The 288,358-nt window shown below is 38.7% G+C and overlaps 1 protein-coding gene and 2 pseudogenes across 4 annotated transcripts; 1 reads left to right on the forward strand and 2 right to left on the reverse strand.

The window, feature by feature from the left end:
* The first annotated feature begins 23,425 nt into the window (after positions 1–23,425).
* On the forward strand, positions 23,426–193,745 carry LOC121437315 (melanoma-associated antigen B4-like). 4 transcript variants are annotated; one of them, XM_041637174.1, is made up of 11 exons: positions 23,426–23,465; positions 25,211–25,246; positions 25,591–26,488; positions 38,590–38,673; positions 92,707–99,384; positions 100,536–100,608; positions 129,817–129,921; positions 189,862–189,998; positions 191,248–191,334; positions 191,921–191,994; positions 192,103–193,745. In XM_041637174.1, exon 11 carries the CDS (start codon positions 192,128–192,130, stop codon positions 193,295–193,297), a length of 1,170 nt encoding a protein of 389 aa, XP_041493108.1. In that variant the 5' UTR covers positions 23,426–23,465; positions 25,211–25,246; positions 25,591–26,488; positions 38,590–38,673; positions 92,707–99,384; positions 100,536–100,608; positions 129,817–129,921; positions 189,862–189,998; positions 191,248–191,334; positions 191,921–191,994; positions 192,103–192,127; the 3' UTR covers positions 193,298–193,745. The 4 variants fall into 4 exon arrangements, with proteins under 4 accessions (XP_041493108.1, XP_041493109.1, XP_041493107.1 ...); XM_041637175.1 differs by lacking the exon at positions 100,536–100,608 and having other exon boundaries at positions 23,435–23,465; positions 25,211–26,488; XM_041637173.1 differs by lacking the exons at positions 92,707–99,384; positions 100,536–100,608 and having other exon boundaries at positions 23,435–23,465; positions 25,211–26,488.
* LOC121437318 lies at positions 92,782–97,058 on the reverse strand (annotated as a pseudogene).
* On the reverse strand, positions 97,249–98,977 carry LOC121437319 (annotated as a pseudogene).
* Positions 193,746–288,358: the final 94,613 nt, after the last annotated feature.

Here is a 288,358-nt window from a genome sequence, read left to right on the forward strand (position 1 = left end):
AGAAGAAGGAGAATTACAGCTCAAAGGCCCAGAAAATATGTTCAACAAAATTATAGAAGAAAACTTTCTCAACCTAAAGAAGGATATTCCTATGAAGGTACAAGAAGCTTACAGAACACCAAATAGACTAGATCAAAAAAAGCATACATCCACTGTATAATAATCAAAACAAAAAACATACAGAATAAAGAATGAATATTAAGATCTGCAAAGGAAAAAGGTCAAGTAATATATAAAGGGAAGCCTATCAGAATTACACCTGACTTCTCCATGAAAACCATGGAAGCCAGAATGTCTTGGATAGATGTGCTGCGGACAGTAAGAGACCATGGATGCAAGCCCAGACTACTATACACAGCAAAGTTTGCCTTCACCATCAATGGAGAAAACAAGATATTCCAGGACAAAAACAGATTTAAACAATATATAGCCACAAACCCAGCGTTACAGAAAATACTAGAAGGAAAACCACAAACCAAGGAAGCCAACAACACCCATAATAACAGAAGCATCTAACAACCCTCCACCAGCACATCTTAAAGAAGGGAAATACACAAACACTATCCAGAATATTAACTGGAGTTAGCAACCATTGGTCATTAATATCACTTAATGGACTCACTTCACCTATAAAAAGGCACAAGTTAATAGAATGGATAGAAAAACAGGATCCAACATTCTGCTGTTTACAAGAAACACACCACAACCTCAAAGACAGACACTACCTCAGAGTAAGGGTTGAGAAAAAGTTTTCCAATTAAATGGACCAAAGAAAAAAGTGGCTGTGGCTATCCTAATATCTAAAAAAATTGATTTCAAATTAAAATCAATCAGAAGAGATGGAGAAGGACACTTTATACTCATAACAGGAACAATTCATCAATATGAAGTCTCATTCCTGAATATCTATGCCCCTTATATAAAAGCACCCACATATGTAAAAGAAACATTACTAGAACTCAAATCACACATCAAACCCCACCCACTAATAGAAGAAGATTTCAATACTCCTCTCTCACCAATGGACAGGTCATCCAGACTGAAACTTAACAGAGAAATAAGAGAACTAACAGATGCAATGAATCAAATGGACTTAACAGACAACTATAGAACATTCTACCCAAACAGAAAAGAATATAACTTCTTCTTAGCACCTCATGGAACCTTCTCAAAAATTGATCACATACTTGGTAACAAAGCAAACATCCATAGATACAAAGAGATTGTAGTAACAACCTGTGTACTATTGGATCACCATGGAATAAAGTTAGAATTCAACAACAATTTTCATCCATTTGCATGCAAAATTCAAGATGTCATTGTTTTTTTTTTTACCACTGAGTAGTACTCTAATGTGTATATATTGCACACCTTCTTTATCCATTCTTCCATTGAGGGGCATCTAGGTTGTTTCCAGGTTCTCGCTATTACAAATAATGCTGCTGTGAACATAGTTGAACAAATGCTTTTGTAGTATGCTAGGGCATCTCTTGAGTATATTCCCAATAGTGGTATTGCTGGATCCTGGGGTAGGTTGATTCTGAATTTTCTGAGAAACTGCCACTCTGATTTCCAAAGTGGTTGCACAATTTTGCATTTCCACCAGCAATGGATGAGTGTTCCCCTTACTTCCCATCCTTTCCAGCATAGGCTATTGTTGGTGTCTTTGATTTTAGCCATTCTGACAGGTGTAAGATGATATCTCAAAGTTGTTTTGATTTGCATTTCCATGATTGCTAAGGAGGTTGAGCGTGACCTTAAGTGTCTTTTGGCCATTTGAACTTCTTCTGTTGAGAATTCTCTGTTCAGATCAGTACCCCATTTTTTAATTGGGTTAATGAGCATTTTAAAGTCTAGTTTCTTGAGTTCTTTATATATTTTGGAGATCAGATGTTGAATTAGGAGCGGCGGGGCGGCAGGCTGTGGCCCCGGCACTTGGCCGCCCGCACGACTAGCTTTACCTGACATAATTACATGGAAACTGTATTCTTTTAAACACTGCTTGGCCGATTTCTATCTAGCCTTTTCTAGGCTAACTCTCGCACCTGGACTAGCCCATTTCTTATAATCTGTGTAGCCCACGAGCTGGCTTACCAGGAATGATCTTAACCTGCGTCTGTCTGGAGTGGGAGAATCATGGCGACTCCTGATTCAGCTTCTTTCTCCCAGCATTGTGTTCTGTTTACTCCTCCCACCTATGTTTTAACCTATGAGGGCCAAGCAGTTTCTTTATTGCTTAAACAATGAAATCAACAGATTGATATATGACACCCCCACATCACTTCCCCTTTTTCTGTTTAAACAAAAAAAGGAAGGCTTTAACTTCAACATAGCAAGATTAAATTTAACATAACAGTTATCAAGCAAGAATTACAGTTACAATATTTATATCTATTTTATCTTTTATCATAACTAAGGAAAACTATAACTATTTATTAATTCTTCAACTCCATCAAAGACTCCAGATGGATATAATACTACCTAAGTAAACAAGAAATAAGAAAACTCTAGAAATGACAGAGACATCTCGCTGCCTGGACAGTCACCTAAAGTTCCTCTGCACTGTTGGGGCATCCATCTTTGGGCTTCCATGAAGCAGGAAATTCCAAAGACAGTTCAGTCACTATCTGCTGTGTCCTGCAGAATGTCTTGCAAACTCTTTCATGAGTCAATAACCCCGAAAGACCATCTCACCTTTAGGCAAGTTCAGCAGTTCTCTCTCTGTGGATTCTCTGTGTCCATTTTATGCAACAGTCCAGGCAAGAGCAGTTTCTTGTCCAAATGGCTATCCAACTCCATAAGGATCCTCTTTGATGCCCATCTTCCTCTCGAAGTAGATTGGTGCTGCCAGGAGCAGACATGTCTCATTGTCATGAAAAGTCCTAAGTTGATGGAGGAAGGTCATTGGTTAAAAAATAAAGAAACTGCTTGGCTGGCACTCATAGGTTACAACACAGGTGGGTGGAGAAAACAGAACAAAATGCTGGGAGGAAGAGGAAGTTAGCTCAGACTAGACAGCTCTCCTCTCAGGGACAGATGCCTCTGAAAGACGCCATGCTCTGCTCTCCTGGGCGGACGTGAGAGCTCTGCTCTCTGACACAGACGCGATTCAGCTCCGACCCAGGATGGACGTAGGCTAGAATCTTCCCATTATGTGCATCTCGGGGTGCAACACAGATGATTAGAAATGGGCTAAATTAATAAGTGAGAATTAGCCTAGAAGAGGCTAGATAGAAATGGGCCAAGCAGTGTTTAAAAGAATACAGTTTGTGTGTTGTTATTTCGGGGCATAAGATAGCCAGGCGTCCGGGGTGCTAGGGACACAGCCCCGCCGCTCCTAATACAACAGAATGGCACCGAACGCTACTATTACTACAAATGGCGCCCAACGTGGAACAACTGAATCCACTGAAAGCCTGAGAAAGCTTGGGAAAGAGTAAAGCATGTTTTCTTGGTAGCTGCCATTTCTCGGTTCTACTCTGCTTGCTAGAGGCAAGCAATTGCTCTCATCTAAGAGAGGCTTCCTGACTCAGCTTCAGTTGCAAAACCCTGCAGCTCTTAAGAGGTCCTGCCATGAAACACTTAAACGGTACTGAAGAAAAGCTGAACGCATGCTTTTCGGTTTTCAGCCGTAGCAGGAAAAAGATGCACCATTTAAAAATGTCTGCTTTCAGGGCCATCCTGCCAGGGCAAACTCTGACTGTTTGAAGCAAGAGGGCCTGCTACAGAGAGAGGACTTGAGTGTTATCTGTTGTAGCTTGTTTGATGGCAAGGACCTTGAAACACTGTAGACTTGTGGCACTGAATGCGGATCTGGCCGGTACCTCAGCCACAGGTTGGAATGGCAGAAAGCTAAGGAATGGTTTACATCTAGCCGGCAAAGCCACGGCTTTACTCCTACTGAGATTGCTTGGTAAATTAAAGACTCATGTGGTCAGAAAAAGAGAGATATACAGTATTGAGAGATTCAAAGACAAAGAAAATTTCTAAATGGTTTACAACCAAAATATATAAAGATCTCAAGAAACTAGACCGTAAAAGGCTAACCAACCCAATTATAAAATGGGGCATTGAGCTGAACAGAGAATTCTCAACAGAAGAACTTCAAATGGCCAAAAGACACTTAAGGTCAAGCTCAACTTCCTTAGCGATCATGGAAATGCAAATCAAGACAACTTTAAGATACCATCTTACACCTGTCAGAATGGCTAAAATCAAAAACACCAATGATAGCCTTTGTTGGAGAGGTTGTGGAGAAAGGGGTACACTCATCCATTGCTGGTGGGAATGCAAACTTGTGCAACCACTTTGGAAAGCAGTATGGCGGTTTCTCAGGAAATTCGGGATCAACTTACCCCTGGACCCAGCAATACCACTCTTGGGAATATACCCAAGAGAGGCCTTATCATACAACAAAAGTATATGCTCTACGATGTTCATAGCAGCATTGTTTGTGATAGCCAGAACCTGGAAACAACTTAGATGCCCTTCAATGGAAGAATGGATGAAGAACGTGTGGAATATATACATATTAGAGTACTACTCAGCAGTAAAAAACAAGGACTTCTTGAATTTTGCATACAAATGGATGGAAATAGAAAACACTATCCTGAGTGAGGTAAGCCAGAACCAAAAAGAGGATCATGGGATGTACTCACTCATATTTGGTTTCTAGCCATAAACCAAGGACATTGAGCCTATAATTAGTGATCCTAGAGAAGCTAAATAAGGAGAACCCAAAGAAAAACATATAGGCATCCTCATGAATATTAACCTTCAGCAAGCGATAAAAGGAGACAGAGACAGAGACCCACATTGGAGCACAGGACTGAAATCTCAAGGTCCAAATCAGGAGCAGAAGGAGAGAGAGCACGAGCAAGGAACTCAGGACCGCGAGGGGTGCACCCACACACTGAGACAATGGGGATGTTCTACTGGGAACTCACCAAGACCAGCTGGCCTGGGTCTGGAAAAGCCTGGGATAAAACCGGACTCTCTGAACATAGCGGACAATGAGGACTACTGAGAACTCAAGAACAATGGCAATGGATTTTTGATCCTACTGCACGCACTGGCTTTGTGGGAGCCTAGGCAGTTTGGATGCTCAACTTACTAGACCTGGATGGAGGTGGGGGTTCCTTGGACTTCCCACAGGACAGGGAACCCTGATTGCTTTTCGGTCTGAGGGGGGGGGAAACTTAATTGGGGGAGGGGGAGGGAAATGGGAGACGGTGGAGGGGAAGAGACAGAAATCTTTAATAATTAAATAAATTAAAAAAAAGATACCCAATTAAAAAAATATATGCAGACTAAAAGTCGAAGTTCTTAAAGTAAAAAACAAAAAAAAAAGGAAGAGAGTTGTTGTGTGTGGTAGTACACACCTTTAATCCCAATACTTCGGAGGCAGAGGGAGATTGACCTCTGTGACTTCAAGGTGTGGTAGCATACGCCTTTAATCCCAGTGCCTAGAAGGCAGGGACAAACAGATCTCTGTGAGTTCAAGGTGTAGTAGTGTACACCTTTAATCCCAATGCCTGGGAGGCAGAGACAAGCGGATCCATGAGAGTTCAAGGACAGCCTGGTCTACAGAGTTATTCCAGGTCAAAGATACAGAGAACCTGTCTCAAAAAGCAAAAAATAAAAATAAACAAAATTGAGGTTAAAATAAAACGAACAAAGATGGAAAATACACAGAGAATCTTGATTCTGTATGCTATTATGCTCTCTTTGAATTGTTTGAATGCTGAGGAAGGAGCAACAGCTGCTAAAAGATATTTGTTTATAAATGCTGCTAAACTAATTCAACATAGATATTTTGAAAATGCCTTGACTTTGAAATTTGGATCTAAGGACATGGTGCTTTGGAAAGGAGTTTCTTATTTTGTTTTCACAGAGGATGAGACCCTGTTCATTTTTTCTATTCTGATATGGTATGATGGACCACGCCCTCCTGAAGGGTTGGTGTGAACACCTTCAGAACATTGCTTCGCTCAACTGACAAACTGAGATGAAACTAGCACACAGGTTATACCATGAAAGACCTCATTAACGATGCCCCCATTCTGCAGGAAGCAGTTTGGAGAGAAAAAACTGCGCCCATGTTCCCAAATATGGTTTATAAACGTTCTTTAACATTTAAAGGGGGATATGATATAGATATGAATAATTTGTATTAGTATAGATTTTGCTTTATTGATAGAGATTTAAGGTCAATTTTGTTATATGTATATGCATATTTCTGCTATTGATTAAGATATTGTGATTGTGTAGTTCATTAAAAAATGTAATGTATAATTAAGAAATAGGTTAATGGATAATCATCCGTAATGGTCAAGCTTGTAGTCATGTTAGTTAGATTTTCTAGATATATAGAGATACATTTCAGTTAGATAGACATTCTTCATATCTTTCAAAGACTGCAGAATATGGCATTTAATATTTTAATAACTTAGGACTTTTCATGACAATGAGACACTCTGTTCCTGGTAGCACCAATCTACTTCAAGAAGAAGATGGGCATCAAAGAGGATCCTTATGGAGTTTGATAGCCATTTGGGTAAGAAACCGTTCTTGCCTGGACTATTGCATGAACTGGACACAGAGAACCCGCAGAGAGAGGACTGCTAAACTTGCCTAAAGGTGAGATGGTCTTTCGGGGTTCCTGATTCATGAAAGAGTCTGTGAGACATTCTTCAGGACAAGCAGAGAGTGACTGCCTTTGAAATTTCCTCGTATGTGGAAATGTCTGCTGGAAACTATGGGCCTGTAGGCCGAAGATGGATGCCCCAACGGTACAGAGGAACTTTAGGTGACTGTCCAGGCAGCGAGATGTCTCTGTCATTTCTAGAGTTTTAAAATAGATAAAACCATGTTTTTTTTTTTTTAACATCTCATGTTCCCTGAGGTTGTTTGGGTGAATGGATATACCTGTGTAGGTGTAGCTAATGTTTCTCCATCAGGTGGAGGGTGTTAACATAGGTAGAAGAGGTACTATTTGTAATTTCCTGGTGGGAAGTACACATCAATGTGTGTGGTTATTTGAAATATTTTGTTTAAAAAGTAGTTTATTTGTAGAACTGTGTTTTAATCAGACAGGTTCCAAGTGAAGCATGCAGCTAAAGACTCAGTTTATCCTATTGTTTAATTTGATGAAAACTTAGCCTATTTCTATAGGCATTGCTTCTAATAATAATCCTCATTACATTCAAATTTATTAATTTACATTTAGTGCTAATGTAACCTTATCTCTGATACTTTTAACTACTATAAAATTGATGTGAAAGAATATTTCTATACCCTGTGAATACACCCTATCCTCCTTCTAATAATGCCCACTGCTAATAATATGGATAAGGTGGAGGACTTCACTCAGACTATTCTATCAGATATATTTGTATATATCTATATATGGATAAAGATAGATGTAGGAATAAATTTTAAATGTGAACCATTGTGGTTTAATTATATCACCATTTTACTGAACAGATAAGAATTAATTATGTGAGTATCCTATGAGTTAAGTCTCCTGGGATAAGGAGGCAAAAATTATACTCAGTTCTCAAATTTCTGAGTCAATAAGTAATCTTATAAAGGGAATGATCCAATAACCATTTCTTTCAAATGTAGAAATGGATAATGGAACATTGTAAGTTTTCCTAACGTGCTGAATTCCTTAATTCTATTTGACTTGTGTAATTAAAAGTAATTTTTGACATAGCTTACTTGTGTTCTAAGAGCCAGGGATGAGAAAAAAAAGAGTACATTCTAGGAGCATGCTGGCTGGTAGAAAGAATTTGTCCTGTACCAAATATTGTTAAAGAAACTTAAGAAATTGTCTAGGCCAAATAGGAAAACCTTGAGAGGTTACATCATCTCAACTATTTTCGTATTGGATGAACAGAGCATACTGTACTTAAGTTTTAAAATTTATTATAATTTTTAACTAAAATTGTTTTAGATTTATTTCATTTTATGTCTGTCCCTGGTGCCTATGGAGGTTAGAAGGGGATATCAGATTCCATGGAACTGAAGTTACAGATGGTTATCAACCACCACATGGGTGCTGGAAACCATACCCGGGCTCTCTGCTAGAACAAATGCTCTTAACCACTGAGCCACCTGATTTCTCCAGATCCAGTTTATTGAAAATTTAAGACTGTTTTGTAATTTTAGCCTTAGTTTGATGTTTCATTACTAAACACATAAGTGTGTTTTTGAGTAAATTTAATCAGTGCAATTCTAAATAACCCGCATGTATAGATAATCTAGAAATAAAAAAAATAGCAATATTTTTGCAGTAGTGAACTTCCTTGTGTTTCTTTCTCATCTCAGTTTGTCTAAACTTGTTTATTTGAAAGTGATTCTGAAGTGCCTACACGAGCAGTATCTTTACATGGTGTTTTGGTTGGTTTTAATGTCAACTTGCCACACTGACTAATAACATGGCAATATGTTCTTTTTTTTCTTTACAAAGTTCTAGGAGAAAAATCAGTGTGCTTCTGTAAGAAATGTCTGCATGCTGGAGTGCGCTCATCATCTGTAGCTTCTGTTCTTTCTCTTCTTCCTCCTTGCAAGCTGCTACATCATGATTCACTCTGTCAAACATGCTCAACTTGATAATATGCTTTGCATGAAACAAATGTGACTATAAGCTTGATAAACAAAAAAATACAGCTACCGTCCGCAAAGTAATGTTTCCACATTTGTTTCTGATAGAGAGGCACCATGTTTGGGCTCTCTCAACTAGAATTTCAACCAGAGCAGCGTGTTCATGGTGCCACATTTCAGGTGGAGTGGTAGGAAAAAGGTCAATATATGTTAATAGTGACTTTTAATATTTTTTAACCAAAGAAGTTTTATAGTGATGTCCATCAAATCGGTGTATTTGTACTTATTTATTTATGTTCATAAATATGTATGCACATGGTAAAAATGTCTCACAAAGCATTAATTACATGTGATGAACTATGTTTTCTATTGTAATAAATTGTATTTTATTTGGATTGTTTGTATGTATATGCATGCATACACATGTTCACATGTGTGCGGAGGCTTGATGGAGGAGGGTAATCTGTCCATTTTTACTTTCATTGGTTAATAAAGAAACTGCTTTGGCTTTTTGATAGGGCAGGATTTAGATAGGTGGAGTAGACAGAACAGAATGCTGGGAAGAAGGGAAGTGCGGCAGACACCATGATTCTTCGACACAAGACAGATGTAGGCTAGAATCTTTTCCGGTAATCCACCACCTCGTGATGATACACACATTAATCGAAATGGGTTAATCAAAATATGAGAGTTAGCCAAGAAGAGGCTAGATATAATGGACCAGGCAGTGTTTAAAAGAATACAATTTGTGTGTTGTTATTTCAGGTGTAAAGCTAGCCATGCAGGAGCCGGGCAGGATGAAAAGCAGGCCTGCTTGCTTCTTCACTACAGAGGCTAAAAGACCTCTGCTCTTGTTCTTGAGGAGCTGTCCATCTTGGATTTTGAGACAATTTCTCATTGGTCTGGGTATCAGTGATTTAGGGAGGATGGCTGACAATTGGGCAGTAGGGATCTTCCTATTTCCACATTTCTGAAAGGGGGATTATAAGTGTGGTTCCAGGCCTAGGATTTTTTTTTTCGAGACAGGGTTTCTCTGTAGCTTTGGAGCCTGTTGTAGACCAGGCTAGTCTTGAACTCACAAAGCTCCACCTGCCTCTGCCTCCTGAGTGCTGGGATTAAAGTTGTGCACCACCACTGCACAACCTAGGCCTATTTTTTTATGTACTAGAAATTATACTGAGGTCTTCACGCTTATGTGGAAAGCATGCTACTTAATGAGCTATATTTCCCAAGATTCTGATACATTTTTTTAAAAAGATATCAAGAACCACACCAATAGCCTGTTCCACATTTTGAATAATACTGCAGAAATATTTAACTACAAAAATTGGTATCATCATGATAATTGTTTAAAGTCAATAAATAACACCTTAATGTGTAGCTGCTTACTTGTTAGAGTATGGTCCTTAATATATATATATGTATGCACTGTTAAAGTTTTATCTTTTATCTGTCAAAAAAATGAGGTGGCTGGCTGCGTACACAGTTCTTTTTAAGGAAGAAATCATGTATGTAGAATCACTGCTTAAATGAAAATCAAAGTTATTATAATTTTAAATTTGTCTATCTGTAACATATTCATTCATTACTCGACAGTTCCCATAGGAAGACAAAAAAGAAATCAGGCATAGCTAATGCAATTAGAAAAATAATTTTAACTAATTAGAGAAGAACAGAGAATAGTTTTTAGTTTTTTTGCAGCCTTATATAAGCAAACACAAATTCAATTCCCACAGGATGCCTCTTTTTTTCTTAACATCATCTGTCTTCTGCTTCGAGTCAAAGTACCGCCTTTTTCCTACAGTGGAAGGAATTCGACTTCTCAACACAGCATGAATATACTGACAGTCTAGTTACCATACAAAATTGTGCTTCATGGGTGAAGATGCACTTGTCTCAATTTCTATAAAAAAGAGGAATCAAAGGATAATTCTGGACTGAATTTTAGACATCTACATTCTTTATAAAATATAATATTTAATAAATTATTTGGGAATTTCATATAACCATACAATGTATTTCAATCATATTCACCACACCTTCTCTCTCTAACCTCTCCTGGATCCATCTCCAACTTCTCTCCCTCTCCCCACTTTGCCTTTTTTTCCTAAAATTACACACATTTAATCTGTCTTTTAGTATATAGTATGTGATCTATTACCATCTGTCTCAGTTTATGTCTCTGAGATAATAACCTTTCATTGTTGTGCCCAGAATTAAAAACTAAAATGCATTATAGGTGGTGTGAACTCAATAGAAAAACAAGAGTCTATTCAGCTATATTTCTCTTTCATTCCTTTCATCTCACAGTTTGGGTTGACCCTTCTTTCTCTTCCTTTCTTTCTGCCTCTTCACCGATGCCAGTGGTGATGGCTTAGCTATTAGAAATAAAAAAAGGTTTATGCTCTTGATCGAGAGAGAAGGGCATAGCAAAAATAACACGGGCTTATAAAATGAGTACAGAAATACTAATTCTATTATTGAGGTGATAAGTGGGTTCAATAGTACAATCCTCTCAGTTTTTCAGTATATATGAACAATTTCTTTTATAATATTACACCCCCCCCCTGACCTAGGACTAGAGAGATGGCTAAGCAGTTAAGAGTACTGGATGCTCTTTCAAAGGACATGGATTCAATTTCTAACACCCACATGGTGGCTCACAACCATCTCTAACTCCAGTTCCAGGAAGTCTGACACCCTCTTCTGGCCTCTGTAGGCACCAGGCATGCACGTGGTGCACAGAATGGCAAAATACCCATACACATAAAATAATAGTGAAAAAATACCACAATAAAACGTGGTTCAAGTAAGACCAGGAATGAGTACTGACCATGAATTGACTATGTGGAGGTAATTGGAGATGTTGCAGAGGGAAGTTTTGGTGGAGCTGCGAGTAGACAAGCCTTGTTAGTAAGTATATTCAGGAGAAGAGGTAAGGAAAGAAATGTAGACAGCAAGTTTTAGCAGCTAATATTTTTCTTTTCCTGTTCTGGAACAATATATCAAACTGTGTGTGTGCTTGTGCATGTTTATATAAGTGTGGGGGGGGCGCACGCATGTGTGCATGCGCGTGCAGGGGTGTACACACCAAAGCACACTTTTGTAGGGGGAGGCTGCTTGTTCATTTCCCAACCACCCTGACACAAAATAATCATACAGAATCTGTATTAATTAAATCAGTGCTTGGCCAATCACTTAAGCATATTGATAGCTAGCTCTTATATCATTTGTTAACCCATTTCTATTAATTTATATTTTACCACCTGGCTTGTGGTCTTCCAGCAAGGTTCCAACTGACAACTCGCATGTCTTTCTCCTCTGGCAGCTCCATGGCTTCTCCTTGACTCTGCCTTCTTTCTCCAAGCATTCAGTTTAGTTTTCCCCTCCTAGCTCTATTCCACCTTATCACAGGCCAAAACATCTTTATTCATTAACCAACAAAAGCAACACATATACAGAAGGACTTCCAACACCATTTCTCCTTTTCTGTTTAAATAAAAAGGAAGGTTTTAACTTTAACATAGCAAAATTACATATAACAAAACAGGTATCAAGCAAAAATTACAGTTACAACATTTATATCTACTTTATCTTTTATCATAACTAAGGAAAACTATAATTATAACTACTCTTCAACTCCATCAAAGACTCCAGATGTATATACTACCTAAGTAAATAAGAAGAGCATTGTAAGCAATTTCCAAAACTCTAGAATTGACAGAGACATCTCACTGCCTGGACAATCACCCAAAGTTCTTCTGTAACATGGGGCAGCCATCTTCAGCCTACAGGCTCATAGTATCCAGCAGACTTTTCCAACAATGCAGGAAATTTCAAAGACAGTTCTGCCTATATTGGCAGTTTGTCAGTCACTTTCTTCTGTTCCTGCAGAATATCTGGCAGACTCTTTTATGAAACAGGAACCCTGAAAGACTGTCTCATCTTCTTTAGGCAACTTCAGCAGTCATTTTTATGTGGGCCCTATATGTCCAGTTCATGTAGCATAACATCAGGCAGTCCAGGCAAGAACAGTTTCTTGCACAAATGGCTAACAAACTTCATAAGATGTCTCTTCAATTCCCATCATCCTCTTGAAGTAGATCAGTGCTGCCAGGAGCAGATGTGTCTCATTGTCATGAAAAGTTCTAAGTTCTTACACATTTTAAATGCCATATTCTGAAGGTCTCTGAAAGATTTGAAAAATAACTATCTAACTGAAATTTATCTCTATATATCTAGAAAACCTAACTAACATGACTACAAGCTTGACTATTATAGATGACTATCTATTAACCTGCATTTCTTAATTATACATTACATTTTTTTTTTGGTTTTTTCGAGACAGGGTTTCTCTGTGGTTTTGGAGCCTGTCCTGGAACTAGCTCTTGTAGACCAGGCTGGTCTCGAACTCACAGAGATCCGCCTGCCTCTGCCTCCCGAGTGCTGGAATTAAAGGCGTGCGCCACCACCGCCCAGCTTATACATTACATTTTTAAATGAGCTGCACAAACACAATACCTTAATCAAGATCAGAAATGTATATATATATCACAAAATTGACCTAAAATTTGTATTTATAGACCAAGATCCATACCAATGCAAAGTATTCATATCTATATCATATGCCCCTTTAAATGTAAATAAACATTTATAAACAATCATTTGGCACCATACTTTTGGGGGCACAAATTTATGAAAATGCTATTTTCCTGAGGCTTTTTAGCTACCAGCCCAGGTCAAAGTTCAGATTGGAATTCCAGCTCTAGAATTGTAACCTAAACCTAGCAACCTTGGTTCGGGAGAAAAACTAGCACTCCCAGCTCCCATCTGCCCTGGCTTAGCTTCCATGTAAAGATGGAAAATACACAGAGAATCTGGATACTGTGTGTTATTGTGTTGCCTCTGAATTATTTGACTGCTGAGGAAGGAGCAACAGCTGCTAAAAGACATTTGATTATAAATACTGCTAGATTAATCCAACCTAAGTATTTTGAAAATGCCTTGGCTTCAAATTTTAAGTCAAATGATATGTTACTTTGGAAAAGAGATTTTGCTTCTGTTTCCACAGGAAATGAAAGTTTGTGGATTCATTGTTGATTAAGAAAAAGAAGATTTGATTGGCTGTGGATTCATTCTGGGTTAAGAAAAATAAGGTTTGATCAAGGAAAACCTATTGAAAATTCTCCAGTGAGAACAGATGACCCAGATAATCCAACATTTCAGAGTAGATTTGACAGTTTCCTCTGAGTTCTACATCCAGAACAGCTTCAAGACTGTTGGCTGAAATGATCCAGCCACACAGAATACTCCAGTAAGGACTTGACCATAATCATAAATTTTCTTTATGTCCCCATAATATTATCAGCACCCCCAATCAGCAGGAAGTAGCCAAGAAAACTCTATCCACATTCCCAAAAAATGGATTATGGATATTTATCTTGGTTTAGCATATTGGTTACAAGTTGTTATGGATAATGGTCAGGAAAAAAAGCTAAATGAAGGAGCTTAGATTCAGAGTTCTTGTTTTGAAAGATAATGGGGGAAGTGCTGTGGGACAATGGTCTTGTACCCTGTAAAGATTTGCCACTTGTATTGGTTTAATAAAATGCTGATTGGCCAGTAGCCAGTCAGGAAGTATAGGTGGGATGACCAGAACAGGAGAATTCTGGGAATCAGAAAGGCTCAGTCTACAGTCATCACCCAGACCCAAAGGAAGCAAGATGAAAATGCTTCACTGATAAAAGATACCAAGCCAAGTAGCTAACACAGACAAGAATTATGGGTTAATTTAAGTTTTAAAAGCTAGTTAGTAATAAACTTGAGCTAATATGCCAACAAGTGTATAATTAATGTAGGCTTCTGTGTGTTTCTTTGGGACTGAACAGCTGCAGGACTGGGTAGGAGAGAAACCTCTGTCAACATATTAGGTGTTGTTCCTTGTCATCCACCTTGAGGAACCTCATTTATTTATTTTTTTTAATTTAATAAAAATTTTTAACAAGTTTCCACCTCCTCCCAGCCTCCCATTTCCCTCCCCCTCCTCCCACCCTTCTCCTCCTCCCCCCACTCCTTTCCCCCTCCCTCTCCAGTCCAAAGAGCAGTCAGGGATTTCTGCCCTGTGGTAAGACCTAGGACCTCCCACCTCCGTCCATATCTAGGAAGGTGAACATCCAAACTGGCTGGGCTCCCACAAAGCCATCACATTACGTAGGATCAAACCCCCGTGCCATTGTCCTTTGCGTCTCATCAGCCCTCATTGTTCGCCATGTTCAGAGAGTCCAGTTTTATCCCATGCTTTTTTCAGTCACAGTCCAGCTGGTCTTGGTGAGCTCATTTATTTTTTTGACTAGTTGGCCCATGGGCTTCTGCAATGTCTCCTGTCTAGGTTTTTCATCCTTTTCTGGGGGCACTTGGATTACAGACATTTATGCTACACATCTAGCTCTTGTATGGGTTCTAGTATTTGAACTCATGACTGGGTGGCAAGCACGTTTACCCACTTACTCTTCTTCTGAACCCTCAATTTTTTTGTCTTTTCCAATATAGCTGAGAACCAGTATTTTAGTGCAATTTTAGTTTATATGTTTCTTATTATACATGAAATAAGTATGTTTTCTTTTTTCTAAATTTTATTTATTCTATTCTCATATATTACATACTGACCATGGTTTCCTTTCCTTCCAGTTCTCCCAGTCCATTTCCTTTCCTCCAGATCCACTCCTTTTCTGATAAACATACTTTATTAGGATTAAGAGCCAAAGACTACAAAAGAAAATTGGAACTGGGGAACTATCAGTCTGATGAGGCAAACGATTGCATTTTTATCTCAATGACTAAGCCTATGCTGTATAGCAGCACCTGAAATCATATTGAAGGTGGGTGTGCTTATGGGAGATACAAGAAGAAATTTCATGTTTCAGATCTGACATAGGTACTCCAGAAACAAGTTAACATTTTGAGTGTCATAACCCAAGACAGCTATTCTTCCTGCAACTCTAGCTCTGTGCCTAGATATTGAGTACAACAAAGGTTTTGATGCAAGTAAGTGATGCAACATTCATATATAAGCATTAGAAAGAGGAAGAGGACAATGGCTTTATGATGGATGAGGATGAGTGACAAGCAATGGTTACTTCAGAGCACATATCTAGTGAGCACATTAAAGGGGAGGGAAGAAAATTTCTTAAGGATCAGGTAGGCCTGAAGTCCTGATGTTTTTCTAGCTTATAAAACTTGAGAACAGTGGTCCTATTGAATTCCAGGAGACAAAAAAAGACAGAAGAAAACATCCATAAATGGCTTAACTTATTTATTCATTTTTTATTGTTTTAAGATAGTGACCATGTAGACCAGACTGGCCTGTAAGTTGCTATTGCTATCCCAGGCTGCTATCAAATTGATTATCCTCCTGACTTTGCCTTGTGAATGCTGTGATAATGTGAGTTCCCTCATGCCCATCTTAATATGCTGTGCATACTCAATTTGCAAGCAGAACAAAGGAACCTGATGCATAAGAATGGGCTGTAGGTCCTGGAATTCTGCCTGCATTCTCTTTTCTATAACATGAACCCACAGGTCCTTTTAAGGCCACACAAAATTCTCATTTCGAATGTGTCCCAGAACATGGAGTATTTTGTTGAACCAAAGAGATAGTTTGTGCCCAGAAAGTATCCTTTCCACTAAATGACACAAAGGTTCTGGGTACGATAGTGGTGGCTATGTTGATGCCTGCTGGAGTCATGTGTCATAGTGCTCCTGGCAATGGATGTGGGTACCCACCTTGTCTCCTAAAATCTTTAACTCCCTGTAATTGTCTAAGAACATTTTGGATGGTTAGATGTAAAGAATCCAGTTAAAAGGCTATGCCAGTCCACAGAATGGAGGAGTAGAGACATATTAAAGATAGATTTAAGGATGCGAGGAAAAAGCTTGGTCTTATAACATGGAGTCTAAAAGAGCATTAATATTAAATGTTAATAAAATTAATGTTTATATTCCAGTCTTCAGTAAAATAATTGTGTAGTACTTGGAAAATTTTGGCAGATTATTTACATTAAATCTTTTATATTATTGGGCTTATTATGCTAATGTTTTATTTTTCAATTAAAAGTTTTTTTTATTTCTTATTTTCTGTGTGTACAAGCAAACTCAGATGTCGGTGTCACATAGCAAGTGCTTCTACCTGCTGAACTGTGCCACTGGCCTACATGACATATTTTTCATTATTAATACAGTTTATAATTGATGGTATTTTGTTTTTTATCTTTTCTTGTTTGATATAGATAGGAAATCTATTTTCTGAGTTTAGAACCTGAAAGAAAGCCTGAATTTTCATTAGATGATGAGAAATCCAGGATTAAGGAGGAATCCAAGAGTAAAGTAAATGCTTTGTTTATATTCCTTTTATTTTCCATTTTCTTTTCTAGAGATAGCATCTTTCCTTGGAGTCCAGGCTGACCTGAACTCACTATGTAGACTAAACAGGCTTCAAAATTATGCAGATAACTCTTGGCTCTGCCTCCCCAACTCTGGGATTTTAGTTATGTACTATCCCCTTTCTGTTTCCCATTTGTGAATCTGAATTGTTTTGTATGAAGCACATCTCTAACAAAGCTCTCTTTTCTGTATTTAATGATTGCCTTTTGAGATACACAGACTTCACACTGGTGTTCAAAGTGGAAGCCCAAACAGAGGACAGCTTTAAAGAGAGCTGTGTTACTTACAAGTGGTTTGGTCTGTATAAGCATGCTCTTCCACCAAAATACAAAAGATTTGTCAGCATAGCTATGTTTCTTGTGGTGTAATCATCAACAGTTAAGATATGGAATAACCCTCGCTGCCAATTAGGAGAAAAATGATTGAGGAATATATTGAGAATATATACCATGGAATACTAGTCAGCCAAACAGAAGAATGAAATACTATCTTTCTCACAGGAATAAAAGGGCTTGAAGGACATCATGTTAAGTAAGACATCTCAGATGTAGAAAGAGCATATCATGTTTTCTCTCCTAAAATTAGAAGAGGGGCTATTAGAGATTAATAAAGGGGCCTCTGGACGGAAGGAGAGAGAAAAGGGCATTTGAGGGTAGGAGAGAAAGTGGGTGTAAGTAATGCACTAAATTTGTATTATGGAAATGCAACCGTGAAAGAAATTTATTTGCTTTATTAACACATTAATAGAATACCAAGGAAATAAATTTCCCATTTAGATGCTAAATGAAAAAATTGCAGTAATATTTAATGGGCCATTTGTCAAATTTAGCATTTTTTCCAAATCTTCCAGTTGTTGAAACAGAATTTTACCACTAGATGGCGCATGATAAGTAGTTATCATCTGAATATGAAAAGCTTTCTCTTATGGATTACTAACACATTCCGTTAAGTGTATGAAATCTAACTTTATAATTATTTCAGTTATTTTATTAAATAATTTTCTTCTGTGCTTCTACGATTTACCCTTTAATAATTGTTTTCTTTTAAAATACTTCAAGGTCACAGAAAAGTTGAAAGAGTAACAAATGAATATCCTCATATGCCAACTTGACTTCAATTTAACAACTCTTTACCGCCTTCATGATTTTTTCTAAAACACAGAGTAGTCTGGAAAAATCAGAGTTTCCTATCTCTCAGTATTCATCACATATCTTATAAGAACAAGTCTACCATCATATGTTATCCTATCAATGAATCTTTACATTAATCCAACATTATCTGTATATAATCTCTGTCTTCCACTATCTACAGAACATCTGTTAGAGTCGTTTGATTTTCTAGCTGTTGTTCAATTAAAATCACAAATCATATTCACTTATCATGTCTCTTTAATCTTTAATCTTAAACAGCTTTTCTACCTGCCCTCTTTAACAACAATGATGATATTTTGAAAGGTTCACAGTAGTTGTCTTCTAGAATGTTCCACAATGTGCATTTTTCTGATTGCTCCTTCATATTTACTTACATCTCGATGAAATATTTTGGCAAAGACACATCTAGGAGATGTGTGCTTCCAATTTTACCTTATTAGGAGGCACACTTCATCTTGTCTGATTACTGTTGTCATGAAGTTTAAATAACAAATTTGTTCATGTATACCGTATCTCTCCATTGATAATATTTCCCTGATTTGCATTTAATCAGATATCTGTGGTACTTTGCAATTTGGTGAGTTTTGTCTACCATTTCATCCAGCACTGTGTTATGTACTAATGATGCTTGTCTAAGCCAATCAATACAGTGGTGTTTTCTGAGTGGGGTTATATACTAATTCTGTCATTTGTTCATTTGTTATTATTATTCTATAAAGAAGTGATTCACCTGTTCTTCTGTAGGTTTTGCAAATCACTATGAACTCAAGAAATCTTTTATTCGATGTTTTATGATTTATTGCCATCATTCTTATGTTTGATGATAAAACAGAAATGAATTGCCCAGAGTGGTAGCAAGCAGTTGTTATCCTAGCACTCAGGAGGTGAAGCCAAGAGGGTGGTGGGTTCGATTCCAGTCTGGTTTACATAGTGAGACCTTGTGATGCTTCCTGGCCCACTGGAACTGAATTTGGCCAGTGAAGTGCCTTATCCTGGTGTCTTGTATCTTTTTGATATGTCTTCCACAGTTTGAATAATTCTTTTTTTTTTTTTGCAAATTAACATGCCTTGTGCTTTTCCTGTACCAGATATAGAATCAACTATTTCTCCAATAAACTGGTTTGTTTTGGTGAAGAATGGTATTTAGAACCCAGTGTCTGAAAAGTAGATGTACTCATTTTCACATGTCTGTTAAACTCTGAGCTATTAGAATGCCATAGCCTGTTCAGCTCAGTGCCCCATTTTATAATTGGGTTGATTAGCCTTTTACTGTCTAGTTTCTTGAGTTCTTTATATATTTTGGAGATCAGACCTTTGTCAGTTGCGGGGTTGGTGAAGATCTTCAACAGAAGAAGTTCAAATGGCCAAAAGACACTTAAGGTCATGCTCAACTTCCTTAGCAGTCAGGGAAATGCAAATCAAGACAACCTTAAGATACCATCTTACACCTGTCGGAATGGCTAAAATAAAAAACACCAATGACAACCTTTGCTGGAGAGGTTGTGGAGAAAGGGGTACACACTCATCCATTGCTGGTGGGAATGCAAACTTGTGCAACCACTTTGGAAAGCAGTGTGGTGGTTTCTCAGAAAATTCGGGATCAACCTACCCCTGGACCCAGCAATACCACTCTTGGGAATATACCCAAGAGAGGCCTTATCATACTACAAAAGTATATGCTCAACTATGTTCATAGCAGCATTGTTTGTAATAGCCAGAACCTGGAAACAACCTAGATGCCCTTCAATGGAAGAATGGATGAAGAAAGTGTGGAATATATACATATTAGAGTACTACTCAGCAGTAAAAAATAATGACTTCTTGAATTTTGCATGCAAATGAACGGAAATCGAAAACACTATCCTGAGTGAAGTAAGCCAGACCCAAAAAGAGGAACATGGGATGTACTCACTCATATTTGGTTTCTAGCCATAAATAAAGGACATTGAGCCTATAATTCGTGATCCTAGAGAAGCTAAATAAGAAGGAGAACCCAAAGAAAAACATATAGGCATCCTCCTGAATATTAACCTTCATCAGGCGATGAAAGGAGACAGAGACAGAGACCCACATTGGAGCACCAGACTGAAATCTCAAGGTCCAAATCAAGAGCAGATGGAGAGAGAGCACGAGCAAGGAACTCGGGACCGCGAGGGGTGCACCCACACACTGAAACAATGGGGATGTTCTATTGGGAACTCACCAAGGCCAGCTGGCCTGGGTCTGAAAAAGCATGGGATAAAACCGGACTCGATGAACATAGCGGACAATGAGGACTACTGAGAACTCAAGAACAATGGCAATGGGTTTTGATCCTACTGCATGTACTGGCTTTGTGGGAGCCTAGGCAGTTTGGATGCTCACCTTACTAGACCTGGATGGAGGTTGGGGGTCCTTGGACATCCCACAGGGCAGGGAACCCTGATTGCTCTTTGGGCTGACGAGGGAGGGGGACTTGATTGGGGGAGGGTGAGGGAAATGGGAGGCGGTGGCGGGGAGGAGGCAGAAATCTTTAATAAATAAACTAAAAAAAAAAAAAAGAATGCCATTGCCTGCTGTCTATGTGCAGATGGTCTGAGATGTTTCAGAATTTCAGGAGATTATACAGGCAATTTCAATCCTAACCTGTGTTCACAGATGCCGTCAGAATTCTCTTCACTTTTCCAGGTTCTATATTTGTGCATCCTTTCTACAAAAGTGAAAATTAAGCTTTTAAAAAAGTTAATTTGTTTGTTCCACTTATAAAGTGCTCATACCACATGTATATATGTGTGTATATCCTATAGTACAGGTTTACAATTTACTTGTCTTAATAGCATTACCAATATGAAATACTGTATTTGTGTTTTGGGGCAGAACTACTTGATGGTATTTGTTTAAAATGGACGTATCTGTTGGGGAATATTATTTCACAGTGTGTTTCTTTAGTTCGTGTTCTATTTATTTAATTCTGTGAAGCTGTGGTACTGTACCAGTCTAAAACACCCGATGGTCTAATAAAGAGCTGAACAGCAAATAGCAAGGTAGGAGAGAGAAAGAGGCGGGGCTAACAACCAGAGAAGATTAATATGAGGAGAAATCTGGAAGAAAAAGGTCTGGGAACGAGAGAGGAAGGAGAAGAACTTCAGGGGCCATCCACCCAGCCATCCACCTACACAATCAGACATGGAGTAAGAAGAAAAGAAAAGGTATACAAGAAAGACCCGTGGCCAAAGATAGGATAATTTTAGAAAAGTTGGCAAGAAAGAAGCCAAGCTACGGCCAGACATTCATAACTAAGAATAGCTGGGTGGTGAGCTCCCTAAAAAAGCCCCCAAGAGTAAAGGAGTTAAAAAAAAAACAACAAACAACAGGTGTCTGGTCTTTCTCCAAGCCTACTTATAGAGTTTATTTTGGAGTAGGTTGCTATCTTGAAAAATAGCATTCCGGGTGAATCTATAGACTGCTTCTATTTTAGATACAACATTGTTGTAATTAAGAGCATGGAATTTAGGTTAGGAAGATAAGTGTCCTTGTTCTGTTACTTCATTTTTCTTCATTTATGCAGTGGTGATGGTATATGCTTTGTACCATGGTAATATGCCATGTACTTCATCGCATGGTACTTGAAAAACTCCCTAGTGGATGTTAATAGGAAATGGAACTGATTTTTTTCTTTTAGTATAAAATTTTAAATTGGCTTGTCAGGTGTTTCCTACCTGGAAAAAATAAATCAAGAAGCAGTTTGTGTAACATTTTATAGTCATTCCTATTTTTCGTACAGAAAAGGGTATGCCTCTTCAATTTTTTTGTTTCAGTTTTTATAAATTCTTCTCTGACATTGTATCCCAACCAGTTTCCCCTCCCTCTCCCTCCAGTGTCTCCTCCCTCCCTTCTCCCACAGATTCACACTCTGCTATCTCCCTTCAGAAAAGAGCAGGCCTCCCAGGGATATTAACTGCACATGGCACAACAATCCACAATAATATGCTATAATAAGGCTAGGTACATAGCATCACAGCATGGCTGGACGAGGCAGCCCAGTAGGAGGAAAATGCCTCTTCAATTTTAATAGTGCTATTTCATACTCCTTTTTTATTCTTCTCTCCTATTTCCCCTCCCTCTTCTCCTCCCAGTCCCTCCCCACTACTTCCCCTTTGCTTCCCCTTCCCACCATTCCTCCATTTCTCTTCGGAAAAGGAAAGGTTCCCATAATTATCAACAAAACATGGCCCAGGTTAGTTGATCCTGTGAGTTCTCTTGACCACTCTCTCCCTCTTGACCTTTCTCTCTCCCTCAGGATTCCCTGAATGTTTGGCTGTGGGTCTCTTGTATCTGCTCCCAGCAGTTGCTGGATGAAGCCTCTCTGGTGACAATTATACTAGACTTCCGTCTGTGAGTATAGCAGAATTACATCATCATTCTTAAACATACATATTTTTGAAAGCAAAAAATTAAAGCTACATTATAGAGGTAAGCAGTGCTTTATCGGAATGTACAATTTTGTATTTTTATGTTAAAAGGTTAAATATACCTGCTCTTTCTCTACCTATTGGTAATTCATTATTTGGAAAGAAATCTAATGACAGATTTACTTATAAATGTTACCAGAGGCTAATTCTAGAAAAGTTAAACAAAATACCTATTCTATACTGTATGTGGATTTTTAGAATAGAAAGTTTTAGAGGGAAAGTAGACTACATTCTATTCCTTTTTAAACTTTCTGTTCCCAAATAGTCTTGAATCAGGACGAGTTGATCTGCTTTCTACTTTGAAATGCGATTCATATTTTTTTTTCCTGTGGATGAGTTCTTCACTCACTTTTCATGTTACTTCCCTACAGGAGAATGTATATTGAGTAACAGAATCTAGTAATGGGCCTCCGAAGAAGCTAGACCTTGTCAGTGTTCTCTGATGTCTAATAGGACTACTGCGGGAAAAGTGTATTAATGCGAGAATGTTGCTAGGAGACGGGAGAGCCAAAAGCCCAGGCTACTGTGGGGGTTCCACTGAAAATCAAGGTAATTAAAGTGTGTTCTGTGTCCGAAGTTGAGCCATTAAAATCTGTCCTTTGTTGAGCATATGAATTTTAGCATGCAGTGTTTAGCATGACTTGATGTTTTCCGAGGATTTGGGAGGAGAATCTTCAAGGCATTTCATTTCTTGTCATTGGTCTAATCCCTTCTTCACAGCGCAGTTTATTTTCAAGAGGCTGTTGCGCTGCTGTTTTCCCCTCCCACTCCTTCAGTGCGACAGCCTCGGAGCTGATGGAGAGACAGCACGCAACTGGTAAGTAGCCGAGAAAGCTCTCATAAAATAGTTGTTAAAGCTCCGCTTTCTAAAGCAAGTGACGCATTTTGATGAAACAAGATAGCATAGAACTGTGGAGGAATTTGCCTAGTCCGTAGCACCAAGAAAATAGGTTATATTCTAAAGATTACATGGTCACTTTCCTAGTTTAAAGCTCGCTTTCTAAATGATGAATGACTCGATAGAAGAAAATAAGAACACATAAAAATAGCAAATTTCGTAAGATGCTCCCCAAAATAAGATTTTTTTGAAGGTATTCTCAGCTTTATGATGTTTGAATTAGGCATGATGACATGATAGTTTTGATTCATTATTCAGGCTTTTTTTGGATATGGTTTATTTTCTTTCTGTGGTGAGAATATTTTGCATTGGAGGATAGGATAGCGTACTTTACTTGTTTTTAATTAAGAAGATGATGCGGTGACATGTCTGCATAGGAAAGGAAATGAAGAGGGCAGACTGTAATAATATTACGACTGATTGCTTTGTAGGAGAGATGAATGTGTATTGAATGGGGAAAATTTGCTTGTAGGGTGAAAATAATGAAAAAGAAATAACAAATATTATGACTGTGCCTTCATTTGTAAAATCCATTTGCTTTTTGCATGTCATGCTGTACAGTAAAGATAGAATGTTCTCGGTGCTTTTTTTTTTTTGAAAAGGAATGTGAGAACGTAGCAGAGATTCCTATGGATACAACATTTTGTTTGTTTCTCAATATCTCTGAAATTGTGTGTACTCTTTTAGGTTGGTTACTGCAAGAAAACAGAAAAAGAGGTGAAGTCGTGTATTTTCAATTTTTATTTTTAAATTCAGATTGGTTTTGACACATGACCCAAAGGGAAGAGGAAAAAGGAAGGGGAGCTGGGCTTTGGAGTTAGATAACAAAACGAAGATCAGAGAGGAATATGAGAATGAAAAAGCTTATTTGAAAGTCTCTGAAGATAAGCCATTCCCCAAACTAAACATGTCTGCTGGGGTCATAGTTTTCAGGGAAAGGGAGCCTGCATGATGAAGGTGCGGGGGGGGGGGGGCGCATCAGGAGAGCACTGCGGCAAAGGGTGACTGACGCATCCAGGGACATGTGACCATTCTCTGGTGTAGTGAAGAAAAATTTTCAGGACTCCATCTTGTATAAGAAATTCTATACATCCTAACATGCAAATAATGCTGGAATCATGCTGTGGTGGATCATGAGTTAATTTTGTGTAATGTTCCATTGCTATTTATTTAATTCTTACTTTTTATTGTCATTGTTTCTAGACTTTCTTTTCCGCAATCTCAGAGCTTTCCTATGTTTATTAAAGTATCTCATTATAATGTTGGCTCTTCCTTTATTATAAAAAGACAGTAATGTACAGAACTTGGAAAAATTAAAATATGACTATAAAGATTATGCACAATGCCATAACCTTAGCATATTGCTGTCAGTCACTTTTCTCTGCATATATACAAATATATGCATAGAAATGCATATTTAATACAAAATAATGATCAGATGTGAAGTCTTTATTCTGCTTTATTCATTAAACATATTTTTATAAATAATTTTTCATATTTTAAAGTATCTCACAGGAATGTGTTTCAGGAATACATAATTTTTGATCTCATGGGAGTGATCACATTCCAAATAATAAATGTATAAATGTGCTTTTTGCTATAATGATTTAAGGAATATATTTCTACATAAATCTTTGTGCACCCTTCTGTTCTTCCCCCCCTAGGAAAAAATTCAGACGTGGATTTCATGGATCAAATGGGTATGAATCAGTCTCAGGTTTCTTCTCTTGTCAAAACATCTTGCTTAGTTTGTTTAACATATGTGATTAAAACACTCTCAAGCCATTATTTGAATATATAGTTTTGTCACTTATGATGGCAATTTTGGGGACACATTACTGCTTTATCTTTTAAAATATCTATTCCTGTCAGTTTATTTTTACGTTTTCTTTCTTTTTTGAGGTATTCCTCCACATAAACATTCACCTGTATTTTCTCTGGAAATTTAATTAATTAATTTCTTTTACAATTAACTCTGCAATCTGTATAGTATTCATTTTAAATGTGTAGTATAAAATAGAATCTAATTTTGTGCCTTTTCCAGATAGGTTGCCAATGGTTTCAGCATTGTGAACTGAATAACACAACCTTCTTCCACTGATGTGATGTGTCAACAGCTGTTCTCCCATTAGATAAGGTGTAGCTTTCCAAAGGTCGGCCATTTTCTCTCTACTCAAGATGGTTACATTCCATTATAGTACTTTTACCTTCTTGCTACATCCAGCAGCCTGCTAAAGCACTGTGTTTATATTTTTGCCTTTCAAGAATCCTAGTTCTATGTAGTTTAGAACAGGTATTTTCAAACAGGTTATGTATATAATGCATATATGTTATGTGTGTTTGTGTATATATATATGTTAAATAGTTAAAAATCTTAATAATTATTTTTTAAAATTAGAAGTTAAGGAGTCCAATGACATAGAATACTGCTCCAGATGGTATTCCTTTTGGATGCTCTTGACATTCCAGTTGCGCGTTTAAAAAGTACTTCAGGGATTAATGCTTGTTCTAAGGTTTTTCTGTTCTTCAGGTATTTAGAGAGGTAAAGCTGTGTGGATTCAGTTCCTGGAATTTTCTAGAGAGAAATAAGAGGGAAATGTAAGAAATGTATGAGATGAAAAAACGTTTTCAATTATGTTGCTGGCAGTACAATGATCTCAATTTAAAGGATGGAGGTGAGTTTTGGTACTTGCTACCACTGTCATTATCTCTTGAGACAGGAAAACATGGCTATGGTCCATTTCTTTTTACTGCAAGTGGAAGGGTCAAGACACAAAACATGGAGGCTTTTAGTAGGAGGTAAGTTAAAAAGTAACAGAAGTATTTGACAGTGAAAAATCACCTGCTGTTCTCTGTTGTACCCCTTACTCTCCAGCACAGCGTTTTCCCCCACCCAGCGACTTCAAAGCACTCGTCTTCTCTGACTTTGGAAGGAAAGGGAGGTAAGTAGCAGCTGCTTTCTTTGCCTGCTGTTACTGCAAGGTACTCTTTTGACTCATAGACACAGCTCCAGTCATTTCCTGACTTGCGACATTAGGCTATGATTTGTTTATGACTGAGGCTGGTTTCCCTGGCAACAGGACCTCACCAGATGATGCGTATTGCCTAATCTGCAGTGGCAGAATGCAGCTGTGGGGCCTTGGGAGGAATCTTGGGGATCCACAGAGGCTGGAAGAGGTATTCCACAGACATGACATCAGTTTTTTTCTCCCCAAGCTGAGACTGTTACGGTACACAGAGCATTACATTTAAAAAAAAAATCCTCAGAAGACTTTGAAATTCTCTCTTTTCTCTTCCAGTACAACTGCAGGGAGTAGTTTCACCAGTGACCATGACATTTTTCCAATTATTAAGGTCCCAGATATTCTTGTGTGGCTATAGGAAAGAGACGGCCTGGATTCGAACCTCCATCTCTTTCTTGCCAGTTGCATGACCACAGAACAGTTTTAGACTTCCTGGGCCTCAGGTTCTTCAGCTGTGAAATGGGAATAGTAACAACACATTTAAGAAAAGTGGTACATATTAACTACTAGAGGTGTTATTTATTGTTATTTGTAGATGTTAAAGGAAAACTGTTGGAACCAGACTTGTGCCTGCGCGGTACACTAGCTTATCCTAATGCTTTTACTGACCAAATGAGAGACACATTTAACCCAACAGAATGCAGACACCTCTCATGTAGCACACAGATGCCCTGCAACAGAATGTTGCACTACTCCCTGAAGCTCATTAATACATACTACAGTAAATACATTTGCCCCTTATTACATACCTTCCATGTCACTGGGCTCTTTTAGATCAGAGCAGGTTCTCTTCCACACAGAGACCAAGCTAAAGGACCTTTATCAGCTCCACACGATGATTCTTGTCTCACCAGGGATACAGTGCCTGTATTTCAACACTGTAGCTCACCTTTACATCTCATGGATCCTGTCAAGAATGTATAATGTATACAGACTTCATTTATCCCACACAGATTGCTTCCCAGAGCACATAGATGCTCCCCAGAACACATAAGTACTCAGCACAGCAAGTCTCTCCCTACAGCACAATTACCCCATGTGTGCTCCACCAATTGAACTCCTGGCTGGTGAAGTTCATGGGAAACAGACCTCCCTCACGTCACACTAACACTTGCAAGACCATGTAGCCTTGCCCACAACACACAGATTCTTGTCACATCATGGGAACCTTCACCACAGAGCACAGACTGTCCACACCACAGCAGCATCCCATAGTGTACATCGTTTCTCCTTGAACACAGACGTAAAACACAGCTAAAATCCCTTGCCATGATACCAAAACTCACCCAAAGGACAAACTCTCCCTCTGACAAATGGAATGATCTTTGTTATATGGTATTTATTTAACAGGACACAGGCTTATATCTCATTACACACCCTCCTTATTCTGTGCACATTTACCCCATGAAACGTGTTAAACTTATGGTATAGAGACATTCCCCATAGCCCTGGACCATGCTCACTCTTCCATCACATATCAGTACAGTAGTATACCCTGAAACACATAGATCATTCCTTGTTAAACAGGATTTTAATTTAATAACACAGTTGCACCACAGTGTGCCAATTCATCTCTTGATAAACATACAATGCAAAGCTACAGTGCACATACCTGCCGCAGAAGCACGTATTTGCCACACATTACCCAAATCTCCTTCCATGTTTGCAGAATTACCTTCTAAGGTACTCAAGGCCCCTCCCCACGTCCATCACAAAGGTGGTCCACAGTATCCACACTTATCCCACAATACAGGTGTGAAACCATAAGATCTGAACACACACCTCAGAGGACTACACTCCATTGCCACAATGCTGAAAATTCTGTAACAGTAATGTATTTTCTATTTCCTCTCACACAATCACTTCTTACAGTGCTTCTATCGTCTAGACACATGCCCCCAAACACAAGAAGCCCATGTTTCAATGACTCTCAGGTTTACTACAAAGCACACAGACTGATTAACTCTTATCTACAAAACAAAATATACCTAGCATATGCACAGAACTCTACCAGAATGCACAAAATCAACTATTAGTATACATACTTGCCTCAAAACTCATATAATTTTTTTCAAACAGTGACACTCACCCTAAATGTACAGACAAGCCATTCAGGCCACAGACTTGCCCTGTAATACACACAATCATAATATGTATGTCTTTAAGTTATAGGCTTACCCATGAATGCATAGATTTGTTCTACATTGTGCAGTTACATCACAACACTTCATAATGCAAGTAAAAGCTGCCTATCATGTAGACATATATACACAGAACATGTTACAGATATGTACTATAATACATTATGGACATATATAGCACATGTATTAACTTCACTTTGCATAGATTTCCATTGTAAAGGACAGACATGGTTTACCATATCATTGAGCTACAAAACTGGCCTACAGCAGAGATACAGCTTGGTATCCTTTAAGAGCAAGGCCTCTGGACCCAGGCTTCCTGGCCTTGCCTCCAGATTCCACCCTTTCCTAATTATATCACTACAGGTAAGTATATTTCTATGTTCTTTGGTTTACTCATCTGCAAAACAAAGGTGACAGTAGTAGCTACTTTGAAGAATTCTCATGAATAAAAAAACAACCTAAGCTATGTTTAGTATAATAAAGTACCTGCTAGAAACTGTTAGATTTATTCATTTACATTACCATCACCTACCTCCTTCCAACCCACCATTTTTAATGAAGCGGAGGTGCTTATTTAAAGTATCTAAAACCATCTAACAATATAGATTTTTCCACAGTACATAGATTAGTCCTGGAACATACAGAAATACCCTACTACATACAGACAACACCCCATAATACCTTATACCCTACAGAGTACAGACAGCACACTAAACTAGATTTCACTCACAATGTAAACATTGACAATGGAATTAAGAAATGTGGTCTATAATGCATATGCTCACTTCATATGTACACATTCCCCTCACAACACACAGACTTGGTCTACAATACACAGATTTACCCCATACAGTTATATGTGGTATAACCATAAACTTGTGTACTGTCTGGCATTTATCCCATTATACGCAAATATTTATTCCAAAGCATGTGGATTTCTTTGCTATTCACAAACGTGTTCTTAAATTCACACTCCTAAGTTTAGAGGATCATATTTTAATGCATAGCTCCTTCCTATAACACATTTACTTTTATTTTGTTTTACTCATAAACAACTATATGCTTCATACCTCATTACTTACACATAAATCTGATCTATATGAAAACACCCCCACATATATGATCACATATCCCATACCTCACAAATTAACTTTTTTTAAAAGCTTAAAATACACATGACTGGGGGTTCTGCCTGCAAGTATGTCCACACACCATATATGTGCCTGCTACCTACTGCGGACAGATAAGTGTTTTAAGGTCCCCTGGAACCTGAGCTACAGACATTTGTGAGCTTCCCTTTTGGTGCTGAGAATTGACACTGGGTCCTCTACAAGAGTGGCAAGTGTTCTTAACTACTAAGTCTTTTCCCCAGCCCCCTCCCCCAAGGGTAGCTTTCTAAGGCCTATTTAAGCCCAGTCACACAGAGTTATCCCTCTAAGCAATTATGTTCTTAAATACCTTACATCTGTATGACAAGGCAGCATCTACACGAAGTCATTTTCATCTTTCAGGCTTGCATTTAAGCAACTAGACTCATAAAAAGCAAAGCCATGCTTACAGTACAAAAACCCAACCCACTGTTCCCAATGTGGCACAAAGCAAAGGTGAACCTCAGCTCACATAAGCTCAAAACAGAGTGCACAAAAATTTGGTGCGCTGCAGTTAGATCAGCTCCCTATTACAAAGCTTGAACTCAGAGCCCCAATTGCCTAGACTGAAATCCCTAACACATCAATGTAAGTTTATGACCTAAGAAAAATTTTTGGACCACTCTATGCCTTTTCTAACCTATAAATTTAGAATAATAATGATTCCTGTACCTACAGCTGTTAAGAGGAACAAATGGGTTAATGCTTCTAAAGTCTTTACAACAGTATCTGATCTGCTGATACTGCTGTTGTTAACATGCACTAAACTGGACAATAAAATGGTAAGATTCAACTAAAACCAACCCTTGTACACATTCACTGTCCTCCATGAAGCACACAGTCTAATCACAACCTATGCTTTGACCACTACATCTGTGTTGACTGTATTTAGCTCACATTTAGATTCACCTATACATGGTGTCTACACGGCATAGATACTCACCACATGACACTTAGATACACTGTGTAGTACACACAATTCAGTGCATAAATACAGAAATTCATCCATATAAAGACTCATCTAATTTTTACCAAATGCTCTAACACATGCTCCTATACATACATACAGACAGACAGACAGACACACACACACACACACACACACACACACATACATATGTTATATCTATTCTATACACTCCCAACCCAGATAACTCAGTTTAAAATAATTCACAGCACACAAATTTCTCCAAAATACAGAAGTCATGGCACAATATAAATCTTACCACAATGAAGAGACTAACTTCATAACTCAGAAATTAGGGCCTTCCCTACAACACACAAATTCTACCTAGTATCCAGATATACTGTTCTAGTGAAATACTGGCTTATCTATACAATATGGTGCATCATGAACACCAGTATATTGGCCAACATACATTAACTATTTCATAATGCATATATATATATACATATATATATATATATACAATACATACGTAGAACTATTTCACCTCACCCAGATATTCCTTATATCATGTAAGTTGACTTTCAGCTGCCAAACATATCCTAAAACATGAAGGAAGTGCCCCATAGCCAATAATATCTCCCTACAGCATACAGATTGGCAGCATAGAATATATTCTTTTTACTGTAATTTTTGTCTTAGAAGCACACTCTACACAAGGCATAATGCACAGATATGCTCTGTAGCACATAGATGTAATGAAGAAGTTCAAGACATGTCATGTAGTGACCAAATATTCACATTGTACATAATCACACCCCAAACACCAGATTAGCCTGCCAATCAATGAATAAAGTTCACAATACAGAGACATGCTTTGCAATATATGTACACACAGATTTTTACTATCAACACACAGGCTGTATCCACACAATTCCCCCTGCCTCTATAAAATCTAGGTCAGCATCAGAAGAAACAATGAAGAATATGCAAAGGGACAACAAGGCAAAGATATACTCTACTTCAACCAGAAAATATCCTCACAACACGAAAGAAACCGGACAACACACATGACACCAAAACTTGTAACACCCAGACTCATGTGAAGCACACAGGCTGATCCTGTCATACCCAGCATTGCCCACTATCACCTGACTCACTAGGTTCACCCCAGAAAACCCTAACAGGAGTATACAGGTATAGCCTGTAGTTATTCCTAAAACTAATAGCTTATCTCTGAAAAGACCTTCTTAACAATACAAATATCTCCAAGCAATTAGATGTCTGGATAATTCATGGACACTTTCTACAGTTCCAGGTGCGCTTCACCATATTAAGAGTTGCTGTAACACGGTTATACATGCCCCCATGCAAATTCCATGAAGCCCAGGCTTTTCCTTAAATTTCTTCAATTTGTCCTATAATATACATGATCTCCAGACAACATCCACTAGTCTTAAAACGTAGTCTCGTGATGATGTAGCTGACAATGGTTGGGGCTGTAGCTTAGTAGGTAGAATATAAGAGAGCACTGGGTTTCATTCCCAGCACTGCATAAAGCTGGCTATGGTGATTGTACCTGTAACCGTAGTGCTCAGGAGGATCAGAAGTTCAAGATCATCCCTAGCTACACAGCGAGTTCAAAACCAACCTGGGATGCATGAGAGCATGTCTGAAAACAAACAAAATCAAACCAATTAAACAATAAACTAAAACAATAACAAGAAAGAAGTACTTGAGAAAGTTCACATAAACACTATGATGCATAGACATGCCCTCCGCATCTCTCTCTATCTTACTCTAGTGTACTGACCAAGTGCCACTCCAAGACATCCAGATCAATACATGAGATTCAGATCTGCCCTATAACACCATGCCTGCCATGCACAGCTGAAAACATCACAGATTATTCAAGCACCTCCAACTAACGAGACTTGCTTAAAATCCTAGGCTTGACCCACAATATGTGGTAATTCCTCAAAAACCAAAACACTTCTCACAACCTGCAAACAGGCCACAAACCTATTATTATTGTTGTTATTGTTATTTGCTTTTAAAATATCAAACTGGTTCACAGTACATAGAAACTTGATAAAGCATAGAAGAATCTACAGTACACTGCTATATAATGCCCATAATGTCTTGACTCCCTTCATAATACCTCAGATGAGCAGATGAGCTCCCAGATTGTCAGGTTTATACCACAATATACAGATTGTCTCACTGATAAAAATATGAGCCCCACAGAACATGTACATACTGACAGCTATTAAGTAAGGCCATACACTCAAAGTAAGGAGTGATGATAACAATGATGATGGCAATAATAACAACAAGACACAGATCTACTCTGCAGCACCAGACTAGCTCTGTAATATACTCCTTCCCCCTCTACATTATCCAGACTGGCTTTAGAGCAGAAGTCTGAAATGCTGAAAAACATTGAGATGAAGCTCTTAACATATATATCACTTCAATTCATTGCATACCTTGGCCTACCACACAGGACCTGGACTCCCCGAACTGCTGAGGCCTAGCCTGTTCAGACAGCTCTCACAGCACAATTATACAGTTGTGTTTTCCACAATATGCTATTGTTAATACCCCTCAGCTCTTTGAAAGTCTTGCTTAGAAAATCTTGGACAACATATCAAAAAAGACTTCAATAATCTTCATATAAATACAGTGTGTAATATTGCAATTCCCTTCATAAGACTTAAAATCTGCAGCAATAGTGTTTATTTACCCTGTAATACTTGTATTTTCACATGACACCCTTTACGCACTACCAACTGAGATACCTTGCACATTGAATCTAACCCAGTGAGACTCATACCGCCCCACAAACCAGACTTTCATTGCTCATGTCCTACAAGGAATGCAAACCAGCCCCCTAAGATAAGATGTCTACATTCAACAAACCTTACTCCAAATTCAGACACTTATCAGGCAATGAGAAATTTGACACTTTAACACAAAAGTTTGCCTCATACTAAACAGAAAGTATTGAAACCAAACTTACAGTATGAAGCTAGACACCGGTACTCCACATTTACAGAAACTCCCACAGCAAGATCTGTGCTTGTCCTACAGTATGTAGACATACCAACTACACATTTATATGCCTCAAAGACACATATCTCCATAATATATTTTGACTTTAAAAATATGTTTGGATCAATATAGCATCTAGATGACTACCAGAATGCATACACACTCTTGACCCATCCTCTGGGCAGCATTTCTAGTGTACATGCTCACTCCCAACACTACCCTATCAAAGTCCATAGTTATTCTTTACAGCCCCACAGTTGCCAGCTTTCAGGCCTTCTCCTATATCTAGACTCACTCGGAAGCTTCTAGGACTCAATCATGCATACAGACTAAGTCCATATTAGAGTGTGTGAACAATGTAGAATTTCACCAAGTTCAGACCTGAAAATGCAGAATTTTCTCACAGTCTCACATCATGCCACATCAATACATGACCTGAAATGTACGACATATGCATGGAAACAGTACAAAAGGATACTAATATACAAGAAATAAGGCACAGACATCATAATGGGCAAAAATATCATACCATAAAAACGCAATCATCAAACACCTAACAAAAAGGCCCACGATTCACGATACATTCAATTACATAATGACATTCCTCATAATAGACAGAATTGTGTCTTACTTTAGACTGAATTTACAAAACATAGCACAGACTCCATCACACCCCAGCCTTACATTTATTCATTTAGAACCCTAGCAAACTTCATACCACATTGAGTTAACCTATGTATTGCAGACTTGCCCCCATAATACACAGAACTGCAACAGACCAAAACCACTAGAAATGACATGTTATGTGCAGGAAGAACCCCACACTTGAGGTACTTCATCCCTATTGATTTTACATGGAGACATGTCTAAAATGCAAAACTTGGCTTCCTCCTACATAGCATCTTAAGAGTGATAGACTCCAACACCTGGATCTGCCCTGAAACATGAGGATATATTTTAGAGCCAATGACCATGACTTGCAATGAACTTGAGATCATCTAGAAAATTATAGTCATGAAAGCCATGGCACTATACAAAACACTTAGACCTCACACCGAATTCACAATACTCGTAATACAATGATAGAGCCAGCCTTCAGTCTATGGCATTACCTCAGAAGGCTGCCCTTTCCCCCTTTAATGCAGAACACAATTTCACAGTTCACACACATACCCCATTAGACATAGACCAGCAACACAAGAAATTCCCTCAGAGGGTCTCCAGCTCATTAAGTCTTCAAACCACCCTGTTCTTGTTCATAACATCTAGAGCCACATGTTTATCAGAATGACAGCACACAACATGACTATTTGTTACTCGAAAGTACAAAGAAACTGCCTTTTCAACAGGAAGATCTCTACAGCACCCAGTCTCACTTCACTGTATCAAACTTGCCCCATCATATCTAGCGGCCTTGTATTAGCACATAGAAATGCGCTGATCAGCCAAGAAATTAACCTAGCTCCACGGTTTTCTTAGATGGGTGCAATATACAGATAGCACGATGCAGACAAAAGCTATGCATCGGAAGACATAATCCACACCATTCATGTGACATCATACAGCAATTTGCCCCACTTTGACATACTCAGAGATTCATTTAATTAGACAAAACTCAGCATACCACACTGAAAAATCTAACAGTGTCTAGATCTTTATATAATGGTATTCACATACTTTGAGACACACACGCACAGAGGCATAATTGTGATAAAAAAAAAACTGCAGGAACATGCTCATGCCTACATATACAAAAAGTTCTGCTCATCATTAAAACATATGAATATGCATGTATACATAAATATGCACAAATCAAGACATTTGGGTATACATACAGAAATGCATAAGCACATATCTGTGACAGAGATGCATAAGCAGATTTCTACACACAAAGAAAACAAAAATGGATTCATGAAGAGATTTTTACATGCATAGTAATACATATATTTATGGAGTTGTATATACAGTTATATTGATCAAGGATTTACATATTGATAATCACATCTACAGAAACATTGAACTACACAGATAGACATACAGACAAAAGAATGCTCTCAAAATGCATGCATACAAGCATATTTATGTTTAAATTTTATAGCAACTTATTCAGACTAATAAGAGTGTGCTAAGATTCATGTATGTCCAGAAACGGATTCCCATAAACCCAGACATGTACAAAGAATCATAGTTGTACATCCTATATCTATATTTGGAGATGGCACCGAGGGTGTACAGAGATGTATATAGACAATCTCATAAACTTGCAGAAAGCAATGCACCAGTTTACAATCACAGTGTTCCATAAGCATATACCTATATAAACACAGATATACAGATACACTCAGAAGCAGATTTATCTATGAAGCCTATGTTCACAGACATAGAAATATGTGCAACCACATCAAGACTGTACAGCATGGCTTCAAAGATACATACTTGGGCACTTTTGTGCATAGTTATATGTATAATGCAGATATTGATGGACATTTATACCATAGACGCATGCACAAAACAAATTCACAGACCAAGATATACATTTTTATAAGCATCCACAATTCATATACATACTCTGTTCTCATATTTCATGTACCTACTTAGAGACATAAACATTGACATGTATATGCATTAATTTAGTCAGCATTACACAGATTCATTAATTTCTGATGGGGAAGCTCAGCCAATCACATTTGGCTAGGGTGTGGCCGCCTGGGGCCAGGGAAGAAAACCTGGGAATCCAGGTGCGCTCGGTGTTTTCCGGACACAGGTTGTGTGAGTTTCCCCGTTTACAATTACTAAATTATATCTGTTGTTTTGAGCTAGTCTGTTTATTTAAGCGTACCGGTCAAATACACTGACAAGTTTCCATGTAGACACATTAGTACTGACACACAACATGCTTACATAGACTTTCAGATATTCACATGGACATATAAGTACACAATGAAGATACATATGTAAATAAACACTGAAACATGCATATGAAACAAGTTGTTAGATACAAGTCAAGGGAATTAATGGCAAGAAAGTAAAAATACACTTATGCATACATGTCCTGTGTTTACACAAATGCAGACATGGAAGCTTATATAGGTAGTCAGCAAAAAATGTTTACACAGACACAAATACTACATTGAATGCATAGACTATACAGAAATAAATATAAGGAATACAGACACAGTTCTTCAGGCTTTTGTGCCCACTTGGATGGAGATGCATCAAGAATTTTTCAAATTTGTGCACACAGTACTCTATAAATGCACTTGTTTACATAGACATAATTGCAAATGCAGATAGGCACTTAGATGTCATATATTCTCACAAAATGGCTAGGTAGACCATATCTTAAACACAAAGAGATGTACATATATACTTAAATATAACAAAACACATAAAAATACATTCGCAAACATGTACAGACTTGCAGTTGCACACATGGACAGATAGTTCCTTACATGGTAATAAATCCATGTGTTGTTGCACATACTCATTAAAGTGTTCTACATATGGTCTCCTAAGCTTTTAATGACGTTCATCAAACAGACAAATACACACATAAATAAGCATATGCTAAAATGACATATGCTAAAATGCATGCCTTAGGACTTTATGCTACAAATAGAAACAGATCTACATACACAAAACACATGTGGATTTATATTGTGAATTAATAGATTTCTTCTTTCTTTCTTTCTTTCTTTCTTTCTTTCTTTCTTTCTTTCTTTCTTTCTTTCTTTCTTTCTTATTTTTTTTTTGACAAGGTTTCTCTGTAACTTTGGTGCCTGTCCTGGAACTAGCTCTTGTAGACCAGGCTGGCCTTGAAATCACAGATATCCTCCTGCCTCTGCCTCCTGAGTGCTGGGATTAAAGGCGTGCATCACCACCACCCAGCTGAAAACATAGATTTCTGACCACTTATAAATAGACATACAAACACTTTTAAATCTAACTTATTGGTTTTAATGTGTTTTTTTGCCATTGTTTTTAGTCTCTTTGAGAGAACAATAATTATCAACCCCTCTAAGTTGACTATACCATTAAATGTAGGTGGGAAAATTACCAAAAATATCTTTAGGACACATGATTGTGCACAAACACTTTCATAAGTACAGAGTCATAAATATAATTCACACAGAAGCATACAAATGTAAATATATGTAGGCAAATAAAGAAAATACATATATAGATAGACATACCTATCCATCATCAAAATGTCATACTTTAATACTTAAATGTTAGGTATTGAAATATAATACAAAATGGATTCTTCATCTTCATCCAAGTTCTGACACTTACTTGCTGAGTGATGTGTGGCCTTTTTTCCTGCCTTCCCAACCTGTAAGATAGGAGTATCCATAGCACTTTCCTTGCAGGATTCTTGGAGAATTTGTATAATGGAACACTTTGCATTGTGCTTAGAATATCATGCATTTAGTTGGCACTGCCATTATTTTTTTTTGTGTTAGATACAAACTGTTTAGCTGTATAGGATTAGATTTTTATATTGAATTTTCATTTTGTCATTTTATATTTGTAAATATGCCAATAAAGATTAGTTTATTAACAAAAAATAGACTACAATCATGAACAAGGTCATTCCTGAAATTCTCAGAGATGGTAAGAATTAGCTGCTGTCCTTGGCAAAGAGACTGCAGATTTGTTTCCTGGTATTGCTGCTATTGGTATATATATATATACAATTAAACCACATCGTTCCATGCCAGTGAATCTTCATTGTCCCATCTGTAAATATAATTTTCCTTTCTACAGGACCTGGGAAGATTGAGACAGCTCACGGTGCAAAATGGAGAAAGGGCTTCATGGCCGGTGTGCATTTGCCACCTAGTGACCAAAGTGAGTAAGTACAGTATTTGCGCATAACCACACTTTCCTAACTACTTAACACCCTGAAAACTGAAAAACTGTGCACATGAGTTAGCACACACTTTCCCGGTCAGGGAACCAAAGAGAGAGAGAGAGAGAGAGAGAGAGAGAGAGAGAGAGAGAGAGAGAGAGAGAGAGAGAGAGAGAGAGAGAGAGAGAGAGAGAGAAAGAAAGAAAAAAAAGAGTTAGCACACACTACATTTTAGTGGCTTCTTCTGTATCCTGAAATGCAAGTAGTAATCAAATAAAATTTCACCTTTCACAAAAGCCTAGCCCCATTTTCTTTCTTTTTGGGTTTTCCAAGACCATTCTTTAGCAGTGGTCTTCATACCTGCTAATAATGTGCCACCTAACAGCACTTTGAAAAAGCCACAGCTCCGAGGGTGACTATTATTTCTAATGCCCCGCTTTTCTTCTATTCCACTGGGAAAGAGCCAAATGTCTTGCATAGACTAGGAACCTGCCCTGACACTGAGCTACATCCCTAGCCCTTATTTCTCATTTTTACTAATGAGAACGCAGGTAGCTTTGTTCATGCAAATAATTAAAAATGAATAGAATTCATATTCATGTCACAAGTAAAACCACACGCAATGACCTGTTATAGGAACCTATTTTTTAGTCTGAAGTGGTGGTGTGCACTTGTAGTTAGTTGCAGTACTTAGAAGATAGAGGCAGGAGGATTTTAAGGTTTAGGCCAACATCGGCTTCAGGCCAATGCCAGCTATGTAGTAAGATCCTCTTTCAAAAAAGGATTTTAAGATGTGAATGTAGAAATAGAACAATTTGAGAAGAGTAAGGGATTCGATGGAAGCGAGGGAGGTGAGAGGATACTGGGTAAATATGATCAAAACACAATTTTACATTTATGCGTCCACGAAAGCTATTGTGTATAATGTATACTAATGAAAAACAGAAAACAGAACCAAAAATGATTGAACTAAAAATATTTTTTATGATTTTTAAAAAATAATAAGTAAAATTTTAATAGACAACTTGAGTACTATTTTTAATTTCATGAAAACAAAGGACCCCATGATTTATGAAAGGATGTGATGGAGCAATTAATGTTTTCAGTTTTTAGGAAGCTTATCAGAATAGCTTTATGAATACTTATCAAATGACTATTAGATTTATTATACTTTGATGTGGGGGGCACTCATTTTAGCCTACCACCCTTAGTAAAGATTGGGAAAATTGAAATACGTAGATCAGAATGTGTTCGTCAAACCAATGCTTTGAATAAACTGCTTTCAATTTGCTGCATACTTAAAATATAAAAATTTGAAACTACAGATATGAAGCAATAATTTCACAGAAAATATTCAATTATAATTTAATTGGGAAAAGCACAGTTCACATCAAGATAATCAGCCTAATCAGATTTACTTTTAAGAATATCAACCTTAATTTTTTTAATGAAAAAAGCATTAATCTATATTTTTGAGTGGTTATCAAAACCACAGAAAAATTAATTAAGGACTTCTTCCTGAATAGTAATGAGGCAAATATTAGATTAAAACATAGTGATTAATTTTATCCACTTGAATTAATAAATTATTTTAGTTCTGGTGTGTTGTTTTAAATTAATGTAATACATAGCTGACACTGTGTCATATGAGCCAACAAATCTGTTCGTATGGATAGCTTCCTCTGGCAAATACATATGCGTTTGCTTTTAAAACATTGATGCTGAGTTCATGGGAATTGTTGATTGTACATAGTGAACTTTATTGAACTAGAGAATTAAACTTTTTAACAATATGTTATTATATAAAAGGTTATATGTTGTTAAAAACTAAGTAGCACTTTTTATAATGTAATATAGATAATTTTTATATTATGAGACAATTTTAAGATGAAATAAAAGTTGATTTTCATTGGAAAAGATATTACACCATATACACAGAAAAGTTCTAGACTAATTTAATTGAAAAAAATAGTGTATTTTCTGAGCATAAATTTTGCCAGAATAAACATTTTTTTAGTGCTGGAGAGCATCCACTTACAGTTAAAAGAACTCACTAGTGATAGATACTGCTGCTCATTTGGTTTATTCTTTTTTATTGAAAGCAAATTAGTGGTTAATATTATTGATAGCTGGAAATATAATTCTTAATTTTAGCATTTTGGGGTGAAATTGTTCTAATGTGAGCCATTTGGGGGAGATAATAGAAATGAAGTTTAACATCTGAGAGTGGGTTCTCTCATACCATCCCCACTCATGAAGAATTCATGCATCAGGAATCAAGAGTGTCTCCCAGCAGGCTTAGTCTAGAGCATTGTCGTTACTGAAATAATTCGTTTACAAGACGAGCTAGTTACCATGGTTGAATTTCTAAAAATGCTTCTATGATTGATCTATGGAGTGGAATAGTTTTGTTTGCTTTATAAACACTTGTACTGATTAAGCCAACCTCAGTCAGTATAGGAGATATAAAAACATGTATTTACACTTAAAATATGTGATATTCTGCACGGTGATATTTTGCTCTGTTCAGCTAAATAAACACAATGAAAATTAATTTTGTTTTATTTTTAAACCTTTTCAAGTGTTGCGACATGAAAGTTTAAATTTAAACCTGGGATTCACATTATATGTATTATGTAATAGCACACACGTTGCTCTGGACCTTCTATCCTCTCAAAGCGTAAGGAAGGACAATTAGGGTCCTAGCCAGATGTTGTATATTGCTATTCTGATGTTATCAGTACCTTATTCTAGTATTTGTGATTCCTTCTTGGGGAATTTTCAATTGTAAGTAGGTAAAATTAAAACAAAACAAATCAGACCCCAACAGGATAACAAGTATTTGAAGAGTAATCTTTAGCGCCTAGAAAGTTTCCTAGTGTGGAAATGAGAAGGCCTCTCAGAGGTTGCACATGAAGTATCTCAAACTTGCCAACACCTAGAAGTGGCTGTTACGTTATGCTGAAGCTTTGAGTGTCTCGTTGTACATGGAATGTTTCCAGTGTAATAAAGATGTAATGTTAGGGATAAATCCATTTGTCGAAAATTCTCATGAAATGCTTCCTTATCCACAGATTTGAACTTTAAACCTGCTGAAGGAGCTTTATAATACTCACTTGGGGGCCTATCTTTAGGATAAGTCATAGTGTAACTGCAGCCATCATGATTTTGCATACACACACACACACATACACACACACACACAAACACACATACACACACACTAAGTGATAACTCCTAGTGTTCTATAACTTGACCCAGTGTCATCAGTGTAGAATACCATTAGTTTGCAGTTATATTCTGATTTCAGAGTTATATTCTGATTTCATAGGTATATTCTGATTTCATATGAATAGAAACATTAAAAATAACATCATTATCAGGGCAAATAGGGCTTTTGCAGTAGCATTCACTACAGAGGTAAAATAGCACCTCAACTGAAGCTGCTATATGCTATCAGAAAGATGATTTCCAGGTCATCTTGGCAGTACTTTATGTTTCTGATGGAGACAGTGACTGTTTACTTTATCTCACATTATACCTTCTACATTGCTGACCAAAGGGTTGATGGCTCCCTCTCTGCTCCTTAGCACCGTTAGGCTTGGAAAATTCATCTTTCTAAAACTTTATGTCAATAGGGAATTCTTGAACGCTTCTGTGGGGAGTAAGCTTGCATTCAGAAGGCTTTCTCAGTGGAACTGCGCTCTATGAAAGTCTGCTGGAAAAAAAAGTGTGTGCTATAATTTCAATTATTTAATAGGACTTATGAAAACGTTCTTTGTTGAATACTTAAAAGCCACCAATTACACCATATTTATTTTAGTATGTAGGGCACTTAGCTTGATTAATGTAAGGCATACTTGTGGGGTTCCTGTGAGAGGCAATGGTCTTAGTATTAAGGTAAGTTAATTTCCTGTTGCCTAAGTAAGGATAAGTATTTCAGTCATTTGAGATTTGCTCTTAGATTTGTGTATTCAATCTAATGTATCAAAAGACAGGAAAGGGAAAAAAAGTCTCTTTCCTGTACCTGATCAAATAGATACAGACGGCTTGTTTTTCTTTCTCTGTACCACTTGTTCATTTGTTGAAACATGAGCCTGTTTCAAATGCAAATTATTAAATGGATTATTCCCTCCCCCGCACCCAAACACATAGAAAATTTGATTCTGATGGCCTAGAAAGGGCCAAGTGGTATATACAGGAATTATCTGCCGTGGTAGTTGTGTTGAGAACTTTAGAATCTGTTTTTCTACTACATTCCCCTTATTCGTCACTTAGTGGGAGTGATCATGAAGCCTCCTTTCATGCCTCTCACATCACCACACTGTTAAGAGCGAATGTCACAAGCTGGCAAACAGATTAATTACAAATAATAGCATTTTGTTTGGTTTCTAGATTTTTTCTTTTTTTTATTGAAAAAAAGAAAAATTTCTGCCTCCTCCCAGCCTCCCATTTCCTTCCCCCTCCTCCCACTCCTCTCCCCCTCCCCCCACTCCTGTCCCCCTCCCTCTCCAACCCAAAGAGCAGTCAGGGTTCCCTGCCCTGTGGAAAGTCCAAGGTCCTCCCTCCTCCATCCAGGTCTAGGAAGGTGAACGTCCAAACTGGCTAGGCTCCCACAAAGCCAGAACATGAAGTAGGATCAAGACCCAGTGCCATTGTCCTTGGCTTCTCAGCAGCCTTCATTGTCCGCCATATTCAGAGAGTCCGGTTTTATCCCATGCTTTTTCAGTCACAGTCCAGCTGGCCTTGGTGAGCTCCCAATAGATCAGCCCCACTGTCTCCTTGGGCGGGTGCACCCCTTGTGGTCCCGACATCTTTGCTCATGTTCTCCCTCCTTCTGCTCCTCATTGAGACCTTGGGAGCTCAGGCCAGTGCTCCAGTGTGGGTCTCTGTCTCTATCTCCATCCATCGCCAGATGAAGGTTCTATGGTGATATGCAAGATATTCATCAGTATGGCTATAGGATAGGGTCATTTCAGGTTCTCTCTCCTCAGCTGTCCAAGGAACTAACTGGGGATATGGCCCTGGGCACCTGGGAGCTCCTCTAGGTTCAAGTCTCTTGCCAACCATAAGATGGCTCCCTTAATTAAGATATATACTTCCCTGCTCCCATATCCACCCTTCCTTTATCCCAATCATTTCATTTCCCCAAGTGCCCCCCATTCTCCCCTTCTCACTTTTCTCTTCCCATCTCCCCTTACCCCTATCCCACCCCACCCCCAAGATCCCAATTTTTTGCCCGGCAATCTTGTCTACTTCCCATATCCAGGAGGATAACTATATGTTTTTCTTTGGGTTCACCTTCTTATTTAGCTTTTTAGGATCACAAATTATAGAATCAATGTCCTTTATTTATGGCTAGAAAACAATTATGAGTGAGTACATCCCATGTTCATCTTTTTGGGTCTGGGTTACCTCACTCAGGATAGTGTTTTCTATTTCCATCCATTTGCATGCAAAATTCAAGATGTCATTGTTTTTTTACCCCTGAGTAGTATTCTAATATGTATATATTCCACACTTTCTTCATCCATTCTTCCATTTAAGGTCATCTAGGTTGTTTCCAGGTTCTGGCTATTACAAATAATGCTGCTATGAACATAGTTGAACAGATGCTTTTGTAATATGATAGGGCATCTCTTGGATATATTCCCAAGAGTGGTATTGCTGGGTCCAAGGATAGGTTGATCCCGAATTTCCTGAGAAACCGCCACACTGATTTCCAAAGTGGTTGCACAAGTTTGTATTCCCACCAGCAATGGATGAGTGTACCCCTTCCTCCACAACCTCTCCAGCAAAGGCTATCATTGGTGTTTTTGATTTTAGCCATTCTGACAGGTGTAAGATGATATCTCAAAGTTGTTTTGATTTGCATTTCCCTGATCGCTAAGGAGGTTGAGCATGACCTTAAGTGTCTTTTGGCCATTTGAACTTCTTCTGTTGGGAATTCTCTGTTCAGTTCAGTACCCCATTTTTTAAATGGGTTAATGAGCATTTTAAAGTCTAGTTTCTTGAGTTCTTTATATATTTTGGAGATCAGACCTTTGTCTGTTGCGGGGTTGGTGAAGATCTTCTCCCAGTCAGAAGGTTGCCTTTGTGTCTTAGTAACAGTGTCCTTTGCTTTACTGAAGCTTCTCAGTTTCAGTAGGTCCCAGTTATTCAATGTTGCCCTTAATGTCTGTGCTGCTGGGGTTATACATATGAAGCGATCTCCTGGACCCATATGTTGTAGGGTACTTCTCACTTTCTCTTCTCTCAGGTTCAGTGTGTTCAGACTGATATTGAGGTCTTTAATTTATTTGGACTTGAGTTTTTTGCATGGTGATAGATATGGATCTATTTTCATTCTTCTACAGGTTGACAAGGGGTTGTGCCAGCACCATTTGTTGAAGATGCTCTCTTTCTTCCATTGTATACTTTTAGCTCCTTTATCGAAAATGAGGTTTTCATAGGTTTTTGGGTTAAAATCCAGGTCTTCTATTCGATTCAATTGGTCAACTTTTCTGTTTTTATGCCAATACCACACTGTTTTCATTACTGTAGCTCTGTAATAGAGCTTGAAGTCAGGGATGGTAATGCTTCCAGAAGTTCCTTTATTGTATGAAATTGTTTTGGCTATCTTGGATTTTTTGTTTTTCCATATAAAGTTGGTTATTGTCCTCTCAAGATCTGTGAAGAATTTTGATGGGACCTTGATGGGGATTGCATTGAATCTATAAATTGCCTTTGGTAGAATTGCCATTTTTACAATGCTGATCCTCCCAATCCAAGAGCAAGGGATATCCTTCCATTTTCTGGTATCCTCTTCAATTTCTTTCTTCAAAGACTTAAAGTTCTTGTCAAAAAGATCTTTCACTTCCTTAGTTAGAGTTACCCCAAGATATTTTATGCTGTTTGTGGCTATCATGAAAGGTGATGCTTCTCTGATTTCTCTCTCTGCTTCCTTATCCTTTGTGTATAGGAGGGCGACTGACTTTATGGAGTTAATCTTGTATCCTGTCACATTACTAAAGGTGTTTATCAGCTGTAGGAGTTCTTTGGTAGAGTTTTTGGGGTTGCTTATGCACACTAACATATCATCTGCAAATAACGAAAGTTTAACTTTTTCCTTTCCAGTTTGAATCCCCTTGATCCCCTTATGTTGTCTTATTGCTATTGCTAGAACTTCAAGCACTATATTGAAGAGGTATGGAGAGAGTGGACAGCCTTGTCGTGTTTCTGACTTTAGTGGGATGGCTTTTAGTTTCTCTCCATTTAATTTGATGTTAGCTGTCGGCTTGCTGTAAATAGCTTTTATTATATTTAGGTATGACCCTTGTATCCCTAATCTCTCCAAGACTTTTATCATAAAGGGATGTTGAATTTTGTCAAATGCTTTTTCAGCATCTAATAAAACGATCATATGGTTTTTTTCTTTCAGTTTATTTATATGATGGATTACATTGATAGATTATCATATGTTGAACCAGCCCTGCATCTCTGGGATGAAGCCTACTTGATCATAATGGATAATTTTTCTAATGTGTTCTTGGATTCAGTTTGCCAGTATTTTATTGATGATTTTTGCATCGATGTTCATGAGTGAGATAGGCCTGTTATTCTCTTTCTTGGTTGAGTCTTTGTGTGGTTTTGTTATTAGAGTAACTGTAGCGTCATAAAAGGAAGTTGGCAATATCTCTTCTGTTTCTATATTGTGAAATACCTTAAGGAATATAGGTATTAGGTCTTCTTGGAAGTTCTGGTAGAATTCTGCATTGAAACCATCTGGTCCTGGGCTTTTTGGTAGGGAGGTTTTTGATAACAGCTTCTAATTCTTTGTGACTAACAGGTCTATTTAGATTGTTCACCTGGTCCTGGTTTAACTTTGGTATATGGTATTTATCTAAAAAAGTGTCCATTTCTTTTACATTTTCCAGTTTTGTGGCATATAGGCTTTTGTAGTAATATCTAACGATTCTCTGAATTTCCTCTGTGTCTTGTTTATGGCCCCCTTTTCATTTCTGATCTTATTAATTTGCATATTCTCTCCCTGCCATTTGATTAGTTTGGATAGGGGTTTATCAATCTTGTATTTTTTTTGTTTCGCCTACAATATTTAATTCTTTTTTTTATTTAAATTTATTTATTTATTAAGGATTTCTGCCTCGTCCCCAAAACTGCTTCCCATTTCCCTCCCCCTCCCCCGATCAAGTCCCCCTCCCTCATCTGCTCGAAGAGCAATCAGGGTTCCCTGACCTGTGGGAAGCCCAAGGACTGCCCACCTCTATCCAGGTCTCATAAGGTGAGCATCCAAACTGCCTAGGCTCCCACAAAGCCAGTACATGCAGTAGGATCAAAAACCCACTGCAATTGTTCTTGAATTCTCAGTATTCCTCATTGTCCGCTATGTTCAGCTAGTCCGGATTTATCCCATGCTTTTTCAGACCTAGGCCAGCTGGCCTTGGTGAGATCCCAATAGAACATCCCCATTGTCTTAGTGTGTGGGTGCACCCCTCATGGTCCTGAGTTCCTTGCTCGTGCTCCGTCTCCTTCTGCTCCTGATTTGGACCTTGAGATGTCTGTCCGGTGCTCCCATGTGGGTCTCTGTCTCTGTCTCCTTTCATCGCCTGATGAAGGTTAATATTCATGAGGATGCCTATGTGTTTGTCTTTGGATTCACCTTCTTATTTAGCTTCTCTAGGAACATGAATTATAAGCTCAATGTCCTTTATTTATGGCTAGAAACCAAATATGAGTGAGTACATCCCATGTTCCTCTTTTTGGGTCTGGCTTACCTCACTCAGCATAGTGTTTTCTATTTCCATCCATTTGTATGCAAAATTCAAGAAGTCCTTGTTTTTTACTGCTGAGTAATACTCTAATATGTATATATTCCATACTTTCTTCATCCATTCTTCCGTTGAAGGGCATCTAGGTTGTTTCCAGGTTCTGGCTATTACAAACAATGCTGTCATGAACATAGTTGAGCATATACTTTTGTTGTATGATAGGGCCTCTCTTGGGTATATTCCCAAGAGTGGTATTGCTGGATCCAGGGGTAGGTTGATCCCGAATTTCCTGAGAAACCGAAACACTGTTTTCCAGAGTGGTTGCACAAGTTTGCATTCCCACCAGCAATAGGTGAGTGTACCCCTTTCTCCACAACCTCTCCAGCAAAGGCTATCATTGGTGTTTTTTATTTTAGCCATTCTGACAGGTGTAAGGTGGTATCTTAAAGTTGTCTTGATTTGCATTTCCCTGATCACTAAGGAAGTTGAGCATGACCTTAAGTGTCTTTTGGCCATTTGAACTTCTTCTGTTGAGAATTCTCTGTTCAGATCAGTGCCCCATTTTATAACGGGTTGATTAGCCTTTTGCGGTCTAGTTTCTTGAGTTCTTTATATATTTTGGAGATCAAACCTTTGTCAGTTGCAGGGTTGGTGAAGATCTTCTCCCAGTCAGTGGGTTGCCTTTTTGTCTTAGTGACAGTGTCCTTTGCTTTACAGAAGCTTCTCAGCCTCAGGAAGTCCCATTTATTCAATGATGCCCTTAGTGTCTGTGCTGCTGGGGTTATACGTAGGAAGTGGTCTCCTGTGCCCATGTGCTGTAGAGTACTTCCCACTTTCTCTTCTATCAGGTTCAGTGTGTTCGGACTGATATTGAGGTCTTTAATCCATTTGGACTTGAGTTTTGTGCATGGTGATAGATATGGATCTATTTTCATTCTTCTACAGATTGACATCCAGTTTTGCCAGCACAATTTGTTGAAGATGCTCTCTTTTTTCCATTGTATTCTTTTAGCTCCTTTATCGAAAATCAGGTGTTCATAGGTTTGTGGGTTAATGTCAGGGTTTTCTATTCGATTCCATTGGTCGACTTCTCTGTTTTTATGCCAATACCAAGCTGTTTTCAATACTGTAGCTCTGTAATAAGAGTTTGAAGTCAGGGATGGTAATGCCTCCAGACAATCCTTTATTGTATAAGATTGTTTTGGCTATCCTGGGTTTTTTGTTTTTCCATATAAAGTTGATTTTTGTCTTCTCCAGATCTGTGAAGAAGTTTGATGGGATTTTGATGGGGATTGCATTGAATCTATAGATTGCTTTTGGTAGAATTGCCATTTTTACTATGTTGATCCTCCCAATCCATTTGCAAGGGAGGTCTTTCCATTTTCTGGTGTCTTCTTCAATTTCTTTCTTCAAAGACTTATAGTTCTTGTCAAATAGATCTTTCACTTCCTTGGTCAGGGTTACCCCAAGATATTTTATGCTATTTGTGGCTATCGTGAAAGGTGATGCTTCTCTGATTTCCCTCTCTGCTTCCTTATCCTTAGTGTATAGGAAGGCAACTGATTTTTTGGAGTTGATCTTGTATCCTGCCACATTACTAAAGGTGTTTATCAGCTCTAGGAGTTCTTTGGTAGAATTTTTGGGGTCACTTATGTACACTATCATATCATCTGCAAATAAAGAAAGCTTAACTTCTTCCTTTCCAATACGAATCCCCTTGATCTCCTTATGTTGTCTTATTGCTATTGTTAGAATTTCAAGCACTATATTGAAGAGGTATGGAGAGAGTGGACATCCTTGTCATGTTCCTGATTTTAGTGGGATGGCTTTGAGTTTTTCTCTGTTTAATTTAATGTTAGCTGTCGGCTTGCTGTAAATAACTTTTATTATATTTAGGTAGGACCCTTGTATACCTATTCTCTCCAAGACCTTTATCATAAACGGGTGTTGAATTTTGTCGAATGCTTTTTCAGCATCTAATGAAATGATCATATGGTTTTTTTCTTTCAGTTTATTTATATGGTGGATTACATTGATAGATTTGCGTATGTTGAACCAGCCCTGCATCTCTGGGATGAAGCCTACTTGATCATAATGGATAATTTTTCTTATGTGTTCTTGGATTCGGTTTGCCAGTATTTTATTGAAAATTTTTGCGTCGATGTTCATGAGTGAGATCGGTCTGTAATTCTCTTTCTTGGTTGGGTCTTTGTGTGGTTTTGGTATCAGGGTAACTGTAGCTTCATAAAAGGAATTTGGCAATGACTCTTCTGTTTCTATATTGTGAAATACATTAAGGAGTATAGGTATTAGTTCTTCTTGGAAGTTCTGGTAGAATTCTGCATTGAAACCATCTGGTCCTGGGCTTTTTTTCGAAGGGAGATTTTTGATAACCATTTCTAATTCTTCGCGAGTAACCGGTCTATTTAGATCATTCACCTGGTCTTGGTTTAGCTTTGGTATATGGTACTTATTTAAAAAAATGTCCATTTCTTTTGTATTTTCCAGTTTTGTGGCATACAGGCTTTTGTAGTAAGATCTAATGATTCTCTGAATTTCCTCTGTGTCTGTGGTTATGTCCCCCTTTTCATTTCTGATCTTATTTATTTGCATGTTCTCTCTCTGTCGTTTAATTAGTTTGGATAGGGGTTTGTCGATCTTGTTGATTTTCTCCAAGAACCAGCTTTTTGTTTCATTGATTCTTTGGACTGTTTTCTGTGTTTCTATTTTGTAGATTTCATCCCTCAGTTTTATTATTTCCAGTCTTCTACTTCTCCTGGGCGCGTCTGCTTCTTTTTTTTCTAGAGCTTTCAGGTGTGTTGTTAAGTCCCCAATGTATGCATTCTCCGTTTTCTTTAAGTGGGCACTTAGTGCTATGAACTTTCCTCTTAGGACTGCTTTCATAGTGTCCCATAAGTTTGAGTATGTTGTTTCTTTATTTTTATTGAATTCCAGGAAGACTTTAATTTCTTTCTTGATTTCTTCCTTGACCCAGGTGTGGTTCAGTAGTTGACTCTTCAGTTTCCATGATTTTGTAGGGTTTCTGGGGGTAGCATTGTTGTTGAATTCTAACTTTAATCCATGGTGATCCGATAAGACACAGGTGGTTACTAATATTTTTTTGTAACTGTGGAAGTTTGCTTTGTTACCAAATATGTTGTCAATTTTCGAGAAGGTTCCATGAGCTGCAGAGAAGAAGGTATATTCTTTCCTATTTGGGTGGAATGTTCTATAGATGTCTGTTAAGTCCATTTGATTCATTACCTCCATTAATTCTCTTATTTCTCTGTTAGGTTTCTGCCTGATTGACCTGTCCATTGGTGAGAGAGGAGTGTTAAGTCTCCTACTATTAGTGTGTGTGGTTTGACGACTGCCTTGAGTTTTAGTAATGTTTCTTTTGCGTAAGTGCGTGCTTTTATACAAGGGGCATTGATATTCAGGATTGAGACTTCATCCTGATGAATTGTTCCTGTTATGAGTATAAAATGTCCTTCTCCATCTCTTCTGTTTGATTTTAGTTTGAAGTCAGCTTTGTTAGAAATTAGTATGGCCACACCTGCTTGTTTCTTAGGTCCATTTGCTTGATAAGCCTTTTCCCAGCCCTTTAATCTGAGTAGATGCCTGTCTTTGTGGTTGAAGTGTGTTTCTTGTAAACAGCAGAATGTTGGATCCTGTTTTCGTATCCAATCTCTTAGCCTGTGCCTTTTTATAAGTGAGTTGAGTCCATTGACATTAAGTGATATTAATGACCAGGGGTTGTTAACTCCAGTCATTTTTTGGTAGTAGAGTTTGTGTGTTTCCCTTCTTCGAGTTGTGCTGGTGAAAGTTCTCTACATGTCTGAGTTATTGTGGACATTGTTGGACTCCTTGGTTAGTGCTTTTCCTTCTATTACTTTCTGTAAGGCTGGATTTGTGGCTACGTATTGTTTAAATTTGTTTTTATCCTGGAAATTTTGTTTTCTCCATTTGTAGTGAATGAAAGCTTGGCTGGGTATAGTAGTCTGGGCTTGCATTCATGGTGTCTTAGTTTCTGCAGTACATTGATCCAGGACCTTCTGGCTTTCATGGTTTCTATAGAGAAGTCAGGTGTAAGTGTGATAAATTTACCTTTATAAGTAACTTGACCTTTTTTGCAGCTCTTAATATTCTTTCTTTATTCTGTATGTTTTGTGTTTTTATTATTATATGGCGAGGGGATTTTTTTTTGATCCAGTCTATTCAGTGTTCTGTATGCTTCTTGAACCTTCATAGGTATATCTCTCTTTAGGTTGGGAAAGTTTTCTTCTATAATTTTATTAAATATATTTTCTGGACCGTTGAGCTGCACTTCTTCTCCTTCTTCTACTCCTATTATTTTTAGATTTGGTCTTTTTATTGTGTCCCAGATTTCCCGAATGTTTTGTGATGAGAGTTTGTTGGATTTTCTGTTTTCTTTGATCAGTGCATTTTTTTCCTCTATGGTATCTTCAGAATCTGAGATTCTTTCTTCTATCTCTTGTATTCTGTTGATTATGCTTGTTTCTGTAGTCTCTATTCATTTACCTAGTTTTTCCAAGCTCAGCCCGCCCTCTGTTTGTGTTTTCTCCCTTGCCTCCATTTCAGTTTTCAAGTCTTGAACTATTTCCATTATCTGTTTGATTGTTTTTCCTTGATTTCCTAGGATATCATTCACAGATTTACTGAATTCTTCAAACTTTCTGTTATTCTTCTCATCCATTTCTTTAAGGGAGTTTTTCACCTCCTGTTTAAGGGCCTCTATCACTTTGATAAAGTCAATTTTTTCTACTTCTTCTTGATTAAGGTGTTCATGTCCTCCTGTTGTGAGATCGCTGGGTTCTGGTGGTTTCATGTTGTTTTTCAGATTGTTGGGTGAATTCTTGCATTGGCGCCTGCCCATCTCTTCCTCCGAATGCTCCCCTATGAATCTTCTTTTACAGGATCAGGTCTCCTTGCCCACTGATGTACCTTCCCAGTGATGGCTCTCCTGGTACCGAGATCATATCTCCGTGCTGGTCAGGTAGCTTGTAAACAAAGGCCCTTCCTTGCTTGCTACAGGCAGGCTACTGAGACAATGGAACTACCACCTGGCCGATTGCCCTCACGACTTGGTCCCAGTGCCCAAACAGGCTGAGCTGGGTGATGTTATGTGACCCAGTGATGGCTCTCCTGGTGCTGAGAGCAGATCTCCGTGCTGGTCGGGAAGCTCATAAACAAAGGGCTTACCTTGCTTGCTGTAGGCAGGCTATTGAGACAAAGGAACTACTGCCTGCCCGGTTGCCCTCACAGGCTGAGCTGGGTGATGTTATGTGCCCGAAGAGGAGAGGGAGGCGGGGGGGTGGTTCTGGAGGCAAGCTGGGTGGGATAGGAAGAGAGAGGCAGTATAGCCCCTTCAGGAAGACCAGAAAGTGTAGGTAGATGAGGAATGTCTGAGTTCCACGTCCCGGGCTGCTGCTGCAGGTCAGAAACTCATACTAGAGAGTTTTTACCTCTACCAATCTGGTTTCTAGATTTTTAATCTTTTGAAAAATTGCCATTGGATGTATACACACACACACGCATATGGGATACAGTATTATTTTTGGTATACCTTCACATTGTGAACGGATTACATTAAACTCGTTAGCAAATCTCCTATCTCATGTAATTATACTTTGAGGTGAAAACATTTGAAATCTTTCAGAAGCAGTTTTATAACACAGCAGGCTGTTACTAATTGTGGTCTCCATGTAGTGTAACACGTCCTTAAAGCTTTTTCTGTTTACCTTGAAGCTTTCTTCCCTTTGACCAACATCTTCTTTTTCCATTCCTTCTAGATCACATTAAATTTGTTTAGTATAATGAGCTAAAATGTGATATATCCTGTGTCTAATAAATACTAGTCCATCCATTGTACAATGTAGAGCTGTAATTTGGCATGCTCATGGTGCATCCAGCTGGGCGAGTGCAGGATTCAGCATGTGAGATGACTTTTTGAGTCTGGTCACATTTCTGGTGGATTTGTACAATCAGCACTTGTCACAATGGCTATTTATCTAGACTTGTATAATCAGCCATCTATGCAAGGGTTCAATTAAATATGATGATGGAAATGCTTCCAAGTAAATATGATGATGGAAATGTATCTGTGGAGGCTATTTACTACTGAGGATGCTCTACTAAAAGAATCCTTTAGTTGCTGAGAGCTACAAACAATTATTTCTCTTGCATTGTGCCATATTCATGACTAATATTCTACTCTTTTGCCTCAGACACTTCCTAGTATACACTAATTGCTAAGTTTCCCTCTCTTTGAGACCTGATATCCACCATACTATCTATATTGCAAATACATTTGTTCTCACATACATCTCTCCTTACTCCAAAGCCAGTTTCAGGCAGTATTCAATGTAGTTCCTTCCATTTGCGCTTTATTTGGTGTCCTGTAAAGACAGAGAATATAGGAGCTGGAGAGAAGGCTCAGTAGTTAGGAGTACATACTATTCTTTGAAAGGACCTGTGATATCACAACTGTCTGTAACTCCAGATACCGGTGCCCTCTTCTGGCCAACATGGCACTTGCATATCATGGAGCATGTGCATGTATGATTGTGCATGCCTGTGGGTGTGCACACACACATGTATGAATAGAAATAAAAAATAAGTCTTAAAGAAAAAAGACAGAGCATATAAATTTATACTATAAAACCAAATTCTTCTTAACAAAGAAAGAAAAACATATCTTTAAGATTTTCCAGAATAAATACATAGGAGTTTCCTGGTAGGAAATATAACAAATGTGACAAAAACTTCAGTCTTGATAAAGTTCTTGAGCAGAACTTTCTACTCTGAGAATCTGGAGCATTTGGACTGGTAATTAGGCTGGCATGCATTGAACCCTGACCTTTCTTTTCATGCACAGTCCTTGTGAGCGTGGAAAGTAAAAGAAAATAGATCTGATGTTTGTTCTGTCTTGATTGGTTGTGGCACAGGATGGCTATTCTCAGCCAGCGTCACTAAGAACTTCCTTAGAATTAATGAACAAAATTCCTCAGGCTAAGCCCTTAGTGCTCCAGCCTGATAGGCCAATCCCTGTCTCTGCTTAGGACAATGATCTCTCAGACAATCAGACAGGGGTCAGAGTATGTTGTGGACAGCCTCGCCTTATGTAGTTAAAGGGGCTGGCGCAATTTTATGGATAAAAAAATGGGACAGAATGTAAAGTATTAACTGTTGCCTTAGAAGGAAACAATTTATTTTGGTTTTAGTGAAATGTTATTGATATTTTGAATTTAAATTTTATTGAGTTCAGAAAAAAAGTGTGTTTCTTTTTTTAAATAAAGTGAAGTGAGAGCCAACTTAAAAAAATTCATTTAGCTTTCTTTTAATGGCATCAATAACTACTTTATCTGAGAGTAGAAGAGCACTCTTTCTGTTTATACACAAATTCTTTTCCCCCCTAACTCAGTCAACCTGTTCTTCAGCATAGCTGCTATACTTCTATTCAGACAACGGAACAGCTGACTTTTGATTCATAGACCTGCGCTCTGCGCCCCACTGTCAGTGCATACATCAACCAGGAAGGTAGAAAATGGGGATACCACTTAGCTGTGACAAGTTGATTTTTTTTAACTTTTAAAAATAATCTTCTCTCATTTTACATAGCAATCCCAGTTCCCTCTCCCTCCCTTCCTCCTGTCCCCCCTCCACGACCTCCCACCACCCCACCTCTATCCATTCCTCAGAAAGGGTAAGACTTCCAATGGAGAGTCAACAAAGTCTGGCACAACACATTGAGGCAGAACCGAGGCCTTCCCCCCTATATCTAGACTGAGCAAGGTATCCCTCCAAAGAGAATAGGCTCCAAAAAACTAGTTCAAGCAGTAGAGATAAACCCTGGCCCCATTGCCAGTGGCCCCACAGACTACCTCAGCCACACAACTGTCATCCACATTCAGAGGGCCTAGTTCAGTCCTATACGGAGTCCCCAGTCCAGAATTACTGAGCTCCCACTAGCTCAGGTCAGATGTCTCTGGGGTTTTCCCATTATGATCTTGACCCCTTTGCTCATATGATCCCTCCTCCTTCTCTAGGAGCATGCCCAGTGCTTGGCTGTGGATCTCTGCATCTGCTTCCCTAATCTATGATACAGTTTACACTCTAAAATAGTAGTAATTCCTTTGAGCTGAAGTCCAGTCTAGTTCGGGGGGGGGGGGGGGGAGTCACTTTTCATGAGTATAAAATGGTGCTTTTTCAGTTCGGAAACAGTGTTTATATGATAACCCCACACTTCAAACAAGCAGTTGTTGAGTTATTACATCCCTATTAGCCTCTGTTAAAGGGACAGAAAACTGTTCTAAAATCATCCTTTAATCTTCCTGGATAACATGAAACTGGGAAGGTTTTCGTGATACATTTTCTTTTTCCCCAGCTGTAAGTCAAGCCAATAGTCCCAGTCTGTGAAATACTGAAGAACGCAGGAAGAGGCATCACAGCCTTACCTACAGTGCAAAATAGAATGGACTGGGAGTACGTAGGTGTTGGTTTAATGACTTTGGTATTGATTCCTCAAGAAACGGCCAGAAGAGAGGAGCAATTTGAGGCTCAGTAAATGGCCCAGTCACTGAAGATGAGGAAAGTACACAATACCCTGCGAGTGCAGAAGATTGGAATTCAAGAAATTATAGGAAGACTAAGGCAAGTGAAGCGAGAGTGATGGTGGAAAGCAAATGAAAGACAGGATCTGAAACTATTGGGAAGATATTGTAAGTTTTGCTACTTTAAAAGCAATGTCCTAGGGCAGGCAAGATGGCTCAGTGGGGATGAACTAAGCTCAGTCTCTGGAAATGGCATGATGGTAGGAGAGTACTGTTTCCTGCTAGTTGATCCCTGTGCATGTACACAAACACACACGCGCGCGTGCGCATGCACACGTGCATGCACACACACATACATACACACTAAATAAATGAATAAATAAGATGTACTAAAAATAAAAAAAACTATCCTAACTGTCCAATGATTGACTGGATAAGGAAATCCCCCATCACACACACAATGGAACATTACCTCTTTTAGGAGGCAAAATCCTATCATTTGTAACAACATGGAAGATCTAGCATTAAGCAATAGACAAAAATTACATAATCTCACAAGTGGAAGCTAAAATTATTGAACTCATGGACATATGGAAAAGGATGGTGGTTACCAAAGACTGGGGGTCAGAACAGAAGGTCAAAGGGTAAAAGGTTTTAGCTATGAACTATAAGCACTGGAGATCTCTTGCACTACTACAGTTAATAATCTATTGTGTATTTGAAAATTGCTAAGAGACTATACATTGACAAGGATGTCAGTTAAATTAGTATGATAGTCATTCCACAGGGTATAAATTTACAAAATGTCATGTTGTAAACAATAAATATTTTTAATATTTTGTCATTTCAAAAATAGTCTTAAAATGACTTGAGTGGAGAGTATTTATTCTGTCCTGTGAGACCTGCCAGCCTCTCCTGGTTTGACAGTAGAGAATCCATTTGGAAGGTGCTTCAGTGTCTTTCTAGGACTGGATGAACTATCCGCTGTGGTAGAATTTCCGAGGAAATGAGAAGATTAGCTGTGTATTTACTGCAGGCTATTAAGAGCGTCCTAAAAGAAGATTAACCCCAAACTTACTGCAGTCTGCTAATGCTTTTGATTAATGTCGCTGACATTTTCGCATTTTCAGGTTTTTTACTGAAACCTGTGTTTGTGACTCTTAGAAAACACTTGTAGTGATTAAGAACTTGGAGAGTGCTTTGGCTTGAAAAAGCCCAGGATCTGCTTCTCTGCGGGCATGCAGAATATCTGCCCACATCGGGAGCCTGGGTTGTGACTGGGTTGTTAAGACAAAGCGGAGTTGAAATAACGTTGGTCAATAGGAGGAGAGATGTTTGCTGGTGTTCCTTCACCTTTGCCCATCTCCCTCTTCTCTCCCTTCCTGAGTCCCTTCCTGAGGATGACTTTAGAAAGGGGCACTAAAGCAACTGCCAGAGAACACTTAGCCAGCTTCTCTTTTGGGCCTGCCAGGGATCCTGGTGTAGAAGTGTGGGCGTCTGTTGTCCAGGTTCCTCTCGGCTCCCTAGGTTTTTCTCACACTTTCATTTCATGTGCTGCTGTTTTTGTCCACTGTGCTCTTTCCCCTCGCTTCTGCTGTTCAAAACTTGCCCCTTCCATCGAGCACTCACCTCAAGGACTTCCCTGTCATGCCATCAACCATAAGCAAGAAAGCACATTGTCAGCAATTTCTTCTGTTTTCAGCTCATTGTGATTAACAGCTGTGCCTCAAAAGGTCCTCAGTTCCAAGGTCAAGAGGAAGATAGGGAGGGAATGAAGCCCCCCGGAGTTTGTTAACTTCCCTGTCTCTTACATCAATAATCTGGGGCTCGTTTGTCCAACTGCTGGATGCGGACATTTGCTCGTTATCTTCTTTATATGGTATATGGATAGTTCAAGGGTTTCTGTGCTCTGTGCAGTCTCCCTGGTGAAGATCCTTTATTGCTGTGTCAAATACTTCAAATTTTCAAGTGTATCATAGATTCAGAAGGATATTTTGCACTTTTATAGACCTTCACACTAAATCATACTGGTAGTGTATAGTGTATAATAAGCCAAATGCTGGGCAATTGGGGAGTTTTATGACTCCTCTGAAATTAAGGTAAAATAAATAAAACTTTTTATGGAAGTTAAACCCTTAGCTAGATATGGTGGTTCATGCCTATAATCTCAGCACTCAGAAGATTGAGTTAGGAGGATTGCTGTGAGTTTGAAAATGGGTTGGAGGTTCACAGTGGGTTCCAAGTGAGGCTAGGGTACAGAATGAGGTCTTTTCTCAAAATCAAAACAAACCAGGTAAGACCCTTAAATCCCGATTCTAAATGTTGAGGTACATCAGAACAGTGTGTTTTTCTCTATAACCTGTGTGTCCATTTCTGATATAATTCAAATTGTAGTGTTCTAGTAATTAATTATACGGACAGAAATCTATAACAAGATATGTGGTTTCCTGTACTATTAGATCAATTATGCCTTTGAACACTAGAAGTTTGATTTTTCTTTCAGTGACGTATATATTCTTTTTTGTAATCATCTAAATATTTCGAGGGTAGAAGTTGTACCTTCTTGGACAGTCTTAGCACAGTGACTTGTGTGGGGTGGTTTGTCACTTGGTGAATGAATAAAATTGTGTGTGTGTGTGTGTGTGTGTGTGTGTGTGTGTGTGTTAGGTATCTATGTGTTGGCTCTTTGCTCAGTTCTGTGATGTGACAATGGCAAGCAATAGATAAACCAATATTGAGTGGAACAGAATTATCTTCAGGTCAACACTAGCAAACTACTGAGGAAATAATTAAAGAAACAAAAAAGTGCCTCAAACACAATGACTCAGAGCTCTCTCTAGTATAGACAAATGCATGTTCGGGAAGCGCATGTGGATAGTTACTAGAGTCTTTGAAATAAAGACTTTTTAGTTCCCATGCATTCCTGAGTATCAAGCAGGTGGCTGTTTGTATTGAAATGACCTTTACTGACTCTTCCATCTGAAAACAGATGCTAGACTAAAGAGGTTGTATAACCAACCAGTGGGCTGTAACACCCCAGATACTCTTTTGTTTAATATAAGACTGTTAATGAGGCATCTGATTGTTCCTACCAGATGTGTGGATTGTTCCTGAAATCATTCACTCCATTCAATTAGAAACCCCCTGAGTTAATTTGGTCCTTTAACCATCTCATTCTTTGTGTGCTGAAACTGAGGGTTGAAGAGGTGCCAAAAAATCTGTCCATCCCAACAAGGTGGAAATTACTTCAATAGAAAATGAAAAGCTGCTCTGATAAATTTGACTAAATGGTAGAAATGTGAATTGCTGCTGACATTTTTTATTTACTACACAGAAGGTCAATTTCTTTACTTTATTCATCATGGAGAAAATAACTTTTGCTAATAAGGAAAAGAGAAAGTTAGGAGAGATAACACCTTTTCAACAGCCAGTCCCTTTCAGGATGTTTAGACCAGCTTGAGATTCCAGGAGTCTTTGTGCTGTCACTAATAATCAATCTAGTCTGGGCCAAGTCTGCCACCCTAGGGCCTCTGCCACCTTGAAGGGAGATAAAGGAGTTTGGCTAAATGCTATTGGGATCTGCAACACTTTGAAACATTTTTATCTTTATTGCTGTAGGCAATGTCATCTCAGAGGGGTAATCAACAAGGGCTTGTTCTCCAGCGTAGAAGATTTGATGAGTTTGTAAAAATGTCCTACATGTATATATTATAAATTTAGATCTAGATTACACATACATCTGAGTCTGAGTCTGGCTAACACAGTTATTTCAAAATCACCCATTTTCCTGCACATGACACAATGCTACTTTTCTTTATTTTCCTTTCGATTTTTCAAGACAAGTTTTTTTCTGTGTAGCTTTGAGTGTCCTGAAACTCACTCTGTAAACCAGTTTGACCTCAATCTCAGAGATCCACCTGCCTTTGTCTCCTGAGTGCTGGGATTAAAGGTGTGCACCACCATCCTTGGCTTATTACTTTTCTTTATGGCTAAATGAAACTCCATTGTGCACACATATCATATTTTCTTTATCTATTCTTCTATTAAAATTTAAAGGCCCTGAATTTTTCATAAGGTTCTGATGGTGATGGTCATATTAAAGAAATAATATTCTGTTACATGAATGCCAGAGGTGTGTCTAAACTCAAATTGCAGAGTTGCTGAATGAATGGAAAACAAAATACTGAACTAGCCCTGACCTTAACCACGTCTCAGGAGCAAAAGAGGCTTTTCTCTAGCTCCTGATTTTTTAAAAATCAAGCAGACAGTATACAGAAACTTGAATCAATTCCATTTTAGTTGCTGTTTCTTGTTTGAGTGACTGAAGATCAGTTTACAGTATTTCATCTGGATTGCTGGCAGATAAATTGTGTTTCGTAATATGTTTTCAGGAAGGAGAATAGGACTCAAGGATTGGTACCATCTCCATGCTCAAGGGGAATTTTTTTAAATAAGATTTTTCCTGATTGGGTTTTTTTGTTGTTGTTGTTTGTTTCAGTTGAAGGCTTTTTGGATACATAAGAGAATTAAGGCGGTAAAGACAGAAAGTACAGTTTATTCAGAATTGGACTGATGTAAAAAGTTAAGCAGCCATCAGTTCTATCCTCACATTCCCAAGGCCACCCTTCTCTGAGATTGGTCATCCCTTTGTCCTCACTAGATTTCAGTTTCTTGAGGTTAGGTCTCACCTTAGGCCTCAGGTAAAGGCACAACCTGCTACTGTCTCCTGATAGTTCTCTGAGCTGCGGAGTTTGCCCATCCCATGTGGATAACTAGTGTTGGAGTCCTGGTGATGAATTTAGAAATAATATTAAAAGTAACTAAAACCTCTGGGCTGTCAAAAAATAAGTCTTTAAAAATGGTTTCTTGGGAATTCCAGTCATCCTACAACTTTCTGTCTTTATATGTCCTTGAAGAAAAGGTACTGAAGAACAGTGACTATGAATGTCTACAGATAGTGTCACCTTCAGCAGTGGTGATGACTTGTCAAATTTGACTTCCAGGAAGTAAGCTTGTGTGTCTGCAGTGTCCCAAGACTTACCTTTGACCAAGAATGCTGATAAAAGTCTTCTCTGAGCTAAAAATTAACTGAGGAGATCTGCTGTCTAAATTATTTGAAAAAGGACTCTGCCATTTTCTTGCTATGTCGCACGAAGCAAATCACTTTGTTAAGGTCTCCTGTTAAATAGCAATCATAAATAGTATGTATTGCATATTATGATTGTGAGGAATTCACAAGTCACATATTTCTCACACTTGCAGTGAAGTTCTGAGAATTGCAGCTGAAGAAATGTCTGTGGATTGAACAAATGAGTAAATACATTAATTCTGCCAAGGAAAGTATAAGCTTACAGAAGCGTCCTCATTTCAGATCTGTCCAAAAGTATCAGGTTTTATTCTGGTAGGTTATTGCCACTGCACAATTTTCTATCAAATAATTAGGTGGTTTATCCAGTTCCTTGGCATTTTCACATAAAAGAGGAGAAATAGAGCAAGAGAACTTATCCTATACCAACTGTCATTGAGTGGTAACATTGCTCACACTTTATGTCTTATTATATTAGAGATACTTGAGAGGATCAAATTTCACTCAAACCTGAAAAGTGATAAATATATATATATATAATTACATTAAATACAATTTATAGTAATGAAATGTCCACTAAATGAACAAATATATGCTATATTGGCAACTTATCACATATGAACTATGCATATACATTTGAGTATGAAAAAAGTATTCTCTGAATGGGTTATATGGCCTCTCCTGCCAAATAAAATAAATATGAATGAGAAGCTAACTTTTCCTTTCAAAGTGAAGCTAAAAGTGAGTAATGACATCAACACAAGAGATACTACATGAACTATGGCTGAAGTTGTTTTTCTCTTTCTGTAATGTGAAGCTTCCAAAAGATAATATCCCTTTATACTCAGGATTGAAGGACTGATATTCTGAAATTTATTTATTATGCAATAGTCATAACCTACACTACATTTCAATGAAGTTTTGGAGACAATAAAATCGGAAAGCTCTTGTATTTAGACATAGTTATGGCCACAGTGAATAAAAGTGACATGCTTTGAAGTTAGGTCAAGTGTAGAGTGATTCACCCCGGCATGTGTCAATGGAATTCCAATTAGCGAGCTGGATCACCTCCACAGCTTCATTTCATTCATTTTTAATCCCATGAATAGTTTTCTTTAGGCATCTCCATCATAGAATCTCTATGAAATGGAGGGCACTGGGAATAATAGGACCTCTCACATGTGTAGGGACAATGTGCAAAAGAAAAACAGGTGCAACAAGAATATGGGTGGCTGTATGCACAGTTGTCCCAGCAGGTGCTACTGTGAGCTGGGTCACTAAATCAAGTGGGGTTTTCTCCTAACCCACATGCCTGGCTATCATAGGAAATGCACATTGATAATGCCATTGCTTTATTTTCTATTTTAGTTAACAGCTTTTCCAAATCAACGTGGTATTTTATAGTAGTTAACTCTAACTACAAATTTTAAAAACATTTTAAAGGATAATTGTGTGCCTAATTCTTGTTCCTTCATTCTTATTTAATCTAAAAGACGTTAACTGTGACATTTTGACAAGTGCTTAGTGTTTTTAAAACTGGTAGTGAATACTCTTTTACTTCACTATTTCATGCAGTTTAACAATCTGTCCCAAGTTTGCAAATGTCTTAAGATGTTTGCAGCTCACACACACGCTGGTTGCACATTAACTGTCATAGCTGATTCTTTGGAAGGGATTATCACCATGGCCAAGGAATAGTGTTTCTGACAATGTGATGACAAGGCCAATTAATCACCGAGAACAAGAGAAGAATTGAGCTCCATATTTTCTGATGGTGACTCAGGACTTGGCAGCAGGCCACCAAGTGAGTTATTGATCTAGTGGAATGTATTCCAATTTGGATTGTCACTACTGCATTTCTGTCACCAGGCTATTAAAGCTGTGCATTTGTTGGCAGATGAGCACCATCCAAAGGCTAATTTGTATAGCTCAACAAGTTTAAACTGTAAAGTGAAGTGAAATGCACAGTGATTATTAACAGCATAGTTGTCAGATGGCAGAGATACACTAGCTGGATGTGTGCCGTATTGAGCAAACGTTCGCGAATATGAAGAAACGGCCCAGATAGAATCCATAGTGTTGTTTGTGGGGAAGAAGGATAAAGTCAAATAGTACTGATGAGGAATTCCAGGACGTAGTATACGTACAACTTTTTTTTTGTGGTCAGGTAGAGCGGAGAACAAAAGAGGTAGACTCAAATTCTAACTCAGGTGCTTTTAGCTATGTCACTTCTGTTTGCATGCTTTTATTGGAGGAACACACCAGATGATGGACAGTATTTAATATGTAGTAGATATAGAAATATCTTGTTGCTTCTTGAAAACCTTCGGTTTGTGTTCTGGAAAATCCTCAGTGTTGACGATTACTTCTTCCTGGAAAATTTTATCTTAATTTATCAGTTAATGATATGGGGAGAATTCATAATTAATTGGTATTACCAATTAATTCACATTTAATTGGTAATACCAATTAATTCACAATTAATTAGTAGGCCCATCTAATTTTTATGTTTTTAACCTTTCTGTCATTCCATTATAACACACACCTTGAAATTTATTCCTTTTTGTTATCAAACCAGGTGGTAAGGTGATTAAGTAATTATCTTTAGTAATTCAAACCTGATGTGAAAAGAATGGTGTGGTTGGGGTACAACCATACCAGCAAATTAATATAGTTTATTTTTCTAGAATATATGCAGCTATTTTATGAGACTAATACTTTGCATGAAAATAATTTTTGTTATAGATTATCACTGTTCTAATCTGTTAGAAGTTGCTGTTTCTTCTAATTTCTACTGTGGTATAGCAAAAAAAATATATTGAACTGCCTGTCATGTCACAAGTGTGACAGTGGTAAATGACGTGTGCTTCACAGGGTTGGAGAAAGCAGCAGAGTCTGGAGCCCACATCCCTTTTACCACACAGCACTTCTCCTTAGCCAGAGAAGCTTAACCACTCTCCTTAACCAGTAAGCAGCCACATTCATTGTGACAAATCTCTTATTTATAAATATTTGTGGAACTCACTTGTGAGCCTTGAATACTGGCAGGTGTCAGTACTATGGTGCTTATTTGACAAGAGGTCTAAGACTTGTCTATAGATAATTAAGACATGTTTGAAAACAAGGATCACAAGGAGTATATTGCTATTGGCTTTCAGAGAAAGAAGGATTACTTCTAGTTGGAGGCATTCAAGAATGACATTACTCATTCATTCTTTCATTCATTCATTCACTTGCTAATTCTCTAAGCATGTAAGCAAAAGACTATGCCAGACTGGAGGGTCAGAGACAAAACACCTTAAGGGCATTCATTTCATTAGTTAAGGCATAGCCTCATGCTACTAACTTTAAGTATTGCATGTAACTGAGATAAGTGTTGAGAGGGTTTGGGTTACTGTTTTTTTTGGGGGGGGGAAACCCAGAAAGGAGTCATTGTTGAAGAATACATAAGTATTTACCATAACAGATAAAGTATGCTAAGTACCTTAAGAGAAATTCATACAGAGAGCTGTATAAGAAAGTGTATCGATTTCCAACTGTGGTCTTGGGTACAGACCTACTAGAGAAAAGATCAAGCTAGAGATGGGCCTTATAAGTTGAGTTCAACAGGGATGAGTAAAACAGAAGGAACTCATAAATGGACACCTTCTAGGTTACTGAAGCGTGCTACAGAGAAGGTAGAATGGAGCCGACTTGGCAGTGACACAGGCTGAGAAATCTGTGATACAGAAAGTACAAATACCAGGATGACCAGATCACTGGGTATCACTGAATAGACTAGACTGTGTGGACTGATGTATCTTTTCTTTTTCTGCCAGTGCTGTGTGTTTGAGGCAATAGTAACTAAAAGCCATTGTTCCAGTACTGCATTACCTGGCTTCATATGCTGCTTCACCATATACTAGCTGTGAGAACTTAAGAAAGTCTTAGGCTTTGTGTCAAATTGTGTGTGTGTGTGTGTGTGACAATAATAGTGTAGTCCACAAATACAAATACCTTAGAATGCTGCCTAACGAGAATATTCTGTAAGTACATGCAGTTATTATTAATGACACAACTAGTCTTGATATAAATGCCACAAATTTAAATAAATTCTCATGCTGTGAACCTATAGGGATATACTTGCAATGGCCTGATATGCCTGATAAAGAATGAGCTTTGGGAGAGTATAAAAATGAGCAATACTATTCTCTGTATAATTGATGTGGTACCAAAGTTGAGCATACAACAGCCACATAAATATGCAAGCTTTAACATTAAGAAATGACTCATCAAGAGTGTTTGCAGTCAAGACATGGGACATAGGGGGGTGGGCCCAGGATCAAGTCCAAGCTAGAAAGTTCCAGAGACATTCTTCATCCATGACACAAATTATGTCAACACTCTTTATGAATAGTAGGGTTCATTTGTGTTTAAATTAAGGTTGTGTGCAAAGTCCAGTATTAAATTATTTTATACTGGTGCTTACTCCGACTCTGAAGTTGATATAAAAGCTTTATTTGTATTTTAGTTTGTGTGTGGGTTCCTGTGTATATGTGCATTCCCACCCTGTTTGTGTGCACATATACATGTATGTGTTCCATGAATCACTTTTCAGGAGTCACTTCTGTCCTGTTAACTTTGTGTTTTAGGCGGGGCCTCTCTTGCTTCTGCTACTTACATGCTCCAAGATAGCTGGCCCATCAACTTCTAGAAAATGCTATTTTCCTCTCCGATCTTGTCATAGGAGTGGTAGCACTTCAGATGCATGACACTGCATTCATTGTATTTATTTACCTACTTAGTAGTTTTAAATGTGATTTCGAGGCTCCAACTCAGGTTGTTAGGCTGGCATAATAAGCACTTTTACCTACTGAGACGTCTCTCCAGCCTCCAAGCTGAAAATGAAATAGAATTTTTTGCAAGTATTTTGAAGTATTCATGAAGAGGACTTGTTTACAAGAAATAGGAGCAACCTGGGAGCAATGATCTGCAGAGCTCTGATGACTGTCTTTTGTTGATTTGACCTCTGTGGATTTTTGAACACACTCAGATGCAACTGCATGTAGCAGCTGCCCTCCACTTTGGTGCACATTCTATTCCAGACTGTGGGGCCAGCAAATGGATGACATCACAAATGCACATCTTTCTGTAATGTTCCCCACCCTTGGTTTAATTGAACCTGCTTCTCAGTCAGTCCCTAGCCACATGGGTGATCTTCTGGTGCAGAGGCGCCATAGGAAGAGAGGCAGGAGCCTCAAGCCTTCTTTCCCAAATGAGCCTTTAGCACAGCGTGCTCTGGAATCCCCTTGCAGATTCTCTACAAGCCCCTGGAATTTTCTGAGACTCTAAGTCATGAAAATGGATTTCTTTTTGTCCTCCTTGTCTTATACTCTCAAAGCTCTGTACAAACTTCTTTTTTTTGTAAATCGTATTTACAAAATCAAACTACAGAATCATATTGTTTTTGAAAAATTCTTATTCTAGGTCTTAATCAAAAGGGCTTTAAAAATAACATACTGCAGGTCTTCTCCCTGTCGCCAGAAAGCCCTCCAAGGGCTGAACATTGAGTATCCATTGCCCAAGTTATACATCTTCTATCAGAAAACTGACTGAAACTAACCTTTTTTTGATGAGTACTAATTAAATCCTTACATAGGAAAAATAATGTTTGCCCCTTTAGATTTTGTACCCCTCAGGAGGGAATGCTTTGATGGTTCATGTTTACTTAAGAAAGACTGTCCATGGAGATTTCCTGGAATAGATGCATTTGTCACAAATACTTTCAGAATCCTGAAGCATAGATTCAAAAGAGAAGAAAGGAGAGAGTCTAATCTCAGAGGGGGTATAGTCATGGCATTTGGGCTAGAGCCTGACCTTATGACCTCAACTAGTCCAGACCCAGTGTCCTCCTTAGCAAATATGGGAACGATCTGTTTGGCTGACAGCATTGTGCTGAGGTAGTTGTCAGGGAAACACTGTGCTTTAGGAAATGTATTTTTCCATGACAAAGTGCAGCTCTCAAACATAAGATGCCACTGTTAGTAGCAATATTGTTGAAAGCCCTACAGTTTCTAGCTAGCGCCTCTGGTTTGTCAGAATAAAGAAAATAGCATACTCTCATCTCTCTCCATTAGATGACAGGTGAGCTACTTAGTAAAATGCAGACTGGGTATGGCATCTAAAGACCACAGCAACATTCTAATTTGTGAGTGGAGCAAAGGACAAAGAGTGAAGTCATGGGAAAGCAAAGACAGCTGGTAATGTTGAACACAAATCTTGTTCAAACACGGCTGGTGTGCAGTTGGCAAAAAATCTGTATCTATGAGAGCATATCTTTTTCATCAGATCATGACTTAGAGTTAAGCAAATACTTACTGCAAATAAGGAAGGTTGTAGTCCACAGAGAATTAAAGCTGACACACACGTTTAAGGACTATTTGTAACACCACTTCACAGGAAATGACTTTATCAGTGTCTGGGGGTGAGAAAGCACTGCTGATAAAGGTCAGGTGGTCAGTATTTGTGGCTGTGCAGGTCATAGTCTCTGGTTAAGCAATTCAGCTCCACTGCCATATCCCACCCCCATATCCCTGCCCATCCCACCCCCAATCAGAAGCAATAAGAAAATGGGTGTGGTTGAATTACCACTGTTTATTTGTTGACACCAAAGTTGAAATTTTGCACAATTTTCACTGGTCACAAAATACTGTTTTTTTTAAATGTCCATTTTAAAGTGTAAAATTATTATTTACAACAGATCACAAAACTGTGTCCAAGGCTTTTTGACTAATGGACAGCATTTTTCCGACCTGTAAATTAATGTTAAAGACTCAAAAATTTTAGTTATCAGATTCGTAGTCCCTTTCATTAATATTTCAGTACATATATCTACAGCTTTCATAATAAATATATTACTGCGTTGATATGTTTTACACATATAAATTACTAAATGTCCACTTAGCATTTTTGTCTATCTCTATTATTGCCTAGTTTAAGACTCCAAAAAATAATTTCAAATAATTTTTGTAGTTCATTGAGTTGATAGAAGAAACTATACCCAATTAATTTTGAATTTCTGTTAAATGAGAAAAAATAGTTTAAGAGCTTGCTTAGACTATTCTGATCCATTAGTCCCTCCTCACCGTAGGGGATACATTCTAAGAGTTCCCCTATTGGATGTTTGAAACCACAAACAGGAGGGGCTCCTGTGAGTGCTAAAATTTTCCCCCTGCTTACACAAAATGATTGTGTCTCTGTATCTTATTTAAGCAAATATCGTACATGGTGTCTGTCCTTTTTACAGTTTATGGTATGTCAACAGAACTAGCAAAGATTCTGTTTTGTAAGTAATTTTTGAGTTGTATAGTTTCATTATACATTTCCTATATGCATTTTGTAAATTGTGATCATGTTCATCCCTTCTATTACTCTAGTATCTCGCCCCTGTCCACAATCCTAATGTCCTTGATTCGCATGCATGTCCTCTCCATTTCCCCTAGATTCCACAGGTGAGAGGAAAGAGATGATGTTGGTCTTTGTGGAATTGGCCTGTTTCACTTAAAGTAACTGAGCCCAATTCCATCCATTTCCCTAAAATCATAAATAAATTGCTTTTGATTTCACAATTTCATTTATGAACTTATTCTAACAGGGAATATTAGCAACCTCCTCAACACACCCAACTTTAACTCTCCCTTGAAAGGTCCTTTTCATGCCTTTGCTTTGATGTTGGAAGTTGTTTTTGATTGTTTGTTTTTTGTTTTGTTTTCATCAGCACTGCTATACTGGGACAGTCAGTCTGGGAATGGAATGAATTAACAGAGGGATGGCTCCTCCATGCTCTGGGTGGGTTGGAACAGGAAGGCATAGGGTTTGCCATGTTATTAAGAACAGTACAAAATTTAAAAATTTCTGATTTGCTTATTTCTGGAAATTTTCTGCTTAAAAATGTCAAGCCATGGTTCTTGTGGGTAACTAAAACCTTGCAGATTATGGAGCACGGCTGCAATTTTTTTAAAGCATTGGCTGTTTACCTCAGATGCGATTTTAACTGGGTGACCTGAATTTTTCTTTGCTAAGTCTGACATTTGTTCTTGTGCTTATGGGCTTTGCTTAATCCTCTGTTATTAAAGCCTTCAAATATCAGAAGGTCTGAAGGCAGACTCCTCAAGCAAAATATGTTTTGAGAATGTAGAGGAAATATGCATCATTCATGCCATGATTGCTTTCAGGTCAGGTTTTTTTTTTTTCTGTTGGAGATGGCACACAGCACCTCAAACTTGCATACACAAGTCTCAGTTGAACTCTGTCCCCAGGCACGATCATGCACTTTAACATGTATGACATAAGCATAGGTCTTTCAGGTCTATTTTCTAGGAGTGAGTATTATGGGCTGTTATGCTTGGTTGGACAAGTCTTATTAAATACTGTTTAATAAACTCAAAATTGCCTGTGGCAGGCGTTTGTCCTTTTTTCCTTGTAAAGAATTTCTGAGAAATCGGAGGTCTTACAAGGAGATTGGGTGGTGACAGCAAATCCAGACCTGTCCAACCAGTGTTATGTAGGGCAGTGTGCTCAGGCCACTTGGCCTTGGAAAAACTGCCTTTCTCTAAACTCTCATCACACTGCTTGATGAAGGCTATAAGTTGCATGGCAGTGACTGGCCGGACCTGAGTTAGTGTGTTTCTTTATATGTGCACCCATTAGGATTCCCCACGGATGCCAAATCTTGACCCCTATTTAAGCTACCATGTAACTTTACTAAAGGCATTGTATGATTAATCCTATTTTAATCTGATATATTCCCTGCCATTCCCCTATAGTCTGTTATCATCATTGACAAACGCACAAACCCTCTGGGGATGGCCTATCTCATCAGCCCTGATAGAATTAATCCGGAATGATTGCCTGTGACTTTCCTGGGGGTGAAGATGGTGCTGACGAAGGTAGTAGTGAAATGCCTGTGTATTCTCCAAACTGGATCATAAGTGGGAAGTGACAACACGTAGTGGTCCCCTCACCCTAGCAGGAATTGAGCTGGTGGTCCAAGCTGCCTAAAACAGAGAGAGGTGAGCTGCTGAGCTGCAGCAGACAGGCAGGAAGGCTGGTGGAGGTGGGGCAGGGGGGGTATGGATGCCAAGAATGAGGGTAATTGTTTCCAGAAGCAGAGAGCTGATGAAGGTGGCAGTGAACGGTACTGCGGTACTGCGTCAGCATCATGTACCTTCCTGAGGGGAGCAGATCTTTCCCGGGGTGATTAAAGGAGGACCCCATGATAACAGCCTGACTAGGGAAGCAGACATTTCTTAGGCAGGCCTCTTTAGTGATTGGTTTCCTTGGAGACTTGGTACAGATTATGAGCCCAGGCATGTGAGCTTCATCTTCTATTCAGAGCTGGTCTCCGTACCTGGCTTCAGTTGCTGCAGATGTCTACCGGTCCTTTAGTTGCAAAATCTTGAACCTAATGGCTTGATTTAAATCTCCAGAGAGCCTGACGTGGGGCAAATATAGTGAGGCACTTAACTTCAGGCACAAAATTTAAGGAATCAGAAAGGCACAAGAAAATCAAGATAAGGATTTCTCCATACCAATTCTTTAAAATTCAAAATCAGTGACAAAAATTACATGAAGTATTATGGACAGAGTCTGATCCTGCATTTTATGATCTGGTGTCTGGTGTCACTTGCCGTACTGTAATGCTGAGTTTTGTGACCCAAATCCAAAGGGAGCCCTAACCCTTATGTTCCGTGTCGTCGGTAGAGGGCAGACGTGTCATTTATCTTCCTTTGCTAGGAGTCCGATTTTCGTGATGTTTTCCCTCAACAGCAGAAGGTAAGAAGCTGGGACTGATGCTTCCTGGTTTTGTGCCTCCAGGAAGGCTTTGCTTTCTGGGAGTGAGCAGGGGGCGATATGGAGATTGCAGGAGCTTGTGCAATCAAAGTTTATCTTTGCCACTTCCCACATCTCACAGAAATGGGTGCAAGGGGGGAAATTGTGCTCCCTTAGTCAGGGTTTAGGGAACCATTCTAAATTTGTAGAGAATGCAGAAACTTTAAAGCCGTGGTTCTCAACCTGTGGGTTGAGATCGTATGGAGGGAATCAACTGACTCTTTCACGGGAGTTACATATTAGGTATTTATATTTCATAATTTATATTTCATAACAGTAGCAAAATTAGTTATAAAGTAGCAACAAAATAATTTCATGGTTGGGGTCACCACAGCATGAGGAACTGCATTTCAAGGGTCGCAGCCTAGAAAAGGTGAGAGCCACTGCTTTAAATGAGCCGCAAGTAGCCAAGAATCCGTTTAGAGTTTCTGAGAAAAATAGCATGCCTCTGGTTAGGAAGCATGGCATCTGTGTAGTCCACAATAAAATAAGCATTTACTGCTACTAACACCATCTGAATTTGCAATCTAAGCACCTTCTGATGTATAGTATATTAATTTACACTGCATCTCGCTCATCATTCTACATTTAATTCTGCCAGTACATGCTGTGGCACTAAGCTAGGTCTTATGAAAAGAAGGCTTTCAATTCTTTATTTTTTATTTTTTTTATTTTTTTAATCTTTATTTATTTATTTATTTATTTATTTATTTATTTATTTATTTATTTATTTATTAAGGATTTCTGCCTCCTCCCCGCAACCGCTTCCCATTTCCCTCCCCCTCCCCCGATCAAGTCCCCCTCCCTCATCTGCTCCAAGAGCAATCAGGGTTCCCTGACCTGTGGGAAGCCAAGGACCGCCAACCTCTATCCAGGTCTCCTAAGGTGAGCATCCAAACTGCCTAGGCTCCCCCATAGCCAGTACGTGCAGTAGGATCAAAAACCCACTGCGATTGTAGGTCTGAAAAAGCATGGGATACTGAGAACTCAAGGCTTTCAATTCTTAAAATGCAGGGAAGCCATTTTATGCAAGTCTTATTTGTTGTAAAGTCGTGTTTGTTAAGTAGTCCATGACTGGGCTATGACATAGTGGCATTTTAGGTGGGCTTTTGTCTTGTGTAGCCATCAAAAAGTAGTAAAACTAGGAAGCAGAAATGGAAAAGATGTAGAAATCAATCTGTAGTTTATCTTTTAAAAAGAAATTTCTGGAAGAAACTTTGGGTGTGGCCAGTTTTCTAAAAGGAAGAGAATGGAATTTTCTGGATCACTTGCCCAATTTTTGGCATGGCAGAATGACCTTGTCTTCCTTTGCTGGAGGAGGTTTTAAGTCAATAGTCTACTTAGGCTTAAAGGGGAAGTAAGTTGGTGAATATTTGTTAAGGCTCACAGCTTCTGCTTTACAGCCCGTTCGGCTCTTCGCTCTGTGGCCAGCAGAGGGCACTGTTGCTTCATGGATTCTTTTTTTAAATTGATTTTTACTGAGCTCTGCATTTTTGTCTGCTCCCCTCCCTGACTCTTGCTTTTTTAAAGAGACATTTCAGAGATACAAGAACATATGAATGGCGTTGCATGACATTTTAATTTAAAAAGTAAATTATTAGTAACAACTTAGAGATGTCTATTTTCTTAATGATCCATTGAACCATAAAAGGAAAGCGAAGATGTTTCTTTTTTTTTTTTAAATAATTTTTTTTATTAAGAAAAGAAGAAAAAAAACATAAACAAAAAACAAGTTTCCACCTCCTCCCAGCCTCCCATTTCCCCATTTCCCTCCACCTCCTCCCACCCTTCTCCCCCTCCTCCCACCCTTGTACCCCTCCCCCCACTCCTCTCCCCCTCCCTCTCCAGTCCACAGAGCAGTCCAGGTTCCCTGCCCTGTGGTAAGTCCTAGGTCCTCCCCCCTCCGTCCATATCTAGGAAGGTGAACATCCAAACTGGCTAGGCTTCCACAAAGCCAGCACATTAAGTAGGATCAAAACCCCGTGCCATTGTCCTTGGCGTCTCATCAGCCCTCATTGTTCGCCATGTTCAGAGAGTCCGGTTTTATCCCATGCTTTTTCGGTCACAGTCCAGCTGGCCTTGGTGAGCTCCCAGTAGATCAGCTCCACTGTCTCAGTGGGTGGGTGCACGCCTCGTGGTCCCGACTTCTTTGCTCATGTTCTCCCTCCTTCTGCTCCTCATTGGGACCTTGGGAGCTCAGTCCAGTGCTCCAGTGTGGGTCTCTGTCTCTGTCTCCATCCATCACCAGATGAAGGTTCTATGATGATATGCAAGATATTCGTCAGTATTGCTCTCGGATAGGGTCATTTCAGGTTCCCAATCCTCAGCTACCCAAGGAACTAACTGGGAACCTCATGTTGGGCACTTGGGAGCCCCTCTAGGGTCAAATCTCTTGCTCACCCTAAAGTGGTTCCCTTAACTAAGAATTGTGGTTCCGTGCTCCCCTATCCACCTTTCCTTTATCCCAATTCTCCTGATTCCCCAAATCCCCCCTCCTTCCCTTCTACCTTTTCTCTCCCCATCTCCCCTTACCCCCATCCCACCCCACCCCCAAGATCCTAATTTTCTCCCCGGCAATTGGGTCTACTTCCCTTAGCCAAGAGGATAACTATATGTTTTTCCTTGGGTTCACCTTCTTACTTAGCTTCTTTAGGTTCACCTATTGTAGACTCCGTGGCCCTAATTTATGGCTAGAAACCAATTATGAGCGAGTACATCCCATGTTCATCTTTTTGGGTCTGGGACACCTCACTCAGGATAGTGTTTTCTATTTCCATCCATTTGCCTGCAAAATTCGAGAAGTCATTGTTTTTTACCGCAGCGTAGTACTCTAGCGTGTATATATTCCATACTTTCTTCATCCATTCTTCCATTGAAGGGCATCTAGGTTGTTTCCAGGTTCTGGTTATTACAAATAATACTGCTATGAACATAGTTGAACAAATGCTTTTGTCATATGATAGAGCATCTCTTGGGTATATTCCCAGGAGTGGTATTGCTGGGTCCAGGGGTAAGTTGATCCCGAATTTCCTGAGAAACCGAAACACTGACTTCCACAGTGGTTGCACAAGATGGCATTCCCACCAGCAATGGATGAGGGTACCCGTTCCTCCACAGCCTCTCCAGCAAAGGTTATCCTTGGTGTTTTTGACTTTAGCCATTCTGACAGGTGTAAGATGATATCTCAAAGTTGTTTTGATTTGCATTTCCCTGATTGCTAAGGAAGTTGAGCACGACTTTAAGTGTCTTTTGGCCATTTGAACTTCCTCTGCTGAGAATTCTCTGTTCAGTTCAGTGCCCCATTTTTTAATTGGGTTAATTAGCATTTTAAAGTCTAGTTTCTTGAGTTCTTTATATATTTTGGAGATCAGACCTTCGTCTGTTGTGGGGTTGGTGAAGATCTTCTCCCAATCAGTAGGTTGCCTTTGTGTCTTATTGACTATGTCCTTTGCTTTACAGAAGCTTCTCAGTTTAAGTAGGTCCCATTTATTCAATGTTGCCCTTAATGTCTGTGCTTCTGGGGTTATACATAGGAAGCGATCTCCTGTGCCCAGCTCCTGTAGGGTACTTCCCACTTTCTCTTCTATCAGGTTCAGTGTGTTCGGGCTGATATTGAGGTCTTTAATCCATTTGGACTTGAGTTTTGTGCACGGTGATAGATAAGGGTCTATTTTCATTCTTCTACAAGATGACATCCAGTTGTGCCAGCACCATTTGTTGAAGATGCTTTCTTTCTTCCATTTTATACTTTTAGCTCCTTTATCGAAAATCAGGTGTTCATAGGTTTGTGGGATAAAATCCGGGTCTTCTATACGATTCCATTGGTCGACTTCTCTGTTTTTATGCCAGTACCACACTGTTTTCATTACTGTAGCTCTGTAATAGAGTTTGAAGTCAGGGATGGTAATGCCTCCAGAAGATCCTTTATTGTATAGGATTGTTTTGGCTATCCTGGGTTTTTTGTTTTTCCATATAAAGTTGATTATTGTCCTCTCCAGATCTGTGAAGAATTTTGATGGGATCTTGATGGGGATTGCATTGAATCTATAAATAGCCTTTGGTAGAATTGCCATTTTTACTATGTTGATCCTCCCAATCCAAGAGCAAGGGAGGTCCATCCATTTTTTGGTATCCTCTTCAATTTCTTTCTTCAATGCCTTAAAGTTCTTGTCAAATAGATCTTTCACTTCCTTGGTTAGATGTACCCCAAGATATTTTATGCTGTTTTTGGCTATTGTGAATGGTGAAGCTTCTCTGATTTCCCTCTCTGCTTCCATATCCTTTGTGTATAAGAGGGCGACTGATTTTTTGGAGTTGATCTTGTATCCTGCCACATTACTAAAGCTGTTTATCAGCTGTAGGAGTTCTTTGGTGGAGTTTTTGGGGTCGCTTATGTACACTATCATATCATCTGCAAATAACGAAAGTTTAACTTCTTCCTTTCCAATTCGAATCCCCTTGATTCCATTATGTTGTCTTATTGCTATTGCTAGAACTTCAAGCACTATATTGAAGAGGTATGGGGAGAGTGGACAGCCTTGTCGTGTTCCTGAGTTAAGTGGGATGGCTTTGAGTTTCTCTCCGTTTAATTTGATGTTAGCTGTCGGCTTGCTGTATATAGCTTTTATTATATTTAGGTATGACCCTTGTATCCCTAATCTCTCCAAGACTTTTAACATAAATGGATGTTGAATTTTGTCAAATGCTTTTTCAGCATCTAATGAAATGATCATATGGTTTTTTTCTTTCAGTTTATTTATATGCTGGATTACATTGATAGATTTTCGTATGTTGAACCAGCCCTGCATCTCAGGAATGAAGCCTACTTGATCATAATGGATAATTTTTCGGATGTGTTCTTGGATTCGATTTGCCAGTATTTTGTTGAGGATTTTTGCGTCGATATTCATGAGTGAGATTGGCCTGTAGTTCTCTTTCCTGGTTGAGTCTTTGAGTGGTTTTGGTATCAGAGTAATTGTGGCTTCATAAAAGGAGTTTGGTAATGACCCTTCTGTTTCTATCTTGTGGAATACATTAAGGAGTATAGGTATTAGATCTTCTTGGAAGATCTGGTAGAATTCCGCATTGAAACCATCTGGTCCTGGGCTTTTTTTGGTAGGGAGGTTTTTGATAACCTCTTCTAATTCTTCGCGACTAACAGGTCTATTTAGATTGTTCACCAGGTCCTGATTTAACTTTGGTATATGATATTTATCTAAAAAAGTATCCATTTCCTTTACATTTTCCAATTTTGTGGCATATAGGCTTTTGTAGTAAGATCTAATGATTCTCTGAATTTCCTCTGTGTCTGTGGTTATGTCCCCCTTTTCATTTCTGATCTTATTAATTTGCAAATTCTCTCTCTGCCGTTTGATTAGCTTGGATAGTGGTTTGTCAATCTTGTTGATTTTCTCCAGGAACCAGCTTTTTGTTTCATTGATTTTTTGTATTGTTTTCTGTGTTTCTATTTTGTTGATTTCAGCCCTCATTTTGATTATTTCCAGTCTTCTACTCCTCCTAGGTGAGTCTGCTTCTTTTTTTTCTAGAGCTTTCAGGTGGGCTGTTAAGTCTCCAATGTGAGCTTTCTCTGTTTTCTTTAAGTGGGCACTTAGTGCTATGAACTTTCCTCTTAGGACTGCTTTCATAGTGTCCCATAAGTTTGAGTATGTTGTTTCTTTATTTTCATTGAATTCCAGGAAGACTTTAATTTCTTTCTTTATTTCTTCCTTAATCCAGCTATGGTTCAATAGTTGACTGTTCAGTTTCCATGACTTTGTATGCTTTCTGGGGGTAGCATTATTGTTGAATTCTAACTTTAATCCATGGTGATCTGATAAGACACAGGTGGTTACTAATATTTTTTTGTAACTGTGGATGTTTGCTTTGTTACCGACTATGTGGTCGATTTTCGAGAAGGTTCCATGAGCTGCAGAGAAGAAGGTATATTCTTTCCTATTTGGATGGAATGTTCTATAGATGTCTGTTAAGTCCATTTGATTCATTACCTCCACTAATTCTCTTATTTCTCTGTTAGGTTCCTGTCTGATTGACCTGTCCATTGGTGAGAGAGGAGTGTTGAAGTCTCCTACTATTAGTGTGTGCGGTTTGATGGCTGCCTTGAATTTTAGCAATGTTTCTTTTATGTACGTGGGTGCTTTTATATTAGGGGCATAGATGTTCAGGATTGAGACTTCATCCTGATGAACTGTTCCTGTTATGAGTATAAAATGCCCCTCTCCATCTCTTCTGATTGATTTAAGTTTAAAGTCAACTTTGTTAGAGATTAGTATGGCCACACCTGCCTGTTTCTTAGGTCCATTTGCTTGATAGGCCTTTTCCCAGCCCTTTACTCTGAGTAGGTGCCTGTCTTTGTGGTTGAGGTGTGTTTCTTGTAAACAGCAGAATGTTGGATCCTGTTTTCTTATCCAATCTCTTAGCCTGTGCCTTTTTATAGGTGAGTTGAGTCCATTGACATTAAGTGATATTAATGACCAGTGGTTGTTAACTCCGGTCATTTTTTTTTAGTCGTAGAGTTTGTGTGTTTCCCTTCTTTGTTTTGTGTTGGTGAAGGGTCTCTAGATGTCTGAGTTATTGTGGTCATTGTTGGACTCCTTGATTAGTGATTTTCCTTCAATTACTTTCTGTAAGGCTGGATTTGTGGCTGCGTATTGTTTAAATTTGTTTTTATCCTGGAAAATTTTATTTTCTCCATTTATAGTGAATGAAAGCTTGGCTGGGTATAGTAATCTGGGCTTGCACCCATGGTCTCTCAGTTTCTGCAGTACATCTATCCAGGACCTTCTGGCTTTCATGGTTTCCATGGAGAAGTCAGGTGTAAGTCTGATAGGTTTACCTTTATAAGTAATTTGGCCTTTTTCCTTTGCAGCTCTTAATATTCTTTCCTTATTCTGTATGCTTTGTGTTTTGATAATTATATGGCGAGGGGATGTTTTTTTTTGATCCAGCCTATTCGGTGTTCTGTATGCTTCTTGCACCTTCATAGGAAAATCTTTCCTTAGGTTGGGAAAGTTTTCTTCTATAATTTTATTAAATAGATTTTCTGGACCATTGAGCTGCCCTTCTTCTCCTTCTTCTACTCCTATTATTCTTAGGTTTGGTCTTTTTATTGTGTCCCATATTTCCTGAATGTTTTGTGATGAGAGTTTGTTGGACTTGCTGTTTTCTTTGATCAGTGTGTTTATTTTCTCTATGGTATCTTCAGAATCCGAGAGTCTTTCTTCTATCTCTTGTATTCTGCTGGTTATGCTTGTTTCTGTAGTCTCTATTTGTTTACCTAGATTTTCCATGTCCAGACGGCCCTCTGTTTGTGTTTTCTTCTTTGCCTCCATTTCAGTTTTCAGGTCTTGAACTGTTTCCATTATCTGTTTGATTGTTTTTCCTTGGTTTTCTAGGGTATCATTCACTGATTTATTCAATTCTTCAAACTTTCTGTTATATTTCTCATCCATTTCTATAAGGGCGTTTTTTACATGCTGTTTAAGGGTGTCAATCACTTTCATGAAGTCAATCTTTTCTCCTTCCTCTTGATTAAGGGGTTCTTGTCCTCTCGTTGAGAGGTCGCTTGTTTCTGGTAGCTTCATGTTGCTTTTCAGCTTGTTGGGCGAATTCTTGCCTTGACGTCGGCCCATCTCTTCTTTCAAATGCTCCCTATGGATCTTCTTTTACCGGATTAGGTCTCCTTGCCTTCCAAACGCTGTCTCTCCCCAATGTTGGCTCTCCCAATGCTGGGTCTCCCCAATGCTGGGTCTCCTGGCGCCGAAAGATCAGGCCTCCGTGCTGGTTGGGCAGCTCGCAGACAAAGCGCCTACCCCGCTTGGTGCAGGCAGGCCACAGAAACAAAGGAACTGCTGCCCGCCCGGGAGCCCCGGGTACTTGGACCCAGCGCCCAGATAGGCTGCGCTGGGCGATGCCACGCGCCAAAAGAGGGCAGTGGGGGCGAAGTGGGGAGGGCTCTGGACGGAAGCTGGGTGGGCCAGGAAGAAAGAGGCAGCACCCGGGGAGTAGAGGCCCTGCAGAGAGCCCAAGCAGGACAGGGGGCCAAGAAACCCCCGAGCTCCCCGTCCCAGGCTGGCGCCGTGGGCCAGAAACTCACCCCAATGCTGGGTCTCCTGGCGCCGAAAGATCAGGCCTCCGTGCTGGTTGGGCAGCTCGCAGACAAAGCGCCTACCCCGCTTGGTGCAGGCAGGCCACAGAAACAAAGGAACTGCTGCCCGCCCGGGAGCCCCGGGTACTTGGACCCAGCGCCCAGATAGGCTGCGCTGGGCGATGCCACGCGCCAAAAGAGGGCAGTGGGGGCGAAGTGGGGAGGGCTCTGAACGGAAGCTGGGTGGGCCAGGAAGAAAGAGGCAGCAGAGAGCCCAAGCAGGACAGGGGGCCAAGAAACCCCCGAGCTCCCCGTCCCAGGCACGCGAAGATGTTTCTTAACTGTCTTTATTATCAAATTTTGAAATAGCAGGAGCAACCAAGCAGTGTGGGAATCAGTGTCATCATTTATACCTCTAATTTATTTTGAATATAAGTAGGAGTTATGCCTATAAGAATGACATTTACACTTTAATGTGTGGATTTCTATTAATTTATTTGGAAGAATGAAGCCTAGACCATAAATAGTCATGTGACTTTTATACTTTACGACTGAGGATTACCACACAGGCACCCCAGGAAGGGATAATATTAAATGCACTGTGACTTAAGAATTGAAAATTACAGTACAGTCCTGTAAATAAAATCATAGGGTATGTGGCGTTCTGAACAGGGTTACCTTGAAATCTATTTATTACAATTAGTTAATATGGGAAAATTTAGTAGAATGTTATTCCAATGCTAAATGGCTTGTTACGTTTTTCACAAAACATATGGAAGAGACCCATAGACTGTATTGGAACCAGGCATTATTCTTCATGTTCTATTTTGGCACGACTTCATTAATTGTTATAACATTGGTGGTATACATTTTTTCTTTTCTTTTTTGTTTTGTTGTTGGTGGTGGTGGTCGTGGTGGGTTTTTTGTTTGTTTGTTTGTTTGTTTGACACCAGGTATCATGTATCCCAGGCTGGTCTCAAAATTACAGTGTAGGTGAAGATGGCCTTGAACTTTGAACTCCTGACTCTTCCCCGCCTTGTGCTGAGACTACGGGTACATGTGACCATACCCATCATGTAAATATTTTTGAACAGTCAAGGTATTTTTTTTATTTTGTTTTTATTATTTTTAAGGCGTGTGTGTGTGTGTGTGTGTGTGTGTGTGTGTGTGTGTGTGTGTGTGTGATATGCATTGAGTACAGGTATGCCCAGAAGCCAGAGGTATCAGACCACCCTGGATCTAGAGTTACAGGCAATTTTGACCCACCTGACATGGGTGCTGGTGTTTGAACCTGGATCCTCTGCAAGAACAGTATGTGCTTCTTACCACAGAGCTATAACTCTAGACTCAAACATTTCTTTAAAATTTAACCAAGAGCTTAATGCATTAGACTGGTTTTATAGCAGATGAGAAATATAAGATCTTGCTGGGTACGTTGCATAGTCTGAGCTGCTTTTTAGTCCATGCAATCCAGACTTCATGTAGGCCTACTATCCTGCTGTCTTTGCCTCCTGAGTGCTGGGATTACATATGTGTGGCATTATGCCAGGACTTAAAGGGGCTCTCCTAAGAATGTGTCTATGTCATCTGACAGTTTCACTGTTAGGCAGCTGACAGCTATGGGAGGCAGCCATGGTGTCCATTTTTCAGAGCTCTTGATATTATTTTGTGAGCTTTTATTGTTTGTTTTGTTTCATTTTTCCAGACAGGGTTTCTCTGTAGCTTTCGAGCCTGTCCTGGACCTAGCTCTTGTAGACCAGGCTGGCCTTGAACTCAGAGATCCGCCTGCCTCTGCCTTCCATTTTCTGGAATTAAAGGCATGTGCCACCAATGCCCGGCTTCACCTACTTTTTGAGACAATGGCATTATAGAACAAAGGTGGGCATGCTATGGCATCCTGACAGGTAAATGTAGACTTCCTTTAGAATGTAGTGGGTCTGTACTTCTGACATACTTCACACTTCATCTTTCTTTCTTAAAGGCTTTCCCTCTGCCCAGGATGGATATCATTTCACCAACAGTGGTCTTCTGGGACCCTCTCCCCAACTAACTGGTTCAGAACAGCTAGTGTTGTGTTAGGGTGCTTATACCCATTAAGTTTGGGATTGTCATTTTGTTGGCCAGCTGCAGAGAAGGTGTTGTTCAAGTGGTGTTAGCTTAACTAGCGAAAGCAGGGACAAGAACAGGAAAGCATAAACAAGTAATAGCATTTGCTATGGAAAGTGTTTCTAGCTCTCCTCAGCATCCCTGCTGCTTCTCCTGCTGCAGCTGCTGCTCCCACTGCTTCAGTGGCGGCAGCGGCTGCTGCTGCTGCTGTGGTGGCTTTGGCTGCTGCTTCTCTTTCACCTTCATGGTCACTATCTAGTTGTCCCTCCTCCTCCTTTGCCTGTTCGCATGAGGTCTGCTAGGTGGTAGCGACAAGGCTTCTGTGGAGTAGTAGCAATCTTCTTTTCCTGGCAGAAACGTTGATAAAGGAAAAAAGCAAGAGTTCGTTAATGTTGAGTCTTGGAAATGGGCAGGAACCATCAGACAGGGAGTATAGGGCAAGGCTCAGTAGGACATAGGGGTGCATTTTAAAATGAAATAAGGGTTTTAAACCCCATTTTAAAAAGGCTGCTCTGGCTTCAAAACTCAGCTGGATGGTGTCTTTATTAGTAGTAATGCACTAACTGTGGATACATCATTCATTTTGAGAAAAATAAGATCCCTTATAGAAGCCTCATTGGCAGTTATAATTCTGGGTATTATAGTTTAAAATGTTAAATGATTCACGAAGGCTTATGGTTTTTAAATCCACTAATTAAATGTTTGTCAGGTTTTAAGACTTTTGAAAGGGAAATTGAGAGCTGAGTAGTTGTAGAAAAGCAAATTCCGTAAACGCCAATGTTCTTTCTTTACAGCAGCAGCAATTAACTTGGTCCTATTTGTTCATGCAAATCCTCACAGGGTGTGGTATTTCAAAAGTAGTCCTTGTTCTTTCTTCAAGTCTCGAGAGAAAAAAAAAATCCTGTTATTCTCTTGCCTGTCTGAGCTCTAACTCCTGTCAGAAGAAAACAGCCAGTCAAGATTTCTCCTTCCGAGGGTGCCAGGGTTCTTGTTCTCACAAGAATGGCTTTAAGCTTTTAGCCTTGTGGATTTAAATGAGCTTGGGGAAAATGCCTTGAGAACAAGTGTACTTGATTACAGCCTTATTTCTTAGCATCCTAACAACTTCGAGGCTCTTTGTAGTGGAGCTTTTAGTACAGAAATATGGTAACATGAAGTTTATTTCAAAGCCCCTAGTCTTCATGCTGACAGCTTCAGCATCTTAACAATCCTTACATTTTCTTTGCCAGGACAGAGATAAAACTCCAATAGGAAGTGAATCTTTTGATGTATAAAAGTATATTGTATCATTTAAAAACTGGTTGAATGGAGTCTTACCCGGTGATATAGTTCAATATCCACTAATCCTTCATTCTACACACTCAGCTTACCTTCTTTTATAAGTCTCTGCCATGTGCCATAGAAAGCATGAAGTTGAACTCTTCTTATGTTCAAATAACCAAGTTTCTGGTTAAGGCTTGAGTATTGAATTGTTTACCTTTGATAAGGGGGTGAGGGAGGGAGGGAGGGAGGGAGAGAGAGAGAGAGAGAGAGAAAGAGAGAGAGAGGGAGGGAGGGAGAGAGAGAGAAAAGTGTTGGAGGTAGAATTCAGGCTAAATGAGTGAGTATTCCACTATTGAGCTACACTGTCAGTTCAGGCTAATGATTTCTCTAGCATTAGCCATCTGTGTGAAGATTTCATAGTAATTTCTCTCCAATAATTATCTATCTGATTATATATTTTAATTTAAGATGATAAGCCCCTAATATGTGTTATTGCCAAAAATGTAGTCAAGAAACATAAAATTATTTTACAAACACATTTTCAAATGTACAAGGAAACATAATAGTGCAGTGAATAACCACCTACCAGCTGCATGAATTTTATATTTTTCATAAACTATTGACATATATATTATTTCTGCAGTATTCTTCCAAGAAATGGCTATTAGCCTATGTTACCACAGTGTCACTCTTGTATCTTTGTAAATTTGTATAAATCAGGATGAGAGTGACTTCCAAGCAAAAACCCCAAAAGGATGGATGATGGACAAGCATGAAGATTAAATAGGGCAAGAAAGATGATGTTGAGAGCAAACTAAATGGATGTTTTAAAATGTTTGATAATGATAAAAGCAAAACCTCTGTATGGCAATATTTGTTGTTTTTGAATCTCAGGCTTATGAAGTAAAGAAAAATGGGTAAGCTCAGGGCAAGTGCAATGAGGGACAGACTGGAATCTCTGAAAAAATTTACAAATAACATGCAATCCTGAAACAGAGAAAAATAGAAATTTATTTATTCTTCTAAAATAGAGGTTGAACGGTCCTCTTTCCATTTGCATAAACTGTTGATGAACATCCCTGAATTCAAATTTACCTTCGTATCTAGATATAATTTTAGATTATTCATTTCAAGGAATGGGTGGTGAGATGAGCCTAAGAAACATTAGGACTGCATGGGAAAAGGTGGCAGACAGAGAAAGCAGGTCATGAAGTTGTTGCCAAGTACCCTGAAAGTGACAACATGAATATCAGAGATGGCAGCTTGCCTGAACAATACAGATGTAGTGGTTCTCTTCATCTATAAGGGAATGCTAACTTGAGTGTTTATTGCTAAGGAGAAGAAAACGAGCAGTGTCCTCGAGTCTAGAAAAGGTATTGTCAAAATTACGCTTTGTTCCAGTGTTTCTGATAATATCCTTCTTAAACTCTGGCCACTTCAAATTCCAAAATACTTGCTCTTTTAAAAAAGACTATCAGACACTAGTTTATGTTTACATGAATGAAAACCACCAAGGAAGGGTAACTGAGAAACTCTTTGTGAACTGCCCTTCAGTGCATTTTCTACTGAGGTTAATCAATACTGACAAGAAAATGATACTGACTTGAGTATAGCTGATTTGGGAAAATGTAACCACTGGAAAAAGTATGATAGTGAATATTGGTCCTTGGATGCAAATCATGTCCATCTCCCCAAGAACAGCTCTTTTCCTTCAGTCCCCATGTTGTTCATGATGTGCTTTACTCAGCTCTATGAAAGTAGCTCAGAGAGTTTTCTTCACTTGTCCCAACAACAGGAGGAGAATAAGTAAGAGAAATTAAAAATTCCAACCCCCAGTGGAATCTGCCAGAAGTTTCAGACTGAGGTTATTGCTGATTCTGAGTGTCTTCTTCTAGTCATAGAAGAAATTGAGAATGTACCACTGAATAAAATGTTTAGGTCACAGAGGGTTTGAAGAGATGGAGTTAAGTGATACTGCTGATCTGTTGACTCTCATCCTGAGAATACACTTGAGAAATATTCTACAATCAAATGTTGATTAAAATTAGTCTAGTATCCAAAAACTCAAAGGAATATGAAAGTGTGAATTCTGAATATCAAATCATCAGGCAGGAAGAGATCCTTTAGTAAAATACATACTGCCCTTCAGAGAGGCTTATGTGATAACACACAGCCCTATGAATCTGTATCAACCAAGGTCAGTAAGTCTGTTCTCTCTATTTTAACAGGGGAGAAAGAGTGTGGACAATCTACCCAGTCCTCTAAACAACGCCACACACCAGTAGTTGAAACCTGGGATTTGTATCCTCTGTGGTGGTCCTGATGATAAGCTTGGTGATCCATGTGCTGGAGGAAGAAAGTGGAGAAGACCACAAATACTCCACAGCAGACTCTAATTTTCTCTGTTCATACCTTACCTCTGTTGTCATGAACAGCATTTTCATAGGTGCATTGTTATCCTCACCATGAGGACAGAGAAGAATAGAAAGTTAATTGCAAAGTAACCACAACTGCTCATGTCAAGTTTGTAAAATATCACTGAGATGCTCTTTGGTGTTTCTGTCACCAAATCAGTTTGTCGTGGACTTTTACACTGTTCCTTTCTGTCTCTTACTCGACCACAAAGGCCTTAAATTCCTCTGACGTGCATAGTGTGAGGGTTTCTGGAACACATTCTAGAACCTAGCAAAATGGGAGGGGCCTGTTATCTGTACATTGTCCTCTTCATCCTGAAATTCTTTAAATTGTGAGTATGTCTAACTTGATATCTTTCCAAAGGGAAAAATTTGGCATAAGTTCATTTGTTGTGTGGCAGTTTGCAAGATAAGTATTGGCTTATTTTGAGAGGTAGTGCATTTATAATGAATTCTTATGTTTGTATTGGTACTTAATCAAGGAGGAAGAATTAGTATAGTTCATAGTATAGTTCATTTCCATAGTTCCTTCCTGTTCTCATGTTTGTCCTACCCCTACTGTTCTGAGATAGTGAACATCCTCCAGAAAAGGGATGCTGATAGTTCCTCTTCCCAGAAGATACTGCAGAATTCTAGTTTGAGTGTTTAATTCACCTTCATAATCTCATTATTTGACTAAAGTGTATTAAAGTGAATTTTGAATATTTCAAATTTCCTATGCAGATTTACCTGAGGGAAGAAAAATCCTAAAACTAGAGGTATTATTTTGTCACAGGCATATGATGAGCCTGCCTCGTCTTTTAGCTACTAACACACATTCTCACCTGCTGTCTATTTTAAAGTCAGTTGGACAGTTTTTCTGGAAACAGACAGGAAGTTTGACTAGCATTGCTTAATCTTCTGCTCTAAATTGCTTGAGCACCCCACCCTGATTGTAGATGATAACGATGTGAAAGTGTCTGAATAGAGGAGGGAAGAAGAATAAATCTTGGCATGAAGTTGCCAAAAAAGAAGTTTAATATAGCCTAAGATGCACAAAGATAATTTGGTATGCACAAAATGTGTTCAGTAATTGAACTAAATGCTGCGTTTGAGCCACAGTATTAAAGGCCTTGCTCACCCAGTTGTGAATGAGATGGTCCACGATCTCAACACACTGAGAAGAAGCAAATATGAGTTGAAAGCCTGTTGTTGGGTATTGTAGATCTACCTAGTATTGTCACAGTGCTGAGCATTGCTCTAATCCACAGATATTCTTAGCATTGACTGTATTTTGGAGTTAGGGAATGGAATTTCTGGGATATGTTTCTGAGGGCAGTGGGGCCAGCACTTATGTATTTGGAAAAAAACTCGTGGTTCTATCTTCAGCCCTAGCTGCAAACTGCTGCTCCGAAGTGAAATGAAATTAAGCTATAAAAATAGAAGAGAAATAGCAGTGGGCCCAGGAAGCAAAGCAGACAATTTAATATTTGTTCTGTCACTAGTCTAATGGGTAGTCTTATTCAGAGTCACTCCATGCTTTTCATAGCTTCCAAATGTGAATATACTCTCTTGGTCTTTAAGGTCCTTCTAAGTCTGTCACTGTCACATTGAGAGAAATTGCATCCAACTTACTGGTTGACTTTGTGAGTATCTTAGCCTTTATAAAGAAGCCAGAGTAAATAGTAGTGTTAAATTATGTTCATATCATTTGAAAATTGTGGTTGTTTGGACTGTGCATACAGTCCAGCAATAGTGCCGTTGCTTGGAAAGTGAGAGGTAAGGGGTTCACTCCCCAGCATTGTAAAAATGTGCTTGTGATTCAAGCTTTATACTTTTTAGACTCCCAGAAAAGAAAGTTATGTTTAAGTGATATATAATAAGAAGCAAACATAGTCAACTTCTTAATGAAAAAAAAAAACCAGCTTTCATGAGGAGTGTGTGTGTGTGTGTGTGTGTGTGTGTGTGTGTGTGTGTGCGTTTTAGAATCTGATAACTTTCCCACGCATTGATATTACCACCTTGGCTATTAGTCTCCTTAATTTGATCAGATTTAAAGAAACTAATTTTTTAAATAAAATTACATCAACTAAAAACTCAAAGTAATAAAGTAAAATATTGACCATTATTTTAATGGTGTAGGACTATCTAGACTGGTATTTCTCAACCTTCCTAATTCTGCGATCATTTATTATAGTTTCTCCTGTTGTGCTGACCCCCAACCATAAAATTACTTTCATTGCTACTTCATAACTGTAATTTTTCTACTGTTATGAATCCCATTTATTTGAATATTTTTGTGACCCACAGATTGAGAACCACTGATTCAGACTTTGGATGACAGAAAACAATGATATAGGATTCTAATCATTTGATTAAAATGCTGAGATAAATCTAATTCTTGTTTAAGACAATGTCCAGTTAAATTCTCAGAAGTATCATGGGTGAGAATAAATGATATATTTTAGTGTGATTAATGCTAGAACACTTTAATCTGGTTCAGTTCAAAAGTCAGCCAAACTTATAGGAAGGTAGAATAATTTGGTATAGGCTAAGTGATAGAAGCAGACTTTAATGGCAACACTGTCAAGTAAGTAGGTATCCTTATTCTTCTTTAAACTATGAATATTCTGCAGAAATTAAAAGGTTTATGTCTATTAAACTTCTCTTTGGGGGATATATAAATGAATATGTATGTTGCTGTATGATGTGTGTGTCTGTGTATGTGTGTCATTTATACATGTGTATAGGTTTATGCACCAGTGTGTGGACATGGAGGCCACAGTGGGACATTGGACAACTTGCTCTATCACCCCCAGCTTATTCCCTTGAAACTTAACCTGAAATCTCTAACCTGAATTTTAACCTGAAATCTCTAACTTAACCTGAAATTATGCTGGCAGCCAGAAAGACCTACCAACCCTCCTATTTCTACTTCATCATCCAACTTTGAGGTTACAGTCTAGCTTACTTTGTTAAATGTGGGTTCTTGTGATTCAAATTTGGATTCCCATGCTTGTAGAGCAAGCACTCTTCTCCACTGAGCCATCTCCCCAGGCTTGGCACATTTATTTTATTTGTTTTATTTTATTTTATTAAAAATTTCTGTCTCCTCCCTGCCTCCCTTTTCCCTCCCCTCCCCCCACTTCCCACACCCCACTCCCCTCCCCCTCCCTCTCCAGTCTGAAGAGCAGTCAGGGTTCCCTGCCCTGTGGGCAGTTCAAGGTTCTCCCCCCTTCATCCAGGTCCAGGAAGGTGAGCATCCAAACAGGCTAGGCTCCCACAAAGTCAGTACATGCGGTAGGATCAAAACCCAGTCCTTGGCTTCTCATCAGCCCTCATTGTCAACCACGTTCAGAGAGTCCGGTATTTTTAGTTGGTTTTATACAGCTTCTGTCATATAACGGTTTGGGCAAGTTCTTGAGCTGAATATAAAGAAGTACACAGAGAGTTCCTTCTTGATAGGCATATTTAATCACAGAGAAAAATACAAAGGAAGGTGGAGAGAAAGGACAGTTTAACAGCTGAAATAGAATGAATTAAAAAGCTGGCAGTTGATTTGATTTTATTATTTATTTATTTATTTATTGGTTTTTCGAGACAGGGTTTCTCTGTGGTTTTGGAGCCTGTCCTGGAACTAGCTCTGTAGACCAGGCTGGTCTCGAACTCACAGAGATCCGCCTGCCTCTGCCTCCCGAGTGCTGGGATTAAAGGCGTGCGCCACCACCGCCCGGCTGGCAGTTGATTTTAAAAGACCTTTTTCTTTATGATCTTAAGTCGAAAACATGGGAGAAACCTATTTAATTTGCACATTTACATCATATGTCTGCCACCACACGAAAGTTAATAAAGGACTTCAGCGGCATCTTTTTAACAATCTGTGAAGAGTGCCATTGTCATGAAATATGTTGATCACTGATCCTTACATCTAGGATCCTTATCTTTTAGTGGTTTTGGATGCCAGTGTTGTAAAATAATTGTGTTGTGAATAGAAAATATGTATTTTATGGAAAATAAAGTTAAGTGAAGGGATAATAGAAAATTTCATTAGCATAAGTTACATATAAGGCAAAATTAAATATAAATTTAGTGTATTTGAGACAATGGATTTTTCCTTGTATTGCTAGTTAGCCTATCATCACAAGTATTCAGAGTAGGTGCTTGATCAACTCTTGAGAAATACAAGTGACTTCAAGTGAGGGTTAGAACATTGAATTTTTGTCTTCTCTTAGTTGGGGATGTTCTGTATTTGGGTTAATGGTACTTAGTCCTGGCAAGGTAACCTTTGGCTTTTTGGGGTATGGGAAGTCAGCACAGAGATAGGTCTTAGAATTAGAGAGACCTGTATTCAAATTTTCTCATGCCAATTGCTAGCTGTGTGACAGTGGGAATGTTTGTTAACTATTGTAGATTTCATTTTCTAATCTATAAAATGGGGTGGACTATGCCTGTATTATAAGGTGGCAAATTGAAATTACACAAGATGCTTAGTACAGTGCCTGGCACATAGTAAGCGCTCAATAAAATATTGCTATTATTATTATTATTATACTGTAAGTATTGTATATTCAAACATGACAATTTATTTTTGGCAAAATTTTAATATTGATTCCCTTCAAAATATGGTATACATGATGGTTTTTAAAAAAAAGAATAAGAATTTTAGTATTCTTCCTTGTTTGCTAATAAGTGACACCTGAAACAGTTCCATTGTTCTTTCAGTAATTCTTTTATACTGTATTTATAAAGTGATTACTATTGCATGATGTTGATTTACCTGGTGATTAGAGGTAATGACTTTTTGACATAAATGTATTCTAGTACTCTTGAAAATCCATCTACTTAGTCCCACTTTAAATATAATTAAGGCACTCTGATATAGGTAGTGATAATAAATCTGTATGGAATGCCTTCATGACCACTAAATTTTTAGCTTAGTTTCCTTACAAATAATTGTGCAAAGAAAAGTATTCTTGATAGGCAAGGGAGATTCTTTACAACTGACTTCTGAACTTTTTGATATTTCATACATTTATCATGGAATGTAGGAATTTTTAAGGATTGGTATTTAGAAAATAGGGGATTCATCAAGACTTTGGTACTGTTATTTTAAAACTATGCACCTTTCATTGCCTCATTCAATTTCAGACTACTGCCTACTAGTATTATTGCAGTGGACTTCCATCACAAACCTTTTCTTTCAACTTTGAATATTTGGTATGCTAGGCACTATATGTGTGACTGTATGTGCCTAGTACTTGTTGGTACTTGGTACCTCTCTCCATGACTATCATCATCTTTGGTAGTGATCCACACATTGCCTTGTAAGAAGACCCACATGAATGCCCACTGTGTCATTGATAGTTGTTTGATTTTTAAGTCATGGGCCATTCCCAGTGCACCTTACTAGTTTTGACTTATTGAGTTCTTTGTGTGCAATTCATGTGCCAATTCCTATCCTTGTAAGCATTTTTTAGTATACTGAGGGACTTGAGGCTATACCTCAGCTTTCATCTCATATGGCTGTTACATAAGTTCTAGGGAGTGAGATCAGAACTTTACATATATTTTTATCCATGAGATGATCCTACCAAATTATAATTTTCTTCATTTTCCCTGTCTACAGGGGTGGATTCTCTCTCTCTCTCTCTCTCTCTCTCTCTCTCTCTCTCTCTCTCTCTCTCTCTCTCTCTCTCTCTCTCTCTCTCTCTCTCTCCAAGTAAGTAATTTACTAGCTCTACCTTCTGACCATCATCTTCCATGACTGGGACTTAGGCCCAGGCTACTAATCTACTAATTTTGTCTCTGAATATAAGGGCTCCTAAACAATTGCCAGTCTTAACTCCTGATTTTCAAAATGTTATACAATATCTTTTATGCCACTAGGCTCCAAAATGTTGCATCTGTACTCTTGCATGTGAATGCTAGCCTTGGATGTGCTTAAGTTTACTATACTCTAGGTTTGATATCTAGAGCTAGCTTGGCAAACTACAGCCTTTAGGCCAAATCCACCCACATACACATTTTAAAAATAATTTGTTTTAGTGGAATATAGCTCTAGCTGTAATTTTCCTTGTCTGTGTTTACACTAATAGCATAATTGAGTAGTTTCAATAGACACTATTAAATTTTAACAAACCAATCTTTTACAGAAAGTATTTGCAGAACCCTGATCTAGAACCAAGTAATTTTTCTAGTTGAAAGTAGTACATATTCTTCGATAATTTTCATTCTACTGGCATGTATTCTGTCAATCCATAAATGCTAAAAAGTCAGTTCATTGAGATTGTGGAGATAGGTTCTAGCACATTCAAATTACTTTTTTCCTTGAACTTTCTGCTTCCTCTTTGTTATCTACTTGTTGCCCTTGTTTTCTTTTTAGTAGAAGAGATGTTGTGATCGTAAAAGCCTGTGCGATGATTTAACTATCTTTTAATCTAATATCTACATCATAATACAAACATGGTCTTCTAATTTCTAAGATCAGGCCTTTCTATCTTTCAGTATCTCTAACTCAGGTCTTCTAAGTTCCACAAAGGACAATAGCTTGGATAACTTGATTTTCCTCACATCACAACATCCTTATTTTCTAGTCTCTGGCCTGAAGCATTTCCAGTTCTTGTGTTTTCTAATCTATCCAGTATATTAGAGTTGTTAAAAGCCTCCCATCTTCCAATAATTTTTAGCAATACTTAAAGTTAAGCCCTGTCTTTCACAGTCCAAAGAAATACATTTCAGATCTTCTGTGGTCCCAATCACTCAATATTTCCTATTTGCAGGCTTTCTGGAGTCCATTTATTTCATAGCACCCAAGTGTAGCTTTTCCAGTAGTGTATTTTTCAGTTATCAGATTATTATTATTATTATTATTATTGTTGTTGTTGTTGTTGTTGTTATGTATTAATATCTTCTAAATCTTGATAAAACAGTCTTTTTAAAAATCAAATTTATTAGTTGACTATTTCATGCATGTATACATAATGCATTAAGATTACTCATCTCTATCCTTTCTAATCTCCTCCTTTTCCCTGTCAATTGTCATCTTCACTATAAATCTGTTTACTACACTCATATCTCTTTTGTGATCCACTGAGTTTAACAAGGGCCATCCATATAACCACGAGTGTGGAACTATCCTTTGGAGTATGGGAGGCTCATTAGAGTCACATCTGAAGACAGTGACTCCTCTTTTCCTAGTATAAGTAAGTAGCCACTAGTTCCCTAAGGAAGAACAGGAACCCGTTAGTCTTTTTCTCATCTGTGATTGACAAACCCCATCTTGTGATAGGCTCAGAAAATGTAACTGCATTTATTGTGAGTTCCTGATAGCAATGGCTTTGTCATGCCCAGAATATAGCATTTCATTGTCCTTTTCTCTGTCATCCCGCTCTTGTATTCTTTCAAGTCTGACAATGTCTTTTTATTGCCAATTCTTCCCTGACAGGAACTCTCATTTTCTAACACTCAGGGTTCCATTATTCTGAACTCATAAATAACAAGATCTAGCATCTAGAGCTCTTAAAATCTAGAGTTACCAAATCATTTAAACTTAATTCTTATAAATTATGTCAGTGTTTTGACAGGACTATGATAACGTTGAGGTTTTCTATTATCTCTCAATAGGTAAGGTTTTCAAATTTGTGATTTGTAAATGTCCATGTCTTTTGTTATCCATAAAACTACTGATTAAGGATTCAAAAATACAAGATATGTAATGACTTGATTATCCAAGACTTCTAATATAGGGCTTTAACTATCAAATATGCAAATATTCAGGGCCTCTGAAATCTTTAATGTCCAACATAACCAATGTTTTCAAAAATTCAGTATTTCCAAAAATCCTATGCTTATGATGTTTCCAATATCTAGGGTTTCCAGTGGTGCCAGTATCAAGGTCTTCCAACATCTCCAGGTCTTCCAGCAACTGCAAGTCTTCCAACAATATCAAGGTCTTCCAGACAATCCTGAACTTCCAGAAAATACATGTCTTCCAGACAATCCATGTCGTCCAACAACCTCCAAGTCTTCCAGAAAATCCAGTCTTCCATAAAATCCAGACCTTCCAGGAAAATCCATGTCTTCCAGGAAAATCCACGTCTTCCAGAAGAATCCACGTCTTCCAGTACAATCTATGTCTTCCAGAAAAATGTCTTCCACAAAATACAAGTCTTCCCATCAATCCAAGTCTTCCAGAAAAAAATCCTACGTCTTCCAGGAAAATCAGTGTCTTCCAGTCAATCCAGGTCTTCCAGAAAAATCCAGGTCTTCCAGATAATCTATGTCTTCCACCAGTTGAAGTCTTCCAGAAACTCAAGTCTTCCACTAAATCCAGGTCTTCCAATAAATCCATGTCTTCCAATAACCTCCAGGTCTTCCAGCCAAGATAGGTCTTCCTGAAGATGTACGTCTTCCTGAAGATCGATGTCTTCCAGAAACTTCTCAGTCTTCCACATATTCATGTCTTCCAAATAATCTTGGTCTTCCAGATAATTCAGATCTTCCTGAAAAATCCATGTTTTCCAGAAAATTTATGTCTTCCCAATATCTATGTCTTCCAGTAATGTTCTGGTCTTCCATCAATCTATATCTTCCAGAAAATCCATGTCTTCCATCAAATCCATAGCTTCCAGGAAGTCCATGTCTTCCAGGTAATCGATGTCTTCCCAAATTTCTATGTCTTCCCAAAAATCCAGGTCTCCCCCAAAATCCAAGTCTTCCCAAAATCCAGGTCTTCCCAAAAATCCATGTCTTCCCAAAAATCTACATCTTCCTGAATATCCATGTCTTCCTGGAAATCCATGTCTTCCTGGAAATCCATGTCTTCCTGGAAATCCATGTCTTCCTGGAAATCCATGTCTTCCTGGAAATCCATGTCTTCCTGGAAATCCAAGTCTTCCCAAAAAATCCAGGTCTTCCTGAAAATCCACGTCTTCCAAAAATATCCATGTCTTCCTGGAAATCCACGTCTTCCTAAAAATCGATGTCTTCCTGAAAAATCCAGGTCTTCCTGGAAATCCATGTCTTCCTGAATATGTATGTCTTCCTGAAAATCCACATCTTCCTGGAAAATCCAAGTCTTCCCAAAAAATCCAGGTCTTCCTGGAAATCCATGTCTTCCTGGAAATCCACGTCTTCCTGGAAATCCAAGTCTTCGCCAAAATCCAGGTCTTCCTAGAAATCCATGTCTTCCTGGAAATCCACATCTTCCTGGATATCCACGTCTTCCTGGAAAATCCAAGTCTTCCCAAAAAATCCAGGTCTTCCTGGAAATCCACGTCTTCCTGAATATGTATGTCTTCTGGAAAATCCATGTCTTCCTGGAAATCCATGTCTTCCTGGAAATCCACGTCTTCCTGGAAATCCAAGTCTTCCCAAAAAATCCAGGTCTTCCTGGAAATCCACGTCTTCCTGAATATGTATGTCTTCTGGAAAATCCATGTCTTCCTGAAAATCCACGTCTTCCTGGAAATCCACGTCTTCCTGGAAATCTAAGTCTTCCCAAAAAATAAAGGTCTTCCCAAAAAAATCCATGTCTTCCTGGATATCCACGTCTTCCTGAATAAGTATGTCTTCTGGAAAATCCATGTCTTCCTGGAAATCCATGTCTTCCTGGAAATCCACGTCTTCCTGGAAATCAAAGTCTTCCCAAAAAATGAAGGTCTTCCTGGAAATCCACGTCTTCCTGAATATGTATGTCTTCTGGAAAATCCATGTCTTCCTGGAAATCCATGGCTTCCTGGAATTCCACGTCTTCCTGGAAATCGAAGTCTTCCCAAAAATTCAATGTCTTCCTGGAAATCCTGTCTTCCTGGAATTCCACGTCTTCCTGAAAATCTACGTCTTCCTGAAAATCTACGTCTTCCTAGAAATCCATGTCTTCCTGAAGTCCAGGTCTTCCTGGAAATCCTCGTCTTCCTGGAAATCCATGTCTTCCAAAAAAATCCAAGTCTTCCTGAAAATCCAAGTCTTCCAAAAAAAAAAAAATCCAGGTCTTCCTGGAAATCCACGTCTTCCTGAAAATCTACGTCTTCCTGAAAATCCACGTCTTCCAGGAAATCCACGTCTTCCCGGAAAATCCAAGTCTTCCTGAAAATCTACGTCTTCCTGAAAATCCACGTCTTCCAGGAAATCCACGTCTTCCTGGAAAATCCAAGTCTTCCCAAAAAATCCAGGTCTTCCTGTAAATCCACGTCTTCCTGAAAATCTACGTCTTCCTGAAAATCCACGTCTTCCAAGAAATCCACGTCTTCCCGGAAAATCCAAGTCTTCCCAAAAAATTGATGTCTTCCTGGAAATCCACGTCTTCCTGAATATCTACGTCTTCCTGAAAATCCAAGTCTTCCCAAAAAATCCAGGTCTTCCTAGAAATCCATGTCTTCCTGGAAATCTACGTCTTCCTGAAAGTCCACGTCTTCCTGGAAATCCATGTCTTCCTGGGTATCTATGTCTTCCCGGAAATCCAAGTCTTCCTAAAAATCCACGTCTTCCTGAAAATCCACGTCTTCCTGGAAATCCATGTCTTCCAAAAAAATCCATGTCTTCCTGAACATCCATGTCTTCCCGGAAATCCAAGTCTTCCAAAAAAAAATCCAGGTCTTCCTGGAAATCCACGTCTTCCTGAAAATCTACGTCTTCCTGAAAATCCACGTCTTCCAGGAAATCCACGTCTTCCCGAAAAATCCAAGTCTTCCCAAAAAATCCAGGTCTTCCTGTAAATCGATGTCTTCCTGAAAATCTACATCTTCCTGAAAATCCACGTCTTCCAAGAAATCCACGTCTTCCCGGAAAATCCAAGTCTTCCCAAAAAATCCATGTCTTCCTGGAAATCCACGTCTTCCTGAATATCTACGTCTTCCTGAAAATCCAAGTCTTCCCAAAAAATCCAGGTCTTCCTAGAAATCCATGTCTTCCTGGAAATCTACGTCTTCCTGGAAATCCATGTCTTCCCAGATATCCATGTCTTCCCAAAATTCAGGTCTTCCTGGAAATCCATGTCTTCCTGGGTATCTACGTCTTCCTGGAAATCCATGTCTTCCTGAAAATCTATGTCTTCCTGAAAAACCATGTCTTCCTGAAAATCCATGTCTTCCCAGAAATCCAAGTCTTCCCCAAAATCCAGGTCTTCCTGAAAATCCAGGTCTTCCCGGAAATACACGTCTTCCTGAAAATCTACGTCTTCCTGAAAATCCATGTCTTCCTGGAAATCCATGTCTTCCCAAATATCCAAGTCTTCCCAAAAATCCAAGTCTTCCTGGAAATCCACGTCTTCCAGAAAATTCACGTCTTCCCGGAAATCCATGTCTTCCCAGAAATCCACGTCTTCCTGGAAATTAAAGTCTTCCCAAAAAATTCAGGTCTTCCTGGAAATCCACGTCTTCCTGAATATCTACGTCTTCCTGAAAATCCAAGTCTTCCCAAAAAATCCAGGTCTTCCTAGAAATCCATGTCTTCCTGGAAATCTACGTCTTCCTGGAAATCCATGTCTTCCCAGATATCCATGTCTTCCCAAAATTCAGGTCTTCCTGGAAATCCATGTCTTCCTGGGTATCTACGTCTTCCTGGAAATCCATGTCTTCCTGAAAATCTATGTCTTCCTGAAAAACCATGTCTTCCTGAAAATCCATGTCTTCCCAGAAATCCAAGTCTTCCCCAAAATCCAGGTCTTCCTGAAAATCCAGGTCTTCCCGGAAATACACGTCTTCCTGAAAATCTACGTCTTCCTGAAAATCCATGTCTTCCTGGAAATCCATGTCTTCCCAAATATCCAAGTCTTCCCAAAAATCCAAGTCTTCCTGGAAATCCACGTCTTCCAGAAAATTCACGTCTTCCCGGAAATCCATGTCTTCCCAGAAATCCACGTCTTCCTGGAAATTAAAGTCTTCCCAAAAAATTCAGGTCTTCCTGGAAATCCACGTCTTCCTAAAAATCTAAGTCTTCCTGAAAAATCCACGTCTTCCTGGAAATCCATGTCTTCCCGGAAATCCAAGTCTTCCCCAAAAATCCAAGTCTTCCTGGAAATCCATGTCTTCCTGGAAGTCGAAGTCTTCCCAAAAATCCAGGTCTTCCTGGAAATCCATGTCTTCCTGGAAATCCGCGTCTTCCTGAAAATCTATGTCTTCCTGAAAATCCACGTCTTCCTGAAAATCCATGTCTTCCCGGAAATCCAAGTCTTCCCAAAAATCCAGGTCTTCCTGAAAATCCAGGTCTTCCTGGAAATCCATGTCTTCCCAAAAAATCAACATCTTCCCAGGAAATCCACGTCTTCCTGAAAATCTACGTCTTCCTGGAAATCCATGTCTTCCCAAAAAATCCACATCTTCCCAGGAAATCCGCGTCTTCCTGAAAATCCACGTCTTCCTGGAAATCCACGTCTTCCTGACAATCCACGTCTTCCTGGAAATCCATGTCTTCCTAAAAATCCACATCTTCCTGAAAATCCACGTCTTCCTGGAAATCCATGTCTTCCTAAAAATCTACATCTTCCTGAAAATCCACGTCTTCCTGAAAATCTACGTCTTCCTGAAAATCTACGTCTTCCTGGAAATCCATGTCTTCCCAGATATCCATGTCTTCCCAAAAAATTCAGGTCTTCCTGGAAATCCACGTCTTCCTGAAAATCCAGGTCTTCCCAGAAATCCATGTCTTCCCAGAAATCAATGTCTTCCCAGAAATCCACGTCTTCCTGGAAATTCACGTCTTCCTGAAAATCTACGTCTTCCTGAAAAACCACGTCTTCCTGAAAATCCATGTCTTCCTGGAAATCCACGTCTTCCGGAAATCCAAGTCTTCCCAAAAAATTCAGGTCTTCCTGGAAATTTACGTCTTCCTGGAAATCCATGTCTTCCTAAAAATCTACGCCTTCCTGAAAAATCCACGTCTTCCTGGAAATCCACGTCTTCCTGAAAATCCAAATCTTCCCTGAAATCCAAGTCTTCCCAAAAAATCCAGGTCTTCCGGAAATCCATGTCTTCCTGAAAATCTACGTCTTCCTGGAAATCCACGTCTTCCTGAAAATCTATGTCTTCCTGGAAATCCACGTCTTCCTGAAAATCTATGTCTTCCTGAAAATCCATGTCTTCCCAGAAATCCACGTCTTTCCAGAAATCGAAGTCTTCCCAAAAAATCCACGTCTTCCTGAAAATCCACGTCTTCCTGGAAATCCAAGTCTTCCCAAAAAATCCAGCTCTTCCTGGAAATCCAAGTCTTCCTGGAAATCCATGTCTTCCCGGAAATCCCAGTCTTCCCAAAAAATCCAGGTCTTCCTGGAAATCCACGTCTTCCTGAAAATCTACGTCTTCCTTAAAATCCAGGTCTTCCTGGAAATCCAAGTCTTCCCAAAAAATCCACATCTTCCCTGGAAATCCGCGTCTTCCTGAAAATCCACGTCTTCCTGGAAATCCATGTCTTCCTGGAAATCCACGTCTTCCTGAAAATCCACATCTTCCTAGAAATCCATGTGTTCCCAGAAATCCATGTCTTCCCAGAAATCCAAATCTTCCCAAAACATCCAGGTCTTCCTGGATATCCATGTCTTTCTGCAAACCTATGTCTTCCTGGAAATCAAGGTCTTCCCGGAAATTTAAGTCTTCCCAAAAAATCCACATCTTCCCAGGAAATCCACGTCTTCCTGGAAATCCATGTCTTCCCGGAAATCCACGTCTTCCCAAATAATCCAGGTCTCCCTGGAAATCCATGTCTTCCCAAAAATCTACGTCTTACTGAAAATCCACGTCTTCCTGAAAATCCAAGTCTTCTCAGAAATCTAAGTCTTCCCAGAAATCCAAGTCTTCCCAAAAAATCCATGTCTTCCTGAAAATCCATGCCTTCCTGAAAAATCTACGTCTTCCCAAAAATCCGCAACTTCCCAAAAATCCACAGCTTCCCAGAAATCCACGTCTTCCTGGAAATCTTTGTCTTCCTGAAAATCCACGTCTTCCCAAAAATCCACAGCTTCCCCAAAATCCACAGCTTCACGAAAATCCAAGTCTTCCCAAAAATCCACATCTTCCTGGAAATCCACGCCTTCCTGGAAATCCACGTCTTTCTGAAAATCCATGTCTTCCTGGAAATCCACGCCTTCCTGGAAATCCACGCCTTCCTGGAAATCCACGCCTTCCTGAAAATCCACGTCTTCCTGAAAATCCACGTCTTCCTGAAAATCCACGTCTTCCTGAAAATCCACGTCTTCCTTGAAATCCACGTCTTCCTTGGAAATCCATGTCTTCCTGGAAATCCACATCTTCCTGAAAATCCACGTCTTCCTGAAAAATCCACGACTTCCCAAAAATCCACTTCTTCTGGAAAAATCCATGTCTTCCAAAAAGTACATGTCTTCCTACACCTCCAGGTCTTCCAGCATCTCCAGGGCTTCCAGCATCTGCCTGTCCTCCAACATCGCCACATCTTCCAACATCTGTGTCTTCCAATATCTTCAGGTGTTCCTGTAACTACCCAGTCTTCCATCAGCAGGCTCCATATCTGCACCTACCAGTGTCTACTGTGTATTGGTTTCCGATATTCAGGTTTTCCAGTGTCTTCCATATACAGGTATTGAAAGTTGTTTTATAGTTTATTTTTCCCAATATTTACCTAGTTTGGGGATTTTTCAAATCTAGTCTTTCCATCTAAGTCTTTCTAGGTGCAGATATTTTTAGACTAACTTCTCAAATTAACTATTACTGCTTCTAGTAGAACTAGCTTCAGAATATTTAAAAGCATATTAGCTCTTACAGATTAAATTTTAGGGGACAACAGTAGTATTATTTGTGACTTTTTTGAAATTAGAAGATGTATATTCTTTATAACTTTTAAAAGGTTGTGTTAAGAAAGAGGCTCTATAGAACTGATGCAGTAATTTTACAACTTAGGCAATGGTTATGGTTTTGATAGTCAACAATGTTCAAACACAAATTAAAATTTTTTATGGGAAGATTTCATGCTTAAAGACTAGTTTTATAATCTATGTAAAGATAGTGGCATATATTGATTTATTTTGTCTGTTTTTAATATTTGTCCCTATGTGGTAATAATAATAATAACAATAATAATAATAATAACAATAATGCAAAGCATTTGCTGTATCCAGGCACCATTCTAAGATCCTTACATGCATCAACTCATTTAATCTTCCCAACTCATTGAGAGAGGAGTTATTATTATTTCTGTTTTACAGATGAGGAAAGTGGTGTATAGTGGTGAAGTGACTTGTCTAAAGGACAGAACTAGTAAATAAAAGCGCTAGGATTGAACCCAGCTAGCCTGCTTTTAAAATTCATGATTCTACCACTCTTTTTCATAGTAACTGATGAGGAAAATTGGGATGAAAGTGAGGGGAACTAAAGTTTTATGGTTCCCATATTGTATGTAGAATTTTATAAAATCTCATGTGTCATATTTTAACCTGTCACTGTCTGAGCCTTATTTGAATCAAGTCATCCTAAAACCAGCTACTATACCACCCCCTTGCTCATGCACGTGAAAGTAGGTGCAAATATTTCCTGATACCATGTTAAAAGGATATAGTGAGGTACTGAAGTCAAATACACCTTACTTAGAATTACAGTCATAGCTTCATGCTTGGAATTTTAATGCTTGGAAATTTAACTTTCCTTCTCAGTTTAATACCTTGTCACTTATCATTCTCCAGTCTTAACCATGCTATCTGGGTCACTTACTATTAGTTTGTTTTTGACCTCCAGGATCTTCATGCTTCTTCAGATATCACTGACTTCCTGGGTTCCTGACCATTCACTGCCATGTATCCACATAATGGTAACTATAACTTAAATCCCAAGATGCTGAGCTAGAGAGCTTTTTTTTTTTTGATTCTCTAAGTCTCAAATCTCCTCAGGCACAGCTAGCAATGTTGCTACTCATGCCTCTGGTTGATATGAAAACATAAAAGACATATAATAAACTTATAGTTAGGCAAGTAATATCTAAAGATTTGCAGTCATCTGTGTGATAACAAAAAGTAACAACAATAACAATTGAAATATCAATACATTTTGAATTAGAGTTGACAAAGTGCTATCACCTCATTTATTCATCCATTCATTCATTCAATAAATATTTATTGAGCGCCAAATTTGTGCCAGGCATTTTTAATGGACCTTAAAATTATTTGGGGGTACTGATAATTTTCAGTTGTGGTAAAGGCATGGAGAAAAAGTAAGTATAGGATGCTGTGAGAATTTTGAAAGTCAAGAAGTCAAATTCATGCTGATGCTAAAGAATCTTTCTTTTTGGGGTGTTATAGTAAGCTTGCAATTTAGATAATATAGGTGAATTTATATCAGTTTTACCTAATTAGAGCAATGGGTATGGGTTTAAGGTGTTGTCTGAGCTTCTTTTTTTCCTTTACTTCCATTCTGCCTTAATCAGAAACATTGATAATTTGTAATTTTAAACATTTTATCCAAAGCATTTTCCTAATTATTTTCAATGTGAATAATGCAAGCTGGGTGTGGTACCTGCCATCTCAGCATTCTATGGACTAAATCAGGCAGAGTGAGAGTTAAAGGCCAGCTTGGCCTGCATAAGGAGAGCTTGTCTCAAGAAAAGGTGGATAAGTTTTAGAAGACTGTGATGGCCAGGTAGCTAAAGCATTAGACTCAGAAAAAATATATAGATAATTTATACATAATGGTATTCCCTATAGTTACTGGCTATAACCAAAATGGAAAAAAAATTCTAGATTGTGTCTGTGTCTGTGTGCGTGTGTGTGTGTGTGTGTGTGTGCACCGATTTATGTCCAATTATATCATTGTCTGTGAGTGTATGTGCAGGAGTAGAGAAATCACATGTACATATATATATATATATATATGTGTGTGTGTGTGTGTGTGTGTGTGTGTGTGTGTGTGTGTATGAGTGTCATTCTTCAGAAGTCGTTTGCCCTGTTTATTTGTGTCTATTTGTGTCTTTTGTTGTTGTTTGTTTTGACCCAAGGTCTCACACTGGTCTAGAGCTTTCAATTAGGCCAACTGGTCTCATGTCTCTGCCTCCCTAGTGCTGGAATTAGAAGGGCATAACACTACATCTAGCCTTTTAAAAATATAACTCCTCATGTTTGTGAAGTATATGCTTTACTATACGGGTTATATCCCCAGTTACTAGCTCTAGCTTTAAGGCAATAAATAAGTAAATGTGTTGTTTATATATGCTATTTGTCATTAAAATATATATGGCTTGTGCATTATGTAATGTTAGTTTCAAAATTAGCTCAGTGATATAAAGTGTGACTTTAGTTATTTTTCAAATATATGATCAGAGACAAATGGCCACCAGACAATGTGAACTGGTTATTATAGGGTAAGAAGGATGTGTGGGATCTTTTTTTAAAAATATTTCTACTGCTTTCCCCCATAGTATAACCATGCAAAAATTATGTTGAAGAAAAACATTTAATCAGTTGTATACAGTTTATTATTTATTTGCCTTTCTAAAATGTATATGTAACTTTTTATTTCAAAACTTGAAAATATAAAGAAATAAAATTAAAAAGCTTATTCTCAAATTTTCTCAGTTCTTACAGAAAATCATTATAAAGATTTTATGTTCTTTCAGAATTTTCAGCATATTTTTCTTTTTAAAAATGGAATGAGTCCACTATGTAACCTAATATTTTACTTAATAAATTGTTAATTTCCACAAGAGTAAACTGTGATTTTATGTTAAATTTTTAATATAAGGTATATTTATTTCATTTCCTTTTAGTAGACATTATATTCCTTCCAACATATTAGGTTGATTAAAACATGTTGTGATAAGTGCACAGACAGCACAAGTTGGATGATACCCAAACTACCATCACATTACAATTCAGTTTGTACTATGGGAAAACTTGTTTACATATTATTTAGATAAAGAATTAAAGTGAGAAGTCACTGATTCAAAGATTGCTAACTTCAATGTGTTTTTTCACAGAAAAACTTACAAGCAATCCAGGTGCCAAAAATTGAGAGATGGTTAAGAAAAAATTATATGTTACTTTCCAGAAGTTCCAGTTTACACCTGGAAGAATTACTGAAATGCTACCACGTTCACAAGGTGGTATCAGTAAAATGAACAGTCACATACAATATATATAATATTCATGGCTCGTAGATGGGAAATGGCATATGTATCTTCAGAAAAGGAACGAGAATATACCTCCTAAAATTTTAGCAGAAAAAATTCCAAAAGGAGTCCAAGTTCAGCTTATATTTATTTTTATTAAAGAAACAATGGCTCAGTCAGTAAAGTAGCTGCCACACAAGCATGATATCTTGAGTTTAGATGCCCAGCACCCACATAAAAATGGCAGTATCTATCTGAAAACCAATTGTTGAAGGAGATTGGTAGAGGTAGGTAGATCCTTGGAGCTCATTAGCCAGAGTAGTAGCTTTGATAAGTTCAAAATTCATTAAGAGACCCTGTCTTAACAAGTAACATGAAGCCTGATCATAGAAGATGCTTGAAATGCAAGTGTTCACAATGCATGTATAGCTGCATGCACATGTGCACATACTCACATGATGCTTATAATAATTGGTAAGCAGGGGTAATAATACATAGAGTAAAAGCAGAAAGCATTCCGTTCCTAACACTACTGCACAGAAATAGTTACAATTATTTGACTCTTCTTACTGATGTATCTATTAATGTCAATCTATTGTTGAGTATTTTGCAGAATAGAATTATTATATATAGTTACATAACATATAAATAGAATTAATATTGTAAAACTTCCTGCTCATTAGAAAGTCATTTTGCTGCATTAATTATTATTAGGTTCTTTTTGATACATGATAGTCTTACTTAATGTTTTTTTTCTTCTGCTTTGGGTGTTTGTTTGTTTTTGGTAGCATAGTCATTTCCTGTTTCCAGACTTCCAACCTTCTCTGCTACTTTGTTTCTAGTGCGCCCCCCCCCCCTTTGAAATAACACCTAATACAGTATTTTTACTTTCTAACAAAGTCAGCTTGTACTAATAGGTAATTGAAGCATTGAGCTGCTTTCAATGTGGTCTGTCTCTTGATAGTCCACATCTTCATCGCTTCTCCTCAGAGTGCTGCAACTGTGAAAGCAAAAGGAAATTTTGCAATCATATTTCTTCTGAGAATGTTTACCTTTGGATTCATAGTTTTAAAGTTCACATTCATTACATTTGGTACTGATTTATTCTTTTATTTTGGATTTTTGTCAGTTTTTCCTTTCTGCATTTTTAATTTTCTGTTTTGCAATTATAATAAATTGTTGAATTGTTCCCTTCCTCCCTCCAAACCCTTTCATATTCCATTGTCCTTCTCCTTCAAAGTCATGACCTCTTTGTTTATTAATTGCTAAAATTTGCATATATATACATATATACATAGATATCCCTAAATACAACCTGTTCACTCTGTATAATGCTACTTGTATGTTAGTTTTTAGGGCTGACTACATGTCAATGGATTTCTTTTATCTACAATTATTTAAAAGTTTGAAGTGTCACTTTTATTCTAATTATATTGATATATATGTATTTATTTATATACATTTGTATTGTAACTTTCGAGGTAAAGTTTTTAAAATAAAAATGGAGAAAGTATCTTATGTTGAATGTGTCAAGTGTTGGTTCTTTTTCATTCCTTTGTGGGTTCTTATCATCCAAGTTTTGTTTTTTACAATTGTTGATTACACAGAGTAGAACATGTAATGTAGCACATGTGCGGAGCTCAGAGGCCAACTCATCTCATCAGCCTTTGTCTATCCCTCACTGCTCCTGTCCATTCTGTTTACTACTGCCAGATTACTCTCCACAAGGGTAATGTTAAGCACCTTAAAATACCTGTTTCCTAATGAAATATGAGCATCCACGTCCTCTGGAACCCTCTTAATATACCCATATCTGTTTTAGCCTTGCCTATGAATCATCTATGTGCCTTGGTTTCTTTCCTATCTCAAGCATCAGTATTTGTTCCTTGTTTTATTTCATTCATTTGTTCTCTACTTTTTTTCTGAAGCTGGTACGTGTATGTATGCATGTGTGTGTGTGTATGGTGTGTGTGTGTGTGTGTGTGTGTGTGTGTGTGTGTGTGTGTGTATAAGAGAGAGCATTTGTGTGCCTGTGTGTGTGTATTTGGCAATAGTTAGGGCATTTTTCATTTTATTCTTTTACTAGTTTTCTGAAAGTGGATGTTTAAGTTTTCAGGGAAGCTGGAATATTTTGATCACAAAATGGTTGGAAGAAGCATCATTTTTTTTTTACCCTGAAACAGTCAAACATTTGACGTATATCAAAAAAGAGACATTTTGACCATATCTTAAAGTAGCCGTTCACCTTAAAACAAAGGTTTCATTCCACCCTGAGGAACAGTGCTGACTTTCTTTACTTCCGTTGACACCTTTCCTCAATTTCTCAGTTTCTCTACTCTGCTATGGCTTCATAGCACAAGAATCTCCATCTGCCACTTCCATTAGAGGTGCCTGGGTCATGCCAGCACTTAATCCTGGACCATAAGTTCCTTCCAAAGTTTCTGTCAGCTACTCTAAGCTCAAGGCCTCTCCAGAGTCTCTGATTTGATTTCAGTCCATGTCACCTGTCTTCTCATGGAATGAAGCCAAGGACTCAGGACCTTAAAAACAGTAACATTTTCTGACAAATTCCATGAATTAGTTTTATCTTGCTCTTACTCCTATAGAACAAATTTTCCAGCATATTTGGGCTTGTACTTCTCCCTCTACCATTTCCTACAACATGGGAGTTGTAGGTGTAGTTCCAAGCACTAGTCTCCTAAACAATTATAACTACATACTCCTCAGAATCTTGGGCACCAAGAGAAGCTTTGCTGAGACAGGAAAACTCCAAACTTTGGGAGCTTGCTTCAATGATAATCAGGATTCCTTATTGATGCTAGCTTAGATTTGTTCTCCAGCGTTGACAGAATTCTAACATGGACAGGAGGCATTTTTAAGACTTCTTAAGGTCAATAGGATGGAACTGGCCTTCCTGGAAGGTCACATAGCAACAGGTATAAATCTAGGCAGTTCATAAAGGGTGCTAACATTACAATCTGCCACTGTTCTCTCTCCCTTTTCGAGTGGATCTTGTCTGTCTGTTGTTCCACATGCAGAATGCCTTGTTTCCTTCCCAAGAACCTCATTGGTTCTTCATATGGTGGACAAACAAGAATGAAATTGGAGTAGACAACCACAAAAACATTCAAAAAGAAGAATGCAAGTCAGATAACAGTCAGTGGTCATTAATAATTTAAAATGAAGATTGTGAGGGACAGATGGGCCATGATTGCAGTATAGTTCTAATCACTGTAAGGGACACTGTTGTTCATTCTTGAACCTTGGCTTTGCCATCTGAGAACATCAAAGACATTTCTCCCCATTGTCTTTGGCCATTTCTAAAGCATGTTTCTCCGCCTGCATTCTGCTCATACAAAGTTGAGAACCCAGATGTGCTTTTGCTTTAGAATTCCTTTCTCCTCTTTGGTCTATGTATAGTGTCTAGGAAACACTTTTACCAATATAATAAATTTTCATGAGCTTTATGAATATGAGTCTTCACTGGACAGAATCTTCAATCACAACTATTTTAAGGTTTTGAAGTTACCATTATGTTTATGTCCGCCATTTCTGTTGATTTAGGTCTAGCACCAGTAAGTTTATTGGAAATTCTTTTGTCTACCTACTACCTTAATTCACTTTGAGACATTATCACGATGTCTTATAATTAGAGTTTTTTGTCTGCACATATGCCTATGCACCATATATATATATATATATATATATATATATATATATATATATATGTATGTATGTATGTCAGGAGCCCAAGGATGTCAGAAGAGGGTGTCAGATCCTCTGTAACTCAAGTTACAGACTGTTGTGAGCCACCATTTTGCAGAAGCAGCCACGGCTCTCAACTGATAAACCATCTCTCTAGCACCTTTTTTATTTTGAGTTATTTTACTTTAATTTGATGCTTTTAATTTATAGATATCTTCTTTTTAAATACTTTATTTTTTTTATTCATTTTACATACTAATTACAGTTCATCCTCTCTTCCCATCTTCTGCTTCCCCACCTTCCCTTCACCCACATCCACTCCTCAGAAATGGTAAGGCCTCCCATGTGGAGTCAATAAAGCCTGACATATCAAGTCGAAGCAGGGCCAATGCCCTCCCCATTGTATCTGGGCTGAGCAAGATATCCCTGCATAGGGAATAGACTCCAAAAAGCCAGCTCATGCACTAGGGATAAATCCTGGTTACACTGCCAGGGACCAAACAAACAGTCTAAGCCACACAACTGTTACCCACATGAAAAAGGCCTAGTTCGGTCCCATGCAGGCTCCCTAGCTGTCAGTCCAGTGTCCACGAGGTCCCACTAGCTCTAGTCAGCTGTTTCTGTGGGTTTCCCCATCATGATCTTTACACCCTCCCTCACTCATATAATTTCTCCTTTCTCTCTTCAACTGGAGTCTCGGAGGTCGGCCCAGTGCTTGGCTGTGGATCTCTGTATCTGTTTCCATCAGTTGCTGGATGAAGAGCCTATGGTGACAATTATGGTAGTCCCCAACCTGATTACAGGGAAAGGCCAGTTCAGGCACCCTCTCCATTATTGCTTGAAGTCTTAGCTGGGGTCATCCCCTTATTTTGCAACTTACGAAGCTTTGGATCTTTTTTATCATCTCTAAATTTTGCTTGTAAACTGGCCAGTTGTTTCTTCAACTCATATTTAACGTGTACTTTATCTCACACAGCTGGGAGTGTCCAAGAGAAATTTGCAAAGTGCTGCATGAAGATCTCCTGAGGCAAACTGAGAAGTTTATTAGATAAATTTTCCATTTTCTAAACTGTCCTCAAACAGCAGCCCTTTCAGTCCAGTGCACTAGAGGTCGCTGCATCCATGCTAACCATTGCCCAGTAACATTTTAGACTTTGCCATTAGTTTTCTAGTTACTACTTGCTCTCATGCCCTACAGATAATGTTTCATAGTAATTTTAGCCTTTATTAGCATGCCTTAAATGTACATGTTATTAGAATTCAGCATGACATTTCAATACATGAATGCACTGTGTCCCAATGAAACCCAGTCTTCACTGATTTCCCTACAGATTTTGAAAAGTCATCACTTTTTACACTGAGGAAGACTTGGTTAGCCCTTAACTTCCACCTAAATGAGAGAAACATGATTACTACATTTTGTGTGAATTAGTTCACTTCGCATAATGTTCTCCACTTAGTTCATACCTTCTTACTGTGGATGAAGTGGTTAATTGTTTATGGCCTGCAATAATTTAACTGTGGCAATAAAGATACACATGGACAGAAAGGGAATGGATACAAAACGATATTATGCAAACAAATCAGAACTGAGCAGAAATAGCTATTCTTATATCAGACAGATTTAGAGACAAAAAACTCTAAAAAGAGACACAGTTGTTACAAAATTTTCAATGAACAAATTCAACTGGAAGATATGGCAATTGAAAATGTACTAAGTACACTTATTACTAGAGTATTCAACTTTATAAAATAAATATTGGATATAAAGGGAGACACATATTTAGAACAGTCACAGTGGGAACTTAAACAATACCCTTTTATATATATATCATCCACATGAACTCTCACAATGAAACTTCAGAATTAAACTAGACTATGCGACAGTGGATTGTCACATAATTCAGATTTTTTTCTTGGCAGCACCCCACATAATTGAAAAACTCGGTATCACTTATCAATTGTTATGAATTTACCTTAGAACTTACCGTCATTAAGTAACCATTTATTGCTGCAAGCAGGTATGGAGATTGAGGAGAACATTTTGTGATCTTAACTGACCTGGGCCGCTGCCTCTACCCTGTGAATCAGGAGAGCCTCACTGTACATATCTCTAACACACACACACACACACACACACACACACACACACACACGCGGGGGGGGGAGGGAAGGAGAGAGAGAAGGAAGAGAGAGAGAGAGAGAGTAAAAGAATGTTATCTGTCTCTAGGTTGACCTTAGCTGTTCTTATCTGGGACAACTGAGCTTTTTTTCCCACATGTTTTGTGCTGGCTTAGGCTTATCCTCATGACTTCCTAGAGGATTTAGAAATGAACGAGTTTTCATAATGCCTACAGATGGAGCTGGAACACCATCCCTTCTCCACACTCGAGTGACTAAAACAATTTACAAGGTCAATTCTTATTCAAGGTTGAAGAATCAAATGTCACTTTCTGATGGGAGGACCTAAAAAGTCACATTTTAAGGCATGCAAATTAACAGGGGCCAGAAAAGCAGTCAAAAAATTTATAAAGTACTACTGTGTATGATTTAACTGAACATCCTGACAGGCTTGTCAGATTCTGGTCTTTGTACTAGGACATAGGAAAAGGTCAGCAATTTGTTCTTAACTTTCCATTTAGAGTGACCCCCTTCCACTGCTACCAGTCCCCAAGAGCAGGTCAGATTGTGGCCCCAATTTCAATCTGCCTTCCAGTGTGGCTTTACTTGGTAACTCTCTTTCCAGGACTTGATTCTCTGCAAAGTTTTTCATTTTAGCCCAAATCTTCCCCTCCCTACTGTTCCCTATATGCACTATTATACCTGTAAGAGAGGAAGCTTCGAGGGCAAGTCTCCTGCTATTGGCTGACCTTCTCGTCTATTTTTGATTGCCTTTCCAACAAATACCTTTATGTAAAAGCCAATTCACAATACCTGTTGGGAAATTTCCTCAACTCAGAAAACCACTTTTGCTTTTAACTTCTGGTCCCTTGAAAAACATTTTTGTTTAAAGAAGGGCAGAGTGCTTTTCAGCATGGTACTGCCACCTATGTAGCTTGTTCTTGTCTAGGTTGCCACAGATGCCAAAACTTAAGGCCAACATTTTAACATGACACAAAAGTGAAGAGGGACCCCCCCCCCCAAAGACTTCTAGTCATGGAGTAAAAGTCTGAAAAAAATTCTGGGCATCTTTCCAGCTGTTTCTTATTTGAAACAAATGTCAACCATCATAGTGGCTTAATTATTTTAAAAAATGTTGGAGACACAGTAGCTAACAAACTAATATTTTATCTAAATTGTTTCAAGATAATTATTTTTGCATATAGAAAACATATTATTCCTCATGCTTTAAATACAAAACATAATAATCACTTAAGATATATTTGTACAAATCACTGTACTGTTGTTGGGGTTTCTGTTCTGCCGGGTTCCCGTAATCGTTAAGTCCCAAAGAAATCACACAGAGGTCTACATTACTTATAATCTGATTGGCCCATTAGCTCAGGCTTCGTATTAGCTCTTATAACTTATATTAGCCCATTATTCTTTTCTATGCTAGCCACGTGGCTCTGTACCTTTTCCAGCCAGGAAGTCACATCTTGCTTCTTCTGTGGCTGGGTCAGGACTGCATAGGAATGGGGTTCTTTTCTCCCAGCATTCTCCTGTTCTCATTAACCTGCCTCTACTTCCTGTCTGGTTGTCCTGCCTATACTTCCTGTCTGGCTACTGGCCAATCAGCATTTATTTAAAATATAATTGACAGAATACAGACCATTGTCCCACAGCACTGTACTCAATGTCTATAAGTCTCTTTCAGATTAGTGCTGCCAAAACAACTGTTCTGTGTGTCGAAGCATAATATCCAGAGTTCTAAAAACACAAATTTGATCTTCCCCTTTCAATTAAAATATTTTTGCAACACTCTCATCATTTCTCTCTACCAAATCTTATACACAGTTTACTATTTGGAACCAACTGATTCCATTTAAGGGAACAGTTGATTAAATCCATGATTACATAGTCTCTTCCTCCAAAGAAAATTCCAGAATGATTTAACAATCCCATGCCATGGATTATTGAACTTCTACACAGTCTATCTCAGATCACCAATAGTTCTTTAATTTTACTAACTTCCCCCCAAATCTGATAGTGGTAGTTGTATGTTTCAGTAGTCCAGATCCAGATTGAATGTCTATTTCAGAATTAGAATGGTGGAAAGAGATAACATACAAAACACCCATGTACACATATGCAGTAGAATTAAATATACTAGTCTGTTTTCTGTCACTATATCAAATAACTGCAAACTGGACACTATACAGAAAAGAGGTCCAAGGACATACTGATGGTATTTGCTTGGCTCTGGTGAAGGCTTTCTGGGAATTTTTTTTTCAACAACATGCATGGCATTGTAGTGGGGGTGCAAGCAAAACGAGAGGTCACATAGGACAAGAATCAAGATGCCAAGCAGGAATCTGACTTTATTCTCATAGAATCTAACTCATTTCTGAAAGATTTATGTCATCTCAGGAGCATAGCATCAATTCTTTCACTGAAGGAGAGATCCAAATGTCTTAATTATCTTTCATTACGCTGTACTGCATAAAGGCCACACCAGTTCCATTGGGAACCAACCAAGCTCCAAGAAAAGGGAACTTTTGTAGGACACATTCAAGTTATGTTATAACTAGCTATGGCCATAATTAATTTAAATAAGAAGACAGGCCCTTAATAGATAAAAGATACTCAATCTAATCAGGCTCACACATTCATCTATTGGCTATAGGGTTTCTTGTAGGATTAGTTGCCATTAGCATTGTTTGTACTGGAGAGAATTGTGTAAGACATGAGATGCTCAAGTATTCTGAATTATCTTCATTTTATCCACAAGCATCATATCATCATTCAGAGAGAATATTGTTATGATATAAATTGTGTCTCACCAATTCACATTTTAAAGCCCTTAACTATAGTGCTTTTGAATGTTGCTTTATTTGAAAATAAAGACTTTAAAGATATAATTATGTTAAAATGAGACCATTAGATGGGCCTATATCCAATGTGACCAGTGTCCTTAAAAGAAACAATAAGTATGCACAGGGAGACACTGAACATGTGCACACACAAAAAGAACACATTTTGAGCACAATGTACATTGAAGGGCCAGGTAAAGGGGGCATCCTAACTAAGGTGTAGTGATACACACCTGCAATCTGAAACATTAGGAAGATGAGGGAGGAGGCAAAAAGAAAGTTTTAGGTCAGTCTTAGAAAAGAAAAAGAAGAAAGATGTCAGGGGAGCCAAGGACAAATTCTTAAAAGAAATCAAACCCTTTAACACGAGACACAGACATCTACTCTCTAAAACTGTGGGTAAGTAAAATGTTACTGCTTCAGATATATCAGCAGCAGCATTTTGTTATGGAAGCCCTTACAACTAATACAGCTGTACAGTATTGATCTATACACTTTGATTTATTCTGGTGATGGTCTATGTCTTCACATGACAGCTAAGCTCTCAGGAAGTTTTCTGTTCCCAGGTAACTGCAAACAAAAGCTCCTGCTAATGTGGTTCAACAGGACGAGAGTCTATTACAGGCTAGCAGTACAATCCTTGTGGCATTGACTTTAGGGGAACAAAGCATGCAAGAATGAAAGGGTTGTGAGTTCTTCCTCTGGTTTCAGAGAGCTGATGAGGACAGGTAGCATGTGGCAGAGGAGTTCCCTAATGACAAATCTAAGAGGCCAAGAGGCCCCGATAGACCATTATGTACAGCTGTGAAGGTGAAGCCTTGATTACAGCAGAGGTTACAACTTTTTATGTCCATCATGTAGAGTTTGTATTAAACAGATATTGACTGCTCATAGTTCACTATAGTTCACTAAAGTTTCTCTAGGAATTTTCTTCTCATTTCTTGCAAAACATTCTAAAGTTATACCTTAATGAGATCCTCTGAATTTCTCTTTTGATTTCCAGCTGTGTCTCTTTTGCTACTTAGATAATATTTTTGTAACATGGCAACTATATTTATAGTTGTATTATATATTATAATATCTATAAACTATTTTACAAGTTCATCTTTTCTCATGGTAACCCATTCTATTCTTTCATGGAAACAGCATTCTCTTGAATCATTCTGAGGATTTATTTTCTAAAAGTGGCTTTGTTTTCTGCCTTTTTCCCCTGGGCTTGGTTCCTCTATTCAGTTTTGTGCTGCTTTTCATCTTGCTCATTGCCTTCAGGCGATTGGCAATTATTTTTTAGGTTACTCATTTTGCTTTGCTGAAGTCAATTGCCAATGACCTGAATATAAATATTATCCATACTGTTATTACACAACACCAAGCTATGTGTTACAGAAATAAATTAAATAGAAAGGCAGTACTTTTACAATTTGTAGAGTCTGACCTGTGTAAGTACTGCTTGGTTGTTTGTTGTTGTTTTTCTTCACGGCTTGTTAATGGCTATGATGACACTTTGCAGCTGTGGAGAGGTCCTGTTTGATATCAGCTGCAGCTGGTTTGGAGTGTAGTTTTCCAAGTGTTTCCTTTCTGAACCACGAAGCCAATCTCATGTACTTTGTGGCACCTACATTTTGAGATCAGCTATTCAAACATGCTCCATGAGTTTGATTAAAAGTTTATCTCACTATTTTCATTTGATATTAATAAATATTGACACGCCATTATTTATGATTTGGAATGATTTAAAGTCTATTTGTAATTATTTTGGAAAAGTACAGAAGATATAGAACACATATTATACCGCCTGCCTCTGTTTCATGAGTTCTGGAATAATTAATCGTAGTCTTGGTTATATAGTTAGTTTTTTTATATAGTTATATAGTTTTTTATTTTGCTTTATTAAAAAAAAACTTGACACAAGCTAGAGTCATCTTGGAAGAAGACACTCAATTGAACAATTGTATCCATTAGATTGTTTGTAGGCAAGGGTGTGGGGCATTTCCTTGATTAATGATTGGTATAAGAGGGCTCAGCCACTGCTTGCGGTGCTACCTCTGAGAACAAGATCTTGTGTTGTATTAAAAAGCAAGGTGAGTAAGTGATGGGAAGCAAGACAGAAAGCAATGTTCCTCCATGTCCTCTGCTTCAGTGTATGCCTCCATGTCCCAGCCTTCAGTTCTTACATTGGCTTCCCTAATGATTGACTATGATTAGAACACATAAGCCAAATAAACTCTTTGTTTCCCAAGTTGCTTTTGTTCGTGGTATTTTATCACAGCAACATAAACTAATCTAGACTAGTATTTGAAAATCTTTTGTATATTATTAATTTTTTTAATGACAACATATTTTCTAAACAGAAGACACAAAACTTATACACTATGTTGTGTAATTTATGGTTATCATGATAGTATTGGTATCTGACATTGTTAGTTTTTCACTTTTAATATGGGAGAGTTAATTCATTTCTGGAATTGCATACCATTTTAATATATTGAGTAGTAAAGTATTTTTCCCTCTAAATATGGGATGGTGGGTGTGTTTATGAGACAGGGAACTGGTGTAGGAGTTCCTTCTGTTTGTGTGTTGCTTTCATTGGATAATGAATAAAGAAACTGCCTTGGCCTAGTTGATAGGGCAGAACTTAGTTAGGCAGAGAAGACAGAACTGAATTCTGGGAGAGAGAAAACAGAGAAAGAGAACTTCCATGGAGCCACCAGGTCAGACATGCTGAATCTTTCCAGATAAGCCACGACCTCGTGGTGATATACAGATTAATAGAAATGGGTTAAATCAAGATGTGATGTGAGAGTTAGCCAATAAGAGGCTAAAGATAACAGGCCAGGCAGTGATTTAATTAATACCATTTCTGTGTGGTTATTTTGGGTGTAAGTTAGCCGGGTGGCTGGGATGGAACAAGGGCCCGCTCTCCATGCATCAGGGAACAGCTATTTTTCTGTTGTAATAATGCAGATTAAATAGAGAAGACACACAAGATGTGTTCACATTCTGACTACAGATTAAATTAGTTATTGAAAAGTATATGATTCTTTGAACTCATGTCCTTCAGTTCAGTACTTCTATCTAGGTAGTTTGGTGGGGAAAGATTTATATTTTAACATTCTGTATTATCTGTAGTTTCTAGTATAAAATAATCAATAAATATGTATAGTTCATCTCATGACATTAATCGGATTGTTCTTTGATCAAGCAAACTTTCTGTACTGTTGATCATGGAAGCTTAGTCAATATTGGATAATATGAAGAAATCAATATTTAGAAAGTTTATATGTACCTTGCCCCAAATCACACAACTTGCAAGTTAGAGAGTTAGTGTCTTAAACTGTTTTGTGTGATACAATGAAATATCTTGACACAATGAAAAGTGGTTTATAGTCAATAGAAGCTTATGGTCTCATAGTTCTGGAAACCAAGATGTCCCAGATAAAGGTTCCAGCATCAAGCAGAATCATCATAAAGTGCAAGGTGGAAGTGAAATAGATGAAGGGATCCCACTGCTACCTGTGGCACTGGGTAGGCATTTAAGCATTACTAAAAACTTGCTAAAATTTGATGCTAATGTAAATGATAGGTCCTTTAAGATCGCATTTTAACTATTCCTTCTGATGTTCATTTTCTTGTAAATAAGCAAAAACATTGGGGGATGAGGCAATTTGACTTCATAATTGACAGCTATTAGATCTCCTTTGCTACCCTAGTTAAAGGCTGTCAGCCAGATGGCCAGTAAACTACCTGTATGACAACACTGCCTATTTTGAAGACTCCACAGGTTCCTTGAGCAAACTACACAGTGAATACAGCTGCTTACTTCAGCTTCTGAAGTTGAAGCCACAGCTACAGGTGGTTCAGTTTTTAATTGATGTTTTCTTATCACAAGTCCCCGTGAACTGTAGATAATTCTATGTTCATTTCCAGCTAGAACTGATGGGGCCACCTCTGGTGGTCTATCAGCATAGAAGGATAGAAGATATAAAGAACTAGAGAAAAATTACAGCAGGGAGCTGTTAATTCTCTAGAAATAAGGGTCTCAGACGACCTATGCCTATTATCCTTAACACTGATTATTGCCAAGGGCTCAGCCTAGATGACAATAGCTGGTATATACCTAGATAACTGAGCTGACACAAGTGTAGATCTACGGGTCTCACTTTGAGGCCTAAGTGCTGCAATACAGCAACATTACAGAGTCCCACCTGCTGCTGCCACAGATTACCTGTTTACTCTGCTCACTTATGCCAAATGCTGTAATACTAAAGCTGCCCATGACAGACATTTGAAGAGGTCCTTATCTACCTGTGATTTCTGTCTTGGTAGAGACATGGGATCTCAGACAGTTCACTAGTAACAGAAGGGCAAAGGAGCAAGACAGGAAGCAGATCTCTCCCTTTGATAACAACCCTTGTGTTTTCATCAGTCCTCAATGTGGATCCAGTACATTTGACTGTGAACATGTGCTTTGGAGGAAAGAGTTTTAAAGCATGGCAAATGGAGCATAAACTCAGGTTGTTTGGTTCTGGAGCCTTATTGGAGGAGGGCGTCACTTGTTGGTTTCTGGCCACCTGGCTAGTTTAGACCTGAAATAATCACACAAAAACTGTATTAATTTAAATCATGGCTTGGCTCATTTGCTCTAGCTTCTTTGAAAGACCCTCAGAGTGGTCCTTCCCTCAGGAGGAGACCCCTAACCCAAGGAACAGTCGAGACCACTGGCTGCAACAGCAAGAGGTTATTTATTGAGCGATGCACAGGTACCTATGGGTGTCAGAGTCTCTTTGGAAGACTTGCACGCCCTTAGGCTGGGCAGGGGGTCTTTTATATGGAAACGGGCAGGCAGAGCAGACATACAGAAGTAGAAACATGGTTACAGGAATCCCATTGGTCAGTTCGGATGGGGCGATGGGTTCACTTGGGGACAAGCTCCTCGGGGACATGAAGATATGATAATATCTGACTTGGCTCTAACTAGGGCACATGTAGTTTTTCCCAGAACTGTCATTTCCCCTCCTAGGCCTGGTGTCTGACCACAGATATCCAGTTTGACGGCCTAGGAGTACTGACTTTACCTTGAACTTACATTTGTTTGTGTGAAGACTTTGCAAAATGGCATTACAGCAGCTAAGCTGGGGTCTTTCATCTTATTGGATAACTCTTATATTAATTTAACCCATTTCTATTGATCATGTGGCTGTGACTTACAGTGTTAATTTCCCAGCAGCTGTCTCCAGTACCTCCATGGCTTCTCTATGACTCCAGCCTTCTTTCTCCCAGCATACAGCCTAGCTTTCCCTGCCTTGTTTTTTTCCTGCCCTGCCATAGGCTCAAAGCAGTTTTTTATTAACCAAGGAAAGCAACACATAGACAGAAGGACCTCTCACCCCAGAGCCTGACATGTTTACCACTATTTTCTTAAATCACAAGTTGCCTGACAGATTTGGCTGGTAAAAAATAAAACAACAAAACGAAAACTCTATTGCCCTAGGGAGATTCAGGCAATTCTCATCAGCTCGATTACAGTAATGGTAAATTCTGAGTCACCAATGATGCATTGGCATCACATTAAGGACAGGAAACCAAGCATTCCCCCTTGGTATCACTTTACCATGTGCTAGCCCAGATTTGAATTTAATACTCTACTTTGCTCTTTGTTTGCCATGGTCCCAGTCTGTCTGTTGCATGAGTCTGAATTTGTGCCTTCCTGAATTCTGTCTTCTGAATCTGTCAGTACCTGTGTCTTTGTGCATGTGTGTCCTAAACAAGGGGCGTTGCCCTCTCCTTTATTGAACAGCAAAAGAACAAAAACAAAAAAAAAGACATCATACGGGGGAAGGAATGGGAGGTACTTTATAGAAATCTTTAACAGAATTTTATAAGGTGTAGGATACTGAGTGCACTTGACCTCAGCTGACCCAGATAACAAGCACATGCTATCAAGTAGCCTCTGAATGTTACTTTTAGTGCTTATGGTAGATAGTCATTTTATAAGGCTGCTTTTAGACTATTTCATGTTTCTAGCAAATGATTGGCATAACACACATGCAGTCACAGAAAATGATTGAAATAATGCATATAGATTCCTCTCAAGTAGAGAGTGACTGAAGATTACAACTATACAATAGCTTAGTTGTAAAAATCAATCACATGGGAAATTCAAAGCAAGTAAGTTCGGTTGCTACATTGTTCTCTTAAAGACAGGTTAAACAAACAGGCTGAGTATCAAGTAGTAAAACAGTCTTACTTAAGCAACCTCAGAGTGTATTATTAACTCTGGATGGCAGTGAGGTCCATCAAAAGATCCAGTCTCTTAGAATATGAGGCATATTTTTTTCACAACGCATTGCTGTGGCACTGTATTGCATGAGTAGCCAAAGGAAAATCAATATAGTATGAACTCTCCAGTTTGCTTATCCCTCAGGATACCCAAACAATCAGGAAAGGATGATAGGCCATATGAGTGGTGGGTCCTCTATTATGGAAAAGCCAGCTATACATCAAGGCTGATCAGCTTTACAGTTTTCCCTTAATGGAACCAACATAGAACAGTCCTGTACACCATTGCTCCTAGATACAACCTACTGAACTGACAAATGAGTAGCCTGTTAAGTAAACAGGCAAGGGAAGCAGAGAAATAGCAATAAGTTGCAGATTTACGTGGTAGGCCTTGATAATATAAGTGAAGTGTTTGGTCTCAATTTACTGAGCACCATGCAACATGTTCACAAAGGATTACAGACAGCTGAGGTGGCCTTCAAGGAAATCCCTGTGCCAGAATTGGTGCTAAATCCAGGATAATTACTGTTTGAATGGTCATTGCATGATTGTATTACCTGTTCTGGAAAGTTTAGAAGAATATATTGTGGTAAACTCTGGAGTCACTGAGAAGGTCAATGTGTTTTCCACTGCTATGCAGTCATAATTTTAAAGATATATTTTCTTGATTTGCCTAACTAGTACCTTAGTTTTCCAAGACTACATTAGTTGTATAATTACCTTTAAAAGACCATGGGAATGACTACATAGTTGTAGTTCTAGATAAATTTAAGAATATATAGAAAAAACTGTATGTATAAGTAGTTGAAAATTTCCATAATATGGAAGTTCTCCCAGATTACACTTATTTCTGGCTGAAGAGCTGGTACGAATTAATGACCACAAATGTTAATATTCATGGATGGATCATTTTCTCAGTGAAACCCACTCTAGATTATGATTTGCTACAGAGAAATCTTTGGAATTAACCAATTTTTGTGGGAATATTTTTAATGAAGATCAAATGCAAACAAGCAGATGCCAGGGATCCAAGTAGACTTGTTTCTAGGACTTAACTTAGGATTCTCAGCTGCTGTTTTTTTGCTTTTGAGCTATGGGTCTTTGATTCCATAGCCTGAGGGTATTTAAGTTCTGATACACTGAACCTAAGATTTACATAATGTGTTGCGATGCATTAACTGTTTTTTTCTGGTTAGTTCTTCAGAATGCTAATACTTATTAATACTGCCCCATTGCTATCTGGTGAATTACAATGAATTATTCATCACTGTCATGTCAAATATTGAGATAAACTAAAGTTATAGGAGTAAATGTATTATTTGCTCAATTGTGGTTTTTCTGGGAAGCACTGATAGTTGCTTTATTGCAACCAGATATTGTTAGATGGAATTCCAAAATACACTTGAACTGATGAATTTGCTCTTGAATATTTCATCTTTAAAAATGTTAACTCCCCATTTCTTATTTATGATAAATGTAAAAATTAAATGTGAATTGGAAAACTTGGTAATTTTAAAAGAAATACGATTTCTGCCTTTCATTACAGTAGATGAATGCTCTAAAGACTCCCTGAAGGTACAAAAAAATACCACATTGTTTTGCAACCCTTATTTTCAGAAATATGTTGAAAAATGGCAAGGCCATGGTCTTCACTTATTTTTATTTTTCTTTAATTGACAAATGAATTAAGAAGCAATTTCTAATTTTACACTTCATTGCCTTAAAACTAGGTTTTAATGCTAATTCATGTGATGGATAAATTCATAATAATTTAACATTTAAAGTATAAAGCTAAAAAGAGGCAGACTTTCTGATATGGGAAATCACAATTACAATTAAACTTTCATTTGAGTCAGTAATTAGAGCAATATCTTTTAAAGTGTTAGTGCAAGAAATAAAATTGCCTTAGGGTTGTTCCTTTAATACTTGTAGCTTATTTGACTACTAAAAACAGGACATTGGAATGTATAATGGATATTAATCTTGTGATTTAATGAGAGCGAGCAAGTGAATGGGAGAGTGAGAGTGAGAGAGAAACGGAGGTGCAGGGAGGAATCCCTTATCTACCCGGATCCTTAGACTCCTCATTTGTAACTTTGTAGATTAGACCACAGATCTTTAAGAGTTTCTCATATATGGGCCCAGGTCTACTGATGAGCAAACATTTTTTACCTGATGGATTATAAAGGAATTTATAAAGACTCCCATTTTTTATATACCTAGGAAAGTCCACATTTTCTTTGTAGTCATGTAGAATGCTTTATACTGGGCAATATTCTAAAAAATAATTTATAAATCACTCACACATAACACACAGAAAAAAAGATCTTGTATACACATGATTGCTGTGATTTGAATCTAAAATGTTCTCCTAAAAATTCAGATATTTCGACACACTAATGCACAATGATAAAGACATTAATTATATATATGTATCTCTCTCTATCTCTCTATATATACACACACCAATATATGTGCATACATTGTAATGTGTGTGTGTGTCATTTACAAGGCAAGAACACTATTTATGAGCAATAGCCTTATATTTAAATTTGTTTTTTAGAGTGTTAGGTATTGAAACGTAAACACCAACACTGTATCATTGAACCACACTTTAACCCATTAGGTTATTTTTTAATGCTCCTAGTTTGGAGCATGTGTGTGCAGTGCAGTGGTGTGTGTGTGTGTGAGTGATTTACAAGGCAAGAAATCTACCTGTGAGCTACATCTGAGTATATATATGTGTGTGTGTGTGTGTGTGTGTGTGTGTATGTATGTATATGTATGTATGTGTGTGTGTATATATATATATGTATGTATATGTATGTATGTGTGTGTGTGTGTGTCCCAAATTGTCATCATATATCTTTCTCAATACTTCTCCACTTTTTTATTGAAGGGAAAGCCTCCTCAATGACTCTGGCTTGGCTAGCCAGCTAGCTCCAGAGTTCCCCTATCTCTGCCTCTCGAATAATGGGAATATGGGCAGCTACTATGCAACTTTGACTTTTATGTGGGTTTGAGGAATTTAATTCTAGTCATCACAGTTTTGGGGTAAGTAAGATGACCCACTGAGTCATCTCCTCAGTTCCCAACATCCTCATATTAAAAGTATAACATTTAGGTGCAGGGTTACCAGGTAATTTTCCCAAGGACACATAACTAATAAGTGAAAGAATTTGGATTCAAAAGAAGGAATCTGGCCCCGGAGTCCTTCCTTCAACTATTTTTCTATGCTATTTACTTACCAATATGGTGATTGAAGATCTCTGAAATTTGACACTCGTAAAGAAAATTGGTACATGGCTTATGTTTACTAGAGACTAAAATTCAGGATTATAAGATTCCCACATTCCATATCCACATACAATCTGCCTATAGTTTACAGTAAGGGGATTTTCACCCGCATTCGATTTTCTGAGTTGCTTGGATTAGATCATGGTTCAGCATGGCTAATTTCTTGTGTTTCCATTTTTAAATCATTTTCATGTGTCTTGGTATGTCAACAGTGATGTGCTTTTATTCTTTCAAAACTTTTGTATCATTACATTTTAGACTCCCCAAACAGTAAGAAAGGCCTATTGTCCATCATAACCTCTCTCTTAGCTAGAAAAGATCATAAAGGCTTTTAATTTCTTCTTTTGGGTACTTAGTATTTTCCATTTTATTCACTACATTTCCATTTTATTCACTACATGTTCAGTATATGAGCTTTAATATATTACTCCAGTTACTTATAGACTATTTAAAGAATGCCATGCACAATAAAAGTACACAGAAGACAGAGTGTTTTTACCCTACACTACATTTCCACTTCTTGGATGCAATAGAACCTATTTGTACATTTATATTCTAACTGTAATGAAATAGAGATATTGTACTGTTTATTCTTTCACCTTTTCAAAGCATTAGGAAGATCCAGACCAAATCTATTACCTTGTGTAACAAAATTGGTAGTTGCTATGAGGCTTCATGTCTTGAATTTTAGGAGATTTCAGAAATAAAATAATGGTGTACCCAGAAAGTCTTGAATTAGAACAATTTCCATGACAACTTGTACAGTTTTCTTTATTAAAACATTTTCACAGCTCATACACAGAATTCACATTCTGTTGTTTTGCTTCAAGTATATTCATTTGTATGTGAAATAGCTTACGTGTTAATTTTGGTATCACAAAGATATTTTTAAATATAGAAAAATGTGTCTATTACTTGACTATGAAGTAGTTTCAGCAAAGAAATTAGGTCCTTGATCTTATCACTAACAAATATACATACATAATTTTTCTTATAGTATGTCCATTGACATAATCAGAAACAAATACAGATTATTTTCTTCTTAGAGGTAGGTATATATGAGGTATGCAATATAGGTATTTAAATATTAAGGACATATTATCCTTTTGGAGATAGAAAATGTTTATAAATTGGGAAACATAAATACTACATGGCCAAACAATGATATATGACTTTGCAGAGGACTTCAGAGGGCTGAGTAGTTGCTGGAGATGAGGTACTTGAGAATGGCTTCAGTGAGGATATAACCTGTGAACTAAACTGGTATGGAAAGTTCTGTATATGTGTTTCTTTTATTGGTTAATGAATAAAGAAGCTGGCTTGGCCAGTGATATGGCAGAGTAAAGCTCAGCTGGGGGTGGGGATGGGTGGAATGTAAACTGATTGCTGTGAGAAAGAAGACAGAGTCGCAAGATGCTATGTAGCTACCACCAGTGACAAATGTGCCAGAACTTTACCTGGTAAGCCACAGCCCTGTGGTGACACATGGATTAATAGAAATGGGTTAATTTAAAATATAAGAGTTAGCCAGAAATATTCTTAAGCTATTAGCCTAACACTATTGCAAATAATATAGTTTCTGTGTGTTTATTGTGGGACCAGGTGGACAGAAATCTCTGTCAACAGAATGTCATCAATTATATCCATGTAAAACCTGAGAAAGCTTAGAAAGTAATTTTAGACACAAAAGAATTGAGTAAAGCATGGCTTCTTGGTAGCCAACATTTTGCTGGCTGCTGGAGGCATGCTGTAGCTTCTTTAAGAGAGGTCTTCCTGATTCAGTGGTAGGAGAAAAAAAAACATGCGGTTTCAAAATGGTGACATCCTGGGCCATACTGCCAGGACAAACTCTGGCTCTTTCCAAAGACCAACCATTTAAATGGGGTTTGTGAGCAGAGTGCTATAACTTGATAACTTGTTTAATGTCAAAATAGACCCGTTGTGTGTCTAAAAATGGGGCAATGTGTATAGCTCTTATAGGCAGCAAACATGCTTCTGCCATGTTGGACTGGGCAGAGCAAGCAGACAGGGCCATGCTGACCCTAGTCATGTCCACTTAACATAAAAAGGCACTTCTGGTCAGAAAATGATTACAGATACACAATAAAAACAGATTCAGATATTAAAAATACCTCTAAATGGATCACAATGTGTTTTTAAAGATGTAGATAGATATGCTTGGGAGAGAGAAGAAAAAGAGCATAGAGAGTTATAAAAAAGTAATTTTTTAAAAAATAAAGCAAATTCTTTAAAGAGACAGACAAAGAAAAATAAGCCACATAAAGATGGGATATACACAGAGAGTCTGGATTATGTATATTATTGTGTTTTCTTTGAATTTTTTGACTGAAGGAGTTAAGTACAGAGAGACATTTCATTGTATGGGCTGCTAAGTTAAACCAACCTATATATTTTAAAGGTATCTTGATTCTAAAATTTGGGTCTAAGGATTTGTTGCTTTGGAAAAGAGGTTCTGCTTTTGTTTCCAGAGAGGATGAAAACCTGTGAATTAATTCCAGACTAATGTGGTTTGATGGACCAAAACATCCCAAAAGATCACCATGAATACCCCCCAAAATTACTTTCCCCCCAAAAAAATCACAAAGCAGTTTGGTGAGAACTATGCCCAAATTTCCAATTATTGTTTATAAATGTTTATTTACAGTTAAAAGGGGATATGCTACAGAGATGGAAACTTTGCATTGGTATTGATCTTGGTTTATTGATACAGATTTAAGATAAATTTTGTTATATATATATTTATGCTCTTAATGTATTGTGTTTGTGCAGCTGATTTTAAAATGTACTGTATAATTAAGAAATAAAAGTTAATAGAGTCATATATAATAGTCAAGCTTCTAGTCATGTTAGTTAAGTTTTCTAGATGTACACAAATATATTTCAGATTGACAGATATTCTTCAAACCTTTCAAAGACTTCCAGAATATGGCATTTAAAATGTTTTAAGAACTTAGGACTTTTTATGACAACGAGACACAACTGCTCCTGGCAGCACCAATCTACTTCAAAAGGATGATGGGCATTGAAGAGGCTCCTTATGGAGTATGCTAGCCATTTGGGCAAGAAACTGCTCTTGCCTAGACTGCTTGATATTGTGCTATATGAACTGGACTTGCAACATCCACAGAAAAATAACTGCTGAAGCTGTCTGAAGAAGGTGAGAGAGTTTTGGGGAATTCCTGTTTCATGAAAGAGACTGCCAGACATTCTACAGGACAGAGAAGAAAGTGACTGACAAACTGCCAATATAGGTAGAACTGTCTTTGAAATTTCCTGCTTCATGGAAAGGTCTGCCAGATACTATGGGCCTGCAGGCTGAAGATGGGTGTGCAAATGATACAGAAGAACTTTTGGTGACTGTCCAGAGAGCGAGAACTCTAGAACTCATTTCTAGAGTTTTGGAAATTCCTTACAATGCACTTCCTGTTAACTTAGGCAATATTATATCCTTCTGGAGTCTTTGATGGAGTTTAAGAATAGATAGTTACAATTATAATTTTCCTTAGTAATGATAAAAGAAAAAGTAGATATAATTCTTGCTTGGTACCTATTTTGTTATATGTAATTTTTCTGTGTTAAAGTTAAAACCATCCCTTTTATATAAACAGAAAAGTGGACATGGTGTGGGGAGTCCTTCTGTAAATGTGTTGCTTTTATTGGTTAATGAATAAAAAAAGCTGCTTTCAGCCAATGGATTAACAGAATATAGCCAGGCTGCCGGAGAGTAGGCAGAGTCAAAGAGAAGCCATGTAGTCCTGACGGTGAGAGACGCCAGATATCAGATGAAACATTACCCGGTAACCAACAGCCATGTGGTGATACACAGATTAATAGAAATGGGTTAACCAAAGATGTAAGAGCTAGCTAGCAATACACTTAAGTGACTGGCCAAGCAATGATTTTAAAAATATAGTTTCTGTGTGATTATTTTCTGGAGTCTGTGTGGCTGGAAAATGAACAAGCAGCTCCCCCAACACTAAAGAGTTCGTAGTCTTTACTAGAGCTATGGCAAGAGCTACAATAGAGTGTTCGTTCATTCATGGGGTTATCCAGAGAAACAGAACTAACCAGAGGACACACACAATCAATCAGTCAATCCAGAGATTTATTATGAAAACTGGCTTACATGATTATAGAGGCCAACAGGTCCCACAAAGCTGTCATTTTACAAATTAGAGAACTGGGAAAGCCAGTAGCTAAAATGCCCAAGAACAAAGCAAGCTGATGAGCTCACAGTAACTTTGAGTCCACAGATTTGAGAAACTATAGTTCTAATGTCCAAGGACCAAGGAAGACAAATCTTCCAATTCAAGAAAAAAGGAAATTCACTCTTTTTCTACCTTTTTGTTCCATTCTGGCTCTTAAAGAACTACTGATGATGCTTTATAATTTTTACTCAGTCTTCAGTTCAAACCCCACTCTCTTTAGGAACTAGCCTGAAAGAGACACCCAGAGATAACATGTCAGCGATATTTGAACAGTCCTTTGCTAGATCATGGATAGTTTGCTATCACAAAGTTTGCCATCACAATGCTTTAGAATATTTTCAATCAGATATACTACTCTAATTCTTTTTTTTAATTTATTTATTTATTAAAGATTTCTGTCTCTTCCCCGCCACCGCCTCCCATTTCCCTCCCCTTCCTCCTACCAAGTCCCCCTCCCTTGTCAGCCCAAAGAGCAATCAGGGTTCCCTGCCCTGTGAGAAGTCCAAGGAACCCCCACCTCCATCCAGGTCTAGTAAGGTGAGCATCCAAACTGCCTAGGCTCCCACAAAGCCAGTACGTGCAGTAGGATCAGAAACCCATTGCCATTGTTCTTGAGTTCTCAGTAGTCCTCATTGTCCGCTATGTTCAGCGAGTCCGGTTTTATCCCATGCTTTTTCAGACCCATGCCAGCTGGCCTTGGTGAGTTCCCAATAAAACATCCCCATTGTCTTAGTGTGTGGGTGCACCCCTTGCGGTCCTGAGTTCCTTGCTCGTGCTCTCTCTCCTTCTGCTCCTATTTTGGACCTTGAGATTTCTGTCCGGTGCTCCAATGTGGGTCTCTGTCTCTGTCTCCTTTCATCGCCTGATGAAGGTCAATATTCAGGAGGATGCCTATATGTTTTTCTTTGGGACTGCTCTAATTCTTAAAGCCTTTGGAACTGTTCCCATTATTAGAAAGGAGAGTATCCATTCTTTTCCTTATATCTGCTAAGACTTTCTGTGATCTGGTCATTACCCACTATGCTGACATTGCGTACTGCTCTTCTTGACCTTCACTTTGTTATAACCACATTGGTTTCTCTTTTTGAACATGTGGATACAGTTCTCCCATTGGGTCTTTTTAGTTATTGTTATCTCTATTTGGATAATTTCTTCTTTGTTTTTTCACAATGATGGTTCCTTTATTAGATAGGTTTCAAGTCAAGCAGTCCTTCCCCAACTACTGGAGCTAAAGCAACCTTTCCATCCCTTTTTTTTTGCCCTCTTCAGAGTGTGTGTGCATCGATGTCAAAAATTATGCAATCTATGTGTATGCGTGTTTACTATCATTTCTCCTCATGAAAGTATAAATAGTAACTGCGTATTCACCAGTTTTTTGAAATTTACAGTTGAAGTAATAGAAGGCCCAATTCAAACTGGCTTAAAGACAGTTATTACTGCATACTGCAGAAAGTACAGAAGATTAGTGGCTAAGGAGTTGATTATGATAGTGTTTTACACTACTACTTTTCATCTATCCATTTGACCATTTTAGGATAATGCTATTCCCTCATTTTGGCTGTAAGCATAGTAGTTTCACAAGGCACCACACAAAACTTGAGAGCATTCTGTCATTAAGAATGAAGAACTCTTTTCCAGAAGCTTCTCAGTAGCCTTCCCCTCATATTTCAGTGGCCAGTGCATCTGTTAATTAACTGGACACATCAAACCGTGAAGCCCATGAAAATCCTTGGTCTTTTGTGATCACATGCAAAGTTGTTTCCTAAGATTGCTAAAGGGACATCTTTCTTCTCTATTAATTTCAGGAAAAATGAAGAGAACAAATATATGGGATATAAAGTAAAAAAAAATAATCACCTTTATTACCCCAGGAGGCTGCCTTGGAAGATGTGTGTGGCCTTGGTTCTGGTTCATGAACTGAGCTTTTCTAATACAAAATCCCTAAGGAAGCCAGACTTACCCACTCAGTCCCATCAGCACCAGGCCAGGATAGCTTCCCTACATTGTTAGAGGAAGTGGACGCCAGGAGAAGGAGGTCAGATCTGATCTTCTTCATTTTATTTATCAACTAGATAAGTTATTTCACTCACAATAAAGCTTATTACATTACTATTGAGTTATTTTTCCATTAGAATGTAGGGCTCAGTAGAGTAAATCAACCATACTTTCTTTTTGTTCAGCCTAATTTGGCTTTGTATACCAATGGCTTAGAAATGCTTTCTCAAAAAGCTTCTTTGTTACATAAAGCCATATTTTTAACACAAAAATTGATAAATAAATGGCACACAAGTGTTTTGTTTGCATGTTGCGTAAAATTGCATGGTTTTTCTTGTCCCTCCTTATAGAGTCTCTACATGTAATGTTTGCTACGAAGATAGAATTCATTATTTTGAGCTTCTCAAGTCTAGGAATAGTACAATTAAGAAAACCAAATGGAGGAAAAGGAAGGGAGGAACATGTAATTATATTATAATCCCCAAAATACTACTGACCTTTATGTGAGGTGATGTTGTAAATATCACAATAAGTCACAACAGCCAAAGTTGTGATGTTGCAACCTGGTTAGAATGAAAAGATAGATTGTCAATACAGGACTATACAGAGACTGTTAATTAATGTTAGTATGTTCTGATATTATGAGTAGGATGGGGATAGTCTGATGGTGCTGTGAAATGATTTCATAAAGGAGCTGTGCATAGCTAAATAGTACCTATGTTCAACAGATGGTCTATGAAATTCTGGAAGGAATCCAGGTCCTCACCACATCAGCTGATTCTTCATTGTTCCTGAATGGAACAGTGCTCTTTCTTAGCAATGTCTCCATTCAGACACTAAGGAGAGTAAGACCACTTGTGTAGATGAAGAAAAGGTGGCCCAGTGGGAATCAGGACTAAAGACATACCTTTCTGGAGCCAGTTTACAATGAGTTTGAGATAGCAGGTCTTTTCTTGTCCATGAAGCTGAGCAGTGGTATCTGGGCAGACAGCAATCTAACTGTCTTTACCTTCTGTCTTGTTGCCTGAAGGCATAAACAAGAGTTAAGTGCAGACACATGCTTCAAACCACAGGTGGACCCTCTTGGCAGCAAAAAGGACCCTCCACTCCATGTTAGCATACTCTTTCTTCCCTTTGATAGTCAAGCTCTATTGGCCAGCACCCAGGAAAGCTACAGGTTTTGTCTGGATGGGAGTATAGCATATTCAAGCAGCCATTCTTCTCCCACAGCATATGATAAAATGTTCCCAACTACTTATGCAATATTAAACAATAAAGACACACACACACACACACACACACACATGCATTAACTCGGGTTTAGAGTAATGCCATGGACCGGCTCAGGGGAGCCACTCAGACCATGGGAGAAGCAGGGTCCTGGTAACAGGAAGGCACAAGATTGGTGAATGACAGACACAACACACAAGAGAGTGGTTGGAATCTGCTGCAATTTTACTAAATTCATGTTTTCATTATATAGTATTCAAACAAAGAACAAATCAGAAATTCATGTGTCATTGGTTGGCACAGTATGAAAGTTTCTTTTAGTCACATCAGCAATATTTAAGAAAAGTATATTATCAGGAACAGGTGTCAGACATAAAGTATCCTTAGAAGAGGAAATCTTGTCCTTGGGAATGTAAACCTCAAACAAGTGGTTTCATCTTATGAATAGAAAGTTTCTGTCTCATTATTGCTATCATGGCCCTTCCTCTTCCTAACCCTTTATTTCATCTAGTGACCAAATATACCCAATCAGTTCTCTGCACCTGTTGAACTATACTTTTTAGTACCTTCTTATGCAGCAGACACCATGGGGGTTGGGATCTAGCAAGCCTATCCATAAAGTTGAAAGTATAATATAACTGTCTTTGTCCATCAACATTAACCCTTGCTCATCATACACCCTGTGTGTGACAAAGGTTCTGCTGTAGTCTTATACATTCCCATACTGTGCTTTCTTATCCCAGAGCTGTTCCTGAAGAGAATTATCCTTGTCTTGTATATATAAAGACTATCATTATTATGAAATAAATTGTGCAAAGCTCATATCCCGCATAGCCAGCTACTCGAGAAACCCGTCTATGCCTCAGCAGTGGCTAATACCAGGCCATCTGCCATTGACCTCCAGGAAGCCTAGTCCCATGGGACACGTAGCTCCCATCCGGCATAATGACATATGTCATGTCACACAGACGACACTGGAGTTGGTGTGGCAGAGTAATGCTACCTATAGGATTATTTGGAATATCGTCTCATATTTTCCTGTTGCAATAGCTAGTCATAATGACTATTCAGAATGTCAGAAATGACTCTGTGATTAAAAGTGTAAAATTCTTCTAGAATGATGCGATGAAGTAAAATTATTATTTTGAGCATATTCCTAAAAGTCATCTTGCTAAAAAAAAATTTAATGATTTTTTTTATTATGTATACAGTGTTCTGTCTGCATGTATGCCTGAAGGCCACAAGAGGGCGCAAGATACCATTACAGATGAATGTGAGCTACCATGTGAATTGAACTCAGGACCTCTGGAAGAACAGTAAGTGCTCTTAAGCGCTGAGCTGGTTACTGTAACCTAGTGTAATGCAGGTTGCTCCCTGAGTGTGGCAGAAGAGTGTGGACTCTGTTCTCCTATGCAGAAGCTATCGGTGTCCTGCAGCTAAGCAAAACCTTTTAGGTCCACTGTGTCAAAGATAGGAGTCAACACCATTCTTAGGGAACCAAGAAATGAGTGGATTTTTTTAAAAGTTAGGGTCCAGCCCCAGTTTACCTTGCTTGGAATAACCATCTGCGCACAAAGATTGATAGATGTTTTGTATAACTAACAGGGATGCACCCATACAATCCTAATCTTTATCAGCTGATTGATATTATGTAATGAACTTAATAGGAGATAAAATTAGTTCCTATTTGAACATGTAAGTATCTACAATAGGCAATCAGACTTCGGAAACTCCTACTTCCAAACACTAGCTTTCACAAATGGATGTTCTCTTGTTCAAAACTTAATGCTGCAAGAGGTAAGTGGTTGAGACATATATGTGCTTCACTTTCTGAAATTTGAAATAAATTCACTGATACAAAATAAGACAAAATTAAGATAATTTATAACATTTTAATTTTAATTCCTTATAAATAAATAATATACCAATCATGCTTCCCTACAGGGAAGGATATAATTGAAATACTGAATTCATTTATTTGAGACAGAAATAGTAAGAAGTAATAGTATATTCTGACACCTTGCCTGCTTTTTAGAAACCCAAGGAGACTTGCTGGGTTGAAGTAAAGTGTCACATTTTTTTTTTTTTTTTAGGAAACAAATGTGTCTCTCCCATTATTTCCTTGTTGAAAACTATTTGCTTTCATTTTGGTTTCTGTTTCATGTTTCCATATCTAGTTAAAATGAGATCATCTTTGAGGCCTTTTTAAACACAGAATGGAGATTTAAAACACATCATACTTTACTTTGAAAAATAATATTCTTTTTTTAAAAAATTTTTTATTGAGAAAAAGAAAAAAAAAGTTTCCGCCTCCTCCCAGCCTCCCATTTCCCTCCCCCTCCTCCCACCCTTCTCCTCCTCCCCCCACTCCTCTCCCCCTCCCTCTCCAGTCCAAAGAGCAGTCAGAGTTCCCTGCCCTGTGGAAAGTCCAAGGTCCTCCCCCTCCGTCCATATCTAGGAAGGTGAACATCCAAACTGGCTAGGCTCCCACAAAGCCAGAACATGTAGTAGGTTCAAAACCCAGTGCCATTGTCCTTGGCTTCTCATCAGCCCTCATTGTCCGCCATGTTCAGAGAGTCCGGTTTTATCCCATGCTTTTTCAGTCACAGTCCAGCTGGACTTGGTGAGCTAATATTCTGATGAAGTAGAAACACTTAAGGATGCCAAAAATGGTTCATCTATAGGAGTGTTGTAGAATAAAAATTGTGAGATAGAAGATAAAGTATTTGTGGCTCTTAAGTGATGACGTCAATGCTGTATCTTCGGCATTGTCATACCAATTCTTTAGTAAGTGTGCTTGTGAATATTACTATTACAGGGCCGTTAAAGCATATGCCACAGGGTTTTGTACTCATGTCTATTTTCCTCTGTAAAATGTAAATGTTTGAAGGCATGATCCATGTGATGGTTTGAGTAAGATTGGCCCCCATAGGCTTATATATTTGGATGCTATGCTATACTATTAGAGAGTGACAATACTTGAGAAGGATTAGAAGGTGTGGCCTTGTTGAAGTAGGTGTGGCCTTGTTGGAGGAAGCATGTCACTAAAGGTGGGATCTGAGGTTTCAAAAATCCAAGATGGGCCTAGTGGCTCTCCATGCTGCCTGCAGATAAAAAATGTAGAAGTCTCAGCTACTTCTCTAGTACCATGTCTGCCTGTGTACAGCCATGCTCCTCACTATGATGATAATGGACTAAACCTTTGAAACTGTAAACCAGCCCCAATTAAATGTTTTTCTTTATGAGTTGCCATGATCATGGAATCTCTTCACAGCAAGAGAACACTAACTTTAAACACTCCATATCTCATTCATTTCTCTATTTCCTGTGATGTTAAACTCAGTGCTTGGCCTAGTGTAGTTGCTTTAAGAAGTCTTAATGTTTTCTAGGTGAAGATAAATTAAATTTTATTAATAATTCTTAATTTATTTTTTGAGAATTTCATGCTTGAATATTGTATTTAACCATCTCCCCCTCTTTACTCTAACTCCTCCAATTTACCTATCCCACAATTTTCTCCTACTGAGTCTGTTTAATGTTGTTTCTGTATATGTATTTAAGGCTGATCGTGGTATTGGATAACAAACTAGGGGACTCATCCCTTCGGAAGTCTTGATTCTCCCTCTTAAACAGTCATTAACTGCCTATAGCTCTTCATCTAGAGATAGAGCATTGTGAGATTCCCCCCTCCACATGGACATGTTGAGATTTCATGGGTGCAAATAGCTTCTATATAAAAGACACAGTCTTTTGACAGGAATCCTGGCACTCTGGCTCTTACAATCTTTCTGCTCTCTTTTGCGGTGTCCCCTGAACTTTAGACCTATGGGTTGGGCTATAACTGTATCAACTGGGATAAGGACACAATGATCAGTTTTTTCTCAGCATTTTCACCAGTTATGTTTTACTATAATTCACATCATCTGCTGCAAAAAAGAAGCTTCTTTTAGGAGAAGTGAAAGCTAAACTACTCTGTGGGTATAAGGAGATGTATTTAGAAGGCGGTAAGAAATTGTACTGGCTTAAGACAGTAGCCATAGTAGGTTCTCCTTTAGGGTCCATGACCTCACTAGCCACAGATAATTGACCAGATTTATAGTACCAGGCATAAATTCCCTCCTACTGAGCAGGTCTTGAGTCCAATTAGATGGCTGTTCATTACCCACAAGATATAAATGTCACTATTGCACCATAGGAGATACCTTTCTGTGCTGGTCATTGCTGTGGTTTGGAGGCCTTACAGCTGATTAGGACGATTGATTGGTTCTCTCCCTTCACAGCTCGTACAGAACCTCCAGATATATATGTTAGATTTGCTAAATCCCATGATCCACATTAAGATTAAAGAACTGAACATTTCCCCATGCTTATATTTTCCTAGTAGCTATATAACCTTGACTTCAGCTGTCAGTACTGTCCTATTGAAAGCCCTCTGTACCCAAGGGATAGAGACAAGATTGTATATACTCTTATCTGTTCACTTTTCTGTGTTGAGCTGAAGTTGAAGAGCAGTAGTCAGATGGAGGGTGTTTAGGTATTCTAGGTCCTCCATGGAAGATAAGAATGAAAGCAATCAGTTTCAAGTCAATTTTCTCCAAACTCCTTCCGGTTCACAATTTCCAAGGCATCTGGTTTGGTGTGTGTGAGTAATGGGAGTGCCTGGGTTCTGCTTTTGGTTACGTATGTAAAAATGTGTCTATAGCCAAAACCATCTGTGGCATTCTAAAACAAATATCCATCGTACCTTACAAAGGTTTCTCCGTATTTTGTGATACAGGGACACATGCTGGATGTGGAGACAAGAGTAATACTTCGTAGATTCCAATAACACAAATAGACAAATTTAAAAATGTCTATTTTTGGCAACTTGATAATGAACAGAGGCTGACAGATAGGGAGCCAGCATGAGGCTGTTTTTCTGCTAAAATGTCTTTGCAGTTTTCTCTCGGATGACTGTCAGTATACTGCACCAGGGGATCACCTTTCATCTTGATAGCTTTCTTGAGTTATCTGTCAACTCCTAGTGCAATTTATAATTCAGGATAGATAGTGCTTAGAAAACATACATTATTATTTACTTTCAAATGCATGTAACTTGGATATTCAAATGAGAATATCCATCTCATCCTAAGTACCTTCCCATCACTCAAAATATGTCTTAAATCCTTCTTGCTTGTACAGAGAGTTATCTAACCAAATGAGGATATTTTTCTTACACTTCACTTTAAAATGCATGTTGAGCAGACCACATTATTATTTACTTTCAAATTCATATTCAACTGAGACTCATTAGGCAATTCAGCAGATATGGTTGAGTCACTTTAAATTTTTCAGAAATGAAAAAATTGCTGCCACCATTGAGGAGAAATGAATGAACCAATGAAGGAGCCTTTCTGAAGGTTCATCCAAATGACTGACAAACATGTCTTTAGTTCTGGCAGCATCACAGAAATCACTGCATGACTTCCTACGAAGATGAAATGAAGGCAACAGCAATCATCTTCAAAATTGAATGTCAGAGAAGAATGAACTTCAGATGCCAGGAAAACTGTAGTGTGACCTGTGTAACTAGTTTATTGACCAGGCTGGACACAGTGAGGTGAAATCAGGAAAACACTTTAATTTTTTACAATACTGACTTTCCAGCTCATTCCATAAGAGCTCCCTTTCTGCTCATGGACAGAATATCAAACAGACTCCTTAGTTTTCTCAGTTGTTTACAATGTTAAATGGACAGTCTGTAACTAGTGTATTAAAATTCCTGTCATATAGCAATCAAAATTTAGGTTTATTTTAATATAAAGCTTTTGTTCCCCCTTTCAGCTTTGGGACTAATGTCCACAAACACACACATACACACACACACACATAGATAGAGGTATATAGCCAAGAAAGTGAAAATATTGTAGACTATAAGTATAAGAATCAGAATTTGTGATGAGGATTAGCAAACACGTGATTTATATGCATAGGAAGAAAAGAAGAAGAATTGATGTGGAAAAAGCGAGTTACAAGTCTTGACCAATACTTGGAGAGCTCTAAATTGGTGATGGCTCCTTGGAGAGATTCACAGTTGAATTCAGGAATCAGGACTTCATATTTCTTCATATTTCACATTTGTGAACCATTGGATAAAGGCTTGAAAGGAGATACGATGTTGGGCCAAGTGGCTTTTTTCCCTGTGGGAACTATCAGGTAGTCCCATCAGGAACTGTCCTGTAGTTTGGATCTTGCTAGTTTCTTGAAGGTTCATGTATTTAAGATTTGATCCCCAAGGTTGGGTTATTTGAAGCTTGTGCAATGGGTAGGATAAGGAGCCTTATGGGAATTGAGTGAAATAATAATCTTGAAGGTAATTGTGGGAACATAACCTCTTCCCCTTTTTTGCCCTCAGCTTAAGATATTAGTGGTCTTGCTCCACCTCACATTCCTACCAGGATGTACTCTCTCATTATAAGTCCTCAGCAATGGGGTCACTTAATTCTAAACTGCAAACCAGAAGCCAAAATAAACCCCCTTTTATAGACTAATTGGCATAGGTAATTCAATGTAGCAATGGAAAATGACTGGCGGTAGATGGGAGCTGAAGGTTGGGCAGTAAGTTTTCCATTCCTGATTGTGGCGGGACGCAGCCCCCTGCTCCTTATTACAAACTGGCGCTCCAACGTGATGGACTAAATCCACTTAAAAACCTGAGAGGGCTTTAAATAATGGAGAGAGAGTTTACCACAGCTTTTTGCTGTTTGCTAGGATGTGCCATAGTGAGATTTTCTGTTTCGGCAATAGTGGTGGAAAAAAAGCAGCTTCATTTTAAAACGTGGCTTCATGAGGCTGTGCCACCAGTACAAACTCTGGCTGTAAAGCATTTCAATGGCTTTAATGGGACTGGATATTTGTGTTCCCCCACGGGATCAGAAAGAAAGTACTCTGAGACCATGTTAATGGCTCAGCACTCCCTGCCTGGACAGACTGTGGGATCAGGCTTAGGCAGGCAGAAGAGCATGGCAGATTCTGGCCACCATACAGAGAAATATTTCCAGGCTGCGCAGTGCTCTGCATGGTAGATTTGGCTGTAACTCAAAAAGAAAGAGTTTATGTGCCGCACACTCAGTCTCAGAGTTAAAGTGCTGAGTGCAACTCCTACCTGGTGGCCCCAGACCTAGCAGAAATGGTACTTCCACCATTTTGAAATTGGAGAGAGGTGGAGCCAACATCCAGAGCAGCCCTCCACTCTGCAGCTCAGAGGAGCAACTGGTTCAGAGTCATAAGCGGCTCCTCCTTGTTGGACTGGGTGGGACAAGCAGGCAGTACCTGTTTTTGACCTAGGAATGTCACAGCTTAGATTCTTAAGTGCTTAGTGATTTAAAACTGCAAAGCAAAAATGCTCCTGGATAGTAAAAAAATTACAGATTCACAATAGGACAGATTCCGACATAAAAGACCTCTAAATGGGTCACAATGTTGGATGAGTATACATAGGCTTGGGAGAGAGAAGAAAAAAAATATAGAAAATAAAGTTGATGTCTTTTTAAAAAAGGGTAAAGTCTTTAAAGAGACAGAATAATGTAAAGAGATAGAGTAAAAATAAGCCATGTAAAAATAGAAAATTCACAGAGGGTCTGGATTATGTATTTTATTGTGTTTTCTTTAAAACTTTTGACTGTGAAGGAACCAACTACAAAAAAAAAACAGTTCATTAAATGGGCTGCAAAGCTGATCCAACATGTATGTTCTAAAGGTATCATGATTTCCAAATTTGGGTCTAAGGATATGATGCTTTGGAGAGGGTCTTTTGTTTTCACAGAGGATGAGACTCTGTGGATTGCTTCTATCCCAATATGGTATGATAGACCACGCCCTCCTAAAAGGTTGCTGTGAACACCCTCAAAAAACTACTTCACTCAACTGCCGACTGAGATGAACCTGGCACACAGGTTACGCCATGAAAAATCTGATTAACAGCGACCCCATCCAGCAGGAAGCAGTTTGGAGAGAAATAACTATGTCGATATTCCCAAATATTGTTTATAAATGTTCTTTTACATTTAAAGGGGGATATGATATAGATATGAATAATTTACATTGGTATAAATTTTGCTTTGTTAATATAATTTAAGGTCAAGTCTGTTATATGTATTTCTCTCTTGATTAAGGTACTGTGATTGTGTAGTTCATTTAAAAATGTAATGTTTAATTAGGAAATATAGGTTGTTAATGGCTAATCATAGATAATAGTAAAGTTTGTAGTCATGTTAGTTAGATTTTATACATATATTTCAGTTAGATAGGCATTCTTCATATCTTTCAAAGACTGCAGAATATGGCATTTAAAATGTTTTAATAACTTAGGGATTTTCATGACAATGAGACACGTCTGCTCCTGGCAGCACCAATCTACTTCAAGAGGAAGATGGGCATCAAAGAGGCTCCTTATGGAGTTGGTTAGCCATTTGGGCAAGAAACTGCTCTTGCCTGGACTGATGCATGAAATGGACACAAAGAACCCACAGAGAGAGGACTGCTGAACTTGCCTATAGGTGAGATGGTCCTTCAGGGTTCTTGACTCATGAAAGAGTCTATAAGACATTCTTCAGTACACAGCAAAAAGTGAATAAGCTGTCTTTGAATTTTCCGGCTTCATGGAAATGTCTGCTCCATACTATGGGCCTGTAGGCCAAAGATGGATACCCCAATGGTACAGAAGAACTTTGGGTGACTGTCCAGGCAGTGAGTTGTCTCTGTCATTTCTAGAGTTTTAGATATTATATCCTACTGGAGTCTTTGATGGAGTTGAAGAATATATAGATAGTTATGGTTTTCCTTAGTTATGATAAAAGATATAATAGATATAAATATTATGACTGTAATTCTTGCTTTATAACTGTTTTGTTGTATGTAATTTTACTATGTTAAAGTTAAAGCCTTTCTTTTTTGTTTAAACAGAAAAAGGGGAAATTATGTAGGTGGATCTTCTGTCTATGTTTTACTTTCATTGGTCAAATAGACTGCCCTGGCCTTTGATAGGGCAGAAATTAGATAGGTGGTGTAGACAGAACAGAATGCTGGGAGAAAGAAAGAAGAGTCAGTCAGACGCCATGATTCTTCGACCCGAGATGGATGTAGGTCAGAATCTTTCCCGGTAAGCCACCACCTCGTGATGCTACACAGATTATTAGAAATGGGTTAATCAAGATGTGAAGATTAGCCAATAAGAGGCTGAAACTAATGGGCCAGGCAGTGTTTAAATGAATACAGTTTCCATGTAATTATTCTGGATCTAAGCTAACCGTGCGGGAGCTGGGTGGGACGAAAAGCAGGCCTGCTTGCCTCATCACTACAGAATGGAGCAAAAAATCACGAAGTCCACTGAAGCAGCAGATTCTATCTTCTTTGTATACTTGTCAGCTCTTGGTGTCCTTTCGCATCCACCTATTAATGATACTTCTGATGTTGCTAGAATCTTTTCTGTGTAATGAATGGAGAGACATAGGTAGTACCTTATGTTACTGGTACAGCATTGCATTGGCTGACTATTTTTGATTTTGTTATTTAACTTCCATAAAATCCAAGTTACTGAAAAAAAAAACCACTCCAGGTAGTTTCCATTAAACTCCATGACTGAGCTTTGATACTACCTCTCTTCCATGAATCAGTAATACTTAGAATAATAAAGAGTAGAATAGTGGGCATTTTTCATAAGCAACATACAGAATCTTAATGAACTCTCAAAGCCCCACATTTTGTGGGATCATGTAATCTGAAGTGCATTTTTATTAGCTTATTATAATTGTGTAAAGTAATGACTTTCATTATGGCATTTCTATATATGCATATGCTGTACTTTGGTTATATTTGCTGCCTTCTTTCTTTTTCTCTTTATTTCCACATCCCAAAGAGTCCCCTTTTACTTTTATGTCCTTTCCCCAGCTAGATATTCTTATTGAACTTCTTAAATAACCAGGCAATAAAAAATTAAAAAATAAAAAAAAATAACCAGGCAATGTAGTAATATGAGCGGCGGGGCTGCGTCCCCAGCACCCCGGCTGCCTGCTCGGCTAGCTTATGCCCCGAAATAATTACACGGACACTGTATTCTTTTAAACACTGCTTGGCCCTTTAGCTCTAGCACTTACAGGCTAATTCTCATATCCCGATCAACCCATCTCTAATAATCTGTGAGAACCGGTCTTACCGGGAAGATTCTAGCCTAGTCCATCCTGGGTCGGAGCTTCATGGCGTGTGTTTGCCCAGGAGCAGGGCATGGTGTCTCTCTGAGGCGTCTGCTCCCGAGAGGAGAGCTGTGGAGTCTGAGCTCACTTCCTCTTCCTCCCAGCTTTCTGTTCTGTTTACTCCTCCCACCTATCTTTTAACCAATAAAATGGGCCAAGGCAGTTCCTTTATTAGCCAATGACCTTCCTCCATCAAGGCAATATTCACTTCGTGTCACCCTTCTATGTAGGTCAGGGCTTGTGCACACTGTCTTTGTAGAAATATGGATAAACAGTAGGTTTTGTATTTGGTTGACAGAAAAAAATTATACTCTACCACCCTTTTCCAGTAAGAATAGACTGGCCCGACTGCATGTGTGCAGAATAGGTGCCACATGAACAATGGCAGCTCACTGTCTCAGAAAAATACTTATAGAAATTGAAATGATCAGTTTGCCAGCATATTGCTAGTATCTTAGTTAGTGGGTTCTGTTACTGTGAAGAGAAACCATGACCATGGCAACTCTTACAAAGGACAACATTTAATTGGGTTGGCTGATGGTTGCAGAGGTTTTGTTTATTATCATTATGGTGCAGCATGGTGGCATGCAGGCAGACATGGTGTTGAAGGAGGAGCTGAGAGTCCTACATCATACTTGCAGGCAATGGGAAGTGGTCTGAGACACTGGGAGTGGTTTGAGCATATGTGAGACCTCAAAAGCCACCCCCACCGTGACATACTTCCTCCAACAAGGCCATATCTACTCCAGCAAAGCCATACCTCCCAATAATGCCATTCTCCATGAGCTTATGGGGGCCAATTACACTGAAAATACCAGTTAACAAGTACATGATCAATAACCGCCATATGTTGGTGGGGGACATGTGGGTAGTTAGATCATAGCAGCATGTGCCAGAACTCTAGCTAGCTAAAGCCTTTGGCAAATCTTTTATATAGTTGTACGACAACACTATATGGCAGTATTTAGTAGTATGCTTTAGGCACACCACTAAATCACACAGTTTAGGCTTACATGCAAGTTATTTGAGTCATATATAAAATGGTACAATAGAAGCTCCATTAGTCTCACTAGGGGTATTTTGAATAGCTGTAGCTCTGTTAGTCTTACTGGGATGTGTTAAAGACAAAACATAGTGACACATGTAGTGGAAATACAATGGAAACAAAAAAAAATATTATACATGCTTCCACTATTGAATCTGATCAGCACTGAAATGAGAAAGGAGCCTCTTATTTTTTATGATATACATTACTGATACAATATAAAAATTCTGATGGTTATGTAATTATACAGACACGTGTAAAATTAAAATAAAATTCTTTAAAAAGGATAATTCTTTTTCAGTAAAGAATAGAAGCTGCACATGGCAGCCAACAGCATAATTTGTAACTAATAAGACCCTGTGTTATCTTTTTAAAGTTCCTTATTTGGAACTGTGCTCCAGGAAATATAATTTGAGATCATTTAAATGTCAGTAAATTAGGGGGTCCAGATGATTAAATACAGTGTACAGATATTAAAAGCTACAGGAATGAAGAGCAATAACATTATTCTCATGGTGATTAAGAATTGCTAGAGACCTTTTCTAGTGCGGTAGATGTCAATGGGAGCTGTACATTATATTATGTTTATTTTGAAATCCCAGTCGTGGATCATAAGTGTGGGAGAACAAAAAATGACAGATTTTGATATATTTAAAGCCACTGAGTATATTTCCTTCCCTTTATAATAAAAACCACTGAAAACTAAGTTGTAGAAAGTGTTATAAAATTCCTGGGATTTGCAGCTATATCTTCTGTTCTACAATCCCCCTGTGGCCACATTAAATTAAAATTTAACACTTTTATTGAGTATTTATTGCAGCCAAAGCAACAGGGATGGAGAAAGGAAAACAATTCACAGAAGGATGAAGTGCCAGTCTTTTGGAAGCTGTTTTAGTCTAGGGAAAATGTTCGGGGACGTTATTAAACCAAATAATCAGCTATAAAGATGTAAAATTCAGATTTTTCAGTACTCATCCTCAGAATTTCTAATTCCTTAGTGGTGTCTGAACTGCTAGAACATCTGATAGCTATTCCAGAGATACACTGATCAGGAGGGAGTAGCAGGTAATGTGTAAGGAACTGTATTTAGAGTGGAGTTCAAGAACAAACTGGACATAGGAAGGCTGGGAAGGTATTAAATGAACAACGTGATTCTCAGAATCTAGAGAGGTCCATATAAAGAAATCTTATTTGGTGTGAACAATAGAGAATGTATTAGACTGTTGCATGTATATTTGATGAGATGAAGGTGACGTTAGTGCTTTAAAATAGGTAGAAGCTAGACAAATTTAGAGGAGCAGTGTAGGGAAATCTGACATTTCCATGCAAGAGCAATTCTGTAGAGGATTCAGAAAGAAAATAAATGTTCTCTAGAAAAGTCTTGATGTCCTTAGAAAATACACAGGAAAAGATGAGCAAAATTCTTTCTTAAAATGCTTTTATTCTTTTGAAAATTTCATTCATGAATACAATATTTTGTCATCAAATTCATGCCCTACCCTCCTCAAACTCTCGCTCACCTCCTTCCCAACTAGCCTTCTTCAGTTTTCACTTCCTTTTCTTAGAAACTAAGTTTAATCCTATTTTGTTTTATCTAATTATTCTTATTCTTCTCGTTGTCATCATCATCCTCTTCCTTATCCTTTTTCATTTTCTTCTCCATACTTCCTTCCCTCCCTTTTCCCCCTCCCCTCCTCCTTTTTCTCCTCCGATGGGTCTTGGAAAATGTAACCAGTGACTACAACACTGAAAAAAAAAAAACATTCTCTCTTCCTGAAACCATTATCTGTCAAAAGCTCCTCATGACTTGCTAGGGAACCATGAGCCTCTACCTTTGTGAAGAAGGGTCCAGTCTTGTACAGGTAACCACTGTTGCTGTGAGTTCATGACTCATGTGGATCATGTTTTATTCAGAATACAGTGTTTAATAGCACTGACCCTTATCCTCTCCTCTGTCATTCTTGTTATACCCTCTTTTGTTTTGTTCCTTACACTTTGTAGAGCATGGTATAGATGTCTTGTTGAGGGTTAAGAATTTAGCAGTCACTTATTGACAATAAATAAAGGTAATAAAAAATAAGTTTCTTTGACCATGGCTGAGAGCAACACTCATATAAAAGTATAAGCATAAATATTCAGTTTTGCCACCTATTCATTTAGTAAGAAAACAATAGTGGGTTTACCCCATCCCAGATAATCTTTAATTTTTGCAGCCACAATACTTTTCTGGGTTTACACCACCAGACATGTATTACCTCCCAAGGAATGGTATCAAATCCAATCAGAAAATAATTGGTTACCCCAAATAGCTATGACACTATTGCACCAGTAGGCACATCTTCGTTCATAGGTTGGTATTGTAGTACACAGTTTCTATAGCTGAGTTGGACTGTTGGATTTTCTCCTGAGTAGTCTGCATGGAATTTTCTTGCACAGCGAAAACCAGCCACCAGGGAAGAATAGTATCTTTATGGAAATATGGGTGAATTAATTCTAATGAGATAGTGGAAGTAAGAAATGATACTGGAAACTTGTGAAATGATATTCTAATTTATGACAGAGGATTTGACTGATCATATTTATGCTCTTGTGTTTTGTGGAAAATTGAACTTTCAGCCAATAAAATTGGATAGTTGGGTAAAATTATGTTCTGGAAAAGTGCTGAAAGTGCAGTTTGGCCTCTCTGACTGCTTCTAACAAAATGCAAGAAAAAAATTAACCAAATATTTGTTAATCAAAATGGAAGCAGAACAAGATTTAAAGATTCTCTAGCCTACGAACAATAGTGATAACATTAACCAATAGCCTGTTGTTCCTATATTGTGGTACTATATACTGAGAGTTTTGACCCAACTAGGAAGTTCAAAAGATGTAACTTTGAAAAGAAGAAAATAATTTAATGGTAACGCAGGACATAGAGGAGCATATATGGTCTCAAAGTGAAAAAGGAACAACTTGCTACACATACCTGGGTGACAGGAACAATCTAATAAGAGGCCCCAAAAAAGGCCAATTGAGAATGAGGTGAGTGATGTCATAATACAGTCTTATTTTAGATAATTTCATAATATATGTTGTGAATATATTCATCACTATTATTTCTTCTTTTGTCAGTTAGATTCCTGCTGACTTTCTTCTTCCCAATGAGTCAGCATTATTTTCATGTATTTGTTTGTGTGTGTGAGAGCAGGTCCTGTGTAGGTGACCACAGCTGCTGTGAGTTCATGGCTACGATGACTATGGTATGTTCCGAAGACAGCATTCTACAGCACTCTCCTCATACACTGTCCCTTTCAGTCTTCCTACCCCTTCGTCCAAGATGTGCTCTAGCATTAGGGGGTTTATACAGATATCCTAGTTAGAGTTGAGCACACAACAGTCACCTACTGGTTATGAGACTCTGAATGGATTTGCTGTCAGGAGCACACTGAAGCTTCTTTGGCCAGGGCTCAAAACAGCTCTAGTTTATGGGTAGAACCTAAATATTTAAGAAGCAGCAGTATTTTAAAACATCAGTAGTAAGTTCCTCACTTGGACTTGTGACTGCCCCAGCTATAGTTCTTTGAATTGGTTTGCAATTTTAGGCATGTATTTCTTCCCATGGAACAGAACTCAAGTTCAATCAGAAAGCTGTTGGTTATTCCCCAATCAGGCATGTGGCTACTGCACCAGTGGATACATCTTGCCTGACAGATTGGTATTATAGCTCACAGGGATCACAGCTGAGTAAGAAAGACCTTGATAGCATTTCTCTCTGAGCATCTTCCAGTAATATGACAGTTAGGCTGCAGGGAGCAAACCTTTAGCTCAGTTTTAGCTTGATTTCTGTGTGTCATGTATATATACAGACGTTATGTCTTTAGCATCAGTTTTTTTCAGACAGTGTCTAATATAATCTGGACTGGTCTCAAACCCACAGTGTAACTGACGATGAGCCTGAACTTCTGATTCTCTTGGCTCTACCACCCGATTGATGAGATTAGAGGTGTTCATTACCACCACAGTTTACGCAGTGCAGAGTGGAGCTCAAGGCTTCAGGCATGCTAGGCAAGTATGCTACCAACTCAACTATAGCTTCAGCTCTACATTCACATTCATATTTACAAATTAAACCCAACCTGGTAATGTGCTCTCTCTGTGTATGTGTGCTGTATACACTTAATTGTGTGAGTATCTTTTCCTGTGCCCGTGCAGGGGCGAGAGACTGATGTTGATGCTCTTCCTCTCTTGCTTTCAACCTTTAAAAAATTCTTATGAACTAGGATTTATCAGTGAACCTGGAGTTTACCATGTCAGCTAGACTGGCCTGCTATCCAGCTGGCATTTGCCTTGAGTCTACCTGTCTCTGACCCCTCCTGTAGTGATATTTCATTTGTATTTTAATAAATAAAACTTGCCTAGAGTTCAGAAAGTAAAACAGATTCACTGATCAGCCTTACAGAATCTCTAATTTTACTAAGTGTTCAAATACCTTGTACTGTAAAGACATACACAAATGCTCATAGTCACAAATGTATCCTTCAAACAAATTATTATTCTTAATGTATTTTTCTTTGGTGTTTATGTACTATTTTCTACTCTTTACTGGTTTTTGGAGTTGCCAGATCTACTAATAAAATACAAGGTCAATAGTTCAAACTTGATTTTGAAACTCTGAGGAACTGATGATAGTTGTTACTACCGGGAGCAGGAGAATCAGTTTCCTTAAGAATGTAGCCACTGGTAAGACAAGCATATTCCAGTGAATGCTACACATCCAGAAATATTTTTAGGAGCAGCCATGGTGGCACAAACTTTTGGATTTTGAAAGGGATGAGAAAGAGGATGAATCCAGTTTGTTCATACTCAATTGAAAATGCTTAGAGGAGCTGAGAATGGTAGCACACACCTTTAATCCTAGCACACGGGAAGCAGACGCAGTTAGATCTCTATAAATTTGAGGGCAGTATGATCTGCAAAATGAGTTCAAGGCTGGCCAGGGCTATTTACCCTGTAGTATCAAAACAAAGAAAGAAAGAAAAGAAAAAAGAAAAATTGGGCAAAATGAAAATGTAAAGAAGGCACACATGTAGAGATATTTGATAGGAACTTCTCTTTTTTCTAGATAGATTTTCTCTGTAGCTTTAGCTTTGCTTTAGAGTCTGTCCTGGAACTAGCTCTTGTAGACCAGGCTGGCCTCGAACTCACAGAGATCTGCCTGCCTCTACCTTCGGAGTGCTGGGATTAAAGGCGTGCACCAGCACCGCCTGGCCGGAACGTCTTGATCATTCATTTCAGATTCTACATAATCCAGAACTTCCCACAACAGCAGTACTGTAATTTTTATTTACAAAGCTCTTTGCCATAGGTGCATTTATCAAAAGAAATTTGGAGTGTGCAACGAGCTCAAAATAATTTTCAGTATCAGAATTGTTTTCATATTAATCATTCTGATTTCTTATTGGTAGCTGATACATTTTAAAAAAATCCACCTCATTGAATGTTTTGGGGTTGTGCCCTTCTTTGGGGAGTGATATACATTTATTTGAGCCAATATCTATAAAATACTATTTATATGACTAATTTAGTTCTGAATTTTGTGCCTTGTTACTTTGTTTAATGATGTTAGGCTATTTCGAAGCAATAGGTAAATAATAATTTTCAAATTAAGGTGTCCTATTTTTGGTCAATTGACTTCTGCCTTCAGGAGATGGAAAATTAATGAACTTTATCCTTCCCGTGATGGGAGCTTTTATTTTTTCTTCTCAAGTTGTAAACAAATCCCCATATCGTTTTCAATTTGCCAGGACTTTCTAATCACATTCCTACCTTTGCGAGTCCCTGATCTACAAGATGTGGCCTTGGCAGTTTATGGGATTTTCTAAGTGTGTGTTTGTGTGTGTGTGTGTGAGCGTATGTGTGTGTGTGTGAGCGTATGTGTGTGTGTGAGCGTTTGTATGTGTATGTGTGAGTGTATGTATGTGTGTGTGTGAGCGTGTGTATGTGTGTGTGTGTGAGCGTATGTATGTGTGTGTGTGTGAGCGTATGTATGTGTGTGTGTGAGCGTATGTATGTGTGTGTGAGCGTATGTATGTGTGTGTGAGCATATGTATGTGTGTGTGTGAGCGTATGTGTGTGTGTGTGAGCGTATGTGTGTGTTTGTGTTTGTGAGCGTATGTGTGTGTGTGTGAGCGTATGTATGTGTGTGAGCGTATGTATGTGTGTGTGTGAGCGCATGTATGTGTGTGTGTGAGTGTATGTGCGTGTGTGTGTGTGAGCGTATGTATGTGTGTGTGTGAGTGTATGTATGTGTGTGTGTGAGTGTATGTGCGTGTGTGTGTGTGAGCGTATGTATATGTGTGTGTGTGTGAGCATATGTATGTGTGTGTGAGCATATGTATGTGTGTGTGTGAGCGTATGTATGTGTGTGTGAACGTATGTATGTGTATGTGTGAGCGTATGTATGTGTGTGTGTGAGCGTATGTATGTGTGTGTGTGAACGTATGTATGTGTGTGTGTGAGCGTATGTATGTGTGTGTGTGAGCGTATGTATGTGTGTGTGTGTGAGCGTATGTATGTTTGTGTGTGTGTGTGAGCGTATGTGTGTGTGTGTGTGAGCGTATGTATGTGTGTGTGTGTAGACAGTTGCTTGAGTGAAATTTTGATTTATTTCTTACTTTGTTTTTCCAAGTCTAAGCATTTGTCATTGTTATTCAGAATAAGCACTTAGAGCTGTTTGTGGCAGCTTTCTTTCATCTTTTATTTATTTATTTTTTATTTTGTCTAGAATCCCGTAGTGTATTTGCAAGGATAGAGTTCTAAAAATAGCTTGTCTCTAAGGCAAATTTTTTATACTATGTTAATTATTTTCATTTCGATTCAGCTGTGGAAAACCATTCGTCTGTTCCATTCAAACTATTTTTCTAATTACTGAAGATGAGAATATAATCATTATTTATAAACTACCATCCTTACTTTTTCTGGGGTAAAAAGTAGTGCTATTCCTATACAATATGATACAATTCTGACTGATTAATTAGAATGTATGTCCATAATATCAAGAGTGTTTACTTTTATATTTGAAAGGAAGGACAAGAATACATTTAGAGTTTTAATATGTGAGTTCTATCGAGTTTCCAGAGTTCACTTTGAGGATAAAATGCTCACTGACAATAGATCACTATAGGTATTCTGTGTTTGGTAACCTGAAATCTCATCGGAAATGATCAGTGATGAGCAAAAAGTCAAAGGTAAACCATGGTATTACTGAAGTGCTCATCTAATCAATCCTGGTACAGATTTGGGGAACCAACACAAGCTAAGGTGTCTTTTTCTTCTGATGTTAGTAGACTCATGCAGGCCAGGGGCAATAGGATTTTAATGGTATGCAATGAATACAGCCAGAAAGGATGAGAAGCAGAAGCAGAGCAGAAGAAAATGAATCAAAAAACCCTTGAGAAGAACAATCCAGAAGCTAAAGTTGAAAAGAGGCAAGGGGGCGTGCATATAACATCAGAATGATGACAGAGAGGGGGAGGATCGACGTGATCTTGGGATACTGTAGCAGACACATCTACTTGGTATCACGATCAACACCTAGGCTTCCAATTTTCACACCTAAGGCTCAGAGATCAAGAAAAAGGGGGCAGAAAGATTGTCAGATCCAGGGGGCATTTGCTGCAAGATAGTCTCTTCTAAATAAAAAGGACACAAAATGGTGGGGGGAATAAGAAGGAAAGGGTGGATCTGGGAGAATTTTGGGGAGAAGTGGGGCACAAACATAACCAAAATAGGTTTTATGAAATCCTTTAAGAATTATTAAAATATTGCATTATTTTTAAAATGTTCCCTTTAGTCAGCTGGTCATAAGGAATTTTCTGATGTTATAAGTTCAAAATTGAGGGAAACCACACTTTACGATATAAGCATATGAGGAAATCAAGACAGTTATTATTCTTTATTTTTTTTTTTTTTGATTTTTCGAGACAGGGTTTCTCCATAGCTTTTGGTTCCTGTCCTGGAACTAGCTCTTGTAGACCAGGCTGGCCTCGAACTCACAAAGATCCGCCTGCCTCTGCCTCCCGAGTGCTGGGATTAAAGGCGTGCGCCACCACCGCCCGGCCTTAAGACAGTTATTATTCTGGTCATACAAATGAGTGAAGTCTTCAGTGACTGGAGGTGAGGTGTGACACCTAGTACTCACTGACAAAACAGACAGAATGAGACACAGAGTAGCTATAGTTGCTCATGGCTGGATATGGAATCATATGCAACAGGTAGGACAATTAAGAGGTCAGAATTTTCAGGACTGAAAATTGCCATTCAGGTATTACTGCATACCACTAATATTTTTAGATAACAAAATAAGATGTTGTTTATATAAAGTCTTATAAATAATGTGTTTATTCATATTAATGTAAGTCTTATTAAGTATAATGTATTTCAATAGTAACATTCTAAACTCCTTTGCCTTGGTTATGTGTGATTTGTGGTTTCTTTGTTTCCCAAGAACTATAAAAAAATTGGATTCCAAATAGATAAAGAGAGCCATCTACAGTGACTATAAACTCCAGGCCCAGTCTTCTTTTGATCCCCTAGCTTCCGTCACTGTGCAGGGAATCACATAGTGCTTTTGAGAAAAAAAAAATGTAATTTTTCAAAAGTTCATGACAAACAGCACTCAAGTTAAAGAAATAAAGGCTTCCTTCCTCCTTAATGTCCATTCCCTATCCAGGGGTAACATTATTCTAATGTATTACACGCTAACCAATTATAGCATGCTTCCCGATTGCCCTAGACTGGCTAGATACTTCTCGGCACACTGCTGCACATAGCTATTCATGATTGCTTATGGTAGAACTTAAAGCTTGTCTGATGTAATGACTCTATGTAATGAGGGAAAATAATTGCAGTCAGCTGTATTATTACTTGATTGCCTGTTTATTAATATACTGCCAGCAACTACAGAAGGATAGACACTTTTATCTATTTATTCTAATGCCAGGACACAAAAAATATGAATAAGTATCAGCAGGGCAGAAAGCAAAGTAAACCATTAATTACATGAGTATAGTGCTTTTGTAACTCACTCGACTGCTTATTGGCCACCTATAGTGTTAGATCAATATGTTACTTTTCTATTTGATAAGAATGACCAATAAAGAAATAAGAAATGAAAAGAAATATGACAAATCATCACCAAGAGACGATGTAGACAAAAATCAATCCATACTTCTCAATGACTAAAAAGTACTTTAATGACATTATCATAATGAAACAAAAAACTTAGTATAGAAGAACAGTATTTAGAGTAATACACACCCAAACAGACAAACCTAATGATTCCTTGAAGCCAAATAAGCTTTGTTTCCTGTTACTGAATTATATGGCCAACCTCCCGTTAACCAGCATTATTAGTTAGATCAAAGTTCTTCGGCCCCAGTTTCTTTTTCCAGTGCCACCAGAGTCAATAGCTTTCTACATTCTAAAGGCACACTGAGGAGAAATCTATACTGCACACATCTGGTAAGAATCAAGAGTAGAATTTTCCAAGCTTATCGAAATTCAGTGGAGACTTCTCTTTGAGCAGTGTTGCAGAGGATGAATATAAAATGATGGCGCAGAGCCTTTCACTTGAAAGTGGCTCCATTAGAAAACCACTCACCTTTCAAAACACAGAGCAGACACATACGAGGTTTCTGGAACTCTTTAGATGTTACTTCTTCATGTACAAAGAATTCGATAGCATTTTACATTTCATCTTTATAATCTAAAATTATAACATACAACTTACCTTTGGTCTATGTTTGCTTCTGGAAGACTTTGGGTACTTCTTTTTTATTTTTATTTTTTCTTCTTTCCTATATTACATCTTAACTGTAGTTTCTCCTGCTTCCTCTCTTCCTTGTCGCTCCTACTCACCTCCCATTTCACTTCTTCTCTGTTTCCTTTCCAAAAGGGGCAGGCTTCCCAGGGACAGCAACCAAACATGGCATACCAAGTTTCAATAAGACTAGGCACATCCCCTCCATATTAAGGCTAGGCAAGACAACCTAGTATGAGAAACAGGGTCCCCAAAACACACACAAAAAGTCAGAGATAGCCCCTGCTCCCACTGTTAGGAGTCGCACAAGAACACAATTTTGGATATTTTCTAAAAGGCAAATTCATCTATAAAGTGAAAACAGTTGGAATTGCCAGAGGGTTAAGTATTCTTCCCACCATCTGAAAGCAGCCCAATGAGGATATCTTGAGATGAGGCAATGACTACTTCCTTGAACAGTATGTTTTCTTATGTCGGGAATGAGAAATAATATTTTTTTTCTTCATCCACTTATTTACTTGTCAAATACATTCTGTGCACCTCCTATGTTCCAGACAATGATGTGGATGATGGGGAGGCAGGAAAAAAATAAAAAGAGACAGCTTTCTGCTTCCATGAACCATGTAGCCCAGAGAAGATGGGTAGAGAGATAATGAGCAATTAACTAAATAAGTAATATGTAGAAAGTGAGAGGTTGATAAGTAGTACAAATGGAACAAGGGTAAACTAGGCAAAGGAAAGGGGGCTCAGAGATAGAGAGGTTGATAGGACATTTAGAATTAAAAGGTGCCATTTAGACTTGGGAAATATAGCTCACTCAGTAATGTATCTGTCTTGTACTACAAGAATCTGAGATCAATTTCTGTGTTGTTGTTGTTTTTTTTTTAAATACTGGTGATCTGGGCATACTGGCACATGCCTTTAAACCCACACTTGGGGGGCAGACAGAGTTCAAGGTCAGCCTAGTCTAAAGTTAGGACAGCCAGAGCAACATAATGAGGCTTTCTCTAAGCAACAACAAAAAGGGGGTGCGTGTGGTGATGGTGGTGCATGCTTGTATTTTCAATGCTATGGAAATGAAGACAAGGAGATCCCTGGGGCATTCTGGTGAGTCATGCTAGCATAGACTGCAAGTTCCAGTCCACTGAGAGGCAGGATCTCAAAACAGAACGGAAACAACAACAACAGAACAAACCAGTGCCTGAGAACGGATAAACAGATGCCCAAGGCTGTCCTGTGGCCTCCACATGCACAGGCACACAGGGTCACATATATGAGCATACACGAACATGCATCCATAAAAACAAAGGAGACATTTGAGGCAAGATTTTAAGAAGTAAGAGAGTATGATATCTGAATACTGGGACATCTGCTGTGTGCAGTGGGGAAAAAAAAACACAAGAGAATAGGCCTGACAACACGAAGGAACAATCAAATCAATGAGAATGAACACGTATGTGTCAATAGAAGATGAAGCAGAAGCATAATACAGAGAGCCAGAGCTACTTGACTTTTCTTAAAGGCTCATTTGGTGAACGCTACCAGGCTTTTGGATGAAGGGCTACATGAGCAATTGCCCCAGGAGTTCTACTTCTAGTATGGCTCAGTGGTTCCTACCAGATCCCATACTTCGCCACAAAATCCAGAGTGCAGATGTGTACGGCTGACACTTAGAAGAAATGATGGCATAAACTGAGATTCCCATTTCCAGGTTTTAATCTCCAGGGTGACTGTCACATGAAATGTGACTCAATTTCTGGTTCAAAGCCAAAGAAAATAAGAGTGCCCAGCCTGCGGTAATCCCAGCATTTCTAGATGATGACTCAGTCAGACACATGCAGAGAAAACTCAAGGCAATCTAGCTAAAGGTCAAAGAAAGAAAGAAAGAAAATTAAATGTAACATAAAAATTGTAGCCCAGGAGAGAGTCTTTGTACAGAGTTAAGGAAAATGCTTACATTGGAGGGGAGGGAAGCCCTTATTTAGGAGGTAATATTTTTTTTTTTGCACTGAAAGAATATCAAGTCTTAAACCTTACAAAAACACAAAATAAAATTATAATAAGCATGATATTAATCTATAAACACATATGGAAGACTTTAGTCAGACATTTACAATAAGAAAGGTTATGACTACATCATGGTAAAAGAAAATAATGCCAGCCTCGGGTATCCCACCACTCAAATTAAGCCAGAAGTCCCCGTGGCCGCTTTTATTTTATTTTATTTTTCCATTCAAAAATTTACACTTCCTCTCCTTCTCCCATTCCCCTCCTGCTCCCCCACTCCCCTCCTCCCTCCCCCTGCATCCTTAAGGAGGGCAGGGAACCCTGTCCTGTGGGAAGTCCAAGGTCCTCCCCACTTCATCCAAATAGACTAGGGTCCCAAAAAGCCAGTACTTGCAGTGCAAACAAGTCCCAGTGCCTTTATCAGTGGCTTCTCAGTCAGCCCTCATTGTCAGCCACATTCAGAGAGTCCGGTTTGATCACATGCTCATTCAGTCCCGGTCCAGCTGGATTTGGTGAGCTCCCATTAGAACAGGCACACTGTCTCAGTGGGTGGACACACCCCTGGCAGTTCTGACTTCCTTGCTCATCTTCTCCCTAGGAGGTAACTTTTATGAAGGAATGTAAAGGTTGAGAAGGAGCATGAAGGCAAGATGGCACGTGAGAGAAAAACACAGAAACCCAGATTTGGGTAACACCTTGACTAGAGACCCAAGAGCAGAAGGGGACAATTGTAGAGTATATGAATGACGGGAAGGGTCAATTTATAGTAAAGCAATGAATATTCTAAATGCTTATTTCATGTCACTACTGTATGGAGCTGAAGAAAAAGTCTTAGTTGGGGAACTAATCAAGTTGATCTCTGGTTAGTCAATTCTGCCAGCTTTTTACAACCCACAAAACACTTGGGAAAAGAATCTCAATGAGGGATTGTGTAGATCAAGTTGGTGTATAGGAAATTGCCGTAATTTATGTTGAAAGATCCAGGCTCAAAGTTAGCAGCATCATTCCCTGGTTTGGGGCTCCAGACTATATTAGAATAGATAAAACTATGTATGCACTAAGGAGTATGGTTTTTTTCTCTCTACCCCTCATTGTGGATGTGATGGACTAACTACTGAAAGCTCCTGCCACTGTGGCTTTCCTGCCATGATGGACTAATCCAGAACTGTGAGCTAAAGTAAGCCCTTTCTTTCCTAAGTAGCTTTTGTCCTAATATTTTATCATGACAACAGAAAGGAAACTTGGAAGTCTGTAGTTTCCAATCATAATGATAAGACTGATAATGACTTAACTTTAACAGTAGGGCCATGTGTAGTTAGTAATCATCACTTTACTTTATCCTTTACCCCCACAATAGTCTTGAGGGAGAGATGGGATTAGTAACAGAGTAATTTAACCTGATTATTATAGTCATTAATATCTCTCCCCGCTTCTCTCTCCTCTCTTCCTCTCCCCTCCTGTCTCTGTCCCTCCCCCATATATCCTTCTCTTTCAACTGAGCTCTGAGTTCAGATGAGTAGTATATAATGTGGGATTCCCTTCTGTGTGCTATGAATATGTTTTTATTACTGCTGGTTAATAAAGGAAGCTGCTTGGACTATGGCAGGGCAGAATAGAGTTAGGCAGGAAAACTAACCTGAATGCCAGGAGAAAAAAGATGGAGTCAGGCAGATGCCATGTAGCTGCTGAAGGAGAAAGAAGACAGAACCTTACCAGTAAACCGAGAACCTCGTGGTAAAATAGAAAATAATATAAAGGGGTTAATTTAAGACATAAATGCCTGAACCATTGGCCAAACAGTCTTGTAATTCAGAAGTTTCTGTGTGATTATTTGGGTCTTGGCAGCTGGAAAACATAAGCGCAGTAACAGTTTAAAAGTATATAGTGGACTTTTGCTAAAAGGATGAGTTTTATGGACTAGATGTTCAAGATGATGAGGAAAAAGAGATATAATGTTCAAGAGCCCCCAGAATATTCATGATATAATCGAAAGAAGTCATACCATTTATTTTCCATGTCACTGTTGAAGTGTAATGCTGGGACAATTTGGTTAATAAATATTGTATTTGTAGTGTCAAAGGATCTAGTACAATGCCAAACAGTGTGAGCAATGAAACAGAAATTCCATAAGTTGTCTGGATATAACTGGAAGTTATCCAACATACTCACTATCCAATTTTTAAAACTATTTTTTTATTTATTTATTAAGGATTTCTGCCTCCTCCCCGCAACCACTTCCCATTTCCCTCCCCCTCCCCCGATCAAGTCCCCCTCCCTCTTCTGCTCCAAGAGCAATCAGGGTTCCCTGACCTGTGGGAAGCCCAAGGACCGCCCACCTCTATCCAGGTCTCGTAAGGTGAGCATCCAAACTGCCTAGGCTCCCCCAAAGCCAGTACGTGCAGTAGGATCAAAAACCCACTGCGATTGTTCTTGAGTTCTCAGTATTCCTCATTGTCCGCTATGTTCAGCTAAATCTCAGGATCTTTATGGTGGCACACAAAGGTCTGCAACTCCAGTTCCAGGGGATCTGATGCCCTCTTCTGGCATCAGTGGGCACTGCGTTCATCTGGTACGTAGATAAACAGGCAGTAAAAGCACTCATACACATAAAATAAAAATAGAACTTAAAAAATAGTTTTATCCCATAAGGAAGATCAGTCAAGGCTCTTAACTACTGAGCCATCTCCCCAGCTCCTCACTGTCCAATTTATTAATTTTCTTTATTTTAAATGCCTAGTTCTGAGAAATAGCCAAATGGCTTCTAAAGAGTGTGGTAGTTGCAAACAGTGCCTCATTTTAAATAGATTACCTGCAATCTGCTGATTATTAACTTCTGGCACTGAAGCATCTGAGAAGATTAGGAGAGCACACATTTATTTTCAGTTTGAATCTAATATCATCTGTTAATTCCTGAGTCTGCTACAATATGTTCTGTTATGTTGGTGTTCTCAGAGTGTAGTGTGTTACACACACAGTTTTTTTTTGTGTTTGCACAACTGACTCCTTGCAGAATTGAGAGGAAGATGCAGTAATACAGCTGTGTCTTGCATTGTATTTTAGTGCACTTAGTGATGTATTCTGTGGTCTTCTTTTCACATAATATCACATGGACGGATCTACAGAGATCTGAAATAAATAGGAAAATGAAAGATTGTAATTTCTCCAATTAAGAACCTATTTCCAAAAATCTAAAACCATGCCAGGTCTGCATCAGCAGCTTTATTTAAAGGTTTGCTCCCAAATCTGTTCTGTTCTCCATAGGCTGTGGGGGGGGGGGGGTATTAAAAACCAGTGTTCTGGAGTCTGTTGTACTTAAACATAACACATTTGAGTGAGCATATTTTTTACTATAGTTTAATATAGTTTAAAATGCCTTTCTAAAATTAAATACACCTCCAACAACTGTGTCCTTAGAAGGTCCCAAGGGTTCTTCATATCTCTGAAATCAGCATCTTATTGCATGGTGCTTTATCACAAACCTCTTCAAATTTAGGTGGATGGTAGTAAAGCTGGTGATTGTGGTCTGTTGAAGCCTAGGAATGATGTATTGTGAGAATTTCCCTGCAGTATCCAAGAGATGCATACATAATCTCTTCAGCTAAATATCTCTGGCACAGCGCTTGGAAGTAAAGCAACAGCCTTTGGTATTGCACTGAGAACTACTCTGTGTGATTTAGTTGAGGAATGCAAGATCATTGGTATTTTGCAGTGCTGCTAACATTCCTTCAATTGCCATTCAACTTATCATTAATCAGTAAAGAGATGTTGCAAAATCTTCAGAATTGAAGGCTATTTGAAAGAAATAGGTCATTTAGTTTCATTAACTTAATATTGCATAAATAATTTCTCAGAAAAGTTCTATCATAAGTACTTATTTCTTTTTATATTAATATTTTTGTCACTGAAATAATGCTATTTTACTGCTATAAAATGCATAGGTCCAGGCCTATAGGAAAAGAGGAGCCAAACATATTTGCTTTGTAAGGGTGACTGGGTGAGGGTGATAGACAAATGGAGCTAGGCTATGATTAGGTGTTTTGATGTTTTTCTGCCTTGATATAGCCAAGAAAGAAATGCCTCCCTTATTAAAGAGGAACCTTGATAAGTGCAATGATTCTGAGGTGGGTAGGAATGAATCTGAATGGGAATGGGACTACATTAAAGTCTAGCGAGTCTCCTATGTGTGCTTAAAGAAAAGCCCTCTCTTCAGTAATTAGAAAGGATTTTTTTTCATGGCATTTCAGCCTACTGAAATCTGAGGTTTCAGGAGTGTCTCCTCGATGAAGACTTCTGGGATTGTTTTGTTTTAATTTTCAAGTCTGAAACCACTCGTGGTCTTGTCTCCCTACTGTAGAGACACAGATCAACTTTGGATTTTTCTTCATCTTCCTAAAGTGGTGTATTTATAACGTTTAAAACATTTACTGTTTTGCATTCTCATTTACTTTTGTGTCGTGTTTCATAGTTTTCAAAAAGAACATTTGCATTCATGTTATGTCCTTTTCTACATGCTGGAGGACTGAGATTTTGAAAGGCCTGATGACTTTCTGAAGGTGACTTGGTCAGTGGGATTGATTTATCACAGAACTCTTCAGATTTCTTCCTCTCAAGGCTCTTTTCATTATGGTTTAATTTTTAAAAAATTAAGCACTATGAGAGATACGTACGTTTTAGGCAGTTCATCCAATTTTCATTACAGAAGCAATCTGACATTATAAAACCACATAATTCCTCTGGAAGTGGCATTATTGAGTCTTACAGCTGCTTGCACCTGTGCCTTTGAAAACTGTATTTTCTCTTTTATTGAAACAGCAAGAGTAGTTAGTACATGGCACTTGCCCAGACTGACGCATGGCTTGGGAATTACTTCAATGCAGCCAATTTTTAATTTGTCAGACTGTGGATTTTCCAAAGTCTCTTTGGCTTGTTCATTTCTTTCTTGCTGTCACTCACTTTTTACATATGTCACTGGGAACTGGAACCCAGTTTTGTTTGCTTTTTTGACATGCCAGGAATTGAACCCATAGCCTTGTAAAAACCAAGCATGGATTCTACCACTGGCCTACACTCCCCGCTCATGTGCTAGAATCTTAACCAAAGGTGAGAATAGTTGACTGGTTTTAACCCCAAAATGTGATATTTTTAGTTATCCTGCAAAAATGTTCTGGAGAAAATGATGAGGTTGTTTAAAACAGATTTTTCGTAATTATAGATATTTTTCCTTTCCATATTCCTGTGGCTTTAATTAGTACTGACAGGATCATCTAAATTAGCTCCAAACAAAAGTAAATAAGTGGCACAAAACAATGTGCTTAACTAATATGATTAAAATCTGAATCGTGGTCAGAATATGCTCCTTCAATCGCCCAAGGTTTGCTTAGGAATGAGGGTAATGGTGATGCAGCAGGCCACTAACAAGGTCCTAGCAGAGTTCTCATCATTTTCTATAACGATTTTGACATTTTCTCAAAGCTTGAGAGGAAATTGAGCAATCATTTATTTGATGTTAAAAATCACAGGGTGTCCTAATTGACTCAAGTGGCTGGAAATGAAGAAGTGGAACCGCAATGGAGGCATCAAGTGTCGAGGTGTCAACTGGAAAGCGACAGGCCCTGCGTAGGGCACTTAGGGCTAATGAGTGGTCTTTCATATGTTCAGAGTGACCAGACAACTTTAAAAAGTGTGAGCGTATTTCAGAAAAGAGCTACTTAAATAAGAGTCTGGAGGAATCTGGTGTAAAGAAGCAATGTAATTATGTCACGACAGTCTTAATAATGTAAGGTAGCTTTTCTTGTTTCGGGCATAATATGTGGTCAGCATTGTGCACTACTACATTTACTTGTGTTGGCTCACCTACTTTCAGCTCAATGTTTTATGATTGTTTCATTTACTGCTCGCCAAACAAAGGCTTGGTGAGTGACATGGTAGGATTTGAACCTGTTTCTATTTGATTCCAGAGCTAGGTTTTCTAACCACTTGTAGAAGTCTTATATGGGTCTAGAATCAGCTTTTAAATTCCCTGACATGGAACCTTGGACAGCATAGTTTGCATCTTTGGAAATGTCTCCATCTTTAAACTGTGGTCACTTGCTTGTGAAGGACATATTGGGAAGTCGGTGTGGTGGCCCACACCTGTATTTCTGGCATTCATTAGACCAAGACAGGAGAGTTGCTGAGTTTGAACGTAGCCTGGCCTGGCCTATGCAGCTATTTACAGGTCAGCTTAGGTTACAGTTTCTCAAAATAAAAATAAAAATAAAACCAAGAGACTGGAGAGGTGGCTCAGTGGTTATCCCCTCCTTCTAACTCCTTCTGTGTCTTGTCCCCATTCCTAATCCCTCTCAAATCATGCCCTCATATTCTTTAATTACTGTTTTACATGTAATTAAACCAGACTTGTCCTTTTAGTGTTGCTCATTGTGTATATGCTTTTACGACTGACCACTTGGGATTGGAAAGCCTATCAGGTGGTACATCCCTAGTGCAGACAGAGTACTCCTCTCCTGGTAGTTGTTAGGTTCCAGCCCCCATCTAGGAATGGAACCCTGCAAGACGTCCTGCATCCATGTGGGCATGTCAACTGTATTTGGGCAACCATATTGTTGAGATTTCACGGATGCAGCTGCCCTGTCATATCTAGAAAACACGATCTGGCAGCAGATGCCCTGGATTTCTTGCTCTTACAGTCTTTCTGCCCATCTTCAGCCATGTTCTCTGAGGCTTAATTACAGGACTTATGCCATAGTTGTATCAGCTGAGGCTGAGCACCTACCCCCCCCACAGTCAGCTGTTCTCTGTATTTTGATCAGTTGTAAATTTCTATAATGATCTACAGCTGTTGAAAAAAGAAACTTCTTTAATGAAGGAAGAGAATTACCCATACCTATGTTTAGAATACAGTTAAAAATTATATTGATTTAGGGAAGTGATAATAATAGTTTCTAGGATTTGTAACCTTTCCAGTCATGAATGGTTGTCTAGTTTTACAGTACCAGGCATGGATTCCTGCATATTTAGTGGTTCGTAAGTCCAATTAGATGACTGTTGACTCTCCCCAAGATATAAGTGCCATTATTTCACTTTTTGGGTTATCTTGTCATTCTGGTCATTGTGGAGATTTGTAGGTATTATAGCTAGGTAGCATTATTAATTGCTTTTCTCCTTCACCAGTTTGCATAGCCCCCTCTAGTATTATGAGAGATAGTCCATATGGAGGAGGCTTCCAGATTAGTTCCAGCTGGATTCCTGAAAGTCCTGGGTTCAAATATGTAGTATCTTCAGCAATATGGTTTTACCTCCAATTTCTAAGGCAACCAAAGACAATGACAATAGTTTATATTGTTTTGGGCTCTCTAGACTCATAAGAAAATTTCCCATGCCCAGCACTGAGGTTGTTGTCAGAAAATCTATGGCTTTAGGGGGATGGGCATTGCCATCCCAGGTTGTGTAAATTTATTTAAAATGTATGTGAATATATAGACTTGCATTTAGATATATGTAATTTTAAGGAAACATAGACTAGCATGATGCCTTATGCATTTTCCAGATATCGTTATTTACCCTTCCTTCCTCTCTCACCCCCTGAATTTCCCTCCCCTCTTTCCCAGTTAAAGTTGCCCTACTCCAGCTGGTGCATGAGCTGCTCACTGAGAGTATGGATATAGCACTGTGGGAAGTGAGGGTCAGGGAAACTCACAAGGCAAAGTCAATGCACAATCTTTGTGTTCTGAGCAAGTCTTCCCAGTGTACCGATAGCAATGTGGGTAATGGTCAGATGGATTCAGCAGAGGCAAAGGGAGCTGCCAAAAAAAAATATGGAGATGGCTTGGGCATGTGCCTCTAACAAATTTTCATTGTAAATAATTTCATTGTATCTTGAAATGTATATTTAATATATAAGGACATTATATATTTTGTAAAGTCCAGAAGTTACACATACCTGCAATCACAGTGCTTAGAGAAGAAAACTCAATGATTTAACATACAACTTCCAAATTCTATCCAGAAAAAAGTATTTTACAAGGCTATTACAAAAATTTATAATCTGCACCTTCCTCTTCTCTTTTGATTCCAGTGTTTCCTACTACAATTTTTTTAGTGTCTTGAGTGCTCTAAAGATATGAGTTTACCTACATTCTTATATTTTAATCTCAATTAATTATTGCCCCTATGACAACATGTTCCTATGGTAAGTCCCAAAGAAATGTATGTGCCATATCCTGAGGCATCTTCCTTTCTTCCTTCCTTCCTTCCTTCCTTCCTTCCTTCCTTCCTTCCTTCCTTCCTTCCTTCCTTCCTTCCTCCCTTCCTTCCTTCCTTCCTTCTTTTTTTTTATGTGTGAAAAGATCTCACTGTGCAGCCGTCTCTGTCCTGGAATTCACTATGTAGACAAGGCTGGCCTTTCTATACTTGAATCAGTTAGTGAGTTAGTGACTGATTATGTAGCCTTATCATTATATAATGAAAAAGGAAACTGTTCATGAATCTATTCTAGATTAAATTACTTCATTTATTTCAATTTGTTCTCTTTCCTGGGAGAATTTTTGAGGGAAAAACCATGTTATTTTATATTTTTAAAAACATTTATATGTATAAGTGGTTCTCTAGAGAACTTACGGAATGAATCTCTCTCATATATATATATATATATATATATATATATATATATGTGTGTGTGTGTGTGTGTGTGTGTGTGTGTGTGTGTGTGTGTGTGTGTATGATTTATAGGCTGTAGTCCAACAATGGTTAGCTGTGACTAAAATGTCCAAGCAAGAATCCAGCTGCTCTCTCAATCCCACGAGGCTGGGTGTCTTAGCTGGAATCCTGAAGAAGTAGTAGGCTCTAATGCCACTGAAGGAATGTGTACACTAACAAGGCAAGGGCAAGCAGGTAAAGAACAAACACACCCCCTTCCTTCCTCCATTGTCCTTCCAGCAGAAGGTGTAACCCAGATTTAAGGTGTGCCTTCTAGCCTCAAGATCAGGATCAAAGGCATGTGTCATTCAGCCTCAAGAACCATATCAAAGGCATGTTGTTTTCTTGCCTTAAGGTCTGGATCACAAGTGTGCCCTCCATTTCCAGATTGTAGTTCATTTCAGATAAGTCAAGTTAACAACCAAGAACAGCCATCACAATAAGTATTTTGCCTGCATGTGTGTATGTATAAGCACCACATACTTGTCTTGTTCCCTTGGAGTTCAGACGAGAGCAATGAATCCCTTGGAACTGGAGTTATGGATGGTAGCATGCTACTCTGTGTGTGTGTGTGTGTGTGTGTGTGTGTGTCTGTGTGTGTGTGTGTGTGTGTGTGTGTTGGGAATTGAACCCAGGTCTTCTGCAAGAGCAATAAGTGCTTTTAAGCACTGATCTAACTCTAAGGCCCCGTCAATGATATTTTAGTGAGGTATTTGATATTATTTTTCTATAATCAATCCTGTCTATAGTAGGTTTCTTTAATTTTTAAGGATGTTTTTAGTCTTCTCAAGGTCAGACCAATTTCAAAATACATTTTTCCTAAATATCATGTTTTAGTGTTCTGAGAGAAGGATGATTAACACTCCTGAGGGACAAAGTGTTCTGAAAACCTTTCTGGTAGAAACTATGGTTCACAATGATCAAAGCCTCCTCCTGATATGCTATTTTCTTTGAAAAAGCTAAGAATCTCATTCATTGTTCCTCCCCTGAGTGTATTCCCTGGGGAAATTCTTGTACATTGCCAGAGAAGGCATGTACCAGAATGTTCATTTCATCATATTAAAAATAGCAAGAGCTGTAAAGTATCCTAAGTGTTCTGTCAATGAAACAATAGATAAATAAATTAGGCATCTTTATTTATGAAATGAATTTTATGTGTATTGATAAGCACTGTAAATATCTCTGTCAAGCAAAGCGTTGCTGAATGACAAATAGGATAATATTTATTCGAAGTTTTAAACCATGCACAATGTATCAATTCAGACAAACTAAATTATAATAGATTAACAAAACCTTCTATATTTCAATGGCTTTTTGCTATTATAGGTACAGTACAGATTATCTGGAGGCTTCTTTCAGCTACTCAGTGTCCCAAACTGATAAAATTCTTCATCTTGTTCTATGTTTCATTGGCTCCTTCACCAATGAGAAGCAAATACAGTGGCTTGCATTTTACCTTATAAACTCATAATTTAATTGTCAAAAATAAGCCATACAGTCGCACTAAACCTGAAGGAGACTAAGGAGCATCTGGAGAAATGACTCAGGGGTTATGAACACCCATTGTTCTTGCAGACATGCCATTTCAGTTTCTGGTACTTAAATGGCAGCTTGCAACTGTCTGTAACTCAATTTCAGATAATTCTATGTGACCTCCCTGGGAATTCACACACATTGTACATAGACATACATGCAGGCAAAATACCCACACACAGGTATTAAAAAACAAAGACTGGAGAGTTTAATTTTACTGAGTAATTAGAGTGTACATCATAAATATGTAACACTTAACTCAATAAAATTTACAAACTAAATACTTGATATGACAAATACATATGCCATATATATATTTATATAAATACATGCTCTAATATGGCATATATATTAGAGTATACAGATAGGAAGTATTAAATATGTCTCTGTGCAGTGAGCAAGAGTATAGAAGTCAGTCAACAAGATGGAGATGCTGAAGAGATGCTTCCTCTCCTGCTTCAGTTTATTCCCTACCTTGCCCCACTCTGTACTCTGGTTTGGAAGGCTGGCATTGAATATATTCTATCCATGGCTTCCCGTGCTTTTCAGCACAGGTTAAGTCTCAGATAACAGGGACACACTCAGAATGCTGTAGAGAAAGAATGGGGTTAGAGAGATGGAAAGGAGTATTCACCTGGCTCCTTTTATGGAGTTTTCTGAAACAAACTCTCAGTGGTTCTTTGGATTTCAGATGCCTCTTTTTTTATTGAAATTAGATTCTTTTCATGCAATATATTCTGATTACTGTATCCTTTCAACTCTTAGCAGATCTCTCCTTTTTCCTCACCCACCCAAAATCACACCTTTTCGTTCCTTCATTGGAGCTTAAACAGGCATCTAAAAATAATGAAAGAAAATAAAAACAAACAAATCAGAGCAAGAAACAAAAAAGAAAAACCCAATGCAAAAGCATGCAAAACACATATAGATGCACGCACACACATATTCTCTCTCACAGGAATCCCGTACAAACACACCACCAGAAACCATAATGTGAGAGAAAAGACCCTGTGAGGAGATCTTTTCTAGGCTTTTGGGTCTGTCTACCAGGTAGCGTCTTAGTTCTTTGTCAGCAGTGTCTGCATTTTCTGTTGTGGTTTTTGATATTGTGATCTTTGCAAATAATCCTTCCTTTCACAGACTCTCCTGAAATGATCCTGTGCCAAGTGCTAAGTATGTCACCTCTGTCCTAAGTACACCACTGGTTTTGTTTGTTTGGTTGGTTGTTTGGTTGGGAGGTCAATGAATAATGATAAACAGCAGCTATCATTTACATTTACAGTTAGCTCATGTGCTGGGTTCTGGCCACAAAAACGATTTTTAAAGATCTCCATGCATACGTAATATACTTTATAAGTAGAGATTAAATGCAAAGCCACACTGTGCTTCCCATTCCCCAAAAGCCTTTAAAATGACATTGATTTTTTTTAAAGAACAAAACAAAACAAAAACCTTATTGTAATGACAGTTTTATGGTGGTTAAAATTGATTTCTGTTCCTTTTAGCATTGTGATTGTTCTACATTTAGTAGGAGTCAAGTCAGGTGTGTTAATTCACACATATAATCTCAGCACTGAAAAAGCTGAGGCAGAAAGACTGCCGTAAATTCTAAGCCCACCTGAGCTACAGAGTGAGACTCACAACCACAGCAACAAATTGACAGAAGAGTATGTTTTTACTCTTTCTATTTAGAATGTCATTTAATGACATTGCTTAATAAAACAAACTGAATTTAATCAATTTCAAAATTATAATGTTCAATAACCATTCTGATAATTGACATTGGAATGGCTTTTGATCTTGTGTGAAATATGCAATATTTGCAGGATATGAAAAGCTCAGAACTAGCAGTTTATCAGTCATCTTTTGATAATCTCAACCAAATACCTGAGGCAATTGATAATTTTGATTCATAATTTTTGAAGCTCCTGTCCAGAAATTGACGGGCAGATGGTGTGCAGGCACATTATGGTGGAAAGTCATGGCAGTGGGAAAAAATAACAGCAACAGCACTTACACTATGAACCAGGAAGCACAAAGTACGAGGAGATCCAGGTCCCCTAAGTCACTTCAAGGGCATGTCACCAAAGATCTCAGGACAGCACATAAAGATCCAACTCATAAAGGTGTTATGGACCTTTAAGAAGACTGAGTAGCACCAAAGGACCAGGTCTTTGGCACCTATATTAAACTAAAGCAGTTAGGTATCTCTGTGAGCCCATGCAAATTTCCTCTCTAGTTGAGTTGAATGTTAGCAGAAAATCATTGGTATCAACACATACCCTTTAAAAATTCACTTAAATTTAAAATTTGATAACAAATTTATTTAATTAAATATGGAATCAGAGAAATAAAACTATAAAAAGAAGCAATCTGAACACCTGAGATACCTAACATGTAAAGGTGCTTGCTATTGATCTGATGGCCTGAGTTTAATCACAAGACCCATGTTGTAATAAGAGCGGCGGGGCTGCGTTCCCAGCACCCTGGCCGCCTGGCTAGCTTATGCCCCGAAATAATTACACAGACACTGTATTCTATTATTCACTGCTTGGCCCATTTCTATCTAGCCTCTTCTAGGCTAACTCTCGCACCTGGACTAGCCCATTTCTAATATTCTATGTAGCACAGCTAGGTGCGCTTACCGGGAAGATTCTAGCCTACGTCCATCCTGGGTAGGAGCTTCATCGTGTGTGTCTGCCTGGGAGTGGGGCATGGCGTCTCTCTGAGGCGTCTGCCCCCGAGAGGAGAGCTGTCGAGTCCGAGCTCACTTCCTCTTCCTCCCAGCATTCTGTTCTGTTTACTCCACCCACCTATGTTCTAAGCTATGAGCCCAAGCAGTTTGTTTATTACTTAGCCAATGAAATCAACAGATTGATATATGACACTCCCACATCAGACCCACATAGTGGAGGAGGAGAATTCAGCCTGTAAATTGGACTCTGACCCGTGTACTGTGACAGTTTCTTAGTCCCATGAATGAACTAAATGTAAAAATAATTAATAAAAAAATCAAAAACATTGAAAAGGCACAATAAAGGTGGACCTCTAAAAAGTAGTCTTGATTATATGTGAGCCAGAAAATTGAGAGATAGAAAAGAAATTATGAAAATTAAAAGGATTTTTAATTTTAATGTTGTTATTAATTCAGATAAGATGTTACTTGAAATTATATTCATTTTCTATGACTGTATTTTATATGAAAGATCAGCAGAACTCTCATTACTGTACATGTCTGGAAGAGAAGATTATAGATTTATATCAAAGAGTAAATGAATATACCCTTTGATATATTTTGTTAAAACTACAGAGGAACTTCAAAAGTCTGATGAAACATCAAAGTAGACTTAAATGAATAGATATATCCATGTGCATGGAAGGATAGATAGGCTCAATGCTGTCAAAGTTTAGCTCTTCCTAAATTATCTTTAGATTTAATGAAATCCTAATCAAAATCCTCATATGTCACTCTGTGAGTACTGTCAAATTTCTCCTATAGGTTATATTAGAAGGCAAAGGATAAATCTAGTACAATATTGAAGGAAACCACATTTGAAGGAATAATGCTGTCCAATATAATGCTATGAAGCCGCTGTCATTAAGGCGGTAAGGTGTTGTAGACAAGTAGAAACCAGGAGACTAGAATAGAAAGTTCAGTCCAAGGCTCACATAGCTTCAGTAAACTTCTGTTTGCAAAGACAATGTGATGGAAATGGTTTGCTGTTTCAAAAGCTAGTGTGGGACAGAAGGGCATCTGCATGATTTGAAAGAGACCACAGATTTGTGTGCAAAATTCAAAACTGTAAGAGCCCAAGAAGATAAGAAAATCTAGATGACTGTTCTTTTGCCTGAAACCAAAAGCTGATTCTTGAAAAACTAGAGAAGCTAGCTAAACCTCATGAAAATGGAAAGCTCTTTTGCTGTATGAGAGATACCATCAAAAGAATCAAAAAGAAAAGCCACAGGTTAAGAGAAAATACTTGTAAAATACATACCTAATGCATTTTTATACCAAGTATAGAAAGGACTCTTTAAACAAAAAATAAACATATTTTGTGTGTGTGTGTGTGTGTGTGTGTGTGTGTGTGTGTGTGTGAGTGAGTGTGTGTGGTATCCATTTGACTTGACTTCCACAGAGAAGAATATACCCAGGAGGGGTATATATGGATTATAGTACAGTTCTACTTTGGATATTATTTTTTGATGAACCTCCACACTGACTTCCATAGTGATAGGATAAGTTTTTGTAGCCACCACAGCCTGAAAAGGTTTCTCTTTCCTTCATATTCTTGCCAGCATTTACTGTTCTTTGTTTGCTTGATGTTTGCTATTCTGACTGGAGTGAGAGGAAATCTTAAAGCAGTTTTTCAAAATTCTTATTTATGTGCATTGGTGTTTTGTCTGCATTTATGTATGTGTGAGGGTGTTAGATCCCTTGGAGCTGGAGTACAGACAGCTATGAACTGCCCTGTGGGTGCTGGGAATTGAACCCAGGTCCTCTGGAAGAGCAGCTAGTGTTTTAACCACTGAGCATCCCTCCAGCCTCTCAAAGCAGTTTTTAAGTCAGAATTTTGAACACTTTCTCACATTGTTTTAGGTTGGATGCTTTGTGTTTTGTAGTTCTCCTCGGCTGTGCAGCCAGTTAGGTGTGGAAGAACCAGTATATGGCCATATTCACACTGATAGTATTAGAGCCAAATTAAATTGCAAGACACTAAATGGTGTCCATTGCGTACCTGGTTGTTGGTATGGAGAAATGTCCCATCTTGTTCTAGGAATAATACATTATGCAATATATTTTTGATCCCCATTTTAACTGCCACTTTGTACTTTTTTTCAATGGAGTCTCTCTATGTACCCCTGCCTGCCTGGCTTTCTTAGAACTCACCATGTAGACCACACTAACCTTGAATTGATAGAGGGCTGCCTGCCTCTGCTTCTGAGTGCTGAGATTAAAGGCATTTGAGCATACATGGCTTTCACTGACTAATAAGTAAGCAATATTCTATATTTGCATCATGTGAATCTCTGAAAAGAAGCTGCATCTGGCTGTGCACAAAAACTCCTGAAAGGAAGCTGTGCCTGCAGAGACAGATTTGCTGGTTAGAATTTCAGTACTGTGGAGAGATTGGAATATTGTAAGGCCAGAGGCTAGTTATCTTGGACTAAATTATGGCCGTCAGAGTAACTATTCCTTGTCCCCCATATTTCATTAACATATTGTGCAATAGATTAAAACAACTTTTAGAATCTATTGATTCAGTAGACAACTAGCTACTTCCATTCCAAAAGCTGAGAATGTCATCAGATAGCATCTCAAGCCTATAGACAAGCTTCCCCCATCCCACTGTGCGTACCTCTCTGATATATTCACAAAGTATTTTAAACTTGCCTTGATTTATGATTTTTTTCTCTTCTGTAGAACTATAAAAACTTTATAAAACTGTTTCCATGTTGAGATATGGAGTTTAGAGTACCTTAATTCTGTGTTCCTGTGCCATAGTCACTTAAAATGGTTCCAGAATAAACAGTTTCTTATTCCCTTTAAGATGAGAGCTGTGGGGTTTTGCATCAACAATAGGAAAAGTAGAGGAAATGCGCCAATATTTTAAAGAATCTTATCCATGTGCTGTGGCAATATGTAAAACACATATTTGGTGTAGTGTCATTCAAATGAGCTTGGTCCACCCATTATGGGCCACACTATTAAAGTAAACTGGCACTTCCTCCCCAAGAAGCTATAAATTGTCTGTGAACAGCTCCTCAGTTAGGGCTGGGGACTTGTTAACCTTACACTCTTCCATGCTAGAATGTTCATTGGCTTGACTTTATGTTGGTCTTGTAACTTACGTGTACCAATATAACTACTGGTGTGTATGGGGCTCTAGATACCTTTACATGGGAGCAGTTATCAGAAATATCCACACATGATGAAAAGGTTGGGGCTCTCACCTTTACTCTCTAGCCTCCTAGGAGAGAGGGTGCTGAAGGTTGTGGCAATCACCAAGAGGCTGGAGAGATAATCAGTTGCTCCTGTATAATGATTTTCTTAACCACAAAAGGCCTAGGTGTGAATATCAGAATACTTGGGTGTTCCTGTAGGGTGAAGCACCCAAGAGGCATTGGTCATCTTTTCCTTACTCGTTCTCGCCCATTCCTGAGAACTTTGCTCTTTGGTTTCATTATCTTTATCCTTTGTACTATTCTCTACCTAGATCAAAATAAAGCAAGATGAGATCTGACTAAGCTCGAGTTTAAAACTTGTTTGTTAAAAGCATAGGCCATAGCTAGGGGCTGGTGATTGGCTTCTCAAGTGTCCAGTCCTTTTTTTTTTTTTTGTTTTTTTTTGGCAGGCAGCAGCAGCACACTTTTTTTTTTAATTTTTTTTATTTTTCGAGACAGGGTTTCTCCGTACAGAGATCCGCCTGCCTCTGCCTCCCGAGTGCTGGGATTAAAGGCGCCCGGCTTTTTTTTTTTTTTTGTCTTGCGGGAGGTGGAGCCCTCAAGCTGTGGGAGCTGAGGTTCTCTCTACTTTAATAGCGTTAGGACTGAATTGCAGGAGAGGTCACTTAGCTCGTGTCCATTGCAGAAGTGGGACTGGTAGGGAGAAAGCCCCACACATTCTGACAGAAAGATTAATGTGCCAAATGCATATCTGAGTGTAGGAAGCATGCACTTTAGCTCTGTATTTTCCTCTATCTCCCGTCAGTGGTTTTATTTCCGTTTTTTGCATACTTTTTCATGTTTTTCTATAGCAAACACATTTTAAAAGGTTATTTAGCAACATTTGACATAACATGAAAGAGGAAATGTAGTTTGGACTACAGGGCAATTCTTTACCTCAAGAATTTTTCTATTCTTCTGACAGTTAGAACATTGAGACTATATCTGAAATTAGTATCCCGTCCCGCTGTAATACTTTCATAGCCCAGCATGATTTGGGTTTGTTGTTTTGTCCCTTTGCTACGGGGAAATATCTGCCTGGAGTTCCATTCTGTTGTCCAAGTGATAAGTTATAGATTATAGAGAACTTTATGACTCCTTTTGAGTATGGCAAAAATTGCCTGCTTGTTATAAACATCAGTTCTAGGGAGATATTCATAACGTTGTGTTTACACACTGTAAATCCACACTTTCCGCTTTTGCCTGCAGATATGTTATGCAATAGTGTTTCATCACTTAAGCAATTTTCCAAAAAATATCAGAAATAAATAAGAAGAGAAGGAAGAACATTCAAGTAAAATGTATTGAGTATAATTATTTAAATGAATTGCAGATGTGGAACTTGGGAGAGAAAAGAGATTTTTTGAAAAAAATTTAACATGCTGCAAGGGAAATATGGAATGTCACATTTTTGTATAGATGGAAAGGAAGTCTTTAAAAATGTAACAACCAATTTTGCAACTCATAATAATATACTCATGTTTCAAAAAATATCAATTAGTGTCCTAGCGAAACCAGAGTGTGGCTGGAATCCAGTTGCCTTGTTCCAACTCCTCTCATTCTAAGCAGCGCTGCCTACCAGTCACTACCATGCAGTCCGCTCACACGGTGGTGATCTGGATGCTAAGGAGAAAAATGTGGTTCTCTGATACTGAAAGTCGTTGGGTACCCCCATCTTAATTCATTTCTACCCTTGAGTACTGACTTTGTCAAGCTATGCATTTAATTCTGGAGCATATAGTCTAGAAGAGAAGACTCTCAGATACATGAATACCTTCAAGATCAAAACCATATATATATATATATATTATTATATAGTAAATATTGTATTTAAATGTACTTTCATTTACTTGGATTCTGTAGGTTCAGAAAATAATGTAATGTATTTAGAAAGTAGGGCATATTGACATGTGTCTGTAATTCTAGCATGTGGGAGATGGGGGAATCATTGTTTCAAATCCAGCATTGTTTTTCTAGTGAAATACCTCACAAAAAATATATGTGGATTTTCTGAGTGATTTTTATTGAAAAAAATTGTATATTTGTGTATGGTGTATGTGTGCATGTATGTGTGTGTGTGTGGTACATAGTGGCCAGTGAAAGAAATTTGGTGTCGTGGTCTATCAGTCTCTGGGTCATTACTTGAGATAGTCTCTCACTGAAACTGGAGCTAAGCTGTACAGCTACTGGCAAGCCACAGAGAGTCTTCTGTATTGACTTTTACCTTCTCCCCCAGTTCTGGAGTTGTAGACATGTGTGTGGTTGTGTCGGACTTTTTATATGTGTGTGGACTATTGAACTTAGTTTCTCTTGCTTGTCTAACAAGGGCTCTTACCCACTGAACCATCTACCCAGCCCAAAGTGTAGGGTTTTCAATTGATAGGTTTTAGTAGCTTAATGTAGCTATTTGGAGTTAGCTTTGTTGTAAATTTTAATGGAGGTAAACAAAGGGGTTGAGGATGACATGCCAAATATTTCCAGACATCAAGGGCCGTCAAATGGTTGTCTCAGTAAAGTCATTGTGGTTCCATAGAGTAGAAATAGAACTAATGAATAAATAGTTACATGGGGCAATATTTCAGTCTGTATGAAGAATTTTCTAAGATGCAACATGTCTAAGGTGGGGCAGGTGACAAGAGATGCTTCTTCCCCGAATGGTGGTGGTGCTCGCCTTTATTCCAGCACTCAGGAGGCAGAGGCAGGTGGATCTCTGTGAGTTTGAGGCAGCCTGGTCTACAAGAGCTAGTTCCAGGACAGGCTCCAAAGCTACAGAGAAACCCTGTCGAGAGAGAGAGAGAGAGAGAGAGAGAGAGAGAGAGAGAGAGAGAGAGAGGCTTCTCTTCAAGTTCTTTCCTGTATTGCAGACCCATGGCTGTATAATCTGATGCTGGGAATGCTAGACGACCAAGAGAATTTGTTTCTAACTAGACAGCTGTGCAATACTGAAGTCATGTGGGCACCTAGGCTAGGTAGTCATGTCAATGTTTCTATTGCACCCTGGAAGAAATATATTCTGTCAGTCTTTGACATTTAGAGTTCTATTTTCTGCTCACAAGTTTGGAGAAAATTCTCGTACTAAAATAATTTATGGGAAATACCGAAATTAACTTTTCAAGATTCTTTTCCTCAGACTACCAATGTATTCCTCCCATAATTTCTTCACTTTGTAATCTTAAGAGAATTCCAAGGCGCTTTCCCCCCAAATACTGCAATGTAAATATGATAAGTAATGAGATTCCTAGGTTATAAATGTTTGATGCTCATACTTCTAGTAGAAATATGGTCTGATTATATAGAAGCAATTGTTATAATATTATCCATGTTTACATCACTGAAACCATATCTTTTGTGTTATTTCCAACTTCAGAAAAATATCATTAAAATAATCATGTAATTTATTTAACAATTCAAAAGGAAGAAAACTCAAGTGACTTAACAACCACATACTGACGGTGCACACTATGCTACAAGTACTTTGCAGACACTGTGTCTACTGTGGGAGACACAGCATGGTCTTTGCATCCACAGAGCTCAGAGTTAAAATGGAGTAGATGAGCAGGTAAAGTCTAAATCCCAGCTCAGAAATGAACAGTTTGTCCAGAGGGAGAACACAGGAGGTGTGTGGAGGCATGGAGAAGAGTGCAGAAGCACTTACTACCTTCCTTTGTGACTTTGGATGCAGTGTGACCAAATGTTATGGGATACTGCTGCCACATCTTTCCTGCCTTGATGGACCTGTAAGCCAAAATCATCTTAAGTTGATGGTGTTAGGTATTTTGTTGTTACAGGAGAAACATTGCTGACATATTGTTTGGCTTCTCATCCTGCGCAATGGAACACCCAGGCTCCTATAACACAATTTAGTTTCTTTATGTTTTCAGTTTAGAGGTGGAAGTGAGTCCCTTATGTTCACAAGTGTTGAGTCTCCCAAATCTCCGCATTTGATTTCTCCATTAGCCATTACATGGCTAATTTCCTTCACTAAATTTCACCATGTCAGATATTTATCATGGTTTAAGTAGTTTTAGACAATATTTGACTTTCCATGTAGTTAATCATATTGACTCATTTCTAGTGATAGATTCTCTCATGTTCAGGAAATAATCATATTTTTTACTAGCAGTTACGTATGCTTAAGTTTATTCTATAACTTACAGTGTATAGAATATATTTGAATAACAATTTAAAGAAAAATATTTTTAAAAGTACTATGAAAATGTGACATTTTCAGTCAGTGATGAACCTATCCTTTTAGCATTGGTAATTGTTTTTAAGTTCATAGTTTATGAGATTAGCTGTTGAGAATGCACATCGCAATACTAAGAGATGAAGTAACATTGTGTTTCAATTTGCTTCATATTATTCCAGCAGCAGGGAATGGGGTTGGTGAAGAGGCAGATTAGTCACATATATTAATGATTATTAATATTGAGTGTCAATTGTTTTTGACTATTCTATTCCTAATAAAGTATATGCTTCTGAATTTCCAAAATAATAAAAGAAAGCTTGTAAGTGCCATGCCACTTCAAACCCTAAGTGAATCATTTTTAGGGAAGCAGGAGATTCGGTGTTGAAGCAGGAAAACATGCACTTAAGACCTAGTTGACTACAAAGCATGTTCAAGCAGCCCGCACTATCTAGGAAGACTTTAGCTAAAAATCAAAATGAAACCAAAACAATGAGTAGACCATGTCTGAGGAGTGATTTAACTTTAGAAAATACACTTCACTATAATCACCTACGTTACTAGACTATCATCTTACTAGAGTTTCATAAAAATACTTCAGACGGAGTAAATTAAACAATATACATTTATTTCCCTGTAGTTGTAGGGGACTTAGTTTTTCCTGAGGTCTCTTTCCCTGACTTTACACAGCTGTTTTCTCCCTTTGTGTTCACACAGTCTCTCTTATATGTTTTTCTGTATCCTCGCCCTTTCTTCTAGCAGTCATATTAGATTAGGACCCATTCATGTGAGCTCATTGCATCTTGCATAGATATTTAAAGGCCTAGCCTCTAATTAGAGTCAAACTCTGAAACACAAGAGGTTAATAGTTCAGCATACTTTTTATTTAACGGGGATACAACAGGAAAATAATATTTGAAACAAATGTTATAAGAAAATATTCATTAAAATTTATATTAAACATGGCTAAATACAAAATTTCAGAAATAGTCCCATTATTTTTATGTGTATATTTTCAACTTTTTTCATGAATGTTATACAAATTTATTTATTGTTTCACTTCCTTGGCTACCTTATTTCTAGGCTTTTATCTTTTATAGCTTTTGTGGATAGAATAAAACTCATGATTTATTTTTGGCAAGCTCACCATTCCTGCACAAAAGATATTCTTGAGCATTGCTTGTGTCCTACAGCATCACTGAATTTGCTTGTTATTTCTAATTGCCTTTGGTGGAATCTAGGTTTCTATGTGTGTAGAGTCATATCATCTACAAACAGAAATGTTTTGACATCCTTTCCTCCCATTCTATGCATTTTATTTCTCTCTCCAGTCTAATTGCTAAGGCTCAAACTTTTAGTACTTTACAGTATTATGAGTTGAGCAGCAAATTCTAGAGAAAATGATTTCAGGTTTTTCTCATTTAGTATGTTGGATGTAAATTCATCATATATGTGCTTCATTATGTTGTAGTGTAGCCTTTCAATAATTAAAATATTCAAAATTTTTATTGTAAAGGGGTGTTCAATTCTACTGAATGTTTTTCTGCATGTATTGACATGATTATATATTTGTCCTCACTCTGTCTATGTGATTATACTTATTGATTTCTATATATGGATAATTCCTGAATCCCTGACCACGGTGAATGTCCTTATTTGCATATACTCAGATTAAACCTAATCAAATTTTATAGATTTTTGCATGTATGTTCACTGGAAATATTGACTTAGAGTTTGATTTTTGTTTTGTTTCTGGTGGTGGTTGTGCTTCTGTCCAGTTTTGGTGTCAGGGCAATATTGGCTTTGTAGAATGAAAAATATTTGTGCATGGTTTAATCTTTGAATTCCCAGCACTTTTTTGATTTACATTTTAACTTGTTTATCTTCTTTTTTATTGGTCCTTTGAGAATTTTGTACAATGTGTTTTGACCATAGCACCGTTGCCAACTTCTCCAAAATCCACCCATCTTCCTTACTCACCGAACGTTGTGTTCTCTTTTTATGGAACCAATGTGCTTCCATTCCACTCTGAAATGCGCAATCTCCCTGTGGGCTTCTTCTAACAGCTAATAATGGCCAGTAGCTCTTAGTGTAGGTGTGGGATTTGGTGTTCAGCTCTACTTTGCATGCTGGGAATTGATCTGGCTTGAGCTTTTACAGCTCTTGTTCATGCTGTCATAACTGCTGTGAGTTCAGATGTATAGCCTTGCGGTGCCCAGAAAACACCATTTCATTAGCATCATCCACTATATCCGACTTTTATGCTCTTTCTACCTCCTCTTCTACAATGATCCCTGAGGCTTTGAAGAAGGGGTAGTTATACAAATGCCCCATTTAGGGCTCAGTAACCCTTAATTTCCTTTTCTCTGAATCTTGACTAATTTGATCTTTGTGTTAATTACCATCTATTGCAAAAAGAAACTGTTTTGATGAATGTTTACTGATGCACTAATTTGTGGGCACAACAATAAAGCATTAGTAGTTAATGCCATGCCATTTTTGGAGAGCAATAGCAGTAGGTTAATTTTCCAGGGCTTGTGGTCTCTCTAGCTACAGCTTCTTGGCCTAGTAATTGTACCAGCTATGGGTTTCATCTTGTACAATGGGACTTACATCCAAACAGAAAGTGCTTGGTTACTCCCATTATATCGTGCCACTATTGTACCAGTGGATGTGTCTTTCTAGGTCAATTATTGTAGCTTACATGGTTCACAGCTGGACACAATTGATGATTACTTTCCATCTCCATTAGCATGCACAGCATCTCTAAAACTATGAAAGTTGGCCAGTAGGAAAGTAGTTTCCAAATCAGCACCAGCTTTTCTATCATTCCAGTATATGATGTCTTCAGCAATAGGTCCTTACTATCAAGCTTTAGAGGGTAACCTATAGCATTAGTAATAGCATATAATGTTTAGGGGTCTATAAGACCTCATTGGCTAACTACTACCAAAGAAATAACCCATTCCCAACACTGGATTTCTGTTTGTTTGCCTGTGGATAGGGCATTGCCCTTATTCTAGGGCAAACCGGTGCATAGTATGAAGCTGCATAGTATGAAGAGAAATGATAGTACTTGTTTTTTATATGTTTGATCAAATATCCAAATATCCAAAGTAGTTCTTGGTCAGAGGGAGGGTTAGAAGCTGCCTGTATGACAGTGAATGAGAAGAACAGGAAAAGCAAAGAAACCAAACAAAACAAAAGCAAGATTCTACTCCTAGGAGAGAAAGTGTTGAAGGAAAAAGAAACAATTCAAGCTGAAATCTACAAATTTCTCTCTGAATTATCTGTGCTCCTTGTCCCAGGTCTGGGTCAGTGGTAGCTGCCATGAAGGTAGTAGGGCCCAGTCCTAGATGTAGGTACTATAAATAGCAAGCTGGAGAGAAAGGTCCTGCCCCTATTACTCACTGATCTGGCATATGTCAACACAGGGACATGAGAAGTGTGCTATAATGGGTATGGTTTATACCAATGAGTGGTGAGAATCTCAGGTCAAATTGTGGAATAGTGAGGAGAAGAAAAATTTGGCTAGAAATAAAAGCACTCAGAATCAAAGATAAGCACAAGTGTTAGCAGGCCTTGTCTACCTTCCGAGAGTGTGGGGTCACAGAACATCCCAGGTGAAAACTAAGATTCTGCAGCAGCACACCACAGAAGACATTGGATTGCAATTGGCAAGCAAGGGTGGGTGTGATGGGTGAAGTCTCAAACTGGGGAATTCCTGCAGAAAGTACAGGACACCACAGGAAACATTCTTAGTGGGATGATGGATGGAACTTTTTTTTTTTTTTTGGTTTTTCGAGACAGGGTTTCTCTGTGTATCTCTGGCTGTCCTAGAACTCTGTAGACCAAGCTGGCCTGGAACTCACAGAGATCTTCCTACCTCTGCCTCCTGACTTCTGGGATTAAATGTGCGTGCCACCACCTCTTGGCTAATGGATGTAATTTACTCGAATTAAAGGGCCTTAGCCTGAAGGACTGATCATGAAGTGTTCCAACCTTTCCCACACCTGCCTAGCCTTAGACAAAAGACAAGCAAGGAGATAGGAAAAACTACTTTCTAAGTAACTAGGGAAATGCTGACTAATGTTGTGTCTTCTATTTCATTTCATTTATTTATTTTGTATGTTTACACTCTTGCACTTTAATTGCTTCATTGTTTTGTCTTAGTTCTTGTTTCACCTGAATAGGCTCATATAACTTTGTTTTCTTTTTCTGTGCCTACTTTATTTGCTCTATTATTTCTCACATGTTAACCTATGCTCTTTCCCTCTCATTTATACTTTTTTCCTTTGTTTCCATTTTTCTCAATCCTTCCTCTCATTATTTAATCATTAATACCTAAGACTCTCTAAAACCTGAATTATTCTCAATTTCTCAATTACTTTTATAAAAACGTTTTAAATGAGAATGTTTCCAAAGTTTGAGGCTACCACTGGTGAAAATACCCTGTGTGCAGGGGTGGGGGTCAATTGTTGTCACCCGTGCAGCCTCTCCCACTTCTAGGATCTGGCCCAGAACTCAAAACCATCCTCTGCAAGTTTTGGTAAGGAAAATGCTCAGAGATGGCAGACAGGGAGAGACGCACAATGACGACTCCCACGAGTGAGGACTAAGAGATGAACCAGTTCACTCTGAGCAGAAACAACCCACAGGATCATCCCACAGAACCTCAGCCACTCTGCTGAGTGCAGAGGTCAGCACTGGGCGACTTGGGAGGCGCACTCAGAATAAGTGGGCCTCTTTATTTCCAGTTTGCAGGGAAGGACAATCCAAGGAGCTGAAGGCCAAGGTTTAGAGACACCAAGCCTACTTTAACAGAGAAAGCAGGTACAGGTTTTCATGGTTGTTAAATTTTACAATTAAGGGGTCTTATGAGACTTTTCACTGTCTAGCAATCAGCTGACATCTGCTCTTTTCTGGGTTTGAACTGTGAGAGGGCCCAGGGCCTGTTGTCCAGAGGAGGTTTAGGCAGAACAGTCCCTTGAGTTCAGCTTTTTTTTTTTTTTTTTTTTTTTTTTTTTGTTTTTCGAGACAGGGTTTCTCTGTGGCTTTGGAGCTTGTCCTGGAGCTAGCTCGGTAGACCAGGCTGGTCTCGAACTCACAGAGATCCGCCTGCCTCTGCCTCCCGAGTGCTGGGATTAAAGGCGTGTGCCACCATTGCCCGGCTATTATATCTGAAAATCTTCAGTGAATTGAGGGCTTTGGCCTGAAGAACTGATCAGTCAACAAAAGGAATGGGAGTTATGCCTTGACCAGATTAAATATAAATAACCTGGGGAAGGCTAGAGGCATTTCTACTGTCACAGACAGAACACTGGCCTCTGCTCCACCCTATCTATTTGCAAACTCTGGGAAGCCCTGGGGCTTAACAGTTTATTGATTCCTCACTTGCCCCCTGCTGGCTTTTCACAATGGGACAGGTTGCTTAAAATCCAGTGAATTTAGGCCTGGAGAGAGAAACTGCAAAGCAAAAAGCCTGGGTTCAAACTGGAATGAGCTTTCTCCACTCCACTCGCTGTGAACCCTGCAGCCACGCCCTCACACAGTAAACACACTGGTGTGTGGTGAACTATGACCTCCATGTTGGAAGTCTGAATGAATAAGGCATTGGTTAACTAGGGTATGTCTTGGAAATTTCCTGGGTTATCGGGTGAGGAATCGAAAGACTAAAGGGGCCCTTTCCCTTCAGATAGACAGAATAGTAGTCCTGCCTGGCCCTCGCTTCCAGATTGCCTAGTCCTAATTCACACAAGTGCCTAGTTCCGGGTCCCTGACGCCCAGTTGTTTCTAGAATTTTCTCAGTGTATTCTGAGGCCCATGGTTTCACAGCAACAGAGGGCGGGGCCCTAGGCCTGGCCAATCGTTTAAGGTCGGACAGGAAATTGGCCTGGAAGTCCCGCCCACTAGGGCGTAGTCTGACTACCCCTTTTCCACTTCATGGGCTTACTGCCTAAGGCTCCTGACGAATTTGTTCATTGAGGAGGGAGGTGAGATTTTGGTGTGAGGGCTGAACTCTGGTCTCCAGGCAAGGAGTCCTACCTTTGGACATATTAAAGGGAGGCTTTTGGGGGTGGACTTGGAACCCTTTCCTCCCCGACACATGTTGGGAGTGCTGTATTATTGGTCCCAGCAATTTTTCCCCAGGAGGTTTCCTGCTGGGTAGAAACTCTTAACTTTGATTCCACTACCACCCCGTATATACCAACCCATCCCTACTCCAGGAGTTTCCAACCTTGCTTGAGAAGACTCCGAGGGAAGGGTGGAGATTTGCCCTTCCTGAGAGAAATGGGTCATTAATTCTATTTGCATAGACAGTTGGTGGGAGGCTCCAGCTTGGTTGGGTGTCTACCGTTTGTTTCCAGATTTCCACAAGGGTTGGGCTGCTCAGGAGATTGCCTGCTATTTGAAAGGGGCTTCGACTTGGTTCAGGGAGGGAGGGTTCCGGCCTTGAGAAACATTGCTGGTTGTTGCTGATCAGGATAACTTTGAGGGGTAGCTGGAATTCCTTTTCTCCCCTCCCCCGGGGAACGTGATGATTCCTCATCCAATCTACCAATAGGGTCTAGGCAGGGTCATGTCATAATCGTCTCCAAGTTCGATGTCTGGAAGTTCTAAGTGAACTGGGGCATTCGGATGGAGGCTGTACATAGGTGAGCAGGGGAGGCACCCTGGTTTTATATAAAAACATCTGCCCAGAAATATTGCTGAGATGTCCACATGATGTTCCAGGCTCTCTAAGGTGGTATCATTCTGAGGGTTTCATCTTCTTCCTGGATGTGGGAGATGCAGAAGCTCCGCCTATCGTTAGGGTCTCCAGGCAGGTTCATGGCTTATAATTAATCTTTTCCAAATTCTGTGTGGAGTGTAATAATTGTTCTGTCTCTTTAAGAGACAAGCCACGCCCGCTCCCTCCCCCATTCGCTGAGGCAGGATGATCTTCAGCTTCCTGGCTGAGCTTTCTCTTCCGATCCCTCTCTTGAAGAGGCAGCTTCTGCCTCTCTCCCCACTTCTCTGCTTCTCCCACTTCTCTGTCTCCCCCCTCTCCTTCCCCTTCTCCCCTTTCCCCTTCCCTGCCATAACCCACCTCATAAATGTCCAGCCTTACTCTACACGATGTGCCTTTCCGACTCTTTCGCCCGCCCGCTGCCTAACTGTTTGTCCCCGCTGGGGACCAGCCACCTTCCCTGCAGAGAGGTCTCTGAGACTGGCTGCTTTCGGGTCCCCAGCAGTCCTGGAGACTTGCAGCATCTGCGCCTCCACCTGCCACCCGTCGCCCGCCCACACCGCTAGCCAAGGACCTGTCAGCCGCCACATGGCTGGGGATCAGCCACGTTGGTTTGTGGACCTGCTGCGAGTGGTCTCGACCCCCGCTGAGAGAAGGGTGAGACCCTTCCTCTCCCTACTGATAACTGGTACCGTGTTTTGTCCCTAGGTTGCTTTAGAGAGGGACAGGGCTGGTGGGTCCTGTCATTTCCTGGGTTTCACCGAGGACAGTTAAAGGAAGGGTGGCTTTCCTGAAGTGGCTCTGCTAGAGGAGGGTTCAGTGCTGGGTCCTGCATTGTCAGGAGGAGGGACAGAACTCCCCACAGGCCCCATGTTCTGAGAAGTGTGGGTGGGGGTAGAGTTTTACTGGATTTGGAGGAGTCTCTTAGACTTCTTGCCCCAGGGACCTTAGCTTCACTCGGCAAAGGGAAGTGGGCTGGTGTCGCCAAGGCATTAAAATGAAGAATCTGGAGGAGTGACAGGGTTTCAGAATATCAATATGGAAAGCCTTGTGACCTTTGCTGTTAGCCTTAAGGTGCCTATTCTGGCTTTTGGGGTTTGGTATTTAGACTTTGATCTTGGAAGGAATCCGTGGGTTTTTCTGAGGAGGCTAGGCTCATTTCAGGAGGCTGGATAGGCTTCAAGCTTGAGAGTACTTGGGGACAAGAATGAGGAGACTACACATAATGGATAGTGAGAGCCTTGCAGACACCAACTTGTAATGTTGGTCCAGAGACGGTCCAGGCTCAAGCAGAGTTCTTATCTCTTCTTTTTTTGAAAATGGTATATGAAAGAGATGGGAACTTTGGACTAAGGAAGGCATCCTCACATGCACAGAATAGAGGCAGTAAATGGCTTTGCCAGGAGTAAATATAAATCCTAAATCCTTTGAGGATGGCTTACAGTTCTTACTATTGTAGAACTATAAGAGGCCCTCCAAAACCCTATTGTGCATTCAAGATATGGGCACTAGTGGCTAGATGTGCTTTGTCATTTCTACAGGAAATTGAAGAAATTTGTCTCCTGGAAGTGAGGCTTTGATATCAGGGAGCAAAATACATAGCCTGAGAGAGAACGGATGGTGCAGCTCCTCCTCTCATTAAAACCATGGGGTCTGTCAGCTGTCAACCCTGGGAGACCCTAGACAAAAGTACAAGACTTGGCCATGCTTCACAAAAGACCAGGTTCTCAGGGAACAAAGACGACATTTGTCAAAGATCACCTGGAAACCTTTGCAAAGGAGTTCCCAGATTTTATCAAGGCCAATTTAGTTGCATCAGGGGGAAAAAAGAAACCCTCTCTTGCTATCAACATAGGAAGAGAAAGAACCATGGTGATAATATATATGAATATTGCTCTGAGTGAGGTGGCCCTGCACTAAACAGGTTTCTGCTGTAAACCTTAGGATCTTGCTGGCAAGGGTTGTCAGATGTGTCTCTTCATCTTCTTTCTGGATGAGGTGCAAGGGTCTTTGATCTGACGGGGTGACATTCTGTGAGGGCTAGTCAGTGTAGAGATGGGTCCCTGACTCTGCTGGGCATCAAGTTGAAGGTCCTGGGTGAGGATGGAAGAAGTCTCATTTTTCTCTACCTTACTTTTCTCTTCTCCCATTCTGAATGGAATGGGATTCAGGAAAGGAATCCTGTAGAATCTAACTCAACTTTTTTTCCAGCCCAAGGAAGGTATAGTGTAGGGATATGTCCCGCCCCTTAAGGGGCGTGTTCGCCTCCGGCTAATGTCTGCCTATAAATTTGGTGAGCAAGCTCCGAGCACTCGCTTCTGCTTTCCTGGTCTCCACAGGAACGGTGGTTCTGTAAGTCTATTTCTACATTAAAGCTATATATATATATTTTTACACTCTGTCTGCATTCGTTTACGCCGCTACATTTTGGCGTCCAACGTCGGGCTATTTTGCCCCCGACTCAAGCGGGTAGCCCGCTAGCTAACACAGCACCCTCCCGGGTGCTGTTTTTCAGTTCGTGACTCCGGCCCCAGTGCCGAGTCCGAGACACACTCAGCGACACAGGCCCATTCTGCCTGCCTTGGCTAAGTTTTGCAGCGGAACCCCACTGCCTGAATTAGCAGAAGCTCAAGTACTTGCGGTTTTGCAACAAAAGCTGCCACAGTGTCAGATTTGGTCTGTTACAAAGTGACTTGGCCGGTTGTGGTGGCCCACGCCAGTAGGATTTGCTGAAGGAGGCAGAGGCAGGAGGATCACAAGTTTGAGGCCGGCCAGGCAGTGGTAGATCACGCCTTTAATCCCAGCACTTGGGAAGCAGAGGCAGGCAGATCTCTGTGAGTTTGAGGCCTGCCAGGCCTTGGTAGTGCACGCCTTCAATCCCAGCATGGGAGGCAGAGACAGGCGGATCTCTGTGAGTTCAAGGCCAGCCTGGTCTACAAGAGCTAGTTCTAGGACAGGCTCCAAAAACACAGAGACCACCACTGGCAGGAACCGATCATTGCAGGTAAAAAAATTTTCTTTTATAAATAAAATGTCTGAACACATTACTGTTCAAGAATTTAATGATTTTTTTAATTGTACCATGTGGGAGATTTTACAAGAGGTGTCTATCACCCCACATATATGGATCCTTCTGGGATTCGTAGTTTTCATTGGCACCAAATGGTTTGATAATAGAAATATGATAAAGTCTTTACGAGACGAATCCAGGATTCTTAAGGTAGAGATTGAAGGCTTAAAAACAATTGAGAATGACAACAATCTTCTCAAAAATCAGTTTGAAGTTCTCCAGGCTGATAACAATCTTCTCAAGAATCAGTTTGAAATTCTCCAGGCTGATAACAATCTTCTCAAGAATCAGGTTGAAGTTCTCGAGACTGATAACAATCTTTTCGAGAATCAGTTTGAAGTTCTCCAGGCTGATAACAATCTTCTCAAGAATCAGGTTGAAGTTCTTCAGGCTGATGTTAAGGAGAAATTCATTACTATGGAAGAGGGAACAGCTGATCTGGACCATAAGATTCATTCCCTTTCTGTAGGAAATGAAACATTAACTGAGAGAATCAAAACTGCTGAATGTGACAATCGGATTTTGTCTAAAGCTTATGACAGATTGACGGAAAGATTGTCAATACAAGAAGGCACGGTTTATGCCATAAAAATTATGTCCAAAGATAAGATGTTATCTCTAACGGACAAACTTCATACTTTAGAATCCTCAATGAAAGCTTTGGAACATAATTCTGGACCCGAGATTCAGACATTGCAGAAGGCAATGGTGAATAGAATTGAAAAGATTGAGGAATTTCTAAATTCTGATGAGGAAGAGCAAAGGGTAGAAAGGCAAATTTTAACTACATCTGTGGGTAAGTCTCTCCGGGACAATTTCCACAAAGCTCTACCTACAGCTCTACCTGCCTTTCCAGTAATAACAACAGAGAAGGTGATTGGTTCCAAAAACCCTAGGGTCATCAAGGAGGATACATGGGAGCCTGTGCGTATGAATGATCTCAAGGAAATAAAACAGGCTGTCATGACTTTTGGGATGCAAGCCTCTTTTGTTAAAGAGATGCTAAGATCTTGGGCCACGACAAGCAGAGCAACCCCCTCAGACTGGCTCCAGCTGAGCTCTGCGGTACTCGAGAGTAGACCGCAATTGAAATGGAAATGCTTATTCAGGCAAGAGGCTAGACTCTTAGAACAGCAGGAAAAAGCGAAGGGAATTGACATTTCCCTAGATCAAATTCTAGGTGAAGGGCTCTTTTCTGACCCTCAGAAACAAGCTAATTTGGATGAAAACACACTCTCCATGTGTACTACAGCAGCCTTAAGGGCTTGGGATAGGGTACAAGACCCAGGACAGAGAATGGAATCATTTGTCAGAGTTAAACAGGGTCAGAGAGAACCCTTTAGTGACTTTTTACAAAGATTAACTAAGGCTGTACAAATAGGAATATCTGACCCAGAAGCAAGACGTATAATGATTGAGTCTTTGGCTTATGAAAATGCAAATGTGGAATGCAAAAGGATTTCGGGTCCTTTAAAGCTCAGATCAGCGCCGTTGGAAGAATGGGTCTTGCATACACTCAATGTTGATACATTTGATTATGGCACTGAAGCATGGGTAGAAGAAGCAATTTCCAATGGTAAAAGGAGACACCAGAATACCAAATGTTTTAATTGTGGAAAAATGGGTCATATGAAAAGGAATTGTAGACAACGGATTTTCAGAAATAATAATAATAATGCATCTTTCAGAAATAATAATAATAATGCATCTTCTAGAAATAACAGAAACAGGAGGACTCAGCCTTCAGGTTTATGTAGAAGATGTGGAAAGGGCAGACATTGGACGAATGAATGCAGGTCTACAAGAGATAGACAAGGCAACCTGATACAGCCGGGAAACGTGAGAGGGGGGGCCTCACAGGCCCCCATGGCAAACATGGTTCAGTCATATCCAGTTTCTGCAGAGAACGTGCCTCATCAGGACAATTAGGAAGCCCCATGCCTACTGTTACAAGCAATAATGATCAGAAAGATAAGTTACGTGTGTTTTGGCAAACTTCTATAAATGATCAAAGACCTAAACTGAGAGTGTGTGTAAATGGCATTTTTATTACTGGCCTGCTGGACACAGGTGCTGATGTAAGTATCATTACCCCAGAATCTTGGCATCCGTATTGGCCTCTTCAGAATGGAAATGTTCAGCTCCTGGGAATTGGAACCCTATCTCGAGTAAGGCAGAGCACGAGATGGGTTGAATGTATAGGGCCAGAGGGACAATTAGGAAAATTAAAGCCATATGTAGCCAATATCGCAATGAATTTATGGGGTCGTGAGCTATTACAACAATGGAATACTGAAATTAACATTCCTGCTAAATCTAGAGCCTATATTTCTGAGAATAATATTAAAAGATATTACAAACTGAGAAAACCGGCCATTCGGGCTGTAAAAGAACAAGCAATTGATGTCCCTTCAGAGATACCAACAGCCTTGCCTCTAAAATGGTTGACTGAGAAACCAATATGGACAAAGCAATGGCCTTTAGCTGAGGAAAAGTTACAGGCTTTAGAACAGCTGGTACAAGAACAATTAGATGCTGGACATATAGAAGAATCTACCAGCCCTTGGAATTCTCCTGTATTTGTGGTTAAGAAAAAAATCAGGTAAATGGAGAATGGTGACAGATCTCAGGGCCACCAACAAGGTTATTCAACCTATGGGCCCTCTGCAATCTGGAATTCCTTTGCCCTCTTTATTACCAAAAGTGTAAAAATATATATATATAGCTTTAATGTAGAAATAGACTTACAGAACCACCGTTCCCGCGGAGACCAGGAAAGCAGAAGCAAGAGCTCGGAGCTTGCTCGCCAAATTTATAGGCAGACATTAGCCCGAGGCGAACACGCCCCTTAAGGGGCGGGACTTATCCCTACATCTCCCCTTTTTGTCTAAATAAGACAGAACTAAACCAAATACAACTACATACAATAACAACAAATAATAAATACAACAAACAATATTGAGAACAAAAGCTTTGCTAAACATTCTATCTCAAGAAGTCCAAATAATGTAAAGAGTAACTACAATTATATAATCTTCAACTCAGTCAAAGATCTGAGAAGGGAATAAACACTACTCAACAAACGAGATATATCCAAAATGTGCAACAATTGACAGAGACAACTGACTACCTGGGCAATCACCCAAAGTCTCGTTTGCAACGTTGAGTCAACCAATTTTGGCTAAGGCCTAACATAACTGACATACCATTATTAAAGGCAAGGAACTTTTCAAAACTATCTTACCCTGTCTTGGCAGGATATGACAGTCCTGTTTTATCCATTGATGCACGCTCTGTATCTGTGTCAGTGGTTGAGGTATGGGCATTTCTTTGCCCAAAGGCCAGTTCTGCCAAATAGAAAGGCTCCAGATGGAGTGTTTTTGGTGCTCAACATTCTCTCGGGAATAGAGCAGTGCTGCCAGGAGCAATTGTATCTCACTATCAGGAAACTCTGAGTTAGATTAAAGGCCATTTTCTACAGCTCTTTGAAGAGGTTGAAGATTATCTAACTATACTGAGTATAATCTCTATATATCTAAAGAACCTGATTAGTCTAATTATAAATGACAAACTTAGATGACAATTAGTCTATATAATTCTCAATATCTATCTAACTTAAAGACTAAGACAATAAACGACCTTGAAACAAATGAGGACAATGACCTCCAAATATAAACAATGTACAAATATACATTGCAGTAGGTAAATATATATCAATACACAAATATTATATAAGTATCTTAATCAGAGGTAGAAATGTACACTGCAATATGGTAAATATATACAATATATATATATATATATATCAATACAATATATGTCAATACATAAAAATGTTTTAAACAGAGGTAGAAACATGCATGTGTACAATATTCAATATAATTTAACTTTGTATCAATATACAAGAATCTATACCAATATATTTGTCTATTATCCCATCATCCCTCTTTTTTTGTTTCAAAATGATCCCTGAGCTTATAAAATTCCTCCCCCAACCCTCAATCATATACTAATTATAATCAACCCCTAAATGATGTCCCTAAACCCAAGGGCAAACGTTACTGGGAGAGGGGACGTCGTTCTCTAGAATTACTTCCAGCTGTCATAGGGGCGACGTTCTTTCTGGGGGATCCTGTGAAAGTAAAATGATGGTTAAATTTCAAGATAATGTCTTTTAAAATTGCAAATAGTCTCTGAGTATTTTCGTGCAGGTCTGGCCAAAATGTTGTATTAGATGTGCACCATTTCAGCTAACCAAGTTGGAACTGTCTTGTGCAGCTGGTACCCAAAGCAGGTCTTGTAGTAGCGCTATCAGTATCATGACGTCATATCAACCAGGTGGAGTTGTTGTTATGGGGCCCCATCTTCTTCCTGGAAACTTCAAATGTCACTTCAGGAAAAACTCATTGTTCATTATGAAAAACTTAAACATTAATCATATAGACATATATAGACATATATATATATATTCAATGAAAGACATGATAGATATATTCAATGAAAAGTATGATAGATATGAAGAAAAGCAAAGATGTTTTCTAAACTCATATTTCTTTCTGTCCCATATCATGGCTCTTGACATGAGACAGAAACTCCAGAAACTCTGGGTTTTTCTCTTACTAACAGGCTTGGAATTGGAGAGGGACTGAGCCAGAGTCCAACTTCAAAACCAGCTTTATAAATTTAGAAATATGGTTTAATATTACTTACACAACCCATTCAGTTTTCTTGATATTTCCTATTGGGCAGGTATTTTTCCATCTGTCAGTATCCAAACATCCAGGGTCCCTTGAATTTCTCAAAGATGAGTGTTTTCCTGTGGAGATAAGAACAGAACCCTGCCCCCATTCTATATGTTTTTCTTACCACCTGTATGAATATCATCATTGTGGATGAGTTGTCATTTCTCCTTTCCAAGAGGTTTCTCCTCTTCAAATCGAAACTTTATTAATTTTGATGGTATCCACAATTTTTCTTCTCCTGTGGAAACAAGCGCAAAACCCCTTCCCCAACGTAGCACATCTCCTGGCTTCCCCTGAGAGGTCAGCACATCTTTGAAATAAATCGGTTGATTTAGTTCAGCAGACTTTTCCATTATCCAATGTCTTTCTGCTGCTGTCGTTCCTTTCTCATTAGCATTAAGAAAATTCAAGGTTAATAAAGCATTATGTAATCTATTTCTGGGGGTATTTTCAGTCCCTTTCTGTTTGTTCAGCATATCCTTTATAGTACGATTTGATCTTTCTATAACTGCCTGGCCTGTAGGATTATTTGGTATACCTGTAATGTGTTTTATATTATAATAATCAAAAAACCGTTTCATTTTCTTAGATACATATGCTGGACCATTATCTGTCTTTATTTGCGCAGGTATACCCATGATGGCCATAACTTCCAATAAATGTGTGATTACTGAATCAGCCTTTTCTGAGCTCAGGGCAGTAGCCCATTGAAAACCTGAATATGTGTCTATGGTGTGGTGTACATATTTTAATTTGCCAAATTCTGCAAAGTGGAACACATCCATCTGCCAGATTTCATTCCTTTGGGTGCCCTTTGGATTAGCCCCTGCAGGCAGTGGCGTTTGGTTATAGAAAGAGCAAGTAGGGCATTTCTTTACAATCTCCTTAGCTTGTTGCCATGTAATTGAAAACTCTTTCTTCAAACCTTTGCTATTAACATGATGTTTTTTATGAAATTCAGAGGCTTGTAGCACACTACCAATCAATAATTGATCAATTTCTGCATTACCTTGTGCTAGAGGACCTGGCAGACCCGTATGGGATCGGATGTGTGTTATGTACATAGGGCAAAGCCTGTTCCTGATCAAATCTTCAACCTGGAGGAACAATGAGGTTAGTTCAGTATCATCAGGTATAAATTCTGCAGTTTCAATATGTAAAATAACTCTTTCCGCATATTGTGAATCTGTAACTATATTAATAGGTTCTTTAAAATCCCTTAGCACCATAAGAATGGCATATAATTCCGCCTTCTGGACAGAATTATACGGACTTTGTTCCACCTTATCCAAGTCTTCTGATTTGTAACCTGCCTTCCCTGATTTATTGGCATCAGTATAGAATGTACGGGCTCCAGTTATTGGAGCATCACGGACGATTCGAGGAAGAATCCAAGAGGTTCTCTTTATGAAGTTAAGCCTCTTGCTTTTTGGATAGTTGTTATTAATGTCTCCCAAAAAATTAGCACAAGCTCTTTGCCATGGTTCATTATCTTCCCATAATTTCTTTAGTTCATCAGCAGTGAAAGGCACTATAATTTCTGCTGGGTCTATGCCTGCTAGTTGACGAAGTCTCAGCTTGCCTTTTATAATTAACTCAGAGACTTTTTCCACATAAGTTTTCAGTTTCTTACTTGGTTTATGTGGTAAAAAGATCCATTCCAAAATAATATCATCTCTCTGCATTAAAATTCCTGTAGGAGAAATTTTTGATGGTAGTATGACGAGAATACAATCGAGCTCTGGATTCACCCTGTCCACATGTGCCTGTTGTAATTTTTCCTCAATCATTGTCAGTTCCTTTTCTGCTTCAGCTGTTAATTCTCTGGGACTGTTTAAATCTTTATCACCATCCAAGGTTTTATTCAAATGAATTATTAGATCAGGTGTTATTCTAATAGCTGGTCGTAGACTGGAAATATCTCCTAACAGCCTTTGAAAGTCATTAAGAGTCCGTAGGCGATCTCTCCTAATTTGTGCTTTTTGTGTCTTAATTTTTTGCAAACCTATTTTATAACCTAAATAATTAACAGAATCTCCCTTCTGAATCTTTTCAGGAGCTAATTGCAATCCCCATTTAGGTAAAAGTATCTTTATTTCTTCAAACAGTCTATTCAAGGTATCCATGTTTGAATCGGATAACAAGATGTCGTCCATGTAATGGTATACTATAGATTTGGGAAATTTCTTGCATATTATTTGCAATGGTTGGTTCACAAAATATTGGCACAGGGAGGGGCTATTTAACATACCCTGGGGGAGAACTGTCCAGTGGTACCTCCTCGAAGGTTGAGAATTGTTATAAGTAGGCACTGTGAAGGCAAATTTTTCTCTATCTTCTTTTTGCAAAGGTATAGTGAAAAAACAATCCTTTAAATCAATAACTATGAGAGGCCATCCTTTCTTTTAGCTTGTGATGTTCTAATGGAATGGACTCTGACTTCTGCCACAAGCTCTCCAAAGAGCCAAGGAACTATAGTGTTTCAGGATGGTGAGGTCTTGGTTAAACAGACACACTTCGGGTCAAAGGAGACTGAGGCAGTCCTTGCTAAACAGTAAAGATGACTGTCCTTTCTCAACAGACCCGGGACAGGTGTCATTGAATTTGATGCCATTTTAGTTTTCTATGCAGTGTTCCAGGGAGGCGAAGGAAAGCCTTTGTGTATGTCTGTGACTTTAGCCGAGAAGGGGAGTCTAGTACCTTTTCTGTGTTGCCTTGAATTCTCAGGGGATTGAGGAACTTGGTCTGCAGAGGCAATAGTGTGATGAGGAGATAGGTCAGGTCAGCATAGCAAGGAGTCCGGGACCACCAGGAGTTAAGATAATGATTCTGAGTGAGAACTGAGGGTACAACCTCCCTCCCTCCCTTTCTAGGACTGCTTCCTTTCCCATGCTGTCAGCTTGTAGATTCCCTGAGGGATGTGGTACATCATCTCCTCTATCTTAGTGATCTCAAAGCATTGCTCAGAGGAACAAACCGTTGCCAGATGTAGGGCCCATGGGTCTACCCCTGCTCCCGGGCTTCATTTTGAGGACAGTTTCTGGTCAGTCAGCTAAAACATCCTGTTTGTTCATGTGCTCCCTCTGCCCTGCCTGGTAATTAGCTATAGGGCATTGTTGACTCCACTTTGGGCGTGGTAATTTCCCACCTGCCTGGGGGGCATTCCATTGTGCAGCAGGTAGGTATTTAAGGTTTTCCCTAAATTTGAATAAATGGCATTCAGCTGACCTCCTTTCGAATGACCTAGGTCTCTTGTGTATTCTTTCATTCTCCAGCTCACTTACAGTAGGTACAGTGGTGTGTGAACTGTACCAAGGGTAATGCAGAAGCAGGTGTTACAGTTGGAGACCCATCAGTGAGATCGGGAAGTAGGGGACCCCTGAGAGATCGCCCTGGGAAGGCTGGCCAGCAGGTAAGAAATTGATTGGTGAGTGTGAATTGAAAATGGGTGCAAGTAATTCTGTTCCAGTATTGACAGCTGATTAATGGGCCAGTTATTAGTTCTTTTAAAGAAGCAAGGCAAGGAAGGCACTGGTATTAAAACTAGACAGCACAAGAGTTCTTTAAGACAGTTTTCTTTTGTATAAGGTAGTTTATTGCCTAATTTTTTGAGAGAGTTTAGTCCCTGGTTTCTACAAGCAGGGGGCTTTAATATTTCTGATTGGGAGAAGGTAAAATTAAAAGAGCAATTAGAGTATTTGACCAAAACCTTTGAGGAGATTCAGGGTGTAGAATCTGTGAGTTCTATTAAGAGTTTTGAGGAGCAGGAAGTTAAGAGTTATAAAAGGGATATAAAAGAGAAAAAAAGACACTTTAGAAAAGGAGATTGCACTGATAAGAAAGAAGTTAGTAAAAGAAGGAAGGCAGCCTGCCTTTTGGGAGGAGATTGTTGTGGAGAGGTGAAATGCAGGAGGATTGCGCTGATGTGGAGAGGTGAAATGCAGGAGGATTGCGCCGATGCGATGGCGTGGTTTTCTGCCAGTGCTGAGACCTTACTTAAAGGGCTCCAATTTGCTGGCAGACTTATTAATTACTGAGCAGGCTCAGCCTCCTTAAGGAGTGCTTATATGTGCTGGAGCATCATCTTCATGGTTTCATGGAGCTAGAGCCAAAGGCAAGCTCAGGTCAATGTCGCCACTTGGTGAGTCCTCTTAGCTATTCCTCTGGAGGATCTTTCAGCACAAATCTGGCAGAACCCAGTGACGGTTGACTAGTGAGCCAATGATGGGAAAGGTTTTTGGGGGGCTGCCCAAACCCAAGACAGGAAGTGTGTTTTGACCTGGATGCTTTCCCATGATGGGTAAGGAGTATTGCCTGACGTCCAATGCCACCTAAGACAGGCCTAGTCATATAATTTATATAAAATGGGGACCTGTAGGGCCCATGGGTCTATCCCTGCTCCTGGGTTTCATTTTGAGGACAGTTTCTGGTCAGCCAGCTAAAATATCCTGTTAGTTTCTATGCTCCTTCTGCCCCTCCTGTTGACTAGCTATAGGGCATTGTTGACTCCACCTTGGGTGTGGTAATTTCCCACCTGCCTGGGGGGCATTCCATTGTGCAACAGGTAGGTATTTAAGGTTTTCCCTAAATTTGAATAAACAGCATTCAGCTGATCTCCTTTTGAATAACCCAGGTCTCTTGTGTGTTCTTTCATGCTCCAGGCCCTTGCCCAGCTCGCATATGGTAGGTCCAGTGGCATGCAAACTGTACCGAGAGTAACGCAGAAGCAGTTGTTACAGCCAGCAGAGGTATAACCCCAGGCTCTGAGGGTTCCGATTGAGAAAGGAGTACATCTCTTATTTAGGAGATGGAAACAAGAGTTTGGTGCTCTTGGATAGCATGTAGGAAAGGCCCTTGACAGATAATACTTAGGGTGGGGTTCCCTTATTTCTTCTTCTTTGTCTCGGGAATGTGAGGTGTTATCCTTAGGGGTTGTCTCAGTCCAACAGCTGAGTAGGATCTAAAACCTTCTATAATAAAAGTAAACTCAAAGGGGGCCCTCCTGGAATTTGGGATTTCCAGCTGCATTGAGTACTTCAGGTTTTATGCAGTCTTCAGTGTGGGAGGTCCTCTCAGCTCATCTTCGAGAGCTGTCAATCAGAAATTGAGCTGAGGGTTCTGATGAGAGTCATCTCCCCTCAAATGACAACATAGAAAAGTCCCAGGGAGTCAAGTAGTCAAGGTGAGAAGCACACCCTGAATGGGCACCAAGGTTACTACCCAAAGCCCAGAACCAAGGGAGTTCCCAAAGTACCCAGACACATACCTCACTGTGGGGCCCTAGGATCTTCCAGTTGCCTATATGCTGAGGACCTTTCTCATATCCCTCTTCAGGTTCCAGTAGGACACACAACAAGGAAAGCAGCTGGCTAGCAGGGCTCTGAGACAATCACCTACAAAGAAGTTTTGTAAGTATACTTTTGTTAGATTCATGAGGGGGTGAGATTTTTTTAGCTGGGCCACTCACAATACTTTTCCCTCTCCCTACTCACCCACTGTCCTGCTTTATACTCCAGCCTACCATCTCCAGCCAGATTCATCATGTCATACTATCCACACTTCAGCCTCTGGAAAGTTTTCCAGGATGCTTTTGAAATATATAGATTAGCTGAGGAGGAGGAGGAGGAAGAAATGGAAGAGAAGGAGGTGGAGGAAGAAGAGGAAGAAACAGAAGAGGATGAGGAGGAAGAGGAAGAAATGGAAGAGGAGGAGGAGGAAGAAGAAGAAGAGGAGGAAGAGGATGAAAAGGAAGAGGAGGACGACGAAGATGAGGCCGAGGAGGCAGGGGCAGCCACTTATAGCGACAGCATCTTGTCTACATCATCTGCCTCTTTAAGATTCACTTTGCCCTCCTTCTGTGCTTCCTCACCTTCCGCTTCCTTATCACATCCTCTGTTTTGGAGCAATCCAGATGAGGCAGAAGAGTCTGCTACCTGGATGCTGAGTATTTCACAGAGTTACCAGAGCTCTTACTCCTTTACTTCACATATCAACTTAGTTGAAGAATATGGCAGCCCAGAAGAAGAGAGTTTAAACACTTCGAAGTTGACAGACGAAGTTTCCGCATGGCAAAATCTCAAAAAGCAAAAGGTCACTGAACTGGTGAATCTCCTGCTCCTGAAATATAGAATGAAAGAACCTATCCAGGAAATGGAAATGCTCGGGGTTCTCACCAAAGACCACAAGAAACAATTCCCTGCCATCTTTGAGGAAGCTGCTAAGTGCTTAGAGATGATTTTTGGCGTTGATATAAAGGAAGATGATCCTGTAAGCAGCTCTTACGTGCTTACCAACACACTAAACCTCACATATGATGACAACAACAGGAGGTTGCCTAGAAATGCCTTCCTGATAGTTATTCTGGGTGTAATATTCATAGAGGGGGACTGTGCCTCTGAAGAAAGCATGTGGGAATTCCTGAATATGTTAGGAATATATGATGGGAAGGAGCATTTCATTTATGGGGAGCCCAGGGAGTTCCTCACTAGAGATTTAGTGCAGCAAAATTATCTGAAATATAGGCAGGTGCCCGAGAGTTATCCTCCACGTTATGTGTTCCTGTGGGGTCCAAGAGCCTACTCTGAAACCACCAAGATGAAAGTTCTTGAATTTTTGACCAAATTTACAAGGAGGGAACCAATGTATTTCTCATCTTTATATAATCAGGCATTGAGAGATGAGGGCTCCAGAAATGGCCCCATGGAGGATTAGTACCATTTTGATAACAACATGGGGCAACCCAATTACTGATTTTAAAAGGGACAGTCAAAATTTTAAGTAAGGGGAGAATGTCAGTGTTAGTCTGGGCCATGCGGAGAACACACTATAGTGCAACTTTGTGTTCTGGTTTTAGATGATGATAATTGGTTCATCTATTTTCTCTTTAGATGTTTTTTTCAGTGCTCGTCTTCATAATTGAAAGTGTGGTCCATTTCCTTTGCAATGCAAGTTTTTGATTACTTACATCTGTTCTTGTACCAGATTTTGAGAAAATGTAGGGAAACTATTCAATGGTCAATCTTTGAGTTGCTTTAATACTTTTAGTCAGGCCGGGTGATGGTGGCGCATGCCTTTAATCCCAGCACTTGGGAGGCAGAGGCAGGCGGATCTCTGAGTTCGAGACCAGCCTGGTCTACAAGAGCTAGTTCCAGGACAGGCTCCAAAGCCACAGAGAAACCCTGTCTCGAAAAACCAAAAAAAAAAAAAAAAAAAACAAACTTTTAGTCAGATCTGTAATGTGTTGGTTTGTTTAAGCAAACAGGAAAAATGGTAATAAAATTTTAAAATCTCTGCTTATTGATTCATTTATTTGCCAAACATCACTTGGATATATTTTTAAAGTTGTATTTATTTTATTTTTATGTGTATGAATATTTTGCCTGAATGCATGCGTGTTTATCACACGTGTCCCTGGTTACCCACAGAGGTCAGAAGAGAACTTCAACTTTCCTGAATCTGGAGTTTGTGGGTGCTGATAACCGAACCTAGTTCTTTGAAAAAATGCTCTTAATACCTGAGCCATCTTATAGTGCCAAGTTAGATTTTTTTTTTTTTGAGCATGCACAGTTATTAGGAGGAGTATGGGGATAAATAACCACATTCCCTTCCTAGAGATGGAATCTGGGGAGATGATTGGAAAGACATAATAAGCAAGAAGAAGTAAATTGGGCTGTGAGGTTTTATTTGTAAATAGCTCAAGTGCAAATGCCCTGAGCCAATGCCAGAGACCTAACTCTTAGTGAGTCTTTGAAAAGAGAAAAATCACAGGATCAAATTAAGTGGTTCTCTGGGGGTTCCAGCTGAAGCAGAGAGAAATCCCTGGCTGATACTTGTGTGGGAAGGCATCCTGGAGGTTCTGCCTTGCTCCATTGTCTGTATTAAGGAATTTTTGTTTATTTGTCTTGGATTTTGAGACAGGATCTCTAGACCAGGCTGGCCTTGAGCTGATCTTCCTGCCTTTACTCCGGAAGTGCTGAGATTAAAGGTGTGCACCACTATACCAGACTTCCATAGAGGTCCCCTGGTAAACCGGGCAAGAATACTTCCGATTGCTACCTAGAGACCACCAGGCGGCCATTCTTTCTTTTTGCCTGGGAGAGCCTGAGACAAGGGATTGTTGTTTGGTCAAATCTAACTAAGATCTAGGATCTGGTGGCAATGTGGCAATATAGTTTAGAAAATATATCCAGAGGATGAGCAGCTGGTAGGGGAGGACCATTTTTTTTTAATTCTAGGCTCTTCATATTTCTTCAGCCTGGGAAGAATGACTCACATCTAAGATAGTTTAGTTTTTAGAGAGAAAGTATCGTGACTTATTTGCAAATCTGTATTTTGGGCTGGTATTTATTGAATCTCCTGTTGAGCATATTTTCCCTCTGAATGAGTATGGGTGAGATCAAATTAATATTCAAGCTCAATTTGAATATTAATTTGTGTCAAAATAATAAAGATAGCATTCATTATATACACAATTATATGCAGACATTTGCCAGTTGTTTATTAGCCTAATTATTACAATGGTCCCACATGATATTAGTGTTGAAGTTAGCTCCATCAAGAGCCATCTTTGGAGTGCTTGGGAGTTACCCTCAAGATCAAGTGATCACATGGCTGGTGAGTGGCAAGACTGGACAGGAGTTCATCTTGGGTCCACATTGTCCTCTTGCTTCCCAGCTGGCATTCTATTTATCTTCTTTTTATAGATAAGGCCTTATGTAGCACAGGCTGTCCTCAAAATTCAGATGTAGCTGAGGATGACTGAGTTTCTGATCTCCCTGCTTCCAGCTCCCAAATATTGGCATTGCAGATGTGAGCCACCTTGCTGTCTTATGCATTGCTAGGGATTGAAGCCAGGGCCTAGTGCACACTAGAAAAGCAGTCTCCTCTCTGAGATACATCACTGGCCCCTTAGTCTCCATTCCCAAATGTCCCCAGATGGCAATGAGGTTGTGTCAAAACAGTAAAGGGCTTGGGAAAACATACTGTATAGCAACTTGTGGGTCATATTCACATATTGGGGGTCATATTTTATCTTCTTGTCTTTCCCCCAAATGTTTCTTGTAATTGAATAGTGGCTTAGCATATACTTGTTTGATTGGGTTTGGGTTTGGCTTTTTAAATTAGGGTTTTCTAGCATAGCGCTAGCTTGTCTGTAACATTCTACTTCTCCATCCTGAGCACTGGCGTTACAGGTGCTTTACAACGTCGAGTCAAGCATATTTTTTTTTAATAACACTAGCCACATGCTGGTTGACATTTTCTTTTTTCAGGCTTAAGAATAAAGTTTTAGGCTGGGAGGTGGTGGTGCACATTTTAAATACTAGCACTTGTTAGGCAGAGGCAACAGATGAATCTCTGAGATCAAGGCCAGCCTGATCTACAGAATGAGTTCAGGACAGCCAGGGCTACACAGATACACCCTGTCTAGAAAAAAAACAAAACAAAACAAAAACTAGTACTTTTCAAGTCAAATTGGGAACTCCAATATGTGTGTGAGTATGTGTTTGTGTATGTGAGAGAGGCAGAGATGCTGATTGGGGAGATCAAGGGAGGAGGGAGAGAGGACTGGGAGAGATAACTGGAATTGAGGGTATTTCATGGGCAAAATAGAAACCCAGTGCAATGGAAACTCCCAGGAATCTATGACCGTGACTCCTTGAAATGGGAGGGGGTACAGAGGCTGAACTGGCCATTTCTTACAACCTGGCAAGGCTTTTGGTGATGGGACTGGAACACAAACCCAGCCACAAAACCTTCAACCTACAGTTTTTCCTGTTTGCTGGGGCAAAAGAGGCACAGAAATTGTGTAAGTGGCCATTCAATGGCTGGTCCAGTATGAGACCCATGCCATGATTGGGAACCTATGTCTGACACTGTGGAGGACCAGGAACCAGTGACTAGATATCCCAATAGCCCAGAAACCCAAGATAGAACCAAACACGCCCAGCAAAAAAAAGTCAATGAAATGATTCCTTATGATATTCTGCTATAGCATAATATATTCTGCCTAGCATAATCATCAGAGAGGCTCCATCCAGCAACTGATGAAAACAGATGCAGAGACCCACAGCCAAACACTAGACAGAGCTTGGGGAAAATCTATTGAAGATGGGGAGGAAGGATTGGAGGAGCCAGAGGGGTCAAGGACAGCACAAGAAAACCCACAGAATCAACCAGCCTGGGCTCTTGGGGGCTTACAGATACTGAACCTCCAACCAGGGAGCCTGTAGGGTTCTGACATAGGTCCTCTGCATATGTAACGATTGTAGAGCTTGGTCTTCTTGTGGGACTCCTGATAGTCAGAGCCCAACTGTCTCAGAAGCTTTTGCCTCCTTTGAGGACCCCACTCCTCATACTGGGTTACCTTGTCCAGCCTTAGTATGAGAGGATGTGCTTAGTTTTGCTGCACCTTGATATGCCATGTTTAGTTGATGTCCCTGGGAAGCCCGCCCTTTTCTGAAAAGAAACAGGAGGAGTAGATGGGGAGTGGGTGTTGGAGGAAGGGACTGGAAGGAGAGGAAAGAGGGGAAACTGCAGTTGGGATGTAATATCTGAGAGAATAAATTCTAAAAATGAAACTTCTTAGTGTATTGGGTTTTTTTTTTCTGTTTCTTTGACCAGATACTGTACAGAAAGCAATGTAAGAGAGAAACAATTTATGGTGGCTTAAGATTTAGGGGGTGGAGGGCATCAGGGCAGGGAATCCTGGGTAGCAGGTGAGATTTCCAGCTGTGGTGACAGGAATTTGCCTGATGTGGGAGAGTCTTCTGTTTTGTGTTAATTTCATTGGTTAAATAAAGAGACTGCCTTAGCCCTTTAATAGGACAGAAAATTAGGTAGGTGGAGTAAACAGAATAGGATGCTGGGAGAAAGAAGCCCAGTCAGAGAGTCGCCATGATTCTTCGCTCCAGACGGATGCAGGTTAAGATCTTTCCTGGTAAGCCAGTTCGTGGTGCTACACAGAATATTAGAAATGGGTTAGATCAATATGTAAGAGCTAGCCAATAAGAGGCTGGAACTAATGGGCCAGGCAGTGTTTAAAAGAATACAGTTTCCGTGTAATTATTTCAGGAAAAGCTAGCCATGTGGGCAGCCGGGCACCAGGAACGTAGCCCGCTGCTCCCCATACAACATTTGCCTTAGTGGACCAAGAAGCAGGGAAAGGAAAGTGCCGGCCTCCTTTTGACTGCCTTCTTTCCCCCTTTTAACTGTCTTCATTCCCCCTTTTAATTCAGGATTTGGAATGTTTATGCACTCTTCCATGATATTATAAAACTTCCCTAAAATTATCTGTATCTGTCTCCTCCCCATGTTTTCTTCTGATGCCCCTGCCTGAGGTATGTGTATTGGTATTTACCTTTACTTTCTTTACTCGATATTCTTAACTTTGTATACAGGTGCATGTGTGTGTGTCCACACACGAGTGTATGTACACACACACACACACACACACACACACACACACACACACATTTTCAGTCTCACATCTGTGATGCAGGTTGTTTTAAGACTCTAGTCATGGCATCAGTGTTGTCCAAGATGAAGCTCACACTCAGATAATTGCTCTGATTATCTAGTGAGTCTGCTTTAGGCAGTGACTCTAATGTCTCTCTTATAAACTCTTTACCTAATGAGTGTTTTTTCACTTAGTGCCTTGTGTGTCTGCGTGATCATCTGATCAATATAACAGAGCCCCGTGTCTTAGAAGACAACAAGCAGATTCTGCTCGGGATAGTGAGAAACACAAAACTGGTGCTTCCCTTTCAGTTCTGTTTTTCTCAGCTTCTGTCTAATATAGAGGGACAGTTTTACTTCTGCATATGCTGTTACCTTGGATCCATTTTTGCCTCTTTTTACTGCATCCTGTTAATTATCTCTGATGACATTTCTCCAGCAAGGAGAGCTTCCTTTATATTTACCATTGCAGGTATAATTTCTGGTGCTTTTCATTCTTTCTGTAGATCTATAGTTCTACCTTTTATCACTTTCTCCTTTGCCTGGAGGCTTTACCATTTCTTGTGGTCATCAATTGGTGATGAAAAGGCTTGGTATTTGCAAAAGTAAAAACCACCACCAACAAAAGGACCCACAAGTCTTCATTTCACCATTCGTCTTGAAATACAGTTTCATTGAGTATAGAAATCCTTGGAGCCAATATACTTCTTCAATAAAGTGAAGATGTGTATTCAAATTGTTAGGTAGTATTCAGTATCTAGTTCCAGAACGTCTTCATGACTCCTAATACCAGCACCATACCCTTTAACAGTGGTTCTTCCCTTTTCAAGTTAAAATCTCTGCCTCAATAAATTGACCTATTTTGCAGTTTACATAGAAGTTGAATCACATAATATTTGGTTTCTGCGTTCTTAATTTTGACAGACTTTCTTTGCTGTCTTCATACCTTCTTCAGTATGCAAAAGGGAGTTCTGTCTAATTTTAGGATTGTCTTTTTTCTGTAATTTTAAGGGATATGATTCCTGTGCACCCTGGTATAATTTTGTGGTCAAGAATCCTAAAGAGTAGCCGGGCAGTGGTGGTGCACGCCTTTAATCCCAGCACTCGGGAGGCAGAGGCAGGCGGATCTCTGTGAGTTCGAGGCGAGCCTGGTCTACAAGAGCTAGTTCTAGGACAGGCTCCAAAAGCTACAGAGAAACCCTGTCTCAAAAAACCAAAAAAAAAAAAAATAAAATAAATAAAATAAAAAAATAAAGAATCCTAAAGAGTTTTCAAATTTCTTGAGTCTCTGAGAGTATACTTATCCTCAAATTTCCCATCTGTCTTTTTTTCTTTCATCTTTTACCTTTAAGATAGCATCACATTCATTAGCCCACCTTGATCTGGACTTAAACTCATGACAAATCCTTCTGCCTTAGCTGAGATCACATGGATGTGCGACTAGCCCAGGGCAACCTTTACCCATTTCTTTAAGTAATTTTCTCCATTCCTCCTTTTACTTTTTTCTTTTGGGGATCTCCAAATATATGCTTGTAGTCATATTATAGTCTATTTAGTAGCTTCATTTTTTCTCTCTAGGATTTATTACTGAAATATTCTATTGCTGTATATTCAAACTCATTAATTTTTAATTAAAACTGTAGGTTGTTAAAACTCAGACATTATAGTCCTCTGAGAGTTCACTTGGGAGTCTGTATAGTAGCTTTCATGACCTGGCACGTTTAAACTGCCCTGTTTAGTTCTCTTTTATGCTGCTATAAGCCAGATCTCTGACCAAGTGTCCCACCACTGCACTACAGCCACAGGTTGGTGTATAGAGAATAGAGTCAGAATATCCTGGCAGTGGTGGCACATGCCTTTAATCCCAGCACTCAGGAGGCAGAAGCAGGCGGACCTTTGTGAGTTCGAGGCCAGCCTGGTTTATAAGAGCTAGTTTCAGACAGGATCCAAAGCTACAGAGAAACCCTGTCTTGAAAAACAACAAACAAACAAACAAACAAACAAAAAATGAATAGAGTTGAAATAGCTGCTTTAATGTCTTTGCCTGATTCCATCAATGATAATATTTCTAGACCAGTTTTAATCAGTTGATTATTTTAATTAATATAAGTCAAATTTTGTGCTTCTTTTCATGGATGCTGACATATTTTTCATTAATAAAATATATTCTTGGTAATTTCATACATGTATGTACTGCATCTATGCTACTTCAGCTACCCAAACATTCTTATCTCCTTCTCACCTGTATCAAACTCTTTCCTCCCTGCAAATCTCATCTCCATGTTCCCTTCCTTTGTTTGATTTTGTGAGCCCCTGAAGTAAACAGAGGCTGTTACAGGACTGTGGATGTGGAACCACTTACTAGAGACTGGCAGACTTTCTGGTTATCCTTTGTTGCACTATTCCCCTCATGAAAAATGTTTTTTCTTCTGCTTTCATGAATGATTCTGACTTTCTCTTTCCTCATGTATATATAGTATTAAGTTGTTGATGGAGGCCACTTATTCATCCCAGCCACCCAGAACTGAAATAACAACACAGAAACTGTATTAATTAAATCACTGTTTGACCCATTAGCTCTAGCTTCTTATTGGCTGACTCTTACATATTAATTTAACCCATTTCTATTAATCTGTGTTTTGCCATGTGGCTGTGGCTTACTGACTAAAGTCCCGTCTGGCTCTGGCAGGGCTACATGGCTTCTCTCTGACTATACCCTTTTTTCTCCCAGCATTCACTTTAGTTTTTCTCACATAACTAAGTTTTGACCTGCTAAAAAGCCAAAGAAGTTTCTTTATTCATTAATGGTAATCACAGCATACAGAGGGAAATCCCACATCACCTCCTCTTTTATATTGAAACAAAAAGGAAGGCTTTAATTTTAACATAGTAAAATTGCATATAACAAAACAGGTATCTTGTATTGCAAGAGTTGCAATTACAATATTTATATCTACTTTATCTTTTATCATAATTAACAAAAACTCTATCTACTTTCTATCTATTCTTTAACTTCATCAAAGACACTAGAAGGATATAATATTACCTAAGTAAACAGGAAGTACATTGTAAGCAACTTCCAAAACTCTAGAAATGACAGAGATATCTTGCTGCCTGGACAGTCATCCAAAATTCTTCTGTATTGTTGGGGCATCCCTCTTCAGCCTACAAGCCAATAGTGTCCAACAGACTGTTTCATGAAGCAGGACATTTCAAAGACAGTTCCACTTATATTGGCAGTTTGTCAGTTACTTTCTTCTGTGTCCTGCAGAATGTCTAGCAGACTCTTTCATGAAGCAGGAACCATGAAGCATCATCTCACCTTTAGGCAAGTTCAGCAGTCATTTCTCTATGGGTCCTTCACGTCCAGTTCATAAAACAGTCCAGGCAAGAGCAGTTTCTTGCCCAAATGGCTAACCAACTCCATAAGGAGCTTCTTTGATGCCCATATTTCTCTTGAAGTAATTGGTGTTGCCAGGAGCAGAAGTGTGTCAATGTCATGAAAAGTCCTAAGTTATTAAAACATTTTAAATGTCATATTCTGAAGGTCTCTGAAAGATTTGAAGAATACCTATGTAACTGAAATATATCGCTATATATCTAGAAAACCTAACTAACATGACTACAAGATTGACTATTATGAATGACTATTTATTAACCTATATTTCTTAATTGTGCATTATATTTTTAAATGAGCTGCATAAACCCAATACCTTAGTCAAGAACAGAAATATCCACATAACAAAATTGACCTTAAGTTTTTTCAATAAACCGAGATCCATACCAATGCAAATCTCTATAGCATATCCCCCTTTAAATGTAAACAAACATTCACAGACAATATTTGGGAATATGGGAGTAGTTCTGTCCAAACTGCTTCCTTCTGTTTATTGGGCAAAATAATTTTTGAGGGGTGTTAAAGGCAACCTTTCAGGGGCTCTTGGTCCATCAAACTACATTAGTCTGGGAGGATTTCACAGGTTCTCATCCTCTGTGGAAACAAAAGAAGAACCTCTTTGCCAAAGTAACATATCCTTAGACCTAAATTCTGAAGTCATGATACCTTTATAATATATATGTTTGTTTAACTTAGCAGCATATACAATGAAATGTCTCTCTGTACTTAGCACCTTCATAGTAAAAAAATTCAAAGGAAATACAATAACATACATAATCAAGACTCTCTGTAAATTTTCTATGTTTACATAGCTTATTTTTCTTTATTCTTTTTAATCTATGACTGTACTCTCTCTTTAAAGACTTTTTTTAAGCACTGACTTCTTTTCCAACTCTCTATACTCCTTTTCTTTTCTCTCCCAAGCTTATGTACAATTATCCAACACTGTGACACATTTAGAGGTCTTTTTATCTGGATTTATCTTTATTGAATATCTGTAATTATTTTCTGAGCAGGAGCACTTCTTAAAATGCTAAGTGCTTAAGAATATAAGCTGTGGCATTGCTAGGGTAATTATGGTACTTTTTGCTTGCTCTGCCTAGTTCAACATAGTAGAAGTCCATTCCCTGCCTCTTCAAGCCCTGCACATTGCTCCAGTTTCAAGTATGTAGCCAGTCTATGTCAAGCCATTAAGCTGCTTGTGACATGCTGCTTACAGAATCCATTTAAATGCTCGGCCTCCTGGAAGAGCCAGAGGTCATGCTGGCAGCATGGCCCAGAAATCTGGCATTTCAAAACAGTACAGTATTTTTCCTGTTTCCACTGAATCAGGAAAAACTCTCTTAAAGGAGTCGAAGCATGCTGCCAGCAGACAAAGCCCATTTGGAAAAAAATGCGGCTAAACTTTGTCTTTTGGTGTCTAGAATGCCTTTCCAAGCCTTCTCAGGTTTTATGTGAATTTAGTCTACCATGTTGAAATGTATAATCTCATGCTCTCTGAACTTATTCTGATATGTTTGCTTTTGTCTCTGAGTTGGCTTTTAATATCGTTTCCTTGCTTTTTACTTTTGCTTTTTGTTGTTTGTTTTGTTTGGATAGACAGGGTTTCTCTTTGTATCATCTCTGGCTGTCCTGGAACTCTTTCTGTAGACTAGGCAGACCTCAAACTCAGAGAGATCCACCTGCCTCTGCCTTCAGAGTGCGGGAATTAAGGGTGTACACCACTACCAAGCTTTGCTTTCTATTTTTGGTATGTTGACTGTGATAAATTATAAAGGATTCTTCCCTAATTGTTCTATTTGTGGTTCTAAATGCTTCCATGTGTAGACTGCTCTAATTTCATGGGTAAAATATCTATGTCTTTATGCTTTATATTAGTTCTTTTCACTTTGTGCATTATTTTTAAACAATGTTCTTCATTGTTGAGAATCTTGTATGGTATACAATTAAACATCATTATATTCACTTCCACTTCTTCCCACAAATTCCTCTCATACCTCCCTCTCAACTACAAGTTTGTTTGTCTGTCCGTTTATAACCCATTAAGTCCAGTTAGAACAGTTAGTGCTGGTCATATGTGCATGAGTGTGTGGCCATCCACTGGATCATGGGAAACCTATCAGTGGTATCTATTCAGAAAGAATGGCTTGCTCTTCTGCATCAGCTATCCACTGCTAATAGCTTCTCCTTCACTACGGAGTGTGACCTGGAGATCACTGGCTCCATCTATTCCAGAATTTTTACTGAACTGATCTTCAGATGTTGTGCAGGTAACCACAGCTTGTCTGAGTTCATGAATATGGAATGCTATTTTCTGGACGGGACTTGACCATCACACACTCTGCTAACTCAGTGATCTTGGAAGTTTTGGTCATCTGTATTAATTTTGTTAAGCAGGTCTGAATGTGTTCTTTCAATCTTGTTTTCCATCCCTGTTTTTCTGCTTGGTCTTGTCTATTAATGGATGACTGCTACTGTCTTTTTAAAGATTTATTTTACTTATGTATGAATGTCACCTGCGTGTATGTATGTGTACTGTATGTGTGTCTGGTGCCCATGGAGATTAGAAGAGGGTATTAGAACTCCCGGAACTGGGGTTACAGATGGCTGTGAAATACTGTGCAGATGATGGGAACTGAACCTGGGTCCTATGGAAGCCAGGGCTCTTAACTGCTGACCCATCTCTCCAGTCCCCGACCCCCACCCTTTGGTTTTCTTCATTTGTTTGATTTACTTGTGTCTAGAATTTTTATTTTTTGATCCTCACTTTCCCTGCTGACTTTTTTCTCCATGTGTTTGAATTTATCTTTTACTTTTGTCCACTTTGTTAACTTTATTGTTTAAGCTCTTAATTGACTTCCATATTTCATTGATCTGTTTATTTGAATCCCTCATGTGATCACTTCTTTGTAGGACTCTGACTTCTCTCACTGGGACTTCAGCTTTCTTTATTATCTTTGGTATCTGATAAAGATGTTATGAGATTGTAGAGGTGATAGAGTGAGGTAGCCAGCATTGTTTAGCAGCCTGGAACCCTGCTTGACATGACATACACACCCCTTTCCTTAAAAAAGCACTTAGTAAGCTGGATCTTTGCCTGCATTGAGCTGTATGTATATTTCACTTCAAACAATTAATCAGGCCTCTCCTCCCTAGAAACTCCTCAGTAACTTGCCTTCAGTGACCAAATACATCCTGAGTCATCCTTGAAATTAAGGCAAACCAGCCTGTACTGGTTTTAGCTGTACTAGCAATAATGCAATTTTGTGCCCTCAGAAAGAACTATTAGGGAACAGGATTATATGTGCATATGATTAAGAATAGATGTGTCATAGGAAAGAAGTACACAGTGAACAAAAGCTTGTATAACCTGAGCCTATGAATCAAAATGAGAAATCCCACACCTTGCCTCTTAGCAAGTAACTCCTCCCCCTGAATTCTATAAAAGGAGGTTCCACAAGGTAACCTCCTACTTTTGAGCACTGTAGCTTGAGTAGTCTCTGCACTCTCACAGCATATATGCCCTGTACTTTTGCTTTGATTTGGAATAAAAAGCTCTTTTTATTTGTCTGCACTTCAGTTCTTCAGATAAGTACCACCATCTGGAAACATCTAATCCAGACAGAGACCAGGAGTAACAATAGTGGCATTTTTTTGCTTGTTTCTTTATTGTAGTTTGACCATTTGTTGGGGTATATTGTGTCTTCCAGATTTTATTTTTACCTTTGCCTTTTTTTTCTGTTTTATTTTATTTAATTTTTTTTATTATTTATTTATTTATTAAAGATTTCTGTCTCTTCCCTGCCACCGCCTCCCATATTCCTCCCCCTCCCCCAATCAACTCCCCCTCTCTCATCAGCCCTAAGAGCAGACCAGATTCCCTGCCCTGTGGGGAGTCCAAGGACCGCCCACCTCCTTCCAGGTCTAGTAAGGTGAACATCCAAACAGCTTAGGCTCCCACAAAGCCAGTATGTGCAGTAGGATCAAAACCCAGTGCCATTGTTCTTGAGCTCTCAGTAGTCCTCATTGTCTGCCATGTTCAGTGAGTCCGGTTTTATCCCATGCTTTTTCAGACCCAGGCCAGCTGGCCTTGGTGAGTTCCCAATAGAACATCCCTATTGTCTCAGTGTGTGGGTGCACCCCTCATGGCCCTGAGTTCCTTGCTCGTGCTCTCTCTCCTTCTGCTCCTGATTTGGACCTTGGGGTTGTAGTCTGGTGCTCCAATGTGGGACTCTGTCTCTGTCTCCTTTCATCACCTGATGAAGGTTAATATCCAGGAGGATGTCTATATGTTTTTGTTTGGGTTCACCTTCTTACTTACCTTCTCTAGGATCACAAATTATAGGCTCAATGTCCTTTATTTATTGCTAGAAATCAAATATGAGTGAGTACATCCCATGTTCCTCTTTTTGGGTCTGGCTTACCTCACTCAGGATAGTGTTTTCTATTTCCGTCCATTTGCATGCAAAATTCAAGAAGTCATTGTTTTTTACTGCTGAGTAGTACTCTAATATGTATATATTCCATACTTTCTTCATCCATTCTTCCATTGAAGGGCACACTCTTGGGAATATACCCAAGAGATACCCTATCATACAACAAAAGTATATGCTCAACTATGTTCATAGCAGCATTGTTTGTAATAGCCAGAACCTGGAAACAACCTAGATGCCCTTCAATGGAAGAATGGATGAAGAAAGTATGGAATATACACATATTAGAGTACTACTCAGCAGTAAAAAACAATGACTTTTCTGTTTTATGTGTTTTCTAGGTGCCTTGCCTTGTCTATATTCTCCAGTATTATATGGAGGAAGCCACCTGCAGTAATAGATATAATGAATTATTTGGCATCATTTTTTGTGTTAACCTGCATTACATAAGGCTCAGAGATTGTGCTACTGATTTCAAAAACGCAGTTTATAATTTTATAGAGCAAAGAATAAATTTACATAGAGAAAAAAGTAGGAAATAGAAATAGGGAGAATATAGGATAAAATATGAAAGATGAGGTAAATATATGAATTAGCAGCATAAGAAATAGGAGAAAAATGTTTTAGTAGTTTATTTTTTGAGATTATAATATAGCTATATTATTTCCCTTTTCTTCCTTTAAACCCTCCCATGTATCCTTGCTTTCTTTTATATTAATGGACTATATTTTAATTGTTGTTATGTGTGTGTTGTGTGTGCTATGGGTGTGTATGATGCATGTGTATTAATAAAATATACGATATTCTCAATATCTATAATATTACTTGTATGTGTATGTTTTCAGGACTGATTTCCCTCTTGTTGGGCCTGTCTTAAGTCCAATTACAGAGCTGTTGGTTATTGCCAAGGTACGTGTGACACAATTGCACCCTTATGTATCTTGCACCATGCTGGTGATTACTGTAGTCCATAGGCTTCATAATTGTGTAGGAAAATTGGTTGTTTCTTTTCCTTGGAAGCTAGGATGGTGCCTTCTGGTCCTCATGGAGGAGAAATACAGATCACATCCGACTGAGGTCCCCTGGACTATATGTCCCAAGTGCATTTTTTTTTTCTGCAATAACAATTTACCTTCTACTTCTGGGAAACAAGTAAAGTCATCAACAATAATCTTTAATGTTTTGGGAATTCCTGGACAACCCTGACCAACAACTTAAAAGGGAGCTTCTCATGACTGGTGTTTGAATTTTTGTTAGTCTATGGTCTTTAGGAAGGAGACCATTATCATCCCAAATGGGAAATTTCCACTTGAACTATGTATGTATATGTGTACACAGAATTACATGTATTATGTGGGAATTTTAAGTAGATAGCTATTATGATTACTTATGACTTTTACAAACGTTTTTATTATTTGTTATTTTACCCTCTGCCCTTCTTTTGTATTTATCTCCTCCCTAATTAAATTCTCCCCTTTCCATTTCATCTCCCAAATTACTTCTACCATGTTATTCCCCTCTTTATTACCCATCCCTGCCATATTCTTCTTTCATCTTTTCTGTATTTTGCAGTTACCCTGGCTTAAACAGTCATATCTGAAGATTTGACATTCAAAACCTCAGCTGAGAGTGCATATATGCATATATGCATTTGTCTTTTTGGAGATGGATTATCTAGTTCCATCCATTTATCTGTAAAGTTCATGATTTCATTTTTCTTGGCAGCCTAATAGTATTCCGTGTGTGTGTGTGTGTGTGTGTGTGTGTGTGTGTGTGTGTGTGTATACCACATTTCCCATTATCTATTCATTTATTGAAGGACATTTAGGTTGTTTCCATTTCCTAGTTATTGTGAATTGAGCAACAGTGTGCATGTCTGAGCAAGTCTCTGTAGAGTAGGATATTAAGTCCTTTGGACATATACTGAGGATGGTTATAGCTGGGCCATGTGCTAGATCTACTTTTAACTTTTTGATCATTCTTCACATTAATTTCCAAAGAAGTTGGACTAGTTTGCCATCTTACCACCAATGAATAAAGATTCCCTTCCCCCATATCTTTTTCAGCATTTGTTGTTGACTGTGGTTGATAATAGAGATATTGCATTGGCCAGGAATTAAACTCAACTGTCCTATGTGTGAAGGGAGACTTCTACCATTGAGTGACCAATGCACCCCATATCAGATTTGTTTTATTATGTGTGTAGAGTATTTTGCCTGTATGTATGTGTGTGCACTAATTGTGTGTTCGGTATCTCTGAAAGCCAGAAGAGGGCATTGAATCCTTCCATCATGTGGTTGCTGGGAAGTGAAACCAGGTCAAGAATCAGTGTTTTTAACTACTGGACTATCTCCATTGCCCTGTATTTCTCACTTCTTTACCCCTTTATCTTATAGTAATAGGGTATATTGCTTTTACCAGGTTTCACAAAGCAGCTTCTATATTATTATTGTTGTTATTATTATTATTGAAAATAGACATTTTTCATACAATACATCCTGGCATGGTTGTAGTGGCATTTTAATTGTATTTTAAAAAATAAAGCTTGCAGCCGGGCGGTGGTGGTGCATGCCTTTAATCCCAGCACTCGGGAGGCAGAGGCAGGCGGATCTCTGTGAGTTCGAGGCCAGCCTGGTCTACAAGAGCTAGTTCCAGGACAGGAACCGAAAGCTACGGAGAAACCCTGTCTCGAAAAATCAAAAAAAAAAAAAAAGCTTGCCTGGGGATTGGGAAAATAAAACAACTACACTGGCTAGCCTTACAGACCACGCAGCAATGGCACACATTTAATCCCAGTAGCCACAATGACACACGCCTTTAATCCCAGTTACCACACTAGCTTGCTATAGAAACCAGGCAGTAGTGGACATGCATTTAATCCCAGAACTAGAGAGGATTATAACACAGGAGGCAACAGGTCTCAAAAACAGTCTCATTCTGAGATTCCAGGAGACAGGATCACCATTTTTTAAAAAATTTATTTATTTATTAAGGATTTCTGCCCCCTTCCCGCCACGGCCTCCCATTTCCCTCCCCCTCCCCCGATCAAGTCCCCCTCCCTCATCAGCTCGAAGAGCAATCAGGGTTCCCTGACCTGTGGGAAGTCCAAGGACCGCCCACCTCCATCCAGTGTTGAAGTACGGACCGGCGGGCTGTGTCCCGCCACCCGGCTAGCTTTACCCGAAATAATTACACGGAAACTGTATTCTTTTAAACACTGCCTGACCCATTAGTTTCAGTTTCTTATTGGCTAGCTTTTACATATTGATCTAACCCATTTCTATTAATCTGTGTAGCCCACGAGCTGGCTTACCAGGAATGATCTTAACCTGCGTCTGTCTGGAGTGGGAGAATCATGGCGACTCCCTGACTCAGCTTCTTTCTCCCAGCATTCCGTTCTGTTTACTCCGCCTACCTAAGGGCTGGCCTATCAAATGGGTCTAGGCAGTTTCTTTATTAATAAGAAATCACTCCCACATCATTTCCCCTTTTTCTGTTTAAACAAAAAAGAAAGGCTTTAACTTTAACATAGTAAAATTACATATAGCAAAACAGTTATCAAGCAAGAATTACAGTTACAATATTTATATCTATTTTATCTTTTATCATAACTAAGGAAAACTATAACTACCTATTCATTCTTCAACTCCATCAAAGACTCCAGAAGGATATAATACTACCTAAGTAAACAAGAAATAAGAAAACTCTAAAAATGACAGAGACATCTCGCTGCCTGGACAGTCACCCAAAGTTCTTTTGTACGGTTGGGGCATCCATCTTCAGCCTTCAGGCCCATAGTATCCAGCAGACATTTTCATGAAGCAGGAAATTTCAAAGACAGTTCAGTCACTATCTGCTGTGTTCTGCAGAATGTCTCGCAGACTCTTTCATGAGTCATGAACCCCAAAAGACCGTCTCACCTTTAGGCAAGTTCAGCAGTCCTCTCTCTGCGGGTTCTCTGTGTCCATTTTATGCAACAGTCCAGGCAAGAGCAGTTTCTTGCCCAAATGGCTATCAAACTCCATAAGGATCCTCTTCGATGCCCATCTTCCTCTCGAAGTAGATTGGTGCTGCCAGGAGCAGACGTGTCTCATTGTCATGAAAAGTCCTAAGTTATTAAAATATTTTAAATGGCATATTCTGTAGCCTTTGAGAGATATGAAGAATGCCTATCTGAAATATATCTCTATATATCTAGAAAATCTAAGTAACATGACTACAAACTTGACTATTATGATTATCCATCAACAACCTATATTTCCTAATTATACATTACATTTTAAAAATGAACTACACAATCACACCTTATTCAAGATCAAAAATACATATACATATAACAAAATTGACCTTAAAATCCATACCAATGCAAATTATTCATACCTATATCATATCCCCCTTTAAATGTAAAAGAACATTTATAAACAATATTTTGGGAACATGGGCGCAGTTTTTTCTCTCCAAACTGCTTCCTGCTGAATGGGGGCGTCGTTAATTAGGTCTTTCATGGTATAACCTGTGTGCTAGTTTCATCTCAGTTGGCAGTTGAGTGAAGCAATTTTCTGAAGATGTTCACAACAACCTTTCAGGAGGGCGTGGTCTATCATACCAAATTGTAATAGAAGAAATCCATAGGGTCTGGTCCTCTGTGAAAACAAAAGAAGACCCTCTCCAAAGTATCATATCCTTAGACCCAAATTTTGAAATCGTAATACCTTTATATCCATTCTGGTTTAGCTTGGCAGCCCATGTAATGAAATGTCTGTCTGTACTTAGCTCCTTTACAGTCAAAAATTTTAAAGAAAACACAATGTACATAATCCAGACTCTCTGTGAATTTTCCATTTTTACGTGGCTTATTTTTCTTTATTTCTTTTAATCTCTTAACTATCTGTACTCTGTCTCTTTAAAGACTTTACCTTTTTTTTTTTAAACCATTAACTTTATTTTGTATATTCTTTTTCTTCTCTCTCTCAAGTCTATGTGCATTCATCCAACAGTGTGGTCTTTTATGTCTGAATCTGTTTTATTGTGAATCTATAACATTTTTTTACTATCCAGGAACATTTCTTAAAATGTTAAGCATTTCTTAAAAACTTAAGTTGTACCATGTACAGGTAATACGGTACCACCTGTGTCCTGCCCAGTCTAAACCTTAACTGTGCTGTTATTATGGTAATTACGGTAGTTCCTGCCAACCAGCACAGTTTAGCAAGGAGCAGCCTCTCCTGCCTCAGATCCATTTGGTGCCCCTGAGCTGTGCACAGTTCCAGGCACACAGCAAGTCCTCATTGGAGCCGCACTCAGCAGTTTAATTTTGAGACTGAGCATGCAGCACAGAAACTTTTTATCCAAGTTACAACCAAATCTGACACGCAGAGCACTGCGCAGTCTGAAAACACGTCTCTTCTACCATGCTCTTCCGCCTGCCTAAGCCTGATTCTGCCATCTGCCCAGGTGCAGGCGGGGAGCACTGAGAGCACTCTCCTTCCGATCCCAAGCGGGAACACAAACATCCAGTCCCATAAAATCCATTGAAATGCTTTAAAGCCAGAGTTTGCACTGGCGGCACAGTCCCAAGAAGCCGCACTTTAAAATGACGCAGCTTTTTTTTCTGCTGCTGTTGCCGAATCAGGAAATCTCTCTACAGCACGCCACCAACAAACAGCAAAAATCTGTGTTAAAGTCTCTCTCCCTTATTTTTAAGCCTTCTCAGGTTTTTAAGTGGATTTAGCCCCACGTTGGGCGCCACTCTGTTGAAGTACGGACCGGCGGGCTGTGTCCCGCCACCCGGCTAGCTTTACCCGAAATAATTACACGGAAACTGTATTCTTTTAAACACTGCCTGACCCATTAGTTTCAGTTTCTTATTGGCTAGCTTTTACATATTGATCTAACCCATTTCTATTAATCTGTGTAGCCCACGAGCTGGCTTACCAGGAATGATCTTAACCTGCGTCTGTCTGGAGTGGGAGAATCATGGCGACTCCCTGACTCAGCTTCTTTCTCCCAGCATTCCGTTCTGTTTACTCCGCCTACCTAAGGGCTGGCCTATCAAATGGGTCTAGGCAGTTTCTTTATTAATAAGAAATCACTCCCACATCATTGAAATCACTCCCACATCAATCCAGGTTTAGTAAGGTGAGCATCCAAACTGCCTAGGCTCCCACAAAGTCAGTACGTGCAGTAGGATCAAAAACCCATTGCCATTGTTCTTGAGTTTTCAGTAGTCCTCATTGTCCGCTATGTTCAGCAAGTCCGGTTTTATCCCATGCTTTTTCAGACCCAGGCCAGCTGGCCTTGGTGAGTTCCCAATAGAACATCCCCATTGTCTCAGTGTGTGGGTGTACCCCTTGCGGTCCTGAGTTCCTTGCTCGTGCTCTCTCTCCTTCTGCTCTTGATTTGGACCTTGAGATTTTTGTCCGGTGCTCCAATGTGGGTCTCTGTCTCTGTCTCCTTTCATCGCCTGATGAAGGTTAATATTCAGGAGGATGCTTATATGTTTGTCTTTGGATTCACCTTCTTATATAGCTTCTCTAGGATTGCGAATTATAAGCTCAATGTCCTTTATTTATGGCTAGAAACCAAATATGAGTGAGTACATCCCATGTTCCTCTTTTTGGGTCTGGCTTACCTCACTCAGGATAGTGTTTTCTATTTCCATCCATTTGTATGCAAAATTCAAGAAGTCCTTGTTTTTTTTTTTTTTTTTACTGCTGAGTAGAACTCTAATATGTATATATTCCATACTTTCTACATCCATTCTTCCATTGAAGGGCATCTAGGTTGTTTCCAGGTTCTGGCTATTACAAACAATGCTGCTATGAACATAGTTGAGCATATACTTTTGTTGTATGATAGGGCATCTCTTGGGTGTATTTCCAAGAGTGGTATTGCTGGGTCCAGGGGTAGGTTGATCCCAAATTTCCTGAGAAACCACCACACTGCTAAAACAGCTTGGTATTGGCATAAAAACAGAAAAGTCGACCAATGGAATCGAATAGAAGACCCTGACTTTAACCCACAAACCTATGAACACCTGATTTTCGATAAAGGAGCTAAAAGTATACAATGGAAAAAAAGAGAGCATCTTCAACAAATTGTGCTGGCAAAACTGGATGTCAATCTGTAGAAGAATGAAAATAGAACCATATCTATCACCTTGCACAAAACTCAAGTCCAAATGGATTAAAGACCTCAATATCAGTCCGAACACACTGAACCTGATAGAAGAGAAAGTGGGAAGTACTCTACAACACATGGGCACAGGAGACCACTTCCTACGTATAACCCCAGCAGCACAGACATTAAGGGCCTCATTGAATAAATGAGACCTCCTGAGACTGAGAAGCTTCTGTAAAGCAAAGGACACTGTCACTAAGACAAAAAGGCAACCCACTTACAGGGAGAAGATCTTCACCAACCCCGCAACTGACAAAGGTCTGATCTCCAAAATATATAAAGAACTCAAGAAACTAGACTGTAAAAGGCTAATCAACCCAATTATAAAATGGGGCACTGAGCTGAAGAGAGAATGCTCAACAGAAGTTCAAATGGCCAAAAGACACTTAAGGTCATGCTTAACTTCCTTAGCGATCATGGAAATGCAAATCAAGACAACTTTAAGATACCATCTTACACCTGTCAGAATGACTAAAATAAAAAACACAAGTGATAGCCTTTGCTGGAGAGGTTGTGGAGAAAGGGGTACCCTCATCCATTGCTGGTGGGAATGCAAACTTGTGCAACCACTCAGGATCACCATTTTTGAACTGAGGTCGAGGAAAGAACCAGTGGCTGGCTGTTTTGCTCCCCAGATTTTCAGGTTGAACCCCAATTTCTGTCTCTGAGTTTTTATTAATGGTGCTTTACAGGTTTTCCTCCTTCTCCTCTTTCTAGCACTCACACCCCCATCCCACTCCATGAGATCTACTCCTTCTATTTCCTCTTCAGAAAAGTGCAGGCCTCCAAGAGATAACAGCCAAACAGGACAAAACAAAATACAATAAGAAGGTGAAATTCCTCATCAAGGCTAGACAATTCAACCTAATAGGAGAAATAGAGTCTCAAGAGCAGGCAAAAGAGTCAGAGATCCCACTCCCACTGTTAGAAGTTCCACATAAAAACTAAACTAACAGTCATAGCATCTACATAAAAGACCTGGTGTTGACCATTGCAGGCCCTGTGTGTGCTTGCTGCTTCAGTCTCTCTGAGTCCATGTGAGCCCTCCTTAGTTGATTCCGTGAGCTGTGTTCTCCTGATGTCCTCCATCCCCTCTAACTCCTACAGTGGTCTTTCTTCACCATCTTCTGGGCGAAATTCCCTGATCTCTGAGGGAAGGTATGGAGACCTCCAATTTAGACCCTATCTCTGTATAATGTCTGGCTTTGGGTCTCTTTACCTGCTCCCATCTGTGCCCAGAAGAAGCCTCTTTGATGATGACTGGACAAGGCACAAATCTATGAGTATAACCTAATATCATTAGGAATCATTTCATTGATTTTTTTTCCAGTTGTATTTGGTTCTACCCTAGGTTTCTTAGCTTTCCAGTTTGCAAGTTCCTAGCCACCCAAGCAGTGTAGAGCATGGGTACCCTCTTGTGGTATAGGCATCAAGTTAAAACAAACATTGATTGGCCACTACCACAATTAACAGAGGCAGCTTCCAAATGAACATGCAAGCCCCTTGCTTGATTTTTAAGAATGTGGTCTCTGGGGTAAGTTGTCCTGGCTCCCTCATGCATTTCTTGATCCATTTCTAGAATTTTCCAAAGGTTCCTTGTTTCCTTTTAAGTGAAAAATGACATACTGTGTATGATCAGTGTGACTGAGATGTTATTTCTTCTAGAACCTCTCAGATAAGTTATCAGAATATACAGATGTGGGATACCACATTTAATTTCCAGAATCCTTAGCTGCTCCATGCTTCCTTCCTAGGGTGTATCATTGCTGTTGGTGTTGAGAGAGACAAAGTAGATTTGGCTAACATCTTCTTAACCTTAGACTACACATGTTAAATGAAATTATTAATATGCTTGGCTTCAAACACACCATGCTCTAGTTGTTTTCTGTTCACCCCATCTTTTAAAGTGTTTTCCAGCCATATTTATTTTAAACTGTGATAATGGTTCTGCCTTAGTCACACTATCAATTATATACCTTATCTATTTATAATGACAGTTTAATTTTTATGGTATCAACACTTATGTGCCGTATTCTATATTGAATAATATGTCATTTTATGTATAGTGTGAGACTGTCACAAGAGTAATAAGCTACTTCCTCCTCCTTTTCAGAACTATTAGTGTCACACATATTTTACTTCTGCATATGCTATAAATTACTGAGTACATTGTTTTCAATTTTGCTGCAGACTCAAGATCTTCCCATTAAAGACCACAGAGTAAGTATTTCAGGCTTTACAGTACATATGGTGTCTCTTGTATTTTTTCCAATTCTTTAAAAATATCCTAGCTCACAAGCATACATAAACATGTCCCAGGCTGGATTTTGCTTGCAAGCAGGAATTTGCCAATCCATGCTTTAGATACTCTATCATTTTTTAACTTGTCTTTTTATAAACATAAAATGCCTTTTCAATTTACTCTCATTTTACCATTTCTGTTGCTTTTCATTTCTTTATGTAGATCCACATTTCCACCTGTTATCATATTCCATCTGCATGCCAAATGTCCAAATACAGGCCTGCAGGCAGTAGAGTTTCTCAGCCTGTGAATTCTTCTTCTTTGCCTTTCATCAACATTTTGAAGATGTATCTCTTATTTTCCAACTTTTATAGTTTTTGATGAGTGTCACTTGCTTTGGCTTTGATGTAATTTTTTCTTACACTTGTCATCAATATTTCCTCCTTTTAATGATAATTTCTTATATTTTGAAGTTAAGATATTGTAACACCATTTTCCCACTTCTTTCACCCTTTAACTCCTCCCATGTACCTGTCTGCTGTCTCTCAAATTCATGGCTCATTTTCTTTAATTTCTCTCTCTCTCACTCTCTCTCTCTCTCTCTCTCTCTCTCTCTCTCTCTCTCACACACACACACACACACACACACACACACACACTTCTAAATGTATAAATACAATCTTCACAGTCTGTATAATGTTATCTGTATATATGATCGCTTTATGTTTGTTCTTTTTTATTTTATTGAAAATAGATTGTGTTTTTTTTTTTTTTTGGTTTTTCGAGACAGGGTTTCTCTGTGGCTTTGGAGCCTGTCCTGGAACTAGCTCTGTAGACCAGGCTGGTCTCGAACTCACAGAGATCCACCTGCCTCTGCCTCCCGAGTGCTGGGATTAAAGGCGTGCGCCACCATCGCCTGGCTAGATTGTTTTTCATACAATATATCCTGATTACAGTTTCTCTGCCTCCTACTCCTTTTATTTCCTACCTACCTCTCCTCCCAACTGCATTCATACTCTATCTCTCATTAGAAAATAAACAGATATCAAAAGAATAATAATAATGAAAAATATAATATGAAAACAAATTGGGTTATGACAAAACAACCAAACAAGAAAAAGAGCAGGGCTGGAGACATGGCTCGGGGGTTAAGAACACTGACTGCTCTTCCAGAGGTCCTGAGTTCAAGTTCCAGCAACCACATGGTGACTCACCACCCTCTGTAATACCCTCTTCTGGCGTGCAGGCATACATACAAACAGAACACTGTTATCAATGATAAATACATAAATATTTTAAAAAAAGAGAAAGGAAAAGAGCAAAAGAAAAAGCATAAGAAACACATGTAGATTCAGAGACACACATGTTCGCACAGGAATCTCATAAGTCTCTGAAACAGAAGTCATAAATATGCACAAAGGACATGTAAAATTTTTAAAAAATGCCCCAACTAAATATTATAAGACAAAGAACCTCCGAAGATTCCATTGAGTTTATTTTGTGTTGGCGATCTACTTCTGGTATTGGGGCTTTCCTTAAGAGTGGTTTGTTTGAACTAGTTAGTGGTGGCACACACCTTTCATCCCAGCACTTGGGAGGCAGAGCAGGCAGACCTCTGTGAGTTCAAAGCTGGCCTGGTCTACAGAGTTAGTTCCAGTATGGATAAAAAAAAGTGTGTGTGTGTGTGTGTGGTTTGTTTCCCCAGTGAGACTCCCTTGTAGAAAACTAATTTTTCATTTGCAAGTGACTATCAATTGGAGATAGCTTCTGGGTTTGGGATGGGTGGGGCATGTCTTTTATGACCCCATCTGTGGAGACCTGTTCAGGCCCTGGGCCTGCTGCCACAGTCCTCTGTGAGTTCATATGTATGCTAGCCCTGTTGCATCTAGAAGACCTTGATACCTTGGTGTTCTCCATCCTATCTGACTCTTATACTCTTTCAGTCTTCTCTTCCACAGAGTTCCCTGATCCCCAAGAGGAGGAATTTGATGGAGACATCCCATTTAGAACTGAATGTTCTAAGGTCTCTCACTCTCTGCATAATGTCTAGCTATAGGTTCTCATCTACTGCAGGAGGAAGCTTCTCTGATGAGGGCTGAGCAAGGCACTGATCTATGAGTATAGTGGGATGTCATTAGGAGTCATTTCCTGCTACTTTCCTTTAGCAGAGAAGTAGTATTTTATTTTCCCTTTGGTCCCTGGCCTATCTAGTCTCAGGTTGGTGGTCAACTAAGTCTGATCTCGTGAACTCAGTGTTAACTCAAATCAGATATTGGCTGGTTAATCCCACAAGCTGTGTGGCACCATTGCACCAGCATGTCTTGCAGATAGGTCACTCTTATAGACAAGGATTTGTAGCTGGCTTGGCGTTTCCCTTTCTCCTTTGGCAGTGTGCAGAGTACCTTTTAGTATTATGACTACTAGTCAGCATATCGCGGCCCCCATCGTGTTCTATGCGCTAGCTTCGGGCAAGGGGCTGGAGGTTGAGGAAACACACGCAGAGACAGACCGACACACAGACCTTCAATCACTGGTACCAAAAGCCCCTCTTTTAATAGCACCATGTAGGCTTAAATACACTGCAGTCAACGGCCAACAGGTGAAAATCCCATCCTCTGATCCTCTAGGTGTAAATAAAGCACAGCTTTTAGTAACTTCAATTAGAAGACTCTAGACAGGGAAGAGCAGCTGAAGGCCAGGACTCAATTGGTCCCAACAGGTGGAGGCTATAGGTAAGCAACAGCTTGACTTCTCTGTGTTCACTGACTTGTGTCAGTGTTTTTTTTTCATGAGTAGGGCCTTACCATCTGCTTATAGAGAGCCATTCATAGCCTTGGTAATAGCCTGGGTTGTGTGGGTGTTCCCATGATCCACCCCTTGGGGCAAGAACTCAAGTAGCTGTAACCAATTACCAGTATTGGAAGCTTCATTTGGTGATGAGAGATGTACAGTTGAAGCTCTCTTTCCCCTGTTTGGTAATTTCATTTTGATTGCCTTCACATGTGCATATATTGCAGGAAGCTTCTTCAGTATTAGACTTCCATATTACCCCTCAAATGTCCCTTAGTTGTCTCTCCCCATATTCTCTCCCTCATCCCCTCTTCTCTTCCCCTTCCCATTTGACCACCCTGCCCCCCATCTCTGAACACAGAGAAGTCAAGCTGTTGCCTACCTATAGCCTCCACCTGTTGGGACCAATTGAGTCCTGGCCTTCAGCTGCTCTTCCCTGTCTGGAGTCTTCTAATCCACATCCATACACACCAATGTATTCCCGTCTTTGGAAGAGCCATTCCTCGCCTATAGGTTCTTATTCTCTACCTAACTTCTGTAGTCCTATGGAGAGCCTATGGAGTTTGATGACAGCCTGCTTATCAACAACTTAATAGCTGATGTACACACATAAGTTAATACATATTACATTTGTCTTTCTTTATCTGGGTTACCTTACTAAGGATGATTTTTTTGTAGTTCTATTTACCTATGAATTTTATTTTTAATGACTGAGTAATATTCTATTGTGTAAATGTATCTCAATTTTGTTATCCATTCATCCATTGATGGACATTTAGATTGTTTCCTGTTTCTGGCTATTATGAATATAGCAGCAGTGAAAATGGTTGAGAAAGTGTCTCTGTAGCAGGATTAAGTGCCCTTTGGATATATTCCCAAGAATAGCTTTGAGATAAATCAATTCTCATCTTCCTGGGGAACTGCTACACAGAAATCCAAAGTGGCTATACAGGTTAGCATTCCTACTAGCAGTGGAGGAGTGTTTCCCTCGGCAGCCTACAGAATGGGAAAAATATCTTCACCAACCCCACATCAGACAGAGGGCTGCTGATCTCCAAAATATATAAAGAATTCAAGAAATTAGTCATCAGAAGAAGAAACAATTCAATAAAAATGGGGCACAGACCTGAACAGAGAACTCTCCACAGAGGAATCTAAAATGTCTGAAAGACGCTTAAGGAATGCTCAACATTCTTAGCCATCAGAGAAATGCAAATCAAAACAACTCTGAGATTTCATCTTACACCTGTAAGAATGGCCAAGATCAAAAACACAAATGACAATTTATGCTGGAGAGGATGTGGGGTAAAGGGAACACTCCTCTGTTGCTGGTGGGAATGCAAACTGGTACAGCCCCTTTGGATGTCAGTGTGGTGATTTCTCGGAAAATTAGGAAACAACCTTTCTCAAGACCCAGTAATACCACTTTTGGGTATATACCCAAAGGATGCTCAATCGTGCCACAAGGACATGTGCTCAACTATGTTCATAGCAGCATTGTTTGTCATCGCCAGAACCTGGAAACAACCTAAATGCCCCTCAACCGATGAATGGATAAGGAAAATGTGGTACATTTACACAATAGAGTACTACTCAACAGTAAAAAACAATGACATCTTGAAATTTGCAGGCAAATGGATGGATCTAGAAAACATCATATTGAGTGAGGTAACCCAGACCCAGAAAGACAAATAAATATATGTACTCACTCATATGTGGCTTTTAGACATAAAGCAAAAAAAAATGCAACCTATAATTCACAATCCCAGAGAACTTAGAGAACAAAGAGGACCCTAAGAGAGACATACATGGATCTCATCTACATGGGAAGTAGAAAAAGACAAGATCTGAATAAATTGGGAGCATGGGGACCATGGGAGAGGGTAGGAGGGTGGGGAGAGGAAGGGAGGGCAGTGGAGAAAAAAGTATAGCTCAATAAAAACAATTTAAAAAGTTTGAAATATAATAGAATCTAGGTATTCTCTAAGTCAATTTTGTTTCTTTGCTTTTCTTCCTGGCTATACGCCTATTGTATTTTCTAAGTTTTTTTGATTGAATGAGAAATAGCTCTTGCAGAAGTGTAAAGACTTAAGTTAAAAAGCCTTTTGAAATTGGTATGTTTGTTCTTTGGCTGAGTTCTTAATGTGGGGGATGTTGTCAATTTAGTCAGTACTCTAGATTGTTTGGAGATTTGTTATTGCTGTCAGACTCAGTCTTTCATTCACAGATTGCTTCACCTGTTCACAAAGCATGTTGCCAGAGAGTCATTCTCAGTGTTCCAGAATTTCCTGCAGATTTCACCCATCTCAGCAAGCGTGCTCTTTGCAGTGGTGGACTGTTACAGTTCTCTGTTCAGTGCTTATCTTGTGGCAGCAGGCTGGTTTCTTTGTTTTAACTTTATTTACATTCAGAGGCTGTATCTGGTTCTTAGAGACGGATGGACTTTGCAGCTCTTCTGTCCCTCCTGCCCCAGCAGCGAGTCTCGGCCTTTTCTCTATGGAAGGCCATAGGTAGAAGTTTTCTGTCTGTCCTATAGATGGCAGACTTTCACTTTGTATGAAAGCAGACTACCAGACCCAGAAAAATTTTCTGTTTCTGTTCTAAGGACAGATGAACTTTGATTTTACTCTTTTCCAAGAAGTCCAGTTCATCACCCAATTCTTGAAGGTGGAAAATGCTTTTCTTCTTTCTTTCTTGTGGCTGACAAGTGTTTCTTTTTCTCCTGTCCCAAAGACCTTGGAGTTTATAGCATGCACTGCTTACAGGGAAACACTCCAATTGTCCTACAATCCACTAACTCTTCCTCATTTATACTCAATGAGGTCCTCCAGAGAAAAGTGATGTGTGGGAGTTTGAAGACTGTTGCCTATGTTGCTCTTTCACTGATATTTAGCTTTCCAAGTATTCATTAATAAATTAGCTAATTGTGTCATAACACTTATCTGCATTGGCTATTACTTCTCTGTTCTCCTAAAGTTAAAACTTCATATTTCTTGTCTTTTCTTGAATGGCATACTTAGAATTTAATTGATTTGCTTTTTGCTCTTATTGCAATGTTAACTCTCAGAACGACTATGGTTTTATAAAATAGCCGCTTTCTCACTGATAGGTTGGCTATGATGCCTTAAGTTATGGGTCTGACAGGATGGCTCAATGGGTGAAGGTGCTGCCCCCAAGGCTGATGATTCAAGTTCAGTCCCTCAGAGCCAACCTGATGAAAGGTGACTTACACAGTTTGTTTTCTGATTCTCAGTTATGTTCAGTGCATATCCTCTACAAAAAATAAAATAATACAATAAAAATATCCATTTGAGGGGCAAAGAAGCAATTCAGTGGATAAGAACTTAAGAGCACAGGAGTTCAGTCCCCAGTGCCTACACATTAGGCAGCTCACAACTGCCTGTAATTTCAGCTACAGGGGAACCTGACTCCCTCTTATGGCATCTGCTTGTTTCCTCACACAAGTGACACACATATTCAAACTCACACTTAGACATGCACATACACAAGAATAAAAATGAAACCTTAAAAAAGAGCATGTCTGTTTCTAGATTTTTGGGGAATTTTCGTACTGATTTTTATATTGGCTACACTGGTTTGCACTCCCACCCACAGGGACTAAGTGATTCTCTTGCCAACATCCAAGCTAGCATTTGTGGTCATTTTTTTCTGCTGTTGTTATTTTGTTTTTTTTCTTTGTTTTATTTTTTTTCTCATCTTTACCATTCCAGCTGGGGTAAGATTAAATCTCAGAGTAATTGTAATTTGCAGTTTCTTATGGATAGGCATGTTGAACATTTAAAAAAAATTTTTTTCTCAGCTCTTTGGTTTTCATCTTTTGAGAACTCTCTGCTTACTTCCATTCTTTTGAATGTTTGAGGTTTTTTTTTTTTTTAGCTCATTGTATATTCTAGATACTAGCCCTCTGTAAGATGTATAGCTGGTGAAGATTGTATTACATTATGCAGACTGCCTCTTTTCTTGAAACATAATGTCTCACTGTACAGGAACTAATTTCATGAGTTCCTATTCATTAATTGTTGGTCTAAGTGCCTGTGCTTTTTGGGTCCAGTTCACAAAGTCCGTTCTTGTTACAATGAGTTCCAATATATTCCTTACTTTCTCCTCTATCAGAATCACAATTTTAGGTCTCATGCTGATGTCCTTAATTCATTTGGAACTGGGTTTAATACAGGGTATGAAATAAGAATCAAGTTTCATTCTTCTACATCGAATTTGACTAGTACCATTTGTTGAATGAGTTGTTTTTTCCTCAAGGATGTTCTTTTGGCTGGTGAAATCACTATAGAAATCAGTGTGGAGCTTCCTCAAAAAGCTGGAAATAGACATTAGAACTTGGTCCATCTATCCCACCCTTCACCATATATCTAAAGGACTCTGCATCCTACTATAGAGTCTCTGCTCATCCATGTTTATTCCCGTTGTATCACAGTAGCCAGGAAATAAAAACAGCATAGATGTCCATCAACTGAGGAATGAATAATAAAAATGTGGTATGTTTAAAAATGGGATATTATTCTACCATTAATAAAATCAAAATTATGAATTTCATAGTTAAAAGGCTGGAGATGGAAACAATCATTCTGAATGAGGTTACCCATATCTGGAAAGACAAATGTCATGTTTTCTCTCATTTGTGGATGTTAGTTCTGAACCCTGCTGGATATGGTAATGACTGGCCTGGGTAGACACGTACAAACCTCTAATGGAAAACCAAGCACTTTCTGAATTTGAGCCAGTTTCACAGGATGAAACTCATACCTTGTACCATTGTCAGGTCATCATCCTGTGCCTAAACAAGTCCTAAGCCCTAGGGGAGAACCTATAATTACTATACTGCTAAATGAACACAGTTTAAGTCAACTTTGGCGAATAATTGTTATACCCACAGATTAATGCATCTCCCAGGCCTCATCAAAAAGTCCTACAATGTGTAGAGACACACAAAGAAACAAGATGCAGAGAATAAAAGACTTCAGAATGCTCAGTCCTAAATGAAGCAACTGTATCATACCCCTTCTGATGGAGGAAGGTCATTGGCTAATAAAGGAACTGCCTTGGCCCATTTTATTGGTTAGGATGTAGGTAGGTGGAGTAAACAGAACAGAACGCTGGGAGGAAGAGGAAGTGAGGTGAGAGTCTCGCCAGCTCTCTTCTCGGGAGCAGACGCCTGAGAGAGACGCCATGCCCCGCTCCCGGGATGAAGCTCCGACCCATGATGGACATAGGCTAGAATCTTCCTGGTAAGCTCACCTTGGGGTGCCATACACAGATGATTAGAAATGGGCTAAATTAATATGTGAGAATTAGCCCAGAAAAGAATGGGCCAAGCAGTGATTAAATGAATACAGTTTGTGTGTTGTTATTTCGGGCATAAGCTAGCCGGGCAGGCGGCTGGGGGTGCTGAGAACGCAGCCCCGCTGCCCTTATTACTACACTCTTCCCTTCAAGGTTTATTGTGGAAAGGGAGTTAGAATGGGCCAAAGTGGTAGACAACTACAGGGAAACTCAGTGTCTTCTGGACAGAACAGGTCAGCTACACTTAGGAGCTCAGAGTGGTTTTGGCAGCATGCACAAAACCCATGGAAGCTCAAGTCAGACTAAATTCTACCACACAGAGGAGAGGTGGTGTTAAGTCCCATCTCTGTTTGAAGAACTATTGGCATGGAAAGGCATACACCCAAGAATATATTTTCATTGCAAGTTTGACTTGATGTATATAAACAACAAACAAACTAGAACAGATAGTTGGGTCGATAGCTAAGAGGGGTAGATATGATGAAAACACATGACATGAAATTCCCAAAGATCTACTAATTTTTAAGCATGCATTTGATGGGACTGCCGGCTTTGATTTAGCATTACATTTGTGAGATTCATCTTAATTGTTAATGTTGCTATATTGTTTTGATTAACCTACACTATTTTATTGTGTGACTATAGCTCAATCTATTCTATTGTTGATGACTGTATATACTGATTTCTGACTTAATGGTACAATAAATAATGCTAACATACATATATTTAACAAATCTTGAAACATATATATATTTCTAAGAGATAAATTGTTGCTTATATATAGTTACATACATTTCACCTTTAGTAGATAATCCTAAACCCTCTTCTAAAAGTGGTCTGGAAAATTTGTTTTTACTTCCTTGTGATACAAACCTGTTAATATATGATGAAATTTTACATAAATCACTAATTATGTGTGGCATGAATAATAAAAAAACAGAGACAGGTATTAAAGACAGGGTTAAAGCTGAAGATCAGAAAAGCAGAACAGTAAGCCACTAGAGAGACTTTTTACCTCTACCAATGCTCAGACCAAAGGGGCCATCATCAGACTGCCTAGACTGTACTGTGTCTCCATCAAACCTCAGACTCCACACTTCAATGAGTTTGTCTCTTCCCCTTTATATTTCTCTCTTCGCCCAGGCATATTGCTTCTGTCTCCTCCTCCGTAGTACTGGAATTAAAGGTGTGTGACTCCCAAACCCTTGTATTAAAGGTGTGAGCTGCCACCACCACCTGGATCTGTTTCTGAATCGATCTTGAGTAGCTCAGGGTAGCCTTGAACTCACAGAGATCCGTCTGCCTCTGTCTCCCGAGTCCTGGGATTAAAGGTGTGGGACACGACTCCCTGGCCTCTTGTGGCTTAGCTTTGCACTCTGATCTTCAGGCAAGCTTTATTTATTAAAATACAAATAAGATATCACTGCAATTATGTATAGTAAGCATATTGAAAAAAGAATATTTTAGAAGTGTTTAATTTGGTGATTTTCTAAGTGGATACAGTCGTTCAATTACCATAAAGATAAAAATGTAGAATATTACACTATCAGTAATCTCAATTATTTTGAATTTTTATATGACACATTACTTACGTGATATTAAGTAATAACTTACATATAGAATCATCACTTGTATATACAACCAAATTAGTAATTTAAAAATATTCTAAGATGAACCGAGGCCCAGATTGCTTGAATGGTGTATTTATCTAAAATTTAATGATGAATTATTATTTATTCTTCAAAAATATGTTCCAAAACGTAGAAGACAAAGGAATAACTTACAACTTATTCTTAAAGTCAAAATTTAATTTAACTCTAAAGATAGTCAAAGAAATAATTTAAAATGTTGTAAGCCTTTTTGTCATATATGAAATATTAAAAATTAGGAAACGAAGGAGGCCTCCATTGGAAAAAATAAAGTTTTTTCCATAAATAATGTAATTTTGTGTGTAAACCAGGGTTCCTCTATGTTTGAATTGGTAAAAATGTTAAATATGTTTGTACAGTAAGAACTGAATATACAAAACATCTTACATTTCTTTAAACTATTAATAACCAGGACATTCATCAAAATGATAAATTGCTTCAGTGAAGTACTCTTAAATAACATCCTAATTAATAATGAACTACTGAATCTTTCCCCATAAGAAACAAAACAAGGAAAGAATAGTTTTCTTTTAAAAAATAAACTACTAAGACAAATGCATAATCACATGCAAAATCAAATAAAAATAAAAATAAAAGGGAAATATCTCTGACTTATACTACATATAAAAATTACCAGAAATTATACACCAACTTCAAGAGCAGAAGCATAAAAACCCTTGGAAGTCTAAGAGAATCAAATAAACAATGTTTTCTTGAGAACGGTTTCATTTCAAAAGCACAAGCTAAACCTAAAGCTTGCATGTCATCAATATTTAAAAACACATACTATAAACACCAACACCAGTATAGCAGGAAACTAACCCACAGACTGGAGAAAAGTTTGGTAATCATATATCTGAAAAAGGACTTGAATGTAGCCATTAGACATTAGGAACACTTACAGTTTAGACATAAATAACTAAAAAACCCAACTGACAAACGGAGAGCAGATTTAAACTACCATTTTCCCAAGAGGCTATGCAACTGGACAGGAAAAAGAAAGATGCCCAACATCATTAACATCAGGGACTTCAGTTTAAAACCATAATGAACAAGATGGGGTGGTTCATACCTACAACCTCAGCACTTGGGAGGCTGGGACCTAATAAGTCACATGTACATGACCAACTTTGCTCATATTTTATGAGTTTATTGCAAGCAAGCATGTAACCAAACAAGCATAAGTGGATGTAAGTTTATACCTTCCAAGATTGCTGTAATCAAAATGTCTTGCTTAGCATTGAAAAGCGTGGCAAAATGTGAAGTCTTACATATTGCTTCTGGGTATGTAAAATGATTTAGCCATTGTAGAAAACAGTTTGACACTTCTTCAAAAAGGTTGGTATAACAACATTTGCCTTGGTAATTTTACACACCCCCATTATACAGAGAAATAAATCAAGACTCATGTCTACCAAAGAACCTATTCAAATCAGGAATGTTCACAACATTTTGTGCTTAGTCAGTTTCCCACTCCTGTAACTGAATACTTGTGATAGTTTGTAGGAAGTTTTATTTTGGGTTTGCAGTTTTGAAAGTTTCCGTCCATTGTTTGTTGCTCTATTTCTTTGAGGCTTGTGGCAAAGCAGCTTATAATTGTAGGAACCATATTGGGGAATACAGATGCTCAATTCATGTGTAGGATATAAAAGGAAAAAGAATTGGGGGGGGCGGTCTTAGTATCTCCTTCAATGACACGCTCTCAATGGCTAGAAGACCTCCTAGGCTGTACCTCTTAAAGGTTCTATCACTTTTCACCTTTAAATAGCCAAGTGTGGCAGCTCATGTCTTTAACCCCAACACTTGGGAAGCAGAGAATGGAGTTTAAGGCCAGGCTGCTCTACATAAAGAATTCCAGGTCAGCCAAAGTTATACAGTGAAACTGTATCTCAAAAAATATCAATAAAAGGCAACAAAGTAACAGTAAAAAAAGACTTTAACAAAGGGATTGTGGAGGATATTTATTAACCAATATATAGCTATTGTTAATCATATTCACAAAGGAATAGCATCCATATATTATTAACTGATGTTGGCAAAGTGTGGTTGTACATTTGCAACCAAGGTGAAGTTGCTGATGCTAGAGTAATGTCAGAATTTGGCAGCATTTATCATGCATGTAGCTTCTATAGATTCTATTCTCTGTCTGACAGTAGTAATAAATACTATTTCTTCCATAGGGTAGTGTAAACGCATTGAACAGAGAGGTGGCCTTACATCTTCCAGCTGATATGAATAAGAGATATTCTGCTTGTCTTGGTACTGTAATGTCAGCCAACCTATCTGTGAGTAATAATCCTGAGCAGTGACCTTGAAGCAGAACTAGTCATAGCACTGTAAGTTCTCTTTCCTTTTTCCTGGTGCCATTTTCCTGTAATGAGATGAGCTCCCAATTTACAGTGTGACAATAAGGCAATGTGAGTTATTCATCTATTCTACCACTTCTGGTGGTCATGGTGTTCAGTAGAAAGGGAAATGATCAAAGGATGAGAGTTCGTTTTCCACATCCACCAGAAAGATGTCACTCAGTGAAAGAAGAAGCTTAACTTTCTAGTTGTCGGTAATAGAGTTGTGTGAGTTAGTATCTTGTTTTTCTGGGGAGACAGATAATGGTGGGGCTCAGAAGGTAGCTAATATTTGACATCCACGGGGCCGTTCACATACACTTCAACAAACGGATTTCTTACTAAGAAGAAGGTGAAATAAAATAGAGAGTTCATAATGTTCTTGTATCCAGGATACAAGAAATCTCTTTCATTATAAGGATATAATAGTGATGATGATAAAATTACATATAGTAATGATAATAAGTTCTGAAATTTACAAAAGGCAAACAGCAAATATTAAAATTAAGATAATGAAAATGCTAGAATTTTCTCATAAAAATTTTAAGGCAATTCTCATGAAACTGGTTTAAGAAAGCAGTACATATTCTTTATAAACAAAAATTAAAAAATCTCGGGAAAGAGGAAAAGCTCATTTACAAAAAAGGAAATGGAAAACACAAAAATCTGGTGGGTTGTGCTGGATGGAAGAGTGTGGATTACAGAAAGAGAAAACAGTTAACGAAAATAAATCAATGAAGTTTACTGATCTGGAAAGCAGAGAGAAAACGGACTTTACAGATATAATCATCAAAATACAGCCCAGGGTCTTCTGCTCCTGGGGATGTGGAGTAGAGGTTTATTTCCTCTATTAGTCTTAGTAAGAACAGCTAACATGCTTAGGTATCATTTTAAACAAAATTAGGAAGACTGTGAAAGATAGAGTGTAGAATGAAACTGACTGGCATAGGAACCCATAGGACACAGTATACTTTATGCTCCACAAGCTCAAGAAGGCAGCAAGTGGGAAATCAAAATGTATCCAGACCAAACAGAAGACCCAATGGGAAGAGCATTATGAAGTACCAGTGACTGGCCAAATAGGTGCCAGTAAACGTCTAGTAAACATTCTTTCTTAAAAGAAATTTCAATTACATGATTTTGAAATTTATACTTGTGCATTTATCCCAGAAAAATGGAACTTTGTGTTAATTTAACCCTGCACTATATATATATATATACATATATATACATGTATATATGTATATATATGTATATATATCACATCTTTATCTTAAGAGCCCCAAATAAGAAACAGGTGCTCTTTCTAAAAGGTGCTCTTGTAGGTGCTATTCAACTCCTGTTGGCTAAAGCAACTCTTGGCATATCCATAAATCTGAGAATTATTTATCAGCACAAATGAATGCGCTATTGAGATTCACAGCAACTTGGGTCAGAGAGTTTTACTGAATTGAAACTTTACTGCTTAAATACTATATGATTCCATTCATGTAGCATTCTTAAAATGATACCACGATGAATTGAGAACAGTTCAATAGTTGATAAAGATTAAGGAGCTTTAGTGGCAGGAGGAAAATGGCTAGGAACTCCTTGGGTGAAGTAAATTTTTCTGTGTCTTGTCTGTATTTTGCAATAATCTTTTTTACAATGTGCTGCTTACTATTGGAAAAAATAGGGTCAAAAGTACATGATGTCTCTGTTATTATTATTTCTAGTAACTTTCTGGGAATATATAATTATCTTAAAGTCAAAATTTAATGGTAAAATGATAGTCTTGGAATATTTTTTATGTTCCCATTCTTTTAAAAAGCTAAAAAGAAAAGCCCATAGATTTAAAGAGATTTAAGAAAATCACAAGCCTACTTTAAAATAACAATATTGAGAAGTATTGAACACTTACTATGTCTTATAGTAATGAATGACTTTGAAATATGATGATTTAGAATATGATTAAAATGTGTTCTTTATATTTTAGAAATATACATATAAATATTACTTGAGTGATATTGTGTCTGGGTTTGTCTTCCAATAAGTGTATGGGCAATCTTCAGAGCTATCTCCTGAGAGAGTCTACTAGGTAGTGATGAACACTGTGTATGTCTGTGAAAGCAATAGAATGTTACCCTCATGGGCACACTACTATATGCAAGGAAGACAATTTAAAGATGGAATTGAGAAAAATACATATATTATGTAAAGCAGCAAGGATTTCCTTAATTCTCTGTGGTATAAAATCAGTTACAATCCAGTAATTTCATGTCGGATTATATATGCAAAGGAAATGAATATCAACCTATATACAAATGTAGATTTTCAGCCCAGTTACTCAGTCATCCACTTGAAATTGGATTGCCACCCCTAAAACTTCTCTAATGAAAATCATGGAGCTCTTCTTTTTTGTAAGTATACGAGACCTCTGTCCAGTGTGGCTAGTAGAAAGCATCTACTGGCACTGAATCAAAAGTTTCACTTTTAATTCTGCCCTGCACGACTAGTTTCTCTACTCATATCAAGGCTGCTGGGAGAAAACGCACCTTTTTTTTTCCCCCTTAGAGCTCTTGACATATCTTAACTTCAACTCTTATGTCTGTTTCAAAAAAAAATTTAAGAGGTCCAGAATGACATGCAAACAACAGCAACTGTGGGCATTGCCACATAATTATTGCCTATGAAGCTCCCAGTGGAGCTGGGAGGAGCATCTGGAGCAATTAAGTTAATAATGTGAACTTCAGGGATCGCCATTCATCATGCAAGAAAATTTAAATCACAATGCTTCAGGTGCCAGATTTATGTTAGCAAAACAAATCACCCAGCTGTAAACATCTCTGCAAACATGTTCGGGAGAGTGAGGTGGGTTTCCTTGGAGGACTATTACAGTAGTTATTTGAAGGTAATATATGACTATGACAAAAACCCAGAAGTCTCATGGAGAAAGCAATCATCAGTTCAGGGCTACAGTGAAGCTATAAATATTTCATAACACTGTGCTGTGTCTAAAAAAATGACTTGGCTTTCTAGTACCCAGCCTCCCTTCTTATGTAACTTCCTCAACGTAAGTGTTCAGACATTTTCTAAATGGTTGAGGCATTTCATAAAAACTAGAACTATCTGAAATCTCCTGAAACAGATAGCTTCAATCTCTGATTTTTTAAACCCGTGTAAATCCACATGTGATTTATTGACATGACCATGAAAAATGAAAGCGGTTTTTATTTAAAGAAAATGGATGTATTATAGTTTCTTTTTTCATTGCTGTGAACAAATATCTGATACAGAGTAACTCAAAAGAGTAAGGACTATGTCATCTCACCTTTTAAAGCTATAGTTAGTTCATCATTGTGGGGAAGTCATTGGAGCAGGAATTGGAAGCAGCTGATTATACTGCATCAGCAGTCAGGAAGCAGAGAGAGATGAATGCTGATGCTCAGCTCACGTTCTCATTTCTAGGTAGCTGGTAACCCCAGAACACAGAATGGTGCACACAGTCTTGGTGGGCCTTTCTACTTCAATTAACTGAATATGGAAACTCACACATCCCCTCCAAAGATTTCTCTCTTACGTTATTATAGAGCTCATCAAGTTGGCAGTTAAGACTAACCATCACGGAGAAAAAAACAAAAACTATGATAACCACATTTATGTGGTACCCAGGATTGATTCTAAGGCATCCTGCATGCTAGAAGTGGGCTTTACAATAGAATAATATCCATATCCCCAGCCACCTGTTTATTTTCTATCTTGAAACAGGGTCTCACTAGATTTAGAAGGATGTCCTCAAACTCTTGTAGCTTAGACTGATCACAAACAGGTAATCCTTCTACCCCTGAGTAACTAGGATAACAGCTATGTGCCCCCAGGCTCATTTATATCTTCCTCTTGAAAGAATTTCTGAACATTTAGCTCTTGCAGAAAAGAATCTGAAGTTGTGATTTGCTCCAGACTTGAGAGACACCTTTTTTTTTTTTTAAAAAAAAAAATCCAATTAGCCATTTTTGGAAAGAGTGGTCTTGCTCAGTGTCGAGATGCCCAGAATATGCAAGTCTTCTAATGACACTTGATTGTCTTCCCTATCTTTAGACATACAAATAATAAGCCTTTACTGTAGGCTTATGCTCCATATGTTATTTCTATACTACAGAAAAAAGTCTAGACATGATAAAGAATGCTTAAGGGCATGAGTATATTAAATTGTGTTAAAGAATATTTTATTTTTGTCAAGCATTTATTGAGTTTCTACAAGGAATAGGATACTATGGTAGGTACTAAACGGAGAGTCACAATTCAAGGGTTCATGAGACAGTAGAGGAGGCAAGCATGTAAAATGGTGCTCGTTACACACAACCAGAGGCATTATTGCACTCTGATTAAATGCAAAATGTTATCTGGACACAGGAGATAGAAGAGCAAGTCACAGAAGCAATGATGTGTTTTATGAACTATGCCAAATGTTGTCATATGGTTTAATGTTGGCCAGGGAAAAGAGGATGAGGAAGTTAATTTTGCAACAGGCAAAGAGGCTTGGAATGAACTAATGTATTCCAAAATAAAAATGAGTTTTGTTTTCCCAACAAGTAGCATAAGATACATAGAGCACATGAGTAGAGGGCATCTCAAGATATGGGCTATACAAATCACACTAGAATGTTTGTCATTAAAACAATGGGGAGTAAAGAACAAACTTAAAACATGAGTGCTACAAATCTGACCCCTATTTTATAAGAAAGGCTTTGAATATAGCGACAGCAACAAGATGTCCAGAGTAAAAATGGTGACGCTTGCCAGAGAGCTGCGTTACCACTACAGACCAGAGTTCATAAGAATCTGAACCAGAATAGTAATCACAATGAAAGAGTTAACAATTATATTTGTTGACTAGTACTTTGAGTAGTTACACATTTTTTCCTTTAGTCTTTTAATGTGGAACGCCATCACTGGAACTTTGATATGCATTTCCTGATGACTATGTTGGGCATCTCTTTATGTTAGTATTGGTAACTCACATGTTGTACTTTTATTTTATTTTTGATGAGTTTTGAAAATTAATCAGATATAATGCGTGTAAGCCCTTGACTTAGTATGTGATTTTCAAATGCTTTCTTTCAGGCTTTATCTCATTGATGTTTTTCTCTTCAAAAAGTTATTTAAAAAAATTTAATTGATTTTGCCAATGTCGAATCCATCAGTTACTTTTAGAAATGATTTGGATTAGCACCACACCCAAGAAATTACCTGATTTAAGCTCACAATTATTCTCTTCCATACTTTGTTTAATGGTTTTAAGGTTTTCTTTTATATCTGTAATTGATTTTGAGTTAATTTGTGAATATTGTGTGAGGTTCTTTTTTCTTTATTCCTTTAGTGTTTTGCATATGTGTGTGTAGTTGGTACTGTACCAATTGTCAAAAAGATCATCCTAATAGCATTGCCTTTTTTCTTTGTCAAACATCATCAACTGTTCATATATGCATAAGTTTATTTCTAAGCCATTTATTTTATTTGACTGATTAATTTGGTTAGCTATATGCCAACACCGTTCTGTATTGTTTCATATCGGTTTATTATAAACCTTTTTATCTAATAGTGTCTTACAACAACTTTATTCTTTTAAAAGTCATTTTGGTTAGTCAAATCTTCTGTATTTCTATATGAACTTTATTGTCAGCTTGTCCTAGCTACAAAATGTTTAGTAGGACTTTGCCTCAGATCTATATTTGAATCTTGGATGAAATAACCACTTACTAATACTGACTATTTTGATCTATTAACACAGAATATCTTTATATTTCAATAATTATTTTAAAATTTATTTCCTTGGTGTTTTTTATAGATTTCTGCATAAAGCTCTTGCAAATAGTTTTTAAGGATTTCTACCTGTAGTGGTTTGAGTGAGAAATGTTCCTCATAGGCTCTTCTGAAAATTTGGTCACCAATTGGCACTTTTTAAGAAGGTTATGCAACCAATATAAGGTAGATTCTTGCTGGAGGAGATATTTTAATTGGGCTGTGCACTGAAGGTTTATACCTTTACCTGCTTATAGTTCTCATCTTTTGTTTCTTGCATATGGATGAAGATGTGATCAGTCAACTTCCTTCTTATGCTGTCATTATTTTGAAGACTGATGGCATGCCTTACCCTCTGTGATGGATTTCGCACTTTTGGAACCCCTTCCTTCTTTAATTTTCTTGACTTGGGGTATTTTATCACATCAACAGAAAAATAATACAATACCCAGTACTCAGATGCTTTACAATACTGGTCTCATCACAACTAATATTCTGCTAATTTCAAATATTAATGTTCAAATTAACTATTGGAATATAGTTGACTTTGCATGTTCTCCCTCTGCCTGCTTCAATTCTGCAGTTCTGCTAAATTTGCATGTGAATTCTCAGAATTTTATGTTTATTGGATTTCCCATATGTAAAATCATGGCATCTCTAAGTGAAGATAGTTTTATTTTTTCATTTTCTAATGCTTATATTTTTGCCTATTTTTTTAACTTGTTGCACTATTTATTACTTTGATCTTTAAGCAAAAATTTGGCCCTTTATCTGGGTCACTAATGAAGTTTAAAAATTTACTTAGTGAGTGGTGAGATTAGTTATTCAAAGAGACTCCAATATTGCTTGAAGGAATTTGTATTTCTGGGGATGGGATCACAGTAAATTCATAAATGCTCTCTAGGGAAGCAGACGCTGAAGAGAGAACACTGACAAAGCTTTGAGCAAGTCATGTACTTGGAAAGTGATGCTGCATTACTAAGCTCATAGTTGATACTGCAGACCATCCATTATCCCATCTACTGCCAAGAATAACCTAGAGAAGTTGGTGTTAGTATCTCTTTTATATATAGGAAATTGGAATTGACAAAACAGAATGTTTTACCAAATTTTACCTGGTCAAATGAGTTCTTATTTGAATTTTATTTAGAGACACTGATTCATGAGTCAAGAATGCATGGATAGGCCTGCTCCAGAAGTGCTGTGACCAGTCCATTTTACATGGTAGTTTTATATATTGTCTTATTGGTATGCGATGGTTGCAATATAAATTTCAGACAAGCTGTGGGCTTGCTTTTATGTAATCAACTGCATGCCTGGGACTTGTACTTCACTGACATATTGCCCCTTTAAACATGACACTGAGAGTACCCAGTTCTTTGATAGCTGAGCAGATAAATGATTTCTACTAAGTTATTTCTGTGCCCTGCCACCCCATGGTTCTGACTGCACAGAAAGTTCAGGGGCACAGAAATGTTTCTGATACATGAAACTTTCAAACAGATTCTACAGACCCCAGGGTTGGACTTGATCTTTCTAACAGGCATAGAAAATTTCTCAGTTAGTGTGTTCCAGTTCCAGTCAGGAAAACGCTAGATGCCCCCTGGGTTAGTTTGTATGTGACTGATGTCTTTGCTCCAGTGATACTGGTTTCATATTATAGTCCAAGTGTCTCTTTTTAACAAAAGCTTTAAAAAAATGATACCTCTTTTGTGTTATGAATGCCTTTTGTACCGTTATGATAGCACTTCTTACTGATTTATAACCACAGCACTTGTGTTTTATGGCTTCTACTGAGCTCACCCCCATTAGGCTGTTTACAACCAAAGGACAATATCTCCATGTCATAATTGATAATTCTATCATCAGTGTTCAGAACAAGGCTTGCAACCCAAATGGCCATTGAATGAATATTTGTTTACTAGAATTAAATAGGCTATTGTTTGCTTATTTTTATATGTATAGTAACAAAACTCATTTCATTATTTTCATTACTAGACTTATGTTACAATTAGAAAGGAAGAAGAGAGAATGAGAGTAGCATGCTGGAAACCTCTTGGCTACGACTTGAGCAACCTTCTAAGAAGGTATAAAGTAGTTGTTCTGGTTTCTCAAGTTGAGCTGTCTTTTGTGGTGTCATACTCCTCATAGCTCACTCGATAATCCAAAGTATGCTTTATTGCCACAGTAGAGAAGACAGAGTTTCTTAGAAACTTAGAAAACCTGTAGTCTATACAAATAATAAGAAATTAACAAAATAAGAAAAAGTCCCATAATTACAGATGCTGCAATATAAAATATGTGAACAAGGTGATATGTTACAGGTTTCATGAGGCAGAAGAGGGGTGCTTTGGAGAGAACCTAAATGAAGACCTGAAATTCATCATGAGATTTGTATGATCATATTTAAAAAATGAGAACAACTAAATGCAAAAAGAATGCTTTAGGCACGGGAAGTAGAAAACACAAAGATACTGAGGTGCGAGAAAACGCTTTACATCGGCAAGGAGCAGAAAAGAGACTAGTGTGGGTGAGATTAAAAAGAGAGATTTAAGATGGGATTGGGAAATTGGCAAGTGCCAGATACTAGAAGACAATGTGATTCATAAAATGCATTGATGTTATACCCCAATTATGGTAAATAGCCATTGACTGAGTATAAGCAGAAGAATGGTGTGATCTTATTTACATTTTAAAATTAATTGCATTATCGTTATTAGCCTCTTGAGTTTGAAGTTTGAGTGAAAGGCAAAATACCAGCTAGGATGTGCTGAGAGATGATGATAACTTGGATTATTCTCATGGCAGAAAGCACAAAACATATGTTTTATGGAATGAGGATAAATTTTGATGGTAGCTTAAAAATTGCTCACAGATTGTATACAATCATTAAAGAATGGGAAGCATTAAGGGTGTCTGAGTATACTTAGCATACTGAGCAACTAGGGGAATGATAGTATCATTTATTGAGCTGTGAATGGCTCATAAATGAGCAAGAGTAGAGGTTCAGACACTTAGACCTGAAGACTTTTGAACTTCAGTATATGGAGATAATGAGGATATACATATCTAAGATTTAGAGAAACAATATTCAGACATTTTGATTTATTTACATGTGAGAAAACTATATGTTTATTCTACAAATTTGATGAGAACAATAAGGAGAACTAGAATATGAAAAAATGAGTAACTACAATGTTGGGTAATTCTGTGAAATTTGGATAAAGTAAGGAAATGAAAATAGTGTTGGGATTTGAAAATTTGAGAGTCTTCAAGATTGTAAAATGGTTGAAAAATCTTCTCACCAGTTCCTTTCTCTTATTCTTTTCATTTATCTGCCCATCCTCCTAATTTTCTGTCTTTTTATGCCACCAGTAAGTCTACCGTTATATAAAGTGCAGTGTATCGTTACTTTGGTCAGAAGGCTATCTTTGTTTAATAAGACCTTGCCTTGTGCAAAATGACCTCATCTTGACTGTTGGTGTAGCGGATCTGCTGTGTGAGTTGGAGTTTTTGGAGAAATAAGTCTATGAATCAGTTTTTAGAGCTTACATTTTAGCTTAGTTTAATATGGGCTAGAAAAGGCTCTTCTCCATTCCTATTATCTGCCGGGAACCATCAATTCATGGGAAATTAAAGGTCTGCTAGTCCATCAGAGGATGGGGAGGAAATCCGGTGACATTCAGTAAGTGGATGAGTCAGGAAGTCCTTGTGTTGACTGTACCACTCTTTTGTTTCATTCTCAGTGCTCTGAGCCACAATAAAGTTAAATTATACATCCTAAGTAGGAATTTTTTACGTAAAGTAAGACTTCACATTTGGAACACTTGTGTCACTTCAATATCAAACCCAAGTTGAAATTCTTTGTGAATTTAAAAATAATATAATTCAGATTAAATTCTCCTATGATGTTGTGATAATAATGGAGAAATTCTGGTCTTTGATAGTTTGTATTTGTGTGGGGTCATTTAAGAATTACTGAGGTTCTTACAACCTCAAGAAAATGATATATTAGCTCACTTTAGGTTATTTTCCTTGACAAATAGGGTCTAGATGTGTCGTGTTGAGCATGTGGTGTGGCCCACATGCAGCTGCATATTGCTGAAGATCATTTTGAATGAAGTCAGAATCATAAAGTTATTTAAACTTTATGGGAAGTATTTTTGTGATGTTTTTGTAACTCTATTGTATGGTTCTTGAGTATAAACTTTGTAGATGAAAATGCCATGTGGCACTGTCAAAAGGTTAGACAAATGCATACTATGCTTGTGAGAATAATTATTCCTTTTGTGTTTACTGGATTTAGAAAACAACGCTTCAGTAACTTTCAAAGTCCTGGCCCTTCTCCCATCCACCTGTGATGCATGCCTTCTTTTCATTTTCTCCTCATATATAAAAAATCCATCTTATATCTGTTATCATCTCCCACTGCTGTCCCTCTTGATCATTCTACTTTTCAAATACATTGGGCAACTGAAATCTTTGGCTTCTTCACACTGTTCCCTCTGAATGGGACTCTACTCCTCTAGATAGAAAAATGGCCCATGCTCTATTCCATTAAGATGTTTAAGTATATTTTCTCAATATTTTCTTCTTCCTCTCATCCTAGCTATTTTGGTTTCCATTCTATACTTTAATTTCCCATAGAAATTGATTAATAGCATAGTATATACTTTATTTTGCTTATCTGTGTTTCTCTTCCAGAATGTATTCTAGAAGTACATGGGTGGGTGTCTGCTGTGTTCACCACTGTATGTGCCTGAACAGGGCCTGATACATATTAGATATTCAAAATCCAAATGTAGAGCTATTTTTTTGTCTCCAAAGATGAACTCTAATTTGTAGTCTCTTTATGACAATGCATTTATATATACACAGAAGTATATTAAAGTTTCAATCTGCACCTCATGTTACCTAATTTTGCTTTTATATGAATAGGTTATTTTCTTATCCATAGGATAGACTCCCTTTGTAGATCAGACAGGCCCCAAATGCACTGAGATCCACTTGCCTCTGTCTTCTGTTTTCTGAGTTTAAACTTGTGTGCTACAATACTTGGCTTTGTGTCCTCTTTTGTGAGGCTGTTTCATATGAACAACAAAGAGAACAGCATTCCAAATTCAGTGATGGAGTTATCAATATTTGTTTTAGTACCACACAATTATAATTTTTGAAGAAGTTAAGCTTTTGGTTATTCAGTAGAAGAGAAGAAAGTAGCTTCCTCTCAGTCTTCTTATCATGATCATGTCCATGCTATTCTTGATTGTCATCACCAGTCCATGGAAAACCTTGAAATTTTGCTGGCTGTTATTTTTCAGTAAGACAAGAAAAGGTATTTTTGTATAACTGATACTTCCTGAAGTTACTAGGGGGATCTATTTGTGTTAATTCTCAGATTTCTAAACTTTAATAGCATGCCAAATAGCCTTAAATAATAATTTACTTATTTCAGTATTTGCATATAGCAAAAGTTTCATACTAAGTTTGATGAGGAAATGTGGAAACTAGAAAATTAAACCATTGTAAATTTTAAGTGGGAGAATTAGGTGCATGTGAATTACCAAAGGAATGATCTGATTAGCAGTTCTTAGATGCACAGACCTGTTTAACATGGCATGTGTTAGCTCTTTGTGAAGCATTTCAAAATTGTATTAGTTTCTATCTTGAGCAACTCCAAATCCTCAAAAGAAGAAACTCTGGAAGTTACAAATTTTCTGATAAATCAGCTAGTTTCTTTTTGTTCCATTGGCTGGAACAGTGCTGAGTTTTCAAGTCAAAAGTTTAAACAATATTATAAGGTAATTGTTTGCTGTTAAAAAAATGGATGAAAATGATGTTGACTATTTGGAATATGGTCCAAAAAATTCATGAAATGAGGAAGAGTTCTTAGTAAGAAGAAGATGATAAAATGGCTCCTGAAGCCACTGTGGTGATACAAGGTGATTTCTCCACAGAGCAATGGGGATCTCCCACCTGAAAACAGAGACAGACTGACCAAGATATGCAGAAAAAAATCAACATCTAAGAGGCCAGGATTGTGGCCACCTGAGTTTATCTCCCAGTTCTGCCCCTTACTGGGTTGCCCGAACATAAAAGTCACCTGAATTCTTGGAATCTCTGTTTTTCCTGGGAATGAGCAACATTGTGAATGGTGAAAGAGCACAGCTACGTGAGCACAGGCAGCTCTAAGGGCAGCAGGAACTTACAAGTCACAAGGATGTATTCCAGTCATAGTTATCTTTCATGTAGTGCTGAGTCAATTACAGCTCAAGATCACTTCTTTTAGTCTCTAAAATCAGCTCGCTGCTGTGTCTTCCTTTGCCTTTCTGAAAGAACCCATGAGCAGAAATTAATTTTGTTGTCATTCCCAATCCCCACGATTTCCTCTTTGTTTGCTTGCTTGAGGTTTTGCCCATTTTCTCTGACAGAGATAGATCTGTCTATGGGAATAGTGTGAAAGGCAATTTGGTCACTAACTTATTTTGTTATTAATTTTTGCTGTCTCTCAACCATATCCTTTATTAAAACAAACCTCACTGCTTTATGTTTTAACCATCTTTAGGGACATTCTGATATTTCTTTTTTCGTTATGAAAAAGAAGCATTTGGCCTTTTTATGGATCTACCATCATGTTTTCTACCCTTTGAGCATTTAATAAATGTGTGTATCATCATCTTCATTTTTATTAGGAAGTGTCTTTGGTGTGTTCCACTGTCTTCTCTTAGGTCATGAATTATCTACCCTCTATATCCTTTTCCTAAAATGATTTTGCTACCCCGCTGCAGCAAGTGTGTATTTTATGCCTTACCTGGCCTTTTTAAATCCTCACAGGTTACTTCACATTTATAGTGCCAAAATTATTCTCACACTGAAATGCTAAAACCATGTCCATATCTAATCCATGATGGAATTTTACCACTATTGTGAATGTGCTTGGCATCTGCAATTTTTGATACAGTTTAAAAATATGAACATTACTCTGCTCCAAGTAACAATTTTAGGTCTTCTGCAAGGAAGGTAGTTTTTTTTCTATCTGCTTGCCAATTACTTAATAAATCCATTTATTGCCCCATAAAGTAGTTTGCTTAATAGGAGCAGCATATCATATAAAGTTCTCAGGAAATAAGATGGAAAAGGAGGCTTCTGGAGGAGAACAGTTATGGGGTTGGGTATTTCATGGCTACATTATTAATTTGTAAATTTATTCCAATATCTTTCAAATAATTAACATCACATTGAAAGTGTTGTCAGCTACAGGGTGGAATGTGACATAAAATGTCTTATTTATGCAATGATTTCACTTTATAAACTGTTGTTAAAAAACTATTTATCAAACTTGAAGGGAAGATATATTATTGGGCTATTCTTTCTTTCCCATATTTCTTTTGAATCTTTACTTGTAAATCTAAAAATGCTTCCTTCATAATATAATATTTATTTACAATGTAAGTAAAATATATGCAAGTACACAAAAAGGTATTTTTAAAAACAAGATTATTAACAAAGTAATCATCAGGAATATCCTTAGAATTATTTCTTTAAAATATTTGAAGAAAAATGTGCCTGGCTTCAATCTTAAAATACAGTGCTCATCAGAAAAATAATCTGATGCCTCTGCTGAAGGACGGCCAATCAGTCAGCCATTTGGTAGGTCATTGTTGAGTGCTCTAGTGTTAGAGAAAGCCTATTAAATGCTGGGCTCTATGAGAGATGCACCAAAGCCTGAAGCATGGAATTCAACAGCCCAAATCTATGTCCAGAGGCATCAGAAGTGACTCACTGCAGGGATGTATACCATATTACTTTGGTGCTCACTAAGTATCCGAATCCAAATAATTTCACTTTGGCCATCCATACCTATCCCACTCTGTAATATTTGTGCTAATTGAATATTTATACTTCATCAGTTTCATGTTGAAATACTGCTATGGAATTCTGAAAAAGTTAGTGGGCTTTAGCAAAATCAATTGTTTCTATGTGGCAAAATGAATTTTAAAATCAGGGCCTATACTCAGTCCATCAGTGACTTGCAAAGTGTTTTGTATCCAAGTAAATAATCAAACTTCTCCATATTGCTATACAGGACTGAGCACCTCACTGGCTATTGGATTTTTTTTTTTTTGATGATGGAAGTTGGGATGAAGGTTTTGGGCTAAGGAATGTATGTATAAAACTGAAAGGTCAGTGGGGCCGGGAAAGAAAGAGGTTCATTGTAGATGATACATTTTCATCAGCTGATTTGAGACTGTGCCAACTGATTCATTTATTGACATTCCTAGAATTGGAAATCTGTACTTTAGACAGCTTATATTTTCCTATTTGTTTTTCAATGTGTACTTTATGTCAATTTAAATTTTATATTCTCACGGCATTTAGTAAAAGTCTTGGGTAAATGTCACCCCGCCTAGCTCTACAAAATGGATTCTGGGGGAAGCTTTGGCTGGTTTTTGTCAACATTTGTAATGTCAGTTATAGCAAGAGGTATGATGAGAGACCCTTTCTGGGAAGATAAAACAAGAAGGAAAAAGAGGTCAGGGGCTGGTGTAGCGTCAACCTTGTCATCTGTGACACACTCTGTGACTCTCTACAACTCAGAGATGTCTTTGTGTTTTGTTAGAAGGAAGATGGTCTTCTCTTGTTACTAAATTGTTCTTAGTCCAGGAGCCGAAGCCATGTTGTAGCCTAGGCTCACATCTTTATAGGGAGGCCCAGGTTAGATTTCCAATTTGAGGTCAGAGTAGAACAGGAATGTTCATATGCTCCATATGCTCAATGTGGGAAATTAAATAAGCTCAGTCTGTGCCCACATAAACAGTAATAATTCCACTTTGACATATACATCATCATTTGAGAGTTACTGCCAAAGGTGCACAGAGGTTCACTGATTAAGGCCAGCACCACTGGCAACCAGGAAGAAATCCAAAAGTCTTCTACTATGCAGTTTTAGCTGACATGTATTACAGTCTATGTAATATGCAGTAATGGACAAAAATGGAAAAAAATTCCTTTGAGAGATATTATTGTAGATTTCCATTAAAAACACATGTAGGGATGTAGAATATGTTTGTTATCAGCCCATAGAATGTAAGCCTGAATCAGGTGAACAGTTAGTTGTTTCTCCCTCTCTCTTCCTCTCCCTTCCATCCCTTCATCTCTCCTTCCGTCCCTCTCCATGACAGAAAGATTATGTGAGAGCTGCAGTTGCAGTGGCCCTGAAACAGGACTAAGTAAAGAATTTCCCCAAGGCCAGGACAAAAGGATGTGTTTTTTCTAGTTTAAAAAGTGATACTGGACCTCCAAAATTCAACCTTACCATCTTATTAAAGTGTTTTAATTGCTTATAACATTTTGTCATAATAGTGCTTCTTGACTTAAAGCATAATCCTAATTGTAATCCTAAAAAGCAAGAATAGTAGCTTGGTGTCACAATTTTATAAATACCATAAACAGTAATATGACTATGGTAGCTTGATTAATTTTAAGATTATTTTGTCTCACTTTTCTGCAAATGTATTTGCTGTATTATTAAACTTATATAATTAGAGATCTTATTTTTAAATAAAAGGATCACAAGTCATGTTTGAAAAATGTATAAATTTGACATTTTAATAATTCAGGGCCAGTAGTAGGTTGTTCACTTAGTATACTCAAAGCTCTGGATTTGATTCCATACACAAGAAAAACCCACTTGAACATACTTTTCATGCAGAGGAAACTCTGACTGCAGATGTTAGCCTTACTTTATAGGCTGTATCAGGATGGTATTAAATTTTAATAAATTATTTTAAAATATACATTTTAGTATATATCTACAGTTGATGATACTTACTAAAACATTCCCTAAAATGTTTTAACAAATGAGTGTCATGTAGGTTGAAATTGAATTTTAAATGTAAATTGAAATAATGATATTTTAAACCTTTCAGGACTTGTACAATAAACCCAAATTACCTTCATTATCAGTAACAATTAGAAGTACCTCTCTATGGATTTTCCTGTACCTTAGATCATGAAATATTACTTTCAGATGGTTTTTAATATAAAAACAGTGTTTCCATGGATAAATGTTTTGCCTGCTTGTACATCTGCACATCATGTGTATTACTGGCACCTGGGGACGCCAGAAGAAGGTGTCAAATCTTCTGGAACTGTAGTTATATCTAGTTGTGAGCTGCCACATGGATGCTGGGAATCAAACCTGGGTCCTCTCAATGATCAGAAAATGCTCTTAAACACTGAGCCATCTTTCCAGTTCCTTATTTTTGTATTTAATCATTGGTTCTCCTGAAGTTTTATTTGAAAATATTAATATTTTATGGTGAATGGGCTAATCTTAAAAATACACGAGGGGTGCACCCACCCACTGAGACAGTGGGGCTGATCTATTGGGAGCTCACCAAGGCCAGCTGGACTGTGACTGAAAAAGCATGGGATAAAACCGGACTCTCTGAACATGGCGAACAATGAGAGCTGATGAGAAGCCAAGGACAATGGCACGGGGTTTTGACCCTACTTAATGTTCTGGCTTTGTGGGAGCCTAGCCAGTTTGGATGTTCACCTTCCTAGATGTGGACGGAGGGGGGAGGACCTTGGACTTTCCACAGGTTAGGGAACCCTGACTGCTCTTTGGACTGGAGAGGGAGGGGGAGAGGAGTGGGGGGAGAGGGAGAAGGGTGGGAGGAGGGGGAGGGAAATGGGAGGCTGGAAACTTTTTTTTCCTTTTCTCAATAAAAAAAAAATCTCTTTCCAAGCTGGTATATATTTATTTTGAAAGGCTGAAGCAGATATCAATTCAAGAAAATTAATTTGAGTATATGTGTGTGTGTGTGTGTGTGTGTGTGTGTGTGAGAGAGAGAGAGAGAGAGAGAGAGAGAGAGAGAGAGAGAGAGAGAGAGAGAGAGAGAGTTGGCTCAGTATATAAAGGCCCTTCCTACCAAGCCAGAGGGCTTGACTTTGAACTTTAGGACAAACAAGTGGATAGAGAGATTGAACTCTACCAAGCTGTCTTCTTCACAAATATTTTATTACACATGCATGTATACACACACAATTCATAAATAACATAAAAAGTGCTAATTATGTAAAATATATTCATTGCAATAAGCTGTATGTTTTATACTTATTTTCTAGGAATTCACAGACATAACTTCTCATTTTTACCATGGATGGTATCTGTCCAGTTGAGTGAGAGAGTTACTTTCTGTGTAGATGTCTCAGACAGGAATGGGTTTGGGAGAAAATCAAGCAAAGGGGCCCCCACTGTTGGTCCCAGCACAGGCATCATGTGAAGTACCTCTTCTCATTCCGGGTTTCAGCCATTGCTTTCCCCACTACCTTCTCCTGTTTTTTCTGTTTCTAACACTGCAGTCTTGGCTCATGTCCTGGACATGGCCATCCTTTCAGACATCCAGTGTGCTCAGAGATAGCCCTCAGCTGTGCGTAGTTAAGGGATATGTGTACACTACTACCTAGTTTATCTCCTGTTGTCACATAAATGTCCCATGGTCTCAGGAGACCTTACTTAGTAATCACAAGTTCCAATATAAAATTATTAAGAACTTTTAAAACAATGGCAGTAGAGCATTAAATGAAGTGTGGGGACCTTCTGGGAACAGAAGCTTAAGAGAGCAGGAAGAAAAACTACCCTTCATTCTTCCTGATTACTTTGTAGCATAGAAACAAAACTCCTAATAATATATCAAATATACAGCCTGCCACAAGTAGATGAATCGGATTGTTCCTCCCTATCCGATCTCTTTGGTTCTTTTTCATTGTATTAGAAAATTTCTCCCCAGCATCATTGCTTTTGCCTGAGCTCCTTTTGTTTCTTTCTCTGATGGAGCTTATTCCACTTTGTCCTTTGCTAGCTTTTAGAGAAAGTTGACTATATGATAATCAGAGAAAAATAAAATAGTAAAAACTATGTATGTAAGTGTGTACATGTATTTGGGTGCAAGTGGGAAGGAATGGGAGAGGGGAGGGAGGAAAGATGTGGACAGAATTAAGGAAACAGAACTCTACCTACTGAGGCAGGTAGGCATGGTTTCACACCTCGACTTCCTTCTTACTAGTATGTAACTTCAAGCAAGGCTCTTCACGTTTGCATTTTTTATCTGTAAAATGGGAATATCACTGATACTCATTCTAGAAAACTCTTTTTTTTGTTTGTTTTTTTGTTTTTTTTTTTTTTTTTGTTTTTGTTTTTTGCTTTCTCGAGACAGGGTTTCTCTGTGGCTTTGGAGCCTACCCTGGAACTAGCTCTGTAGACCAGGCTGGTCTCGAACTCACAGAGATCCGCCTGCCTCTGCCTCCCGAGTGCTGGGATTAAAGGCGTGCGCCACCACCGCCCGGCTAGAAAACTCTTATATTAACCATTGCACCTGATTAGAGAACCTACTTAGAGGGCTGGGGATAAATTTTGGTGGTAGTGCAGGTTCCTAGTGTTTGTGAAGTGCTGGGTTCCATTCTCAGTACTACAACAACAAAATAAAAATGAACAAAGGGATTGATGTGATGGCATCTGGTGAAAGCACTTTCAGCCAAGCCTGATGGCCTAATATTTTACCCAAGACCCACATGGTAGATGGAAAGAACTGAGTCCTCACAGTTGTCCTTTGATTTCCACACATATGTGTGTTGTGGCTCTCTCTCTCTCTCTCTCTCTCTCTCTCTCTCTCTCTCACACACACACACACACACACACACACACACACACACAATTTTTACAAAAGAACAAAAAGCAAAAGAGGAAAGAACTGCTTTAGATCAGGCACTGTCCTTGGTGTTGTGGATATTAAAAACCCCGTTTCTTCAGTCCTTGTAAGGATTAACACAAAATAGATACAGTTTACAAAATAAGTGTCTCCTAGGGTGCTCCGTGTTAAGAAAACACAGCACGAAAGCTCAGGGAACCATGGCAAAGAGTATAGAATCCTATTTTAAACAGGATGATGAGAAAAGCCTTCTCTGATGAGGTACTACTAACACAGAGACCTGGAGAAAAGGAAGGGGCTTTTAGCCTCTTGCTGAAGAACATTCCAGAGAGTCTAGAGGATGCAGCCACTGGGAGGAGGGAGACAACCACACCAAGGCTTGCATGTTGGTTACTAGGAAGTCTTTGGCTTTTGCTCTGAGCAGAACAGCAAGAGAGGTTCAGATAGTGATTGACATACTGAATTTTGATCTTTCTTACTTTGTAGACCAGATTGGCATTGTACTTATGGAGACTCTCCTGCCTCTGCCTCCTGAGTGCTGAGATTAAAGGAGAGTGCCACCACTGTCCAGCATGAATTTTGATTTTTCAATGGGTTATTCTGGTCTGTGTACCGCAAATACCCTGAGGTTATAATGGAGTGGAAGAAAGGTGGCTGGTGAGGGAGTGATTGCAGTTATATGAGTGAGAAATTGTATTAAGCAGATATAAAGTAGCCTAACCCTGGGTGTGTTCTTAAGGTAAAGCTCACAGAATTTTGTGCACGCTAGACTTGTGGGAGAGAGAAGGATAAACTAAAGGACTCCAAAGCAACAGTTCTCAACACGTGTGTACCGACCTCTTTGGGCGTTGAATGATCCTTGTGTAGGGGTTGCCTAAGACCGTCAGAAAGCACAGAAATTTGCATTATGGCTGTGATTCCTAACAGTAACAAAATTACAGTTATGAGGTAGCAATGAAAATAATTTTATTGTTGGGGGTCGCCACAACATGAGGAGCTATATTAAGGGGTCACAGCATTAGGAAGGCTGAGAACCACTGTTCTAAAGGCAAAGCGCTCAGTATTGTGTGACTCATAGTTGGTGTCCAAACACTAACACTGCTTAATGATTCTCACATCTCATCAGTCCCAGCACACAAAAGAGGCCATGTACTTTAATAAACTATGTTTGCATTCTCTGCCTGACCAGATTCAGTTTACCAGTCAGTGTGCATGCACTTGAATTAACATTAAAGAAAAGAGAGCGAGGTTGATTATTGGGAGCCCTGGACCACTGTCCAATTTCACCACTGGTCTGTTATCTGATCCTAGGAAAGACCAGCAACTGCTTAGCAACCAGAACTGTTTAATAACATAATAGAGTCTAACAATATCTGCATGATCCTGCTCTTGGGGTTGTTAGGGTAAAGCCAAACCAAGCTACCTGTCATGATTGATGGGAAAGTGTGTGCTTCATAAGAGTGTTGCAGAAATGCCAGGTTTGCTAAGTGAATATGTTCATTATAATGGCTCTTCCTGCAGAGATTTTAATTTCAGATAGGGTTTTTTTTTTTTTTTGATTTTTCGAGACAGGGTTTCTCCGTAGCTTTTGGTTCCTGTCCTGGAACTAGCTCTTGTAGACCAGGCTGGCCTCGAACTCACAGAGATCCGCCTGCCTCTGCCTCCCGAGTGCTGGGATTAAAGGCGTGCGCCACCACCGCCCGGCTTTAATTTCAGATAGGAAAGACTGAAGCTGAAACTGTATTAGTTTCTTTAGAATAACAGACTAAAGATACTCTGAGGCGAATCTTTCAGTCTGGAGCAGCTACTGTCTTCTATTTAAGAATCTCTTGTGTGAGGCCATCATTAATTCATACCCCTGGCAATTCTCCCTTGAGACTCAGTGATGGCAGTTCAAGCAGACTTTTCCTTATAGACCCTTCTCAGGCTAGTTTGTGACTCCAGTGGCAAACAGCTTCTGTCTTGTTGGTCAATTCTTGTCTCTCATTGGTGGCTGCCTGGAGCAAGAACTTGAGGAGTTATCTAAAGGCTTGTCTAAGCTCAGTGGTGAAAAATCCCCCGTTTCACATGTTTGACAAGAAGAAGTGTCTTCCTGCTCTAGGTTTGACACTCCTGTTCTAAAGCTTTGTTTGGTTTTGCTTCTAGCCTTAGAATTCTTGCAGCACACTGACCCAAGCTGATTACTATGGATTTTCTTCTTTTCTTGTTTTGTTCGTTTTTAATGCTGCAAAACATTTTGCCTGCAAACTTTGTGTACATACCTCCATCTCTTTAAATTTTAACTACCCTCTCAGACATTACATAAACAATCATTTTTTAGCAGTTTCTTTGAGATTCTTTTAGCAGGGGATTTTTGTTGCTTACATAGCCTTATATTGATATTTTTGCTTGTTTTAGTTTTTAAAACAGTGAGATCAGATTTTATTTATACTTCTAGCTTCTCTCTCTCTCTCTCTCTCTCTCTCTCTCTCTCTGTGTGTGTGTGTGTGTGTGTGTGTGTGTGTGTGTGTGTGTGTGTGACGGTGCACATCTCTGTGCTGGTGCACATGCGTGCACAGGTGGAGACCACAGGTCAACCTCTAGTGCCATTCCTCAGATGCTCCTTTGTATTGAGGCAGTGTCTCTCCCTGGCTTGAGATGCACCGAATAGGCTAGACTGGCTGTCCACTGAACCCAAGGAATTGTACTTATTTCTAGCCTTCCCCAGCCACTCAACCTCAGGATTGCAGGTGTGAATCACTATGCTCACCTTTTAAGTTGGTGCCAGGAATCTAAGACAGGTCCTCAGACCTGTGAAGCAAGAACTTCACTCCCTGAACCATCTTCCCAGGCGGTTTACTTTTTTCCACTTAGAACTGTAACTTTGGGCTCATTTCAAATCAATACCTAGTTGATTCACTTTTACATGTTTTGTTGCTGCTGTTGTTTGTTTATTCTGTTGTCAGTGTTTATTTGCTTTGCTTTGAGTCAGGGTCTTACCATGTATTCCTGGTGGGCCTGGAATTTACGATTCTCACTATCTATACCAGGCTGCCCCCAAACTCAGAGATCTGCTCCTGCCTCTGTCTCCTAAGTGTTGACATTAAAGGTGTGTATCACCATTCCTAGCCTCTTGTTTATCTTGTAATAAAGGGTTAAGACCTGCTTTTTAATGTATCAGTTGAATGGACTTTCTCTCTTTTTTCTTATCTAACCATATCCATAATGTTTTCTTATCATTTGCCATGTCAGTTTCATTGTACTGAAACAGATAACTAATTTAATGTATTTGCAAAAATTCGTGATACATAATCCCAAATTTTAATGATTTTTTTCACAAATAATTGTCTTACATTTATAGTATGTTCCCTTCCAAAGCCCTCATGTCACTTGTCACATAAGCAGCAATTCTTTTTGCACTCATCTTTTTTATTGAAGAAGATGTTTATCTAATAATGCTTAACTAGGCAATTTGGCTCGACTGTCCATAAACATATAACTCACTTTGTGAGATAGAAGTTGGCAGTTACTCTACAGCAGTGCTGTGTTGCTTGAGTTGGCCTGAATGGATTACTTAGCCACATTTTTGCTGTGTGACTGTAGGCAGTCTGACTAGCCTTTCGGTGCCTTAGTGTTTTTTTTTTATAAATGTTTGGAGACTTATAACAGTGTTGTTGTCAGCATTATATGAATTTGTGTATAAAGTGCTCGAGATAAGAATAATTTACATTGTCATTTTCAGAGAGAAAGCTATTGGCTAGTCAATATGTTCTATAAACAATTCAGCACTTCTGTTGTTGGGGCAATTTCCTGCGGAGGAGCTGAGCTGAGGTACAGAACACATTATGAAGCTTTCCTCCCATTTTCCCACTCTCATCTCTCAAATATTACACTTCAGGTTTTACTTTCATGTATTAAATGCATTTTGAATTCTTTTTTGTGTAAGGTGTGAGATATGGATCTAAATTCATAGTTTTGTGTGTAGACATTCATTTCCCATATCCCTATCATCGAACAGTGTGCTACCCTTTTCCTGTTGTGTGTTCTTGGATCATTTCAGCATCAGTACATAGATGTATTTTGGGGGTTCTAAGTATGGTGACATTGCTCTGTATGTTTTTTGTTATGCCAGTATAGTATCATTTGGCATTCTGCAGCTTTGGATGATATCTTGTAATCAGGGAGTATCACGCTTCCAGTTTTGTTCTTGTCAGTTCTATCTCAATTAACAAGAAATACAGATTGTCAACAAGGCAGGGGTGAAGTGTGCTCCTGTAGATTGGGAGCCTTTGCAGTGGTGCTATAATACTGATATACTAACTCTACATCAGATCACCCCACCTAAAGCAAGCATTTCACTGTAGGTGGTCCTGGTTTCTCAGGGAATTCCAGTGTGCCCTCAGGAGAATCATGCCATAGGAAAATGTGATTGCCTTTCCACTGAGGAATGAATGGCATTACTATATGCAGAAGTCTTAGAGACTGCTTGAACTATATGGCGCAGATGAGTTTATATCCACGTTCTTGGATGAAGAGTCTAATGTTTCTTAGGGTAGGAGAGATGGCTCACAGGTTAAGAACACTTAGGGCTTTTCCAGAGTGTCTGAGTCTGATTCCCAGTAATTCCAGTTCCAGGAGATTCAATGCCTCCAACCTTACTGGGTATTTGCACTCATGTGTACATACATACCCATACACACACACATACACACACACTGAATATCTACTTATGAAATATTAACTGGCTAACTGAAGCAGAACATTAAATAACTAGTCAGCGTAAAAAGATTATGCGTGAAGCACATACAAATCATATTGCATCAAGATTTAATGGGATGATATTTGAACCTATTCATTTCTGGATGCTTATAGAACAGACACACACACATATAAGCACACACACACTCACATAATTGTTTACAAAATTTCCATGTTAGTTTGCAGTGACTGCTGTCACAAATGAGCACAAACCATTTGGCTTCAGGCAAAAGGAATTCTATTCTCTCACTAGTCTGGGTAGTACAGTAAAGAAATGACAGTTTCTGAAGGGACATCCTTGTTCTGTAATCTCCGGAGAAGAGTTTGGTCTTGGCCTTCACTTGTGCTTTGTGGCTCAAGGTACTATGGTAACATCATTTTTTTTTTCTCTGCTTTCTACAACCTCATCACCTTCTTGGCTATTTCTGTGTTTTCCTTTTGTGTTCTTATAGGATGCTAGTTTTGATCTATTTAAATCATATAGTATTATCTCATGTTAACATCTTGAATTTAATTATATCTTCAGATACCTTTGTTTATCTCACCGGTTGAGAATAAGACCACTACCACAATTTTTGGAGCAAACTTTAATTAAATACCGACCAGGGGGATGAGCCCTGGCCAGGACCATTCTGGGTTTCCCTGGAACTTGCAATAAGTCACGTTTTGCAGAGACTTATAGAGGGCAAAACCACAGGGCCACCATCTTTTCTATCAGGTCTAATCAAGGCCAGGTATATATCCTGATGTATTTCCTGCCTGTGGATCCCCAGCCTACATCCAATCAAGCACTTTCAGTATAAACAAACTTGTTTAGTTTGAAAACCAGTGTCTTGTAAATTCCTGAGAACCATAATACCCAGCATTCCTGGAAGTCATCTGTCCTTGGGCAGGTGGGGCTTATAGGTTAACTTTGGCTCTTACACCTTTTTCCAAATAGCAGGTATTTGGATATGAATACAAACATTTAGAGGAAGGAGAAAGTTGCCAACCATTCTTTAGTAGAATTTGGGAATCTTTTTAGAAACAATAAAATAATTGAAAGCCCCTGGGATTATCTCAGTATCTTAGTGGTATCATGAAAGCATAAATACACTACCACTAGTTATTGTAGCATGTTTGGCCAAAATATAATGTTTAACTAATCAATTAATATAGTGTCAAACTACATCTTTAAGCCTTGCCTGTAACTGACTTAATCTGATGTCCTGATGACCTACTAAGTGGAAACTTGAATGTGATGACGTGTTTTGTCTATGTTTTCTTTCTTTCTTTCTTTCTTTCTTTCTTTCTTTCTTTCTTTCTTTCTTTCTTTTTTTTTTTGAGAAAGAGTTTCTCTGTGTAGCCTTGGCTGTTCTGGAATTCACTATGTAGATCAGGCTGTCCTAGAACTCACAGAGATCCATCTGCTTGTGCTTCCCTGAGTGCTGGGATTAAAGGCGTGCACCTCCACTGCCCAACGTGACAGCTCAGTTTTAACCTTACAAAATAGAAAAAAAAAGGATTTATTTTTGTTTCCTAGTAATTCAGAACTTTATCAATACGGGTGATACCACTAGAAACCAGGTGTCTGAAAACATAAAAAGTAGAGCACTGGGTAATGTATTTGACCATATGGTTGGTACCATTGCCAAACACCACATAGAAGTTACTGAGTTGTTTAGGTGGCCGATGTGTTTAAAGTTCCTTATGTATTGTGCTGTAAGGAATTACAATTGATACTTGTAAAGGGGATAGGAACAGGTATAATAGTAAATCCTTAAAAAAGCCTGCCAGGTAGAAGTGATGGACACTTCTATTCAACACACCAACCCAGTTTGTACAAGCTGGGGTATTCTGTTCATGGCATGTTTCCTATTAAATCAGTTTAACAGGTTATCTCTATCACTGGGAATGAAATACATGAGAAATCATCTCTTTGTGTAGGAAACAGAGCCAACAAGATAAATTATTTCTTGGTGATGTTTTTAACTGATGAGAATTCATTTGTGATGCAAAGATAGATGAAAGCCCAGAGGAAATGCTTATGTTATAAAACAAGGGAATTTGAGATCTGGGGGAAATAAGTTTTAAGAAAACACATCTTCTTAGATTTGAGACATAAGTTGTAAAGCTTAAGTAGAATATTCATAGCTAATGTATTAACACAAAATAAAGTGCTATGTGGATAGTGCCCTCAATTTTTAAAAGTCAAATTCCATTCACTTCTGTCTTAATTAGGCTTTTATTTCTGCGAAACGGCACCATGACCATGGCGCCTCTTATACAGGAAAACGTTTAATTGAGGCTGGCTTACACTTTCTGAGGTTTAGTCTATTATTTTCATGGCAGGAAGAATGGCAGTAATGTGGACAGACACGGTGCTGGTAATGGAACTGAGAGTTCTGCACCTGGATCAGCAGGAAGTAAGAAGAAAATGACACACTGGGATTGGCTTGAGCATAGGAAACCTCAAAGGCCACCTCCACAAAGACACATTTCCTCCAACAAGGCCTCAAGTCCTAATAGTGTCACTCCCTATGGGCCTATGGGCACCATATTCATTCAAAACACCACACCCCCTAAAACTAATCTTTGGAAGTTTAACATGTAAAAGATACTGGAATGTCAGCTGCTTTGATTAAGCTATTTAAAAATTAGGAGGTTGGGACACTTGGGGGATTTCCTAGTCCATAATAGTCTTCTCTACAAGACTTTGATTTTTGGTTACAATTCCATCCTGCAATCTTAACCCAGCTTTTGCATCTCAGCAAATGTTTTTGTTGTAGACTTGTATGACAGAGAAGATAAAAAGCTAATCAAGCTAAGGCAGTCAAATGCCATTATCTCTGGTGGCACCGAAGACACATGAGTTTTATTCACTCTCACAGCATTTGCCACCAGAGATGTAAGCCACAGCAAATCCTGCATTTTTATATCCACTACAGTTACAAGGACTGCAGTAGATTAAATAAATGACACCCAGAAAATATGAGTTAAGTGAATTAAGAATACAGTAAATGATTCAATGAGTAAAATGCCGTGTGATCAAATGGGAACAAGTAGCTTAATTTTATGACTTAAGATAATTTAAGCAAACAACAAAAGCAAAATTCTAGGAAGAATTCTGATGGAAACCACTTAGGTATCCTTTGTAAAAAGTCAAGACTCTATCTATTGTAGCTTTTACTTTATTTATAGCAATTCCCTAGAATTGTATTGTTTAAAACTGTGCCATATCATAAAACAAGCAGAATCAACAATGCCGCTAAAAGCATCCTCACACAGACCGCAGCACTGCCTTCCAGTTATCCCTAGGAGACACTGCATGACCCAAATATGAGCAGCTCCTAAAGAAGTCTGCTCTGTTTGAAAGAATTGTGTGCCTATAGGAAACATGCAGGTTCTTTCTTTAGGAAGAACAGGTGTAAATAACAGTGGCTGGAAGGAAACCCAGCTCTGTGCCTTTGCTATCTGTGTAAGCCATGGCCATTTTGATCTACAGTGTGAACTGTAGCGAGACATTGCCTAGGGATGTCCTTGAATGAGAACACACCAATTTGCAGTTTATCTAGTCATCCAGATCATTCAGAGACTAAGGAAGCCACCTTATGCCATAGCGATTTTGCACAGGAATTTCCAGAGCTCTGAGCAAATCACTGCAGCACACATGTTTTTAAGTATGGGAAAAAAATGTAAATATCAGTGTAGCCAAGCGAATCTTCGTTTGAAGTGTGTATATATGGGAGACTGTGATTACCTTGATGGACTTTATCTCGAGGAGTGTGAAACAACTTCTCCTTTACATAATGATGTCAGCTGAACAGATTTGTAATTTCTGGGTAGCATCCCCAGGTAGAAGCCAAAATGTAGGCTATTCTTTTTGCTACACGTTTTTCAAAATAAACAGAGTTTTTGTTTTTGTTTTTTTTTTTGTTTTTTTTTTTTTTTTACAAATTTGTATGTACTCATTAATACCATAATGCAAAAATAATCTCTTAAGGGGTCCTGTCATCAAGTCCCATGAAACCTGTCTTTCCCACAATTGACTATCTTGCACAGAGCATCTGCTCAGTATCATGCTAGGTCCCCAAAGACCACTATTTTTTTGAGATTGGGTCTTTCTACATTGCTCTGGTTGTCCTGGAATTCACTATGTAGACCAGGCTGGTCTAGAACTCAGTGATGCACCTCCCTAGTGCTGAGATTAAAGGTTTGCTGCACCATGCTCGACCTCACAGACCGCTTTCAACTTAACTGTAAGTAGAACAACACACACACATACACACACATACACACACACACACACACACACACACACACACACACACAGGCTTTCCAACATATGCAGTGGACAGTACTATACATAGTTCAGTATGGCATGCTGTTTTATACAATCATATGCTATGAACATAGTTACAGCTTAATAAACAATGCACACTGAGTGGTAGTTTCAGGTCCGTAACGTTGTCTGTACAAGTTTGTTGTGTGTGTGTGTGTGTGTGTGTGTTTTAACATGAATGATGTGAAAATTATAAATTTTTATTATCTTGTTTCCCTTATTATTAGCATATTATGGAAATCATTTCATGCCAACAAATATAAATTTTCTTCATTTTTATAAGTTGATGTTTATTACTCACAAAGCAATTACATGTCCTGTTGTTTCATGTGGTTTTACTGATTAACACTTAGATTGCCTAAATTTAGATTGCTTGTTGCAGTTCTAATATTTTAATTGTACTAAAGAAGATATTCTACCAGTCCCCTTCTTTGTCCACAAATGATGTTATTTATAAAGGTGAAATTTCTGAGGAAAAAATATGTTTATTTTAGAAAGAAATACTTTCAAATTGTTTTCTAGAAGTTCTCAACACTAAAAACTACTAAATAGTTTTATTACCCTGTGTGAGTGTTCTTCTGCAATCATGTACATACACCATGTTCGTATCTATTGGATCCCCTTGAACTGGAGTTAATGGTGGTTGTGAACCACTCAGCCCAGGTCCTCTGCAAGAGCAAGTGCTCTTAGCCACAGATCCACCAGGCCTTTATCATGTCCAGTTTGGAAGGAGAAATGAGATGGTTTGGGGGTAAGAAAGGGAAGGGGTAAATGATATAATCTCAAAAATATTTTAAAATAAAAGAACTGAAAAGCTGAATACCAAATTCTCAAAAGAGAAAACGGAAATAATCATCAAACATATTAAAAAGCATTCTCCAGCTTTTTGGACACCAGGAAATGGTAAAGTACTCAGAGTTTCTATCTCACCTCTATCAGAATGGCTATTATCCTTAAAACAAATGACAATAAATGTTGGAGAGTATGTGGGGAAAGAAATACTCACTGCTTGTGGGAGCATAAACTAGTGTAGCCACTGGGGAAATCATATACGGAGGTTTTTCAATAAGCTAAAAATAAGGCTTCCAAATGACCCAGCTATACCACTCCTGGGAATGTTCCCCATTCTATATCCAACTGCTGAGCTACTTGCTTATCCATGGTTATTGCTGCTCTATGAACATTAGGCAGAAGATGGAGTCAACTTAGATGTCCATCAAGTGATTAACAGAGAATAAACATGTGTTTTATACACACACACACACACACACACATATATATATATATATAATACATATATTTGTAACATACAAGGGAATTTTATTCAACTGTAAAGAAAAATAAAATTATGGAATTTGCAAGTAAATTGATGGAACTGGAAGAAATTATACTGAGTTAACCCAAGAACAAAGCCAGGAATGCCATATGTTTTCTGCCATATGTGGGTATTAGATTCTAACTTTTTCTGTGTGTATCCAACATAGGACTGAAGGAGGGCAAATGCAAAGAAAGTTGAAAGGTTTCCATGAAGGGATAATAATTGCTTTTAGCACAAAATTATATAAATAAATCTCAGCAACCATTTTCAAATGTGAGATAAAGCACCCTAGGTGATAATGCTGATTATATGTTGTTTGAACTGAGGGAGAAGAAAACTTTGACTTTAAAGGGGCCACTTTATAGTAATTGGTACTTTATAAGCTTCATTTGTGCCTTTGTGACAGAATTGGTGAAATTGATTGAAGAGATAAAGACCTCAAAGTAATGGGATTGGCACTTGGCTTTCATTCTGTCTCTTTGGACGTTTTAATAGGGAGAAACTGTATTTGAATTCAAATACTATTTGCTCTAAACTTACTAAAAGTTTCTCTCTCTCTCTCTCTCTCTCTCTCTCTCTCTCTCTCTCTCTCTCTCTCTCTGCTATGTGGTATAGAGATTGTTATATAGTTATAACTTGTGCTCAATGGCAATCACTGTACTAGAGCCAAGTAATTCTGCTCACTGTTCAAAAGCCATTTCAGGAGACAAAATTTGGTGTGAAGGAAACCAGTTTTATTCAAGCGCCAGCGCCCTGAGAAAATGTGGGAAATTGGTATTCTTTCACACAAAGAGCATCATTTTAGGGGACTCAGTGACACCAGAGTGCTTTAATAGAGAGAAAAATAGTACAGAGAATAATGGGCAGCAAGATGGCATACCTACTTGGGCCTTCATATTCCAGAGTTTATGTGTGTATTGTTTTTTCAGGCCAAAACACGGCAATTAATTGTAACTTCTAATTCTTTACACTAACATTGCTTTTGCTCAAGTCAAACTGTGATGGCTAATCATAGTTGTCAACTTGACTGCATGTGGGATAAAGTGAAATTCAAGTCACTGAGGTACTTGGCAGACCCACCTCCAGGGTCAGCAGCGCCGCCTTCTGATGACAGCTCCAATAAAAGGACCCGAGAGAAGGAAACATTGTTTTTCCTGCTTCTCCTGACTTTCTCTTCCGAGTTTATCCACCCTGTTGTTGAGGCATCCCTTTCCCAGTATTCCAGCCAACTTCTTCAGCATTGCAAGGGAGACTAAGTGCAGCAGCTCTCCAGGAATCTTCTAGGCCTTCAGGGCCACATTGGGACTGCTGAAACATCCAGGCTTCTGGACTGAGCAATACTGAATTCTCAGCCTCTCCAGTGTGAGAGCCATTGTTGAACTGCCCAGTCTTCATCCTGTAAACAAATCAAACACCCCCTTTAAATATGTGTTCATTCTATCACTTCTGTTCCTTTATAGAAGCCTGACTCTCATAAAAGCCTAAAGCAGTTTATATATGCTCTATTAGTTGATGTGCAGGACTAGGAAAGAAGGAATGATGTCACATGTACAGGAAGTCCGCCAGAAGTGTTATGGTCTGTAAATGTAAACAACGGTTACTCAGCACTTCAAACTGTACTCAAGTAGGTGCTTATTATTAATTTTTTGTTGAAATTACGAATGGCAGCTTTGGTTCAGAAAACTCACATACTTAGTGTGTCCATTGAAGGATAAGAGAATTTCAAAGAAATACAGTTCAACATTCTTTAGTGATGACTAAATCTAGTATTCAGTGCTGAGAAGACTTTAAATGTACCAAATGGAATCACCGTCGCTCTGCAAACAGTGCACCGGGATGTGTACAAGCGGCAGTGCAAGCTTCACTGGCAGTAGAATATAGTCTATTTTCTTTTCGGACAAACAAAGCTTCAGATTGCTACAACAAGGAGTCTAGGACCTCAGTAGAAGAATTAACCTGAACTGAGTAGCTCTAAAGCTTAATTAGAATTCTGAGCTAGGACGGCAGCCGCGTGAGCAGCTGCCTCTAAACTGTACTGTGTAAACACTGCATAAGGATGGAGTTTGCTTGTCAACTGAACTGGTGTTTCAGTGCGCTAAGATTGTCTTTCTGTCAGCAGAGTGCATCATGGGAAAAGATCAGCATCTCAAAGGAGTGTGATCTGCATGTGTAAAGAGGGGAAAAAATTCCTCAAAGAAAAGGAGCTTGTGAGGCTTTACGTTTGTGCTCAAGGTTAAAAAAAAAAAAGACAAAAAAAAGGACTTAAAAAACCTACATTTTGGTCCAAGGAGAGTGTTTTTTTGTAGAAATTGAAAGACAAACATTTTATTTTTACGTTTGAGAGATGGGATCTATAGCTTTAGCAATATTGAATACTCTCTGCAAAATAAACTTCAGGAAAGGGTTTTGAATTTTTCCCTGGTCTCTCCTGTGAATTCTTTGTTCCATTCTAGATGAATTCCAACTCAAATAAGCACTATTTAAAAACCACTAAGCAGTGGCGCATTACAGGCAATGTAAAGAACACAGGAGCTGTGCTGGATACAAGGATTCAAATCTCTACTCTGCCAGTAGGTTTCCTTTCTGGATCTCAGAGTCACAAGGTCATGTCAATGTCATACTGATATGGGGATGAAGTGAAATGATCTCTGTGAAGGTCCTGATACTTACCTGGTGGCTAGCAAATGGTCGTTGAATGATTCAAGACTGCTGCTGTTTTGAAGCGTTTCTCTTCTTAGTAATGTTTTAAGGATGTTGTGATTTCTCTGCCTTCTTATAGCAGTCACCTTATACTCTTCTCCAATCAAGGGCTATGCATTCGTGATGATTAGTTCTCAGCTCCAAACTATGTATATGCAGGCTTTCTGATATATACTCGTCACTTGCCTTTTCTCAGTGAGTAATTCCCTGCTCCTCCATCTGATCCCTTTACCAGTTATACTCCTCAATTCTGTTTGTCTTCAGCTTTTAGAGAATGTCTTTTGCAGACACTCTGGGCCAGGGATTTTATTGATATGAGAGTCCTGTTTCAGTATAAGCCTCGGAGATGAAAGGGAGTTAGGTCGTAAGTGTGTAGTGCTCAGTCAAACGTCTGTAGAATAAATTGCTTCTATGAAGGATGCTATATAGGCAAAAGGAAAAAGGAATGCTGGAAAAAGGAAGGCAGTTGATAGCTAACCTTTATTATAATTGTCAAATACCTAGTACATATACATGAAGAAACACACTTACAGAAGCGAGGCAAATTACTCAGGGAATCATCTCAAAAAATTATCAGAAGCTTTTTGGAGGAATATTTCAAAATTCAGATTAATGATTTTTGGAAGGAAATATCCCAAATATATCATATATTATAGAATATCAGTGGGAACAAGGTTGGTGGTAACAGCTTATAAGCAAATCTATTAATATTTATGCCCTGAAGCATATGAATATTCATACTTAGTGAGATAAACAAATACTATAAATAGCTTCATATTTGTTCAGGTCAAATCAGGTTTTCCTACCAAATAAGTTTCAAAGCCTTTTTTTTTGTATTTAGAATTCAAATTATCACAGACCTTTTGGTGGTTAGTAGAGACCAGCAAAAACTAAGTGTTTCAAACTCAGAGAAGGACTGCTAGCTGTAGCATTATTTTCCTAAGGTTGTTTCTAGAAAGAAAATGTGTGTGTGTGTATGTGTGTGTGTATGGTGTGAGTATATGTGTGTGTAGTGTGTGTGTACATCTGTGTTGTGGTGTGTGTGTGTTATGGTGTGTGTGTGTGAGTGATATATGTGTATGTGTGCTCTGTGTGTGTGTGTGTGTGTGTGTGTGTGTGTGCTGTGTATGTGTGCATGTTGTGCCTGCCGTGCTGCTGAGACAGGGGAGAATGAGAGATGGGGGAGAAAGTGGAAGATTTATGGAACTAACTCACATGGATTTATGGAAGCAGTTAAAATAAGAATTGGAAGGATGTACATGCAGGTTAGGATTTGGGCTTCAAGTTCACAAGCCATGTGCTAGAGAATTCCTTCTTCCTTGGAAGAAGTCAGGCTTTGTCATATTGAGGAGTTCAACTGTTTTGTTGAGGCCCACTCATATTATGGATGGCAACCTACTTTACTCAGGTCATTAATTTAAATGTTACTCGTTTAAAAAAATGCCCTTACAGATACATGAAGAACATTTTCTTGTCCTGATATCTGAACATTATTGTCAAGGTTGAGATCTATAGAATTAAACGTAATGGTTAATTGAAATTAATTTTTCCATCTCAAGGTCAGTGTATTAACAGCCAGATTTGCATCTGCCAATATCACATTCTCATTTCCAAAGATGAGAATATGAACATTTTGGAGGTTATTATTTTGCTTGCCAGAGTGTGGCTGTACAAACTGTGCATAGCCAGCTTCCAAAGGGGCCGTGTCCATAGAGATGGCACTTTGACTATTACCTCCTCAAGTCATGCAATTTGGAAGCAGTATTTTAGGAGCCAGTTTTGGTCTAAAGACTGCCATTGTACATGGGGTCAATAAAAGAAACTGTATAGTCAGTCTTTTTCAGTCTCATCTTCTGGACAATACCATGATGATGGCTCCCGTGTGAAGAAATCATCTAGTGCCCAGGATGTGAGCGGCAGCCAGTCATCTGTGGGAGTCACTGTTTGGCGTCTGGGGGCACAGTCTTTACCAGATTTGGGATCACAAGCCAAGGCTGTTTGTTCATTCTCAATAAGCCAGTTAAAGCAGTCACATTTATAGTGAAAAAAAAAAGAGATCATTTCATAAGCCACATAGGAAAGACGGACAAAGAGATTCAGTGACCTTCTCTTACAAGGCTATCAACAGTGTCCTGATGTGAGTTCAAGGTTTAAGTGGAGGGCCAGAGTTATGCATATCTAAACAGTCCGGGTAAAGGAATGATCTCGCCCTTCATTGATCCATCATTGATTCCTGAAAAGAAATCTGACAGCTTGTAAACCTATTTCAAGGAGGAAAGTTTCTCATCTGCCCCTGTGCTGGCTAGGGGTTGTTGTTTTCCTCAACTTAATAGAAACTAAAATTATCTGGGAAGAAGGAATCTCAATTTTGAAACTGCCTGACTCAAATTGGCTTGTAAGCAAGTGTCGAGGGCCATTTTCTTGATTAATTATTGATGTGGACAGACCCAGCCCATTGTGGACAGTGCCATCCCTGAACAGGTTATCCTGGCTTCCATTAAAAACAGAGTGTGCCGCATACACAAGCCAGTAAGCAGCTTTCTTCCTCCATGGCTCCTGCTTGAGTTTCTGCCTCTGGGTCTCTGTCTTGAATTCCTAGCCTGACTTCCCTTCATGATGGACTGTGGTCAGTTTATTCTGTAAGCAAAAGAAACCCTTTCTTCCCCAAGTTGCTTTCGGTCATAGTGTTAATCACAACAATATAAAGTGACCTGGAACAGATTGGCTCAGACTTTGGACTTTCTCTTCTCTCAGAATGAGATTTCTGGGAACATTACAGTTACTTAAGCTCCACTTTGTCAATAGTCTAATTGCCAAACAGAGGGTCACAGGTATCATTTTAGAATACCTTCATCCCTGCCAGATTGGTTACTTTGTTAGGTTTCCATTTTCATGTTTCAGAGTCATGGCAAAACAGTTACTTGTAGGATTTCAAAATTCATACCACATTGCCTACTCTACATAACATCTTTGGGTGTTCCATCGATGTAAACAGGAAAGTGGTATTTCTGGTTTGGGGAAGAATGCTGGGGGGTTTACAATCAGTTCCTAGTCCAGTCGCTGGGGCAGGGAATGCTCTGTTCTAGATATGTAACCAGTTAATCTATATGTTTCTAAAGAAAAGCATGTTTATTTCTTCCTTTTTTAAAAGAGGAAGACAGAAAACTGTTTGCATAGCCTAAATTTTATTCCACAGACAGCAAAAACCCAAACATCTTCTAAATAGTGAAATAAGCAGAGATGTACCCGTAACACAATTTGCTCTACTCCCTTCCATCCAAACTAAGCTGAAAAAGTTAAGGATGTGAGAAAAATCCAAGTCTTTGTAAGGCTGCTATTAATTCAAACGACTTCAGGAAATGTAGGAATAAAGGATCCCTCTTTTATGGCTGATGTGAAAAACCTCATTTATCATTATTTGCAAAAGCTCAATGAGGCAAAGCTCTATCTCTTGGCCCTTCCAATTCCTCCAGCGAGCAGCCGCACTCTAGATGTTTTGTGGTTGTGAAGAGAGTCATTACCAGTGACGGTTAAGTAAATTGGTAAAAATTCTGCTGTCAGAATATAATGACTGTTTAGTTCTTTTTAATGTCTCCTGTAACTTCTGTTTCTTGCTTCTTGTAGCTCAGGGCTTGGGAAATACTTCTTGTTTCTATGTTGATTGGCTTTTATTAGGATCTAGGAAGTTTGATCTAGATTAAAACAGAGCTGGTAAGCTTGAAGAACAAGAAAGGTCAGCAGGTTAGGTGAACAAATTGCCACCAAATGGAGGATATGACCTCAATTTTTCTGTTAGTAGGGAGGACCTAGGGCTGTGAAGTTCGTGGGCACTCAACAATTGCTCAAAAGAGCGAAATAGGAAAAAGAAATAGGTGGCAGGATTTGGAGCTCATAACTCCTTATCTAAATGCCCACTGGGTCATTTGTTAATGTAATTCACAAAAATGTTAAGTCTGATTGGACTCTAAAGCCTAGGCTTATTCTGTTTTTACCACATCATTAAATTATGCTTAGTGATTTCTGATTATTGTTGAATGCATTTTAGGTTGGAATGAGGGTAATCTTGTGAATTTTTATTAATATTTGAGGTAAAAATAAAATCAACTTTTAATTTTGGTATGATGCTTCTCCTGTAATCTTAGCCCTCGGGAGTCTAAGGCAAGAGGATAACCAGTTTGAGGTCTCAGCGCACGATGAGAATGGGACTCCTAGGAGTGCTCCTAGGGCCCACACTTAACAGTGGCTCTATAAACATCTGATGGCTGTGGACAGAGGGACAGTCACTCTGTTTGGAGGTGGTGGCTGCTGGTAGGCTGTTTATGCCCCAGTGGAAGGCTACATACTCATATGCACTTGGGCAACACTAATTGCACTTGGAGGTTATTAATATCAAACACTGAACTAAAAAGAGGACAGGAGTCTTGGAAGCAGATGTGGCAGCTGTGAGGGAGAGTTGGAGGGAGGTAGTGATGGATGGATATGAATAATGCACATTGGATACACGTATGTGATTTTAAAAGAACTATTAAAAACAGTAGCAAAACCCTCTTTGTAAAATAAATATTTTTGCTCAAAGTTCAAAGGCATTTTCCCTGAACTGTTAACACGAAAAGTTACTATATCATATTTATAATTATAGTTTATTATTTTAATGTGTCCATGTTTTTTTCAGTTGCCAGGCATCCATATTCTAAGGGAAGAGTGAATGAACCTTTTTTTTTTTTGTAAAGGGCAATACAGTAAATATTTTAGACTGTTGGATAGTCTCCATTTTATAATATTCATCTTTGCTATTTACCACAAAAGGAGCTATAGATATTTGGCAGTTTTCCAAAAACTTTAATTGACAAAAGCAGCTGGAGGGCTGGATTTGGCCTGTGGGCAAGTATGTTGACTCCTCATCTAACAGGCAAGAAACATTTTTGTTTGGCCTGTTCCATTTTGATATCAACTGGTAAAAATTAGAGCAATAAGAAGATCAGTCATCCAGTCTGGTAAAGTGGGAACTCAGCTGCCGAAGTCATCTTCTCCTTTGGGTTTTGAACAGTCCTTATATTCTGAAGGTCTTTTTCTCTATGCTGTTCTTCATTGTGCTTCTATGTCATAGGGATCCATGTGAGACAGAAATAAAATTGATTTTTGTCATAGATTAGGGCTCTTGGGGAGCTTGGTTGAGATAGAATGATTTTGAACAAATTGAGCTGAACAATTTTTTTTTGTCTTTAAAAAAGAAACCAAAATTATGTTAACAGGAAAAGATGGATGGGTTGATTTCGTCACTGCTAGAAGTAGAGGAGAGACTCTAGCAAATAACAGGTTCTGTTCTCTTGCTGTTAAAGAAAGGAAACATTAGATTTTCAAGTTTAATGGTGGCAATTTTCTTTCTTTATTTAGAAAAAATGCTTCTCTCCATCCTTTCTCTAATTTTTAAGTCAATTTACTACCAAGGTCTAAAACCCAATCTCAAATGTCAAGTATACTTAAATGTCAATTGCACGTAGAAATGTCAAGTGAACTATGTAGTCCTTCATGTCCTTTTGTATTGAAGCATAGAAGGCATCATACGGAAGGCCCATGACTCAAGGACTGATTCTTAAGAGAGTTTGTGCTTCAGCCACAGGCAGAGCTATCTAATCAGTTGGTACATTCACTCTGCAGCTTCATAATGAAGTTGGAACAGTTTTTAGAGTTGTCCTCAATGAACCTCATACTTGTTTACAAGAAGTTACACAGAGATTACAAACCCTCATGGTGAATTCTTTCAGAGGGAATAAAAGACCAACGGGAAAATAATTCCAGAGGAAATTAGTTTGTGTCTATTGAATAATATTTTGAAATAACTTACTCACGTAGCTAGAATCCTTTTGCCTTATAGTCAGTAAGTCTTTCCTGATTGTGAATTGAGAACCATATCCCTGACTCATATTTTCACCATTGATTTTTCCCCCAGAAAAGGGATGCTTTTTGTCCAAACTCATTTTGTGGTTCTTATAAACATGTAGATTGTTTATGTTATGAGCCTCCTGAACTTGCATATATTTTTCTTGTATCCATTTAGTAAATATTTATTAAGTACTTACCCCATGTTGGTGTTATATGCATAAACAGCAGTTAACTCGGAAAGCTTGAATTCCAGTAGAGGAGACAGAGCTTAAATAATTAATAACCCTAATAAATAAATAATTTCAGTAAGAGCTGTGATGGAAAAGTACACTGCTCATAGAGCTTATACAAGGAAGTATTGACCTAGTCTGAGAAGAGAAGGCTTCTTAGGAAAGTGATCATTTGGACTCAGATGTGGAAAAGGAGTAGCCATTCACCAGACAGAGTAGAAGCCAGACTGTGCCAGGTACAGGGGAGTGCCAGAAGCACAGGGGAGTGCCAGAAGCACTTAGGGGTGTCAGAGGGCAGCTTTCAGTTCTGCAGAAAGAGCTTCTACCTGCTATACCATCTCACTGGGCCTCAGAACTGTTACATTTAAGAGGGGGCATAATCCTGAGTGTATATCCTGAACCAAAATGCTAAGTTAAAGGCCTTTGGACCTTTGTTTTGTAGAAAAGACTCTTCAGAATATGATATGGGAACAACTCACATTTATTGTGTAGTCTGGTATATTTGCAAATGGATTGAATGGATTGTGTAACAGAAAGTCCTAGGCTAATGGGATGCTAGTCTCTATCTTATTTCTCATATTCAGTTAGTTGCATAAATTCAGGCAAGCCATGACTTCTCTGAATTCTAGTTTCTTAATTTATAAAGTAGGAATTTTTAATTCTTTTCCTGTGTATTTAGCACTGTCAATATCCAATCAAAATGTTTTCTGTACAGAACATAACCATACTGTAGCTGTTTTTTTCCTGTCCTCCCTGCTACCCATTTTCCCTTTCCCATGCTTGCTATGCAGCCCCAGAACTCCAATCTGAATGGGGAAACCACAGTGATAGAAAAGGGTCAGATCATAGTGAAACTTACTTCTCTGCTCCAAAGTCTTCTTTCATGCTGCCTGCAAGTTTCCCTATGATGTGCCTGTCTTTGTTAGCCCTCTTACTTCTCCTGAATCAGCCTTACCTGCTTCCTTGGTAAACTAGATAAGGTCTTTCCTCAGGTATTTTTGCTTGCTCTGGCCTCAATCAGTAAAAGTCTTCATGTAGAGAACTGTGTGGCTAACACCAACATTACCTTCAAGTGTCTGTCCATATGCTACCTTTTCAGTAAAGTTTTTGATGGACTGTTCCTTTTAGTGTGACACCCATGCTCCCCCACATCTGGGAACACCTTACTTGGGTGTGTCTTTTCCTTTATCTCCCACAGCACTCATCATTGTTCAGCATGGCATGGTTTAGTTATTTATTGGGGGGCCATCAACTAGGCCATTTTTCAAAGTAAAAAAAGGTGATTTTAGATTATGCGGGATAATACAGACAAAAAGGGCTTAGTTGTTTATAATTTTCAAAATAATTTCTTTATTGATTTTTTTTGGGAATTTCATATCATGTACCCCAATTTTGCTGATCTCCCAGTCCCTTCATATTCACCCTTAAGCCTTGGAGCACCTCCGTATAAGAAAATTTTAAAAACTGAAACCAAACCAAACCAAAACAAAACAAAATAAAACACTTTATTCCTCTATCTTTCTGGCCTCTCTAACTTAGTGGCACAGGGAGCTGTGATGTGTCACACAGTATACCCTTTTGTCCACTCAGCTTTAATTGCAAATGTTAATTGCAATGAGCCATTGGTTTTGTTCCAGGCCTCTGGTTTCTGGTACACCATTATGATAATTTTTTAAATTAAAAATTTCCTTGCTAGATTTTACAAACTAAGAAATTTTGGATTTTTGGTTGGCAACTTGTTTGTCTCATTAACAACTGTTCCAAGAACCTAGTAGGTTATTAACAAACATTTTGAGCAAATGAATGAATTAGTTATGCGTAAGAAAGATATAAGACATCCAGTAGTATAAATATAAACTTAGTTGATATTTCATTATCTTTGTTGGGGTTTAAAAATATATATGAGATATAGTAGTATATTTCTATCATCAACTAAGAAAAAGAAAATTGCTCTGTATTTTTACATATACTTAAAAAGTTAAGGACTGATTTTGACGACAAAGACATTATAAAGAAAATCATTACAAGACAGTTCAAAGAGGCTGTTTATCATAAAGCTTTCTCTTTTCCCAGAGGGCACATGCTCCTTCTGAGAGCACACAGATACTGGCAGCCACCTCAAAGGGTTGTTGACCTAATTGAAAATTAGCATGGCATGCTTATGAGGCTGAGTAGTTGAAGACAAAGTACTCCTCTTTCCTGTTAAAGAGGAGGCACATCATCAATTAATTGACAAGATGGGACTAGCTGAACTAGAGTGAAACCCTGCAAAGGACGGGCAGCAGAGGACAGAAGTGATGTCTGCATAGAAGCACACATTCAGTCGGTGTTAAAATGATGATTAAAATGTGACATAATCCCTCTCAGATTATGCAAAGTACTTGACAGCAATTGGAAACAAGCATTTCTGCATTCCTTTGATGATATGCATCCATTCATTACTTCATCAGCTTTATTATTGACTACTTTTTCAATGGATTCTAGGAGAATCCAAAATGCAGTGTATGTTCTCATCAAATCTAATGACTGAAGAGAATCCAAATGTAAAACAGTTTCCATTCCATTATGCTTATTCAGTAGTTTTAGATAAAAGGACTGTACAATTTTCGTATAAAGCCAAAACAAAATCAATACACTTTCTCTTTTGATGGTATCAGTGAGGATGACTGAGCCAGGAGCTTTGCCTTTATCCAAACTTAAAAACAGTAAAGGCTTACTGGGCTCAATTCACAGGCATCCAGTTTCTTTATATTGCTAAACTGAACTTAGTTAGGTTGGGTTTCCATACATTCCTTATTTTTTTTTATTCTTGCCTCAAGAATATACCACAAGTTATATACAAAGAAGTTAAATGGGTTCAGTTTTGCCACGAGAAAAGGCCATGCTTAATCTTTTCTTTGGTTATCTAACAATCATAGCAAAGATTGATACATAGAAGGTAAAGACTTCACAATTTGAATGTTGTGAAAGATTGGAAAGAATATCTCCCTGATCTACAATTTTAGAGAGTGACTTGAGTTTTTGGGGGGAGTTTTCAGATTTTTGATAGTCTTGGAAAGCTGACCTCTGCCTAGTTGAAATTCCTGTTTTGATTGGATGATTTCTATATCATTATGCCAGAGGAGTCAAAACTTTGTCTACCTCTCTCAAGGCACTAGATGACTGATCTTGACTGCCAGTGTGATTGAACTGAGAAGCTCTGTTGACATCAGTGAAACACACTTCTGGGCGTGTCTGTGGAGCAATTTCCACATAGGATTGACTAAAAGGTTTGGTCCTGGGTGGCATCATGCTAAATAAATTATGGACCCAGATGGTATAAAAGAGGGAAAGAATCAGGGTGACAGTGGTGCACAGCTTTAATCCCAGCACTCAGGGGGCAGAGGCAGGCGGATCTCAATGTGCTCGAGGCCAGTCTGGTCTACAGAACAAGTTCCAGAACAGTCAGAGAAAACCCCTGTCTTGAAAAATAACAGCAACAAGAAAAAACACTAAAACCTAAGGAAAAGAGAAAAGAAGCTTATTAGGATAGACCATAGATCATGTCTGTGATAGCTTCATTAGTATAGATTACCAGTACATCCATATTCAGATTTAAAACAACTTATATTTTTCTACTCTCACCCATTTCCATGCAGTTTGTTTAAAACTTCTGAATGTGGTTTTAACTTTGGTGGAGCTACTTTTGGAGCTTTTTTTTTGTAGTTTTAGAGTACTCTTTTCCTTGTTTCTTATCTGTTTTGATTCTGATATTTCAGTTGATCTCTGATAAGTCCAGTAGGGAGGACTTTTGCCTGAAAGAAACAAAAAACAAATTACCAGTGCCTTAAAATGCAAGGATGTTTATTGCTTAATAATATAAAAACCAAACAAAATTCCAAAACAATTTTACAGTTCTTAAAAGAACAATACTTGGCTTCATATGAAAAAAAAACAAAAACCCTAGGATAGCTAAAATTATTCTATACAATAAAGAACTTCCAGAGGTTATCACCAGCCCCGATCTCAAGCTCTACTACAGAGCTATAGTAATAAAAACAGCATGGTAATGACATAAAAACAGACTGGTGGATCATTGGTATTGAATTTAAGACCCTGATGTAAATTCATACACCAATAAATACTTGATTTTCAACAAAGAAGCCAAAATTATACAATGGGAAAATAAAGCATCTTCAGCAAATTGTGCTGGTCTAACTGGATGTCAGCATGTGGAAGAGTACAAATATTCCTTGTCTATCATCTTGCACAAAATTTAATTCCAAGTGGATCAATGACCTCAACATAAAACTGGATACACTGAACCTGACAGAAGAGAAGGTGGGGAACAGCATTGAATGCATTGGCAACTTCCTGAATAGAACATCAGTAGCACAGACACTAAGATCTATAATTAATAAATGGGATCTCCTTAAACTGAAAAATCTTCCATAAGGCAAAAGACACTGTCAAGAGGACAAAACAGCAGTCTACAGAATGGGAAAAGATCTTCACCAACCCCACATTCGACATAAGGCTGATCTTCAAGATATATAAAGAACTCAAGAAACTAGACATCCAAAAAAACCAAATAATCCAATTAAAAAATGGAATATTGACTTAAACAGAGAGTTCACAACAAAAGAATCTCAGATGGCAGAGAAACACTTAAAGAAATATTTATCAACCTTAGCCATCAGGGAAATGCAAATCAAAACAACTCTGAGATTCCATCTTATATCTGTCAAAATGGTTAAGATAAAAAACACTAATGACAGCTTATGTTGGAGCAAGGGGAACACTCCTCCACTGCTGGTGGGAGTGCAAACTTGTACAGTCACTTTGGAAATCAATATTGTGGTTTCTCAGAAAACTGGCACTCAGTCTACTCCAAGACTCGGTGGCATTGTTCTTAGGCATTCTCAAAAGATACTCAGTCATAACACAAGGAAACTTGCTCGATTATGTTCATAGCTGTTTTGTTTGTAATTGCCAGAACCTGGAAACAACCTAGATGCACCTCAACCAAAGAATGGATAAAGAAAATGCATACATTTACACAATGGAGTGTTATTTAGTTGTTAAAAACAATGACACCAGGAAATTTGAAGGCAAATTGATGGAACTAGAAAAAAAACTCATCCCGAATGAGTCAATTCAGGCCCAGAAAGATAAGCATGATATGTACTCTCTCATAAGCAAATATTTACTGTGAAGTAAAGGATGACCATGCTACAATCCACAGACCCTGAGAGGCTAGGTAACAAGGAAGGCTCAAGGGGGAATGCTTGGATCTCCCTTGGAAAGGGGAATAGAGTGTATCTCCTTGTTGGACTGGGGGATGGTGGGCATGCATACTTGAGGGATCAGGTTTGTGGGTGGCCAGAGGGGACAATGCTTAGAGAGATGACTGGAAAGGGGGACTTTATGAAGTAGGGTAGAAGCTTGATGTAAGGGAAGCTCCAAGGAGTCTACATGGATGGTCCCAGCTAAGACTCTAGGACAGTAGTGGATACATAGCCTGAACTGGCCATCCCTTGTTTTCAGATCGGTGACTTTCCCAGTTGTCATCAGAGAGCTTTCTCTACAGACAAGTAGAGGCAGACACAGAGACCCATAGGCAAAAATTTGGCAGGACTGGGGAGTCCTGTTGAGAGGAAGAATGAATTCTGTTTTAGGAAACAGAGGGTCAGGAACATCACAGGAAAACTCACAGAAATCACTAGTCTGACTCATGGGAATTCCCAGAGACTGAACAGATAACCAGGGAACCTACATGGGATCTAGGCCCTCTGCATATATGTGACAGCTGTGTACCTTGGTCTGTTCGTAGGTCTTCCAGCAATGAGAACAGGGCTGTCCCAGGTGCATTGATTTACTCTTGGGAACCTATTCCTCATAGGTCTTGCTCAGCCTGAATACAGAGTGAGGTTTTTTGTCTATGGCAGCTTAATATGGCGCGGTTTGCTGATGCACATGGGAGTCCTGCCCCTTTCTTGGTGAATACAGAGGAGGGGTGGATGGGGGATGGATGTGAGGACGGGAGATGGAGTGAAATGGGAGGAGGAAGGGGGAAGCTGTGGTTGGGATGTCAATTGTATAAATTAATTAAAAAAATTAGGATACCTAAACCTTAATGGTCTTAGTATTGAATGGCTCAAACATTTGATTTCTGCTGTACTCCTGCCCCCAGTCTGGTTTTATATTTTATGCCTCTTGATCACAAATGCCTACTACTCTAAGGTATAAACAAGGCGACAGACTTACTATCTCTATAGCTCTTCTCTTGTATATGGCTATTTAATAAAGAAAGCAGTAGGATCTCAACAACCTCTGCTTAAGTCTCCTTGGCGAGAACAGTCACCGGCCCCCAGCTGCCAGTAAAGCAGAGGAAGTGATGTTCCAGATCTCTGACTCTCAATGTTAAATGGAATGGAGGGGACACAGAATTGAGAACAGCATGGTGAGTAGTAAATCTCCAGCTTCTGCCACTTTCAGTCTGGCTCTTGGAAACACGAGATGAACCATATTCCCTGAGATTGAGACTGGCATGGCCCCTCAGAACACAAACTTACTTAATGGCTAAAGAGTTTCATTTGTGTGTAGGAGAGGCTATTCATATTTACCTGGCTTTAATTACAAGTTAAAAGTAGTTTTCTTCTGGTGTTTAAATTCAATTCAAAAATTTAAGTCTATTATATAAATCTACTATACTGTGTCAATCCTTTGTAAGGTAACCTTTGATTTATTTTAGATCAATCAAGCTGAACAGACTGAATTTTGTCTAATTAAGTGAATTCCCATTTGTAAACTTAGATTCTTCAATTCTCTTTAGCCTTTCAAAGTACACTATCAAATCTATTTGATTTCCCTTTAAGCATTCCAAGTACCTGGCCAGGCAAACTTGGATACCAGCTAGCAAAACCTCATTAATTGCTTGAACAACTTTATTAGCTTAACAACTTACACATAAAGAAGCCATGTTGTTTTAAGTATGGCAGTACACTTGCTGTCGTGCTATGAATGAGAACGCCCACCATTAGGCTCATGTATTTGAATACTTGGTCCCCAATTGACGGAACCATTTCAGAAGGATTAGGATATGTGACCTGGTTGCAGGCAGGGTGTTGCTGGTGTGGACTTGGAATTTTCGAAAGCCCATACCTTTCCCAGTGAGGCTTTTCTCTCTGCCCTGTGCTGGTGAATCCTCAGCTACTGTTCCAGTGCCCAGGTCGCCTGCTGCCACGCCCCCCTCCATGATGGCTGTGGACTCACTCTCTGAACCTGTCAGCAATTCCCCAAGAATGACTTTCTTGCCTTTATTGCGTTGTCTCTTCACAGTAATAGAAAAGGAGCTAAGATACCTGCCAGAAGAAATGTAGTCAAATGAGGCAGGACACACAGCACAGCGAAAGAGGTGATATGCAGCTAAAGACCAGTGCTACAGCAGAGGTGCCTTACAGTTCAGAGTAAAAAAACATGCCATTGCCTAAACTTTCTTGGTTAAAACTACCACCAGAGGATTGCTAATTGTTCTTTGCTTCTTTGTAATGACATTTCCATATAATTACCATTGCATTTTGGCTATATACATTATGGTATTCAATGTCATGACATACCTTCAAATCCCACCTAAGAATAGAAAAGGACTATACTCTATTTGGGGAAAGAACTCCACACCTTCCAGGAATTCTTGGATCTATCACATGAATCACCAATCCTTCTTCTCCATTAGGGTGCCATTAAGATGTGCTGTCCAAACTCCCGCAAACTCACTCTGGCATGCACCTTTGAGCGCACCCATTTGCTTTGTAATAAAAGCTTCCTTTCAGATCTCTACTTTGTCTGAATTCTTTCTCTTCCGGGGACTAAAATCTGGAAACTGCGATGACTCAGTGGGTAAAGGTACTTGTGGCCAAGCCTGATGGCCTGAATTTAACCCCTAGAACCCACAGAGTGGAAGGAGAGAAGGGAGACCCCCAAGTTGTCCTCTGACCTCTGTACATGCAGTGACACACACAAACACACACGGTAAATAAATATAAAATAAAATTTAAAATATGAAAAGGGAAGATACTGCCATCTGCCTCTCTATTTTTTTCTTGAGATCTCCCCAGCTCTCAGCACCAGAAACAAAAATACGTTGCATCTTTAATGAAAAATTACAAATTAATGAAATATTTTACATCAAAATTTCTGTTACTTGTGTTTAACTGTCTTTCTAAAATATGTATTGCTGCCTTAAACCTCACAAGCATATTTAATTCCAAGTGTACACACATATTCTCAACTCCATATATCGGTATCGAAACCACGGGATTTATTCATTTCAATTATATCTATGTTTTAAAGTTACTTAGTTTCAAAGGGACTAGAGTATCATCTTGGTTCAGGCATGACTGTTTGTACAGGTGAACTAAAATCACTTCTGAGCCAGAGATTTGAGGGGAAGAAGCAGAAACAGAAGCAAAAGCAATCCAGGGAGATTCTGTCTGTGCAGCTGTTGAAGCTGGGAGTTTAGGATCACTATGGCAACAACAACCAATAGGCTCATATTCTTAAGCTGGGATTGGTTTCTTCTAAGTTACACTCTTATATCATTCTTCCGCCTTTGATATCTAATTGAATTAGGTGAAGGTCTTCAAACCACCCCATCCATCAGCATTGTAACTAACTTCCTTGGACTGATTTCTATCACCCTGATTTAAACTACCATTCTTTACATAAAATAATACCATGTGATTGGGTTCTATGTGCCTCTTTTCTTTTTTTAATTTATTTATTTATTAAGGATTTCTGCCTCGTCCCCACAACCGCTTCCCATTTCCCTCCCCCTCCCCCAATCAAGTCCCCCCCCCCTCATCTGCTCGAAGAGCAATCAGGGTTCCCTGACCTGTGGGAAGCCCAAGGACTGCCCACCTCTATCCAGGTCTCGTAAGGTGAGCATTCAAACTGCCTAGGCTCCCACAAAGCCAGTACGTGCAGTAGGATCAAAAACCCACTGCAATTGTTCTTGAATTCTCAGTATTCCTCATTGTCCGCTATGTTCAGCTAGTCCGGATTTATCCCATGCTTTTTCAGACCTAGGCCAGCTGGCCTTGGTGAGATCCCAATAGAACATCCCCATTGTCTTAGTGTGTGGGTGCACCCCTTGTGGTCCTGAGTTCCTTGCTCGTGCTCCGTCTCCTTCTGCTCCTGATTTGGACCTTGAGATTTCTGTCCGGTGCTCCCGTGTGGGTCTCTGTCTCTGTCTCCTTTCATCGCCTGATGAAGGTTAATATTCCTGAGGATGCCTATGTGTTTGTCTTTGGATTCACCTTATTTAGCTTCTCTAGGAACATGAATTATAGGCTCAATGTCCTTTATTTATGGCTAGAAACCAAATATGAGTGAGTACATCCCATGTTCCTCTTTTTGGGTCTGGCTTACCTCACTCAGGATAGTGTTTTCTATTTCCATCCATTTGTATGCAAAATTCAAGAAGTCCTTGTTTTTTACTGCTGAGTAATACTCTAATATGTATATATTCCATACTTTCTTCATCCATTCTTCCGTTGAAGGGCATCTAGGTTGTTTCCAGGTTCTGGCTATTACAAACAATGCTGCCATGAACATAGTTGAGCATATATTTTGTTGTATGATAGGGCCTCTCTTGGGTATATTCCCAAGAGTGGTATTGCTGGATCCAGGGGTAGGTTGATCCCGAATTTCCTGAGAAACCGAAACACTGCTTTCCAGAGTGGTTGCACAAGTTTGCATTCCCACCAGCAATGGGTGAGTGTACCCCTTTCTCCACAACCTCTCCAGCAAAGGCTATCATTGGTGTTTTTTATTTTAGCCATTCTGACAGGTGTAAGGTGGTATCTTAAAGTTGTCTTGATTTGCATTTCCCTGATCGCTAAGGAAGTTGAGCATGACCTTAAGTGTCTTTTGGCCATTTGAAGTTCTTCTGTTGAGAATTCTCTGTTCAGATCAGTGCCCCATTTTATAATTGGGTTGATTAGCCTTTTACGGTCTAGTTTCTTGAGTTCTTTATATATTTTGGAGATCAAACCTTTGTCAGTTGCAGGGTTGGTGAAGATCTTCTCCCAGTCAGTGGGTTGTCTTTTTGTCTTAGTGACAGTGTCCTTTGCTTTACAGAAGCTTCTCAGCCTCAGGAAGTCCCATTTATTCAATGATGCCCTTAGTGTCTGTGCTGCTGGGGTTATACATAGGAAGTGGTCTCCTGTGCCCATGTGCTGTAGAGTACTTCCCACTTTCTCTTCTATCAGGTTCAGTGTGTTCGGACTGATATTGAGGTCTTTAATCCATTTGGATTTGAGTTTTGTGCATGGTGATAGATATGGATCTATTTTCATTCTTCTACAGATTGACATCCAGTTTTGCCAGCACCATTTGTTGAAGATGCTCTCTTTTTTCCATTGTATACTTTTAGCACCTTTATCGAAGATCAGGTGTTCATAGGTTTGTGGGTTAATGTCAGGGTCTTCTATTCGATTCCATTGGTCGACTTCTCTGTTTTTATGCCAATACCAAGCTGTTTTCAATACTGTAGCTCTGTAATAGAGTTTGAAGTCAGGGATGGTAATGCCTCCAGACAAACCTTTATTGTATAAGATTGTTTTGGCTATCCTGGGTTTTTTGTTTTTCCATATAAAGTTGATTATTGTCTTCTCCAGATCTGTGAAGAATTTTGATGGGATTTTGATGGGGATTGCATTGAATCTATAGATTGCTTTTGGTAGAATTGCCATTTTTACTATGTTGGTCCTCCCAATCCAAGAGCAAGGGAGGTCTTTCCATTTTCTGGTGTCTTCTTCAATTTCTTTCTTCAAAGACTTATAGTTCTTGTCAAGTAGATCTTTCACTTCCTTGGTCAGGGTTACCCCAAGGTATTTTATGCTATTTGTGGCTATCGTGAAAGGTGATGCTTCTCTGATTTCCCTCTCTGCTTCCTTATCCTTGGTGTATAGGAAGGCAACTGATTTTTTGGAGTTGATCTTGTATCCTGCCACGTTACTAAAGCTGTTTATCAGCTGTAGGAGTTCTTTGGTAGAATTTTTGGGGTCGCTTATGTACACTATCATATCATCTGCAAATAACGAAAGCTTAACTTCTTCCTTTCCAATACGGATCCCCTTGATCTCCTTATGTTGTCTTATTGCTATTGCTAGAATTTCAAGCACTATATTGAAGAGGTATGGCGAGAGTGGACATCCTTGTCGTGTTCCTGATTTTAGTGGGATGGCTTTGAGTTTTTCTCCGTTTAATTTAATGTTAGCTGTTGGCTTGCTGTAAATAGCTTTTATTATATTTAGGTAGGACCCTTGTATCCCTATTCTCTCCAAGACCTTTATCATAAAGGGGTGTTGAATTTTGTCGAATGCTTTTTCCGCATCTAGTGAAATGATCATATGGTTTTTTTCTTTCAGTTTATTTATATGGTGGATTACATTGATAGATTTGCGTATGTTGAACCAGCCCTGCATCTCTGGGATGAAGCCTACTTGATCATAATGGATAATTTTTCTTATGTGTTCTTGGATTCGGTTTGCCAGTATTTTATTGAAGATTTTTGCGTTGATGTTCATGAGTGAGATCGGTCTGTAATTCTCTTTCTTGGTTGGGTCTTTTTGTGGTTTTGGTATCAGGGTAACTGTAGCTTCATAAAAGGAATTTGGCAATGACTCTTCTGATTCTATATTGTGAAATACCTTAAGGAGTATAGGTATTAATTCTTCTTGGAAGTTCTGGTAGAATTCTGCATTGAAACCATCTGGTCCTGGGCTTTTTTTCGAAGGGAGATTTTTGATAACCATTTCTAATTCTTCGCGAGAAACCGGTCTATTTAGATCATTCACCTGGTCTTGGTTTAGCTTTGGTATATGATACTTATTTAAAAAAATGTCCATTTCTTTTGTATTTTCCAGTTTTGTGGCATACAGGCTTTTGTAGTAAGATCTAATGATTCTCTGAATTTCCTCTGTGTCTGTGGTTATGTCCCCCTTTTCATTTCTGATCTTATTTATTTGCGTGTTCTCTCTCTGTCGTTTAATTAGTTTGGATAGGGGTTTGTCGATCTTGTTGATTTTCTCCAAGAACCAGCTTTTTGTTTCATTGATTCTTTGGACTGTTTTCTGTGTTTCTATTTTGTTGATTTCAGCCCTCAGTTTTATTATTTCCAGTCTTCTACTTCTCCTGGGCGCGTCTGCTTCTTTTTTTTCTAGAGCTTTCAGGTGTGTTTTTAAGTCCCCAATGTATGCATTCTCCGTTTTCTTTAAGTGGGCACTTAGTGCTATGAACTTTCCTCTTAGCACTGCTTTCATTGTGTCCCATAGGTTTGATTATGTTGTCCCTTTATTTTCATTAAATTCAAGGAAGACTTTAATTTCTTTCTTGATTTCTTCCTTGACCCAGGTGTGGTTCAGTAGTTGACTGTTCAGTTTCCATGAGTTTGTCGGTTTTTTGGGGGCAGCGTGGTTGTTGCCTTCTAACTTTAATCCGTGATGATCTGATAAGACACAGGTGGACACTGTTATTTTTTTGTATCTGTGGAGGTTTCCTTTGTTTCCGAGTATGTGGTCAATTTTTGAGAAGGTTCCATGAGCTGCAGAGAAGAAGGTATATTCTTTCCTATTTGGGTGGAATGTTCTATAGATGTCTGTTAAGTCCATTTGCTTCATTACCTCCAATAATTCTCTCAATTCTCTATTAGGTTTCTGTCTGATTGACCTGTCCCTTGGAGAGAGAGGTGTGTTGAAGTCTCCTACTACTAGTGTGTGTGGTTTGATGTCTGCCTTGAGTTCTAGTAATATTTCTTTTACATAAGTAGGTGCTTTTATATTGGGGGCGTATATATTCAGGATTGAGACGTCCTCCTGATGAATTGTTCCTGTTATGAGTATAAAGTGACCGTCTCGGTCTCTTCTGATTGATTTTAGTTTGAAGTCAGTTTTGTTAGAAATTAGTATGGCCACACCTGCTTTTTTCTTAGGACCATTTGCTTGAAACACCTTTTCCCAACCCTTTACTCTGAGTAGGTGCCTGTCTTTGTGGTTGAGATGTGTTTCTTGCAAACAGCAGAATGTTGGATCCTGTTTTCGTATCCAATCTTTTAGCCTGTGCCTTTTTATAGGTGAATTGAGCCCATTAATATTAAGTGATATTAATGACCAGTGGTTGTTTACTCCGGTTATTCTTATTGCTTTTGGTAGTAGAGATTGTGTGTCTCCTTTCTTTGAGATGTGCTCGTGAAGGGTCATTAGATGCCTGGGTTATTGTAGGCAGTGTTGGCAGTGTTGGATTCCTTGGGTTGCGATTTTCCTTCTATTACTTTCTGTAGGGCTGAATTTGTGGCTACGTATTGTTTAAATTTGTTCTTATCCTGGAATGTCTTGTTTTCTCCGTTGATAGTGAACGATAGCTTGGCTGGGTATAGTAGTTTGGGTTTGCATCCATGGTCTCTTAGCTTCTGCAGAACCTCTATCCAGGACCTTCTGGCTTTCATAGTTTCCATCGAGAAGTCAGGTGTAAGTCTGATCAGTTTACCTTTATAAGTTACTTGCCCTTTTTCTTTTGCAGCTCTTAATATTCTTTCTTTAACCTGTATATTTTGTGTTTTGATTATTATATGGCGAGGAGATGTTTTTCTTTGATCCAGTCTGTTTGGTGTTCTGTATGCTTCTTGAATATTTAAATGAATATCTTTCTTTAAGTTGGGAAAGTTTTCTTCCATAATTTTGTTGAAAATATTTTCTGAGCCTTTGAGCTGTGACTCTTCTCCTTCTTCTATTCCTATTATTCTTAGGTTTGGTTTTTTTATTGTGTCCCATAGTTCCTGAATGTTTTGTGTTGAGAATTTGTTGGCTTTGCTGTTTTCTTTGATCTGTTCGTTTATTTTCTCTATGGTGTCCTCAGCATCTGAGAGTCTTTCTTCTAGCTCTTGTATTCTATTGATTATGCTTGTTTCTGTAGACTCTGCTCGTTGGCCTAGATTTTCCATATCCAGCTGGTCCTCAGTTTGTATTTTCTTCTTTGCCTTCATTTCAGTTTTCAATTCTTGAACTGTTTCCATTACCTGTTTGAGGGTTTTTTCTTGGTTTCCCAGGGTATCATGTACGTATTTACTCATTTCTTCAAACTTTTTGTTATACTTCTCATCCATTTCTATAAGGGCATTTTTTACATGTTGTTTAAGGGACTCTATTATCTTCATAAAGTCGATTTTTTCCACTTCTTCTGTGTTAGGTTGTTCAAATACTTCTGTTGTAAGATCATTGGGTTCTGATGTTTTCATGTTGTTTTTCGGATTATTGGGTGAGTTCTTGCCTTGGCGCCTGCCCATCTCCTCCTATTGATCCTATCCAATGGATCCTTTAGAAACCGGATCAGGTGTCCCTGCTGGCCAAGGGCTCCGCTTACAAAATGCCCTCACTCTCTTTCGTGGTTCCTGCTGCAGGCCAAGAACCCTCTCACCCCTCCGAAGGATCTTCAGGACAGGACCAGGCTCCCCTTGTGCCAGTGACCTGGCCAACCAAAGGCCTACCTCTTTGATTCAATTGTAGTAGGGCAATCTGCTCTCCTTATTGCACGCCTGTCCCAGCCGCTTGGGTCTGGCCACTGCTCCGCGTCTGGCGCCGCCGCTGCTGTGCCGCCGCTGCGCCTCTGTGCGTCTGGCGCCGCCGCCGCCGCTGAGCCTCTCGCCTCTTTTCAAGCTCTTCCTATGATCACAACCACGAGTTACAATTTGTACTTTGGAAACTGATCACTATGAAACTACATTATTCAGAGAGGGAATTTTGGGTGGTGGGATGGGTAGTGCTGTCCTTGTCACTGTGTCTTTTATTGCATGTCATTTTTATAATATCCATAGGACCTATTAACTTTTAAGTTATGTTGGGTATCCACGGAAACCTTGACGCTGCAGAAAAAAAAAATCCTTTCTTTGCCTGTGACTATTATTTGTATGCTGTTAACTGGCATGACACTTCCCTCTAAAATGTGCTCTACCGTCTGTCCTTAATTCTCACTCACTGAAGAAGGAAGAGGGGTAAATCTTTGCCTTTCTTCCCTGTGCTATCCTTTAATTCTTGTGAGTTTAGAATTTGTCTTTGATGGTAGAGGAGTAAGAAGAAAGGATTGATTCGGTATGCTGCTTAAACTTGCATTCTTATACTTGAGCTTCTGTCTTTTGAGTTTATTTGCAAAGTGTGTGTGTGTGTGTGTGTGTGTGTGTGTGTGTGTGTGTGTGTGTGTGTGTGTGCATGTGTTTTGAGACAGGGTCTCAAGTAATCAAGACGGTCTTCAAACTTTTTACATATGGAACAATGAACTTGAACTCTCAATATTCTTGATCTCACTTCACCACTGAGATTACATGCACGGTTCACTGTGCTTAGTCTGCAGTCCTGGGTTTCAAACCCACCGCCATTTCTATGTTAGGTAGGCAGTCTGCCTACTAAGCAATCTCCTCAGCTCACGCAGGATATTTTGACTTCTTTCCCTGTACCAATATGAGAACTAACTTTTGATTTGATTCTCACAAAAGAAATGGAGGAAGGAAGGCATATGGGAAATAAAAGAATACCATTTATGTATCATAGCATCTTACTTGAGGAAAGATGAATTCTTAGAATCATCTCTTCTAAAGTTAAAGGCCTTGATTTAACTGCTAGAACAGATCTAAAGGGAGCTTATACTATAGACCAGAGGTTCTACACTTGTGGGTTATGACCCTTTCACAAGGGTTGCATATCAGATATCCTGAGTATCAGATATTTACATTATAATTCATAACAGTAGCAAAAGTACAGTTATGAAGTAGCAATGGAATAACTTTATGGTTGTGGGTCAGCACAACATGAGGAGCTGTATTAAAGGATCTCAGCCTCAGGAATGTTGAGAAACACTGCTGTAGACTGAGACCAGCTTGCAGAGTGATTGGCACCATGGGCAATGTTTTCTTTACTGGTGCTCTCTGTTGAAATGCTCCTTCACAGAGAGTCTTTCCTGATCTTCTCATGCTAGACAAAATTTCCTTTTTTATATACTTTTAAAGTAACCTCTATTTCTCTTTTGGCCTATATTCCATTTAGCATTTCAGCTTATATTATAATGCTGGTAGACTGAGTTCTTAAGGTGCTGGGAATTTGGCTTCATGCTACATTTGACACTATCTGCTCAAACTTTGATGTATGAATAGTAGTTTTCAAATTATCTTGGTTAATGAAACACAAGAAACACTAATAAGAAGGTAGGGTCCAGTGGGTTGCTGTATCATAAATCCATAAGCTCTGGATAAACATTGGTAACCAAACAGGCTTTTGGGAGATTGAATGACTTTAGTTTTCACATAGTTCTTTTTGGATTTCTTTCTTTTTAACATTCAAGGTATTTAAGAGGAAAACAAGGATTCAAAAAGCACAAGTAAGTAAAGATACATCCTACATACATTTTAATTTCCAAGTGGGAAAATGAGTTTCTTATTGCTATCAATCAATACATCAATATTACATTTGGTGTTTAGCAAAATACAGCAAATAGAGGGTATTTCTTACTGGTGTGTTCAAATTTGTTAATAAACACTTTTATAAACTATAATTGGGAATTGAAATGAATCTAAAGCTTCCCTTTGTTTTGCAAGGCATACAAGTTTTTCTGGACTTATTTTCTTCCTGACATTGCTTTAAATGATGCATTTGACGATACTAAAGATGAAACAGAGATTTTGTTCCTGCCTTTTGACCCTGAGCCATTTCTATGAGAGAGGCTTTAAAACATGAATATTTTTGGCTCTACCAAGTGCACCTTCGAAATGGCATGAAGCACTGTGCTTAGAACTGCAAATATCACTGACATTTCTAAAGTGCAAACAATGTTTAATGGCACGGCAGTAAATTTATTGCGTCTACATGAACATAGGTATTGCTTCAAAGTTTGTACTATTTAAGAGTTAAATGAATTGGAAAACTCACCGTAGACTAGTCTGTGTAACTAGAGGATGTTGTAATAATTATGAGGACTGCAAAACTCTTTTAATGCTTCAATAAATATGCCAGCTCTCTGTGGTGGCCTGCTGTTCTCTGAGCCCAGATTGTTGCTTTGTATGTACGTATCAATCTTCACTACTTGTTATGTTCAACCTTTCTGAATCTGCGATTGGGACCCATCTGTTCAGCTATACTTATTAGTGTATTTTCTTATGACATAAGTCCTTCAAAAATGTTCCTCTTCAAGTGGTGTCATGATACCTGCTGGGTTATATTTGTCATGTACCATAATAGTATAATAATCCTTAATTACAGAAAACAGAAGGTAAAATAGAAAAGTTGCAAACTTCTGCTGAGGTGAGGGCTGCCTTGGGAGTAAACAGTGATGCTCCTGACAGATGAGTCAGAAGGGATGCTAATTATGAAAGATGACCATGCCTGGGGAGTAGCACACCAACCCTTGACCCAAAATAGGTGGTGGAGGTGAGCTCATTAAGCTTTTTTGAAGCGGCTTTAATGATTATTTGCTTGCTTAGTGTGGAGGGGAGTGACTTCTTGTGTCAGTGTAGCAGGCGCAAGCATACAGAGTTTACCGTTGCCTTCATTAAATGAAGAATGTGGTCTTCCTTAAAGATTGGAAAAATGCTTTTAAAATTTGCTTTTGCTTAGCTGGAAATGGTAGCACATATCTGTAATCTGAGAGGCAGAGGTGAGAAGATCACAAGCTTCTTATATAGCATAACCCTATCATAGTCAAATACACATATATACATATATGTGCACATACATACACATATGCACACACACAATGACACACACACACACACAAATTGGGAAGATTTTGCTTTGAAAGACATGCTGTTCTTTCATTCCCTACACTTGTGCATTTTACTATTTCTCTATAGTTTTGCTTCTCCTGAGGCTATGTTTTTATGTACTTTATTGAAAGAAGAATATGGGAAAATATTTGTAGTTGAAGTTTCCTCGGAGCTGGCTGTCCAAGAGGAAAGCGTTTCTTGGAGTACCCTCTCATTTCAGAAGGTATTCAGCTTTAGAGCAGAATCATTCTTCTGTCTTAAAGAGCTTCTGGGCTTCATTCTAACATGGACAAAAGACAGCACACAGTGAGAGCATGTAGGAATCAGAGAGAAAAGCAGGAATGGAGCAAAAACTTTCAAGTAGAGAAATGCCATGTTCCAAATATATACATAAGTACACTTCTTTTAATTTAAATTTAGTTCCTGTATTAGATGAACAATTGTGTGAAACTTTAATTAAAGGAAATTGAAAAATAATGAATATATCTGAATCAGGTCTCTAATTTAGAAACTAGAGAATAACCTGTTGAAGCAAAAACCACAGCACTCATCTTAAAGGTTTATTCTGGAACCATTTTGAGTGACTATAACCTGGAAATATATGTTTAGGCTACCCCAAATTTTCGCTTCTCAACGTGGAAGCAGTTTTATGAAATTTTATAATCCTACAGAACAAAGCACTCATAATCAAGGTAAATTAAAAAAAACATTGGTGGGTACATCAGAGAGACAGCTACAGTTATGTGGGAGCAGCTTTTCTCTAAACACAGGATGATATCTGATGCCATTCTTAGCTTTTGAATAGGGGAAAGCTACTGGACTGTTTAGTTAATAGCGTCCTTTTTTTTTCTATTAGTCACATGATGTTAGCTCTAACACAGGAGTAGAGAAGTGATGTCTGTTCTGGAGGATTAGAACCAGTCCAAAGACGGTAACTAACCCTTGAACCTCCATCATTGTAACATCTTCACACCTCTGTCATTTTAATCAGTCGTTCAGTGTCTGCAAAAACAGCTTTTTTTTCACTCTTAATTTCCCTTCTCCATAGGAGAATTCTGGACTTTTAATTAGCCTTTTTTATTTTTGATAGTAATCCTACATCTCTGTATAATCTTTAAATAATATCCATTTTTGTTTGTAAGGATCATTCAAATAGCATCATACTGTGTGTACAATTTTTACACAACTATATTTTTATATCATCCAATATTATATTCAAAGGAAGCATCTATATTGTTTACGCTGTATCAATACATTTTCACTGTGGCAGAAAATTATTTTGTGTATAATAATTCATGCATTTTGTGGCTTATGAACATTTGATTTATTTCCAGTTTGCCAAAACTTTGAGCTTTCTTAGAGAAGTGTTTTAAATAATATAGTTTCTGGGTGATTATTTTGGGTCTGAGCTGCTGGGCAGCCAGAAAACAACACAAAGCCTCCTACAAAAACGTGTTACTTTTAGTATGGAAAAACATTAACACACACACGCGCGTGTGTGCGCGCGCACATACACACACACACACACACACACACACACACACACACACACACACACACACGACATAAGGAGTTGTCAGCAAGTTAAAATGTTAGGTTGTACCATGATTTGCTGCTCTGCAGTTACTGGCCTATCAGCTATTATCTGTCAGATGACCCATTTACAACCTCCAATTCTTTGGAAAACAGTGCTATCTCTAGAGATAAGAATAAGACTGTAGTGCTAGCTAAAACATAACAATTTTTCTGCAGCCTATGACTTTTCCTATCTGATTTGGCTGTGTTCCCAATATAGAATCTACCTATCTTAGAAAACCTCCGTTAATCATGTGGCTAAGGATAGCTCAGTGATCTTGTGAGGTACGTGAGAGTTTAGAAAAAGCAATAAACATGGAAGTGGATGTAGACTTTTGAGAGATTATCTGTAAAACACAGCTCTTTAAAGACTTCCTTATAATGCTTTTATTCCCTTCTGGCTTCAGATAACTGTTGGTGCCATCCACCTACAACATATACTCCTTTTTAAAATAACAGTCTTTTCATACCATTCAGAAAGACACTTCCTTCTCCTCAAACAGAAATTATATTTAGCCAGTCTCTGACTCAGGGTTACAGCTACCATGAACAGTTTCACCTCTGTAGGAAGCAATTGAACCTCTTTTATAAATTGTTCCATTACCCAGCTTGCTACACTTAGAAAGTCTCATCTCTTGACCCCTTTTCATATCTGAACTGTTCAAATAAACTGTTTTTTTTTCTTATTTGAGTTAAAGTGTGAATTTTCTCATGGTTGCTAATCAGGCCAGATTTTCTGAGCTGTTCATGATAAAGATAAACTGGAATTGGCAACAAATGCACTTGTGCCAAGGAAGACAGTATTTGAAGTCAATAGCAGTCATCTTAGCTTCTGCTAATTAGACTGTTTTTGTCAGGTAACATTTTACTGAAAAGGATTTCCTTTTAAACCATGCATACATAATGATGATAAATCAGTGTAATAAGTCAATTTTATAAGGGATAATATTGAAAAGGGTCCTGAATTATCCCTCCTTTTGGAAAGAAAATTGCTCCTATCCCAGTGTCTTTTAAAATGTGAGCTAAAGGGGTGTGTTCAAAACTCCCATCACTTCGGATGCCTGTGAAAAGTGTAAGTTCCTGAGCGGTCCCTCGAATTGAATGAATCAGAATTTCTTGGAGAAGGACCTCCAAGAAAGGGACTGATAATCTTCAAATTTACTAAGCACACATTGTGAATTCTTGCCATCTACAAGTTTTACAGACTCTAGCTGAGTGGCGTAATGGTGGTTTAAATGTGAAGTTGAATATACAAACTCCTCAAGCTTACACATGCTTTGTATGTGGGACCCATCATTTGAGAATCTTTTGGTCTTTTGTGAAGCAGTATGTCTTTAGTACTGACTCTCTCTTAACCGAGCTCTATCTTAACCTAAAAGGTCATTCTGTAAGTGTAGCAGAGGGTCAAAGCTGTTATTAGAGTAGCTCTTTTAAATTAAAATTAAATAACCAGTGTAAAATTATATGACATATTTATGCACACACATATACGTATATAAACATATAAATTATATATATTAAGACCAACGTTTGGAAGCTTGTTATCCAGCTTTTGTAAAACATTGTTAACATTTACATTGGAATTCCAGACAACTTACAAAGAATGAAAGCAGTAAGTATAATACAGCCAGTATGATAATATGTATTCCTGGCCCTTTAAAGTTTACAAAGAACTTTATGAAGAATCTTTTTACATATTTGAGCTCATAGTTGCCCTGCGGCCTATCAGAAGCCAAATTTGACAGTTGCAAATGGCGAAGGTCAAGCTTCAAGAGAGTAGTGAGACTCTGAGCTAGAATCACCATTTCTTTAGAAGTACCTTCTAATCTTCAGATTCTCCAGTTTCCTGCTGCTGCCCCCTGATTCTGATACTTGATGTCTAATATAGCACCCAAAAAGTTGGATATTTTACAGTGAAGCAGCAAGGACCAGGTAATTTCTGACTTTAGAGATGTCTGGCTGGAGCCAATGTCAAAAGGTTCTCTTATTCAGAACACTCAGTTAAGACAGTCCTGAAGAACTCCTCTGAGTAATTCTACTCCCAAAGAGTTCCAATCTTCATTTTATCAAGAAGTAAATTTTATGAGAGGGAATCTGGTGGAAGTTGCATATTATATAATTCTTTATTCACGGGCTTCGGCCCCAATTGACTACCCTGCATTCAGCCTTGTACTCGCTTTTCCTTATGTGCTGTCGTGCAAGCACTGTAGATGTTGGTGTATTAGAGACAGGTAGGCAGTGTCCTCGACCCAACCAAACTGAATAATTATTTTAGCTGTTGGTAATGTCCTCTGGGAAAAATAGAAAAAAAATGTAAGTTTAAAGCATTATAGAAAGCAGAGTTTATTACCTTGCCAAATAATTCTGTCTTATATTTTGGAAACAGCAGTGCTTGTGTGGATGTTTTGGCTAAGTGTACATGTTGATATTTTCTTCTTCTTTCAAAGCAGATATGTCCTTGGGAAAAGAGCGTAGGCATGTGTTTGAGAAAAGAACATTGTGCACTGCACACAAGCATTTCTAAGAAAATGTTTTCTCTTTGATTATATATTACATTTCCTCAGAGACACAATTCCTCAACTGGGTATGTGTATAGATCATGATCTTAAATTACTTTTGACTTGTAATAAAAACAGCTTTATGATAAGTAATAAACTGGGTATTTCAGCTGGGCCTGTTAACCTTGCCCTGTGTCATAGTGTCTCAGGAGGTTGAGGCAGGGGGTTTCCATTTCAAGGATAGTCTGACCTGGTGACTTAATGAGTCTTATTTCAAAATAGAAAGTCAATACAAAAAGGGTAGACATGTAGCTAAGTCATAGAGCACTTCCCCAGACTGTGCAAGGCCCTGGGTTCAATTTCAAGTATGGAAAGTAAAAAGATGAACACTTTGGGTACAACTTACTGAAAGTTTCCTAATTTATTTGTGCCCGAGAGAACAGTTTAGAGGGGAGAAATCCTGGGGTGACTTGTAGGTACTCGATTATTCTTAGATTTGCTAGCTGCAGTTACATAGCTTACCATTCTAAAACTAGAACGTCTGCAGGGTTAACAGTCTCTGCCATACTAGGCAAGGTGTTCCTGCTGTTACTTGCCAGTCTGGTTCAGTTTCTCCTACAGGAGAAAGGGCAGGACTCAAAGACCAAAGAAGAAAGAGGAAATGGTGTGGACAGAGGAATGGGAGCCATTTTCTGCTTATCCAATAATAACTACTCAGATATAATTTGAGTTACTTTTGTGAGAATGAAGCCCGTTGGACCCATATGAAGCCTGTTCACCCTGAAAAACACCGCAATGCCAGCAATACAAACAATTTGCAGTTGAGGGAGGATTACTGCACAGGATAAAACTTCAATTTGCATTTTTAGGGAAGTATATGATTAAATGTGCTGACCTTATTTGCAAAAGCTGCTTCAGCCCCAGAAAAACATTAAATACCTTAATAAAACCGGGGGAAATGGCGTAAATTTAGGTACCGCAGCAAATGGGAAACAGCCGAGCTAGACAGAATGGACAGCACGGAATGAATAGCACAGAATGCTGCTGGGCTGAATCTGCAGGTCAGTTCTCTGACATTAGCAACATAGAAACCAGTCTGTTACACAGAAAATTCTTAAATTATCTATACTTGCTTGGTAACCATTTTCTTACTTTTAACATTATTTTCAAGATTTACACTATGAATACTTGGCAGTAGCACTGATATGCCAGGTAGTTAATTAAACTCATGGATAACGGGAGCTCAATACACAGGAGGAAATGCTGTAGTCACGCCAGAATATAGAGCAACAATCTTTATTTGTTATTCCCACAGTAGTGTGGCTGGAACCCTGGACCTTGTGTATGATCGTAAAATGCTCTACCTCTGAGCCAAATCCTAAGCCCAGCTCTTCTTACATACAGGTTGTGTTGCCAGTTTCTG

The sequence above is a fragment of the Microtus oregoni genome, unplaced genomic scaffold (genome assembly GCF_018167655.1).
Source record: "Microtus oregoni isolate MIOR12 unplaced genomic scaffold, Mior012 000052F_000, whole genome shotgun sequence".
NCBI classification, from domain to species: domain Eukaryota; kingdom Metazoa; phylum Chordata; class Mammalia; order Rodentia; family Cricetidae; genus Microtus; species Microtus oregoni.

Bases quoted from the DNA above. Each gene is read 5' to 3' on its own strand.
- LOC121437315 (XM_041637174.1), top strand. From the start codon at position 192,128: ATGTCATACTATCCACACTTCAGCCTCTGGAAAGTTTTCCAGGATGCT.